Source organism: Hippopotamus amphibius, chromosome 2, assembly GCF_030028045.1.
Source record: "Hippopotamus amphibius kiboko isolate mHipAmp2 chromosome 2, mHipAmp2.hap2, whole genome shotgun sequence".
In the NCBI taxonomy this organism is placed as follows: domain Eukaryota; kingdom Metazoa; phylum Chordata; class Mammalia; order Artiodactyla; family Hippopotamidae; genus Hippopotamus; species Hippopotamus amphibius.
The window spans coordinates 171,846,268-172,108,557 of record NC_080187.1 but is presented as its reverse complement, the minus strand read 5'-3'; the positions used below and the strand labels follow the sequence as shown (position 1 = coordinate 172,108,557).

Here is a 262,290-nt window from a genome sequence, read left to right as displayed (position 1 = left end):
TAGTTAAATGCTGCATAGACAGTTTTGTATCCTACTTATTCGCTTTGCATTACACTGTAAGCTTTTTTTCATGTCATTAAAACATCCTTGAATTTTTAATGGCTGCATGATATTCCACTGTTTGGATGCAGCAAAATTTGTTTAACCATTCTAGCATAGCACTCATGCCATTTGCACAGTTTTTGCTATTAAAAACTAACATCTTTTTTTTTTTTGGCTGTGCCACAGCGCTAGCTCCCCGACCAGGGATTGAACCTACGCCCTTGGCAGTGAAAGCATGGAGTTCTAACCACTGGACTGCCAGGGAATTCCTAAAGCATTTTTATTTTTATTTTATTTTGGCACACGGGCTTAGTTGCTCCGCGGCATGTGGGATCTTCCTGGAGCTGGGATCGAACCCGTGACCTCTGCATTGGCAGGCGAATTCTTAACCACTGTGCCACCTAGGAAGCCCTATTTTTATTTTAAAAAAATTTTATTTATTTATTTATTTATTGGCTGTGTTGGGTCTTTGTTGCTGCGCAAGGGCTTTCTCTAGTTGTGGAGAGAGGGGGCTACTCTTTGTTGCGGTGCACAGGCTCCTCATTGCGGTGGCTTCTCTTGTTGCAGAGCATGGGCTCTAGGCTCTCCGGCTTCAGTAGTTGCAGCACGCAGGCTTAGTTGCTCTGAGGCATGTGGGATCTTCCCATACCAGGGATCGAACCTGTGTCTCCTGCATTGGCAGGCAGATTTTCAACCACTGCACCACCAGGAGAGTCCCCCAAAACATTTTTAAAAGAAAGTATGAGGGCTTCCTAGGTGACTCAGTGGTTAAGAATCTGCCTGCCAATGGAGGGGACATGGGTTCAATCCTTGGTCCAGGAAGATCCCACATGACGTGCAGCAATTAAGCCTGTGAGCCACAACCACTGAGCCTGTGCTTTAGAGCCCGTGAGCCACAACTATTGAGCCCATGTGCTGCAACTACTGAAGCCCACGTGCCTAGAGCCCTGCTCCACAACAAGAGAAGCCACTGCAATGAGGAGCCCACGCACCACAATGAAGAGTAGCCCCCGTTCTCCACAACTAGAGAAAGCCCGTGTGCAGCAATGAAGACCCAATGAAGCCAATAAATAAATAAATAAATAAATAATGGGACAACAATCCAAAAAATGTTTTTTGTTGTTTTTTTTAAATTTATTTATTTATTTATTTAATTGGCGAGCAGGGGCTACTCTTCATTGTGGTGCATGGGCTTCTCATTGCCTTGGCTTCTCTTGTTGTGGAGCACAGGCTCTAGGTGCACAGGCTTCAATAGCTGTGGCACGTGGGCTCAGTAGTTGTGGCTTGCAGGCTCCAGAGCACAGGCTCAGTAGTTGTGGAGCATGGATGGGCTTAGTTGCTCCACAGCATGTGGGATCTTCCTGGCCCAGGGATCAAGCCCATGTACCCTGCATTGGCAGGTGGATTCCTAACCATAGTGCCACCAGGGAAGTTCCCAAAATAATGTTTAAAAAAAAAAGCATCAGAGATGTAAAGATTTATATAAAAGATGTTAATTTAATTTTTGGGAATTCCCTGGGGATCCAGTGGTTAGGACTTGGTGCTTCCACTGTGGTGGCCCAGATTCAATCCCTGGTGGGGGAACCAAGATCCCACAAGCTGCATGGTCTGGCTAAAAACAAAAACAAAAACAAAAAACAAACAAAACAAAAGAAAAAGTAAAATAAAAATGTTTTATCATGGAAAGTTTTAAATATATACCAAAATAGGCAGAAAGTAGAATAAAGAACTTCCATGTGCCCATCCCCCAACTTCAGCAATTATCACTTTTGGATAATCTTGTTTTCTCTTCTGCCATTTATTTCAAAACTTAGGTATCGTGTTATTTCAAGTCTATTGATTTCTTGAAATTGAATTTTTAACAGCATTAATAGACCCAGAATTACTGGGTCAGAGGATAGAAACGCTTTGTAAAATTTGGGATTTATTTTGCTCGAATCACTTCCAGAAAGGTTGTACAAATTTGTACTCTCACCAGTTGTGTAGGAGAGTGCTGGTCTTATTGCACCCTGACCTGTATTTGTTACAAACACACGCGCACGCGCGTGCGCGCGCACACACACACACACACACACACACACACACACACACATACACACACACACCCATTCTTCCAACTTGACAGATGAAAAGTGCTTTTTCCACGGACATTGATTGCCAGGCTTCGACTGAGAAGGCACTGCAGTGGAGTGAACCCCCCGAAGGACCCTTCCAAACATGCTGCTGCCTCCTGGGGACTCCATCGGGGGCCTGTAGGCTTGGGGGTTCATCTTCCAATTGTGCTTCTACCCCTCCCCCCAGGGCAGGGAGGAGATTGGGAAACTCTCCCGTCTCATCCCACTGGCAGCCACCAGGGGTCAGGATGGGGCCAGAGATCCCCTTGGTGGGAGAGAGGGTTAAGAGTGGCCTGTGTGGCCACATACTATTTCCTCTGTTTGGCCACTGCTTGTGGGACACACAGCTCCCCTCTGCTTATCAAATCATGATTTCAGAATGTTCTGGATGGCTGTCCTTCCCTGTGTGAGCACCCCTGCCTCTCACTACTCCCGGTTTTGGCTTGCTGAGAAGGGAAAGGGTGTTTGAGAACTCATTTCTGCTTCTTTCTCCACGCTCTCTGTGGGACCAGATTCTCTACGGAGCAGCGGTTTTTAACCCAAGGTCTATGGACTGAGGGACCCAAGGACAGGCCTTATGGACTGTGAACCCTCTGAAAATGGGCAAATGGGGCACAGATATCTATTTTTCCCCTATGGGGAGAGGACAGTAGCTTTCATGAGGTTCTGAAAGGGGAATCCACGCCCAGCAAAGTCCAGCATCTTCTGGTACCCCCGTCCTCTGTCCTAAGCCCATTTGCTTCCTACGATGGCTGTGAAGGGAGCAGCTTGGTGTTGGAAAGAGAGGTAGTCCTGAGGGTTATGCTACAGGGTTCGGCCTTCTATTTCATCCACTTCTACTTCTAATTTCTCTCTCAGGAGCTGAGAGAAAGAGCCTGAATTTTCCCTGGGGTGGAATGGGGAGGAGAAGAGGTGACGGGCAGGCATTGGGGCTGAATTAGGTTTAGGTAATTGAGGTACACATTGAGGTACCCTGCCTCACACTGAGAGCACATGTCTGTTTGCTTTAAATGATCCTTGCAGGGAGCAGAGGATCTGGGGAAGGAAGGCCTGGGATCTCCCAGACCATTGGTCTTGGAGCCCGTACCTCTGAGCCATGGGTGGTGGCAGGGGTAAGATGCCCAACATGTAGAGGAACCATCCAAGGCACCGCCCTGTGTCTTATTTCATCACAACTTGCTCTAAGTCCTAGCCCGTGTGCATGTGTGGATGGGAAATGGGGTTAGGACCCCCAATATCCTCAGAGCAGTGCAGGCTGGCCCTACTGCAGAGAGAGGAGCTGGGGGCTTGGAGAGGCTGAGAGTCAAGGCCAGAGTCATCCAGCATGTCAGATATGAAGAATAACCTGAGCATTCCTAAATCCCACACTAGAATCCTGTTTTATCCCATAATAATGGTTTATGTTTGTACATAAAGATAACCTGAGGATGCAGCAAATCACGATAATTACCCACATCCCTTTTTGGCAGCAGAGGACGTGGCAGCCAGTAGAGACCTCATAGTTAAACCGCAATTATCATAGGTGTGTGATTATAATCACGGCATTCTGCTCCAGGCTCCTCAGTTTCTGATGTTCTCTTTGGACTCAGTTGCTCCCCCATCTTACTTTCCAGGGTGGAATTTCACCTCTTGCAGCTGCAAGTGCTACTTCCCACAGAATTTCCTTATTAAATTGGAAATTAGCATGTGTTAAAGACAGATTAACATCTAGCTGACTCTTTCTCTCTGACGAAAATAGAAAAATTGAAACTATATTTTAAATGTGACATCTTCGAAGAAAAATGGGAACGGCTGTTCAAAACACCGTGTGCCAGGACTAAAGGCAGGGAGATATCCCTCTCTGTGAAATTCGTTTTCAGGTTAAGAGGTTTCTCCTTCTGCGCCTTGGAGCTGGTGGAAAGGTGCTCCACCCTTTCCTCCCTTGCCCTTGTGTGATGCCTCCTTCCAGACATGGCAACCGCGCGCTCAGTTCCTGCTGTTTATGCTCTGGCACTCCTGGACCGGGCTGCTCATGGTAACCATAGAGACCAGAATGTGCACTTGCACTAGCCTTAGGTGGCAGAGCAAGGGCAGCATTCACACCAGGAGGTTAGCTAACCCCCCCCCCCCCCCCCCCCCGTGCCTAACAACATCTCTGCACAAGCACAACTTACCTATTCAATCTGTTATTTGAGTCATAGCTTTCCAACAACTCTGGAAGAGGTGGTGGTGGTGCAGGCTGATCACGATGTGAGACACGGAGGTCGATTTCACCCTTCAGTGAGGACCAAGCAACCAGTGTGTCCCTGGTTCCCTGGAGATACAAACCATATCTTCACACCCGACAGCTTCAAGAGCTGGTAGCTCCTGAGCTGAGGCCTGAACCAGGGCACCTCCCAGCCCCTCTCCCTCCCTCAGTACAAGGTGAACGGCCCCCTGAGAGGGAGGTGCACTAGGTATCTTCCTGTTAGCACTGGCTGCTTGAAAATGACACTGTCTAGGTGGCCCAGGAAGAGGGCAACACTAGGCCCTGGATTCTTTTTGTTTTGCAGACTAGATGGGAGATGAGAGTACTAATAATTGACATTCACTGAAGGCTTACTGAGCTGTGTGCTAAGTTCTGTATTTGCAGTATCTTATTTAATCCTCACAATCACCCTACGAGGTAGACACTATTATCCCTTCTTTACTGATGAAAACACTGTGCATTAGAGAGATTGGTAGCTCTATCCTAGGCTAGGGGTTCTCAAACTCTGGCATGCAGCAGAATCAGCCAGAGTGCTTGATCAAACATCGTGTGTGGGATCTCACCCCCAGAGTGGGATCCAGAAGGCTGGGGTGTGGTCCAAGAATTTGCATTTCTCCTAAGTTCCCAGGTAAGGCTAATATGGCTGGAGCAAGGAGCACACTTTGAGAAACACCGCCCTAGGCCATACAGCTACTAAGTATAGAGTCATGGCTTTAGAGCAGTTTCTTTGGTCTCTAAAGCCTGTGTTTTTTTGTTTGTTTCTGTGTTTGCTTCCTTGTTTTTTGTTTTGGCTGCACCGTGCAGCTTGTGGGATCCTAGTTCCCTGACCAGGGATCGAACTTGGGCCCTAGCAGTTAAAGTGCCAAGTCCTAACCACTGGACTGCCAGGGAATTCCCTAAAGCCTGTGTTGTTGTTGTTTTGTTTTGTTTTTTGGCCATACCATACGCCATGTGGGATCTTAGTTTCCCTTCAAATCCACACCCCCTGCATTGGAAGTGTGGGGTCTTAACCACTGCACCGCCAGGGAAGTCCCCTAAAGCCTGTGTTTTTTAGCCACTGCAAACACTGCCTCATTACAGACCTTTCCATGAAGATTCCCCCAAACTCTGCTCTTGGTGGGGGATGGATTGGTTGAGCAGGGCAGTCAGCCTCTTTGTAATCACCCTAAACACAACCATAGCTTTCTCCCCTACCTGGAAAGACCCGTCCCAGCCTCCCAGCTCTTTTTCCTTGCGGCTCTGTCACCCTGTCAGGGGTATCTGCCTAACAGCATGACTCCATCCTTTCCTCTGCCCTCAGTTTGGGAGCCATGCTGGGGCTACCCCGCAGATGGGAGGAGTGATGGTGCGCATTTGCTGACTTGGCTTCAAGGCCATGTGGTGGCTGGTGTTGCTGTGATCCTGTTGTTCCTTTGTGCCTCCAGGTCTGTCCTTGTGACTACGTGCTCCAGACCACCTAGTGACTGAGGACACTTCCCTGGGGTCTCCTGTGCTGACCTCCTGCTCAGTGGAATCTTGGCAGGTCCCCTCCTGCTTGAGTGAGCACTGTGTTTAAGGTAGGACAGGAGCTGCCCTGAATATGTTCAGAGTGACATTCATCACTGGGGAAATGTCTAAGGTCATAATCCCAGCCTTGGAGCTGGGCTTCCCTTCACCTTATCCACCATTGTGTCCTTGTGCTGATAAGTTACAGGAAAAGGAGACAACGTTGGCTTTTATTGCTAGTATTTGGTGGTGATCCTGGTGCCCCTCCCCTGCTAGAGCGAAGTCCTGGGGCGGGAGTGAGGGAGTAGCCTGACCTTGTTGTGTAGCAGGAAGCACCATGCAGGGACAACATGAATATTGGGACCAAGATGCCACATCCAGCAGCTCCAGTGCCTAGAAAGGCTCCCACTGCAAAAGGCCACTGTCTCATCTTTAATAAATCAAGCATTAGATTAAGCACATCAGAAGGCCAAGTGTCTCATTTCTATTTCTGTCCTTCAGACACTAGCGACAGTGCTGACCTCAGGCTGTCGGCGGGAAGGATGGCTTAAGGGTTGGTGGCCCCAAACCCTACCCAGGAGAGCCCTGAGCAACTCAGGAAAGAGCCTGGCAATTTTCGTTTTGGCTGATGACGCAACAGGCCCTCCATCTTTGCCTTAGTTCAGATTTCATTTCTGGGCCTTTGTCTCCGTGAGCTTTACCCTTGAACAGCCCTGTCCATCACACTCTCACCAGTTTCTGGACAGCTCTCCAAGCAGAACATGGGACTTGATTCCTAGGGTGGTTCTGGAGTTTCTGACATTGTATCGCTTGTGGTCGTGCTGCCCTGACCTCACCCCTCGGCCACAGAGCGCAGGGACCTCATTCCAGTAAGCAAAGCCTGACAAGGTGCAGTAAGAGGCCAAAGGCGGTCACATGGCCCCAGGGGCTGCTAGCCGCTTCCCAGGTCCCCCTGGGCTACCAGAGCTTGGTCATCTGGATTTGCTCTGAAATGCAGAGCTCAAGCCTCTCCAGACGAATTGCCACCCTAGAGAGGAGAAGGCAGGCAGTGAGAGGGGATGCGCTGCGGAACTGCGGTGGGATCTGGGGACTGGTCCTCATGCCAGGCTCCAGTGCGGGAATCCAGTGCAAAAAGGAGAGGAAATGTTGGTGGGAGGGGGACAAAGAAGGCCGGAGGCACTAGAGGATGGGACAAGCCTCTAGTAGTTGTGGGAGAGAAGCCTCTGGTAGCCCCAGCTGGGCTGGGCCTGCCTTCCCTTTGGAATGCTCTCATGTTAATCGAATACCAATATCAGATAGGCTTGAGATCTGAAGGCCTTAGGGTGGGAAGGGTTGAAGGCCTGGGGCCCTCAAAGAGGCGGATAAAGTCACTTGACATTCAACATTCCAGTAACCCATCTTCCCCTTACCTTAGACATGACTTGGGCTTCTTGGTGTTAGGCCACAGCTCGTCTGCAGGCTCTGCACGGGTGGCTGGGCCCTGACTAGGCTGTAGGGGCTCTTGCCCAGGAACATGGCTGTCAGAGCGGGCTCTGGAGTCTGTAGTTTGTGTGTCTTTGGGAAAGTCGTGTCACCTCTCTGAGACTCAGTTTTCTTATCTGTTGAATGGGGTGTCGTCATGCCTCACAGGTTAAGACAGTTACATTATACAACTTAGGAGTGAACCTGGCAGAGTGTGTGCCACCAAGACTGGCCCATAATTCTTGGACCTGGCCTCCCCTCATCCATTTCCTCCAGCTCCAGGTAGCTGGAGGTCATGGAGCTACGTGCGGCTCTCTGGGCCAGGAGCCTTGTCCGCAGCCACCACTGTTCTCAGAGCCTTTGACCAGTTGTGTCTGGTCCCCAGGACTCTGCCTGGGGCTCTGGAGCAGGAGGCTGGATGCAGAGCTGCAGACACCGTGGGAATCCTCAGTGCTGGCATCTCCAGGCTCCACCTCTCTGCAAGGCAGACCCAACTCAGCTACCCAGTGTCTCCTGCTTCAAGTTTTCATTCTTTCTGGACCCAAGGCTATACAGGGACTCTCTTCTCCATTATCTACCTGGGAAAGGGACAGGGACTGGCTGGGGACGCCTAAAGCTTTGGCCTTGCCCTGACCATGTAGGGCCTGAGCTTGCCAGGAAAAAAAGGTCCTGCTTGAAGGTGAACGAGAGGAGTTGAAGACCCCTTGACCCCCCACATACTTCTGCCTATCCCTGGCCTGACTGTCTTCACTCATGTACAGATGGAGACTAGGTTGGCAGTCCTGACCCAAACTGAATATTGGTTGTAGAGCACTTTGACCCATAGAACTTCATATAGGAAATCCACCAAGAGTGCAGCTGTGAGAGGTGGAGAAAAGTCCTTAGTTAAACCAGAAGGGACTATCAAGAGGGATTGGTGCCAACAGTAGACACGGCTCTCCAGGTGCAATTCACAAAAGATTCAAGCTTCAAGTGCTTATCAGAGATGCTCCCATGAAACTCTTCATTAAGTTTTATGCTTGGTAGTTGCTGAATGAATGACAGTGTGAAAGGCACAACCAGAAGAGAAGGGAAAACACTTGTGGAGAAAACAGGTCTGGGTGCAGCCTGGGTGGCAGAGCAGGGGGGTATCATTACAAACATAAGGCAACTGTGTGGCAGGTGGCCCTGCCCATGCCAAATACGGTGCAGAGTCAACGCCCGAGTCTAGGGGTGTCAGATGTCTATCAACATATTCTAGGATTGTCTGGCTTCTGGGTTGGCCGCGTGGAGTAACACTACTAATTCATGATTAGCGTGTGGTCGACTCTGACCTACAGCTTTTCTTCTGTTATTATTATATCCAGACAGTTAAGCACCAGCCTGTATCTGTAGGGTTTGACTTTCTATCCCAATCTACAGCAACATTGTTCTGAGAATGAAGGGATCATCTTGGCCCCCCTATAGTCTCTTCTCTACACACTCGTCATAATAAACCTTTTACAGTAAAAATCAGATGTGTCATTTCTCTTTCAAACCTCAGAGCAACAGCTAAAGTCTCCATCATGGCTTGGAAGGCTGACCATCCTGGCTTAACTCCTATCCTTTCCTTCAGTCTGTCCACTCTAGCTGCACTGGTCTCCTTGCTGTTTCCTGGACTACATCAAACACCCTCCTGCCTCCTGCCTCTGCCTTGGTGTTTCCCACCATCTGGAACATTCTTCACTCTCCCACTTCTTTCAGGCCTCTGTTCACCTTTCACCTTATCAGAGGCCTTCCCTGACCTGGCTCTGTATGAACAAGCACCCCCTCCCATACTCTCTGGCCCCCTCGTTTTGCTGTATTTTCTTCAGAGCACATGCCAGCACCTGCCCTTTTATGTTTCCTTGTTGATCACCTGTCTCCCCCACAAGGATGTAAGCTCCTTGAAGGCATAGACTTGTTTTACTCACTGCTGCATCCCCAGCACCTAGAGCAGCACCTGGTACCTAAGAGGGACAGAGTAAACATTTGCTGAACTCATTAACGTCGCAAAGACTTTGAAAACACCTGCAGCTCTTTGCACCCACAATGACGACTCTTGCAGGGTGTCTCTCGCCGTCATGCTTTGGTCAGCCCTCTGCAGGGGCTGAGAAGGTGGTAATCTGCCCGCACTTTCCTACCCACGAGGGCAGAGTCCAACACAAGGCTATCTGCAGGAGAGGGACCCTGGCAAGATATCATTGGGGGTAGGGCTGGGAGGGCACAGTGTGGGTGGGTTATTGGAAGAGGAAAAGTGGCTGCTCCATGGGAGGAAATCAACAGTCCTGAGACAGCGCAACTGTCTCCGTTCTCCTCTCCCAGTGGGTAAGGGGCCCAGGCACCACAGCAGACCCTGCCTTCAAGCTGCCTGCCCACCACTCACACTCTCAAACGAGGAGGTTGTGTCCGCCAGCAGCTGGCTCTTAGCCCTGCCATCCCCAAGGCTGCTTCTGGAAGGTCTCAGGTTTCTTCCTGGTCCTCTATCATCAGCCTCTTCTTAAGCTTCCTCCGCTCACCATGCCCTTCTTCCTAAAACTCTTTTCCCATCCTTTTCAAGATGCTCCTGGTTTGCCTCCTACCTTGCTGACTCCTTTTCGGCTGCCTTTTCCTCTTCCCACCCCTGCAATGGAAGGATATCTGTGTCAGTCTAGGTCCAGCCAGGGAAACGATTCTGTGCAAGCTGTTCCAAACAGAAGGCGTGTGTGCAGGTGCTGGAAAGGCAAACAGAGGGCTGACCAGATATGGTAATTACAGGAAGCGTTGATACTCCGGGGCTGAAGGAACAGTAAGCAGAGGTGTTGTTGCCAGAACCTCTGGACACTGTTGTAGGTGCTGTAGTCATGGCAGAGAACAGTACAGATAAGGGCCCCACTCTCATGAAGGCCATAAAGCAGGAGAGTTAAGAGGACACACTCCACAGCCAGACTGCCTGGGCTTGCCTCTCAGCTTTACCCCTTACTAGCTGTGTGACTGTGGGCGAGTTACTCTGCCTCTCTGTTCCTGAATTTCATCATTTGTAACATGGAGATGTTTACAGTGCAACTTTTTAGGGTTGTGGTGACAAGTAAATGAGTTTACCTGTGTAAAAGTGCTTTGAATTGTACCTGGCACAAAATAAGAGCTGCATAAGGGTTACTTGTTATTATTTGCTTAGGGAACTTAGATTCTAATAGGAGAGTTAATAAGCAAATAAATAAGAAAAAAGTTAGGCAGTGATAAGTGCTATGAAGCAAATAAAAGAGAACAGTAGGAGAGACTGCTGCTGAGGGTTCCCTTCTACCAGGTGGTCGGGGAAAGTCTCTATAGGATGTAATGCTTATTATCGGGCATGGAATGTTTGTGTGAAGAGCTTTCAAGGAGCAGCAAATGCACAGGCTGTGAGGGCAGGCCTGAGCTGGCAGGTTTGAGGCAGAAAGAAGCTCTCTGGTGACGGGGAGTGTGGATGAGGTGCTCTGAGAGATACGCGGGAGCTGGGAGCTGGCTTTTTGCATCAGGGAAAGAATTTAAGGTTTGATTCTAACTAGATTCCAAGTGCAGTGGGAAGCCATTGGAGGGTTTTAAACAGTGGAGATTTATGCTTAAGAAGATAACTCTAGTTGTAGGGTGGAGGGAGAATGGTTTAGGAGGGTTTAGAAGTGAATGAAGGAGGTCAGTTAGGAGCACTGCAATCGTCGTATAGACCAGAGACGACAGTAAAGGTGGAGAGGAGGAGAGGATTTGAGGTGTGTTTTGGAGGTAAAATCAACAGGACTGGCTGATGCATTGGATACGGGAGGTCAGGGGCAGAGAAAACTCAAAAGCAACTCTCACGCATCTCTTACTGATATGAGGAGGTATGGAAAGCCAGGTTTGGGGGTGCGTGGGAATCAAGAATTCTTCTTTGGCCATGTCCAGCTGGGCAAATCACTTAAGCTCTGTGATCTTCTTTTCCATTATCTAGAGTATGAAAATAATACTAATGTCTCCAAGAGTGTCGTGGTTGAGAGAATGGGTTTAAATCCCAACTCTGCCATTTACAGGCTTACCTCGTTTTCGCGTACTTGGTGCTGATCGCACTCCACAGGTACTGTGCTTTTTACAAACTGAGGATTTGTGGCAACCCTGCATCGAGCAAGTCTATGGGTACCGTGTTTCCAACAGCATTTGCTCACTTTGTGTCTGTGTCACATTTTGGTAATTCTTGCAATATTTCGAACTTTGTCATCGTTATTTTGTTATAGTGATCTCTGATTAGTGATCTTTGATGTTACTATTGTAATTATTTTGGGGCAACACAAACTGAGCCCAATTAAGACTGTGAACTTAATCAACTGTTGAAATGACAACAAAAGATTTAGAATATGATACAAACTTAGTTGAAACAGCAGCAGGGTTTGAGAGGATTGACTCCAATTTTGACTACTTTGGGTATCAAACAGCATTGCATGTTACAGAGAAGTTGTCTGTGAAAGAAAGAGTCAATCGATGTGGCAAACTTCATTGCCGTATTTTAAAAGACTTCCACAGCTACCCCAAACTTCAGCAACCACCACCCTAATCAGTCAGCAGTCATCAACACTGAGGCAAGCCCCTCAACCAGGAAAAAAGATTATGACTCACTGAAGGCTCAGATGTTGGTTAGCAATTTTTAGCAATAAAGTATATACATAGGGACTTCCCTGGTGGTGCAGTGGTTAAGAATCTGCCTGCCAATGCAGGGAACATGGGTTCAATCCCTGGCTGGGGAAGATCCCACATGCAGGGGAGCAACTAAGCCCACGAGCCACAACTACTGAGCCTGCATGCTGCAACTACTGAAGCCCAAGCGCCTAAAGCTTGTGCTCTGCAGCAAGAGAAACTACCTCAATGAGAAGCCGGTGCACAGCAACGAAGACCCAGTGCAACCAATAAATAAGTAAATAAATTTATTTAAAAATTATATACATATTATTTAATTTAAAAATTATATATATAAATTATATATAACTTTAAAATTAAATACATGTATAACTTATGTATATGTATAGGCTGCATTGCACAGCACGTGGGATCTTCAGTTCTTCAACCAGGAATTGAGCCCATGCTCTTGTATTGGAAGGATGGATTCTCAACCACTGGACCTCCAAGGAAGTCCCAGCAATAAAGTATTTTTAAATTAAGATATACGCTTTCTAAGAAGTTTTTATTCTTATTTTTTTCTTCCAGTTTTATTGAGCTGTACTTGACATACAGCACTGTATAAGTTTAAGGTGTACAGCATGATGATTTGACTGTATACATCATGAAATAATTATCACAAGCTTAGGGAACATCCATCATCTCATATAGACACAAAATTAAAGAAACAGAAAATAAATTTCCTTGTGATGAGAACTCTGATTTACTCTCTAACAACTTTCAAATATACAGCAATGTTAATTATATTTATCATGTTGTACATTACATCTCTAGCTCTGATTTATCTTATAACTGGAAATTTGTACCTTTTGACTGGCTTTATCCAATTCCTTTTCCCTCCACCCTGTACATTTTTTAAAGACATAATGTTATTGCATACTTAATAGACTACAGTATAGTGTAAATGTAACTTTTGTATGCACCAAAAAATTCACATAACTCACTTTATTGTGATATTCATGTAATTGTGGTGGTCTGGAACTAAACCTGCAGTATCTCTGAGGTATGCCTGTATTGGCTGTGTGACCTTGTGCAAGTTACTGTATTTATCTGTGCCTCAGTTTTTATTTGTGAAATAGGAATGATTATAGTATCTACCTTAAATGGTTGTATGAGGATTAAAATAATTAATATTTACGAAAGACTTAGAATAGTTTCTGGCGCATAGTAAAAGCTATACTAGCTATACTAGCACTATAGAGATATAAAAACAAAGAGGACATAGTCGAACCTCATATTAGATGAGTGGTTTGCCTCCCCCAAATAATCATTAACCATTGTGAAAGAAAAAAGAAAGAAAGAGAGAGAGAGAGAAAGAAAGAAAACGAACGAACGAATGAACCCTGTTCCTTTCGGAGTATACTAGATAGATTTGACCAATTCAACATAATCTCTTCCAGAAAATGGAAGAGGAAGTAAAGCTTCCCTGTTCATTTTATAAAGATAGTATTACCTTGATACTAAAACCAGACAGACTGTAGAAAGAAAAAAGAACAGAAAAAGTAAAACTATAGCCCAATAACCCTCATGAATATAGATACAAAAATAGATACACAGAAGCCTTAATGAAATATTAGCAAATATTTAGCAATGCATGAAAACCATATACATCATAATCAACCAAGGATGATTCATCCGATATTCAATATTCAAACATCAATACATTTATTTACCATATTAACAGGCTAAGGAAGATTGCTCTATGTTTTCTTCTAAAAGTGTTATAGCTTTTATGTTTCACCTTAAATCTGTGTGCCATTTTGAGTTAATTTTTATGTACCATGTGAGGTTTAGGGGCAGGCTGACTTAATGGACACACCTGGAGCTGGGAACCCTGGAGCTGGGAACCCAGCAGAGAGTGGGAGGGTGGGGGGAGCAAGAGGGGTGAGCAGAGTCCTGGGGACATCCTTTATATTACGTTGTGAAATGAACACCTTACCGATTCTTTGAAAAATGATTTATGACTTGGCAACAGCTTGTTGAGTCAATATTTAGGACTGACAGGGAGGATGTATTCTCAGGAAGGAGGAGGGTGGGGGTGAGAGGCTCCGGAATGTCCTTGATACGCAGCCTTGGAGGACAGGCTATCTAATCTTCTTAACGACCTGTAATTTCCAGGAGCCTGACCTGTATTCAACTGGGGAGGCCTTGGGGGTAGATAGGGATTGGTAGACTGTCAGTAAGGGTACAGTCTCCCAGAGGAGGAGGGTGGAGTTTTTTATCTGTGGGGGGATGGCAGGAAGTGGTGGCTGTGTAGGGAGCCTGCCCTCTGAGTAATTTTCCCTGGGGCAGGAACAGGATGGTGGGAATCTGGTGGGAGCTCTGTCAAGGGCCTGGCCCCCCCAGCCCCCACCACCTGCACTGTCTCACTGTCGAAAGGCTACTGCCCTGCCCAGCAGGTTGCAGAGCGGCCTTCTCAGATTGGAGAGGCTGGGGGCAGGAAGGCTGATGGGGAGTGGATTCAGGAAGTCTCAGGCAGATACAGGCTGGGAAATAGGTTAATATCTTAGTGAAAATGGAAGCTCCATGGCCCCACAGAGTTTGGGGGCGATGGCACCAGGTTCGCGTCTCTGATCTTTTGTAAGGCGGGAGACTGCATCTTCCTAATTCACTGCAGACCATGCGGAGAGTCTGGGATGGGACCTTTCCCTGGCTCCAGCATTGGGTGGCCAGAAGGATTGGGGTCAGCCATGTAACGTTAGGAAATGAGGTGGAGAGGGAGTTACCATCCGATCAATGCTGGGTATACTCCAAGCAGGCTGCCTGGTGCCTCACAGACATTACCTGACTCAGCCCTACGATATTGCTGGCTGTATCATCACCTCCATTTGACAGATGAGGAAACCGATGTGCCGAGAGTCTCAATGTTCTCATTCTGTCCACGGTGTGTTCTGTTTGCTTGAGCCAGCGTCACCGCATCGGAGTCTGTGGGCCCTGACACAGTGGGTCTGGCATAGCCTTTCTGACTGTGCTCTCTATTGACAATGACAAACGCAGGACTTTCCTGTTTTTTTGTGTGCTTTTTTTTTTGTTTTTGGCCTTGCTGAGCGGCTTATGGGATTTTAGTTCCCCGACCAGGGATTGAACCCAAATCCAAGCCCCTGGCACTGAGAGTATGGAGTTCTAACCACTAGACCGCCATGGCATTGCCAGGACGTCCTGATTTATCTGCAACCAGTGTCAGGCGCTATCACCTTGCCCATGAATCTAAGTCACCTGTGATAATCACTAATCACCCCTGATTTAGGATGTTGCCCTTGAGTAAAAAGATTGTCTTATGTTGTGCACAAAGAGACATGTACAAAGATGCTCATAGTACTGCTTACAGAAAAAAAAGCGAACAGTCAAAATGCCCATCAATAGGCAAACAGTGAGATAAACCAGGGCAGGCAGGGTTCTCAAACTTTTCTGTCTCAGGGGCCCTATATGTTCTTTTTTTTTTTTAACAGACAATAAACTGCATATATTTAGAGTGTACAACTTGGTGTTTTTTTTCTTATTAGTAATGTATATATGGCAATCCCAATCTCCCAGTTCATTCCCCACCAACCCTCCCTGCTTTCCCCACTTGGCCTGTATGTTCTTAAAAATTACCCAGTAATTGTTAGTTATAATGGTCAATATTTACTATAATAGAAATTAAAACCGAGAATTTAAAAAAACTTAGCTTATTCATTACAAACAATAAACCTATTGTATGTTCACTTAAATAATATTTTTCAGCTTTATTGAGCTGTAATTGACAAAGAATTGTAAGATATTTAAAGTGTGCAATGTGATGATTTGATATCTGTATATACTGTAAAAGGATTCCCCCCATTGAGCTAATTAACACATCCATCACCTCACATAATTACCTTTTTTTGTGTGTGAGAATTTTTAAGTTCTACTCTCATAGCAAATTTCGGTTACACAGTACAGTGTTATCAACTATAGTCACCATGTTATACATATATTAGGTCCTCAGAACTTTTCACCTTATAATTGAAAATGTGCCCTTTTACCAACTTCTCCCTATTTCCCCCACTCCCCCAGCATCTGGAAAAGACTTTTTTTACTCTCTGTTTCTATGAGTTTGACTTTTCTTTTTAGTCTTCACATGTAAGTGATACCGTGGAGTACTTGTCTTTCTGTGTCTGGCTATTTCACTAAGCACAATGCCCTCCAGGTTCATCTATGCTGTCACAAATGACAGTATTGCTTTCCATTTCTTTTTTTCAAAACAAACAACTTTTTATTGAAGTATAGTTGATTTTGTTTCTTTTTTTTTAAGGCTGAAATATTGTGTGTCTATATAGCATATATATATATCACATTTTCTCGATCCATCTATCTGTTGGCAGTTACTTAGATTGCTTCCATACCTTTGTTATATTTTTAATTGGAATATAATTGCATTACACTTGTACCATTTTTTGAGGTACACCAAGTTCAATCATCTGTATTTATACACATTTCCCCGTATTCCCTCCCTTCCTCGACTTCCTCCCACCCTCCCCGTCCCAGTCCTGTAAGGCATCATCCATCCTCGAGCTGAACTCCCTTTGTTATACAGCAACTTCCCACTGGCTATCTACTTTACAGTTGGTAGTATATATATGTCTATGCTACTCTCTCACTTAGTCTCAGCTTCCCCTTCATCCCCCTGCCCCCCCAAACCTCGAGTTCTCCAGTCCACTCTCTGCATCTGCATCCTTGTTCTTGTCTTGTCACTGAGTTCATCAGTACCATTTTTAGATTCTGTATATATGAGTTAGCATACAATATTTGTCTTTCTCTTTCTGACTTACTTCACTCTGTATGACAGACTCTAGGTCTATCCACCTCATTACATATAGCTCCATCTTATTCCTTTTTATAGCTGAGTAATATTCCATTGTATATATATGCCACATCTTCTTCATTCATTTGCTGATGGGCATTTAGGTTGCTTCCATGTCCTGGCTATTGTAAATAGTGCTGCAATAAACATTATGGTACATGTTTCTTTTGGGATTATGGTTTTCTCTGGGTATATGCCCAGTAGTGGGATAACTGGATCATATGGTAGTTCTATTTGCAGTTTTTTAAGGAAGCTCCAAACTGTTTTCCATAGTGGCTGTACCAACTTACATTCCCACCAACAGTGCAGGAGAGTTCCCTTTTCTCCACACCCTCTCCAGCATTTATTGTTTCTAAATTTTTTGATGAAGGCCATTCTGACTGGTATGAGGTGATACCTCATTGTGGCTTTGACTTGCATTTCTCTGATGATTAGTGATGTTGAACATCTTTTCATGTGTTTGTTGGCCATCTGTATGTCTTCTTTGGAGAAATGTCTATTTAGGTCTTCCGCCCGTTGGTGGATTGGGTTATTTGCTTTTTTGGTATTAAGCTGCAGGAGCTGCTTGTGTATTTTGGAGATTAATCCATTGACCATTGCTTCATTGGCAAGTATTTTTTCCCATTCTGAGAGTTGTCTTCTTGTCTTGTTTATGATTTCTTTCGCTGTGTAAAAGCTTTTAAGTTTCATTAGGTCCCATTTGTGTATTCTTGATTTTATTTCCATTATTCTAGCAGGTGGGTCCAAAAGGATCTTGCTTTGATGTATGTCACAGAGTGTTCTGCCTATGTTTTCCTCTAGGAGTTTTATAGTGTCTGGCCTTACATGTAGGTCTCTAATCCATTTTGAGTTTATTTTTGTGTATGGTGTTAGAAAGTGTTCTAATTTCATTCTTTTCCATGTAGCTGTCCAATTTTCCCAGCACCACTTATTGAAGAGGCTGTCCTTTTTCCATTATATATTCTTGCCTCCTTTGTCAAAGATAAGGTGCCCATATGTGTTTGGGCTTACCTCTGAGTTCTCTATTCTATTCCATTGATCTTCCTTTCTATTTTTGTGCCAGTACCATACTGTCTTGATCCCTATGGCCTTGTAGTATAGTTTGAAGTCAGGAAGCCCAGTTCCACCAACTCCATTTTTCCTTCTCAAGATTGCTTTGGCTATTTGGGATCTTTTTGCGTTTCGATACAAATCATAAGATTTCTTGCTCTAGTTCTGTGAAAAATGCCATTGGTAATTTAATCGGGATTGCATTGAATCTGTAAATTGCTTTGGGTAGTACAGTCATTTTCAGTATGTTGATTCTTCCAATCCAGGAACATGGTATGTCCCTCCATCTGTTTGTGTCGTCTTTGATTTCTTTCATCAGTGTCTTAAAGTTTTCTGCATACAGATCTTTTGCCTCATACCTTTGTTATTGTAAATAGTACTGCAATGAACATGAGAGTACAGATCTCTCTTCAAAATAACAATTTTATTTCCTTTGGATATTTACCCAGAAGTGGAATTACTGGATGACATGGTAGTTCTATTTTTAATTTCTTGAGGAACTTCTACACTGTTTTCCATAGTGGCTGCACCAGACATTTCTTCATAAATACTATGTTAAATGAAAAACAGCTATATTTTCTAAAATTAAAAAAAGAAAAAAAGTGAGAAGAGTGGCATTATTGTACATTTTTACAAATCTCTTTAATGTCTGGCTTAATAGAAGACAGCTAGAGTCTCATACCTGCTTCTGCATTGAATCTGTTACAGTACGCTATCTTGATGGAAGTTGATGAAGCATATCTGGACTGACAGATGTGCAGTTGGAAAGAGGGGAGTATCAGCTTTCTCAGATAATTGTGAATATTTTTCTTTCCTACTACACCAACACTTGACAACTGGTAGTTTCTTTTTTTAAAAATTAATTAATTAATTAATGATTATTTTTTGGCTGCATTGAGTCTTCATTACTGCCCTCAGGCTTTCTCTAGTTGTGGCCAGTGGGGGCTACTCTGTTGTGATGCATGGGCTTCTCATTGCCATGTCTTCTCTTATTGCGGAACATGGGCTCTAGGTGCACGGGCTTCAGTAGTTGTGGCACATGGGCTCAGTAGCTGCGGCACACAGGCTCTAGAGCACGGGCTCAGTAGTTGTGGCTCATGGGCTTAGTTGCTCCACTGTATGTGGGATCTTCCTGGACCAGGACTTGAACCCGTGTCCCTTGAATTGGCAGGCAAATTCTTAACAACTGCGCCACCAGAGAAGTCCCTGATAGATTTTTAAAGGTTAGTTGCAATGCAGAATCCGAAACCATATCAACAAAATTTTCTACTCTGTTACCTTAAAATTCTTTTGGTCTATCTTGCACTTTGAGTGGATTGTTCGTCCATGTGTGACTTTGCAATGTCATGCATTGGTCATCTGGAAAATTTTGGTTCACTGAGCTATGCATACCCTCCAAATGTTGATATATTTTATTGCACGATACTAAAAAATTACATTTATTAATATCAATTGATCTCATTGGAAAACTCTTACAGTGTCAGGCAGTTGTCAAATTCAGGATGGCAGATGCAGATTTTCTACAATTCTAATTTTTGCTGGAAAATTCAAGTTTTACGAATGGCAGAAATATTGTCACTTATTTTCCTTGAAGTGACAGTCTCCTTTGTTCATTTTTGAGAAAATACCTCCCAAATATCCATATATGATTAATCGTAGTTTGCCTATCAGTCATTTTTTCTAGTGAAAATAGTGCTACATGAAGAAAGCAGATACTTCAGCTCACATCTCAAATGATTGCACAAGTGCTTTTTCTTGAGATAACCATTGTTCTTCAGTATGTAGCAGCAGTGTTTTATGTATTCTTCTCATTTCTTCACAAAGGATGTTAAAAAGATGTGTTCTCAAGGACCAAGATTTTTTGTGTGTGTGTGCTAACTAGCTTTCTCTTTTTTTTAATTTAAGTGTAATTGATTTACAATGTTCCAGGTGTACAGCAAAGTGATTCAGTTACATATATATGTATCTCTATTCTTTTTCAGGTTTTTTCCATTATAGGTTATTACAAGATATTGAATATAGTTCCCAGTGCTATACAGTATGTCCTTGTTGTTTAACTATTTTATATATAGTGGTGTGTATCTATTAATTCCAAATTCCAAATTTATCCCTACCCCCCTTCCCGTCAGATAACCAAAAGTTTGTTTTCTTGGTCTATGAGTCTATTTCTGTTTTGTGAATAAGTTCACTTGTATCATATTTTAGATTTCACATATAAATGATATCATACAATATTTGTATTTCTTTTGACTTACTTCACTTAGTATGATAATCTCTAGGTCCATCCATGTTGCTGCAAATGGTATTACATCATACTTTTTTTTAAGGCTGAGTAATATTTCATTGTATATATATACCACATCTTCTTTAAAGGATCAAGATTTAATAAAATAATCATAAGTGAAACTGGCATTTTTCCCTAAACTGCAAGTGTGTGCAGTGAAGAATCTAATGACTACTTGCACAGTTTGGTGCCACTGCTTTATTTGTGCTACGTGCCAGTAGCTTTACCCACTATTGCTTTTGTGCCATCGGTGGAAATATCAAAACCGTTGTTAAACATGAGATTCAAAAACGTTAGTCAACACTGAGAATTTCACCACCACTTTTGTTTGTTGCCAAGTATTCACATAAAAGAAGATCTTTAATGATTAGTTGGTGCTGACATGAGATGAATACAAGAAAACAGCTTGTTTCTCCCGTGTATGTTGATTCATTCATGAGGCACGAGTACAATTCTTCAGACAAGAGATTAACGCAGTCTTCACATTTGCTGCTAAATCTTTAATCTGACGAGTGACTGTATTGTTGTTAAGTGGCTGTGCTCAGGTTTCTTTCATGACTTTTCATCTAGCAGGCGTTCAGCAATGCCAAGGTATGAGGCTTTATTACCTCTCAGCTATTGTGTGCGCTTCTTCAGCAGATGCAATGTGATAAGTTATCCTGTACGACGCTTCAGTAACTTTTTCATTTCTTCTTTGAAAAGCTGAAAGAAACAGTTTTTAGCTTTTAAAGAGCTCAGCATATCTACATTTAAAGTAGGCAGTTCCTTTTTTCCTAAACTCTGAAAGATTGTCCTCACAATGATGCTGCAACTTACTTAGTGCTATAACACTCTTCAAAACATTCTGTTGCATAAGACATAATAAGATAAATTATTAATATCTATATAGTTGAGGGAAATATAGATTTCATCATATCTTTGTTTCTTACTTTGCTTTGCACAGTTGCTTTGGAGTCTATCCCTCCTTTCTGCTAGTCAGAGAACCCTGACATGTCAGTTTCGACTTTTTTCAGTATTTTAAAACATAGATGGTGCAGTGGTGAGTTGAAGAAACAAGTCTTCTGGACTTCCCTGGTGGCACAGTGGTTAAGAATCTGCCTGGGGACTTTGCTGTGGCGCAATGGTTAAGAATCCACTTGCCAATGCAGGGGACATGGGATACCTAATCCGGGAAGATCCCACATGCCAGGGAGCAACTAAGCCTATGCGTCACAACTACTGAGCCTGAGTGCCATAACTACTGAAGCTCACGTGCCTAGAGCCTGTGCTCTGCAACGAAGAGTAGCCCCTGCTCGCCACTAGAGAAAGCCCACACACAGCAACGAAGACCCAAAACAGCCAATATATAAATAAATTAATAAATTTTTTAAAAAAAGAATCTGCCTGCCAATGCAGGGGACATGAGTTCGAGCCCTGGTCCAGGAAGATCCCACATGTCGCAGAGTAACTAAGCCCACAAGCCACGACTACTGAAGCCTGGGCACCCAGAACCTGTGTTCCACAACAAAAGAAGCCATTGTGCAGTGAGAAGCCCGGGCACCCCAACAAGAAGTAGCCCCAGCTCGTGGCAACTAGAGAAAGACTGCATGCAGCAACAAAGACCCAACGCAGCCAAAAATAAATAAATAAATAAATAATAAATCTTAAAAAAAAAAAAACAAGTCTTCTAATCTTTCTTAAGCCAATGATACATTATTGAACAGAAGAAAAAATATATTGTAAAGAAATGATGTGTATTAGAATAAAATACTATTACATTTCAAAGTAGCAATTTTAGATAAAATTACAAATTTTATCTTATTATTTAAAAAAATAAATTCTTTGGCCACACTGAGCAGCATGAGGGAATCTTAGTTCCTCACCATTGATTGAACCAATGCCCCCAGCAATGGAAGCTCGGAGTCTTAACCACTGGACTGCCATGGAAGACCCATAAAATTACAAATTTTAGAAAGGTTTCTGAAAAACATTAAAAATATTACTGCAAAACAAGGTAATGCATACTTATTTCTTGTGTTTCCCCACGGGTCCAAGGAAAACTTTAGAATTTCAAAATAACAGTATTGGACAAGAATACAGAAATTATAGCAGGTACAACTGAAGTTAGTGAGGGATAGCACAGGAAAAGTTCAAGAACAAACTGAGTTCACCTCTTGAAAATGCACACATTTATACCCTAAATCTACTTCTTTAGAACGTTTTGGAAAATATTAGAAATACACATACATATTTCACTAGCTGTCAGAGCAATGACATTATCACATCATGGAGCCTCTGGAAAACTCCACTGTACATTTGTGAGAGAGTGAGGGTGCAAAAGGAAAATGTCTTACTATTATGAAGATAATTTTGACCTTATAGGCCCCAAAAGGATCCCCCAAGGGGTTCCCAGACCACACTCTGAGATCTGATAAACTAGGGTAATGTTTGTTCTGTGGAATATTATGCAGCGTTTGAAAACTGTGAGGTAGATCTATATGTACTGTCATGTAATTAGAACTATGGGATAGCGTTTACATTATGATACAAACACACAAAACGACTCTGCATATGCTGTACTTATATGTATGCAAATGCATAGAAAAGTTCTAGATGAACATGCTGTTAACTGTGGTTACTTTTGGGAAGCATACAGGAATTTGGTGGCTTCCTAATGGAGAATTTTTGCTTTATTCGTCTTTTTTTAATGGTTACAAGGAGACTGTATCCAAGTATTACTGGTATCCTTTAAATATATTTTATAGGAAATTCTCTGGTGGTCCAGTGGTTAGGACTTGGTGCTTTCACTATGGGTTCAATCCCTGGTCAGGGAACTAAGATCCCACAAGCTATGCAGTATGGCCAAAAAATATATATATACACACATATATATATTATATAATAGTTAATTTTATATAATAGTTTGTCTTCATCTTTCTCCTGGGTGATGCGTAAAATTTATACAATTTTGGTATTTTTTTCATATCGATCAATAAGCTAACAGCTGTCATTGTTCTCTGGAGAATCACTGTCACTAGGGTAAAAGTGTAGGGTTGCTAGATAAAATACAGGACACCCAGATAAGTTTGAATTTCAAATAAACCAGGAATACGTTTTTAGTATAAGTATGTCCCATGCAATATTTGGGACATACTTATACTAAAAATTGTTTGTTGTTTATCTGAAATTCAAACTTAACCTGGTATCTATTTTTTTAGATTTGCTAAGTTTGTCAACCTCATAAAGGGGGTAATGGGGAGGACCCCTAGGTGCCAAGTTGTGGAGTATACCCAGATCCACTGGCAGGTTGCTCGTGCTCTTTGGACATCTCTGTGAGCCAGAGCTCACCAGAAGATAAGATAAGAAGCTCTCAGAGGAGGGTATTGGGGCAAAGAAATGTTGCAAACTCACTCTTCTCCTGCTAAATGCCTTGCAGCTTGTCAAGGTTGTGAGATGTTGTGGTGAAGGGGATGAGCAGGGAATGAATGAGAGGGTGATTATAAAATGTTGCAATGGGAATATTTCCTTTTAAACACATAGGAGTTTCCTCAAGATGTAGCCTCTGGCATTGGGTTGCATAACTCTTCTGTAGCCACCATGAGGCTCGTACCATGTCCTGTGCTTTTGGGCTCTAGCAGGTCCCTGTTTCTACATTACCCCATGGCTACCAAAGTCCTTGGCTATTGAGGGGGTTTCCTTGAGGTGGTAAAAGGCCACTCCAGAACTTTTCTTCTCCATTAGGAGACTGTATATATGCCATTTCCCCCATTTCTTCTTTTTTCTCACTTTCGTCTTAAGAAATTTCACCATGGTCAATAACCTCCTCAAATGTATAAACCTTTAGGTTTTTTCTTTCTTTTTGCGGGGTTTTCTCTTCTTTTCTTCTTTTTAAGGTTTTTCCCCCTTCTTTTCCTCTCTCTTTCAGATTTTACCCATAGAGAAATCTCTCTTGCTTTTATCATCTTTGCAATTTGTGAACCAACCAACCTTCCAAACAACTAATCAACTAACTACTAAACCAACTAACTAACCTGTCCTAGTCTGCCTGGGCTGCTATAGCAAAAATACCATAGAATGGTGGCTTAAACAACAAACATTTATTTCTCACAGTTCTAGAGGCTGGGAAGTCCAAGATCATGGTGATGGCAGCTCCAGTGTCTGGTGAGGGCTCGCTTCCCGGTTCATAGACATTTGTCTGCTCGCTGTGTCCTCATGGTGGAACAGGCGAGGGACCTTCCTAGAGGCTCTTTTATAAGAGTGCTAATCCCATTTATAAGGGTTCCACCCTCATAACCTAAGCATCTTCCAAAGGCCCCACCTCCAAATACCATCACATTGGGGATCAGGTTTCAACATAAGAATTTTTGTTTTTTTGCGGGGGTGGGGCACAGACATTCCAGTTGATAGGACCATCCCAGAAACAAAGACTGGAGCATGCTTCAACTTGGTATAGAGACCAGAGCAAAGTGATGTTGTTTTTCATCAAGACCTCAACTCTATGACACTCTCTATGAGAGCCTCCCATTCTGTAGGAAATCAGTTTTGAATCACCTATGCCCAGGAGAGGCTGTGGAAGTGTCACCACTGGAGAGGAAAGGGATTGGGTATAGGTCAGGATCCAGGACTAACAAGTCTCATGGAGAAATCTTGCTTTTTAAAAAATTCAGACCTACTGATGTTTGCCCTCAGTTCATTCTTTTCTTTTTTCTTCTTTTCTTTTTTCTTTTCTCTTCTCTTCTTTCTTTCTTTTTCTTTTTTTCTTCTTATTTTTGGTCTTGCCATGCGGCTTGCGGAATCTTATTTCCCCATCCAGGGACTGAACCCGTGCCCTTGGCAGTGAAAGCGAGGAGTCTTAGCCACTGGACTGCCAGGAAATTCGCTCTTTCTTTCTTTTAAGTCAACTCTGTTGAAGTATACTGTCAATAAAATGAAACGCACATGATTTAAGTGCACGGTCCTTAGGATCTTGTCCAAAGTATATATCTGTGTATCCACCATCCCAATTGAGACACAGAACATTTCCATCACCCTAGAAATTTCCCTTGTGCCCCCACACTGAGACAACCATTGGTCTGATCTCTATCACTATATATTAGTTTTATCTATTCTGGAACTTTATATAAATTGTACTTTTGTTTTGGCTTGGACAGTTTTCTTTTCTTTCCATGCAGAAGTGAAAAGAATTACTGTAATTTTTTATATATAAAAATTTCATTTCTTATATTTAAATCTTTGATCCCTCTGATATGTATTTTTGTGTGTGGTGCGAAAGGCACAGACCTAATTGAATTTCTTTTCCCCCAGAGAGCTCCCCGGTTGTCTCAACATCATTTATTGATACATGTATCTTTTTTCTCGCTGATTCAAAACACCACCTTTATAATATATTAAATTCTCAAATGTGTTTGTATCTCTTTCTGAACCTTCCCTTCTGTTCCTTTGATTTGTTTGTTCGTATATCAATACAACACTGTTTTAATTGTGACTACATTATTTTTTTAATAATGATTTTTCAGATTTATTTATTTATTTATTTATTTATTTTTGGCTGCGTTGGGTCTTCGTTGCTGAGCACGGGCTCCCTCTAGTTGCTGCAATTGGGGGCTACTCCTGGTTGTGGTGCGCAGGCTTCTCATTGCCATGGCTTCTCTAGTTGGGACCACAGGCTCTAGGCACGTGGGTTTCAGTAGTTGTGGCACATGGGCTCAGTAGTTGTGGCACATGGGCTTAGTTGCTCCACGGCATGTGGGATCTTTCCAGACCAGGGCTCGAACCCATGTCCCCTGCATTGGCAGGTGGATTCTTAACCACTGCACCACCAGGGAAGTCCATGACTACATTATTTTTTTAAATGTTATATTTAGGATTTTCTGCTCTATCTCCTCAATGAGCTAATTTTCTCCAGGGTTCCTGCACTAGTTACCTGTTGCTGTGTAAAAGATTACTCAAACACCTAGCAGCTTGAAAATGTATTATCTCACAGGTTCTGAGAGTAAGGAATGAGAGAAGTCTAGTTGGGGGTTCTGGCTCAGGGTGTCTGGTGAGGCTGTAGTTAAGCCGCCAGCTGGGGCTGCGGTCATCTCAAAACTTGGGCTGAGAGGTTTGCTTCCAAGCAATGTGGTTGTTGGCAGCCATCAGTTCCTTGCCACGTGGGCTGCTCACAACATAGGCAGCCAGGACTAATCCAAGAGGGAAAGAAGGAAAGAGCGAGGGCCCAAGACGGAATGCTCAGGTTTATATATCCTAATCTCATACCATGAGAAGTGACATACCATGACTTCTGCCAAGCCTGGCAGGATGTGGGAGGGGACTACACAAGCTTGTGAATGCCAGCCCCTGGGGATCTTGGAGACCATCTCGGGGCCTGGCAACCACATTACCAATTTTGGCCGTCCTCTCTTTCCACTTTATTCACTTTCTTGGGATATCTCATCCATTTTATGAGGCTGCTTCTACCTATGATCAATAGTTTGCAAATCATTTCTTCTGATGGGCTAACTTGCTCTCCTGAGTGCCAGGACGATTTATCCAATTGCCTGGGTACCTCCTCTGAAATATCCCACAGGCATCTCTACATGGCTTATCCCATGCTCTCCTTGGGTTTGAGGCGGAGTCTCAAACCTCCTTCCATTTGACATGCAATGCTCTGCACTGCATTAATTTGATTCCTCCAATAGACTTATTGAGAATGGGGCCTATGCCCTCAGTATTTTTTTTAATAAATTTATTTATTTATTTATTGGCTGGATTGCGTCTTCATTGCTGCACACGGGCTTTCTCTAGTTGTGGTGAGCGGGCTTCTCATTGAGGTGTGACTTCTCTTGTTGCAGAGCACAGGCTCTAGGCACGCGGGTTTCAGTAGTTGCGGCACTTGGGCTCAATAGTGGTGGCTCATTGGGTTTTGTTGCTCCGTGGCATGTGGGATCTTCCTGGAGCAGGGATGGAACCCGTGTCCCCTGCATTGGCAGGCGGATTCTTAACCACCGCGCCACCTAGGAAGTCCCAATGCCTTCAGTATTTTGATATTCTCATACTTAACACAGTGCTTAGCATGAAGCAGGTGCTCATCAAATATCTGGGCCCTTGTGACAGCTTGGGTGGTGGGCACTGCAGCTCTGCAACCCTTAATGCTGTACAGTGCCAGGGGCCTGATATAGCAGGGAAGGGTGGGATCACTGGCTTTAGGACTGAGGTCTATGGTCTCTTTTTTGGTGCTCACTTTGTACTCAGCTCTGTGTCCCCAGCCAGCTGAGCCTATAGGCTGCCGTCCTGCCATTTACTCTTCCCCCCACCCCCCACCCAGTGCAGGGTCTGGAGCCTGCTTGGACTCATGGGTCTGTCCATTTCTGTTGCATGTGAGAGTCTGGGGACAGCTGGACTGGCAGGACTGGGTCATTGGTGAGTGATTCGTGCAGTATTCTGTAGAATGTCACTCAGACAAGTACTTCCCGCGCTTTCCCCCAGCTTTCTCCTCCCCAAGCTTCCTCCTCAGCTCTGGGAGAGGAGTTTTCTCATTTCCACCTTTCTTAATTCCAGGACTGTAAAGTCCACGAATCCTTGAGTTTTTCAGATAGAATCAGCAGTGCTTGAAACCCAGCCTGCTGCCTACCCACATCCTCGCACTCAGCTGCAGCAGGACAGACAGGAGCACAGCTAGGTAAGGCTGAGCCGGCACCACCTCAATTCAGGGCAGGGACGCTGTGCCTGGGTTGGGGTCCTTGATGCCAGAACTGCCCACCTTCAGTCCTTTTTACTTTTTGCGCTGTTGCTTCTTTCTCCCTGGCTCTGTCTGCAGCTCAGTCTTGATTTCTTCTCTGTCATATAAAACCTCGTGGGACTATCAGAGCCCTTAGGATCACCCAACTCAACTCTTCTTACCAAGGTGCCAACAGAGCCAGAGAGGGGAACTGACACCCAAGATCACACAGCTTCTGTTGACATCTTCTGTGCGGCTTGCAGGATCTTAGTTCCCCGACCAGGGACTGATCCCTGGCCCTCAGCAGTGAAAGTGCAGAGTCCTAACGACTGGACTGGCGGGGAATTCCCTCTCTTTCCTGATTTTTGATGTTTCTAATGATTGCACATCTCTCCCTAAACTTTGTTTTCTTTCCTTTACCATTCTCTCTCTTTGGACCCAACAGTGAAGGCCATCCACCGCCACATTGGAACTAGGTTGAGGGTGTGTCCACTTGGCTTCCCATCCTCCACATTTGGGCATCTGAACTGATCAGCACGGAAAGGGGAATCCCAGTGGGCAGTGCCAGGTTCAGAGGCCACTCTGAGCTCCCAGGACCTGCTTTCAACTCTGGCCCAGCTGACTGCTTCAGAGTAAAGATGAGTGAGGGTGAGGGGAGAGGGTGCCAGAGCCTGGGCCCTTGCAACTCGCTCAATCTCTGGCCCTGCTCTAGGGGGCCTTGATAAGGAAGGGGAACCAAAAGAGATAGATAAGCCCTGACCAGTCTCTCTGTACTTCACCTGCAATAGCCCAGAGCTGCTTTTCCTTACAAGCAGGGCAGCTTTCTGGCAAACCACCTTGCAGCAAGTTTAGACCAGCAGAGCTTGGTGAGAAGTGCTGTAGGCCCCAGACTTGCTGAGAGATGGGAACAGCTTCACAGAGATGCTATAACTCCAGCCTGCCAGCAGGGGGAGTCCTGTCCCGACAAAACGTGAGTCCTCTTTTTCCTGCTGCCCTCCCAGCCAAGGAGACTGATTCCTCCGGCACTTGATGGGGTTAATCTGTGCTCACAGCTTGGGGGAGAGGAGTCCCCTGGGGGTCAGAACAGTGTTTAGAACCTGGTTTCCCGTTTAGGTAAGGTAGAACCATCAGGAACGGAAACCCCCTCATCTCCCTGAATAAAAGGCTACAAATATGACCTTGCAGAGAAGAGAGAGCATAAGAGAGAGAGAGAGAGCAGCTGGGATAAAAAAGCAAGGAGGTCTAGTACATGCAAAGCCTGTTTTTGGAAATATGGTACCAGAAAAGACATAAATTGAAAACCAAGGCTGTCCCTCCCAAAGCAGAGCATTTGGTCACCTTCATTATGACACTGACACAGACTGATATTTAATCTGAATTTCTCCACAATTCCTGAGCAGCACCCATTCACTTATTGTGTATAGATACCAACCCCTAACTACAGGCAACTGGGTTATGCACGGGTTGCTAAGGAACGAGGGGAGATGCAGTAGGTATGGCAGGGGTTGCTTAGTAACCAGGAGTCCCTTGTGATGGAGTGGCCAGAGCAGGTCTGGAACTGAGGAAGATCTGTGGACTGTGTCAGCCCACACCAGAACCTCCTGAAAGGGCATGCCTGTTGGCCCCTTGGCCCAGAGCTGCCAGACCCTTCCTCTCTTCAGCTCCCTGCCCAAAAATTACATTCCAAGTCCCTGAGTGTCCTTGAAAATCCCTTGCTCCAACCATGCCTTCCCCACCTCCCTCGGCAGAAAGCTAATCAGATTCCTAGATTCAAGAAGGGGCAGGGCTCCCCAGCAAGCAAATGGGACTCTCATGCTGGGGGAGGCTGGAGCCTCTGGGCCCACACTGGTGTGGAGCTGGGAAATTTGGGGTTGGGGGGAATGAGGATCCCTAGGCAAGCATCCCTGATGTATTTCCAGTTCACAGGGAAATGTTTTCATCTTTGAGTCTCCCACACCAGTCCCCACCCTGCCTTCACACCTGGGCATAGCTAGGGTGGCACACCTGTTCCCTTCCCGAGGGTGTCCTGGGCGCGTGGGTCTCCACACAGCAGCCTGGCTTGGGGCTGCTTTGGCCGCTCAGGCTCCTCACAGCCGCCCCTCAGTTAGCTTCACTTCAGCACAGCCTGGCGGAGTCATCATGCAGTCAGTCAAAGCCATGGCCATCTTCCTCAGGTAGGAGCCCTCCATTCGCTGCTCTTTCCCAACACCGTCGACATTCACACCCCTCTGTTTCTCCTCTCAGTCTGTGCCCCTGGACTAGAGCACCGATCTCACAGCTTCTCCTGTCGGGGACCCCCTTTCACTTTCCAGGTCCGGTTTATCCACAACCTCCCTAGTGATGAGTCTTCCAGCCTGAGCAGAGTGAGCTGTGCACCCCTGTAGTGTATTGGCCGGACCGAGCACCCCTAATCTCAGGCTGGGCAGGGCTCTGGGACCCCAGAGAGGGAGTGAATGGAGCTGCCCTCAAGGAGCCAGCTGATCCTCTGCTTCCTCCACTACCTAGCAGGGTGCTCCAGGGACACCCTTTGTGGATTGAGTCTTTATACACGAAAGCTTGTTTCAAACAAAGCCCTTTGCACAGAACACCTCTGAGAAAGTGTTTGAGACACTGGGAAGTTTGTCTCCAAGAAGAGAACTGGGAGATATAGCTTTTGAAATAGTTTTGAACTGCTTGAATTTAAAAGTTTACCATGAGTGGATAATCTTTACTTTTTAAACATTTTAATTGTAAAATATAACAAATACACTAAAAGTATATATGTATGTATATATAATATATATGCAAGACACATATCTTTCTTTTTCTTGTGGGGGTGCATTCTTTTAAAATTTTTTATATATTTTTTTATTTAAAATTTTTTTGTTAAAACATAGTTGATTTACAATTTTTCAGGTGTACAGCAAAGTGATTCAGTTATACGTATTATATTCTTTTTCAGATTCTTTTCCATTATAAGTTATTAAAAGATATTGAATATAGTTCCCTGTGCTATACAGTAGGTCCTTGTTGTTTATTTTGTATATAGTAGTGCATATCTGTTACTCCCAAATTCCTAATTTATCTCTCCCTGAAGACACACATATCTTTTTTTTTTTTTTTTAGGAAACTTTTATTGGGGTACAGTTAACATACAATAAACTGCATATATTTAGAGAAGACACACATATCTTAATGGACACCGTGTAGTCATGCAATAGAACACCTGCCAGCACCCCAGAAGCCCCTCCGTTTGCCCCTCCCCAGTCGAAACCCTCCTTTTACCCTAGGAATATCCATTTTCCTGACTTTTGTGATAATCACTGCCTTGCTTTTCTCTGCAGTTTTATCACCTGTTTGCATTCTTAAACAACATAGAGGGGTTTTGCCTGCTTTTGAAACTCATGTATATGGAATCACATAGTAAAGGATCATTTTGTATCTGGCTGTTTCCCTCAATGATATCTTTTTTAGATTCATTTATGTGCAAACCAACTTGCTTATCATTCTACCCTTGTTTGTTTGTTCGCATTGGGTCTTTGTTGCTGCTTGCAGGCTTCTCTTTTCTCTTGTTATGGTGAGAAAAGAGAACTTTTCTCTAGTTGTGGCGAGCGGAGGTACTCTTCATTGAGGTACGAGGGCTTCTCATTGTGGTGGCTTCTCTTTTTTGCGGAGCACGGGCTCCAGGAGTGTGGGCTTTAGTAGTTGCAGCATGTGAGTTTCAGTAATTGTGGCTCTAGAGCACAGGCTCAGTAGTTGTGGTACACAGGCTTAGTTGCTCTGTGGCATATGGGATCTTCCCGGCCCAGGATTGGAATCTGTGTCCCCTGCATTGGCAGGCGGATTCTTAACCACTGCGCCAGAAGAGAAGTGCTATCATCCTACCATTAATGGACATTTGGGCTTGGCTCCAGTTGGAGGCTACTACAAAGCGTGCTGCTGTGAACGCTCATGTGTAGGCTCATGGTGCACATGTGACCGCCCTCCTGGGCTGTGAAAGTGCAGAGTCAGAGGGTTGTCTGTTCAACTTCCCCGGGGCAGCACCAAACCATTTTCCAAAGTGGTTGTGCTTATATTCCCTGCAGCTTTGACTGAGAGTTTCGTTGATTTCTACTTTTTCAGCTAGAAGCAGTTCATTAAAATTGATAATTGGTGTAAATATTGGTTTGGTATCTGACATCCTCACTCTACTGGGAAGCTCCATGGGTGGTGGTCGGGGGCCGTGGTTCACCAGGGTCCTGGCGTTCACTCTCCAGTGCCTGACACACTGCAAGTGCTCAGTGCTTGCTTATGGAATGAATGGGAAAATAATCCTGTCTACTGAATGCTGGGGCTCACATTCTAATTTACCCTCCCTTTAAAAAAAGTTATTGATTGATTGATTGATTGGCTGCTTTCGGTCTTTGTTGCTAACTGCAGGCTTTCTCTAGTTGCGGCGAACGGGGGCTATTCTTCCATTGCGGTGCATGGGCTTCTCATTGCAGTGGCTTCTCTTGTTGCAGAGCACAGGCTGTAGGCACACGGGCTTCAGTAGTTGTGGCACGTGGGCTCAGTAGTTGTGGCACATGGGCTAAGTAGTTGTGGCTCGCGGGCTCTAGAGCGCAGGCTCAGTGGTTGTGGCGCGGAGGCTTAGTTGCTGCTCGGCATGTGGGAATCTTCCCGGGCCAGGGACCGAACCTGTGTCCCCTGCACTGGAGGGCAGATTCTTAACCACTGCACCACCAGGGAAGTCCCCTGCCTCTTTTATAAATAAAGAATTTTCACAAAAGTTTCCCTGACCTGAGGCCCACCTGTTTGAAATTCATCCTAACTGGCCTGACTCTTTCCTGTTCTCTGCTGCTGGCCTTGTCTGTCTGGAGGAGTTGGGGGTATATAACCATCATGCTTGCTGATGGCGTCAGTGATAAATGAAGTTGATTCTTTCCTCCAGGGCCAAGTTCAGTGGGGAGCAGACCAGGTGCTGGCCACCAGGCTCCAATCAGTGGCCTGGGGCCCCTGGAGCCTGTTCCATGCCTCTGCTGGGCTCTCTGTGTGGCTGAGCAGCAGTGGGATAGAACAAAAGGGCATCCTGACCAATCAGGTAGCCATGGGCACAGGGCCCACTGATGGGTGAGTGCCCCATTGCCCTGTGGGTCTTGACCCCTCACAGGGACACTTACTTGCACGGAAGGACCTCAGGGCTGTAGAGCAGGACACAGCTTTGTTGATTTCCAGGGCTGGGAGGGAAGGAGAGCAGTGGGGAGGAGCTGAGGCTCTTGTTCTTTCTACCTCTGCCTCAGGATTGGCTCGGCCATCACCCAGCGTCTGGCCCAGGATGGGGCCCACGTGGTGGTCAGCAGCGGGAAGCAGCAGAACGTGGACCCGGCAGTGGCAACGCTGCAGGGGGAGGGGCTGAGCATGACGGGCACCGTGTGCCACGTGGGGAAGAGGGAGGACTGGGAGTGGCTGGTGGCCACGGTGAGGGGCCATGGGGTTGGAAGGACACAGGGAGGAGAACGTAGAGAACCTTCCCCTCCCTGCTCGGCCCTGGGAGGGGCAGGGACTGGGATGGGGGCTTGGAGGCCCTGGAACACGGTTTGAGACTGCGACTGCTCACAGTCTAACCAGCAGACATCACTGTTCACGCTGGCTCCCTGGAAAGGGGCTTGTTCATGGGAGGACCTCACTCCCATCTACCCTGAGAGATCTGTGGTTGAGGAGGGATCTAAAGGGATTTTCCCATCCTCATCCCCCAGAGGGGTTCCTAGAGAAGACTTTCCTCCCCTGAGGCCCTCAGCCCCAGAGAGCGTGGCCCTGGGCCTGTCCAGGGCACTGACCTTCATTCAGAGTTTGGTTTTCCCAGGAGACTTGTGGCCATTCCTGGTGGAGATGATATCTAATTAGCAAGCTTTGCTTCAATGCCCCATGCACAGGGCTGCTCGGGGAGGGTGAGGCCTCCTCAGGCCATCTCCACCCTCATCCAGCCCTTCGTGTCACCCCACCCCTTAGGGCCTGGGGCACTGGGGGGCGTAGATTTCCTGGTAGCAACACAGCGGTCAGCCCCTGGTGGGGAGCACCCTGGGGGACAGTGAGCAGGTGGGGGACAAGGTGAGAGGCTGCCCCTGGGAGTTGGCTGAGGGGTCTGGAGTGCTCCCCCACCAAGACTCTCCTCTCCCCTCTTAACATTGCTGTACAAGCACGCACTGACCACGAGTGCCCTGGAACGTGCCGTGATGCTCCTTTCTGGCTTGTATGCTTTTAAAGCTGGTTCCTACAGTCTCTCTGCTCTCTTTCCTCTTCTCAAACCTTTTGCATTTATTCATTCAGCAAATATTTATTGAGGGCTTGCTGCGAGGCAGGCTCTGTTCCAGGCTCTGGAGGCAGATAGAGCTGTGTAATTAAGTCTCTGCTCTTGGTAAGAGTCAAGAATAGTAAGGTGCCTGCTCTCTGCCAACAGTTTATGTTTTTTACGTCCTTTAATGGGGACCTAGATTGGTGGTTGAGCTCCTCTTTGGTGCCTGTCCCTGGCACTAGGATTCTCCACCTTTCCCAGATGAGGGGATTCTCCCTGTCCCTCGGATGAATCTGCTGCACCTGTCTGACCTGGACCCACCCACCAGCTCTCCGTGGGCTCGGATGTTCCAACCCGCTGCAGTCCACTTAGCCCTCCTGCCATCTGGTCCCCCAGGGTCTGGGAGAGACCTCGTGAAATGCCTTGAGATTCATCCCTTTGTTACTCTGCTACAAGCCCATTCGGTTCCCGCCTGTGTTTGGTCCCCTAACCCCTCTGGCAGACCAGATGGACTGTGATGTGGTCACGCTCCTCCTGTCATCGTTAGCATCCTCCTCTGCGCCAAGCACTGGCCAGAGCTTTCCTTCTGCCTCCCCAGCTCTCTGCGCTCTGCCGACATCCTTCTCAGGCTGGTCCCTCCTGTGTATCTGCCCTTGGCCAGATGCCCTTCCCTCCATCCTCACAGATGGCCTGAAATCCGAGCCCCCTGCGGCCTCCCCAGGCTCTTCAGCTTCCTTGATGTCTCCGAAGGCTCATGTGCCAGTCCATAGCTGGGAATTTCATTGTTGACAGTCTCCTAACCCTCCTGAGTCATTTTCCCTTTGAGCGCCTCTGTTCATGGAATCATAACTCTTCTTGGAACTGTTTGAAATCTTCCCTTCGGAAGCTGGACGCCCTTGACCACAGCCCACCTTACCTTCTCTGCTAATCCCCTATTCTCCAAGGGTTTGCTATTTATTCCACAATCGATTCTGCACCACTGGACAGAAATCTCCCCCCATCACATCTGCCACCAGCTTGGAGGGGAAGTGCTCACAAAATGAGTTCGGAATTTACCTGCTGCTCTGCTTTCACTCGAATGCAGTTTTCAGCAGGTGTCCGGGGAGGGGAATCACTTCTCGCTCATCTTATCTGTGGGCCACTTTGAGCACCTCCTTCAGGCAGACCCCATTCTCTCCAGCTGGCTGGGAAATTTTGAGTGTATCACCCCACCCACCTCTCCTCCATCCCTTCCGCAAGGACTCTCCAGCAGGAACCCTCCTCAGGCTCACAGAGCTCCACAGAGGTGCACAGGGCAAGGTATGGGGAAAGGCAGGGAGCTTCCCTGCCCTCTCCAGGCACTGCTCTCCCCAAATCCCAGTGTGTTCACCAACCCAGAAGCTCTCGGAACCCTGCCCTTTGGGTTTTTATGAAGCCTTCACTGCATAGGCATGATTGATTAAATCATTGACCACTGGCAATTTATTCAACCTCCAATCCCTCTCCCTTCTGCAGAGGTCAGGGGGATGGAGCTGAACCACCCTGTTGGCTCCCCTGGCAACCAAAAGTTACCTATTAACATAAACTCAAGTGTAGTTGAAAGGGATTTTTTTTGAAGATCAAGACACCGTTACCGCTTCTATTACTTAGGAAATTCAGTGAGGCCTCCCTGGGGTTGGGACCGGTCAAGTCCACAGTTTCAGGGCAGGGTGCCACCTGAAGCAGCCTGACTGAGGGCTCTGAGGTGGGGAATCAGAAGAATTTACCGGTGAACCAAGAGCATTAAGGTCTCCAGGCTGAAGGCTTCGGTCAGTGCAGGGCAGGTTGTAGAGGCCTGGGAGAGCTGGGGCTGTGGGAGGTGTGCTGGGAAGGTGCAGACAGGCAGGGCAGGGCAGAAGGCTTCAGTGAGGAAGCCAGGCCCAGAGAGGTGACTCGCTGGGGTGTCTCACAGCCCTTTAATAGCCAAGGCTGTGGGCAGAACCTTGCCGCTGGATCTCCAGCTCCGGCCCCAGGACCTTCTCCCATACTCCGCAGGGGCTGAGTGCAGGGAAAGGTGGGCGAGGCCAGCGCCTTGGAGGCCTGCACGGGAGACACTGAGGGTGGTGCCGAGAGGCCACAGGGGCCCCCGAGGAGAGTGAGGCCACAGAGAGGGGGCTGGGAGCAGCGGCCCTACAGCAGGGTCTTGCCCTCCTGCAGTGAGTGACAGAAGGCATTGACCTGCTGGTGGGAGTGGGGACGGGGTGTCACCAAGAAAAAAGGCCCTATGTCTGTTCTCTGCGCAGGAGGCAGGGAGTCAAGGCCTGGAGAGAAGAGAATTTTGCTTCCAATAAGGCAATGCTCAGAGAGGGGCACCCGTGTGTGTCTATGGTGGGGAGCCCTCAGGGACAGGAAGGCCTGGGGGAGAGCGCAGGAGAAAGGGTAGGGGCGCAGAGGCAGGGTTTGCACTTGATTTATGGCCCTTGCCCCTTCTTCTGTTGAGAAGTGTCTGGAAAAGCCCACCCGGGGCTCAAGTTGCCCAGAACCCTGTGGGATGAAGGCATGTCCGAAATTCAGAGGTGGGGGGGAGTGAAGAAGGGGAGCCGAGAGAAGGGCAGGCCATTGTGTCCACCGCTCACGCTGCCCTCACCTCGCAGCATCACAAGAGGACAGGGGCTCCGGGGAAAGTGGCTGCCAGGGCTGGGTGAGGACAAGGATGGGACGTTTTGGGTCTCCCCATCCCTTTCCCCCGGAGTCCTCCTCGGGCCAAGTTTTCAACCAGAGGCTGTCGACTGTGGGTAACTGGACATAAGTGCTTCCTTGGAATAAATAACCTCAGTATTTATTTGGTTCCCAATAGCCCTTGGGTGGTACCGAGGTGCTTTCACCTGGGCTAACAAGTGAAAAACAAAAAAAACACCGAGTTTGGTGCATCAGAGAGTTCCTGCTGTTTTGTGAGTATTTGTGTGCTAGAAGGCCCGGGGAGGAGGCAATGGAGCCTGTTTGGAAGGGAAGGCAGGGGTGGGGGTAGAGTGGGGACTAATTAGCGTGTAGCTCCCACAAGTGTGGGAGGAGGGGCTTCAGGATGGGTCAGACTCTGGCGCTGGGGACTTGGCATATCTGACCCTACCAGGGAGCATTTTGTCTGTATTTATACAATTCAAGTTAACCTCTTCATTTCTGATCCCTTAAGAAAGATCTGGAAAGAACTGTTAGGTCAAGGGGGAATTCTAGGGCATCCTGGGATGGCCACAGGTGAGGATTATGATAAACGGGGGTGATGGCCTCCCAACCTGAGGGTTCTCTGTCTTGTGACCCTGGAGGGTACCCAGCCTTGTTTGGATGTTGGGTTCCCTGAATAAAACGTGGCACATGCTGCAGCCTCTGGCCCAGTTTTTTCTTGTTTTTATCCCAGACTGATTTTGGGTAGCCTTGGTCTGCAGCAGCTTGAGGCAGGGTTTTGGCTCCAGGTCAGTGATTGAGGTCGGGTCATGCTAGTGAGAGCACCGAATCCTAGCAACTAGACCAGGGGTCCGTGACAAGGCCCTGGCCCTATGGCTTTGCAGAAGAGTATTCCCACAAAGATGGAAAGTAGTGAAACAAGTAAAGTATTTATTAGAGAAAAAGAGTAAAATAGGTGTGGACAGACACCTGGGTGGGCTCAGAGAGAGAGAGCCGCGCCCTTGTGGCAGTTTGAATCACTTTTATGGGGCATTTCTCCTGTGTTGCCTTCGACCAATCATTTTGATGTGCCTGGTTCAGAGTCCATATTTGGTGTATCTTAGGATTTTCCTTTGTGTGCGCGCCTCTCTTAGCCGAGATGGATTCCACTGAAGAGGCCTATGGGTAGGTTTGGCCACTTGGCATCACTCCCCCTTTTGACCTCCAAGGAGCCCTTCTGCACATGTATAGTTGGGGGAGGTCTCCTGACTTCAAGAATGAGGAATATGTGGTCTTATCTTCTATCTGGGCAGGGCCCTGCCTCCTTTCTCAATTGTCCTGTTATCCCTGTTTCAGAGTATCGGTCCACAGGGAACGAACTCAGATTGTTTGCCCTGGGGGCCCATCTGTCTCCGGCCTCAAGACCACTGTGGTGGTGGGTCCCTTGTCCTGCCACAATGCAGGACTCACCCCTGTGCTGACACCCCTGGCTGCCTCTGCCTGGGTCCCACCTGTTGGGCTGGGCGCATGAGCAGGAGGGCAGCTTGAAGGGCAGTGCCCAGGTCGGGGGTCCTGGTGCTGCACCGGAGCAAGGGGTGGTCCCTGGCTGGTCTGAGGCGGTGTTCCTGGGCCGAAGAGTCAAACACACGCATTTTCATGGAGGCTGGGTTCTGTGGGGTGGGGTGAGGGCAAAATGTAGGTGACTGCCTGAGGCTATGCTTGGTCACTGCTGAGTTTACCAGTGAAGTTCCTGGATTAGATTCTACCAAGACGTTGAATGATCCTTTCGTCTAAATCGAATGGTCCTTTTGGCCAAATAAGCAATGGGGCAAACATTAGTTGATTCACGGAATAAATGAAAGACTGGGAATAGGATGGGAATGGAGGACAGGAGTGATCAGGAGAAAGGTTCAGAACTGAGGCTGGGGGCCACAGTGTGCCCTTGGGCTTCCTTACACGTGGGGATGGGACACCGTGCAGAGGTGGTGGAAGGACTGAAGGAGCCATGCTGGGCTGGGCTGTTGTGTGTGCCCTGGGTGCCTGGACTCAAGTTTAGAGCTTCTGTCACCTTAACCACTGAAGGCCAAAAGATGCTGTCCCTTCTGCAGGATGGGTCCCTGTGAATCCCAGTGGGTAAAATGACTCCCTTTGCTGATCATTTCATCATAAATCTTTGATGTTTTCCAACTGCTACCTGCTTCAGAGAGGTTAATTTGTCTACATACAAGCAGCTTGTAAAAGGCAAGGCTGAGATTTGAATCCACGTCTGCCTCTCAACCACCCTCCATGACAAAGTGATAGGCAGGCTCTGTCAGCCCAATTCTGTCCGCAGGTCTGCCTTGGTTTGGTTTCTCTTGAAAGTAGAGACAAGGGCTTTTGGACAGGAGATGGGAGGAAGCAGGAGCGAGCGAGGAAGTGGTGAGTGATCAGGGAAGCAAGGAAAGTCCATACAGGGCTAAGTAGGGAGGGTGCCACTTCTTGCCACAGACTCCCTGCCCCCCACCCCCCAATATCCCAAGGAGAATATGGGATGCCTCTCAGATGGCACGTGTCCACCCTAAGGCTGGTAGGCAGAGCGTTTAACCCAGTGCTTCATTTCCCAACCATCAAGAGCTGCCCCTGGGGTTTATCAACACCCCCATACTTCCAGTTAAAGAGGAAGATGCTTTCTGCAGTGTAACAAGGCCCATAGGCACAGTCCACCCGCCCACGGCAGAAATCAGGATGAAGGCAAGAGGGGTGAGTCAGGGCACCTAAAGTGTCTACCACAGGTCTCCAAGAAGTAACTGTCCTTAGTCTCAAATATGTTTGGCGGACAAAACACTCAACCATTGCTCCAGTGAGGCCCCAGGGAGAAACACAATCTCTCCTCTTCCCCAAATAACAATTAGACCACTTCCCCCAAGTGATAGCATTCAGAAATTTTCGCTGGAGGTTTTCAAGCCACCAGATCTCAAATCTATGGTTAATGGTTTGAGCGGTCCACATGGCTGTCCCTCAGGGTTCCCAGAAGAAACCAGAGGATTAAAAGGATGAGAAGGCAGGAAAGGAAGATCAGAGAGGAAGCTCAGAATAAACTCATTACACACAAAGAGAGCTGGGCTGGGGTCTTTCAACAACTGAATGTTCTACTTGTCAAAAAATAGAATCATTTAAATGCAACACTTAATAAGGTGAAATTTACATATTAACAACTCCCTCTACTTTTCCCTGAGTGAAAATCAGGACAGTTTAGAATGTGAGGACCTGGGAGGGGAGGAAGGCAGGGCATCCTTTTGTCCCATTTCTGGTGACCCAGCTTCTGGAGACAATTGACAAAATATGCTGGTGGTGAGGCTGGGGCCTTGATGACCTGATGCACTTGGGACTGAGATGTGGGGCCTTGTTACACTGGATGCCTCAGGCTTCCCTGGTGGTGCAGTGGTTAAGAATCTGCCTGCCAATGCAGGGGACATGGGTTCCATCCCTGGGCTAGGAAGATCCCACATGCCTCGGAGCAACTAAGCCTGTGCACCACTACTACTGAGATTGTGCTCTAGAGCCCGTGAGCCACAACTACTGAGCCCACATGCCACAACTACTGAAGCCTGCGTGCCTAGAGACGTGGTCTGCAACAAGAGAAGCCACCACAATGAGAAGGCCGTGCACCACAATGAAGAGTAGCCCCCGCTCACCACAACTAGAGAAAGTCCGTGTGCAGCAATGAAGATCCAATGCAGCAAATCAATCAATCAATCAATCAATCAATATTTAAACAAACAAACAAACAAACAAAAAAACCTGGCTACCTCAACAGTAATCCTGACCAGAGCACTGAGCGTTTGGGTAATTAGTGTCCTGGGTCAGATTTTATCATCTAAAGCAAATGGTCCCCTTAGCCAGTTAAACAGCTTATTAAGAGCATAGTTTGCTCACATTGGGAGAGTTCCTTTTAACAGGCACAAGGAAGGAGTATGAGATGCCAAGCAAAAGAAACCATCATCCCTACCATCCAACTTCAGAACAGACCCCAACAGCCCACATCAGATGGAGCCATCTCCAGAATCCTCCTTCCTTCTCTACCCCGTACTCCTGAAGTTCATCAGCTAACTCCACACCAAATATTTCAGGGAGACTCAGTGCCCCTCTCACTTTGCTTCACTTGTTGAAGGTTAAGAACTGAGGCAGGTGTGGGGAGGTGTGGCCCCCTGAGGATTTATAAAATCCAAGCCACTTGCTTGTCATGGAGGCTGTGTTTTTCTTGCCAAATTTGCTGGTTTCTTTCCAGTGCACCTGGTCTCTTAACCTTTCCCAAAAGAGGTCGAAACTTGCTCATCACCTGCCTTGGCATCAGCTGTACCCCAGAATCAAGGAAAAGAGAACTAGAAAACAACATAGAAAAGGTCTGGTTTACCCCTGAAACAGGAGGGAAGGGGGCAGGGTACAACCTTTAAAAGAATGACAGAGCCCAAGGACACGACATAAACTGGTTAGAACCAACTGGGTCCAAGATGGTGGAAGATTCCACTTCCAGTGGACCTTGAGCCTCATTATATGCTCATTGTGATACCTTAGCATATGCTAAATGACACACCCACCAGCACCATGACAGCTCTGAAGCTAACCATGAAAAGCCAACAAGTGGGTGGTGGCCCAATTCCTGGAAATCTCCGCCCCTTCCCCCAAAATAATTGGAACAATCCTCCCACTCATTAGCCTATGAAGTTGTCCAGCCCATAAAACTAACCACTCCATATTTCGGGGCTCTCTCGCCTTCTGAGATGGCCCACACTCTGTCTGTGGTGTGTGTTTCTCTCTAAATAAATCCACTTCTTGCCTATCACTTTGTCTCTCACTGACTTCTTTCTGTGATGAGACATCAGGAACCTCAAATTCACTGGGAACACCTCCACCTTTCCTGTCTTCTGTCATTTTACAGATGAGGAAACTGAGGCCCATGGAAGGGAAGGGACTTGACAATGTAATGGGCTGTTAGGAGAAGTGGTCCCCAAATCAGGTCCCGATCCTCAGTCTGGACTTGTCATAAGAAAGCCCTGTGCCAGGTTCTCTTGCCCCATTACTTCCTGCACTGATGATCCCCAAGAAGTTCTCTTTCCCAGGACAGGGGCTTCTGGGTTTTAACAGGGACAGAAAGTTTGCATCCCCCGACAGTCATGTGTTAGAACTCTAATCCCCAATGTGATGGGATGGTGTTTGGAGATGGGACTTTGGGGAGGTAATTTGGGTTAGATGAGGTCACAAGGGTGGGGCCTTCATGATGGAATTAGTGCTCTTTTTTAAAAAATATTTATTTATTCATTTATTTACTTTTGGCTGCATCGGGTCTTCCTTGAGGCCCCACGGATCTTTCGTTGCAGTGAGTGAGCGGGCTTCTCTCTAGTTGCGGCAGGTTTAGTTGCCATGCGGCACGTGGGATCTTAGTTTCCCAATCAGGGATCCAACCTGTGTTCTCTGCATTGGAAGGCAGATTCTTTATTACTGGACCATCAGGGAAGTCCCTGGAACTAGTGCTCTTATAAAAGAGACATGAGATCTCTCTTCTCTCTGCCATATGAGGACACAGCGAGAAGATGGCCATCTGCAAACCAGGAGGAGTGCCCTTGCCACAGGGGCCCACAACCCCGGGGCCACAGACTGGCAGCGGGTGAGCGAGTGAAGCTTCATCTGTCACTCCCCATGACTTCCCATCGCTGGCATTACTGCCTGAACCGTACCCCCTTCCCTGCCCCTTGCCCCAGTCCCCCATGAAACCAGTCCCTGCTGCCAAAAAGGTTGGAGACAGCTGCCTTACCAGACCCTGACCATGCTCACTGTGGACTGCTCTACTAGATGCAGTGGGTACAGGGTGGTGCTCTGGGCTGCTGGGAAGGACACAGTAACAGTGAGAAGGAGAGGTAAAGTCCCAGAGGTGACGTCACACCTAGCTTTAGTGTGGCAGGATTTTATAGAAAATCACATTCCTTGGCTTTAGAAATAGCAGCCAAAACAAAACAAACTCCCTTTATCATCCAAGGGAGTCAGCAAGTGTAAAGAAATGCTTTGGAAACAAGAAGATTCACATCGCTTCTTTCTTTTCCTTTCTAAGAGTGAAGTCCAAACTCTATACTCTTTGAAAACTCTTCCTTGAAAATTCTGAAATTCCACATAGGAACTCATTCCTGACAAGTTAACTTCTAATCTCCCTGAGAGAATACACTTCAATCTGTTATTAGTCACCTTCAAGTGGGAGTGGGTCTCTGATCCTTCTGTGAAAGCAGGTGTTGATGGGGAGAGATGAGGGGTTATGGACCTGAGGTAGGTGGGGAAATGCTTCCTACCTGGGAGGCAGAGGTAGAAAAGGCCATCTCAACCTAGCTCAGCCTGATTCCAAGTGGGCAAGTGTTGGTTTTGAAAGGGACTAGGAATTTCAAAGAACCCTAGTGACCTCCCTGCTATACTGTGAGCCTGAACTGTGCAAAAGCCAAGATTCATGGTATAAAAGGCAAAAGAGAAAGATGCAGACACAGGGCAGAGAAATGTTTCCCAAAGGCTAGAATGGACCAATAGAGATCTGTTTGTTTTGTTATCAAAGGTTCTGTGATAATATACAGGTATTTGGGAGGAGGGGAGACATTGTTTTCAGCTATATCAGCTCACACCTTAGCAGGGAGGCCCAGGGTCCTGTCAGATGGGGAAAGAGGCCGGCAGGGAGGGATCCCAGGAGGAGTGGGGTGGGCAGGATGCTGGCTGTGGAGCATGAGAAGGGCAGGTGTTCTGTATCTCAACCAGACTCTCCTGACTTGCAGTTTTTACTGGTACAGCCAGGAATCTGGAGTTGGCATCTTCTGTGACTGGAGAGTAGACAGGGATGATGGCACTCCCCAGGCCAGGAGAATGGCTGAGGAACTGTATCTTCAGGAGCCGAATGTCTCCTGACCCCCTAAGAGGAGCTTATTTCCCAGGAGTGTTCTTGTGATTTAATTTCCAAGGCTAACATCCTTTCTCCGCAGATCCTTTTCATTGCCATGGAGACAGTCTACGGCTCTGTCCAATGAAGAGTCTGAGCAGCAGGCACCATGACAACCTGAGGGGGTTGGAAGGACAGCTCCAAAGCACCTCATGGACCAGAGCAAGGACAGAGGCCTGGGGACATTATGATTGTCACAAGTGTGGCTGATGAAAGGGGACAGCTTGACTCTTCACTGCCTTTGTCTCTGTGAGCAGTGAGCGAGGGATGGGTGTGATGGGTGGGCCTGGGGCGGCAACGTTGAGGTTTGGGGCTGCCCAGGGTAGTCAGCGTCATTCCTTCTCTGACTCCATGTTTTGCTTATCCCCGACCAGCCCAGCTGATATGTGCCTGCAGGTGTGACAAAGCCAGCACAGGGCAGATCTGTTCAGCCCTGGGTGAGGGGTGGGGCGGGGAGGAGGAAGTAGCACAATCCTAGGAAATGACCCACAACTAAATAAATGCTTTTCTGTAGAAATCACCCCACCCCTCCCAGGATGGTGGAGACAAAGAACTTGCTGCCAAGTTGAAGTGAAGCTTCCTGATTCCCATGTTGGGGTATCCTGGCTTTGTCGACTGGCAAGGTGTTTGCAGGATGAGGCCAGAGGCCTGCCACACCCTCTCTGCTTGTCCCCAGCATTTGCCTGACTCCTGCTGGAGCCTGCCAGACACAGATGGGTCCCGTGACCTCTGTGTTCAGCCCATAGCTGGTTACTCTGCCGAGCTGGGTCAGGAGCCTTGCCCATCTCCTACCTTCCTCGCAGGCTCTCTCTCCATTCTCTCTGTCCTCTGGCCCTGGGCTTCCTCACTCCCAGCCCAGTGCTCTTACTCCCGCTGTTCCGTGGTTGGGTCATTCAGAGAACCAGCCTGTGTCTCTACCACAGACTTCACCCCGAAGGGCTGGGAGGAGCAGAGTGGTACTGAGATAGCTCTGTTCCTGGAGCAGCTTAGGAAAGTCACAGACATGACCTGAGGCCTGCTTATTCTGCTGGGGGCTGTCCTTGTGAAGGCCCACATCTTAGGGGACAGAAGGTGATCTGTAAGGGCAACCTTCAGGACTAAACTCATAACCAAATGTTGATAATAGATGCAAGATATAACTCCAGTTCTGGAGGGTCAAGCTCTGTGTGACTCAGTTTTCTGGGGATCCCCAGCTGGTGGGGTTTGCACCTCAACTCATCTAGATAAGAGAGCATCTTCCTCAGATACTCCTTACGGATGATGGGGATTACAGTTCTCTCTTGTGGCACCTCCATCTTCCACCGTCAAGCACAGATCACAAGCCTCCAACTGCCCATCATAAGCCCTCTATGTTCTCACGTAACCAAAGGCTCAGTTCTGTGTTCAGCGCTCTGATGTGACCCCCAGTAGCCTTAGCTCACCTTCACCTCACCTGGGGCATGTACACGCCTCCATCCCCTCCAGCCCTCAGCTCTCCCAGTTAGCCTGCATCCCCTACCAGTGGTTCCTCTGAACCAGCCCACGAGGAATGTCTTACACAGATCACCCAGAGTTTGTCTTCAGAAGCTCCTCCAGCCTGGGTCATCCCTGTTTGGTGCATCTCATCACTGTATCCATGTGATGTCTTTCTCCCCTCCCCATGTCGAAACCTGCTCTTAGGAGGTGTGCAAACTCATTCAGTCCTGGTGGTAAGTGATGGTTAGGACTTAGTCACTCTGATGGTTAGACAGCTTCCAGGTAGCCATCCTTAATGCTTACAGTGTATTAACTGCATGCGCATACACTCGATAAACGTATCCTCATGGTGAGCTCCAGTGGTTGCTGCGGTCGCTACCACCACCACCGTTGTCACTGATAACCATTTACAGCGCTCGCTATGTCCCAGGTAAGATAACTGGCCACAGTAGAGTGTAGTGGCCAGCATCTGTACTGGATCCCTACCCCATTTGTTATGCCAAAAATTCCAGAAGGACCAAGGATTGACATGTCAAGTAATATAACTTGTGTTGAGGCTTAGGGACAAGAATACACTTTACAGTCCCATGTATAATAGCAAAAGTCAGGAAACCACGTAAATGCCTACCAGCAGGACATGATTAACAGGGGATGATTAAAGAAGTTATAATACATTGATTTATGGACTACTCGATATCTTTTTTTTTTAAGTTTTTACTGAATTTGTTACACTATTGCTTCGTTTTGGGTTTTGGTTTTTTGGTTGTGAGGCATGTGGGATCTTAGTGCCCTGACCAGGGATCAAACGTGCACCTCCTGCATTGGAAGGCGAAGTCTTAATCACTGGACCGCCAGGGAAGCGTATCTTTAAAAAAAAATGGGCACAAGTTTTTAACTACTGATAAGGGAACACTCTCCAAGATAAAAGTTAAAAGGGAAAAAAAGCAAGGCATAGCACAGTATAGAGTATGCTACTGCATGTGCTGTGAAAGCAAATCTACAGAGGGGTGTATGCAGAGGCTATTTTTAGAAGGAAAAAGGAAGCTGACAACAGCGGTTGCTTCTGGGAATGGGTTTGATGATCTAGGTAGGAGGATGGCTTACTTTTTACCCTTTAATGGAGTTTGGATTCTTTTTACTCCTCATCACATGCAGGTATTATTTCTGAATTTAAAAAGTTTAAGAGATGAGCAAATGCTATGGAATCAGACAGACTTGGATTGAAGTGGAATTTCTATCAATTTCTACCTGCATGGCCTTGAGTGTTTTACTTACCGTCATCTAGTCTCCTCCTCTGTAGGACGGGGAGTAAGAGCACCCTCCTCTTGGGTTGTGATGAGGAGTAAAGGGGAGAGTGCCTGTGAAGTTCTCAGCACAGAGCCTGGTACAAAGCAAACCATCAGTGGTTAGGCGCTTTATATAATCGTCTCTAAGTATCACTCTGAGTTCAGTACTGTTCAACTAAGCTGTATTCTGAGCATCACGCACCCAGCAAAGTCTGGTGATACAAAAGCAGTGGGAGAATCAGGCAGCAGACAACCAACCATAACAATCCTGGAACAAAGGATCCAGAGGAAAGCGTGCTTAACTCTGCCCGAGGGGTGTAGGGTAGGGGGTCCAGAAAGGGTTCACTAAAGAAGCAACATTTGCCATGGGGTTTCACAGGGTGAGAAGGAGCAGCTCCAGTAGGGACGGCATGAGGAAAGGCACAGGTGTGGAGGCTTGGGGCCCTCTGTCCCTGCCATAGGCGAGCAGAGTCTGAGGGAGAGGGTGGGGGCGGCCCCCTCAGATGGAAACAGTGTTGGGGACAGAGGAGAAGCACCAGTTCCTCTCAAAGGTCGTACCTTGTCCCCTCCTTTTCTCTGTGGCCACCGCCTTGAGACCCTAATCTGTTTCCAGTTGCTGCAGTGGAGTCTGGGGCAGAAGTACCAGGGGCCTTTATGCAAATGTGCTTTGGGGGCTTCTCTTCCAGCCACGGCCCTCGGAGGTGGCAGCGCCATGTGTTCTTTAGGGCAGGCGTGTTTCTGTTCCACGTGTTCCTAATACTGCAGTCTGTTACCTCTAGACATTTTCCTTCTCTGAAAGATTCACACTGAGGACTTGAACGGATGTCCTGTTTTCTCTATCAATTATATATCTGACTATAAAATATAGATACATTTCTCCCTTTCTGGATAAGCAGGGAAGGATCAATGCAGGGAACTGTGATTGAACCAGATGCTCTGGAAGGAGGAAGAGCCAGAGCAGCTGATGGGCTCTGGAGGTCACCCTACAACCAGGAGAGAGCCCACCCTGATTGTCAGCTGATGGGTTAGCCACGCCTGGGGAAGAGCTGAATGTGCAGCCTCCCTCTCTGTCTCCTGGGCAACGAAGCCTCCGGATGACCCCGCCAACAATAATGAGATGAAAATGAAGAGCCCTGCAGTATAATGAGCGTGATAAAAATAGAGACTTGCTGAGTAAAGGGCCGGCCACACTGGAGGAGCGGGAGGAGGAGGAGCCCAGCCTGGAGCAGGTGGAGCGGGCCTCCCAACCAGACTCCCTGCTCTGTTGCTATGATGCTAATAGGCCAAGGTTGGTTCAGCCTCTGTAGATGGGGCGGTAAATATGTCAGAGAGGGATTAAAGAGTGGGCCTGAGGGAACATTCCCAGCAGACTCTATCCTGGTCGCTGTGACTCTGACCTCCACAGGGGATGGACAAGGTGTGGCCAACATGCACACTGATGGGGGTTGTGAAATCCATGCCCTTAGCTTGAAATCCTTGCCTGCCAATAGGCATCAGAAAATGCTCTGAGTTAATGTGCCAATTTTTTTCGAAACATTGCACCTCTTTTCCGTAGTGTGTAGGGTAAGAAGCCTGCTAATTATGCCTGCCTGCCTTCCTTCCTTCCTTCCTTCCTTCCTTCCTTCCTTCCTTTCCTCCATCCCTCTTCCTTCCCTTTCTCCCTCTTTCCTTCCTTCCTTCCCTCCTTCTTTTCTCCCTCTCTCCATCTTTCCTCCCTTTTTCCTCCCTCCCTCCATCCTTCCCTCCCTCCCTTCCTCCCTCTTTCCTTCCTCCATCTTTCATTCCTCCCTTCCTTCCTTCTTCAGTTGGCAGCTTGGAGTATCTGCCAGGAGAGGCAGCTGCTCCTATGGAAGGAGGGCTCTGGGCACTGCAGGGACAGCTGCATGTGACACCTTCTGGCACCTTGTCCCTCTGCAGTCTTTATTTTTTTATTATTTTCTAAAAGAAAAATTAAAATTTATTTTTGATATTCAGCCACAAGAAAGGAAGATATTCTCCCATTTGTGACAACATGGATGGACCTTGAATACATTATTCTAAGTGAGATAAGTCAGGCAGAGACAAGTACTGCATGACATCACTTATGTGTGAAATGTAGAAAAGTTAAACCTGTAAAAAACAGAGTAAAGTGGTGGTGACCAGGGGATGGGGGAGGGGGGTGCTGACAAGAGTGATGGTGTTTAAAGGCACAAACTTGAAACGAGTAGCAAATAAGCTATAGACATCTAATGCACAGTATAATGAATGTAGACAATAATATCATACTATAATTATGTAATATGATAAATAGTGCTACATCAGCAATCATATTACCATATATAAATGTATGAAAGTAACACACTGTACATCTTATACTTACGGTGTTACATGTCAAATTTATTTAATTAAGAAATTCACAAAAATTATTTTTTAACTAATACACGTATATAGTGCAAAATTCAAAAGGAACAAAAAAGTGTACAAAGTGACTATCCCTTTCTCTTGCTCCCCAACCCCAGCCATCACTTCCTAGAAGTACCACTGTTAGCAGTTTCTGTGCATCTTTTCAGAGATGTTCTAAGCATATACAAGTGCATGTCCCCTCGCCCCCCTACATGCATTTTTTTTTACATAAGTGCTAAAAACTATCAGTCAGAGACCTGACGGAGAACAGGTGGCACACATAACATGAGTCATCTGAGCTGAGTTTAATGAATGGACACCTTACAGAAGTGTGGGCAGGACATAGGAGAAGCCCAGGAAGAGTGCAGTAACCAGGGCCAGCAACTGTTGAGCAACAGGGCACAGTGACTCAAGGGTGAATGACACAGCCAGCCAGGGCGTCCCAGGGATAAAGCAACGGCTAAGCACCCGTTCCATGCTCAGCTCCCTCCCTACGCCCCAAGGGCTGAACCCTACCTGAGCCAGAGAACAAGAGAGTCTGTTGATGTCGTTTACAGAGGTTAGTCTCAGGCAGAGAGTGCGGAGAGAGGGAGGAAGGGTAGGGAGGGTGAGTGGTGGTGTGACACCAGCGTGTGTACCCAGCCCTTCCACCTGCACTTAGCAGTCTGTCTGTACATCTAGCCTCATTCTTTCTGCTGGCCTAGAGCATTCTGTAGTGTTCCTGTTCCGGAACGCTATACCATATATATAATATATACCATATATAATATATAATGATATAGACCATTAAATATAAATATATATGGTATATAGAAATTTCATATTATATAAATATACATTGATATAAATATATACCTGGAAATAGAAATATATAGGTATATATAAATTATATATATATTTATTTATATACCTTTATATATATACAGCTAACCCCTCACTGATGGACTTCGTTTTTTTTTTTAATTCTCCTCTTTTCTTTTTTAATCTTTGGCTGCACTGTGCAGCATGTGGGATCTTAATTCCCTAACCAGGGATCGAACTCATGCCCCCTCCATTGGGAGGACGGAGTCTTAACCACTGGACTGCCGGGGAAGTCCCTCACTGATGGACTTTGAAGATGGTTTCCAATTTTCTGCAAACAATGCTACAGGGCATATCCTTTTATTTAGTCATTTCATAAGGCAAGGATATGTAGAGAATAAATTCTAGGGAAGAGATTGCTGAATCAAAGAGCATATGCTTTTAAAATTTTGATAGATACTGCCACATCACCCTGCATAGCATTTGTACCAATTTACACACATATCAGCAATGTATGCAACTCCTGTGCAGTGTCTGAACATCTGGGTTACAAGGATGCGAATAAACGTATTAGAGCAGCTTTCCAGCAGTGTCTGTACCTTCACAAAGTGCAAACTCGTCTCTTTCTTTGGAAATTATGAAAATACACATTTCTCCCTTGTTTTCTGTCATTTCTTTCAGATTTATTCAGTAGAGATAAAATTCCTCCACTCCTGGATGGAATTCTTCTCCTCTGGGAACAGTCTTGTGTCATTTGAAGTCACAAATAGCAGCTTCAATTTAGAAGTTAAAAGTTTCCAGTTTATCTTTCTGTGCATGAATAAACCAATTATATATATATATATGTATATATATATACATATATATATATGACACTTAGGAGACAGTTAAGGAAACTATATATGTGTCAGGCACCAGGGGACTCCAAAGAATCACAGTTAATCCCATTAGGTGTAATAACATTGTTTTGGCTGCAAGAAAGCACCGCTGTTCTCTGCAGAAGCAGTCTCGAGTATCCAGAAATACAGACTCCCAGATGTCCACAACCTACCCCAGAACACCTTAGAAAAAAAGAGGAAGCAAATATACAAACATTAACAATCATTAAATCTAGGTGATAGATCTTCTTACATGCTCAAACACCCTCATAATAGAAAAGTTTAAACGTCCAACCAAGATAATAATCAACACTTCATGCTGCATTCATAGGTCAGACTTTTCCTCCTTCTTCCCATTTTCCCCTCCTTCTCCTCCTCTTCCACTTCCTCTGGCTTCCCCCCTCCCCCGCATCTGGATCACCAATACATCAACAATCAGAGCTCCTTCACTCTCCGTGTGGTCTTCTTGGGAAGCTCTTAAAATGGCTCCAGCCTGGCTTCCCCTCTCAACCCTCCAACAAACCCGGGCAATGCAGGTCCCCTGTCCTGCAGCCACAGGCAGCTTCAGCTTTCTCAGGCCCGAGTTAGGCAGGAGTCCCGGATCTCCTCCAACTGCAGGGAGCACACATCAGGCTCTCCAGTGGGCCCTGGAAGCCCCATCTCAATAGGTTTACACGGGAAGGTAGCTTTCTATCCTCTCTCTGGAGATGGGGGAGTGAGAAAGTATCAACGTTCTCCAAAGAAATCTCATAAATCCTCCCAACGCATCTCTTAGATCAGGGGTACCGAACCCCTGGGCCACTGACTGGTTCCGATCTGCAGCCTGTTAGGAACGGGGCCGCAGAGCAGGAGGTGAGCAGCAGGCGACGGAGCGAAGTTTCATCTGCCCGCTGCCCACTGCTCGAATTACCTCCTGAACCATCCTCCCCACCCCCATGCCCCCGCGCCTGCCCGTGGAAAAATTGCCTTTCACAAACCGGTCCCTGGTGCCAAAAGAGGTTGGGGACCACTGTCCTAGATAATACACTCCCCCACCCGCCGTGATATTGAACATATGTTAGCATTATTAAACATTTACTTTCCATTACATACATTTAGAGTTTTGTCCATATTTACATAGTAGGATTTACTACAGTAAGTTCCATTCGTTTATAAGTGTGTTGGAAGAATGTTATTTGTTATCTATTGCTTAAAACACCCAATATTTATTATCTCATACAGTTTCTGAGGGTCAGGAATCTAGGGCTGGCTTAGTTGGTGGCTCAGGATCTCCCATCAGGTTGCAGTGAAGATGTTGGCCAGAACTGCAGTCATCTGAAGGCTCGGCTGGGGCGGGTGGGTCCACCTGCAGAGGGCTCACTTATGTGGCTGAGCCTCCGTTGCTCACCCAGCAGCCTTCTCCACAGGGCTATTCAAGACAGACAACTGGCTTTCCCTTGAGCGAGTGATCTGAGGGAGCAAGGGAGAAGCCATGATCTTGGTCTTTTATGGCCAAGCCTTGGAAGTGGCATGCATGCCTCCTGCCATATTGAAACTGCGGAAATATGTCTTGGGGGGCTCTGAGGAGCTCCAGTTCCTTACATCTCAGCACAGAAAGAATTCAGTGAGGGGCAAAGTGATAGATAAGAAGTGCTTTATTAGAATAGGATACCTGTGAGGTTTGCAAGTGGGCGGGCAAGAGAGTGCCGTGCCCAGAACTTAGTGGGTTTCAGTTTTATAATCAAAGGAAAGTGGGGAGGAGACGATCACCTTCTTCCTCATTCTTGAGTAGATGACACTCTTCCATTATCAGTTCCTCCTCCACATCAGGTGGGGGAGTTTTCTTGTCCCTGAAAGATCAAACTGGGACTGTCATGGCATAGTGGAAATGAGCAAAAAGGCGGTAAGATATACTGAAATAGGGTAAATCATCTCAGGTATCAATATAATGTCACCTTTTCCTAATAGTTTGGTTTTAGTGTGCACAGAGGATCACGCCCTAGGAATCATTACCTTACGACCTCCCTGGGCAGGATGTGGGTCTCAGTCCACCATCCTTTTACTGTTTTGGGGCATCTCTCCGTGCTTCTGTCACATGGTTTTGTTGCTAAGCAAGCCTGCTTGGTTTTGTGGTTAAGCAAACCTGCTTTCTTGAGGGATCATTAACTTACAGGGGTCTCCCATACTTTGTTTCTCTACTTACAATCCCCTAGTGGGATTAACTACTTAATCACTCACTTTTTGTCCCTTTACTCTGTCCCTATCAATATGCGATTGGTCACACGGTTCAACCATGGCACGTGTGGAAGGGGACAAGGGTGTGATACCAAGAGGCAGGGGCCTCTGGGGCTGTCTCGGAGGCTCCCCACCACGCCTGTTGATGTCATCCTGCGTGTGCCTTAGCTGCCAGTATAAGTTGTGTCTCACGGACTCATGACCCGCAGAGTTGTATTCTGTGGGGGAGAATCCCCCCAAGGTTTTGAGTGTGGCACCTGGTCACTGGGTACAGTACTGAGTGGAGTCTGTGTCTCCCGGAGGTCATGGTGATAACAGCACCGGCATTCTCTGCAGTGATTCTGGGCCAGAGGATAAATCTTCCAGACAGACCCTGCTCTGTGTTCCTAACTTCCCCCTGTAGTGCCCAGTGCTCTTTTGTGCCCTTACCATCAAATCTCTTATAAAGAGAAGGTCTTGGGTGGCCTGGCATGTCCAGACATGACTGACTTTGAGCAGGGATTAGGCTCAAGCAGACACTTCTAACCGTTCCCCACCGACCTCAAGCACACAAATAAGGAGCTCTGTCTGCAGGGATCAGGGTGATAAATGGGGACAAGGTTGGAGTGGACAAGGTAGGATGGAGGGGAAGAAGAGACACCAAAAGTAAAGGTACAGAGGATACACTCTTTCCCCCACAGAGGGCCTGTAAGCAATCTGTGAATTCAGTGGTCCTGCCACACCATGGACCTGATTCCCTAGAAGGAAAGGAAGAGAGAAAGGGAAATTTCTTCTTGAATCTGGGGAGACATTGTCTACTTGGTGCTTAACTTAGTTAAAACAAATAATGTTTGTGCTTGCATGTAGTTTCTTGTAATTTTGGTTTGTGCAAATTAGCTTTGCTGGAGGTGAAAAAAAAAAATGAGTTTCTGGACCATCAAGGCTGAGAACGAGGTCCTGGCTGAGGTGGCTCCTGAGGTATTTAACCCTGGGAGTGGCAATACTGTGTTATAGCCGGTCTTTGCCTTAGGAATTGGTAATAACGGCTGTTTACCAAAGGCTTACTATGTTCACACACTGTTATCTAATTTACCCCTTCCCCAAACTCACTGTCTTTATTCTATGGGTGAAGAAACAGGCTTGGAGCAGATAAACAACCTGCTAAGTTATTCCTAAAACTTGGGAAGAAGGTCATACCCTGAAGAGACAAAGCTCACATCCTAACTGTGGTGCCAAATTGTCTCCCACGCTGCTAGAGATGGATTTTTACTAGTGCTTGTCATTTTTTTTTACAAACCATTATCAATTGTCTATCCTCAGCAATGCCCTTCACGTTGCTACACTATAAAAGTCAAAAGTTAATTAAAACGATGATCCTTCTCCACTAAAGATATAGCATGCCTTAATTTCCCTCTGCAATCTTTCCTCCTAAATTCCACATTATAGCTGTCTAGTATTTAAATTCTTATATGCTTTTAACCTCTCAATACTTACAATTTACCATCAATCAAAGATTAGATTTACCAACGTGTTTTGTCGCTCTTTTGGCCCACTACTGCCTCTTTCTTTCTGTTCTTCCTTTCTGGTTTATTTTATTTTTTGCTGAGGTAATACTTTTGAAGTTCTTTCAAGTTGTTCTTTCTCTCTGATGCTCTATAATTGCACTCTGATGTCTCCAGCAGAGGCGAGGAGTCGTCTTTAATTACATTGCTTGATAGTTGGTGTATTCCTTTAATTCTGGAAACTCCCAGTCATATTTCTCAACAGGACAATGTCATAGAAGCGTCTGGAGATAGGGATAACATTGCATAGAACAGTCATAGAAAGGTCTCTGTAGAGGGGATGTGGGAGCCAAGATGTAAATGATGAGGAAGAGCCAGTCCTGGTGAGAAGAGTGTTCCAGGCTGAATGAGGGGTAATGCAAGGGCTTGGTGGGATTCGGGAGTTGAAGGAAGGCCCATCAGACAGGGATGGGGTGAGTGGGGGGCGGGTGGCTGGAGATTAGATTAGATCAGAGAGGGGGGCAGGAGCCAGCTGGGTAAGGGTTCCTGGGCTCTTCCAAGGAGTTTGAATGGACAGATGAAGGAGTTCCATGTGAGCTTTTGTGGCAGAGACACACAGCTGCTCACCACAATCTGCCGATTCTTTCTTTCTTTGACTCCCAGCATTGTTATCTCCCATGCCGTTGGACGTGGCCATGTGACCGAGTCCTAAGTGATGGAACGGGAGCAGATGTGATGAATCCTGCTTCCAGTCCTGGCCCGTAAAACAAAACGCGTTCTCCTCCATGCTCCTTCTCTCCCATTTGGTTGACTGAGATGGAAACAACCACAACAGTGGTGAAAGCCTCGTGTTGAAGATGGCGGAGTTGCCATTAGTCTGGGTACCCGAGTGACTTTATGGGGCAGAACTCCCACCCCCTTCCTCAACTCAGCCTTTCTGACCTGGAATTGCCCTGGAGTGTTACATGTGAAAGAAATCAACATCTGGTTCTCCAAACCACGGAAGGCCGGTTATTGCAACATAGCCCAACTAATGCCACCAGTAGGCCCTTGGCAATGAAACCTGAAGTCCCGTGGGTCACAGGGGAGAGGATGGGATGTTCAGGGTAATATGAAATTATACAGGTTAATAATGTCAGAGATGGAATGACTTGCTGAGGGACTATGACTCCAAGCCCACCTTTTCACAGATGAAGCAATCATGGCCTGGAGAAATTAGCTGTTCTTCCCAAGGACACTCTAGGGGAAAGGCCAGATTATAAACCAGAACTCCCAATTCCTAGCTCAGGGCTCTTGCCTTTGGGATTACAGGAAGGGAGGTGGGGAGACTTGGAGGAGAGGGGTGAGTGAATTTCTGCTTAGGTTCACTGGCCACCTGAGGGCTATGCTTTTCACCGGTGCCTTTAGGACACCTCAGCAAGGACTTTAATTAGCTGTCCCTTTAATTCTTTGGACAGGTGTGTTCTCCCTTCTTGTGGCTGAGGATACTTGAATTCTGGCAATGATGCTTTGGGCTCTGTATGGATTTAGAGTCTCAGCAGGAAATGGGTAATAACTCAAACTGGGTAATTGTAAACAGTCCTTTTATTAAACACCCCTGAAAGGTTTAAGAGGTTTAGGAAGCCAACTAGGATGGTGCAGTGCCCTGGAACCATTGTCACTGCTAAGGAGTATATTTGTTGGTGTTGTAAAAAGTTATCCCAAATCTAATGGCCTAAAACAACACAAATGTATTACCTCACATATCTAAGGGGTCGGAAGCATGAAATGGATCTCACTGGGCTAAAATCAAGGTGTTAACGGGGCAGGGGTCCTTTCTGGAAGCTCTAGGGAAGAATCGTTTCCTTGACTTTTGCAGGTTCTTTGGCTCACAAGCCCCTTCCATCTTCAAAGCCAGCAATGGCTGGTCAAGTCCTTCCAGTGATGCCATTTCCCCACGTCTGACTCTTCTGCTTCTCTCTTTCACATTTAAAGGATCCTTGCAGGGACTTCCCTGGTGGTCTAGTGCGTAAGACTCCGCGCTCCCAATGCAGGGGCCCGGGTTTGATCCCTGGTTGGGGAACTAGATCCCGCATGCATGCCACAACTAAGAAAAAAAAAGAAAAATCCCTCGTGCTGCAACGAAGACCCAGTGCAGCCTAAATAAATAAATGAATATTTTTAAAAATTTAAAAAAATAAAGGATCCTTGTGATTATACTGGCCCAACCTGGATAATCCAGGATAACCTCCTTATTTTAAAGCCAAATAATTGGCAACCTTAATTCCATCTGAAACCTTAATCCTCCCCTTGCCATATAAACTAATATACTCACAGGTTCTGGGAATTAGCACAGGGACACCCTTGGGGGCCATTATTCTGCCTATCATAAAGGGGCGAGGGCAGGAAGCAGCTACTGGAACCCCGAGGAGGAGGCTGTGTGGACAGAAAGGGTCACCTGAAAGGAATGTGGCCTTTGGTGAGAATGGGTCCCCCCAATCAGGAGTGGTAGATATCATCTGGCCACGATGGACCAGGAAGCAAAGGAAGGATTTATAGTGCTGGTTGGGTGATTAATCCTGATTGGCATGAGGAACTAGGGATGCTTCTGCACAAGGGAGCAGCAAAGAGAATTTCCAGATCTCACGGCGTTGATTTGGGTGTCTCTTAGCACACCTATGTCCTGTAATAACCAGGGGAATCACAGCAACTACAACCTACCAAGGGCAGGAAAGAAAAGGAGCCTGAAGGTCTGGGTTACACCATCTGGCCATCAACCTGGACCAGCCTAAATGTGGTCAGGAGATGAGGGACATTCGGAATAGATGGTGGAGGAGAGAGGTGAGGATTACCAGTTATAACCTGGGACCAGCTGCATCAGCAAATACTCTTATTTCTGACTCTTGTATCTGAATTGCAACTGGCCACCTTCTTAAGGGACTCTGTCGCTGATTGGACCCCATACCTCCCTCTTGGGGAAGGAGTGAAAACATCTTATACTCACAAGAAATGGAGTCCCTATAATGTAGCATGGGAGTCAGTACAATGGGAGTGAGTGCACCTGAGTGGTGCTAGCAGTGGGTTATAGTTGATTCAGATCTTATGTTCATCCTCAGATTTCCTCAGCAGCGACAGCCTCCTGGCCTCTGCTGACACTATCAGGGACTGACTATCGCTTTCTCTGGGAACAGTAAGTCCTTCACCTTGACCACCATCAGGCATCCACGAACCTAGAGTTTCTGGCTCCTCCCACCACACCCAGATTTGGATGGAATGTCGCACTGATTCTTAACTGCAGAAAGGGCCACCTGACAACACCTAGAGGTATTGGAGGGTTAACTTCTTGTGGACTGAATCTTCACTAATGGAAAACAGGAGATGAGAGGGAGATTGGCAGAGAAATTCCCCTTCCTCCTCCCTCCCATGGCTATCATGTCTCTTTGCAGCCTGTTGGGAGAACCATATGCCAGCCAGACGTGCTTGCTGAGTAACCTGCTGTGATCTCTGAGGCTTAGCATAAAGTGTCAGCCAGAAGAACAACGTGCCATTTCACACGTCCTCACATTTCCTTGCTTCACTTCTCCTTTTTCTCAGCCCTGCTGCCCTCTGTTTGCACTTTACTAGATGTAATGGTTAATTTCATGTTTCAACCTGCCTAGGCCATGGTGCCCAGACATGTGATCAAACATTATTCTGTGAGGAGGTAAATTTATATATTTGTGAGGATTTTCGGGGGATGAGATTAACATTTAAAGGAAAGCAGACTCTCCCCCGTAATGTGGGTGGGCCTCATCCAATCAGCTGAAGGTCTGTGTGGAACAAAGGGCTGGCCTCTTTAGAGCGGGAGAGGATTCTGCAGCAGACAGACTTGGAGCGAAATGCAGCATCAGCCCCACCCCGGGCCTCCAGCCTGCTGGCCCACACGGCAGATTTTGGACTTGTCAGCCCGTGATTGCAATTGCGAATTCCTTAAAATAAATCACTTTCTATAGAAATCTGCATTCTGTCGGTTCTGTTTCTCTGGAGAACCTTGACTAATATATCAAATAAGGCTTGAGCTCTTTCCTCCTTGCTTTAGCCTCTGTTTTAGAGAGAATCAGGCCAAAATAAGGTCCCTGCTTTTCGTGGACCTGAGGCCTCATTTCCATCCCCAGGTGGATATTAAAGCCTCAGGCCTTGGACCCTAAGGGTCTATTTCCAGGGCCCAACACGCTAAAGATGGCCCTAGTTTCACCTTCTTTACCTGTTGGCTTTGGTTTCCCTATTTCTTTCTGGGACATGAAAATTTCCTATTATTTACTATATTCCTATTATTTTATCATAAAATTTCTTTTTATTAATTTCCTTTATTTCCTTCCTCAACTACATATTTCTAATATTATTATATGTTATTCAGTATCTCTCTGTATTCGTTAGCAGGAGGGTCACCCTGGCTCTGATTGGAATTCCTCATGTAGTTTGCATGTTGTCTTTTACACATGTATAACAATATAAACAACACATGTTGTCTAACAATAACAAACTCTTCATCTATGTGTGTATGTGTATGTGTGTGAGGCTCATAATTTCTATCATATGTGGATTTCATTTTCCTGAGCATTATACTAATGTTAGATATTTAGATTGACTTTCATTTTCATTATTATAAATCATTTCATGGTGAATGTATTTATGGACAAAGCTCTTTTAAGTATTTAGTAATCTAGTATTATGCCTCTAGTATAGATTCCAAAAAGTAGAATCACTGCATCAAAGAATATAAACATTTAAAAATCCTAATCGCTCTCATCAATTATGCCTTTATGTGACTTCACACTAGGCATCTTGATTGAAGTTTGCAAGCACTTGTCTCTTCTGACTTTGATCTGTTCCCTAAAGTGAATTCTTTAGCTAGCTGCTCTCATCCATTAAAGATTTCTTTTTACTGGTTTAAGTCTCAGAGGGCAGGCATCTACAAGTTTTATCTTTCTGGGTTTAAGGACACAGGCATGTTTATGAAAAAATATCTCACATACACTTCCATAGCTATTCCTTTGGATTGTATCTTAATGCCATGATAAGTGTGTGGACATTTACTTCAGCTTACAGAAAACCGCGTTGTCGCAGAGCTGTTAGGAGTCTGGGGTTGGACACACCTGGATACAAATTATAGCTCCACTGCTTACTCGCTTTGTCACTTGACAAATTACTTACACTCACTGATCGTTAGATTTTCCATCTGTCAAGTGGAAATAAAAATAATACCTAACTCAAAAGCCTGCTGTGAGAATTAAATGAGATAATTAACCCAAAGCTTTGGATATACAGAAAATAAGGCATGTAAGAAGGCTTCACAAACATAGCTGTCATTAATCAGCAGACATCAGATGCTGATGGCCCCTCCCTGTGGCCCCCACAACCTGATGGCACATCCAAATCCCATCAGGGCGCATTTTGTCATGCCTTTTTTTTTGCTTCTAACAGCACTTTATGGATTAGCTAAGTGTACCATAATGACCTGTTTTATTCTACTTTCATTTTAGTCTTTTAAAAATTGTTAATTAAAAAAAATTAAAACATAGATACTGCTAAAGTCCTGTAAAGTTTTTAAAAACTATTGTTCAATGCACATAACATAAAATTTACCATCTTAATCATTTTGAGAGTACAGTTCATTGGTATTAAATACATCCATAATGTTGTGCAGCCATTACCATCACCCATCTTCATTGCTTTTTTATCTTGTAAAACTGAAACTCTATACCTACTAAACAAATCTCCATTTCTCCCTCCCCTCAGCCCCCGGCAACCACCCTTCTGCTTTCTGTCTCTACGAATTTGACTCCTCTAAGAACCTCATATGAGCAGAATCTACAGTAGTTGTCATTTTGTGATTATGCTAAGTATTTCACTTAGCATAATGTCCTCAAGGTTCATCCTTATTGTCACATATGTCAGAATTTCCTTCGTTTTTCAGGCTGAATAATAGTCCATTGTATGTATAGACCACATTTTGACTGTCTCTTCACACTAAATTCCCTTTGGCAACATTCCCACTCTCTACCCCTCTCCCTCACACCTGAGTTATCCAAACTCAAGAACTTAGTATTTTTCCTTCCAGACCTAAACCATTTTTTATTCAAATATTTGTATTCATAGAAAATACATAGTAACTGTATGATTTTTACATAATTAATATCAGACTGTATATAATATTTTGCATTTTGTACTTTTCACTTAATGTTTTTTAATTTATCCATGTTGATACATACAGATCTGGTTGCTCCATTTTAATACTGCATAATTTTTCCATTTTATGGATATATTCCAAGTTGTATTTACCTATTCTTCTATTGATCCCCAGGATTTGAGCCCAGTAGCTTTGATAGCTTTCTAATACCTTAAAAGACATTAAAAATATTTTGTCTAGTTTTTCTAGTCCTTAGAGGGAGAGCTGGTCTTGGCTTTGCTTGCAGCTTTTCATTCTGCAAACCAAATACACAAGAATATGCCCATAGAATGCTTTACAAATCAAGCCACAGAAAAATGCCAATAAAATTTGCCACCCGACAAAGAGAGAGAAAACCAACTACATTTTCTGATTTCAATTCAGCAAAGTTAGAAATAAAAATAGCTAACTTGGACTTCTCTGGTGGCGCAGTGGTTAAGAATCTGCCTGCCAATGCAGGAGACATGGGTTCAATCCCTGATCCAGGGAGATCCCACATGCCGCCGAGAAACTAAGCCCGCGAGCCACAACTACTGAAACCATGTGCTGCAACTACTGAAGCCCGCATGCCTAAAGCCCATGCTCTGCAACCAGAGAAACCACAGCAGTGAGAAGACACAAACACGATGAAGAGAAGCACCCCCTCAGCACAACTAGAGAGAGCCCACGTGTCCAAGACCAAATGCAGCCAAAAGAAAAAAAAAAAAGCTAACTTTATTAAGTACTTAATAAGCGCCAGGCACAAATCTTGATGCTTTAAACATAGTAAGCCATTAAATTTCATTTAATCAGCACAATAATCCCATGAAGTAGGAATATTATTATTATCATACACAAATGAGGAAACTGAGGTGAAATAACTTGCACAAATTCTCACAGGGTGTCATTGGTAGAACAAGGATTCAAAAACAGTAGCAATCTGATTTCATAGTGCTTAATCACTTCATTACACAGCTATATTGAAAGTAGAATTAGAAAAAAAGAACAAATAATACTTGCAAATTAAAAGACAGAGAGAGACAGTAGAGACGATTCTATGGTGCAGAGACACAAAAAAAGAAAACAGTCTGAAAGTCTCAAAATATATCTCCTGGAAAACCAGAATACTAATTACTAAATGAAGGCAAACTGAGAGGGAAGGTGTAGGAAGTCAGAAGCAATGGTAATTATTGAATTTTGTAGGATATTTTGGTAAATGTAATTTTTAATTGACAGTAGTTTCTTTTTTTTTAATTACCTAATTAATTTTCTTTCTTTTTTTATTTATTGGCTGCATTGGGTCTTCGTTGCTGCGCATGGGCTTTCTGCAGTTGTAGAGAGTTGGGGGGAGATACTCTTCATTGCGGTGCATGGGCCTCTCTTGCTGTGGAGCATGGGCTCCAGGTGCTTGGGCTTCAGTAGTTGCAGTGAGTAGGCTCAGTAGTTGTGGCTCAAGGGTCTAGAGCGCAGGCTCTGTAGTCGTGGCACACAGGCTTAGTTGCTCTGTGGCCTGTGGGATCTTCCTGGACCAGGGCTCGAACCCGTGTCCCCTGCATTAGCAGGTGGATTTGTAACCACTGAGCCACCAGGGAAGCCCAGTAATTTCTTGTCAATATACTTTATGTGTTATTTTTTAAAAAATTATTTATTTGTTTTATTTATTTATTGGCTGCGTTGGGTCTTCGTTGCTGCACACGGGCTTTCTCTAGTTGCCGAGAGCGGGTGCTACTCTTCATTGTGGTGCACAGGCTCCTCATTGTAGTGGCTTCTCTTGTTGTGGAGCACAGGCCCTAGGCATGTGGGCTTCAATAGTTGCACCACATGGGCTCAGTAGTTGTGGCTCACGGGCTTAGTTGCTCCATGTGGAATCTTCCCAGGGCAGGGCTCAAACCCATGTCCCCTGCATTGGCAGGTGGATTCTTTACCATTGCGCCACCTAGGAAGTCCTTTATGTGTTATTTTAAAAGTAAAATAAAGTCTCTAAACAAGTGATATCCAAAATGGGATGCCTGCCCCCCAGAGGGTTAGCAAAATGATTTCTTGGTGTTCAGAAAAATATTAGAATTTTTATTTTTATATTCTATTTGTTCATTGTTATATTTTTGTATACATTTCATAGTTTATGTAATATGTTGATAAGTGATGCATGTATATAAACTGTAAATAAATGAAAACATATATTACAGCTGTATACTCAAAGTTTATGAATTGGGTATTTGAAATTTTTGGAGACCACTGTTCTAGACAAAATAACAAAGAGGATTGGGTTAGGGGGTTATTCAATGGGAAATGAAAGTATGCTAATTTGGGGGTCTACTTTGTGAAAGAATGGCAATACTAAAAAAATTAGATTTTATTAGAAAATTTTGTGGCTAACTATATGTTAAAATTTAAAGACACTTACCAAAATTAATGTAAATGGCCTTAGCTTCTGAACAATCAGAGGTAAAAAGATAAAGCTTTATGAATCTGACATTAGTCAAGAAAGGAGCCAAAAATTTAAAAAAGCAAAGAATAAAGAATAAGGATGAACTGTAAAATAGATAGCCAGTGGGAAGTTGTTGTATAACAAAGGGAGTTCAACTCGAGGATGGAAGATGCCTTAGAGGACTCAGACGGGGAGGGTAGGGGGCACTCGAGGGGGGGGGGGAGTCGAGGGAGGGAGGGAATACGGGGATATGTGTATAAAAACTGATGATTGAACTTGGTGTACCCCCCCCAAAAAAAAAAAAAAAAAAAAGAATAAGGATGGACTTGAATGACAGCCCCACAAAGATATGTCCACATCCGAATCCCTGGAATTTGTGAATGTGACCTTATTTGGAAAAAAATTTCTTTGCACATGTAATTAAATTAAAGATCCCTAGATGAGACCACCCTCAATTATCTGGGTGTGACCTAAACCCAGGGATAACTGTCCAGAATCACACGGGACGAGGAGCTGATGGTCATATGGAGACGGAGGCAGGATGGGAATGGTGCCGCGACAAGCCTAGGGATGCCAGGAGCCACCAGAAGCTGGATGAGGCAAGGAATGGAACCTCCCGTAGAGCTTCTGGAGGGAACTGGGCCCTGCCAACACCTTGATTTCAGACTTCGGGCCTCCAGAACTGTGAGAAAATAAATTTCTGTGTTTTGAAGTTTGTAGTAATTTTTTAGAGCAGCCCTAAAGAAATATACAGTTGATAAACAGAAAACACAATAAAATATGGTAAAAATAAGTCCCCATTTATTGATAATCACAATAAATGAGAAGTAGATAAACTCATTTATTAAACAAGACTAGCAGATTGGATTTTAAAAGGAACACAAAATCCAGTTATATGCTGGTTAATGAGAGGCTGAGTGGGAAAAGTAACTGTAGAGGTTGTAAATATAAGGATGGAAAAGATTTACTGGCAATTACTAACCAAGAGAAAGCTGGAGTAGCAATGTTAAATCAGACCATATAAAATTTAAGACAATAAAGAATTAATGAGAATAAAAAGGGGAAGTACATAATTATGCAGGGGAGAGTCCACCAAGAGGGCTTTGTTTATTTGCAAAAAAAGTTAAAATACAAATAACAAACTAGAGGAAAGTATTTGCAACTCATATTATAGACTAAGGCCTAATTTTCCTAATGCATAAAGAACCACTACAAATCAATAAGAAAGAGACAAGAACTCTTAGAAAAAATGGTCAAGGAAAATGAGTGGATGTTCACAGAAAATGCTCAATTTCACTAGCATAGAAAGAAATGCAGTTTGGTTTTTTTTTAAATTTTATTATTGTTATTATTTTGGCTGTGCCACGTGGCTTGCAGGATCTTAGTTCTCTGACCAGGGACTGAACCTATGTCCTCGGCAGTGAAAGTGCAGAGTCCCAACCACTGGAACACCAGGGAATTTGCAGAAATGCAGTTTTAAACTGAAATACCATTTAAAAGTGATCAGGTTGACTAAATGTCCATCAACAGATGAATGGATAAAGAAGATGTGGTACATATATACAAGGGAATATTAGCTGTAAAAAGGAACGAAATTGGGACATTTATAGACATGAATGGACCTAGAGACTGTCATACAGAGAGAAGTGAGTCAGAAAGAGAAAAACAAATATCGTATATTAACACGTATATGCAGAATCTAGAAAAATGGTACAAATCAACCAGTTTGCAAGGCAGAAATAGAGACACAGATGTAGAGAACAAATATATGGACACCAAGTGGGGAAAGCGGGGGGGTGGGGGGGGCAGAATGAATTGGGAGATTGGGATTGCCATATATATATTACTAATAAAAAATCAAATTGTACACTTTACATAAATGCAGTTTATTGTATGTCAACTGTATCTCAATAAAAGTTCTTAAAAAATAAATAAAAATGATCAGGTTGGTAATAATCCAATAAATTGATTAAACACTGGGTTAGCCCATGTTTGGGGTGTGATGAAACAGGCAGCAGTACAAATTGGTACAACATCTATGGAGGGCAATTTGGCAGTATCTAATAAAATAACAAAACCACATACCTTTTGATCTGTCAATTTTATTTCTCGTAATTTCTTTTATAGATACAGCAAAATGAAGTATGAAAAATGCTATTAATTGCACTATTTATGAAAGCAAAAGATTGATTACATTATAGCAGACATCCATAAAATACAAATACCATTTGTAACTATTAAAAAGAACGAGGAATCTCATTTTGTAGTCCTTCACTGCCATCTCCAAAATATATCAAGTGAAAAACATAGTGGGCAGGACAGTGTACACAATATGTTGCTCTTTTATAAAAAAGGAGTTGAAACTATATAGGTATGTTTGACAAATGTATATATGCTCATATAAGCACGAAATCTTTCTGGAAGGATATATTAAAAACTGGTGAGATTGGTTGCCACTGGTGAGGGTAACTGAGAATGGAGTGGGAGGAAGACTGAAAACCAACCAATCAACAAACCGAACAACTACAACACCTAACTGAACCACCACCAGCATCATTCCATCTCCAAAGAAAGAAAAAATTGTAGGGATGATCAGCAAAACTAAGAACTGATTTTTTAAAAATGACCAATAAAATAGACAAACATCTGAAAACACCCGAGGAAGGAAAGGAGAGAAGGTACAAATAATATTTGGTGAGATGTGTCCATCCTTGGTGCCCACCTGTCGCGTGTCAAAGTTGTGGATGAATTCCACATCATCTAGAATGCGTTAAGGAGTAGCCTTCTTTGGGAAAGGGATCACTTACAAAGCCAAGTTGTCCACAGAAGGCAGGAGTCCCCCACTCCTCTCATTCTGTAGAGTCTTGCCAGGGGTTGCTGTGCACACAGAGTGGTCTGTGTTCCAGTGAGGGTCCTCCTCCCCCTGTTACTCCCTCAAAGTGCAAATGTAGGAGCAACCTTATCAGTGGCAGAACAGATTGTTTGGCATCAAGAAAACTTGAAAAAAAATTAGAGAAAAAGAATAGTCAAATTGTGTCTCCCTGCTTCTTCTCAATAAAAGCACTAGGACGGGACTTCCCTGGTGGCGCAGTGGTTAAGAATCTACCTGCCAATGTAGGGAACACTGGTTTAAGCCCTGGTCTGGAAAGATCCCACATCCTGAGCTCTGTAACAAGAGAAGCCCGCGTGCCACAATGAAGAGTAACCCCTGCTCGCTGCAACTAGAGGAAGCCTGCGTGCAGCAACAAAGACCCAACAGGACCAAATAAATAAAGTAATTAATTAATTACTTTTAAAAAAGCACTAGGACAAGATGGTTTTATAGATGTATTTAGCCAACTAGAAGTGGAACATTCATTTTTTTATATACAAACTGTTTTGCAGGGAAGAGAGAATACACGTGAAAGAACTATGATACTCATTTGCATCCCCCAAAGTTTGATATATGGTGTTTTCATTTTCATTCTATTAAAATATTTTCTAATTTCTCTGATGACTTCTTTTTTGATGTATGAGTACTTAGCAGTACATTGTTTCATGTCCAGATATTTAAGGATTTCCCAGATAGCCTCGTTATTTACTTCTAGTTTAATCCCTTGAGGCCAGAGAACATGCTTGTATGATTTCAATCCTGTTAAATTTGTTGGGATTTGTTTTATGGTCCAGAATATGATCTATCAGGATGAGTGTTCCATGTGTGCCTGGGGGAAAAAAACCATATATCCTGCTCTTGTGTAGAGTGTTCTATACATGCTAGGTCAAGCTGATTGATAGTGTTGTTTAGGTCTTGCATATCCTCTCTGATTTTCCATTTACTTGCTCTATCTGTTACTGAGAGAGGAGTGTTGAAGTTTTGAACTATAAACGCAGATTTTCCTGTTTCTCTTAATTCTATCAGTTTTCACTTTATTTTGAAACTGTTTTCAGATATTGGAGAGAGTGTGCTGAAAGATGAGTAATGAAAGAGTAGGTTGCTTGTGATCAAGATGATGGAGGGAATGCTAATGGCAAGGTTTGGGGCACGACTGAGGAGCAGGTAGCTTGGGGGAGGGGATCAGGAACTAAGAAGATTATCCTGTGACTATTGAAATCCCTAATAATTAAGGCGGGGCTAGTACTGGAAAGAGAGACAATGAACCAGGTGCTAAAATCTTTAAGGAATGAGGAGTGATAACCTGGACGTCAGATGATTGCAAAAAGTTGGGGCAAAGAGAGTAGTCTATCAAAAAGGATTAGCATTCAGAATATGCAAATAACCCTTAAAAATCAATAAAAAAGACATACAATTCAATAAATAGTGCACAGAGAGTGAACAGGAAATTTGCAGAAGAGGAACTCTGGCCATTAAATATGTATAGAGGACCAACGGCACTGGTACTTAGGAAAACGAGATGCCATTTCACATCTAGCAGAATGACAAGCATGGAAATGTCTGCGAGCACAGGCATTAAGAACAATGTGGAGGAACAGGAGTCTCATACAGTGCAAATTGCTACAATGTCTTTGGAAATCAAATTCAGTAATATATACTAAAGATCAAGATGTATGTGCCCTTTGACCCAGCTTCCCTCTTCCAATATAAACTACAGAAAAGCTCACACATGTGTGGTGCAAGGAGATGGCAGCATTATATGAAACAGATAAAAATCAAAGCAACCCAAATTTCTATCAGCAGGACAACGAATCAGTAAACAGTGTCTGTTCAAACAATGAGAATTCTCATTCTATGCAGTGAAAGTGAATGGACTGGAGATGCATGTGCTGTGGTTCAATTCCCAAAACACAAAGCCGATGAAAATAGGTACATTGCAGCCTAATAGGCACAGTGGGGTAATACCACTTTCAGTAAAGCTTAAAAATAAGCAAAACATATATGTTATTTATGAACATACACATATATAGTAAAAATGTAAAAACATGGGCCAGAAAGACGCACACAACTTTAGGACAGTGGCCACCTCTGCAGTGGGTGGAGAGAGGGGAGTGGGATCTTGGAGAAGGGGCTTTCTCCAAGGGAAAAATGTTAATATGTGTGACACATGGGTGTTGGCTATATTATGCTGTTCTTCTCCGTTCATCCAAAGTATTTCACGATAGAAAAAGTTCATGGCATATCTAGGATGACAGCACTTTCCGAGATCAGATAAACACATTTTTAAAGCTCATGTAAGCCCACTGTTCAGTGTCAGTCTGTCAATTTGCAAGCATTTCTGGAGCACCTAAAAACTGCATAACAGTGCTCTCCGTGTCAGGACACCTGCAGAGAAAGAGCAGAATTTCCAAACAGGTGTCAGCAATCTGAATCTGCCACTCATAGACACATAGTATATGATTCATCATGACAAATGTGCATCAAGAGGAGAGGGTGCTGGTGGCTTGGTCTAGAATAGGTTGAATTTGCCAAAAACCTACTGACGTATTTCTCTGTGGCCATAGCTCTCCAGTTCTGCAGTATGTGACTTCTTTCCCCCGGACTCTCTCTGGGCCATTAAGGGACGTCTGGATACATACCTCTCCTTTTTCTGTGTAATGTAGATATCTAAGTAATATCTAAGTATTTGACAGATAGATACTGATGACCTCCTAAGTGTCAGGCCATGTGTGTACGGGCAAACACACACACACACGCGCGCACACACACAGAGCCCATGTATGGTCCACTCCTTTTCTTAGGTCCTCTCCCTCTTACTGCTATCATCACCCCACGTCCCTCTGCCTGCCCTCTCCTGGGAGCATAAACCCCTGTCTTCCTCCAGGATGTTTTGTTACCAGAATCCTAGCTGGGGCAACTTAGGAGGCAGGATGTTGCCTTATAACGGGGTTACTCGGGGATATTACAGGTGACTCTGAAGATATGACATCTTGCTTAGACGTTTTCGTGACTCAACAAAGGGTTTGGAGGTGTGGGGGACAGGGACCAGGTGAGCTTAAGGGCAGTGTCCCGACAGACGAGAGGAAATGGGGTGATGCTCTTACATAGCAGAATACTCAGGGTGATCAGCAGAGCTCCATTCCTGTTGCAGCCCAGGCTTCTGTTCAAGGAGCAGACAAATGTCCCTGAGTCCATCAGTTCCAGGTAGGCATGTTTATTTCCTTCAAGGGATCCCCTGGGGACAGAGGGGTGTAGACACGGGAGAGGCAGAGTCCTCTGGGTGACACATACTTCTTCTCAGCAAAGTTCCTGCTCTGCAAGGCTTAAGGTTGGCTTTAGGGGGCAGAGGGGCAGTGGTCAGCGACCTGCACTGCTCACCACTGGGAGGACCAGAGTATGGAGAGGGAAAGTCTTAAGGCCGGGAGTCAAGTTGTTATCAGAGAAGCACTTATCTCCTTATTTCTTTTGTACCCAGAAATATCAGGTCAAGTCCCCATTCCTTGCTGGGGTCAAAAGTATCAGCCACTGCTGGAGGCACCACCGGACTACCTGTCCCCACCCTTCCAGACCCAGGCCAGGAGGGCTCCAGCAGGGCTGGACAAGGATGGATGAGAGGCCTCCATCTGAGCCCTCCTGTGAATCCTGCTGCCTTCGAAGTGTGTCTAGAGGTTTCCAGAGTGAGAGTGGAACATTTTCTTTCAGAAAATTTAAGAACAGCTCAATTCTCATACGTTACCTAAATTTTCTAAATGCACAACTCATTTAAAGTTGTGAAATATTAGTAACAGACATCTATTCACAATTTTAATAATCATCGCCAAATTCTACATTTAAAGTTTAAGAAACCATCTCTCAAAATCCGCTGTTATGCATGAAAATTAGCTTTTTATTTTGGATTAATTTTAGGTTTACTAAAAAGTTGCAAAGACAGTACACGGAGCTCCTGTATACTCTTCACCCAGTCTCCCCTAATGTTAACATCTTATATAAAACAATGGCACATGCGTGAAAACTAAGAAATTAACAATGGTACAATATTACAACTGAATTATCTACTTTATTCATATCTCACCGAGTTTCTTTTTATCTTTTTTCTTTTTTTTTTTGGCCGCACAGCTTGTGGCATCTCAGTTCCCTGACCAGGTATTGAACCTGGGCCCTGGCAGTGAAAGCACGGAGTCCTGATCACTTGACCACGAGGGAATTCTCAGCATCTCACCAAATTTTCCACTAATGGTCTTTCACTGTTCCAGGTTCCAATCCATGTTACCACATTGTATTTAATCTTGATATCTCCTGAGTCACCTGATGCTTTCTCAGTTTTTCTTTTAATTAAAAAAAATTTTTTTAAAGATTTATCATTTGTTTATTTATCCATTTTTGGCTGCACTGGGTCTTCATTGCTGCGTGTGGGCTTTCTCTAGTTGCGGCAAGTGGGGAATACTCTTGGTTGTGGTGCTCGGGCTACTCAGTTCAGCAGCTTCTCTTGTCGCAGAGCATGGCTTTAGGGTTCCTGGGAGTGGTTGTGGCACGTGGGCTCAGTAGTTGTGGCATGTGGGCTCAGTAGTTGTGGCTCTTGGGCTCTAGAGTGCAGGCTCAGTAGTTGGGGCACACGGGCTTAGTTGTTCCGTGGCGTGTGGGATCTTCCTGGACCAGGGATTGAACCTGTGACCCCTGCATTGGCAGGCAGATTCTTAACCACTGTGCCACCATGGAAGTCCCTCTCAGTCCTGTTTTTCGTGACCTTAACAGTTTTTAAAGAGTGTTGGTCAAGATGTTGTAGAACGTACCTTAATTTGGGCTTGTCTGATGTTTTCTCCTGATTAGACTGGGATGATGGGTTTGAGGAAGATACCACAGAGGTGAACTGCCCTTCTTATCTCATCCTATCAGGGAGTACATGATAGCGGCATGGCCTTTATGGTGATGTTGGCCTTGGTCACTTGGATAGGGAAGTGTTTGCCGGGACTCTCCACTCTAAAGTTACTGTTGTTCCCTTTCTATACTCAACTCTTTGGGAGCAAGACTCCAAGTCCAGCCCACCCTCAAGGCTGGGGAATAGGAATTACAGCTCCACCTCTGGGAAGAAAAGTGTCTACATATATTACAGTTGACCCTTGAACACACGGGTTTGAACTGTGCAGGTCTACTTATACATAGATTTTTCTCAATAAAGACGTATATGTGCTGTAAATGTATTGATATTTTCTCTTCCTTGTGATTTTTCTTAATAACATTTTCTTTTCTCTACTTATTTTATTGTAAGAATACAATATATAACATATACCATAAAAATGTGTGTTAATTGACTCTTTATGTTATCAGTAAGTCTTCTGGTTGACAGTAGGCTATAAGCTAAGTTTAGGAACAGTCAGAAACTATACACGGATTTTTGACTGCACAGATCAGCACCCCTATCATTTAGTTATTTACTCAGTCATTTTTTGGTATCAGTATGGACACATGTATATTAATTTTCAACTCTAGATTAAAATTCACTGCTACGTTATATTTTGTTGCTCACTTGTTCCAGTTTTGCCTCTTTAAGTCTGGTTCCTCCGTCCTTTAGACATCCCTCCATCTCTTTTCCTTTCTTTTTTCTCTTCCTTTCTTCCCTCCTTTCTTGTTTTTGTTTTGTAGCAATTGTTTACTTTCTGGCCGTACAATATGCTCCAGGCTCACATTGTATTTTCCCTGCTCCAACCCTAGGATCAGCCATTTCTCCAAGAAGTAACTAGGCATTTGAAAATAGTAGATTTTCATATATAGAAGCAATGTATACTTTTTGTAGAAAATTTGGGAAGTCCATATTTAAACTGTCACTTTTATTCCATCCCAGCTTATTTACTTTTAAGCATTTTTATTTATAGACACTTAAGTTAGTATGATTTCAGGCATTCTGTATATAAACGTTTGTGTCTTGATTTTTCAGTTAGCATTTCAACTGAAGCATTTCCATATTATTACAAAATACTTCCAAATGCCATTTTTAATGGCTGCATATATCCCATCAAGTGACATACCATATTTAGCATTTGTTTTATCTATTTTTTTCATCTATTTTATCTATTATTTTACAAATAAGATGATAAAGGTCTTTGTTCATAAATCTCTTTTTTTTTGGCTGGGACATGCGGCTTGTGGGATCCTAGTTCCCTGATCAGGGATTGAATTTGGGCCCTCAGCAGTGAAAGCGTGGAGTCCTAACCACTGGACCGCCAGGGAATTCCCCCTAAATCTTTCTCTTTTGTTTTTGTTCTAATTTTAAATGCGCACGGGCTTAGTTGCTCTGTGGCATGTGGGATCTTCCTGGGGCAGGGATCGAACCCATTCCCCTGCACTGGCAGGCGGATTCTTAACCACTACTGCACCTAGGAAGTCCCATAAATCTCTTCTTATATTCAAAATGTTTTAGGTGGATGTTAAGATTTGTGTAGATTCCCATCAAACAGATTGGGTCATTCCATATCTACTAACACACAACACACAAACACACATATACAACACAAGTATGTGTATTTATGTATAAACAACGTACATAGCAAGCATTAAACAAAACACATAGTCTCAGAACATACAAGTCTCTCTTTGTTGTTATGGTTCTTTGAAAACTGATGGTAAAGCAGCTCCACAACAGGCATAGTCCAAGGCTGGGAATGTGAAATGTTATATCACATGGATGCCTGTGTGCTATACGGATGCCAGCTGCTCTTTGTTGCATCCTTCTTTGGGGGAGTCGGAGAGATATATACCAACGGTGACCACATTTTCTGAATCAAAAATGGGGACACATATTTTGTTCTACGATCAGTCTCAGAAGATCAGGGAGGGAGTATGAAACCGTAGATAGTTGTTTTTTTATCTCCTCTTATCGTGTAACTTTGACTTTCTGACACTATTCCGCATTGTAGAAGCACAATCTATTTCATCTGCATTGTCAGGGGCACCTTTGCTTTCTTCAGATTTGTAAATCTGAAGCTCCTGGTTTCCTTTCCAGTCTCTATTTCCCAGGATTCTTTTTGCTGGTCAGAAATCCTTAGGGCGTCTTCTCTATCGAAAGGAAAGCTTGAGGGAGATTAACAGGTAATAATGTAAGGTGTTAAAAGAATACAGTTGAAGTCTCTTCTTGTATTAGTTTTCTAGGCTGCCATAACAAAATACCACTGATTAGGTGGCTTAAACAACAGAAATTTACTTCTCACAGTTTTGGAGGCTGGTAAGTACAAGATCAAGACGTTGGCAGATTTGGTTTCTCCTGAGACCTCTCTCCTTGGCTTGCAGACGGCCATCTCATTGTGTCCTCATGTGGCCTTTTGTGTGCTCGCATTCCAGCTTTCTCTTTTGTATGCTTCAATTTCCTCTTCTTATAAGTCAGACTGGGTTAAGGTTTATCCCAATGGTTGGTTGGTTTGTTTGTTTAACTTAGTCCCCTCTTTAAAGGTCCCATCTCCAAACACAGTCACCCTCTGAGGAAATGGAGGTCAGGGCTTCAACGTGTGAAGTTTGGGACGGGAGGGGATGGTGGGCGCTACACACAAAACTCAGTCTGTAACACGCCTTGAGATCAACAAGGTTTGGGTAGAAAGTGCACGGTCGCTTGACGCGTTTATGTTGCGTGCAGATGTGAACGTGTCTATTTTCAGAGCCGCGTGATTTTGTTCCCTAGGAAGGGTTAGGTGAGCTCTCTCTATTAATTCCCTACTTGTGCAGTAGCTTAATGGTTGTAGAAAGACTGGGATAGACCACTCAGAAAGTGGAATAAGAACTCAGACAAAAAATGAGCATGAGAAAAACAGTGGTGAGCTATTTTGGTCATTAAAGCCTAGAATGAAGTTTATGCCTCCCTGAGTGTCGTCATCATTTATTTACATAAAAAGGATCAATTTCTCAAAACCTCCACAAGCGTTTGTTGTCTGTGAAAGTCGAAAATTTCACGGCCTTCCCACAGCATCCCATCCGACCAAGGCCCTCTGCTCTCTCTCTGCTGATAGCCACTCTGTTCCACCCCAGGCCCAGTCTTTTTTTTTTTTTTTTTTTAATAGATTCAACTACAGTACTACCAATTTATTTATTTATTTTTATTTTTTATTTTTTATTAATTTTATTGGCTGTGTTGGGTCTTTTTTTTTCCCTGTGCGCAGGCTTTCTCTAGCTGCGGTGAGTGAGGGCCACTCCTCGTTGTGGTGCACAGGCTCGTCATTGCCGTGGCTTCCCCCATTGCAGAGTACAGGCTCTAGGTGCATGGGCTTCAGTAGTTGCAGCACGTGGGCTCAACAGTTATGGCGCACAGGCCTAGTTGCTCCGCGGCATGTGGGATCTTCCTGGAGCAGGGATCGAACCCGTTCCCTGCATTGGCAGGCAGACTCCCAACCACTGCACCACCTAGGAAGCCCCCAGGCCCAGTCTTGCTAGACTTTGGAGCGTTCCTCAGCCCTAGCTACCAAAACAGAGACTCTTCTAGCTTCAAGCTCCATCCCAGTTCTCTCACAGACATTTTCTCACCTCTTATAGCCCTGGGCCATCACTCTCAATCCTTACAATGATCTTTTGACATCAGAGGTCTTACATCATTTCCTGGGGACCAGACACTAGTTTTGTTGTGATATATCTCAATAGCCAAGATTGTGGTTTATTTCCCAGCTCTGTCTAACTGCATGATTAAGGATGTGCCTCCCTTCTTAAGAAGCAGGAGTAAAAATTACAGAGTAGATGTCCGCTTTAATAAACAATTACTTAAAAAAAAATTTATTTATTTATTTATTGGCTGTGTTGGTCTTCATTGCTGTGCATGGGCTTTCTCTAGTTGCGGCGAGTGGGGGCTATTCTTTGTTGCGGTGCACAGCCTTCTCATTGCGGTGGCTCCTCTTGTTTCGGAACCCGGGCTTTAGGTGCGCAGGCTTCAGTTGTTATGGCACATGGGCTCAATAGCTGTGGCTCGCAGGCTCTAGAGCACAGGCTCAATCGTTGTGACGCACGGGCTTAGTTGTTCTGCGGCATGTGGGATCTACCCAGACCAGGACTCTAACCCATGTTACCTGCATTGGCAGGCGGATTCATAACCACTGTACCATCAGGGAAGTCCCAACAATTACTTTAAAGTGATTCTAGCAATATGAAAATAATCCTGATTAATGAATTTGTTTTATTCTTTTATAGATCTTAGCTCAGTTATATTCTAAGTTATATTCAAAGCTAAATGAATTTCTTCAAAAACTTTTAAAGTTTTACTTTGTTTTGTTTTTTTGGGCATGCTGCTTGACTTTTGGGATCTTAGTTCCCCAATCAGGGATCGAACCCATGCCCCCTGCAGTGGAAGTGCAGAGTCCTTAACCAACTGGACAGCCAGGGAATCCCCTCTTTAAAAACTTTTACTTTGTGATAATTTTAGGTTCAGATGAAGTTGCAAAAGTAGTACAGTGAGGTCTTGTGTATCTTTTATCTAATATTTCATATTTCCTGTAGGGAAGATAAGAACATCCTCCACAGTGCTCCAGAAGCCTGCCCTGTGCACAGGCTGGAATTACTGCCTCTCAGGAGCAGTCCTCAGTGACCGACAGGAGTTGGCAACATACCCCCTGAGGGTAATCAACTATCCTGGTTTGCCCAGGACTGAGCAGTTGCATGGAATGGGAGTCTTTTAGTGCTAAACCTGCAGTCCTGGGAAACTGGGGTGTTGGTCACCCTAAATCCCAAGTGCCCTTGTCTTGTGGGTGGGTAACTCTGAAGTTCAAAACTATTGCTCAGAGCAAAACTATTGTTCTTCAAAGGACTGACCTTCAGTTCCCTGTAGAGGAACTATCAACCCACTTGATAACACACCTTTGATGGGCTGGCTTTCCTTCTGTCTCACTCCCTCCATTCCCCTACCACTGCTTCCCAGGGCCATCTCCAAAAATCTGCCTGCCATACAGTGTGCTTCTGAAGTGGCCAACCTAAGACAATTACTGTTCCTTGATCTCCCCATAAGGACGTGAGAGGTTTTGAGATGAAGGATGTGGGTTGAGAGAAAGTTGTTGCGAGTAGGAAGTGTTGCTGATGCAGTTGTCATGGAGTCTTCAGGCAGGCGGGTCTGGATAGTATGGCCCGAGGTGGGATGAGGGGTGAGGGTAGAGACCTTATGAAAGTTTTTGGAACCAGCGGGCAGTAGCTGGATTTTTATCTACAGTTTGATGAGAGTCATTTGTGATGAAGAGAAGCAACTTGCCTGTCAAATGCTGACCCGTTTAGTATCTCTGATGTGGGGACAACTGATGTTGCTTCAGGTGGGGGAGCTGAGGGAAGAGGAGGTTGCAGGAGATGGGGGAGATGGCAAGATCTTGGTTGCAGTAGGCTGGGGAGAATTGGGAAGAAAGTTCAATGCTGTTTCTTTGTGGAAGAGGGATATGTGGAGGGGAGTACAAAAGGTGACTCCAAGAAGAATACAGCGATAGTCCTTGTTTGGGGGTGTGGAGGTGAGTCAGGCAAATATCAGTCAGGCGTCTACCAGGGCCCAGCACCATGGCTGGCCAGTCTGCAGTTGCGGTATGGTCCCCACGACAGGGAAACCCACCCAGGGAGAGGTTGTGGAAAGGACATGAGCAGCTCTGTTCTTTCCTTGTAAGTTTGAAGGATGGTAGGACATCTATCAGAGACTTCAGCAGAGCCTCTCGTGGAAGATGCACAGAGACACAGATCCTCATGTATTTCATGATATGATTGTCTTCCCAGTTTCTTCCCCAGCTTTGGATCCAGAAGGAGAGCAGCCAGACAGTGAGTGCCATGCTCAGGGCTGCATCATGGACCATTAGGGGTCTTCATTGCTCCTCGATCCCCCTCTCAGCAAGAATGAGCAGGAGAAAGCCCAATAGGGGCTGTACCCTAGCTGATAAAGTGGCTGTGATCACTGGCTCCACAAAAGGGTGAGTAAATGGGGATCCCTGGCTGGCATGTGACCAGGAGATGCCAGTGTTCCCATCTCAGGGCAGGCTCTGCAGTCAATGCCCTTCTCACTGGACACCCCAGTCCCTGCCTGACACCCCACCTCGTTACACAGCTCTGGCATTTACAAGTAACTCCAAATCTCAACATCAAAAAAATCTCAATATCTAAAATATCTGGTTTTGGAGTTCCAGGAATGATGTAGTTGGAAAACCAGCTGCTTCTGAGTCGATCTAAGCAGTGTTGGAATCTAGTCTCTGCCACTTCCTGGCTGGGTAACTTGTTATCATCAGGACAGCCCTCCTCTCCGTCTTTCAGAAGCATGTGGCTGCTGTCTTTTGGTTCTTGGGAGAAGCCCAAGACCTATTTGTCTCTCAGACTCGGGGTTCTCATTGCCTGCAGAATGCCCACTGGCAGGGACCTGGGCAACGGGCAAGGCAACACCTCAAGACCAGCTCAGAGAACTTTTATAAACTTCTTCTCATTGGCACATTTCTTCCGACGTCCCTCCAATTCCACCCATCCTCTAGCTGCCATACCGGGCCACCATCCGTACTGAGTCATTACCACAGGCAGAAGTCGGGAGTTTCTGGTGTCGCGTGCCTCCGGGCACTACCTTCCTTTGGACCTTTCATGGTCTATAATACCACCCACTCAGACCGCTGTATTTTAGAACTGCTTAATCATTTCAGACTTCCCAGATCCCCACGATGTTTTAAATCTTTGTGTGTGTTCCCGATGCCCAGCCTTCACGACAAATGTATATGTTCAAAATTCCAAGCTGCAGAGCTGGTTTACACCACACAGGGGAAATATACCTTGCCCTTTACGCATACGCAGAGGCTCAGTCAGCCCCAGCCAAGTGCTCTTCAGGTCTCGTTAGAGTAAGATGTACAGAGAGGCAGAACTTTTTCTTTAGCATAAAAGTTTTTAAACTGGAGAGAAGAGGAAAGGTGTTAGGCTTAGAGAAAGCACAATTTATCACAGAGGGCTCTGGCTAGAACAAAGGGAGAAAACATTTAAAAGCAGTTAAAAGATTCTCTACAATTTAGGCTGGGTGCCCAGCAAGTTTACAACTGTTCTGATGGGACATTACTTTTTAAAAACTCCTTTTAGCAAAATTAGTATGAAAATTTTCTCATCTATAAAATATGATTATTACACGTACAGTTGTGAAAATTAAATGGGGCAGCATTGGTGAAGGCCTGATATATGGTAGGATGCAATAGTTTCTCTTCCCTGCTAGGAAGAATTTAGAGGCAGTTCTCTGGACACACAGGGCAGCTCAATCAGCGTCTCATGCTCAGGCTCCTGGGAGAAGGGAGGGGAGGGGCCGAAGCCATCACAGCCATCTCTATCCACAGAATCGGCTTCGCCATCGCCCGCCGTCTGGCCCAGGATGGGGCCCACGTGGTGGTCAGCAGCCAGAAACAGCGGAACGTGGACCTGGCAGTGGCAACGCTGCAGGGGAGGGCCTGAGCGTGAGGGCACCGTGTGCCACATGGGGAAGGGCAAGGACCGGGAGCGGCTGGTGGCCACGGTGAGGGGCCTTGGCCATGGAAGGAAATATAGGCGTGCAGATCAGCCCTGGTTAGAGGGGGTTGGGCCTCTAGCATTGGTATCTAGGCCAACAACACATGGAACCCAGGATAGGGCCCTGCTCAGGGGATAAAACAGATGGACAGCCAGATGTGGCCAAGAAGAGATGTTTCTGGCAGGAGGGAACTCACGTGATCTAGACTAGAGCCTTGGTAACCAAAGGGTGGCCTGCCGACCCGCAGCGGGGTGTGACTTGGGCGCTTGCCGGAGACCCAGAATCAGATCTCACCAGCGCCGCGGAATGGGAGTCTGCATTTAACCAGGTCCCAAGTGATTTGTGTACCTGTTTGAGCAGCACAGCTCCAGCGCACCCCAGGTGTTGGGTGGCGGAGCCCACTAGAGTCGCGGTCTGGGTGAAGAGCTGTTCGTTTGTTGTGACATTCCTGGAAGGGGTGAGCTGTGAGACGGAATCTGCAGGAGTGTGGCCTGCACACATGCTTGTAGAGAATGGGCTCTGGGTGCGTGAGACCAGAGGAGGCAGGAGGAGAAGTGGGAAGGAGTTGACCCCCATGTAAGAGGTGGCAGAAGGGGCAGAGTGGAGGCAGTCAGGCCTGTGAGTGGAGATCTGGAGTGCTGGGCGCCCAGCTGCCCACCAGGCATCTTGTAGGGGCAGAAATCTGATGCTTCCAGGGAGGAGAGAAACAAATATTTCCCTCAGCCTCTGCTCTCCCAGGTGCGACTCTTCTCTAGGCCTCAGACAGTGAGGGCTTAGTTACTTTGCTCTGGTTTGTCAGCCCCCCACGTCCCCAGGCTGGCTGGGGAGGGAGAGAGGTTTCTGGGCGCCCTTTACTCCGTTCCTTCACCCCACACCCTCTGTCATTTCCTTCGCAGGCCCTGGAGCACTGTGGGGGCATCGACTTCCTGGTGTGTGTGGCAGGGGTCAGCCCTTTGGTGGGGAGCACCCTGGGGGCCCGTGCGCAGGTGTGGGATGAGGTGAGGCCCTGGGTAGACTCTTACACGCCCTGCGTGGCTCTCTGTTCACTGTGTGTGTGTGTGTGCGCGCCCACAGAGACCTGCACACTCGGGTTAGAGCTACAGCCCAGGCCCATCACTCAGAGGTTCTGCCCTGCTGCCTTTGGGACCAGCAGCCTCTGGATTTCTCGTAGAAGAATGGGTCTGTCCTCACTGGGGAGCAGACCAAGGTTCTGCCCCCTCCCTCTCCTGAACAGGTCCTCCTCCCACAGAGGTGTCAGTCTGCCAAGATGTTCCTTCCACCCACCCCTCTGCCCTGACCCCTGCCAACAGTCCTTCTGCCTGGCACTGACTCTCAAATCTTTCCTCAGGAGAAAACATGGCCACACTTGCTACCTGACGTTAATGATATCTATGGATTGCAGCGGTAGGTCGGAAATTGAAGGAAAGTTCAATTTCAAAGACAGAGCCCTGATCTTCTCCCAGTCCACTGGCTGTTCTCCTTGCTGAAGTCTGAGCACAGTTCTAGGGTGGGGGGCCTGGAGGAGGGGAGTGGTCCTGCTGAGCTCACCATGACCTTGAGCCTGACTCGACCAGAATCCTCTGAAGTGTTGGTCCATAGCGCCTGTGCTGGGCCCTCTCTGAGGTCAGAGCTCCAGGCTGCATGGCTGCCACCTCACCTCAGCTCACTCTCTTCAGGTTTGGGGAGCCCGAGGAATGTGCGGGGACTGTGTCCTTCCTGTGCTCTTCAGATGCCAGCTACATCACTGGCGAGAACATCGTGGTGGCCTGCTACTCCCCTAAGCTGTGAGCAGACTGGTGAAGAGACGGGGGCCATGGTCCTTGGTGGGAAGCTGAGGGCTTGCTGGGGAATATAGAAATGGGGAGCCTTGGGGTCCAGGGTCATACGGGGGTGCTCTGCTCAGGAAATGAGAAGGAAGGCAAGATGTTTGCAACTTTTCACTTGGAAATAAACATGTTTGGAAACTCCTAATCTGGGCTCACTACTGTTTGGCTGGTGATGAATCAGCAATTCTCTTGACCTGGAAGCCTCACCCCCAGATTAGTCCCTTCCTTGATCCCTCATCCCTGAGATTTTACCTCTCCCTCCCTTCCTTTAGTTCTTCCCCATGGAATTGGGATTGGCCTGGAAACTTTCCATCTGTCCCTCCAGATGCGCTGTCCGGGGGTCTCCATTCTACTCTGTTTTCGCGAGGCCGAGCTGCAGGGGCTGCTTTGAAGGGTTCCCTTGACCTCTGCCTTCCAGCTGGGTTTGGTCAGTGGGAAGCACTAGGGACATCGGAGGGTGAGAGGAGTGGGAGGTCAGAGAGTTTATTTCTCAGGTCCCTCCTTGTCTGGTTGCCACATTGGGCTGTTATCAGGCAGCACCTTCCATACAGCTCCGTTTCCACAAATGCTCTCTCCTCTCGTCCCCCCAGGCCTAGGGTGGCAATGGCTCCCCACTGTTGCTGGCCCAGGGGTACTACACTACAGGCTGTTGGATGCTCTAAACCCCGCCTACTCTTTCATAAATACTTTAAATTAAAATCTCCTTGATTATCCAAGTTGAGAATATCCACATTATCATCGTATCTTTTCCTTTAATAAAACTATTTAGCTTATATTTATTATTATTTAGCTTATATACAATACAACAGACCCATTTCAAGTGAACTTTGCATTGAGTGTTAATACATTTTTACACACATGTGACAGCTACCATAAATAACATGTGGCAACTTCCCATCATCCTCCAAAGTTTTCTTGTGTCCCAGCCCATCTGAAACGCACACCTCTAGCCCAAGGCAGCCACTGACGTGTGTTCTGTCACTATAGATTAGATTTATTTTTTTTCTAGAGTTTTATGTAAAGAGAATCATGTAGTCTATGTACTCTTTATGTCTGGCTTCTTTTGCTCAGCATAATGCTTTTGAGGTTTGTTTTTGTGGTTGCATATATCAGTAGTTCATTCCATCATGTTGCTAAGTAGTATTTTGTTATAGAATAATATTCCATTGATGGATGGACCACAGTTTTTTTATCCATTCGCCTACTGAAAGGCATCTTGGCTGCTTCTAAGTTTTGACAGTTGTGAATAAAGGTCCTGTAAACACCTGTGTATCCTCTCCTCTCCTTATGGGACTCCAATAACAGGTGTGCCAAACCACTTCATATTATCCCGCAGGTTACTGAAGCTATGTTAGCTGTTTCCAGACGTTTTTCTCTCTATGCTTCACTTTCAGTGCATTCTGTTGCTGTATCTCCAAATTCACTGATCTTGTCTTCTTCAGCGCCTAATTTTCTATACATATTTAAATTTAAAATATTGTATTTTTCATCTTTAGAAGTTTCAAGCTATATCTAACTTTTTTTTAAGGCTTCTAATACACATTATCAAATTTCGTCCAGAAAATACGCACAATTTATGCACCTACCAGAGTTTGTTCTATGCTGCCCACAGCAGTATTAATCATCTTTCAATGTTAGAAACAAGAACAAAAATAACTCCCTTCCTGGGCTTCCCTCGGGGTGCAGTGGTTAAGAATCCGCCTGCCAATGCAGGGGACATGGGTTTGAGACCTGCTCCAGGAAGATCCCACATGCTGCGGAGCAACTAAGCCCGTGTGCCACAACTACCGAGCCCACGTGCTGCAACTACTGAAGCCCACGTGCCTAGAGCCCGTGTTCCACAACAGAAGAAGCCACTGCAATGAGAAGCCCACGAACTGCAACCAGGAGTAGCCTCTGCTCTCTGCAACTAGAGAAAGCCCGTGCAGCAGCAATGAAGACCCAACACATTCAATAAGTAAATAAATAAATTAATTAATTAAAAAAACTGCCTTCCTTGTTGCCATTCCCACATGCATTGTTTTAGTTCCCCTTGCATTGACTACTACTGAGGCTGAATATTTTGTCATGTAATATGGATTATTGGCCATTTGCTTTCATACTTAGCTCATTTTTCTATTGGGATATTGATAAGTTTTTTATTTCCTATTTGTAAGCGTTCCTTACCTTATAAGAATATTAACCCCTTTGTCATATTTGTTGAAAATGCTTTTTTAATTTGTCTTGTCCTTTTATTTTTTAAATGTAGCCTTTTTGAAGAGGGCTGGGGAATATATATTAACTGTGTACCCAGAAAGAAAAGAAAAATAGATTTTGGTAAAGCCATGAATCTCTGTGATAATGGCCCAGCTGAATTCTTTCATCCCTCAAGTCCTCCACAGCCTGGTCTCTGCTTTCCTCTCTGATTTCATCTTCTACCACATTCCCCCTCACTCACCATTCTCTAGACACATAGGAACTTCTTATAGTTCCTCAAACAGCATCTTTTCACATGCTTTTCCCTTTGCCTGAAGTGCTCTCCTTACCATGTTTGTTTGGCTTTTTTTGGTTTGCTTGATTTTAATCTTTTAGGTCTCAGACCAGATAGACCCTCCTCCGAGATGCCATCCCTCGACCACTATATGTAAGGTAGCTCCCACCCCAATTACTTTCTATGACATCATCCTGTTTTGATTTCTTCACAGCACCTTTAACTCTTTGAACTTATTTTTTTTAAATGTTTGCTTGTTTAGTATGCATCTTATTCATATAAATGTAGGCTCCATAAGACCAGGCACCTTGTCAGTCTTGTTCACAGCCACGAACACCTTGCCTATAAGAGGTGCTCAATAAATATTAGTGGAATGAATTAACTGCCATCTTTCATTCTGGCCCAGCAATTCTGTTCCTGTTTCAGACTGAAGAGATCTTGTGCTAGGCTCATTAATCTAACAGATCATTTTAGAGAGTATCACAAATAGATGAAACACTTTCACTTCTAGATTGGAGGAGATTTTTCTTTCTCTGATATTTCACCTTCCCCTTGACTTTGTTCATTCAGCCAATCACCATTTAACAAATGTCCTGCACTCCTAATATGTGTCTGGCACTTTCTATGTAGAACTGAGACTAGAGGGGTGAATGAGAGATATACAATCTCTACGTGCAATCATGGAGCTTGCGTGCTTGTGGATTCAGGAGCCCCACACCCTCCTAGGTCCCCAATGCCACTTCCAATCCAGCCTCCTTTGCTATCATGTATACATGTCTACTCAGAGAGTCGTGCCTTTTGGCCTTGAACCCCTCCTTGTTAGCACCCTCCATTTCCTCACCAGAGTATGAGCACCTCTGCTGGAAGACCACCAGGATCACAGGGATCATTTATCTTAATTTTTCGCCATATCCCTGATATCTGGATCATGGTAAGTGCTCCATAAGTGTCTCCTGAATGACCAGCTTGCTGCTGCTCCCTTCGTTCAAGGTGGATGAGCTCACAAGATTCCTCTGTACTCCAAGTCCTACTCTCAATCTGGGTGACCTCACTGTTCACCTAATTCAATAGTTAGCCTTACAATTCTTTGACATCCTCAGTTCCAGGGACTTTCAGCCCAACTTCACGTCAGCTGCTCTCAAACATAGGGGTAACTCAGACTTGTCATCACCCAGGGCTCATCTATCTTGAAATATTAAAGGTACACACCCTACTCACTGGTCATCAGTTCCTGTTCTTCTACCTCTTCCAGGTCTGTTTTCTCTTACATTAGCTTGTCAATATTGTGGAGAATCCCTGTTCCCTGAACCCTCCATTTTGTTATATTATATCCATCCTTTCCCCACTTTATTTCTTTATAAAGTCTATACTGCACAATGTATCACTTTGATCACTGTATTATAAGTGCCCTCAGTTATTTTTCTCACTGCTTTCTCACTGAACCTTTTGGGAGAACCCTTGTTCTTCATCAGTCTAAATGTCTCAACTTCTACAGCTAAGCTGTTGTGGAAAACTGGAGAAATTCACTAAAAAATTATGGCTTCCAAGATAATTGACTTTTTATATCACCTGGCAATTTTTCCACATGGTCCTACTCAGGACCATCTCCCTTTCCCCTCAACATGTATTTAAACCTTCACCAGTTGTATTGGTTAGTTAGGCTGCTGTAACAAAATGTCACGGACTGATGACTGACACAACAGATATTTATTTTCTTACAGTTCTGGAGGCTAGAAGTGCAAGATCATGGTGTCAACAGGGTTGACTTCTTCTGAGGTGAGAGCTCTCTCCTTGTCTTGTAGATAGCTGCCTCCTCCCTCTGTCTTCATATGGTCTTTCCTCTGTGCATGTCTGTGTCCTAACCATTTCATCTTTTTTTAAATTGAAGTATAATTGATTTACAATGTTGTGTTAATTTCTGCTGTACAACAAAGTGATTCATATATATATATATATATATATATATATATATATATTCTTTTTTATATTCTTTTCCATTATGGTTTATCATAGGATAGTGACTATAGTCTTTGTGCTATATAGTAGGAACTTCTTGTGTATCCATTCTGTACATAATAGCTTACATCTGCTAACCCCAACATCCCACTCCATCCCTCCCCCAACTCCTTCCCCCATGGCAACCACAAGTCTGTTCTCTACGTCCATGAGTCTCTAGCCATCTCTTTTTATAAGGACATCGATCACATAGGATTAGGACCCACCCCAATGACCTCATTTAAACTTAATTACCTCTTTAAGACTATATCTCCAAATATAGTCACATTCAGAGGTACTAGGGGTTAGGACTTTACCATATGAATTTGGGGAAGGGGACCTAGTTCAGCCTATAACATCAGTTTTCTCAAGACAATTTCCTCACCACTTCAGCCTCCATCTTCATAGATGAGGTAGGAAAAATGGTCTGGGAACTCCAGCTTCTTGTCCTTCCCACTGCCTTACAAATCTGCCTGTAAGCGGTTCTCTCCTTTCCTTCCTTCCTCCTATCAGTGAAGGGTGCCATCTCCCCTCCCCCTACCCCCCCCCCCCCCCCCACTTTCCACCATAATGCAAAATGTCTCCTGCCTCTGCTCTGGCTAGGTTTCCCTTCCCACCTCCTTGGGGTCCTTGAACTGTTGGTTATTCTCTTATTGGTTACTTGAGTACCTCCAATGGCAAAATTAAGCCAGAGCAATTGATCTACCACACCTGGCCCTGTAGATATCAGAGGCTACTGTGACAGGTCCTCTTCATGCTCTTTTGTGTTTGGGACTCTGCTGTGGGCTGTGGGCTCTTTCCTGGAGCATGTGTTCCATGTAATCATTTCCCTCCAGCGTCTGGGAGAGGATGGAGTCTCACCTGATGGTTTCTCCCTCTCAGTACCTCTATTCCTCTGCCTGCTTTGGGGAGAGAGGCTGGTAGGGAGTCCAAGTTGGGCAGCTCAGTTAGGACTCACTCACTCCTGGTTTGGGAGGCTGTTGGCAGAGTCATTCTCCTTCCTGTGTCAAGAGGGAGAGTTTGTGGGTTCCTGGAACCCTTTTCTGACTTCTTGGTTCCCTTGTTTCCAGAACCACCTGTTCCCTCCCCACCCCACACCCCCTTCACAACACTGCTTTCATTCCATGTCAGAAAAATCTTTTGAAACTTGAAAATAGGCAGAAGAGTTGACAGAATATTTTCAGTGCCACATTGGGCTTGACTATCTTTTTTTTATAAATTCACTTATTTTTATTTATTTGTTTATTGGCTGTGTTGGGTGTTCATTGTTGCCCACAGGCTTTCTCTAATTGTGGTGAGTGGGGGCTACTCTTCGTTGTGGTGCACAGGCTTCATGTTGTAGTGGCTTCTCTTGTTGCGGAGCATGGGCTCTAGGTGTGCAGGCTTCAGTAGTTGTGGCACGTGGGTTCAATAGTTGTATCTTGTGGGCTCCACAGCACAGGCTCAGTAGTTGTGGCTCTACAGCACGGCTCAGTAGTTGTTGCTCCCCGGCATGTGGGATCTTCCCGGGCCAGGGATCAAACCCGTGTCCCCTGCATTAGCAGGCAGATTCTTAACCACTGTACCACCAGGGAAGCCCCTAGGCTTGACTTCCTATAGTCTCTGAGCAAAGCTTAATGTGTACATTTTCATCTGTTGGAGAGGCAAATAATTTCTGTCTATTAGAACCTATAATCTCAAAGATTATGGTTCATTGTCTTACTGGACATTAATTAATTTTTTGTCTAACCCCCAAATCTTATTCTAACATTTCCTATAAATACCTAGCTTCTCAAATGTCCTTTGAATTGGTTGTAACATCTTATTGGTTCTCCTGTTAATTAATGAGTTGAATAAGATTTTGACACCCTTTCATCTTATATCTGTATAAGAGTCATGATACTATTTTTTGAAAAATTATACTTTGAGACCAATTTATTGCATGTGGGAGGGTAAACAAAAGGGAGAGGCTATTAGAGTTTGCAGTAGAACTATTTTTATTAATTATGCTGCTGAATTTCTCCCTTCCTACTATTTGTTTACATTTCACTTGAAAAATGTTTAGGTTCTCTCTCATTTAGAAAAGGAAAGCTTTCCCAGTAATCCTTTATCATTCTGTAGCTGCCACATAATGATACTTACCTTTTCTTTAACAAAGCACGTTTAAAAGTTGTCTAAGTTGTATGAAAAGTTGTCTCAGATCAAATGTCTAAGGCAATACATGAAAAAAATCATTGAATATAGAAAGTTAATGTTAAACGGACGTGAAAATTTTCATGCCTAGGAGAGGTAATTGCAACGATAAGAAATGAGTTCTTTATGCTTTCCTACTGACTCTTAACTTTGCTGCAAAGTTTTGGCCTCTGCTGGGCCCTTTCAGGATCTCCACTGACCTGTTACCTCAATCAGCTTTAACCAGCTCTTAAAATAAGTGGAAGGTTTCAGTTGCAATGTCTCTGCACAGAGTTTCTCTTGCATCACCATAGACACAAGACCCGCTCTGTGGAAAAAAAAAATCATATTATAATGAGGAAGACTGCTGTAAAATATGGATTAATGAGCTGAACAACAAACAGGGTGGAACTTACAGTAGGAAGGAGCTGAGTGACGGCAGGGGCAGTGGAAGGAAGGAGGCAGGATGTTTTGCTGGCCTCAGAAGAGAGAGACAACATGCAGCATTCTTCCATGAGCCTGTGTTCTTACATACAGCAGTACCTTGTTGGAGACTCCCATGGTGGTGATGGAGCAGTGATGACAAGCACAATATTCATGACCCTGAGCTCTTCCTGCATATTATTTGGGGAGATTCAGCAAAAAGGACAACAAGATTTAATGTTTATAGACTAAAGGTTTGTGTTCCCCCAAAATTCACATACTGAAATCTAATCCCCAATGTGATGGTATTTAGAGGAGGGCATTTGGGAGGTAACTAGGTCCTAAGGGTGGAGCCCCCAGGATGGGATTAGTGCCCTATGAGAAGAGGCCAGCAAGTTAGCTTGCTCTCTTCCCATCCTGTGAGGATACAATGAGAAGTCAGCAGTCTATAACTTCAGAGTGTTCTCACCAGAACCTGACCATGCTGGCACCCTGATGTCAGACTTGCAGTCTCCATAACTGTGAGAGATAAAGGTCTGTTGTTGGAACTTCCCTGATGGCACAGTGGTTGAGGATCCGCCTGCCAATGCAGGGCACACGGGTTTGAACCCTGGTCCAGGAAGATCCCACATGCTGAGGAGCAACTAAGCCCATCTGCCACAACTACTGAGCCTGTGCTCTAGAGCCAGCAAGCCACAACTATTGTACCTACGTGCCACAGCTACTGAAGCCCGAGTGCCTAGAGCCCATGCTCCGCAACAGGAGAAGCCACAGCAATGAGAAGCCTGTGCACTGCAATGAAGAGTAATCCCTGTGCACAGCAATGAAGACCCAACTCAGCCAATAAATAAATAAACACATTTACATTACAAGAAAAGTCTATTGTTTATAAGCCATCCAGTCTGTGGTACTTGCTGTGGTAGCCTGAACTAAGACAGTAAGCTTAACAAAGAGACTGTGCAAATCGATAAGGAAAATGCTAATACCTAAGTAGATACATGAGCAATATTTGTGAAAAACAGTGCATAACCAGGAAATGTAACCTGCCAATAAACACATAAAAATTTCAATTTAGCTAGTTATCAAATAACTATAAATGACACAATAATGCATTACCATTTTTGCCCATCAAGTTGACAAAGATTTTAAAAGGACAGCATTTAATGGTAATGAGAGAGATGATGAGTACATTCATACTTTTTTGGTGAAAGGGGAAACTCTACACCATTTTAGGAAATCAATTTAGCATTATGAATCAAGAACCTGTCTTCATTTAATCCAGGATTTCCATTTATAGGAGTCTCTACTAAAGAAATATTTTATTAAATGTTGAGTGCAAAACAATTTATAAAATAAAAATATTGGAAACAGCCTGAATGCCCCCAAATAAGGAAATTGTTCATTACGTGCATCCTGCCAGTCTCCCGCTTGCTCACTTCAATTGTATTGTCCTGCTGTTTCTTGGGCAGCTGTGCTTGCTGTAACATGAGGACAATTGTACTTGCTCTTCTCTCTCCTTGGAATACCCTTCACCCAGATACCTGCATGGTTTGCAACTTTACCTCATCCAAGTCTTTATTCAAAATGTCACCTTCCTAGTGACACCATATAAAAGTGCACCCCTCTACCCATTCTCCTCTCCTTGCCTTCATTTTTCTTCCTAGCCTTTGTCACCATCTAACATTCTATATAGGACCTCGATTACAAGTCAATCTATCTACAAAGTTCATCATTGTCTAGTAGCCTTGAAAAAGGTTTTAAATTTTAAAGCCCAATTAAATTCTACATTTCATTGTACTGCAAGTTATTGCATGTTTCTAAAAATAAGACAGAAAGAAGAACCTTGAGTCAAATCAAGATTTAAGAGGGTAGAGAGCCTCCAAAATGTGAAATTGGCTGATTGAAAGGCTCTTTCTGTGTTAGGTGATACTGATGTAACTGGTTAAACTCTTTCTCACCGCAGTTTAATTGTCTCAGACAGAAAGGTTATTGAAGCGAGCTTTAGGAAACTTGGTAGAAAAATACCAGGATGGTAGAAAATATTGGCTGTTTCTTGCATCTCTGTTTAGTAAGGTCTTACAAAACAGAGACAGCTTTGGTTTGAGCTGAGCTGGCTGAAAGCAGAAAAGGGACAACACGGAGACCCATCCACCTGTGGGCAGGATTGCTGAGGCTGGGTTAAGTGTGCTTTTCACAGAGTTGCAAAACCCAGAATCTCTGCCCCTTCTAAAATTAGCATAAAAGGCAAGGAGATGGGAAATCAGCAGGGAGATAAAACGGGGACACATGAGCGAGCAGAAAAATGAAGGCAGCCAGATCCCCTAGTCCCTTCCTACATCCCTCCTTCCTTGAACTGTCTGATTTAAGTAATCCTTCTCCCTATACGGGGCCAGCAAGTGGGCTCCAGCCTGGTCGCAGGTGCAGGTTATTCTGCCTCACTTATTCTTTCACAGTTGCATTTAAGCCTGGGGCTGAGCGCAAAGTTCCAAGGCTTATGGCTAAGAGAGAGAACAGCAAGGATGGAGTCCAGATCTGTGAACACACAGTTCTAAAGCCTATAGAGTGTTGGGGAGTTGACTATCAGTGAAACCTCAAGCCTGGACAAAAGGAGAGCCTATGTTTCCTCGGCCTCAAAGGGGACCCTAGGCCCCCACCTCTCATAAACTGTGCCAGCAGGAAGTGGGCTACAAAGAAGTTCAGGCTCTCATAGGGATCTTTTTGATAACCCTCTTCTATCTCCCCTCTCAGTCATGACCACGGAGGGCAATGGACAAAAGAGTTCTTTGAGTGGGCGGGAAGGCGGGCAGTCATATTGGCTGATGATAAACTCCCTCCTCTGCCAAGACAAGACCTCCATCCTACCTCTGCCAGAAATATATACTTTGGATTGGTGACTACTGTTTGTTTCTCTTCCTTTTCCAGGTGATAGCTTTTTTGCTAATTAATTAAAGTTTTTTTCTATTTCCCTCCATCATTTTTCACCTGTCAGCACTGATGAAATGTATGTCAAAGGTTGCATAGACAGAAAGAGTAAAGTTTGAAAGTAAAAGGAATGAGCATATTTCAAGGATCTGGATTTGGAGCTGGACGCGAGAACTAGACATGACATTCAGTTGTTTCTCTTCAAGAAATGGTGCATTTTCGTTTGTAAGTGGGATAGTTGCATTGTATCAAGTGGGGACATTTTCGATTCTGTACACATAGGCAGATGGAATGCTAAGCAGCGAGGGTGTGGAGTATAGTAGGTATGTATTGCTTCTCTATCCAGAACATCTGCTTTGGGGGAAACATCCTTCCCTGTATAAAGGCTATGTGAGTAGAATACTCCATTCACCTGGCCACAGGGTTTGGCTCAGGGATGGGTACATGACTTAAGATGGACCAATCAGAATTCATGCTGGACTTGCACTGGAGCTAAGATTTTTCCAGTTCTTCTGATGTTACAATTTTGAGGGTATTTGAAATGCAGTAGCTACCTACATGCTTCTTGGAAGAAGTCTATCTGAAGGAAGAGACCAACACACAGATTTAAACAGAGCTGAGAGATGGTGAAAGAAGGAAGCAAAAGGAGATACACAAATAGAGATTCTGCCCATCTTCTGAAAGCAATTTCTGAGTGTCCCTGGATCTGTTAATAACTATGATAGAAGCCAATTCTATTCTGTACTTTCCATTTACATGATACGATAAATCCCTTTCTTGGTAAGTGAGTATGAGTTCAGTTTCTTTTTCATTCTTTTTTTTTGGCGCACGGGCTTAGTCGCTCCGCGGCATGTGGGATCTTCCTGGAGCAGGGATCAAACCTGTGTCCTCTGCATTGGCAGGCAGATTCTTAACCACTGCACCACCTAGGAAGCCCTGAGTTCAGTTTCTGACACTTGAAACAGAGAGGATCCTGACTCGTGTAGGAACTAACCATTCAATCTTTCTTTTGTCCCCCCACTGCTTCGTAACGGCTCTTGCCATTCAGTCTTGACTTTCTAGTTTCTAAATCTGATGAACCCTTCCCAATCTTTACTTTTCTGGATCTCAGATTTGATGCTGTTTATAACGTTTTTTCTTGAAATTCTCCTCCACTGCCTTTCAAGAGACATGTTTCTTTTTGTTTTTGTTCTTCCTACTTTTTTTATTTCTCCTCAGTTTATTTTCCGGACCAATGTTTATCTCCAAAATGACTTGCTCCTCAGTGCTGCATTCTTGACCCTCTTATGGTCTCATTATACAATTTGTCCCTGGGTAATGCATTAACTTCCAGAACTTCTATCGCTATTTACACCCTTCAAGATCTTTATCTTTAGTCTAGAGTCTCTTGATCTCTACACTCATGTAGTCCACAGCCTACCAGGATATCTTCTCTCAGATGTACTCCAGACACCTCAAAAGCAACATCTCCCAGATCTAATCTCATTGATCATCCACCCAAATATGCCCTTGTCCTAGGGTTCCAATCACAGTGACTGGGACCACATTTAAGTATTTGCCTCTGTTAGAGATCTGAGTATCATTGCCGACTCCTCCTCTTCTTTACTCTCTCAGCAAATTCTGTCAATTAAATTTCACCAATTTCACAATTATATTTCTCAAATCTGTCTCTGCACGTCGTACCACCTTTGCCTTGGTTTGGTCCAGGACTATGTAGGCTGTGCATTGCACAGCTCCAGGAGCAACCAGCCCTAGACCTCCTGAGGAATGGAGTCATGATGGTAATGGCCCTGATGGAGACCCTCACACTTTCTCACTTAGCTTACTGCTGCTGCAACTTTCTAATATTCTCCTCACGTCCAGGCTCATTTCTCTTCAATCTTTTCTCTAAACGTGGCAAAAGATTTCTTCTGAATGCAACGGGGAGTATGTGACTTTTCTGCTACAAATCTCATAGCTTGCCTGACCTTTCCACCTTAATTTTTCACCACTTTAACACTCTATGTTTTTGCCCCTCTAAATATTTGGACTTCCCCCAATGTCCCATGCTTTCTCCTATCCTCTGCATTTGTATATATGCCCCCTATGCTTTGAAAATATATCCCTCTTTATCTTGCTAACTTATTTATCCTTTCAGATGCAGTCTAGGGTTAACCTTTCAACCTCCCCAGTTTGGGTTGGTAATCTTTCCTGTGTCTTATAATCACACTTTACCTTTGCCTCTATCACAGCACACACTATACCATGTTGAAACATGCATTTCCATATCAGTCTTGTCCATCAGATGTGAATTCCTTAAGGGGAGAGACCTTGAGTTATTTATCTGTGTATTCTCAGGGCTTGGCATGTCACTGCCTATTAAATGCTCAATAATTTTAAGAAAATGGTAAAAAGAAAAACAGTTTTTTGGCATCTGTCACCTGCCTGCCAGCCATTCCAGTCACATCTGTCAGGAAGGCGGAAGGGAAGGGAAAATGTTACTTATCGATTGCCAGTCACTCCCTCAGCACCTTCCATGGTCAGTCACTATGCTAGGCACTTTCACACGATTGGATCACTTAGTCAATTCAGTCACACTGTCAGGAAAGCATTATTTTCATTTTAGACATAGGCAAATGTTATGCAGAAGCATGCCTTTTGAAGTTAAGCTACCAGTTTTCAGTTCAGTGATTTGGCCATTCAGCCAATGGTTATGGGCTTACAACTCATTTCAAAAACCATGTTGGGGGGCTTCCTAGGTGGCGCAGTGGTTGAGAATCTGCCTGCCAATGCAGGGGACATGGGTTCGATCCCTGCTCCAGGAAGATCCCACATGCCTCGGAGCAGCTAAGCCCGTGTGCCACAATTGTTGAGCCTACGCTCTAGAGCCCGTGCCACAACTATTGAGCCCATGTGCTGCAACTACTGAAGCCCACACACCTAGAGCCCGTGCTCTGCAACAAGAGAAGCCACGACAACGTGCACCACAACGAAGAGTAGACCCCACTCACCGCAACTAAAGAAAGCCTGCGCACAGCAAAAAAAAAAAAAAAAAAAAAGACCCACACAGCCAATAAAATAAATAAACAAAAACAAAAACAAAAAAAAATCATGCTGGTATCAGTGCTTCGTATTTTTCCACCTTTGCTTTAAAGACTTAAAAATAAAAATGACACTTCCTGTTCAAGATGATAGGCTGTGTACACGTTTGTCTCCACTGACTATTGAGACATCATTGAAATAACAGTACAGAAGCACAAAAACCATCCCCATAACAGTGAAGTGAGTAGAAGGAGATGGAAGTCATCAGTCAACTGTGTCAGTTATAAAGCCATTGCCTCTCTGCTCCAAACCCACAGTGTTGCCCTGCGTGTGGTGCTGAAACATCACCCCCTTGCCAGCTGCCGTGTTGTTAGGCCGCCTCACTGAGCCCTGGAGTGACACTGAGGAGGAAGGTGTATTTTCCCCTGTTCCAGCAGCTCTTGTGGCCCAGCACCTCCCCACACACAGCTTCTCCCGATGCTCCAAAATGCAGTTTTCCAGTGAGTTCCAATAGTGTCGCCCCTCTGCACGTACGACTTCTACCAGCACCTCCTTGATGGCTTTGCAGTGAGTTCTGAGGCTCAGAACCTTCCTGAGATGGCTTCCCCTGGCAACCTAGAAGGTGAATTTTCAGTAATTCTTCCCGGCATCGTACCTTAGCCAACTTCTCCACCATCCACTGAACCACAGCTATGCTCTCTCCAACCGTATCTAGATCAGAGTCCTGGAGGAGGGGACCTTTTTCCAGATTTCTTCCTTCCTTGCGGCTCTGCTTCAGCCCTGGGGTAGTGGCTGCTCCCTATGTCTCCTATTCCTGTATAGTGTCCAAAGACAAGGTAAGTGTATCTATTGTAAAGAGCAGCAGGGATATACCAGTTATCAGAAGGCCTTGGCTCACAGAGGTTTTTGGCAGGAGCTAACTGATTGCGGCGTTTATAGGAATAAAAGAGATGGACATCTCATTAGAGGATTTGTTTGATCTGTATAAGAGGAAAAACTCAAGTCTGGTAGTAAAAAAAGCTGACGAGTAGAGAGTCATGATCTCTTACTCAGTTTCCAGATCTAAGTCAATTTATAGATCCTCTCTGATTGAGAGGGGAGCTGGATCCCCTTGAAGACTAGCTCTGCATCAGTTCCAAAGGTACATACCATCATTTCCACATATACATACCATAAGTCTTCCCCCAAAGTACTTGTGATCATATTTTAGGTTACTGTTCTTTGGAGAAAGACAATACCCAGATGTTTCAGGGCTTATTAGATACTAGCTCTGAAATGATGCTAATTCTTAGGGACTCAAAACACCACTATGCCCACTAGTTAAAGTAGGGGATTATGATGGTCAAGTGACCGATGCAGTCTGAGCTCAAGTGTAACTCACAGTAGGTCTAGTTGGTCCACAGATTCACTCTGTTGTTATTTTCCCAGTCCTAAATGTGTAATGGCAATAGGCATAGTTAGTAACTTGCAGAATCTTCACAGTCATTCTCTGACCCATGTGTTGAGGGCTATTGGGATATATGTGTATGTATATGTGTATATCTATATTGATATAGATATAGATATCCCATAAAATTTAAAGATTTACATTCACCCCAATGTTCACCACAGCACTATTTACAATAGTCAAGACACGGAAGCAACCTAAATGTCCATCAACAGAGGAATGGATAAAGATGTGGTACATATATACAATGGAATATTAGCCATAAAAAGGAACAAAATTGTGTCATTTGCAGAGATGTCATGCAGAGTGAAGTAAGTTAGAAAGAGAAAAATGTATATTAATGCATATATGTGGAATCTAGAAAAATGGTATAGATAATATTATTTGCAAAGCAGAAATAGTGACACAGCTGTAGAGAGCAAATGTATGGATACCAAAGGGGAAGGGGGGGATGAATTGGGAGATTGGGATTGCCATATATACACTACTATGTATAAAACATATAACTGATGAGAACCTACCACATAGTACCGGGAACTCTACTCAGTGCTCTGTGGCGACCTAAAGGTGGGAAGGAAGTCCAGAAAAGAGGGGATATATGTATACATACAGCTGAGTCACTTTGCTGTACAGCAGAAACTAACACAACACTGTAAAGCAACTACACTCCAATAAAAATTAATTTTAAAAAAGATCTAAATGTAGACAAAATTAAAATTTAGAATAATATTTAGGCATAATCTTAAAATGGATGAGACATTCTTAAATATGGCATGAAACCCAGAGCTTATATATGAGAAAGACAGATGAAAAAGATAAATATATTGGGCTATATGACACTTTAACATTTCTGCATGGCAAAAGGCATCCTAAACAAAGTCAAAGACAGATGATAGACTGGAACAAATATGTGCAACACACGTGATTGATAAAATATGAAGAGCGCCTATAAATTGATTCCCCTCAAACCCCAAACAGTCCAATAGAATAATAGGAAAAATATGAATAGAAAATTTACAGAAGAATATAATCAGGTAAATGATCAATAAACATGAAAAGACATCTGACCTCTAGTAGTAAAGTCAAATTTAAACAAATATGCAATAACATGATTAGTGATAATAACATTATTAATGTAGCCCATAATCTTCACCCTCTCTCCTAAATAAAAAGGAATCTGAAACTAACAGCCTTGGACTTCCCTAGCGGTCCAGTGGTTAAGATGCCATGCTTCCACTATAGGGGCCACGGAACCAGACGATCCCTGATTGGGGAACTAAGTTCCTGCATGCCATGCAGTGCTACCAAAAAATAGGAAAGAAAAAATTAAAATTAACAGCCTGGTTTCTACCTTTTTGCTCCTTTCTCCAGACTAGGAAATATATACAAAATATGATTACAAATATATAGAGTTTTATTGTTGATGTTTGTTTTTATAAAAATGGTATATATTTCTCTACAACTTGCTTTTCTCACTTGATAATATATAAGGACCATCCTTTCAAGTAAATAGTACATATATGATTCATCCTTTTGAAAAGCTGCATAATAATCTATTGAATGGATGTGCTATAATTTATCTAAGTTTTCATCCATTTTTCATTGCATAGAAAGCAAAGTAATATAAGAAAGGAATAAGAATTAGACTGGCATCAGATTTCTTGTCAGGAATAATGGATGCTAGAAGGCAATGCATTTAAACAGGGATGTTTCAACTGATAAAATTTTATAATTCCTGAAGAAGATACAGAAGTCATAAACTTTTACTTTCCAAATACAATGGCAGCCTGATGACTTTTGCCAGGCCACATAACCTGGACATGGCCATAGTGGGTTTGCACACTTTCTTTGAATTTCTATACACATTATTACCCAAACAAGCAAAATTTAAATAGCCAGTGTTATCAATAGTGAAGGAAATGGGCCCAATACACTGTTGTCTGGAGGGTAAAATGGTACAGACTTTTGAAAAGCAGTTTGACAGCAGTATTAAGACTTTAAAATATTCATATCTGTTATCTAGCAATTCTACTTATCTGCTTTTAACCTAAAGATTTACCAGGTGCGGAAGCAAAGGTTTAGCAACAATGATAAACACAGCATTATACATAATAAGGAAAAACTGAAAACAACATAAGTAATTCAACAACAGGAAACTGTTAATTAATTGTAGACCATCTATTAGGTGGCATATACAATCTTCTAAAAATCACATCTTTAAAGCCTGTGAAGACTGCTCAGGATATAACGTTAAGGATGAAAACAAACCAGAAAAGCCTGGGTTTCAAAATACTTCCAGTGCTGCGTGGTAAAATACTTTGTGGCCTGGAAGTTTGCTACTGTAATATCTACTTAGACTTGCGGTTACAAAATGAAACAAAGCATCATAGAACACTGCAAAGTTGTAGAACTAGATATTCAAGGAGAAGGTGTTGGCAAATTTCAGTGCATAAGTAAGGACATTGGTGCTTCTGCAGAGAATGTACAGTTTGTTCTGTTAGTCTGTCAATCAGCTAGAATTGCAGAGCAGTGTTCTGGACGTGGCAGACACCGCTCAGAATAAGCAGTCACCACAGTAGAGGAGTTGAAGGGTTCAATGTCAGAAATACAGATAAGTATGTTACCAACTGAAGCACAATTACCAAGTGCATTTTGTAAAATGGAGAATCATGGTTGTGTCGGTAGCTTAAACATTAAATGACACTCTTGATGTAGGAGGCACATACCTCCTAAAATCTCTCCATGAGTGACCCATTCTCCTCCCCTAACTTTGCACTCATTCCTTCTTGGGGCTTTCTCACTCTCTTATGCTCATATTATGTTGTGACCCCTACTTCAGCCTCCCTTGCTACTACCTCCATAGATAAGGGCTCTGAGCATGATAGAACCAGTTGCAGACAGATGTGGAGGGTTGGCCTTTTTCTGGGGTCTGGGCTATGTCTGTTTGTGTGATTCGTGCAAACAGAAAGTCTGTTCTGATGCTCTAATGACTCAAAAAGAAGACCAGGATAGTGTAGGGAGGGGAGGCTGAGCTTGGGGGAATATTCTGAAAGAGGAGGAGGGGGGAGGAGAGAAGATGGGATGGGGGTTGAAGCCTGCATTTAAATGTGTGTGCCCATGGGAGACAGTATCTGGGAATCTACAGAGAGGAGTTGCTGCATTGTGAAGCTCACAGTCCATAAATCAGAGACGGGCCGTTAGGAAGGTTCTCAGGGAAGGTTCTGTGCTCTCCAGAAAGGCACCTGATCTCCTAGGAAAGGTGCGTGGGAATATTCCCCCAGGGCTAGGACTTCAGACAGGAATCTTCCTCTGCTTAGCTCACTCCCTGCCCTGCTAGATGCCAGGATTGTGCTATGGGAGCCTAGGGGTGAGGGACTTGCTCTGGTCACCACTGTGAGTGACCAGGGTGTGGCCAGGGAAGGGGCTTCTCATAGGCCAGCCCAGACTGCAGTAGGTGTGTGTGTATTTGCACATGTGTGTGTGTGTGTGTGTGCTCTTCCAAGGACTCAGTTCTGGCCCTGCCTGGTTACACTTTGGGTATAGGTCCTTATCCTAGGGAATGTTAACTTTCCTCCTCCTTCCCTCCCTCCCTCTTTTCTTCCTTCCTTCCTTCCTTCCTTCCTTCCTTCCTCTTTCTTCCTTTTGTTCTTTCTAAATTGAAGTATAGTTGATTTACAAACCTCCTTATTTTTAATCCCTGAGGATAAAAGCGCAAATCTGCAGTCCAGGCTGGAGAAGCCAATAGCCACTGGTCAAGGAGGCACTACTGGGCTTGCTACTCTTCACTTTTAGAGGCTCCGGGCTTTCCTCTCCTCAGAACACAAGGTCAGGCTGGGCCAGGGCTCCGTAGGATTCTGCTGTGGGGGAGAGGAAGCCTGATCTTACCCCTTAGGGAACTCCTTCTAGAGTTTTCCTACTCATCCCTGTGTCTAGGAAGTGTGGTTGAGGTTTGCACGGCTGATTAGGACCATGGTAATCATTCAGCAAATCTAAGGAGAGCCCAGTTTTCGTATAATTTGAGTGTGCAACTTAGCCAAAGTCATCAAATTAAAAAAGCAGATTTTACTACTGGAACTTTAATGTGTTGCCATTTGAAGATAAGTAGTCTTTCAAAATCCTCTGCAGTAAGTGTTACTGAACATTTTTTAAAGAGGGTTTTTGTGTTATAAAAGCAATACTATTCTCAGAAAACCTAGTAAGAGAAGCAAAGTAGAAAGTCAAGGGAAAGAAAACACCTGAAGCTCCATCACCCATCAAAGCTCCATCAGAAGAAAATTACTTTTGATGTTTTGGTAAATTTTATTTCAGATTTATTGTTGAGTTGCTAATGTCAATAATTTCTGCCTTAATCTTTTTTAATGTCCTTTCTGCTTTTAGTTTATTTGCTATTCTTTTAGTAGCTTCTTGAGTTGAAAACATACTTTTATAATTTTCAATCTTTCTTAAATAATTTCTAATTACTGTATCTAAAATTATATATCTGTGTTTTTTCTGAGGAGTGCTTTGACCATATCCAACACACTTAAAAATTTTTAGCATGTTCTCATCACTCATTTCTAAATATTTATAATTCATGTTTCAATTTCCTCTTTAAGTGAAGAATTTTTGATAAGGGCATTTTGACAAAATATGTGTTATTTGCTTATCCAATATGACAGCTGCTAGCCACACATGGCTAGTGAGCTCTTGAAATATGGTCAGTCCAAACTGAAATAGGTTTAAGTATAAAATATACACTAGTTTCAAAGATTTAGTATGAAATTTTAATTATTTTTATATTGATTACATATTTAAATGGTAATAATTTTGATATACTTGGTTAAATAGAATACATTAGTAAAAGTAATTTCATCTGTTTCTTTTACTTATTTAATATAGACACCAGAAAAATTTAAATTATGTATGTGGCTTGCAATTGTGACTCATATAATATTTATATTCAATTGTATTAATCTAGTGACGATTTTGAAGTTATACTGTCAAATCTCAAAAGATTCATGACATACTATCTTGCTGCAGTGTACCTTTTATCAATATAAAAAACTGTATCCTCATTTTCCTTTTTAACGCTTTTTGTCTTGAATTCTCTGTTGCTCTGATTTTAACGTTTCTACATTGGCTTTCTTTTGGTTAACATTTTACATAGTATCTTTCTCTATTTTTTTTTATTTTCAAATGTCCAGCATCATCTTGTTTTCGGTGTCTTTTTTGTAAACTGTATACAACAATTTTTAAGAATACAAATTGAAAGACTTTTTACTATATTAATTCAATGCATTCACTTTGTTGTAGTTATTAATATAATTGGTTCATGAAACTTCTTTTGTGTTTCTAATTCCAGAGGCATTGCTATCTCTTTCCTGACTTCTGATGTATTGGATTGTTGGCCTTCCGTTCTTCTCATCCTTACTCATGGTGGGGGTGAGGGTTCTCAGCTGCCTGGCAGAGGGGTAGAGACTGGAGAAGAGACACCCTTCCAGGGCAGAATCTGCAAAGAGTCACCCCACCATTGTGCCCTCCTGCTGCATCTCTGCATCCGCCGCCTCCTGGCTCAGGGCACCATAGCCATTCCCACCTTTTGACACAGTGCCCCCCTTCCAGGGTTTGGGGATATGGTTTCATCTAAGGTGACTCCACTCCTTACAAATTCTAGTCCATCAAGGACACCACTTCATATTTTCATGGGCTGCTGTTGATTTTTTTCTTTTAACCTTTTTCACAGTATCTAGTGATATTGTGTGGAGAGATAGGCAGAAGCATGACTTCATTTGTCATCTATATCTCATTATGGTAGGTTCGCTTTCTGCTTTTTTTCTCTATGTTTTTCTTATTTTAAGGTACTTTTGGTCCAATATTTGCATAGACAATTTTGTGTCCTGATTTTCCATCTGCATTTTTTTAATTTCTTTATTATTAATATTATTATTTTAAATAAGTAGATTAATTTGTTTATTGGCTGCGTTGGGTCTTTGTTGCTGTGTGCAGGCTTTCTCTAGTTGTGGCGAGCTGAGGCTACTTTTCATTGTGATGCGTGGGCTTCTTATTTTGGTGGCTTCTCTTGTTGCAGAGCATAGGCTCTAGGCACGCGGACTTCAGTAGTTGTGATTAGATACTCCGTGGCATGTGGCATTTTTCTGGGCCAGGGATTGAACCACTGGTCCCTGCATTGGCAGGCAGATTCTTAACCATTGCGCCACCAGGGAAGTCCTCCATCTGCATTTTAACTTAAGAATTTGCCCTGCACTATTACAAACTACTTAAAAACTTCATTTTTAATGTCTGTATAATATCCCGTCAAGGAAAAATGTCCAGCATTTCCTTATTATTAGGAATTTAGGTTATTTCCATTTTTCTGCTGTTATAAGAAGTTGGTAAAGTTACTTGTACATATAACTATATTTTATATTTTGAATTGCAGCCTTGGGTGGGGTTGCTGTGGTTCTTATGGATTGTTAGCTTAGGTTATTCCAGATTTACTCTAATTTTAGTAAAACAATCTACGTGCTTAGAGCATGCAAGTTTTTCTGTGCTATTACAATTCTTTGAGATCATATGTCCCTGAAAACCAGGAGACTAGAACAACTGGACAATAGATATAGATCTGGACTTAGGAGATGATCATATCCTAGCTATGTGGATGTCCTTGGATACTGGTAGAATGTTCTTTGCTGTCATCACTCTCAGAAGGGTGAGTTGTAGCAAAGTTGATCACATTTTCTTTTTTCTTTTTTTAAATTAATTAATTAATTAATTCGCTGTGTTGGGTCTTCATTGCTGCACGCGGGCTTTCTCTAGTTGTGGCGAGCGGGGGCTACTCTTTGTTGGGGTGCGTGGACTTCTCATTGCAGTGGCTTCTCTTGTTGCGGAGCACGGGCACTAGGCATGCGGGCTTCAGTAGTTGTAGTTCAGTGGGCTCAATAGTTGTGGCTCGGGGGCAGTAGAGTGCAGGCTCTATAGTTGTGGCGCACGGGCTTAGTTGCTCTGCTGCATGTGGGATCTTCCTGGACCAGGGCTCGAACCCGTGTCCCCTGCATTGGCAGGTGGATTCTTAACCACTGCGCCACCAGGGAAGGCTGACCACATCTTCTGAACCACGACAGGAACACACCTCATCTATTGCCCTGGTCTGACAAATGTTCTACATCTGTACTGTCCAATATGATAGTCATTAACCACGTGTGGTTACTGAGCACTTGAAATGTGGCCGGTCTGAGTTGAGAACTGCTGTTAAGTGTAAAGTACACATCAGATTTCAAAGACTTGTTATGAAAGAAAAAGTTAAAATACATCATTAATAACCGTATACATTGATTCCATGTGGAAATGATATGTGCCTCATATCATATTTCTATTGGACAGCACCGCTCTATTTCACGCCATCTTAGAAGAGCAGGGATGTCCAGGACCACGAGTATAGCTGTTTCTTAACTCCTCTCACTGTAGCACTTTATTATTGATGTCCTGAGCCTCCCAGTCTGCACTGCAGAAGCACCATCTCTTTATCCGCATCAGCAGCAGCTCCTTTGCTATCCTTTAATTGGAGCATTTGAGAATTTGACAAGCTAAGGATCATGCTTTCCCTCCTGCTCTCTACTTCCTAGCACTCCTACCTGCTGAAGGTGAGTGCAGGAGATTCTCAAGGCCTAATGTTAGGTACTAAAGAGCATTCTAAGTCTTTCTCCCTGAGGCAAACAAGTTTGGAAAAACTTTGAAATCAAGAGCTTTAGATTAAAAGTGCACAATTGCATAAAGCTCTTATGTAGGAACACGTAGATTTGTCCATTCATTCATTCATTCAACAAATACTTACTGAGTGCTTTCTATGAGTCAGTCACTGTTTGGGGCTCTTGAGATACCTCAGTTAACAAAGCAGATAGAGATCAGTGCTCTCCTGGAGCTTATAGGGGGTATGGACAATAGACAAAAGACATTATAAATAAGTAAATGACATAGTATGTTGGAAGGTAATATGGTGGAAAAGAAAAAGTCAAGACGGATCCAGAGTGCTGGAAGGAGAGGAGAGTAGAGACTGGCCAGGTTGGGCTTCGTTGAGAAGTGACATTTAAGCGAAGCCTTGAAGAAGGGGAAGGTGATAGATGTGTGGCTATATGAGGTAAAAGCATTTCAGAAGAGGGAACAGCCTTAAGGCAGAAACCTTAAGGCAGGAGTGTGCTCGGCATGTTTGAGGAACCCAAGGAGGCCAGTGTGGCTGGGAGGAGAGTAGTAGCAAGGTCGGAGGTGCAAGGGGGCAGCACAGATCTAGGTCATGGCAAGGATTCGGGTTTTGCTATGGCCTGAATGTTCATGCCCCCTGCAAAATTCATATATTGAAATCCTCAGCCTCAAGTTGATGGTATTTGGAGGTGGGGTCTTTGGGAGGTGCTTAGATCATGAGGGTGGAGCCTTCACGAATAATGGGACTAGTGCCCTTATAAAAGAAGCCTGAGAAAACTCTCTCACCCTTTCCAGTGAGTGAGGTTATAGCGAGAAGAAGCTGTCTATGAACCAGAAAGTGGGCCTTTACCAAACAACAGCAGTAGGGCAGACAGGAGCTGTGCACTGGCTGACAAAGCACAGACAGCTGAGTAATGGGAGTACCCAACTGGGATGTGTCCAAGGAATGTAGCATCCCCATTATGGAGTGGGATCTGCTGTCAATTCCCTTCTCCCACATCCCTGCCTGATTCACCATCCTGTTACCCAGGTCTGGAAACCATCATCCTTTCAAGAATGAGCTCTGTCATTAAACACTCCCATTTCCCAGGAGGCAGAGAAGCTGGAAAGAGCAGGTGCTTTGGACTTAGACCTGGATTTGAATCCGGGCTCCAAATTTGTTTCCTTGGGCAATTTGTGACTTAACCACTTCTGTAAAATATTATAATACTCGGACAATAATGCCTTTATGATAAAATGGATGATAGGACACTGTGAAGGCTCAGTACATAGTAGGTACTCAATAAAAGTTAGTTTCTCTTTTCTTCTCAGACAGATTTGGAGGCTGGGGCACTGGGGAATGCATTGTATGTCTCATGAATGCATTTTATATCTCCTCCTCCTCCCAGGAAGAGGAAGGGGAGGGGCTGAAGCCAGCACAGCCATTTCTGCTCCCAGGATTGGCTTCACCATACCTTGGTATCTGGCCCAGGATGGGGCCCATGTGGTTGTCAGCAGCCGGAAGCAGCAGAACCTAGGCCAGGTGGTGGCAGCGCTGCAGGGGGAGAGGCTGAGCATGACAGGCACCGTGTACCACATGGGGAAGGTTGAGAACCCCGGGGGTGGCTGGTGGCCATGGTGAGGGGCCAGGGATGGGGGTGATAGGGGAGCAGCACTCAGAACACACAGGCCCAGCCTAGGGAAGTCAAAACACTCCTTGACATGATTTTGGATATTTCCCAGTGCCAGACATATACCAACACCCCATCACATTAGTATGTGAGGCGCTCAATATTGTCATAACCGCTTTATGGTGGGAAACAGACCGTAAGTGTCAGGGATAATTCTGAACCAAGCTCTGCCTCACTCCAAAACCTGCATGCTTAACCTGGACTGTGGCTTTGCACCTGGCAGGGCCCCGCAGGGTACAGATGCCCAAAGCCTGGTGAAGCTGGGACGAAGCCCATGACAGGGGCTGCTCTGCGGACTGGAGCAGGGGAGATGCGAGGCTGGGGAGCCCATTGTGGTCACTGCGGGAGTGGGCACTGCTCATGGGGGCTCACAGGAAAAAGTTTGTTTTTGAAGCGTCTTAAAGGACAGTGGCAATCATCCAGATACTTTTACCAGAGGAGAGACTCCAGGTATATGGGACTTACAGAGTGAAGACTTGCAGATGAGAGGGCGAGCTAAGGAGAGGTGTCTGCCTGGGGGCATAAAGAGTGAAAGGAGAGGGTCCAGCAGGGCTGGGAGCTCTGAATTCAGGTCCAGTGCAGGACTCTAACTTAGGCACCGTCCAGTTTTCTCCCAGAGTGTCTTAGGATGCGAGGAATCAAGTATGTGGCCCCAGTGAAGCTGGCAGCAAACGGCCGGTGTTCCAGGACCCACCTGGATCGGCCAAGCCCTCCCAGATGACTGTGGAGGGAGAAGGGAGGTTTCTGGTCCAGTTTCATCTCTTCCTCACCCTCTGTGCTGCCTCTGTCTCCCCCCATCCTAGCGTGCTGGGGCCATCAAATTCCTGGTGTGAGTGCAGCGGTCAACTCCCTGCTGGGGAGCACCCGGGGGCCAGTAAACAGGTGGGAGACAAGGTAAGGCCCAAGGAGCACAGAGCTGTGAGGTTCTCTCCATCTCCCAAATCTGCTTACACACCTGCACATGTTCCCATGTTAACCTTGGAGCCACAGCCCCCAGTCCCACTGGGTAGAGCACACCTGGGTCCATCTGCCCAGGCGGTCAGTGATGTTGCAGACCTTCTCTACTTCGGCCCTCCTCCAAGCCCCAGATGTGACGGGACACACCGCTCAGGACCAGATCCTCTCTCCTGGCTCAGAAGCCTGAGGCTGCTGCAGTCTGGACTCACGAGCACCGACTCTGATCCCTCCAGTCTGGCCGTCCCAGGGACGCCTCACCTGTCCCCAGACACAGCTGAGTAAAAGCACCCATGCCCGGCATCCCAGATGGAATCCACCAAGCACTGCAGGGGCTCCTGCTGCCTCTGCAGACCCCCTGCCCCTGCTGTTCTGAGGGCACAGTCCTGACCCCTCCCCCCACGTGGGCAGAGGTGGGTCCTGTGGTCAGTGTGACCCGTTCTGTCTTCCCTCCTTGTCAAGTCTTCTTCCACTGACCACCCCCTCCCTTCTCTCCTTGCAGACCCTGCCCCACATTCTCTCTTTGGTTCTAATGTTCCCAGGCCTTCCCGGCCAAGTTCCTCTCCCTCCCTCACCCAGGCTCAGGCTTTTCTAGGAAAGTCAGATTTCAGCATCTGCCCCTGAAACAGCACCATTGTTTACCCTGTGCAGATTCTCACCTCTCCTCATTAAAGCAGGCACTAACTCCCCAGCTTTCCTAATGTCCTTTCCTCATAATAGTTTCACTGACCTGGTTTCTGGAGGGTGATGTGCTCTGAGGAGAGTCTGTGCAGGAATGACAGTGAGGGGTTTGCAAGCCAAGTGCTCCTGCTGGGCGAGCAGGTCCCTCAGACCCCTCCTCTGCACTCTGGGAGAAGAGCATCCACACCCTGACTCCTCTCCATGGGGCTCCAGGGAGAGGAGGTGGCTGCTTCCCCACCCTGTTCTGATTGCAGATCCTGGACGTGAATGTGAGGTCCCAGCTGTGCTGCTGAGCCAGCTGCTGCGCCTCGTGGGGAAGGGGGAAGCACGGGGAGGGCCCGTGGAGTTGGCGGACGCTGCCTTGCTCTCCTCTATGCCAAGGGGACATTTGGGGAAGGAGCCCGAAGTGGAATATCCCAGGGAGAGCAGGTAGAAGGAGTGTGCTCCAGATGGCAGGATCTGTCCCCCGCGTGTCCTCCTGAACCACATCTGCAGGCTACTTTGTCCGGGGGATGTGGCCAACACAGCGAAAGGGACCATTTGGAAGGAATGTGGTCAGCAGATTCCAAACCCACAGAGGAGCCCAATCACCCCGATGGGCTCTGCCCTCTGAGCATGGCAAGGTAGATGCCAGGCACAGGGCCTGGTGTTGTCACCCAGAGAGTTGAACCCCTCCAAAGAGGCTAGAGGAAGCTCCCTCAGTCCCTCCCCTGAATGCCTCTGGGGTCTCTTATAGCCAAGCTTCTCCCCTTTTGCTTTTCATCTCTTCTCTTCTGAATCAGAAACAGTTCCAGATTTGGAACTCAGGTGGCTCTAAATGCATTTCCCTTCTATGGGAGTGGCTGCCCCTCGGGCTGCACCAACCTCACCCTGACAGCTGCCTCCAGGCTCCCAGCTCTGTCCTCCAGAGACCCAGCTACGGATTGGCCCTGCCCCTGTGACTGTTTCCAGGGAGTCCTGGGCTTTCCCAGCAGAGAAGACTGTGTCAGCACCCTCTCAGGTCCAACATCCCCAAAGATTTTACTTCTCCCCAGAGACCCTGGTACCACCCCCAATTTCCTTTCTTCTCCATATAGCTCAGTTCTGTCTCCTCATCAGAAGCCCATTTTCTGGCAGCATCTGGCTTCTCAGTTGTACTCACCTTCCACCTCATCACACCTGTCTATCTACTCACAGGGGAGGCTCTGCAGTGCTGATTGCCACTGCTGCTGTCTGTGTACCCCACACAGTGAGCGGGGAGCTTTGGAATAGGGTGGTGGAGTGGATGCCGGGGTGTCAGGGAAGTGAATATTGATACTATGTGATAAAAAAAAAATTCCAAGTGCGCAACACTAAACTTCTGCCTGGTCCACATTTAAAATCACACTCACTGCCTTTATCTCATTCAATTCCCACACCCCCAGGGCTGCTGTGGATGGTTGTACAGGTTGTTCACTGTGCAAAGGCATCAGGTCCAGGGACGAGTGGGAGCTGAAATCCTGTCTGTGCTCTGCTTGCCAAGCCACATACCCTGGAGAGGCACTCTATTCTCCTGAAGGAAGGGGGTGTCTTAAACATGCCTTCACCAAATCAGGCACCAGAGGGGCTGTGTGGGCTCAAAGGAGAGTTCTCTTAAAAACTCACACTAGAGGGCAGTCTAGCCTATCGGTGTCCCTACAAAGCATTCCTGTGACTAACAATAGGAAGTGCTTACAAACCACAAGGCAGATGAGTAAATTGAGACCTAGAGATTTTAAGTGACTTGCCCAAGGTCGGCCACATCATGGTACAGCAGGGGTCTGGCCTTGGGTATCTTCAGATCCGTTCCCTGACCTTGCACCTAAGCTCGTCTCTCCAGGCTGAGCATAGGCCAATAGAGCCTCTGCCTTCCTGACTTTTCTTTAAGCCCAGTCTTCCTCCTGCTCCTACTCTGATTTTGTTCCTTGGTAATTCCCAGGGATGGAGTGGGGGGAGTGTCTAAGTTGGCTTTAAGAATGAGCAGGCTCATCCTCCGCAGCCCTGGAGGTCCAGCAAGAGCCCCTCCCCTCACCAGCAGTGCACTTTTTCTGTTTCTTTTACTTCTTAGATGCTGGACTTATACCACCAGCAAACTGCCCTGCTGGGACTTCCCAAGTCCTTGGCTGTGGAGCTGACCCCACAGGGCATGCACGGCATGTCTCCAGGACTCGTCAAGACTGACTTCAGCCAAGTGGTGAAGTCAGCAGCAGCCAGCTGCTCCCATGCCAACCACCCTGTGCTTTCTCCAGCTGGGCAAGCCTCTCGGGGCTCTGAGACCAGCAGCCTCTCAATTCTCTGTAGCAGAATCAGGGCTCTGTCCTCTGTGAGAAGATCCAGCAGAATCCCCAGCCCCAGCCCCAAGCAGGGTCATTGTCCCCAAAAGGCACACATCTGCCAATAGCAGCCTCTCTTTTGCCCTTTGCAATCTTATCTGGCACTGACCCTCTGAATTTTTCCATTTGAATATAATCTGGCAGTGCAAAACTCTTTGAAAAATCTCTGTGGATGGAAGAGGTAGGTGGTCTCCCCAGAGGAGACAGGACTCTGACTGCATCCTGGCTTATCGGCAATTCCTCTCACCGAGTCCGGGATTGCACAGCCTGGGATCTGGGATCTGGAGGACAGGAGGGGCCTGGGAGGTGGGAACCGGGGATGGAGGTATGCTGGGCCCTCCAGCAAGGTCAGCAGGGAGACAGAGGTCAGAGTTCTTTAGCACATGCACCGAGACCGCAGTTTTGTCTCCCTTCTATGCAGGGCAGGGCAGCCAGAGGACTGTGGGGACTCTGTCATTCCCATGCTCTCCAGACGCCAGCTACATCACTGGGAAGAACGTTGTGGTGTCTACCTTTTCCTTGAGGCTCTGATGTCCACCACTAGGAATGGAGGCTATCGCTCTGGGTTTAGATATTGCGTTTCACCCTGGGAACCAGATGGTGATTGGATAGGAGAATGAAGGCCAGGCCTCTAGGAGTTGTCATGGGTGAATTCTAAGACAAATCAAGTGTAGGGTACGGAAGTGGTAAGACAAGTTGCAGCTGAGTCGTTGCTGAGCTGAAGTCTTGATAGATTTTTTTTTTTTTTAAACTGGCAATGAACTTGTTTTGAAACTCCTTACTTGTGAAGCTGGCAAATATGAGCCGCCGCTTTGCCTGCAAATGCCATCCCTGCATCAGTGGTCCATTTCCTCACTACTGCCCCCGTCCTCAGGAGGTCCTTCCTCCATGTTTGTCACCAGCCCTCGAGCGTGCTGAGATGCCAGAAAAAAGTTTTTGCCTGGGGAGTTAGGGAGGTGGTAATTAAATGTCTTGTCCAGTCACCCAGGAGCGCACCCATCAGCCCATTCCTCTGAAAGCCAGCGGCTCCAAGAGGAGACTCATTTCCTCTTAGATGTCTCCCTCCCCACCTCCCTGCCTGGGAGCCACGGAAACAGCCTGGATTAGGAATGGACCATCTGCTAAGAGTCCCTCCTCTGCCACTGTCTTTACCTTTCCTGGTCCTCACTTTTCTCAGCTACTAAATAAAGGGTTGGATTAACAGCCCCCAGCCCTGCCCCCTCTGGGTGTCTGTGAAACTCCGTTTCCTGACCACCTAGGCTCTGGTCCCAATGGTCTTGGTGGTTCCAGCTCCCCTCAGCACGGGCTGCTCTGAGCCTTGTCACCGCCGCAAGGTGACAGCCTCTCTCTTAAACAGGTTCCTATCAGGGAGCAGAGGAAGCTGGGGAAATCTGAGTCCCTCAAGGGGTGGTGGCCCAGACAGCCCCCCCCCCAGCTTCACCTCACACAGGGGGCGCCCTTCCAGTCCAACGGCTGTTACCCTCCAGCCTTGTCCACAGCCTCCTCAGAGCTCACACCAGCGGCTCCACCACTTTCATCAACACCGAGCCGTGACCCTTCCCCCACACCCTTCCGTGGCTGGCCCAGGCCCCCAGTTTTCCCCAATGGCTTTTGAAAACTGCCACCACTCTTTCCCTACAGCGTCACTTTTATTCACTCGGAGCAAGGACCTTGCTGCACACTTCACAGAGAGAACAGTGGCAATAATGAAACAGGAGGGAGGGGGCAGGGCACAACCTTTAAAAGAATGGCAGAACCATAGGACACGACAAAAGCTGGTTAGAACCAACTAGGTCCAAGATGGCAGAAGATTTGACTTCCAGTGGACCTTGAGCCTCATTATACGCTCATTGTAATATATTAGCATATGCTAAACGACACACCACCAGTATCATGACAGTTCCAAGGCCAACCATCAAAGATCCAAAAGTGGGCATGCCCCAATTCCTGGAAATCTCCGCCCCTCCCCCAAAATAGTTGGAATAATCCTCCCACTCATTAGCCTGTGAAATTACCCAGCCCATAAAAACTAACCACTCCATATTTCAGGGCCTCTCGCCTACTGAGATGGCCCACACTCTTGTCTGTGGAGTGTGTTTCTCTCTAAATAAATCTACTTCTTACCTATCACTTCCTCTCACGGAATTCTTTTTGCCACGAGACATCAAGAACTGGAGCTTCATTAAGTCCTGAGACCAGGTGTGTGATCTCAATTAAAAGACTGTGGGTTCAAGTCCCTATCCGAGTTGCATGGTTTCGATAAGAGGGTACTCGTAAATTTTCCCCATTCTGGTCTAAAACTTACTTGCATTGCTTCCATTCCTCCCTGAAAGCCCGCACATCAGTGAAGAAGGTGGGCGTGTCTCCCCTCTCCAGAGAACTCCTTCCCTGTCTGCTTGGGATCTCTTGCACTCCTACCCCTCTGGGCACCTCGTTCCTTGAAGTTTCTTCTCTCTTATCTGAAGATCTCTTATAGTCAGCCTCTCCGAGGTTTAAAGACAAAACAAAACCATGCGACAAACAAAGCTCACACTCATAGCTCTTTATCCCAGAGCCATGGTATTATTTCCCTCCTCCCTGTAATAGTTCCTCGCTCCTGTGCCCTCTGCGGGGTTTTTTTCCATCATCAATGCGCATGCTGAGGTTTTCTTTTCCTGCCTCTTGGGGTGTTTAGGAATTTAACATGCAGATTCCTGCTGTTCTCCACATACTCAAATACTCAGCAGAGTCTTCAAGGATTCCTCCCCAGTCACAGAAGTAGGCCTCTAAATCTCTTCCTATTTTAGTGTTTTTTTTTTTCTGTCTCAGAAATGTGTGTTCTACTTCACAGTTCAAAAATTAAAAATATTACGGTAGCTTCACAGCAAAGGAAATGCAGGTGTTTGAAGTGAACCTGTTTGCAAAAATCTGGTAGTTTGTTTGTTTTTTTCCCTTGTGATTGGTGGAGAAATTGGTGGCACTTTATTTTCTGGTATTGTAGTTGGAGCCACTTTTCCCTCCTTCATCTTTCTGTTGGAGATTTTTAGCACCCATTTATCAGCTTATGCTGGGAAATCTGTTTCTGAAAGAAAATTCAAGGACCTGATTGTTCATCTAAGGAAAATCATCAAGTCTGATCAAGTTCAGAGTATACATTAAGGATTCAAGTTTTCTAGATGTGGCATTATAGTCCATACAAGCTGCTCCAAAATGTCTGTAAAGAAACCAGAACCATCCTCCATGAACTACAGGGTGTAGATTTGGAATTTTGTTGCCATAGGGCATGGCTGCAAATGTTGATTCAATTCATACAGATTGGATCTCAGGTCTACTGCTCTGAGGCAATCAATTTGAGAATCAGAACAGCTAAGGATAAAGATGGTAAACCGTTTTTAAAGGTTGCATGGTCTGAGATTCTTGGAAATGTGGGCTATCTTTCTTGTTTGTCCTGCATGATAAATTGGAGAAACTAGATATGGAAAGAGAGTGAATTGATTGGGTATAACACTTACCATATATCATTAGGAATCATTGACCAAAAAGAAATTCCTTTGTGTTTTTATTCCGGTCATATCATGTTTATATAGTGTTTAGAGGAAACTCTGTAAGAGAGGACTGTGATCAATTGTTAATCATTTTAACTAATGGTCTGGAACACTTATATTTCAGTTTGGGAGAAAGTGATAAATAATAACTGTGAGTCCATGGGGGCAGATCAGCTCAAGCCAGTGTATAAACCATAGTATGTGAGCTATTTTACAAAACCCTGAGAGGTACTTATGGATTATTTTAAAACAAAATATCTCATTTGTGCCTAAGTGGTGTATACAGTTTTGTGTAGTTCAATTTCTGACAGTTCTGTTCTGCTGGGGATTTTACTGTAATTGTTGAGGTGGGAGCAGGTTAGGAACAGGGTTTGTGGCATGGGTTGGCTGTCACCAGTGCTGATACTCCTGCTCTCATAGATGTCTGCCCATCTTGTTGTTTTGCTCTTGATCTCCCTCAGACCATCCTTTCCTTCTACAAAGAGGCACATAGGGAATTCCCCGGTGCTCCAATGGTTAGGACTCCGTGATCTCACTGCCTGGGTTCAATCCCTGGTCGGGGAACTAAGATCCCACAAGCAGTGTGGTGCGGCCCTGAAAAAAAAAAAAGAAAAAAAAAAAAAGAAAGAGGCAATATGTGCCTCAAATAAGTGATGTATTGTTAAAATAAATATGGTAATTATCTGTACATTCCTAACTTGCCACCTCTACCACTATCTGCTTTTATATCTACCTAAGTGTACATGTTGCTACCCACCAATCATACCTAAATGTCTATCTGTTTATCTGTCTAGATAACTGGCAATTTCCTATGGTTCAGCTAAATATCTGTCCCTTCATCCATCCTGCAATCTGTTCAGGTAAGGACCTATTCTCCTTAGGACCCATCTGCTCCAAACAACCAGCTCACCCCCTCCTAAAAGGGATTATGGAGGTGGGTGGCGAAGGGCCGCCTGAGTTGAGCTCCAGGGCTGCTCCACCTGCCTGTCTTGCACCTACCCTGCCAAGCATGTGTCCGGCATTGAGGGTGACAAGTGCTGGACCAGGAGTGCCCAGAACAAGCAGGGAGGGGTTCACAGGCTGAATGGCTCTGGGAAGAGGAAGAGGGAGTGTGTTTGAAAGGAACAAGTGTGGGTAGGGCCATCTCCAAACCTCAGTTCTGTCGCTGAGTGGTTTCCCCTCCAGATCCAGGTCTCTATCAAAGGCTATCTTTGCTTCCTTCTCTTCTGCTTTTGGCTATTCCTGGGGGCAAACAGCAGTCAGTCAAGCAAACACACCATCTCTAACCCCCAGAAGAGCCCAGGTCTTCCTTTCCTCTGGCGACGAGTCAGGCTGCCCTGGGGCTCCCACCAGGTAAGCACTGGAAACATTGTGGTTGCATTTAGGGTGGGGATTCCTCAGTCTTAAGGCCTCCTCCTATCCTTCTTGCTAGAAGTGAGGTCAAATTTTCCATTATGATTTTGAGTCAGAGGCAAGAGACTAGCCCAGTGGGTGCCAAATCAGCCAAAAGGCAAAGCTGGTTCAAAGGCCCAAATTTAAGGAATGCATTTTACCCAGCTTTACTAGCACAGTGTTAACAATTGTAGCCAAGTTTTGTATCTAGTCAAATGGAGATATAGACTTTTGAAAAATTTAGGTGCTGGGACATTTCTAAATTTTTTCAATAGGAGTAAATTCAAAAAACGTTTTTAGGTGAGATGCTTGGTTAAATATAAGGCTGTTTATCATGAACCTAACACATCATTCAAGGGTGGAATTGAATATTTAACAGCAGTCGCATTTTCTTATACAGAATAGAGACATATGGCTTGAAAAATGCATGCTTATTTGTGGGAAAAATGGAACAAACACTTGAAAGTGGGACTTTTCTGGAAAATCTGGGTCATAGAGTTGTATATTTTTTAGAAGATCCACATGCCATCAGCAGAACCCAAATTGTTTAAGAATTTAGCCTTTCCACTTTGTTCTGTGCTGGGCAATCTTGAGCACCTCAGTTGCTCTGAGCTGAGGTGCAACCGAGGATGGTTTGGCTGCAGAGGCAAAAGGAATGGACATTCTTTACCAGCTATTGGAAATGTGAATCTAAGATAAGTTATTATGTTATACATGATATATCATTTTTAGTTGGTACTGTTTTTTTTTTTTTTAAGTTGGTAGTGTTTTTGAATCGAATATGTAAATGTCCAGAGTAAAACAACTCTTCAACATATGCAGTCATTGCTGTATTCATTAAGGCTTGGATTCACATTCGTTCACTCATGTGTTCACTAGTTTCTACTGAGAACCAAGTAAGTGCCAAGTATGCCATAGGGTTTGGGACTATGGAAAACAGAGTGGTCCCTGACCTCAGGATGCACCCAACCAGGTAGGTACACAGGTATATTAACACACTGGAACATGAGGAGTGCTGTAACTAGGAGTGACCTGGCTTTGTAGCCACATGGAGCATAAGCACATAGAAGAGTACCACCTCCTAGTCTAGGTGGGACAAGAGGAGATGGAAGGAGTTAAGCCAGGGAAACAAGAAGGGAAGTAACATTCCTGACGGAGGAAAGAGCATGTGTAAAATCACCAGACATTTAGGGAACTTGGTTGGGTATACCTGGGGCTCAGACATAAAGAAGAAGGATTGGGGGAAATGAGGATGGAGACAAGCACCGAAGCCAGAGTCCCAAATCCCTCAACGCCAAGGCAGGGAAATTGGACCCAGTCTTAAGGACAACGGAGAGCCAATAGAGTGAGTTTTCTTATCCAACCCTTTGTGGCTCCCAGCTTTATGCAAGGGACTCAGGCTAAGCTCTTGGCCACTTTCAGGACTGAGGCATGATGTTCTGTCCCTGACAGCTGTTAAAACTCCAGACTCTGTGCTTTGAGTCTCTCCATTCATTCCTGATTGAGTACCTACCCTGTGCCTCACATAACACTGGGTAATGCTGATACAAGACTGAATAAGAAAAGTGAATTGATTAATGTAGTATTCTGCTTAACAGATAAAATCCAAAATTGTGGTGGCTTAATACAGGGGTCAGAAAACTACCACTCACAGTTACCAGCCAGCTACCTGTTTTTGTAAGAAAAAAAAAGTTTTATTGGAATATAGCTGCGTCATTCATTTGTGTGTCATCTATGGCTGCTTTCACACTAAGACGGTAGATTTGAGTGGTGGCAACAGAGGCCATACAACCTTCAAAGCCTAAATATTTACTATCTGGCCCTTTATAGAAAAAATTGCTAACCCTTGACTTAACATAATGAAGGTTATTTCTTTTTTTATGTAAAGTCCAATTGGAAGCAGAGAGTTCTGCTCCACAGAATTGAGGCTGATGGAGGCCCTGCCATCTTCAACAGGTGACTTCCAAGCTAACCCCAACACCAACATCTGAGAAGCTAAGAGGGGAGAGAGGGCGTGTGAAGGTTTTATGGGCCAGGCCTGGAAGTGTCAAACAACATGTCTATCTATATTCCATTGGCCAGGACTCAGTTACATGGTCCCATCTAAACACAAGGGGGTCTACAAAATGTTGGAGCTGGCTGGGAAGCAACCCTCTAGTGACAGCTCTACGGAAGGGGAATCAGGGTCTTTGGTGGAAAACCATCTATCTGCCACAATATGCCCCCTGCTTAGAAAGCTTGTGCTTGTGGTAGGATGACCACATGTGCACAAATAAACAGAGTGTAGTCTTTTAACAGGCTTAAGCCTTGATGACTTTATCAGCAGCCCAGTAATGACGGAGCTTAACAGGATACATCGCAATAAAATAGATGACAGTAGTGCAAAAACTAGGCATAGTCCCTGTTGTTATTACTGTCTAATAGAGGGGAAACATCAAATGTGCACCTAATAAATATAAATGTTTATTAAGCATCTGGCGTATGCTGTACTAGACCTTTTGAATACATGATCTCTTTAAACATGTGCTGTGGCCAAAGGAAGCCAAGACCAGGCTCATCCGTGAGGGCCACGTGAGTGTTCTCCTGCCTCTGCCTCTCCTCCCTCCTGCTCATTTTAATTCTGGAGGAGTAGAGGCAGCCTTGTAAGAGGGAAAGGAGAAGACTTGGATGGGGAAAGAGAGAGAAGAGGGCCACGCTCCCCTCTCTGATAAATGCTTCCAGGATGAAGCCAACACCCAATCTGGAGAGGGAAGAAGCTTTCACTTAGAAGAGATACCAGGGAACTTCCCTGGTGGTGCAGTGGATAAGATTCCATGTTCCCAACGCAGGGGGCCCAGGTTCGATCCCTGGTCAGGGAACTAGATCCCACATGCATGCCGCAACTAAGAGTTCACATGCTACAACTGAGGAGCCCCAGAGCCGCAACTAAAAAGCCCGCATGCTGCAACTAAGAGTCGGGACTATGAAAGAAAGAAGGGAAGAAAGAAAGAAAAGACACCATGCGAAAAAAAGAAGAGACTCCAGAATCATTATTACTATATTGGATTTGACCAATTAATCACTAAAGTGAGACTCTCCTTGTGACTGAAGGGGAACAGAGGGCTTTTACCATCTAAGAGGAATTTCATCCAGGGGCAGGGCATTGGAACTGGGATTGGGGTGAGGGAACAACAAAGGTGTTTTTCTGATTTCATCCTGCTTGTTCACCTTGCCTGTAACATTTACAAACACTGGGATTCACAGAATTAGCTTAAGCAGAAAATTACTTTATTAAATGGTTATTAGGGAGCTCCTAGAACTTTAGAAGGCTGGAGAACCCAGCTAGAGGCTAGAGCTCCAGGTACACCGTTCACACCAAAACTCAACACTGGCTTGGTAGGGAAGCTACTGTCACCGCGGAACCCAAACATTCCAGTTTGCTCTGATCTGAACTCCAGGGACTCGACATCACTGCAATTGCCCCCGCTGCTGCATCAGTGCTGTGCCTCTGTCAGGATCCCAGCCTTGAGACCACCACGGCCTCTGAAAGACAATTGGCTCTGCAGCCACAGTTGCAGAAAAATGAGGAACTTATTTTATTTCCTTCTGAATCGAAGTCTTGTGTGAGGTCCTCTGACTGGTAACACCAGTGCCTGTGTCTTACTGCAGAGGAAGCAGGGAGAGTCTTTTTTGGCTAGAGAGACTAAGGATGGGGACTCAGTCAAAATTCTCCAAATATTAAAAAAGGTGCCAGGCAGCCAGAAGATATTCTATGGTCCAAGTTTCAACACAAGTGTATAATCCAGGAAATGTTGGAGACAGTTTATAGAGTACAAAGATGGTGGTTCTAAACCCAACAAGATGTGACCTTGGGCGAGTCATTGAACCCCTGATTGGTAGATGAGATCCTGCTGTCTATGGATGGGTATCTTAAGTCACAGTATCTGCCCCAGGGAATCCTTGGTCCTCAAACAACAAGGAGAATCCCCCTCTCCCTTTCCCCAGATGCTTTTGTGAGCATCGTGCAACTCACACCTTTGTTCACCGTGTTCTTCGCACACTTGACTTTACAAGCTGAGCTTCCAGAGCCCTCTTTGCGGGGGGGTCTCTTCATGTCAAGAACTTAGCACTGTTATCTTTTGATTGTCTCTGACATATTCTGCAGGTTACATGAAGAATTCCTCAGACTGTAAAGAAGCAAGATCTGTGACACATTCCACCTATTCTATGTTTAACTACAGTTGCTACCACCTTCACCAAAGGAGGAACCGGTAAATCCTCTGCTCTGTTTGAAAATGGACAAAATGGTTCAGCTGCCATGTCATCCCTGATTCAGCCAAACAAGTGTCATCTGATCATCAAACCAAGGCCTCCTGTTTGACAACTGTCATTGTGCGTGGTTTCTTTACAGTAAAAAAAAAAAAAATCTGAAAAAAAAGAAAAAGAAAAAAACAGAAAAAAAATCTGTTCACCCCCTCCTTATCCATAATTACAATATTCAGAATTGAAAAGGAGTGAAAAAAGTAAGAAACTAATTCAAGAGAAGTTGTTAAATTTGGAGATCTGATTTCCAAAGAAAACGCGTTTCCGAAGGTGAAGAAAACAAACAAAAGGATCAAAATCAATACTCACAGAAAACATATTATATTTGAAAAAAAAAATACAGCAAGTACATCCAAAGTCTCAGGCAAAATCAATAACAAAAGCAACATCATGACATAGTTTCATAAAAATTTAAAACTGTAAGGGAAAAAAAGAGAATTCTGCAAGTTTCCAAATAGAAAAAGGAGGTCATTTTCAAAGAGCAAAATATCAGACTAGCTTTGGCTTTTTCCACTGCAAGGAGCAATGCCCAGTGACACTGTGATGACATCTTCTATGGAAGGGAAAAGCTGCAACTCAAGAACCATGGGCCACATCAAGCCATTTGTGTAAGGAGGCAACAGACAGACACTCTCAGACTGGCCCAATTTCAAAACAAATGTGGCAGCCAGGGGCCTCTTCTGAAAAGTGCTCAAAGCTACAATATCCAGTATGCAAGGCTAAAATTAGAGATAGAAATTTGAATGGCTAATGGCTAAAAAATGAACCCGTGATCGTTATTGATACCATCTATTGTTCAAGAAGCAAGGATAACTTCGGAAGGGTTATTTATGACACCAGCTTAATTATTTGAAGAAAAGTAAGACACAGAAAGCATAAAAGAAACATGAAAGAGAAAAAAGTGAGAAATATCACATTTAATTATGAATGGGAAACTAACATAAGGAACAAGCAGCACAGACAAAAAGAATAGTAGCCTTTGTCTTCCATGAAGGGGAGTGGAACATGCTTTTGATTAGGGAAAGAGATCATTAGAATGCTTATAGACTGGTTTACGATATTCATGTATGTCTTTAAAATAGGGCTTGTCTTCCAAAACTTTTTCAAAGATAAAGGGGGTAATATAGTTCATATAATCAAAGAGACAAATCCTAAACACTGAAAGAATTAAAACCAAATGTACCAAATACCAGATTTAATATGTCATCTAAACCTACTGCTAAAAGGCTGTTTCTGCCTAAATCAGTAAGCAAAATTAATATTCCCAAAGGTTCAGGTTAGAAAGTTGGTCCAAGATAGGTCATTTAAAAACAGTAAAAACAAATTAAAACAGGAAAAAGAAGTCAAAATTGATCAAAATTAATATCAGATAATAGAGTTGGAAACAAAATTGATTAAGCATAATATAAAGTTTCAAAATAAAAACAACCAATATTCAATTAAATGGAACTGTGAAACCATAAACACTAGGAGTATAAGAAATTTTCCCATTGCTATTTTTTCTTTCATCTTACAGAGAACTGAACCAAGCCCAATAAAACACTATTTTTCACTGTCATTGGTCTACCATAGACCTTTTTTTGTGATTCTATGGACAAAAGCTGATTATATAAGAAGATATATATTCTTGGCTATTAATATTTCTGCAAACTTGTATGCTAACTTAATGCTATTGTGAGGATCAGGAGGCAGACATACATAAAGCTTGCAATTGGGTAACATTGATCAGAGAGGGTTAATCTTGACATAAACTATTAAAACATCATTGGATAATGTTCACTAGGCCTCTGGCGAACTTTTGAGTATTTTCACACACTCTGGTTTGTTTAGTGTAATGGTAAGTGTGAATATTAAGGCTGGAAATAGGTCTTTCTTATGCATCATTATATAGGTAGTAACTTTCTCATTTGGATTAATAGTAAGGTAACTGGAAAAACAAGATCACTCATTCATAGCTTGTTTTTTTTTTTTTTTTTTGTACAAGAGAATATGTCCTCAGACGAACCACCCTCTTCCATTTATAGAGATTACCAGAGAATACGGATTCTGTGAAAGAATTTGACCCTGCACCTCAAAAAAAGAAAAGCTTTAATTTGGAAGTATACGTGCCCTGAAACCCTTCATTTGTCAAGCCCTGGAGCAAGTGCTGAAAGAAGGTGTGTGAGCAAAGGGGACTGTCCAGCTGTATATCAAAAGCCCAGGTCTCACCTGGGGAGGCGGAGGAGCTGATGCAGCTGGGAGGAACATGTTTCTGCTCATGAATATTAATTTAGGCTCCAAAGTCTCTGAGAATTGATGCATGTCCCTGGGAGAAGAGAGAGAGAGAGAGAGTGTGTGTGTGTGTGTGTGTGTGGTCAGCTGTTACCTATCAGATGATTAGGATTAATGAGAAGACATATAAGCCTCACAATGGCAGGGCCCCCAGGAGGACAGGACTTGGAGGCAAATTGCTACTAGTCTTCCTGCTGACGTCCTTATGATTATTTTAGGCAAAATAACCCAACTTTTGGAAATTGGCTATGGGGTTATTACTATGTTTCACTGATATGGGCAGAAAGGGAATTAGACTCTAGAGCCAGCTTTCTAAGTCAGATTCAAAATCCAGAAGTAGTAAAAGAAACCAATAAAACAAACAAACAAACCAGGGCTCCTAGGAGAATGATGGATTCCAGAGCTGGGGCAGGGAAAATAGAAAATGAGCCAGGAATATCTTTGGGGACAGTAAATAAGAAAGTGCTAAAAAAACAATGGGGGGAGGAGCATGTTGAAAGGACACAGAAATCCACCTAAAGGAGCTCCTAGTGGCCAAAACTGAAATTATTTGAGCAAGAATGTAAATGGTGATAGTATTGGATTAAAACCCATAAAATAGGGCTTCCCTGGTGGCGCAGTGGTTAAGAATCCACCTGCCAATACAGGGGACACGGGTTCGAGCCCTGGTCCAGGAAGATCCCATATGCCTCAGAGCAGCTAAGCCTGTGCACCACAACTACTAAGCCTGCGCTCTAAAGCCTGCAAGCCACAACTACTGAGGGCCACATGCCTGAGCCCATTCTCCACAACAAGAGAAGCCCACGCACCACAACAAAGAGTAGCCCCCCGCTCTCTGCAACTAGAGAAAGCCCGTGCGCAACAACAAAGACCCAACGCAGCCAAAAATAAATATAAATAAAATAATAATAAAAGAGAACAAAAAATTTACCCCTCCCCCAAAAAAGTCTCAATGCTAATGGTCTACTTAAAAAAAAAAAAAGAAACCCATAAAAGTCAAAAGTCCATACTGATATTAATAAATGAGTAAATAAATAGAGGAGGAGAAACATAAATTTTCGATTAATAAAAATAGGAGGAGGGAGGGAAACAGAAAATGATCATTAGGCAAAAGCTACCATAATAACTGTTGATGGCAAATTCATTTATTGCTGCTAAAATTAGTGAGCAAAAGTTTGAAGAGAAACAGGACATTGGATGGTCTCAAAGTGTCTCTGCACAAGATATTTATGAATTACAAAGGGAGAAATAGTCTCCCGTACTGTGGAGAAGTCAGGCAGGCACCACATTAGCCAAGTGATCCAGGGTAACATCACCAGTAACAGGACATGTTGACATCATGTACCCCCTGCTAGGAGGCACTGGGGAGGGCACAGCAGCACCTCTGGGGGTTATTTGCTAACATGCACAACTTCAATCTGATCAAGAGAAAACATCAGGCAAACATGTTAGGCATTCTACAAAATCACTGAACAGCACTCTTCAAAAGTATCAAGGTCATGAAAGACCGAGAAAGACTGAGGAAGTATTGCAGATTGGAGGACACTGCAGAGACAGATCAATTAAATGCAACATGGGATCTTGGGTCTGGAGAAGCTAGTGAAATTTGAATAAACTGTGTAGTTTAGTTAATAGTATTGCTTCAACGTCAATTTTCTGGTCTTGATCATTGTCCTGTGATTATGCAAGAAGTCATCAGGGAAAGCTAGGTGGAAGGCATCTGTAAACTTTGAGAGGACTAGTTCTGCAATTTTTCTGAAAATTTAAAATAATTTCAATACAAAAAGCTAAAATAAATCTAAAGAAATGAACTTCTCTTCTAATTGGCTTTTAAAAACAATATTAATAAATGGGAAGAACAACAAATTCAAAGAGGTATAAAAATATTTTTCTATTTCTTATACTTTAAATATGCAGTCACTTTCAGTTATTAGTGAATAGTCCATATTCCAGGTATTAACAAATTTAGATCAGTTTCACGTCAAAGCTTTCATCTCATGTAATTTAGAGCTTCTCCGCAACCCCTGGATCAGTCCTGAGTCAGCCTTAGAAATCTGAAGCCCAGAAAGGAGGTCCTGGTTGGCTTTTCACTCTTTCACCTTGTTCTTTTCCCTCCATTTCTCCCTGACCCTGTGACCTCCAGCTCCCTTAAGGGCTGACATTGGGGGAGGAGGACACGCAGAGGGTGGAAAACGTCTTTGGTGACTGGGACAGCGGTCATCTGGCTTCAGTGCCCTCTGTGTGTGACCGGTGTCCCAACGTTTGTCTTTTATGGGATGCCTTTGAGGTTCATTGGAAACCTTCACCTGACTGTTCCTGACCTCACCAGCATCCTCTTCTGCTGATGGTTGTGGCTCCCCCTCTCAGACCTTGGTGCCCTGCCTCCCTCCCCACCCCAGGCCTCCAGCCTGTTTTGGTGGGATCCTAGGCCCACAGCAGGTCACAGGAAACACACGCCTTTGCCCCACTGTCAGGGAGGATGCCGCTGCTCCCACGACAGCCTTTCCTCACTCTGCCACAGAAGGTGGCTTCACAGCCAGTGACTCAGGTACTAGACCCTACATCCCCCAAGTTCCACGGGATGTGTGACAAGCTCTCTGAATGGCTCTTGTGAACCTGCCTCAGCAACTTGCCTTAACGAAGAGGGAAACAAACTCGGGAAAGGAGAAACTGCGTGCTGCTTTGACAACTCTCCAGTTTCTCACTCTCTAAAGAAGCCCTCTCTTCTGACGTCTGTTTTGCCTCTCGGTGCATTCCTAGCCTTCTCTAATATGACCCCAAGGCAGAGGTGAGGCTAAAGGTAGAAGGAAAACAGGTATTACCATCTCTCAGTCCTGAATAGGTGGTTTGTGACTTAGTTTGATCTTTGGGGGCTTTGCTGAAAATCTAAGACAACAGGAAAAGTCACATGTAATATCCTATTACTCCATCAAAATTAAAAATGTGTGTCTCCTATGCTGTTGGTGGGAATGTAAATTGAGGCAGCCACTATAGAGAACAGTATGGAGACTCCTTAAAAAACTAAAAATAGAGCTACCATATGATCTAGCAATCCCACTCCTGGGCATATATCTGGAAAAGCCAAAAACTCTAATTTGGAAAGATACATGCACCCCAATGTTCATAGCAGCACTATTTACAATAGTCAAGACATGGAAGTAACCTAAGTGTCCATCAACAGACAATTGGTTTAAGAAGATGTCACACACACATGCACACTGGAATATTATTCAGCTATAAAAAAGAATGAAATATTGCCATTTACAGCAACATGGATAGACCTAGAGAATATTACACTAAGTGAAGTAAGCCAGACAGAGAAAGACAAATATTATATGCTATCACTTATATGTGGAATCTAAAAAATAATACAAATGAATATACAAAACAGAGACAGACTCACAGACATAGAAAACAAACTTACAGTTACCAAAGGGGAAAGGGAGGGGCAGGGAGGGATAAATTAAGAGTATGGGATTAACAGATACAAACTACTACACATAAAATAAATAAGCAAGGATTTACAGTAAGTCCCCTACACACAAATGAGTTCTGTTCTGAGAGCATGTTCATAAGTCCAATTTGTTCCGAAGTCCAACAAATTTAGCCTAGGTACCCAACTAACACAATCGGCCATATAGTACTGTACTGTAATAAGTTTATAATACTTTTCATACAAAGAATACATAAACACAAAAAATGAAGAAAGCATTTTTAATCTTACAGGACAGTACCTTGAAAAGTACAGTAGCACAGTACAACAGCTGGCATACGGGGGCTGGCATCGAGTGACCAGGCAAGAAGCGTTACTGCCCGGAGGAGGGAGAGGAGGTGGGAGATGGTAGAGCTGACGGATGGTCAGCGATAGGAGATGGAGGGCAGGCTGCAATTTCACTCACGTCTGAAGTTAGTATAAAGGTTCTGGTTCCTTGCTGGGTTGAATTCTATCCACCCTCTTGAAAACATGACCCAGTGTTCACTTTTGTTTCCATCGTTACCTCTTGGTACCTCTCAGCAGTACCAGCTACATCACCGCTACTTTTATGCTTGCTTCTGGACATCCTGGGTTTGAAATAAAGATACTGTACTCCTGTATTCTATATAGTATTGTGCAGTAAAAAATACACAAAAGCGCAGTCACTTGTAGGGGATGCACACACTTGACGATGTACACCAGACACATGAGCTAACTTCGTGATTGGACATGTGAACGTATGTTCACATCTTTGAAAGTTTGCAATTTGAAGGTTTGTATGTAGGGGACTTGCTGTAGTGTATAGCACAGGGAACTATACTCAATATCTTGTAATAACCTGTAATGGAAAATAATCATATATGTGATTATATATATATATATATCACCAAATCATTTTCCTGTACACCTGAAACTAACACAATATTGTAAATCAACTATACTCCAAATAAATAAATGAATAAATAAATTTTAAAAACTACACATTTCCTCCCACATAGCAATTCTACTTATATGCATTTATCCCATATGTACATGTATTAAGAGACATATATACAAAGGTATTCGTTGTAGCTCTATTTGTAAAAGCAAGAGTTTGGAAACGATATGAACGCTTATTGATAGAGAATGTATTACAGCACATCCATTCAATAGGACACTATGTAGGCTTTGAAAAGGAAAAGGCAGCTTCAAGTTACTTCAAGTTACAGTATCATCTCCCAAGATATCTTTTTAAGTGGGAAAATCTAGACACTAACTTGCAAAATTTGGTGCCATAAACAGCCTGTGTATATGAGTGTATGTTAGTAAATCCACAGAATACTGTTGGAAAGATAAAGAGTTTGATAGCAGAATCTGTCACTGAGAGGAGAAACTAGGGAGTGGGTAGGAAGGTGATTTATTTTTCATTGTTTATGTGTTTTGAATTTTTTACCATGTGCATCTACTGCCCTTCCAATATGTAAATCAATAACTTCCCTTCTGTTCCTTGCTTAGCTATCCCTTGTAAGATCCTGAACTCAATTTAGGAGCAGAGCTTTTTGCTTCTGATCCCTGTCTGTTTTCCTGCCCTCTTTTTTCCCTTAATGGCCTAGTACTTGTGTATAACCTACATACATCCTCCAGTATATTTTTATTTATTTTTTATTTTTTAGGCAGCACCGTGCGGCATGTGGGATCTTATTTCCCTGACCAGGGATCAAATCCATGCGCCTGCATTGGGAGTGCAGAGTCTTAACCACTTGATCACCAGGGAAGTCCTTCCTGACCTTTCGACCTGCGTCAGTATATGTAGAAAGCAGCCCCAAACTCCACTTCTCCCTTCTGCCTGAAAGTCAAGGTTCTAGGACGATTATAATCATCCCAGCTGGTGGGTTCTGCTGTGCATTCTACCGTCTCTTAGAGCATCCCTAAATTGTCCCTCCACCCCCACCCCATACCTATTACTCCAGAAGTTAAAGAGAGGTATAGAAAGTAGAGAAGCTCCTTGTAATCCCTCACTCCACGGATTTCCCTCCCTCCTCCCTCCAGGCCTGGGTCACTGTCCACTGGCGACTTTACCATAGGTGCTTGCTGCCAGAATAATCCTCCTTTCCTCCTCAGGAAGGAAGCTGGAGGATGCAGGGGCAGAATACGAAGCCAACCCTTGGCTCTTGTCCTGGTTCTGCCTTGAGTTAGCTGTGAGACCTCATTAGTAGTAGAAATAATAGCACATTGTCACAGAAACCCACCACAGGCCAGACAATACGCCAGGCGTCTTAGACACTGTACTCATCGAATCCTCACAGTGACCCCATGAAATAGGTACCATTATTGATTCCATCTTATAGATAAGTTGACGACCTTGCCCAAGGTCACATGGCAGAGCTCTAATGCCTGCTGAGCATTGGGAACTGTTTACTGTCATTCCTTATTTGTATGATGCAGGAAGATGAAGTAAGGCTTCCACGGTCCCTCCCAGCTCCGATGATGTCAAGACTGTAATGTTGTGACTAAAACCTGGGCCTTGTCTCCTTTCTCTGTCCCCAAGGAGCTCCCCAATATTAGACCAGGCACTTTCTAGCTCAGCCCAGAAACCCTAATGGCTCACTCAGACCTCGAGCCTCTGACACTTCCTTCTGTGCTTCTCCAACAGCTCAGAACCCCAACTTGGCCTCTTTGTTAAATGTGTCTTGGTAAATTTTTCTCCCCTTTTCCACAAGGCTTGAAGCATCACACCATGCCCTCCTCAAGTCCGCATGCCCCACTGCAAGACCCCCACCCTTCCTGTGTGTGTTCCAGCTTCGTGGGGACATTTGAGGCGATCTCCTGTGAAGGGCTTCAAATTCCTCCCCCTCTGACCTTCTTTTTGAATTTCCCTGATTCCCAAGGCAGAATTAAGGGCTTCCTCCTCCCTGACACTTGGCACCTCTACATTCAGTAAGGAGGACCCTAGAGATCATTCTTTACATCACAGTGAATTCGAACTGTTTGTCTTTGTCTTTATCAGATTATGAGATAATTGAGGGCAGAGACAAGGTCATGTTTATCATTCTATCATCAGCAAATTAGCACAGAGCCCAACACACGGCCTCAATAGATGCAGTGAGGTTTTAAGCAGTTATATATGTGTTTTTATTTTATTTTATTTTATTTTATTTTATTTTTATATATGTGTTTTTAAAGGATCGTTCTGGCAGCAGCATGGAGGGTGAAATGAGAGGACTGAGGTGAGAGAAAAGGAGAAGCACTAAACAGCAGTGAAGGTGAGGAAGAGGAGCAGAGGTGTAAAGTGACAATTCTTGGAACAACTGTGACATTGAGGGTGAGGGAGGTGGAGATTTCTATATTGACATTGTGGTCCCTGGTTTGGGCATTGGTGGATGTCATTGTCACTGATTGAAATAAGAAAAAGTAAATTTACCAAAAAATATCACATTTGGTTTAGTCAGGTTGATTTTGAAGAAAACTTTTCAGTAGAAAATTAGCTATTTGGATTTAAAACATAGAAGAGAGGTTTGGGTGAATGAGATATTTGAGAGGCACCAATACCGACAAAATAATCATATCAGTAAGAAATTCAAGCCAGAAGAAAACAAAATCATGAAGAAGTAAGAAATGTCAGTATTTGATGAATAAAAAGTGTGGATCCTCAGGAAGAAGAGTTTTCTGTGTTTATTGGATGTCCCTCCATTTCTACAAGGCGGTGGCATAAACCATCTAAAAATTACACCTCCCATGTGAAAGAGTTTTTCAGGGACCCACGGTGCCATTCCCTTAGCTGGACAGTAACCCAGGGCTCCAGTGAACAAGGCACTTGCTACCAGAGACTCAAAGATTCTCCCTCACAAAAGGAAGGAAGCCAGATTCTGATAGGAAGCTAGAAGTCTATAAATGCGAAGAAAAAGAAAGGATATTTTAAATAAATCCAGGCAGACAACGTGCTTGCTTTGCAATAATAACACAATACAGCAGCGAGTGGATTGTCCCAGATGTTTTGTGTACTCTGGATGGCCTCAAGCTTTATTTCCTCAACTAACTTAAATTCCAGCCTTAGCGAGTTTGTCTAAAATCAGGTCTATCATTCAGAAGTTGCTGGGATGGCTGTTTTCATCAGTGAGTGTTATCTTGATTCTGGTGCGGGAAAGGCTCCGTGAGGATTGGCCTTTGGCCAAAAGGACCAATGTAGGAAATACCCATGACATTTTCTTGTGTGTGCAGGCCAGGCCCCCGGATTTCCAGAATCTGAAAATCAGGGAGTAGAAAGGCTGTGGAAAAACTGCAATGCACACAATTGTTTCCATTTCTATACAGATACCTATTTATCTTTCCATTCTCAACAAAGGGAAGTCATCAGTCAAGAGGAAATGATACAAATGAACTGACTTACAAAACAGAAGTAGACTCACAGAGGTAGAAATCAAACTTATGGTTACCAAAAGGGATAGTGTGGGGTTGCGGAGAGATACATTTGGAGTTTGGGATTGACATATACATACCACTATATATAAAATAGGTAAACAACAAGGACCTATTGTATAGCACAGGGAACTATATTCAGTGTCTTGCAATAACCTATAATGGAAAAGAACCTGACAAAGAATATACATACAGGGACTTCCCTGGTGGTGCAGTGGTTAAGAATCCACCTCCCAATGCAGGAGACACAGGTTTGATCCCTGGGAGGGGAAGATCCCACATGCCTCGAAGCAACTAAGCCCATGCTCTACAACCACTGATCCTGTGCTCTAGAGCCTGAGAGCCACAACTACTGAGCCCACATGCTGCAACTACTGAAACCTGTGCACCTACAGCCTGTGCTCCACAACAAGAGAAGCCACTGCAATAAGAAGCCTGCACACCACAACAAAGAGTAGCCCCCGCTCTCCGCAACTAGAGAAACTCTGCGCACAGCAACGAAGACCCAACACAGCCAAATAAATAAGTAAATAAATAAATAAATTTATAATAAAAATATATATACACATATATGTATGTATAACTGAATCACTTGCTGTATACTTGAAACTAACACAACGTGTAAATTAACTACACTTCAGTTAAAAAAAAAAAGGAAAGGAAAGGATCCTGACTAACTAAGAAAACTGATAAAACTGCAGAATTTTGAAGAGCAAAAAATGATGAGATTATGGACTCTCTTTGTCATGAATCATGGATGAAGTTCTAAAAATCAAATCATCTCTTGGCACTGTTTGTAAAAAGCTGGGGACAGAGACTCATTAAGGAGAATGTATTTAGAAACTTTCAACAGTTAAGCAACATGCATGACCTTAATTTTATTACTATCATGTCAGCAGAATTAGCAGCAAAACCTGGAAACAGGAGAATCTGATGCAACAACAGATGATAATTTTGGTGGAAAAAGCAAAACATGACAACAAATGGATATTGTTAAATTATTGTAAGAAGAAATTTCAGAAGCAGATCATTTCACTAGTGTTTCAGAACAGAATAAACAACAATGCCTGGAAAGAAATGGAGAATATTGTGCTATAGACAAATGCTGAAATTGCTACAAGGAATAAAGGCTCTAGGAGAACTTTTATTTCTCTTAAATTACAAATTTCCCTTAAGGTCTCACACAAAGCAGTTCAAGACCTCTTAGTGCCAGCCAACAGCGGTACCACACAGAGACAACCCAGCTTGAACTGCCAATATTTTACTACAAAAAAAAAAAGGCTCTCCCTCTAAACTGGCTTCCATCTTGTTACATTCTGGATATGCAGAGTGTTTTATGGTGTGTTGGCTTAATTATACAAAAAAAGGGGGGGGGGTGGATAAAACCAAATGTATTGTTTTGCAACTCATTTACATAATATTTAATAATATGGATACTATAATTTACTAAACCTTTCTCACATTGTTGAATTTCCAGGTTGCTTCTGTATTTTGCTATTGCAGCAACACTATTGATACACTGAACATCTTTGTATCTTTCGGATTACTGCAGGATGAATTCTGAGAGACCACTGAATCATATGTTAGTTAGTCCTATAAATTCTGACACAAAATAATTGAGTAATATTTGCTTTAAATCCTTTATCTAAGGATTTTTGCATTTGTTATTCTTTGTTTACACAAGAACTATGTTATTCAAGTGGTTTTATTTCGCTCCCACACTCTGGTTTTGATTAATAAAGAATTATACTAACTTTCTAATGGTATGCTCAGAAATATACAAAATGTAAATTTTGATTTCATTTTTCTTTAAGAAGTGTTTAAAACACAAAGCTATTAAGACAATGACAGAGATATGATCTATCATTTGGGATTATTTTTAGTCTGTTGTGTTTTGTGTTTAAATAGGGAAGGGAGAAATAACAGCTTTGGTTACAGATGCATTAATTAAATCATTCTCCAATAAGGAGTTATAATAAACTCTAATACCTCTGGATTGGGGATCGCAAACATTTTTCTCTAATTTGCCAAAGCTGCACACAGGTGATTTAAAAATAAACAAATTCAGAGGCGATATGGGCATTTAGTGTATAAACAAAAGTTAACACTATACAAACATGGTTGACGGTCCTCATCAATAATAATGAAATTACTTTCAGAAAAGTATATTATCCTGTGATAAAGTTGAAAAATACCTTTATTGGTATTTATGAACAGATGACTTTTCTAATAGTACCCTTGAAAGGAGATTCTGAAGAAATCACCTAAGCTGGGAGGCATGTGAATGGTACAGAGTAAAAATATTCAGTTGCCTAAATTCATCTGTCCTTGTACCGTAAACACACATGTGAAATGAAGTTATTTCACACATAAACTTCAATAGGTAAGATAGAGGGGCTACATTTTTAAATGGAAGAAATCACATGGTAAAACTTTGTTTTAAAATATTCAAAACTCTGTATGTCAAAAATCATAAATAATAAAATAGTCTGATATTGGTGTAGGAATTGAAATGTAGAACCATGAGAACAGAGTCAAGAAACAGATTCAAGTGTATACGGGGATCTAATAAATGATTCAGGTGGCATTTTAAATCAGGGAGGAAAGAATGGACTCTTTGTTCGGGGAAACTGACTACGGAATGGGAAATCAATAAAGTTAGATCCTTACCTGACATCACATGTGCAAATATGTCCAAGTGGATTAAATATTTAAATGTGAAAAACAGGACTTCCCTGGTGGCACAGTGCTTAAGAATCCACCTGCCAATGCAGGAGACACAGGTTCCAGCCTTAGTCGGGAAGATGCCACATGCCCCAAAGCAGCTAAGCCCGTTCACTGCAACTATTGAGCCCACGTGCCACAACTACTCTAGAGCTACAACTACTGAGCCCACGTGCCACAACTACTGAAGCTCGCACACCTAGAGGCCATGCTCCACAACAAGAGAAGACCCGAAGCCATTGCAATGAGAAGCCCATGCACCACAACAGAGTAGCCCCCGCTCGCTGCAACTAGAGAAAGCCCACGTGCAAGCAACGAAGACCCAACACAGCCATAAATAAATAAATAAACAAACAAATAAATAAATCTATTAAAAAAAGTGAAAAAGGAAATTATTGTGACCAACATGTAATTCATATATGTGTCAGCTGCTATTACTGTCTAGGGAAGTCAGCCTCTTTAATGTTCACAGCAAGTTAAAAGGAGACATGCAAGCTCATTCCAGTTGCCATGCACACATGTTTACAGAGCGTGTGCTAGATGCCGATCGTGGTCCAAAGCACTGGTGATACACATCTGAACGTTATGATGAGGGCAGAAAGTCACCATTGAAGTGTTTTAAAGGGTTCAGGGAGGTTCATGCTCAGATTTGAATTTTAGAACAATTGTGCTGGCTGTGGTGCAGAGAACCAACTGCGAGGGTATTTAGGTAGGTAGATTTCATGGTAAGAAAACCAATCGGGAGGCTGGTGTGGCAGCCGCACAGGTGGAGATGCTGCTGATTTGTATGGGGCTAAGTATGGGATGTGGGGTGGTGAGAGAAAAATGGTGAGTGAGCTACTTAGATGGTAAACTAGACAAGATGTAGTGGAATGCATAGGGGGTTGAAGTAGATACAAGAATAAAATATGATGCAAAATTTTCTGCCTTGAGTAACTGGGAGAAAATGGTGCCAATTTACTAAGATAAGGAAGCCAGTGGAGGTGAAGAAGGTAGATGGAAGACGAGTCCAGTTATTGGCACATTGAGTTTTTGATAGTGTGGGACATCCAAACTCACAGCTTAGTAGAGAAATTTGGGCTGAAGTGTTATGTATCCCAAGTGTCTCAGGTTTCAGCATCCTGGGGCAATAGATTTAGTCCCATTATTATTATGTCCCAAGGTTCATGTGTGCAGATCTACCACTGTGACTATAGGAATTCTAGTCTCCTGTGCCAGCTCTCTCTCCAAGAACTTCCAGAAGTTCTCATGGGATGCATATTAAGTGTCTAGGAATTTAACCCATCCTTGTTTTCCAGGATCAGAACTTCCCATCACCCCGTCCCACTTATGTTTGGCTGAGCTGGGAATGCACGACACACAAGGCTGGAGAAACTGGTAACACTAAAGTCCAGGCCACACCACCAGTCACACTCAGGCTCTGATGAAGTATTAGAATGAGTCTATTTCACAGTATCTGCAGCCCCTCTCTCCTGCGGGATATGCACTCCGAGGAGGTGTCTCACACTCTGCTGACGTGTCTTGGGTCATGGACAGCATCGTCCTCCTACATCCATTCCTCTGAGTCCCATCTGCCTCCCAGGGACCATCTGAAATGCTACAGCAGGCAGCCATCATCTCATTCCATAGGCTGATAGCAGTTTGCTTGAACTTTGGTATAAACCTCATCATTTATTCTTGCCACAAATATTTCTTGAACAAAATTATTAAATGGTACTATATATAGCATAATAGTGAATAAAACTGGAATAACATTGCCTGGGACCACAGCCTGGATTTGCCACTCACTATTTGTATAAACTCTGGCATGTGACTTCATCTCTTGGTGCCTCAGTTTCTTGATATGTAAAAATGGGGATGATGGAAGTGCCTCTTTCTTAGGGTTCTTACGAGAATTAAATCAATGCATTCATGCAAAAGCACTTAAATTGGTGCCCACACAAGTAGGCGCTCAATATGTTTTAGTTATTGTTACATATTTTATGTTTAAAACGTAGCATATCATTTGCTACATTAAGTTGCCTCTCGGTCGCTTTCTTTGGGTCAGCATCTAGGACAAATACAAAAGCTTAACATCTGCCTCTGATCATACCACACCTGACATGCTTTATTGAAAATGCTTTGACACCTTCATCTTTAACAATTTTTATCCAGCAGAGAATTGTCCCAGAATACATGAGCTGAACACTTTTTTTTTTTTTTCTGAGTGCATCAACTTTTCTTGGCTCCAATTCTCATTGAATGATAATTATTTTAACCCTACTACATGCCAGGGGTCTGCTAGGACGAGATATGCCTTTATGAGCAAAATGTATGTAATCCTGTTCTCAATAAAACTTAAGGGAAACAAGCACTCAATGTGTAAAACAAACAAACAAACAAACACGCAAATAAATATATAATAACAAAACTGCAGTAAGTGCTTGAAGAAACAGTGTAGGAAGGAGGCAAAACCAGAAGCATTGAATTTATCTGGAAAGGTTAATGAATACCCATTTAAAGAAGGGAGATTTAATCAGAGACCTGAAGTCTCTGGATTGGAGTGAGTTGAGATGCAAGTGGGCAGTGAGATCAGGTCACATGGGGGCTCATAGGCCACACCAAGCATTTGCGACTCTGTTCCAAACGCATTGGAAAAGCCACTGACGGGTTTTATGCAGTGGGGTGACAAATACATGGATTTATATCTTTAAATGAACGCTCTGGCTGCATGTGAAGTGTAGACTGGAAAGCAGTGACAACATGAATTACAGCTTCCTGTAACAATGGATGTGACTCCCAAAACAGATTGCTAACCCTCCCCAAAAAAAGCAAATCACGGAAGAATGCATTCAGGTTGATTTCACTTATGTAAAGGTCAAAAAACAGCAAAACTAAGAAAAAGCATTAAGGATCTATACGTATGTGTTAAAATATGAAGAAATGCAAAGAAATAATTATTTCAAAATTCAGGATAGTGATTACTTCTGGGAGGCATGACATAGCTTCTAGTTTGGAAGGGGCATATGAGAGGCTTAAAGGGCATTGGAAATATTTTATTTCTTAAGCTGAATGTTGCATATATGGTAATTTAGATTATATATATTCTTCCCTATGTGCAATATGCAGTTGACCCTTGAACAGCACAGGTTTGAACTGCATGGGTCCACTTATATGCGGATTTTTTTCAATAAATACGTATATGTCTTGGAAGTGTATTTTGTTTTCCTTATGATTTTTTAAAATTAAGTAATTAATTAATTAGTTTGGCTGTGTTAGGTCTTAGTTGCTGCACGTGGGATCTTCGATGCGGTGTGCGGGCTTCTCTCTAGTTGCGGCGCATGGGCTTATCTGCCCTGTGGCATATGGGATCTTAGTTCCCCGACCAGGAAGCAACCCACATCCCCTGCATTGGAAAGTGAGTTCTTAACCACTGGACCACCACAGAAGTTTCTATTATGATTTTCTTAATGATATTTTCTTTTCTCTAGTTTACTTTATTGTAAGAATACAGTATATATACATATAATACAAAATACGTGTTAATTGACTATGTTATCAGCAAGGTTTCTTGTCAACAGTAGACTATTAGCAGTTAACTTTTGAGGAGTCCAATGGATTTTGGACTGTGCCCCTAAACCTTGCATTGTTTGAGAGTCAACTGTATTGCATAATAAAAGTTGGGTCATGGATGCATGAGTGCATGTTATATTACTCTTTATATTTTTCTATTGCTTCATACATTCCAAAAATAATAAATCACAAAGGGAAAATAGATCCGAGGAAGGAGAAGGAAGGAGGGCGAGCAGTGAGTGGACGGCATAGCAGGACTTTAAGAGCATCCTCTTATTGTAACCCGTTGTGGGAGTAGAGGTGTGCTGGGAGCAGGGCTGCCTGCATAGGCTGCAATGTTAATGCTCTCGCTGGAGTTCTCCTACTGGTGAGGAAGCTTCTGTAGATGTCTAGGCTGTAGATAAACAATGACGTGCTCCAGGGTAGGGGCAGTGGGGATGGAGGAAAATAAACATTTTCAAGTTATATTTAGGAGGTGAAGGAGCAGACTTGATAATGGATTGGATGTTTCATTGTATCAATGGGATGGGAAACACACCTGCTCCATGTCATTTGGCTTTTCACAAAATTCTGTTCCAAGAGTGGGGAGTCTGCTGGGTCACAAATGCATCACAGATGCTAATAACACCTCACTTTGAAACTCTGATACAAGTGTCTCAGATGGTGGTTTTTCCAAAGTCACCCCAAAGACTTTCCAGTTCTGTTTTCGTGCCAGATTTCCCAACCGCAGCTGCACAGCAGTTGGGAACGTGACACAGAGAAGGGACTCCTGAGGGACTCCAGAGAACTGGATTGACTTCAAAATACCTCTAGAATGCCGCTTGTGTGTCCATTCCTGTTAAACACCATGGTTTATACTCATGTACTTCCGTTCCTAAGACATACGTTCACGCAGGAAAATAGCTGCTGGTATGTGTCACAACTCAACTTGCACCACACAGTCAGTTATCACCTGGTCCTGCTTCTCAGACAGACTCAGCCAGCCTTCCTGGTGAACCTGAATCAGAGCCACGCCAGCACGTGTCACGGCAGCCACAATGGTCTGCCCAGGTTAGAGGAGACAGAGCCCAGATCTCGCCACACCCCCTACAGCCCCTGTACCTACAGGTGCAGACATTTGTGCAATGATTGAAAAGAGGTTGACTAGACATCACACTCTAAGTTCAGCCCGTCACGGTGAAACTGTGGGGATCTCCAGTGCACTGTAGTTTGGCTTGTGGGCACTCTTGATACCCATGTGATAGCTGACAGATCAATAGAAGAATCATCTTTCCTTGGTTCCTTCAAAAAATGCTTTTTGAGAGTTTCTCCAGTGGGAGGCACTGGGTCAGACTTGGTATGAAAAATGAATGACAGTCAAAATATCACTTGTACTTTGTGAATGTGTATTGAGTGTTCTGAGAGCTAGTTTGAATAGTCACTGTCTTTCTTACCCATCCACTAAATTTTTCTACCTTACTTAAAAGTTTTGCTTATGTAATAGTCTTTCATCCATTTTACTAGAAGTGTTTATATTCGGTTTGCCTTTATTTTTAACAATGGCATATTACTAAGCTGATTTTCAAAAATCAGTTGGATATTTTCTGTCCAGCAAGCATTTCCACGGGGAGCGTTTTAAAGCATATGGTCTTAAGCCGATGCTCATGATCTGATGGTATTTCTCCTGGCTTGTCTTACTCATAGCAAAGGAATATTAATGATGTTTGTTCTTGGGCTTCTGTGTGTAAGTAATGAACAGGGAACTAGGTGTGAAACACCACAGCAGCCAAATTCAATTCAATTCACCAGTGTGTATTAAGCAACCCACAGTGAGGGATATCACGGTTTATATTAAGACTTTGATACTAAACCCTGACAAAGAAAGCAAAGGAAATGAATATTATAGGCCAATTTTACTTGTGAATATAGATGGAAAAAATAAAATGTTAGTAAGAGTAGATTCAACATTATATTAAAAGAATAATGACCAAGGAGTTTTATTTCTGAAATGAAAATATAGTTTATTCTAAAGAAATTTATTATATTCATAAATTATAAGAGAAAAAACAATGAAATCATTTCCAAAGATGCCAAAAAGGGACGTAATATAATTTAACAGGCATTTTTAATTCAATAAAAGTTATTAGTGTATTACAATAAAAAGAATATGAGACAGATGAATGGATAAAGAAGATGTGGCACATATATACAATGGAATAGTACTCAACCATAAAAAGGAATGAAATGGAGCTATATGTAATGAGGTGGCTAGACATAGAGTCTGTCATATAGAGTGAAGTAAGCCAGAAAGAGAAAAACAAATACTGTATGCTAACATATATACGGAATCTTAAAAAAAAAATGGTACTGATGAACCCAGTGACAGGGCAAGAATAAGGATGCAGATGCGGAGAAGGGACTGGAGGACACAGGGTTGGGGGGGGCGGGGGGTGAAGGGGAAGCTGGGACAAAGTGAGAGAGTAGCATAGACATATTTACACTACCAAATGTAAAATAGATAGCTAGTGGGAAGTTGCTGTATAACAAAGGGAGATCAACTCGAGGATGAGTGATACCTTAGAGGACCAGGACAGGGAGGGTGGGAGGGAGTCATGGGAGGGAGGGGATATGGGGATATATGTATAAATACAGCTGATTGACTTTGGTGTACCTCAAAAGCTGATACAAGAGTGTAAAGCAATTACATTCCAATAAAGCACTAAAAAATAAATAAATTAATTAAAAATATAAAAATTTAAAAAAAAGAATATGAGAAACTAAAAGCAACATTAGATTAACAGTGAAAAGCTAGTAGCCATTCCATTAAAGTCAGGAAGAAGACAATGATACTCACTATCACTGCTATTTAAATCATGCACGAAATCAATTTCATAGGCCAACTTTAAAAATCCTAAAAATATTAGAAGAGACAAACTTTTCACTATTTTCAGATTTTCTCATTGTCTTCCTAAAAATTTCAAGAAAATGAACCAGAAAATTATTAGGAAAATAAGAGTGTAGTATGGTAACATATTTCAAAATAAATATTCTGAAATAAATTGTTTTCTATATACTGGCAACAGACAGAAATATGACTGAGAAGAATTCATTCACAGTTGTGACAATATAGCAGTCAAATATCTAGGAGTAAGTGTAAATTATAAATAAATGTATACGGCTTCCTAGATGGCACAGTGGTTGAGAATCCGCCTGCCAATGCAGGGGACACAGGCTCAATCCTTGCTCCAGGAAGATCCCACATGCCGCAGAGCAACTAAGCCCGTGCGCCACAACTATTGAGCCCATGTGCTGCAACTACGGAAGCCCACACGCCTAGAGCCCGTGCTCCGTAACAAGGGAAGCCACGGCAATGAGGAACTCGCGCACCACAACAAAGAGTAGCCCCCACTCACCACAACTAAAAGAAAGCCCGTGCACAGCAAAAAAGACCCAGCACAGCCAATAAAATAAATAAATAAATTTACTTAAAAAAAGTATAAAATCTATAAGAAGAAAACTGTTCAACATTGCCAAAGAACAGAGATGAAAACTTGAACATGGCGTGACAAACCATGTTCATAGATTAGAAAATTCGGTATTGTCAAGATGTCAATTATCCCCCAAGTAGATTTTTAAATTCAAAGCAATTCCATTCAACATATCCCACATTTGAAATTGTGCAAATGTATAATCTACGTAAAAGATGAAAACAGTATAACAAACATTTGTACACCCCTCACCTCAATTTACCAATCGTCAGCATCTTGCCACATTTACTTCATCTCAAATAGTTGTATTTTCTGAACTTTTTGAATGTAAGTTGCAGACAGCAATATTACTTTGCCCCTAAATACTTCAACATGCATCTCCTATGAATTAAGGCATTTTGACACAGCCATACATACCAGTTTCACACTTGAGACAGTTAACGATGCTATAGTTGTACCAAAAAACAGTGTTTACCAAATTTTACTATGCATGTGAACCACCTGGGGAATCTTGTCAAAATGCAGTCTGATTCAGCGGGTCTGTAGTGATGGCTGAGTTTCTACATTTCTAAATGTTACCAAATGATGTTGATGATTCTGGTCCAGCAGAACACACTCGGAGTTTCAAGGATCAAATGTTGTTCCTTCTATATCCGCTTCCCAGGTATTACTCCCCTCTCCTCCTCTAAAGAAGGAACCATTATCCTAAACTTGGTGTAGCTTATTCCTCTACATGTTTTCATACACTTATTAGCTATATGTGTTCCTTAACTATGCACAGTATGTTTTCCATATTTTTAAACTTTACATATGATATCACATTGAACATATTCTTAGATAACTTGCTTTCTTCATTCAACATTATGTGAGGTTTATCCATGTTGATAAGTGTAGTTCTGGACCATTCATTTTAACTTCAATAAGTCTAAAAGAGAAAAAAGGATATATAATTGAAAAAAAGATTATTTATTATCTTTGTCCCTTCAGACTCTATAACAAAATACCAGAGACTGGGAGGTTATAAAGAGAAGTTTATCTCTTACATTTCTGGAGGATGGACGTCCAAGATTAAGGTGCCAGCGTGGTCGCATGCTGGTGAGAGCCCTCTTCCTGGTTCACAGCCAGCACCTTCTTGCTGTGTCCGCACGTGGTGGAAGGGGTGAGGGACCTCGCTGGTGTCTCTTTTATAAAGACACTAATCCCATTTATGAGGGTTCTGCCCTCGTGACTTAGACACCTACTAAGGGCTCCATCTCCTAACATCATCACAGTGGCATTAGGACTTCCACATATGGATTTGGGGGAACACAAACATTCAGACTGTAATTAATGTCGATGAAGCCTGTACGAACTTAGTATTTCCATGTGTTATGATTAGGCTTAATGTTCACTCTTTTATTCACTGAGTATTTATCGAGGACCTACTATCAGCCAGAAACTATGTGAGACACTGGAAATATAATGGTGGGTAAAACAGACCAAGACCCTGTTCTCAAGGAGAATGTGGTTGTGAAGTAAGGGTCAGATGTTAATCAAATAATCACACTCATTCATTAATTACAAACTGTGATGACTGTGGTCTCTGAATTGAGGAGGTAGAACTAAGAGCTTGGGAAGATCAAAGCAGCTAGAGTTGGCAGGACAAAAGATGGAGAGGAGAGAGCTGCAGAGGAGAATGTCACAGATCTACAGAGGTGCCCTCTTGAGTATTCAGAAGAGCACTGATCAGCACATGCATGTGAGAAAACTAACCAAGGCCAGAGAAAGAACCACCGGAAGGGTGCCTGGGTGCTCTCACAAGGCCAGGGGTAGTGCCTGTTCCCATCAGCAGATTGAAAACCTTATAATTCCTGGGCCATCAGGCAGAGTGCTCAGAGGGGTCTCGCCTCAGTAATGGAGAATAATCATTCCTAGACTGAGCACTGCTCTGACCCCATTTAACAAAGCTTCAAAGCAAGATCCAAAAAGATCAAACCGCTCATAAGTAATTTAACTGCATCCCAGAACAAAATTCAAGAATATTATAGGAATACAAAAATATCCTGCATCTAAGAAGATAAAATGCATAAGGTATAGCTTCCAATCAGAAATTACAAGGCTCGTAAAGAAGCAGGAAAATTCAATAATAACAGAGAAAAAAATAATCAACTGATCCCAATTGACACAGTTGACAGAGATGTTAGAACTAGCAGAACAAAGACATTAAATAGATGTATTCCATATGTTTACAAAGTTATGTAGAGACATGGAAGATTTTTTTAAAAAGATACAATTTGAGCTTCTTGAAATGAACACTCTAATGCATGACATGTAGAATACACTGGATGGGATTAACAGTAGATTAAACATTGCAGAGGAAAAAATATTAGTGAATTTAAAGTCATAGAAATAGAGACTATCCAAATGAAACACAGAAAAAAGAATTTTAAAATACGAGCAAACTGTCAGTGAGCTGTAAGACAATTTCAGATGACATAGTCACATGTTATTGGAGTCCCCAAATTGGGGGGTGGGGGGAAAGAAACAGGAAAAAATATTAAAAGAAATAATGGCCAAAAGATTTCTAAATTTTATGGAAATTATAACCCCACTATCCAAGAAGCTCGATGAAGCCCAAACACAAAAAACACGAATAAAACTATACCAGGGCTCATTCTAGCCAAAATTTTCAAAACAAGTGAGAAAGAAAACATCTTAAAAAGAGCTAAAGAAAAAAGGTCGTGTTATATACAGAAGAACAAAAAGAAGAATCATAGCACATTTCTCATCAGGAGCAATGTAAGCAGGACAGTGGAGCAACAACTTCAAATAGCTGGGTCTGGGGGAGGGGGATTGTCAACTTTGAACTCTATACTCATTGAGAATATCTTTCAAGAACAAAGGTGATGTACTATTTCAGACAGGGCAAGGGTGTCCCTTCTCACCACTTCTGTTCAACATTATACCAGGGTGCTAGGCAGTGCAATACAGTAAGAAGAAGACACAAAATGTATCCAGATTAAGAAGAAAGAAATCATCTAGATTGGAAAAGAAGGCGTAAAGCTGCCTTTACCCATAGGTAATATGATTACCTATGTAGAAAATCCAATGAAATCTACTGTAAAACTACAAGAAATGTTAAATGAGTTTACTAAGGTTGAAGGATATAAGACCAGTACCCAAAGATCAATTCATTTCTTTTTTTTTTTCTAAGCTGTTTATTGGAATATAATTGCTTTACACTGCTGTGCCAGGTTTTGCTGTACACCAAAGTGAGTCAGCTGTATTTATACATTTATCTCCATATCCCCTCCCTCCCTCGACTCCCTCCCACCCTCCCTATCCCAGCCCTCTAAGTCACCACCCATTATTGAGTTGATCTCCCTGTGTTATGCAGCAGCTTCCCACTAGCTATCTGTTTTACAGCTGGTAGTGCACATATGTCGATACTACTCTCTCACTTCGTCCCAGCTTCCCCTTTGCCACCCCCCACCCCATGTCCTCCAGTCCATTCTCTACATCTGCATCTTTATTCTTGCCTTATCACTGGGTTCATCAGTACCATTTTTTAAGATTCCATATATATGAGTTAGCATACAGTATTTGTTTTTCTTTTTCTGGCTTACTTTGCTCTGTATGACAGACTCTAGGTCCATCCACCTCACTACAAATAACTCAATTTCATCCCTTTTCATAGCTGAGTAATATTCCATTGTATATATGTGCCACATCTTTTTTTTTTTTATAGTTCATTCTTTTTTTAAAAAATTTATTTATTTTATTTATTTATTGACTGTGTTGGGTCGTCGTTGTTGCACACGGGCTTTCTCTAGTTGCTGCGAGCGGGGGCTACTCTTCATTGGGGTGCGTAGGCTCTTCATTGTAGTGGCTTCTCTTGTTGTGGAGCATGGACCCAAGGCGCGTGGGCTTCAATAGTTGCAGCACATGGGCTCAGTAGTTGTGGCTCACGGGCTCTAGAGTGCAGGATCAATAGTTGTGGTGCACGGGCTTAGTTGCTCCATGGTATGTGGAATCTTCCCAGGGCAGGGCTCGAACCCGTGTCCCCTGCATTGGCAGGCGGATTCTTTACCACTGCACCACCTAGGAAGTCCTGTGCCACATCTTCTTTATCCATTCATCTGTTGATGGGCATTTAGGTTGCTTCCAGATTAATTCATTTCTATACACTAGCAATTAACAATCAGAAATTTTTTTAAAAAACACTTAAAATATTGTCAAAACATGATATATTTAGGAATAAATCTGAAGAATATGTATGACACCAGTACACTGAAAACTCTAACACACTGCTGAGATAGATTTTAAAAGGCCTAAATAAATGAAAAGTCACCATGTTCATGGGCTGCAAGAGTAAAATGTCTGGGTGTGGCTAATGGTGGACTCTGGGAGGGTTCAGGCCAATGAGCACTTCCCAGAACCCCTGCTGCCAGTGCCCCTGTCTGCTTGGTGAGCCACAGCTGCCCCCCACATCTGCAGGCAACCCTCCAACACCAGCAGAGCTGCTCCGGGTCCTGCAGGACAAGCAACCCCAAAAGTTTGGACAACCATGAGGAAACAAAGAAACACCATGCAGGCAAAGGAGCAGGAAAAAAACCCACAAGACCAAATAAATGAAGAGGAAATAGGAAAAATGCCTGAAAAAGAATTCAGAGTAATGATAGTAAAAATGATACAAAATCTCGATAACAAAATAGAGAAAGTACAAGAAACAGTTCATAAGAACTCAGAAAAACAAACAGCAATGGATAACAAAATAACTGAAATTAAAAATACTTTAGAGACGGGTAAGATTCCTCAAGGGAGGAACAACCTAAGACAGGCACAGTCGCAGAGGGGCCAACACGGGTGGGGCACAGACCCCTAATATCTGAGAGAGGTCTCCTGCCCCCAGGGCTGTTTTGCTCTCCACCCCCAGCTCAAATCCACACCTGCTCAACTCAGACCCAGGAAGTAAACAAAGATAATTGCCTCAATCATGTGAGGCCTTTGACTGTTTATGAGTGTAACCTGAGAATGTTAGCCCACGGAACTCAATAAAAGCAACCTGGGATGAGTCAGTAGGGCTCTTGATCCTAGAGGTCTTGAGTCCCCCGGTCCCATCTTTCTCTTCAAAAAAAAAAAAGAAAAAAAAAAATACTTTAGATGCTATAACCAGCAGAATGACTGAGGCAGAAGAATGAATAAGTGAGTTGGAAGATAGAATGGGGGAAATAAACACCACAGAGCAGGAAAAAGAAAAAAGAATAAAAAGAATAGAAGACAGTCTCAGAGACCTCAGTGATAACATTAAGCGTACCAACATTCGAATTATAGGCATCCCAGAAGAAGAAGAAAACAAGAAAGGGTCTGAGAAAATATTTGAAGAGGTTATAGTGGAAAACTTCCCCAACATGGGAAAGGAAATAATTAACCAAGTCCAAGAAGCACAGAGAGTGCCATACAGAATAAACCCAAGGAGAAATACACCAAGACACATATTAATCAAACTAATGACAATTAAACACAAAGAAAAAATATTAAAAGCACCCTGATACCAAAACCAGGCAAAGATGTCACAAAAAAAGAAAATTACAGGCCAATATCACTGATGAATATAGATGCAAAAATCCTCAACAAAATACTAGCTAACAGACTCCAACAGCACATTAAAAAAATCATACACCATGATCAAGTGGGGTTTATCCCTGGGATGCAAGGATTCTTCAATATACGCAAATCAATCAACGTGATACATCATATCAACAAATTGAAGGATAAAAACCATATGATCATTTCAATAGATGCAGAAAAAGCTTTTGACAAAGTTCAACATCCATTTATGATAAAAGCTCTCCAGAAAATGGGCATAGAAGGAAATTACCTCAACATAATAAAAGCCATATATGAAAAACCAAAAGCCAACATCATTCTCAATGGGGAAAAACTGGAAGAATTCCCTCTAAGAACAGGAACAAGACAAGGGTGTCCACTCTCACCACTATTATTCAACATAGTTTTGGAAGTTTTAGCTACAGCAATCAGAGAAGAAAAAGAAATAAAAGGAATCCAAATTGGAAAAGAAGAAGTAAAATTGTCACTCTTTGCAGATGACATGATATTATATATAGAAAACCCTAAAGACTCTACCAGAAAACTGCTAGCACTAATTGATGAGTTCAGTAAAGTAGCAGGATACCAAATTAATGCACAGAAATCTCTTGCATTCCTATACACTAACAACGGAAGAGCAGAAAGAGAAATGAAGGAAACTCTCCCATTCACCATTGCAACAAAAAGAATAAAATACCTAGGAATAAACCTGCCTAAGGAGGCAAAAGATCTGTATGCAGAAAACTTTAAGACATTGATGAAAGAAATCAAAGACGACACAAACAGATGGAGGGACATACCATGTTCCTGGATTGGAAGAATCAACATCGTGAAAATGACTGTACTACCCAAAGCAATTTACAGATTCAATGCAATCCCGATCAAATTACCAATGGCATTTTTCACAGAACTAGAGCAAGAAATCTTACGATTTGTATGGAAATGCAAAAGACCCCGAATAGCCAAAGCAATCTTGAGAAGGAAAAATGGAGTTGGTGGAATCAGGCTTCCTGACTTCAAACTATACTACAAGGCCATAGTGATCAAGACAGTATGGTACTGGCACAAAAATAGAAAGGACAATCAATGGAATAGAATAGAGAACTCAGAAGTAAGCCCAAACACATATGGGCACCTTATCTTTGACAAAGGAGGCACGAGTATACAATGGAAAAAAGACAGCCTCTTCAATAAGTGGTGCTGGGAAAATTGGACAGCAACATGTAAAAGAATGAAATTAGAACACTTCCTAACACCATACACAAAAAGAAACTCCAAATGGATTAAAGACCTACATGTAAGGCCAGACACTATAAAACTCCTAGAGGAAAACATAGGCAGAACACTCTATGACATCCATCAAAGCAACATCCTTTTTGACCCACCTGCTAGAATAATGGAAATAAAATCAAGAATAAACAAATGAGACCTCATGAAACTTAAAAGCTTTTGCACAGCGAAAGAAACCATTAACAAGACTAAAAGGCAACCCTCAGAATGGGAAAAAATAATTGCCTATGAAACAACGGACAAAGGATTAACCTCCAAACTATACAAGCAGCTCATGCAGCTTCATACCAAAAAAGCAAATAACCCAATCCACAAATGGGCAGAAGACCTAAATAGACATTTCTCCAAAGAAGACATACAGATGGCCAACAAACACATGAAAAGATGCTCAACATCACTCATCATCAGAGAAATGCAAGTCAAAGCCACAATGAGGTATCACCTCACACCAATCAGAATGGCCATCATCACAAAATCTGGAAACAACAAATGTTGGAGAGGGTGTGGAGAAAAGGGAACTCTCCTGCACTGTTGGTGGGACTGTAAGTTGGTACAGCCACTATGGAAAACAATTTGGAGGTTCCTTAAAAAACTACAAATAGAACTACCATATGATCCAGTCATCCCACTCCTGGGCATATACCCAAAGAAAACCATAATCCCAAAAGAAACTTGTACCATAATGTTTATTGCAGCACTATTTACAATAGCCAGGACATGGAAGCAACCTAAATGCCCATCAACAAATGAATGGATACAGAAGATGTGGCATATATACACAATGGAATATTACTCAGCTATAAAAAGGGATGAGATGGAGCTATATGTAATAAGGTGGATAGAACTACAATCTGTCATACAGAGTGAAGTAAGTCAGAAAGAGAAGGACAAATATTACATGCTAACTTACATATACGGAATCTAAAAATGGTACTGATGAACTCAGTGACAAGAACAAGGACGCAGATACAGAGAATGGACTGGAGAACTCGAGGTATGGGAGGGGGCGGGGGGTGAAGGGGAAGCTGAGATGTAGCGAGAGAGTAGCACAGACATATATATACTACCAACTGTAAAATAGATAGTCAGTGGGAAGTTGTTGTATAACAAAGGGAGTCCAACTCAAGGATGGAAGATGCCTTAGAGGACTGGGGCGGGGAGGGTGGGGGGGACTCGAGGGTGGGGGGAGTCAAGGAAGGGAGGGAATACAGGGATATGTGTATAAAAACAGATGATTGAACTTGGTGTACCCCCCCCCCCAAAAAAAAAGAGTAAAATGTCATTTCTCCCCAAATGGACCTATAGAGACAATGCAATCCAATAAAATTTCAACAGCTTTTTTCATAGAAATTGACAGGCTGATTCTACAATCTATATGGAAATACAAACGACCTAGAAAGCCAAAACAACTCTGTAACAGTCAGAGGACTAACACTGATTTCAAGACTTATATAAAACTATAGTAATTAATACAGTGGTATTAATACAGTTGATATAAAAGTAAACAAATAGAGAGTCCAGAAAGAGACCCACATACATACAGACAACTGATTTTTGACAAAGATGTAAAAGAAATGCAGAGGGCAAAGAATAGCTTTTTCAGCAAACAGTGTTGGAACAATTGGATAGCCACATACGAAATAATGATGATGATGGTTGTGGTGGTAATAACTCTGACCCATACTTCACATCACATACAAACACTGACCCAAAGTGGATCCTAGACCTAAGTGTGAGACCTAAAATGATACCATTCTAGAAGAAATATGAGAAAAACCTCTGTGATCTTGGGCTAGGCAAAGATTTCTTAGCTACATGCGCCAAATGCCTACAATAATCATCTCTTCTGGGAGGTCCTGACCCTCATCCTGGACAGCTGCCTTTTCTTTTTCCCCAATATTCTACTTGAGCACTTTATATATGATATTCATCAAATCGTACTGTATCTGTTTATATCTCTGTCCTCCATTGAGCACACCTAAAGATCATGTCTTAATTATTTTAATGTCTCCAAAGTTCAATAAATGTTAATTACATGATGTCTCCAAACTCCAAGCTTAATCAGGGAGAAAATTTTTTTCCTAAGAGCCTCTCAGTATATTTCCTGATGTCTCATTGGCCAGAACTGGGTCATAGGGTTACCTCTAAGCAAATCACTAGTTAATGGAATTACCATGATTTACCTGGACCAAATATGCTTCACTCTTAGAGGGTGGGCTTACCTTCCCCAAGGAGCTATGGCTGTCGGGTAGGCTGGCTGCAGAGAACTCGCAGAAGTGTGGTGATGGTGCAGTTAGTGACATTAACCAGGCTGCTTCATTTTCCATTGTGAGGTTGTAATTCACAAACAGCCTAGCCTTATACCTAGATTTCGGAAGGAAAAACTGCCAGATACTACTATATTAAAATAAAAAGAACAACATAGCTCTGCTACAGTAGGAAGAGTGAAATTATTTGTCTGAAACAGCATGACTTTGCACTGGGCTTTTTCTAGCTTTTTAGATAATGCATCTATAGAAAAAGCCTGGTAAGCTTTACTGCTGAATCATTTACATCAACTCATACAATTTTGAGTATTTATTATTTTTCACAGTAGCCATTGTTGTAGAACATATGTTATATAAACATTCTTCACAAACCTTAAAGCTAACTGAAGCATAGATATCTTTATAGTAAAGGTTAGAAGCAAAAAAAAAATCTAGCCAGTGTTGTGGGTCCTAGGAGTTTGTATTTTCTCTGTGAATATAGCAGCTTAGAGAAAACAGGGTGCAAGGAAAAAAAACATGTAAACATTGTTTCTACCCTAACAAATCTGGCCAGCAAGCATTTCACTGGGAAAAACTGGCCTCCTTTCTTAAAGGAGAAATTCATATTTCTGATTTTATGTGTTTTTGTGAGTTGTTTGGTTTTGTTTTGTTAAATAAAATCTTATTTTTCTTCCACACTGTGAGCCGCAGGCATTACCTGGACCACTTCAGGATATGGAAGCCCTGAAGCAATGTCTCAGTCAAGAGTACATGAAAAGACAGTTTTCAAGTCTGGGAACAAGCAAACAGAGAGAAGAGGAGAATTTGGAGCTGCATTTTCATCCCTTCCCTCAGTCTCTACAATGACTTACGCCTTTAGAGCTCTGAGAAAAAATGTATGTAATCTGTGCTCAATGCCCTTCCTCCAATCCATATGCCAAAGGGAAATCTTTCAGCTCCAAAACTGGATTCCCTGACTACCTAGTTTTCCTCAGACTAGTCTCCCAGTTGAGTTAAAACTGTCATCCAGCGCTTCCCTGGTGGCACAGTGGTTAAGAATCTGCCTGCCAATGCAGGGGACACGGGTTTGAACCCTGGGCGGGGAAGATCCTACATGCCGTGGAGCAACTAAGCCCTTGTGCCACAACTACTGAAGCCCGTGCGCCTACAGTCCGTGCTCCACAACGAGACGCCACTATAATGAGAAGCTCGCACACCACAACGAAGAGTAGCCCCCGCTCTCTGCAACTAGAGAAAGCCCGCGCACAGCAACAAAGAACCAACACAGCCAATAAATAAATAAATAAATAAATTTATTTTTAAAAAACCCCAAAACAACAAAAAAACTGCCATCCAATCCACCCTCACTGATCCAGGAGGTTTGACAGACCCTTCTTATTTTGACCTGAGCAGCGTCAGGAACCAGGAGTGCTGACCTCCTAGCAGGCTCTATATGTAGCCTCGTTCCTAGAGTCCTGTCCTCTTGGGACCAAAGAATCAGGAGTAAGTAGGGTTTGTAGCTTCAGCTGCCTCTGTGGAGTTGGGAGAAGGCATAACCTTAAGAAGAGACATAACGGGAACCTTTCCAGCTTAGTGGACATTCCTTTTTTCTCAAGGTCGGGACAGCATTATCTGGGGCTGGAGACTAGAGGACAGAAGTGGTACTGCTGGGTAACATGTCCCTCCATGGACCCCAGCCAATGCCTTGAGGTATCTGGAGCTGCAGGACCCCAAGGGTGGGATGTATCCTAGACCCTGCATCCAGAGCAGAGAGCCAGTGCCCAGAGCTCATCAGTTATCAGTTCTGCTCACTGATCATCCAGGATTGAGCAATGGTAGACTGACTATATCGTGTTCTCCAGGTGCTTAGAGGGCGTCACTGTGGCTGCATTCTCCTCCAAAGCTTTAAGGCTTGAGGATGTAGTGCTGCAGGTTCTGGAGGAAAGATAGACTGGACTATGTGCCTGGAAGGTCCTGGACAATGATACCAGGGCAAGTGTAGTTGGTTGTAATTGCTCTGCAGTATGGATGTAACAACTATCTTAAATTCCCTGTGGTACTCAAAGGCTCGTTGAAAATAATTCGCAGCACTTGCATATCCAGATGCAAATAAGTCTGCCTTTTCAGAGGAAAATAAAATTATATTGAGGGTCATAGCATAAAAACTTTCCTCATTCTTAAAACTATGGTTTCATAAAAGTGACTCTATCAACAAATAAATAATAAAAACTTCCCTCTATCAACAAATAAATAATAAAAACTTTCCTCAAATCTTTGGCTGTGACTGAACAGGGCAAGAATCTAAGAAACTCGGGCTTCCTAGGTAGCGCAATGGTTAAGAATCCACCTGCCAATGCAGGGGACACGGGTTCGATCCCTGCTCCAGGAAGATCTTACATGCCGCGGAGCAACTAAGACCGTGCGCCACAACTATTGAGCCTGCGCTTTAGAGCCCGTGAGCCACAACTATGGAGCCCATGTGCTGCAACTACTGAAGCCCATGGGCCTAGAGCCCATACTCCGCAACAAGAGAAGCCACGGCAATGAGGAGCCTGCACACCACAACGAAAAGTAGCCCACACTCACCGCAACTAAAAAGAAAGCCTGCACACAGCCAATAAAATAAATAAATAAATAAATTTAAAGAAAAAAAGAAACTCAATGGAAAGCGAGAGCTGGGGTTGGTGGTAGAGATTTCTGGTGCTCTGGAGAGGGGCTTTCTATTGACCCCCAGAAGGGTCATGTCTTAAGAATAAGGATCATGTTCAAGGACTAAGGACTTTCCTCTAGGGCAAAGGATAAAACTGAAATAGTTCCATTCTAATAGAGCTTAAAACCAAACCTCCATAAGATCAGGGTACTCTTCCAATGATTTAACTGCTGCTAGGTCAAATCCAGTGCTCTTCAAAAGAAGATAAGAGAATCCACAGTCTCTTACAATGTTTCATCCAAAATGTAGAATAATATACAGTTAAAAGTTAGCAGATATGTGAAGAAGCAGAAATATGTGAACTATAGTTAAAAAAAAAAGTGGTCATTAGAAATAGACCCCCAGACCACCTAGATGTTTCGATTATTAGCAAACAAGGATTTTTAAATACCTATAAAAATTTATCAAAGGATTTAAGGGAAAGGTGGATATAATGGGTGAAAACTGAGAATCCTGAAAAAGAACCAAATAGAACTCTTAGATCTGAAAAATACAATACATAAATTTTAAAAATCTGTTGGATAAGATTAATAGCAGATTGAACAATGCAAAGGAACAGATCGATAACCTTGAAGACAGAATAATAGAAATCATCCAAATTGAAGTACAGAGGGAAAAAAGAATATTGGGAAAAAAACCCTAGCAAAGTCTCAAAGACCTGGGGGACACTCTTAAGTAGTCACAACTGGGGTCCCAGAAGGAGAAGAGAGAATGGGTCAGAAAATATATTTGAAGAAATAATAGATAAAATTTTTTCCAAATTTGATTACAAACATCAAGACACAGATCCAAGAGCCTGGTGAACCTCAAGTAGGATAATTAAAGAAAACCACATCTAAGCACATCATAATCGAACTTCTGAAAAGCAAAGATCAAGAGAAAATTTTAAAAGCTGCCAGAGGAAAAAAGGGACACATTACATACAAGAAATAACAAAAATTAGAGCTGATTTCTCATCAAAAATAAAATAAAGAAATGAAATTTTTTAAAAAAGATACTAATGAACCCAGTGACAGGACGAGAATAAGGATGCAGATGCAGAGAATGGACTGGTGGTCATGGGGCTGGGGGGCGGGGGGTGAAGGGGAAGCTGGGACAAAGTGAGAGTAGCATAGACATATATATACTACCAACTGTAAAATAGATAGCTAGGGGGAAGTTGCTGTATAACAAAGGGAGATCAACTCAATGATGGGTGATGCCTTAGAGGGCCAGGACAGGGAGGGTGGGAGGGAGTCGCGGGAGGGAGGGGATATGGGGATATGTGTATAAATACAGCTGATTCACTTTGGTGTACCTCAAAAGCTGGTACAAGAGTGTAAAGCAATTATATTCCAATAAAGAGCTTAAAAAAAAATAATGGAGGCCAGAAAACAAACTTTTCAGAGTGCTGAGAGAAAAATAAAACTATCAACCTATAATTTCATTAAGTAAAAACATCCTTCAAAATTGAAGGAGAGGGCTTCCTAGGTGGCTCAGTGGTTGAGAATCCGCCTGCCAATGCAGGGGACACAGGTTCCATCCCTGCTCCAGGAAGATCCCACATGCCGCGGAGCAAATAAGCCTGTGCGCCACAACTATTGAGCCTGTGCTTTAGAGCCTGTGAGCCACAACTATTGAGCCCATGTGCTGCAACTACTGAAGCCCACACGCCTAGGGCCCGTGCTCTGCAACAAGAGAAGCCATGGCAATGAGGAGCCCGTGCACCATAACGAAGTGTAGCCCCCACTCACCGCAACTTAAAGAAAGCCCGTGCATAGGAAAAAAAAGACCCAACACAGCCAATAAAAAAACCAATAAATAAATAGTTAATTAATTTAAAAAAATTTAAGGAGAAATGAAGACATTCAGATAGTGAAAAGCTGAGAGAATTCATCACTAGAAAGCTTGTACTATAATAAATGCTAAGGAAAATTCTGGCAGAAGGCAAATGATACCAGATGGAAACCTAGAACTATGGGAAAAAATTATGATCACTAGAAACTGTAGATATATGAGTAAATATAAAGACATTTTTCCTTACTTTTCTTCAATTCTTCATAAAATAGTTGACTGCTTATAGCAAGAAAACAAACAAAAACCCTACAATGTCACATGGGATTTATAATTTATGTAGAAGTAAAATACATGAGGACAATTACACAAAGGATGGGAGGATGAGTTAAAGAAAATTATACAGTTGAAAGATTCTTACGCTACGTGAAAGTGGTGTAATATTAAATCAAGTTAGACTATAATAAATTAATGCAGATTGTAATTGCGATAGCAACCACTAAAAACATAATACAATTTGTTTTGCTTAACAGCTAATAGAAGAGATAAAATTAAACAGTTTTAAAAATGTCTGACTAACTTGAAAGAAGGCAGGAACAGAGGGAAACACAGAGAGGACAAATAGAAATCAAATAGTAAGATGGTAGACCTGAATCCAGTCATTTCTGTAATTATGTTAAATGTTCAGGAACTAACCAGTCCATTTAAGAAGCACAGATAGTCAGAGGGATGAAAAAAAAAAAAAAACAAGACCCAATTATATGCTATCTATAAAAGACACAACTTAGATACATTGAAAGAGAAAGGAGAGCAAAAGATGAATCTTGAAAATGGTAAGCATAAGAGAGCTGGTGCCGCAATGTTAATATCAAAGTGGACTTCAAAATAAAGAGTATTTTAGGAGATAAAAGGATCACTTCACAATGATAAAGGGATCCATTTACTCAGTAGGTATAACGACCCTACATTACATGAGCCTAAAAGCAGCTTTACAATACATGGAAATAAAAGCCATAAAACTACTTAAATTAAAAACTAAGGGATGGACCTAGAGTCTGTCATACAGAGTGAAGTAAGTCAGAAAGGAAAAAACAAATACCATACATAATATAAATATATATGGAATCTAGAAAAATCATACTGATTGACCTAGTGGCAGGGCAGGAATAGAGATGCAGATGTAGAGAATGGACTTGTGGACACAGTGTGAGAAGGAGAGGGTGGGACGAATTGAGAGAGTAGCATAGACATATATACACTACCATGTGTAAAATAGATAGCTAGTGGGAAGCTGCTGCATAGCACAGGGAGATTAGCTGGGTGCTTTGTGACGACCTAGAGGGGTGGGATGGGGAGCGTGAGAGGGAGGTCCAAGAGGGAGGGGATGTGGGGTTATATATATACACATAGCAGATTCACTTTGTTGTAGAGCAGAAACTAACACAACAATGCAAAGCAATTATAATCTAATAAAAATGTAAATAAATAAATAAAAACTAAGAAGTAAGTAAATGTTTATCAAATCACAGGATGGTAAAACTTCCTAAAGAATATGCAAAGACAGACTACATAAAAGAGATTTGAATTCATAATTATTTAAACTTTGGTGCATTAAAAAATAACCAGAGGCAAAAAAGAAAATTAGAAATTAGAAAAAAAAATTATACCTGTGAATAGCAAAAGATCTGTGAGCAAAGTCCAGGGACATCACCAAATTAAGGCTTCTGTCACTCTAGGAAGAATAGTTTCAGACTGAAGGCCCACACATGACTCCATCGCTAAGCAGACAATATGATTACAGGCATACCTCAGAGATATTGTGAGTTCAGTTCCAGACCACTGCATTGAAGCGAATATCACAAGAGTCACATGAAGTTTTTGGTTTCCCAGTACATGTAAAAGTTATGTTTACACTATACTGTAGCCCATTACGTGTGCAATAGCATTATGTCAAAAAATACAATACATATACCTTAGTTAAAAAATACTTATTGCTAAAAAATGCTAACCATCATCTAAGCCTTCAGCAAGCCATAATCTTTTTATATACTAACATCAAAACCACTGATCATAGATAATCATAATAAATATAATAATAATGAAAAAGTTTGGAATATTGTGAGAATTATCAAAATGTGACATAGACACAAAGTGAGCAAATACTGTTGGAAAAATGGTACCAATAGACTTGTTCAATGCAGGGTTGCCACAAGCCTTCAATTTGTAAAATACACAGTATCTGCGATGCACAAAAAAAGCAAGGTATGCCTGTACTTCTCCAGTGGTAATGGTACTTGACCACCCAGGAACCATCACAAGAATTGTATCAGTTAGCTATTACAGTGTAACAAGCCAATCCCCAAACTCAGTCACTTAAAATAATCATTTATTTATTTCTCAGGAATCTACAGTGTGGATGGGTGATTCTGCTAATTGGGCCATGCTTGGTTGATCTTAACTAGCTCACTCATGTGTCTAGAGTCAGCTGGAAAGTCAGTCGTGAGTCATCTTAGATTATCCAGCCCCAGCCAAGGCAGCCTAGACCAGAACTGCCAACCCAGCCAACATGCAGAATTGTGAGATAAATAATGAATGTTTGCTTTTTTTTTTTTTTTGGCCTCACTGCACGACATGTGGGATTTTAGTTCCCCAACCAGGGATCAAACCCATGCCCCTTGCAGTGGAAGCATGGAGTCTTAACCACTGGACTGCCAGGGAAGTCCCAAGTGTTTGCTGTTTTAAGCTGCTAAGCTTTGAGATGGTTGTTATGCAGCAAAAGTTAACTAATACATTCTGCCAGAAAAAGCTTTCTGACTATCCACAAATTATATGATGAACAGGATGATGATACATGAAAGAAAATAGGCACATCCCTTCCTTAGCCCCTTATAACCTTCTAGCAGAAATGAGAATAAACATGTAATTAGCTGAAATGTTTTATTAGTCATTACAAGTGTGCTTTTTAGGGGTAGAGGTGAGCCAGAGATTCTCTTGATTACTTGGAGTATGGGTCAGACTTTCTACAACCATCCATAGCCCTACAGTATATCTCATGCTAGTTTCTCCCCCACCTCACCCGAAGTTCTGCAAACTTTCTTTTAGAATAGGAAGAGCTAAATAAACTCAGGGGGAGACTTAAAATCATCCATCAGAATGCAGAGTAAATGGTAACTTCTTTTTTATATTTATTTTTATTGCATCTTTAAAAAATTTATGTTTGTTTAAAATTTTTTATACACAAAATATATTAGTACAGTACTATAAACATAAAATTTTAAAATTTATAAATGCTCAAAATAACTTTTATAGATAGCATTATAGATATCTGGAGACCCCTAATATAGACATACCTCTAAATTTCTATATGTCAGACATCACAGCACACAGAAAATGTAGCTCATTCTAATCCATCTTGAAGGAAAGTCTCAGTTACTATGGCCATCAGATCCCACACGTCTATGTTCCTTCCCAGGAAATTTCTTCTTCTCATGGATCTTAGAGCTCACTCTTTAACAATAATTAATTGAGCACTTGTTCTGTGCCAGAGCTAGTTCCTGGGTATAAGTGACGAACAAGAGTCACAGCTTTTACCCTAATGGATCTTGCAAGCTGTTTTAGTCTTTTGGGGCTGCTATAACAGAATACCATAAAATGGCTGGCTTATAGACCACAGAAATTTATTTCTCACAATTCTGGAGTGGAATTCCAACATCAAGGCTCCAGAATATTCAATATCTGGTAAGGGCCTGCTTCCTGGTTCATAGATAGCTGTCTTCTTGCTGTGTCTTCATGTGGCAGAAGGGCAGAGAAGAAGTAAGGTCCCTCATGAGTCTTTTAAGGTACTAATTCATTTATGAGGGCTCCACCTTCATGACCTCACCTAATCTTAATTACCTGCCAAAGGTCCCACCTTCTCATACCATCACCATGGAAGGTAGGGTTTCAACATATGAATGTGGGGGTCAGGGGAACACTAGCATTGAGTCTATAGCACATGCCCTCTCTTGTCACATAACCCCATGTCTCTTCCTGGGAAAAGATAGCATACCCACCTCCAGACAGAGTCCTAGCTCCTAATCCCTGATCCTGAGAGGGCAGAGCACCATATGGTTTCTATAGAAAACTCAGATCTATTTTGTTGCTTTCATGAATCAGCAAACAGGATAAGGAGAGAAAAGAGAAATGCGAAAGGGGTGTTTCCTGAAAGGGGAAGGCAAATAAAAACATTCTCCCTGTCTGACTTTGCCTCACTGCACGGCTAGCGCCGGCCCTTCCCTGGTCGTGGCTGGCTGAAGAAGGCAGGTAGGGAAGTGCTTTAAGAGTTAGAGGACAAGAAAAGATGCTGTCTCCCACTCCCATCCCTCTCTTCCCTCACGGGGAAGATGCCAGAGGAGCTCACTGGGCACCTGATTGTATCCACAAGCTGAATACTCTTGATGGTGAAAAGAGCACTCATGCCTGCATATATTTGGGCTGAAGAAAGGAAAGAAGTGAGTTGGTGCCGTGAAGGAGGGGTGAAGAATGAAAGAGGGAGAAAAGTGCCTGTTCTTTTTTTTTTTTTTTTTTTGCTGTGCGCAGGCTTTCTCTAGTTGTGGCGAGCAGGGTCTGTCTACCCTTCATTTTGGTGCGCTGACTTCTCATTGCGGTGGCTTCTCTTGTTGCAGAGCACAGGCTCTAGGCATGCGGGCTTCAGTAGTTGTGGTTCACAGGCTCCAGAGCTCAGGCTCAGTAGTCGTGGCGCACGGGCTTTGTTGCTCCACGGCGTGTGGGATCTTCCTGGAGCAGGGATCGAACCCGTGTCCCTTGCATTGGCAGGTGGATTCTCAACCACTTAGCCACCAGGGAAGTCCCAGTGCCTGTTCTTTTGATGGCATCAATTTTACTGTCTCTTTTTGAAGGGTCAGATGGTTCTGAGCCACTCTACCACGTTTTTCCCTCTCTTCTACACTTTTTTTTAAATTAATTAATTTATTTATTTTATTGGCTGTGTTGGGTCTTTTTTGCAGTGCGCGGGCTTTCTTTTTAGTTGCGGTGAGTGGGGGCTACTCTTTGTTCTGGTGCGCAGGCTCCTCATTGCCATGGCTTCTCTTGTTGCGGAGCATGGGCTCTAGGCATGTGGGCTTCAGTAGTTGCAGCACATGGGCTCAATAGCTGTGGCTCATGGGCTTAGTTGCTCCGTGGCATGTGGGATCTTCCTGGAGCAGGGATCGAACCCATGTCCCCTGCCTTGGCAGGCGGATTCTCAACCACTGCGCCACCTAGGAAGCCCTATACTTTTTTCTCTATTACTTTCTTCTTTGTTTTCCCCAAAACCCAAAGCTGTGCCAGGAATGGAAGAAAGAAAACATGCTTTTATAGGATGCACTTGATGAGTGTTGGTAGGAAAAGAGACAAATCATTTTATTTCATTTCCTTCCTATGGGCCAAGGAGAGTAAACAGAAGAGCAGAGGTGACTTTACATCATGGTATTTAAGTATCGTTAACTTTACATGATGGTATTTAAGGTAGAGGGTATCAAGGAGAAGAGTAAATGTGGGAAGACATTCGGGAACCTTTTTGATGTGGGCCGAGCGATGGGATTCTTGAGCAGTGGAGGAGCTGAGGGTGCGGGGCGTGGAGACTCATATCACCCTGTTTGGTCCTGAGGGATGGCTGGTTAGCCAAAGACGGGTAAGATTCCTCAGAGGAGGAACAACCTAAGACAGGCACAGCCGCAGAGGGGCCAACAGGGGTGGTGCATAGAGCCTTCCTTATATCACCGTGTTTGGCCCTGGAGGATGACTGGTTAGCCAGAGACGGGTAAGATTCCTCAAGGGAGGAACAACCTAAGACAGGCACAGTCGCAGAGGGGCCAACACGGGTGGGGCACAGACCCCTAATATCTGAGAGAGGTCTCCTGCCCCCAGGGCTGTTTTGCTCTCCACCCCCAGCTCAAATCCACACCTGCTCAACTCGGACCCAGGAAGTAAACAAAGATAATTGCCTCAGTCATGTGAGGCCTTTGACTGTTTATGAGTGTAACCTGAGAATGTTAGCCCACGAACTCAATAAAAGCAGCCTGGGATGAGTCAGCGGGGCTCTTGATCCGAGAGGTCTTGAGCCCCCCGGTCCCACTTTTCTCTTCAGTCTGTGTCTGTGTCTTCTTCAAGCTTGCGGCACCCGTCACTCGCCTCGAGTCGCCGAGCTGGTCTCGGCAAGTGGCGCCCAACGTGGGGCTCGAAAGGCTTGAGTGACGAAGGTTCACGGAAAGTGAAATTGATAAAAGTAAAGAATTGGGAAGTGCCGTGAAGCCCCCAAGAGGAGAGTAAGAGGCCTCTGAAAAAATCCTGCCAGTAAGTAAATCTCTTGGGTAGTTTGTGTTCGGGGTAAAATATGGGAAATAAAAGTTCAGATTAAAATCGACCAGATGTATGCCTGTTACGGCAGCTCCTAAGGGCAGGTGGAGTAAAAAGCAAGTGAAGGTCTTGTAAAAAGCAAGAGAAGGTCGATTGTTAAAAATTCTGTAAATAATTGAGAATATTGTACATAGTTTCCTTCTTTAGGCTAACACTGGGTTTATGTACTAGGGGATAAGGTTGAAAACGAACTTAAAAAACTGCATTCTAAAGGGACTCCCGTACCAGGTTCTGTTTGGTCAAATGTGGTCTCTAATAAAGTCAGTATTAGAGCCTCTATTAGCGCCTCTATGGGCTCCTGAGGGCTCAAACGATAGCTTTGATGAAGAAGCCCGCCCATCAGAGGACCGATGGGCATGTGCGGTGCCAAACAAAACTGAAAAACAGAAGGGAATACAAATGGCTGAGGGATTAAGACCCTCGGCTCCCTTACTTGTGGAGGAGGGCGAACTTCCTATACTGCCCCCTCCTCCACCCTCTTTAATGCCGCCTGGGGGAGCTTATGCCTTTCCTGTGTCTATAGGACACTCAGTTTTATCACCCTTACAGAAGGGCATTTTGCAGGCTAGACAAGAGGGAGATCTGGAAGCTATGCAAATGGCATTTCCAGTGACTATTCATGAAAGGGTGGCACCTGGAGTGGATCCTAATAATCCCAATGGAATTTATGAGGCAGTACATGAGCCGATACCCTTCAAAATATTGAAAGAATTGAAACAAGCTATGGCTGGACTGAAAATAAATAACCAATTTCCAGGGAAATGCTTTAACTGTGGTAAACAAGGACATACAAAGAAACAATGTAGGAAGAGAGTGGATAGAAGGGCTGTTAATTTTCAAGATAATGTAATCAAAGGGCAAAAACAGCCTGGACTTTGTCCAAGATGTGGAAAAGGATTTCACTGGTCAAGCCAGTGTAAATCTAACTTCCATAAGGATGGAACCCCCTTGTCGGGAAACTATCAACGGGGCTCACTCCTAGCCCCGCAACCAAAGGGAGCCTATCAGATCTAGAAACAGACAGAAGTGGCCCAATACTCCGCAGTGTCATGGAATTATCACCAGCCACAGCAGGCAGCGCAGCCTTAGACCTTCCTTGTGCAGAATCTATTATTATACTGCCTGCAGAAACTCCAACATTGGTCAGGACAGGAATTACTGGACCTTTGCCAAAAGAAACCGTTGGCTTAATACTAGGAAGGTCTGGTTTAACATCAAAAGGAATTAGAATTCATACTGGAGTAATTGATAATGATTATGCTGGAGAAATTAAAGTGATGATATCAACTTCGGTTCCATGGAAAGCCCATCCAGGTGATAGAATAGCACAGTTGCTTATTCTGCCATATTATAAGACTGGCAATAGTACAAAAGTAAGGAGAACGAAAGGCTTTGGAAGCACAGGAGAGGCTGGAGTTTTCCTCTCTGAAAAAATTTTAGAAACACGCCCGACGTGCTCAATAACTATAAATGGAAAAGCTTTTAGAGGATTAATAGACACAGGTGCTGATGTTTCAATTATAAGCAGTAATCATTGGCCTTCTCGCTGGCCTACTTGTCCCGCAGACATTACAGTGGTAGGTTTAGGTAGAGCTCATGGCTTGCAGCAAAGTGCTAAAATATTGCCTTGTATTGGCCCAGATGGGCAGCCAGCCCACTTACAACCCTATATAGCAGACCTTCCCATTAATTTATGGGGAAGGGATTTATTGCAACAATGGAAGGCTGAAATCCACATTCCAACGATAGATACTTATAGTATGCAAAGTCAAGAGATGCTAATAAATCAAGGATATCAGCCAGGGTTAGGTCTTGGTAAATATCATCAAGGGAAACTATTTCCCATTCCAGCTGAAGGTAATGCAAATAGAGAAGGTCTTGGATATCAGTCTTTTCACTAGTGGCCACTGTTCGTAAAAGCTTACTGCTTCCCCCAGCACCAATCCCATTGACCTGGAAAACTGATACACCTGTATGGGTTGAGCAGTGGCCTTTAACCATAGAAAAGTTAGAAGCTCTAACAGAATTAGTGACTGAACAGTTAGAAAAAGGACATATTGAAGAATCTTTTAGCCCATGGAACTCTCCAGTATTTCCAATAAAGAAAAAAACTGGTAAATGGCGTTTATTAACAGATCTCAGAGCAGTCAATGCAGTTATACAACCAATGGGGGCCTTACAACCAGGCCTCCCATCACCTAATATGATCCCTGCTAATTGGCCTTTAATAGTTATTGATCTGAAAGACTGCTTTTTCACCATTCCATTACATCCCAAGGATAAAGAAAAATTTGCTTTTTCTGTGCCTGCACTAAATAATAAAGAACCTCGAAAAAGGTTTCAGTGGAAGGTGTTACCTCAAGGCATGTTGAATAGCCCTACTATTTGCCAGAATTTTGTTGCTAAAGCCCTTGAACCAGTACGACTAGAATTTCCTAATTGTTATCTTATCCATTACATGGATGATATCTTGTGTGCTGCTCCTAATCAAGATTTACTTACTTCTGCGTATATTAGCATGCAGCTTTGCCTTGATAGAGCAGGACTTAAAATAGCTCCAGAAAAGGTACAGATGCATAGCCCGTATCAATATTTGGGCACAATAGTTGATAGAACAACTATTAGACCACAAAAGGTGGAACTGAGGTCAGATCAAATCCAAACTCTTAATGATTTGCAAAAACTCCTAGGAGATATTAATTGGCTTCGCCCATGCATAGGGATCCCCACCTATGCATTGTCTAACCTATTTGCTTTGTTAAAAGGAGATTCAAAATTAAATAGTCCAAGAACTTTAACATCAGCTGCTTTAGAGGAACTAAAACTTGTAGAAAATAAAATTCATTCTTCTCAATTACAGAGAGTAACTGTTAATCAGCCATTGCAATTAATTATATTGCCTTCTCCTCATTCACCTACAGGGATATTAATGCAAAATGAAGGAATTGTGGAATGGTTGTTTTTAGCAAATACTGTGGTAAAATCCTTGTCGCCTTATTTAGAATTATTAACTCAGTTGGTTCTGAAGGGAAGAACTCGAAGTAAGCATTTAATTGGAACTGACCCTTCACATATAATTATTAATTTAACTACTAAAGAAATTCAGGCTTGTTTCCAAAATTGTGTAAGTTGGCAAATTGCCTTTGCTGATTATATTGGAAAAATTGATAATCACTATCCGAAAAATCCCATTTTGCAGTTTCTTAAGAGAACTCAATGGATTCTACCTCGAATAACAAAATCTGATCCTATACCAGATGCTTCTATAATTTTTACTGATGGCTCTAGTAAGGGCCGAGCGGGATATACGGGATTTAAAACACGACAAATCCCTGTCCCTCACTTATCACTATTAATTTTTTGAATGTATCTGCACAGGCTACAGATACAGCAGCTGAGAGGCATTTTCAAGCCTCGTCTAAGAATGTGACTCACTTTAATGATGCACAGCCGCTGATATGGTGGCAGGACCCATTGACTAATATCTGGTCATCAGGAAGGTTAATCACATGGGGAAGAGGGTTTGCTTGTGTGTCACCAGGACAAGGCCTGGAACCTGTGTGGATTCCATCTCGGAGAATTAAGCCATATCATGAGTGTTCCAAAGAAACGCCATCTTGAATGGGATATAGAATCTCCGGAGATGAACTTTGTACATTTGTTTTCAGGTTTGAGCTTTGGAGACTAAGTTTACTAATTATGCCATCCCTGATAGACCTTTGTGTAAAATAAAACGGATATGGGCTGACAGACAAGATCAGATTCTTTGGGATGTTTGCCGTGGGACGGAGGGTGTGATACTACTTAATGGTTCCTATGGAACAGTATGAAACTGGTCCCCTAAGGGGTATGCAGTCTCTGATGGTTTACACCAAAACAACTCCTCCTGCAATCCCTATAAAAGGTTGTGATGGCATATACCAATATTGCCATGCACTCGCCCTATCCCATTTTATGGCTTAGGATTGGATTAATACCTCCTTGGCCTCAATTAGAGAATGGCAGAACTCAAACAAAAATATGGAAACTTCCCTTAAGTTTAAGAACATTACAAATCTGGGATGGCCATGATGCCAGTGACACATCTGCTGGGATATGGAGCGGATGGTGTCACACTGGACATACAACAATTACAAACTAAAATAACTGGCATGCAATATGCGTCTTTGCAGTCTCTACACCAAATTTGCTACTTTACAAAGTATAGCTGATGGATTGAAAGCATTGCATCCATTGGATTGGATAAAAGGCATGAATAGCAGTCTCCTAAGCATTTTGATACTTTTTGTTGTCTTTTAATTATCCTATGTTTAAGTTCTCAGGTGCACAGGAGGAATGCTCCAAGGATTGACGGAAAAAGAAATAACTCGAATAGGCTTATCTTCTCCTACAGGCTTATCTTCTCCTACGAAAACAAAAAGGGGGAGATGTGGGAAGACATTCGGGAACCTTTTTGATGTGGGCCGAGCGATGGGATTCTTGAGCAGTGGAGGAGCTGAGGGTGCGGGGCGTGGAGACTAATATCACCCTGTTTGGTCCTGAGGGATGGCTGGTTAGCCAAAGACGGGTAAGATTCCTCAGAGGAGGAACAACCTAAGACAGGCACAGCCGCAGAGGGGCCAACAGGGGTGGTGCATAGAGCCTTCCTTATATCACCGTGTTTGGCCCTGGAGGATGACTGGTTAGCCAGAGACGGGTAAGATTCCTCAAGGGAGGAACAACCTAAGACAGGCACAGTCGCAGAGGGGCCAACACGGGTGGGGCACAGACCCCTAATATCTGAGAGAGGTCTCCTGCCCCCAGGGCTGTTTTGCTCTCCACCCCCAGCTCAAATCCACACCTGCTCAACTCGGACCCAGGAAGTAAACAAAGATAATTGCCTCAGTCATGTGAGGCCTTTGACTGTTTATGAGTGTAACCTGAGAATGTTAGCCCACGAACTCAATAAAAGCAGCCTGGGATGAGTCAGCGGGGCTCTTGATCCGAGAGGTCTTGAGCCCCCCGGTCCCACTTTTCTCTTCAGTCTGTGTCTGTGTCTTCTTCAAGCTTGCGGCACCCGTCACTCGCCTCGAGTCACCGAGCTGGTCTCGGCAAGTAAACATCAGCCAAGGACTTGCATCCTCTTCTGAGGAAAGGATTCATGCATTTTCAGTTGATGCAGAAGAGTTATATCATGTTAGGTACGATTATGACCTTGTCATTGTCTTTATTGAAAGATTAAATATGGTTTAAGGAGATGCATATGGATGCCAGGTTGACAAAGGGAGAGCTTGTGATGGTTAATTTTATGTGTCAACTTCTCTGGGCCACAGTGTCCAGATATTTGGTCAAACATTATTCAGAATGTCTCTACAGAGGTGTTTTTTTGGATAAGATTAACAGTCAAATTGGTGGACTTTGAGTAAACCAGATTACCCTCCATAATATGGGTGGGCCTTGTCCAATCAGTTGAAGACCTTGATAGAACAAAGACCTCCCCTAAGCAGGAAGGAATTCTGCCAACAAACTGCAGCTTTTCCCTGGATCTCTAGCCTGCTTGCCTGCCCCATCCGATTTTGGATGTGCAAAGCATCATGATCGTGTGAGTCAATTCCTTAAAATATCAATAAATATCTTTCTGATATATTTGGCAAGATACATGAACAATTCCTGAAAACTCCACACTTGTGTGAGCTGCCCTCCCAGTCTGCACTGGGCTGTAGGTGCCCATCTGTCTTTAGCAAAGGAGAGAGAACGGTAAGTCCAGGGGTCTCACGGAAAGAGGACAGTTCAGTTCCCAACCCCATCTGATTGCTGGGTTGGCAGCCAAATACTACAAATAACCTTTAAAATAAAGTCTCTTGCTTATCCATTACAGTTCTTTTTTAAAAAATAAATAAATTTATTTATTTATTTATTTGCTGCTTTGGGTCTTCATTGCTGTGCACAGGCTTCCTCTAGTTGCAGTGAGTGGGGGGCTTCTCTTCGTTATGGTGCCCGGGCTTCTCATCATGGTGGCTCCTCTTGTTGCAGAGCACTGGCTCTAGGTGCACGGGCTTCAGTAGTTGTGGCACGTGGGCTCAACAGTTGTGGTTCACAGGCTCCAGAGTGTAGGCTCATTACTTGTGGCACACGGGCTTAGTTGCTCCGCGGCATGTGGGATCTTTCCGGCCCAGGGCTCGAACATGTGTCCCTTGCATTGGCAGGTGGATTCTTAACCACTACGCCACCAGGGAAGCCCTATCCATTACAATTCTATCATATCTCACCATTTGTTAAACCACTTCAGAATTTTTTAAAAGAAATTAATAAAAACATGAAAATATTTCGGAAGATGTTGCCAACATAGAAATCCAACAAAAAGATCAACCAACTCTCAATTAGCAGAAGTTTACAAGAAGAATAACACAAGAACGAAAGGAGTATAATTCATTTTTTTTTTAAGAGAAGGAAAAAAACTCCAGAATTGTGAAAAAGATCACAGACTGAAAATCACATCAACAGAGTCTTTGGAAAAGTAAGCATGACAAGAAATTCTGAGACACAGCTTCTTCAACATTGTCAACTACACGGGAAGATAAACTGGCACGTTTCCAAGCTAGAAGATATGGGTGATGTTCACAGGAACAAGCTCTCAGGCTGAGCTTTGGGTTCCCCGCCTCTCACTAGCAGTGTCAGAGGATGGTGGGGTGGCATCTTCCCTTGAAGACTGAGTGGAAAAGTGTGACTTAATAGTGACCCACCATATCTAGTTTTCATTTTTGTGGAAAGGCAGCAGAAAGACGTTTCATACTGTCTAAACTCAGCCAGCAGCCTTATACAAGGGGACTCAAAGAAGCATGATGAAATACTAAAGTCTGTAATAACATATTTTGGTATATAGTTATTTTTATTGAAGAGAATGTGTAATAACTTCCAAATACCATCATAAAAGTAACTGATTTTGCTTTAAATGTTGGAATGAGTAAGGCCTAAAGGCAAATAAAGCAGCCTAAAAGAGAAAAAATAATGGGGGATGGGGAGGAACTCAGGTTCTTAAGAACAAGAAAAGTTAAGAGAAGTGACAAGCTATGTAGACCCAAGGGGCAATGTTGCTTGTCTTCTTAAAAAGAAGTGCCCCAAATTGCAATTAATGTAGTAGCTTTTTAAAAAATGAATTAATTAATTAATTTATTGGCTGCGTTGGTCTTCATTGCTGGAGTGATGAGCGGGTGCTACTCTTTGTTACAGGGCGAGGGCTTCTTATTGCGGTGGCTTTTCTTGTTGTGGAGCATGGGCTCTAGGCACGCAGGCTTCCGTAGTTGTGGCTCTCGGGCTTAGTTGCTCTGTGGCATATGGGATCTTCCCAGACCAGGGATCGAACCCATGTTCCCTGCATTGGCAGGCGGTTTCTTAACCACTGTGCCACCTGGGAAGTCTCAGTGCAGTAGCTTTGAATTAAGAATGATTTATAAAATATTTTAGGATACTAAACAGAATTTTTTTGTTTTTGTTTTTTTCAAATGCTTTGAAAGCCTCGAGGGGAAGGAAAGCTCCTGCTGCCTCACAGTTTAGTGTCTGAGCGGGCGGGTGGCCCTGAAGCCACTGCACATGACTGTGCCTTAAGTAGACAAGAGACAGGACCAGATTTGCATTTTAAAATGTCAAAAGTAGAATGGATCCTTCCTATCGCTTTATTTATGCTCCTGGTCTCTCACTTGAGCTAATACTGAGATTAGCATGTTTCCTGAATCAGAATACATGTGTGTGCTGGCAGCATCCCTCTGGGAGAAGGTGCCCTTAGCCAGTGTGCAGGGCAAACGGTGTCCTTATTGTCACAGAAGGTGTATCTGGTTATGACCTCTAACAACATTAGCCATTGAGGTCTGATGCCAGGACCACCAAACAACCTTGATTATAACTAACTTCTCTTAGAGCTTTATCTCTAGCAAGACACTAAGCTGATCAATGAACGTTCTTTTTTGTTGTAAGTCAAGAACTTAGCATTATGGTTTTATTTTTCTTAAGTGTGTATTTCTATGAATCCCCAATCTGCTATCTTTCTTTATTATTTTGATAGAAGCCTATAATCCCTGATCCATTACTCTGCAATCCGAAAAGAAAAGTTGTTTTTTTCATTTGGCAGCAAAACTTGCCATGAACAGATGGAAGTCTATTTATAGTCTATCCTCCTCAAGGAGAATACTCATTATTTCGCTGCAGAAATATAATGTGTTTGATTACAAGGTATATATTGGGATACAGTTTTTGTCCTTTTTCTGTGTCTATTGAGATAATACAGTGTTTGTCCTTTATTATGCTTTATCGTGAATTATACTGATTGATTTCTTAATGTTAAATCCAATTTACTTCTAATGTATTTTTTTTTAATATGTTGCTGGATTTGTTTTCCTGATATTTCGTTTAGGATTTTTACATCTATGTTCATGAGAGATGTCTGAAGTTTACTTTTGTAATATTCTTGTCAGATTTTGAAATGAAAGTTTATGCTGGCCTTAGGAAGTGAGTTGGAAAGTGTTCTCTCTTTGTTTTTTGGAGGAATCTGGTAAGATTGGCATTTTTTTCATAAATGTTTGGTAAAATTCACAGGCCTGGAGTTTTCTTTGTGGGATTAATTTTTTTTAATTGTTATGGAGCTAGCCATATTTCTCTGTTTCTTCTGATATAAATTTTGGAGAGTTGTGTTTTTCTAGGGACTTTTTTCATATCATCTAAATTTTTAATACCATTGGCACAAAATTATTGGGTTGGCCAAAAAGTTTGTTCGGGTTTTTCCAGCTCTTGTGGAAAAACCCAAACGAACTTTTTGGCGGACCCAGTACTTATAATACTCTTCTATTATCTTTTTATTATCTGCAGGATCCTTAGAGATGCTTCTTTACGTTCCTAACACTGGTTGTTTGCATCCTCTCTCTTCTGTCACTCAGCATTCCTAAGCTTCTCAGAGAAGTAAATTTTGGCTTTTTTGTTCCTCGCATTATGCTTGTTTCTTATCTCACGGATCCTTTTGATTTATTCTTTGCTTTCATCTACTTTCTTTGAGTTTATTTTGTTCTTTTTATAATTTCTAAAAATGGATGCTTAGTTCATTTATTTTTCAGCTGTTCTTTTTGAATAATTCATTCAAAACTAATAAATTTCCCTTTAAGAGGCTTTATTATACAGGTTTTTTTTTAATATAAACGTATTGATTGATTGATTGATTGATTGGCTGTGTTGGGTCTTCATTGCTGCACATGGGCTTTCTCTAGTTGCAGCAAACAGGGGCTACTCTTTGTTGTGGTGCGAGGGCTCCTCATTGCAGTGTATTCTCTTGTTGTGGAGCACGGGCTCTAGGCACGTGGGCTTCAGTAGTTCCGGCACACAGACTCAATAGTTGTGGCTCTCGGGCTCTAGAGCGCAGGCTCAGTAGCTGTGGAACATGGGCTTAGTTGCTCCGCAGCACGTGGGATCTTCCTGGAGCAGGGATCGAACCCGTGTCCCCTGCATTGGCGGGTGGATCTTAACCACTGGGCCACCTAGAAGTCCCTATTATACAGGTTTTGATATGGACTATTTTGTGATTCTTCAATTCCAAATATTTTTAAATGACCATTATGATTTATTTTTTAACATGAGTTATGTGGAAATGTATGCCTTAATTTCCAATCATATGTAGATTTTCTAGTTTTTGTTGTTGGACATTGCTAGTTGAGTTCTAGCACAACTGAACTGGGGACAGAGAACATGTTCAATATGATTTCAGTCTTTTTGCAACTTGTTTTATGGTCCTTCATTCCTGCCATATATTTTTGCCAGGTTGGTAGTTATTTTCTTTCAGCTTTTTGAAGATATCTGTTCATTATCTTCTGGCTTCTGGTGTTTCCGTTGAAAAAAAAAACCCACTATTTGGCTGGTTGGGAAACTGATTACACTGGACCACTTCATTCAGAAATTAATCCTAAAAAAATTTTTTTTTGAGTGTATATATATGTAAAACTGAATCACTTTGCTGTACAGCAGAAATGAACACAACATTGTAAATCAACTATATTTCAATTTTTTTAGAAAAGAAAAAAAAATGCATCCTGATGGTGACGGACGTGTTTTGGGTAAGAGGTGTGATTTTCCTGCTCACTGTGCCTGCACCAACACCATTAATCAAGGACTTACGGGATGTCTGATTTACCACTGTGGTATTTCATATAATGTTACCCCAGGTCAAAAAACCCACTTTACGTCAAAGAGGGTATGACAAGGGGCACGTGACCACAGGATCTGTGGGTTCTACCATATGCCACATCACCCAGAAGTTGCCCATCTAAAAGAGCATGGTGGGCTTCCCTGGTGGTTCAGTGGTTAAGAATCCACGTGCCAATGCAGGGGACACAGTTTCGATCCCTGAGCCAGAAAGATCCCACATGGCACAAAGCAACTAGGCCTCTGAGCCACAACTACTGAGCCTGCGAGCAACAACTATTGAGCCTATGTGCCATGATTACTAAAGCCTTCATGCCTAGAGCTCATGCTCCACAACAAGAGAAGCCATCGCATTGAAAAGCCCCTTCACCACAATGAAGAGTAGTCCCCACTCACTACAACTAGAGAAAGCCCATACACAGCAATGAAGACGCAATGCAGCCAATTAATTAATTAATTTAAAAAAGGTAATGAGGAATGACAAAGTGCTTTTAATTAAAAAAAAATAAAAATGAAAAATAAAAGAGCATGAGGGCTTCCTAGGTGGCACAGTGGTTAAGAATCCACCTGCCAATGCAGGGGACACGGGTTCGATCCCTGCTCCAGGAAGATCCCACATGCCGTGGAGCAACTAAACCCGTGTGCCACCACTATTGAGCCTGCGCTTTGGGGCCTGTGAGCCACAACTACTGATGCCCACATGCCTAGAGCCCATGCTCCACAACAAGAGAAGCCACGGCAATGAGGAGCCCTCGCACCACAACAAAGGGTAGCCCCTGCTTGCCGCAACTAGAGAAAGCCCGTGTGCAGCAACGAAGACCCAACACAGCCAATAAATTAATTAATTAATTAATTAAAAAAATAAAAAATAAAAGAGCATGGTAACTATTTTTTGAAGGCATGCTAAGGCGCCAGCATGGAGATAATACGCTGTCTTTCAGGATGTGGTGTACATCTTAAACCAATGGTCATTAAACCAATGGTGCTGTGTCCCCACGGACAGAACACATGCATCCAGGAACAAAGTAGGAGGAGTCTATTTTACCATCATCCCCAGGGACTCACTTGGATAGTTTGTGCTTCCTATCCCCATGACTTTAATTTCTGCAAGTCTAGAGGTCCTGGTTCCGGCAAAAAACTAAAACTGGCTGCTCCCTAGTTGCTGTGTTCCCCCCATGTGCGTAGGCCAGCAGGCAGAGAAAGGAGTTAGGCCAGTTATAGGGACAATTGATCCTGATCATCTTGAGGATATAGGTTGCTGCTGCATTATAGGGGCAAGGAGAAATATGTCTGGAACTCAGGGAACCACTGAGGCATCTCTTGGTGCTCCTGTGCTCAGACTTAACTGCGAATGGACAGTCAGTATCAGCCATGCCTGACAAAGATGTGACAAGCCACCTCGGCCTGCAGAAATGCTAGCCAAGAATGAAGGGAATCTAGAGTGTTGTACGTGAATCTCAGTTATAGCATCAGGACCAACTGCAGTTGTGGGTACATAGATTGCCCGACTAACTCTCCTCTTTCAAGTTTTGACATGAATGGTGACAAACTGCCATCTTGAAATATGTATTGGGATAGAGTGAAGGGAAGCCTGAGTGGATACGAGTGACACAAGGGGGGGTGTGCTCTAAAGGACAATATTGGTGCTTTGCTCAACAAAGCATCTTTCCCCTTGGCTTTCTCTTTATGCTTTCTGTGTGTGCCCTTGGCCTCAGTGTGCTTTCATTTGCAGGGGTCAGCACCTATGACCTTCTTTTAAGGACTGCCCTCCAACCTCATTGAGAACCAGAGGATCTGAGTTTATATCCTGCCTCATTCCCCTCCCAAAGGAACTCCCTAATCAAAGACTGTCAGAAGCAGGGTTATGAAAGCCCAAAATCATTTTTTGGGTGTGAATGACTCCAATCTGCACACAGTTCTTCAGACATTGCAATTCTATCATCTTCGTATCTCTTAGAATGATCTCTCTCTCTCTCCTATTTATTACAGTTAAGTGTATTTGAGGTGTTACATTTGTACTGCTAATTTGAGATGGTATTCTTGGGTCTCTTTGACCTAAAAAGAGATCTAGACATTTATAAAAGTGAATCAGCTCTTGTTTATTCATCATTTAGCTGAAATGGCTTTGAGAGCATAGGCTGTCCAACTTCTTAGAGTTACATAAGTCTGCAAAAATCATATAACCTTTCACTGGCTGTAAGAGAAAATAGCCTGAGGGACCCCAAGGAAGAGGGAATTCTGCCTCCAGACTGTCTTTAAACTTGACCTGAAACATCAGTTCTTCCCTGGATCTGCATCATTTATCATCTATGTATCATCTCTATCTATCTATCTATCATCTCTATCTATCTGTCTATCTATCGTCTATCTATCTATCTATCATCTATATCTATCATCTATCTATCATCTATTTATCATCTATCTATCTAAAGAGAGGGAGAGGGAGAGAGATTTTAAGGGATTGGCTCAAGCGCCACAATCACTTGAGCCAGTCCCTTAAAATCTCTCTCCCTCTCCCTCTCTTTAGATAGATAGATGATAAATAGATGATAGATAGATGATAGATATAGATGATAGATAGATAGATGATAGACAGATAGAGATGATAGATAGGTAGATATAGATGATACATAGATATAGATGATAGATAGATAGATGATAGATAGATAGATGATAGATAGATAGATAGATAGATAGATAGATAGATAGATAGATGATATAGAGATAGAGACAGAGGTTCTTTCTCTGGAAAACCTTAATATTTGCATTTCTTGGTTTCTCACCCATTGGTCTTAGCACCCTGAGTAAACCTGACCTCTGGATGCACAGAATCATGCCCTGAAAGAGGCTGCAGTTTCTGGATAACTGGAGACAAGCTCATTGGAACAAGACCCAAGAGCTGGACCAGATGTTAGTGTTAACACTCTCATAACTATTACTGGGCAGGTTTAACACCATGTGCAAAGAATAACTGAAGAAATGTGCATAAATTTTAAAAAGGTACTTTATCAATAAGCCAATGTCCTAGTTTTGTCTTCTTTTTGTGGGTCTCTCTTGTCCCTGGGGACTCTGAGAAGCAAAGTCCCCCTGACATTTGGGCTCATAACTTTTGATGACAAATTTCTGATACAATTAGCTTCTTTCTAACTAGCTTTCTTCAGAGTTCACGGGAGCAAAAATTCATTCCAGCAAAAAACATAGTACTGAAACAAGAAAGACTCCCTTTCTAGCTTTTTCCTTAAGGGTCCATGAATCTTCTTGTAAGCTTCTTCAGTTATGTGACACAAAAACGTTTCTGAAAATGTGGCAACCTATAAATCAAGGTGAGAAACTACTCACCCTCAAGCCAGACATTTATCTTGAGTTCTTTTCTAAAATGTACACATCACTTCTTTTTTTTTTTTTTTAATATTTATTTATTTATTTATTGGCTACGTTGGGTCTTCGTTGCTGCGCACTGGTTTCCTCTAGTTGTGGTGAGCGGGGGATACTCTTCATTGTGCTGCACGGGCTTCTCATTGTGGTGACTTCTCTTGTTGCAGAGCACAGGCTCTAGGTGCGCAGGCTTCAGTAGCTGTGGCTTGCAGGCTCTAGAGCACAGGATCAGTAGTTGTGGTGTACGGGGCTTAGCTGCTCCAAGGCATGTGGTATCTTCCTGGGACACGGATCGAACCCGTGTTCCCTGAATTGCCAGGCAGATTCTTAACCACTGGGCCACCAGGGAAGCCCCCACATTGTTTCCATGAGCTTGTGCTTTCACTCATTCTTTCTACACCCCTTTCCACCCAACGGTGCCTCAGTTTCCCTAGCCCATCCACACTCAATGAAACACTAGGAAATAGGGACCAATCTGATCATCTCTAATGGATTCTTGGATGGGTCATCATTTTCTAAACAAATAAACAAGAGTCAAATGACTTCACTTTAACGAAGTGAAGTGTTCTATAGAAATCTTGTGACTCATTAGCAGTTTGTCTGTTTTTTTTTTTTCCTCCTTTTCCGTTCCTACATCTTCTTTCACTCATCCAGAGCCTTGGTGAAGATTATTTCCTATTGTTCCATTAGCTTTGATACTTTGGCTACAGGCACTAATGCATTTCCAGAATAAGTGTCCAGGCTTCCTCCTCTAACAGGCAGAAACCTGAAACCTGTCTCAGGCTTCTCAGCCTCACGTGGAGCCCCAGGGGAAAGGCCGTTTTGGGGAAAAAAAGAACTCAAGCTCTCTGTCTGTAGTCTCTTGTTTCTCACAGATCTCCCTAGAGCTCTCCTTGCAGGCAATAGCCCTTCTCCCCTCCCCCAGTGATAAAGTCATCACAAATTCCAAATCTAACTGCATGAGAGATCTTGTTTGTCAAAGGTGTAAGGAAGATAAACACTCTACATTTTTTATTTCTGCCTGAGGGTCATAAACATTCTAATATCTAGCCTTCCTGGTTGAGTGCAGTGAGTTAGTGCTGCGATGATCTGAGCAGAAGCCCGTTTTGACCTGAGTCATGTCAGTGACACACTTTCCAGCTCCTTTGCCCATCACACTTTTACAAGAAGAACCTGACGTTCTACACACTCAACTATTTTGATGCAGTAGTGTGGAGATTGTGACTCACGCTAAAAAGGACCTTTACGTAAGTTTAGAGTGTTACTGTTCCTGATCCCACATAAGACTTTGGGAGTTGAGCTGAAGTCCTGTGATGTCTACTGCATAACCTACCTGCAAATTTAAAACAAAGCCCTTTGAGGAGGGGATTGGATGGGAGGTTTGGAAATTTAGGGTTATAGGGGAAGATAGTAATTGTTTAAATGAAAGAAAATTGAGGTAAACCATCTCCTTCCTCTTCCCAAGTTTTGGAGTGGGGTGGGTATTTATAGCAAAGGATCATTTCTTTCCAGAGAAATCTCTTCACAAATCTCTTCAGAAATAGACTACGTCCCTCTCCATACTCTCATTCTTTTTGTGTGTGTCCTTAAAACTGGGTGAGAGGTTTAAAAGTCATAGAACAAGTTTTTAAACATTTTCTTTGAATATTTGCATATGATCACCTGGCTTTGGAATTTCTCATCTAGAGTATCTTGGTTCCTTGATCAAAATTTCAATTTTAACATCCTGTTACATATACAAAATAAAAATAGAATTACAAGGAGATAAAGGCAAATCTAAAAACATAGAAGGAGATCCTAACACATTTTTTGGAAACCGACATCAAGTTAACACCATCAATCAATACATAGAAAATATTTGGAAATAAACCTAACAAAACATGCACAAAAATCTTTCTAGGAAAAAAATTTAAACTTGATTGAAAGATATGGAACAAAAGGTGACTATAAACAGATGTTTATGTTTCTGGATGAGAAAACTTAACATTATAAAGATGTCAATTATCCCTCAAATTAATTTATAAATGCAATGCAATTTCAACTGAAATCCCAGCAGGAATTTTAGGGAACTGAACTAGACTGTTCTAAAATGCCAGTGGGAAAGTAAAGGCACACTAATAGTTTAGACAATTTTAAAAGAGAAGAACACAAGGTATGTGTGTGTGAGGGAGGTCTCTTGCCCCGTTAGATAAGACATATTGAAGACTCTAGAGTTTAAAACGGTGTATGTTGGGGGAAGGAGGAGGGATAAATTAAAAGCTTGGGATTAACAGATACACAGTACTATATATATATATAGCACAGGGAACCATATTCAGTATCTTGTAATAACCTATAATGGAAAAGACTCGGGAAAAGAATGTATATATATATAAATGGAATCACTTTGCTGTACACCCAAAACATTGTAAATCAACTATACTTCTATAAAATAAAATAAAATAGTGTAGTATCAACACAGGAGAAGAACAGTACGTCGGTGGGCTAGAATAGAGAACCCAGACACGGATCCAAGCACACATGGGTAAACACTAGAGAAGGCATCAAAACTCACCAAGGAAAGGACAAACTATTCAGAAAAAGGGCTTGGAAAGCTGGCTCATCTTTTGAAATAAAATAAAATTAGATCACAATCGTGTAAGTGGTAATAACACATTTTAGGTCAGTAAAAACAAAACTTTTAAGCTAGTAGAAAAATATATAGAAGTATATCTCTGTGATTTGGAAATGGGCAATTTCCTAAACTAGGCACGAAAAGCACAGACCATAAAGAAAAAGATTAATACATTTGATTATATTAAAATTGAAAACTTCTGTTTGGCAAAAAACATTACAAACACATTTAAAAGACAAGTGACAGATTATGAGAACACATTTACAACATATGTAGCAAACGAAGGAGTAGTGTCCAAATGTACAAATAACTCCTACAAATGTAAGGAAAAGACAATATGGAAACGTTGCCAAATGAAGAGCAGACAATTCACAGAAGAGGACACTCAAACAGTAAATAAAAATATAAAAGATCCTCTAACTTCTAGCAATTATGGAAAATAAAATTAATACTAATTTATATATCGTTTTTCACTAATCAGAATGACCAAAATTTGAAAGATTGCTGTTACAAATGCTGGCAGATACAGCAGTTATGGGTTACACATTAATACAATATTTTTGGAAAACAATTAAAAATTTAAACTTTCTACCCTTCAATCAGCAGGAGGCATCATGAATTCTATTTACTTCCTTGTCCATATCAGGACATCCTTGAAGGCCTGTGGCTCTCCTCTCAGTCAGTTTCTATGACACATCCCAGGCCTTCCTCACCTGTCCCCACCTTGGCCTAGCGCCTTGGAAAGCATAGGACTGTCTCTGGCCTTCTCTTGCCTCACATGCAGAACACCATTTGCTGCATGATTCCACAGCCTGATAGCACAGGTGATTTCTTCCTGATGCCTGCTATTCAGAAATACGGCCTGGGTTCTCTTACCTCTCAGACCCTGAACATTAAGGGGGATTTTATCAGGTTGCTAGTTACCCCCACTCTAGACTAGGCAGGGACAGGGGATTTACACCATTCCCACTCTGCGTCTCTGCTCCAAATTCTTCTCTCAAATCAGCTCATAGGAATTTTCTAGTCTGTTCTATTGACTTACCTTTTTTTTTTTTTCAAGTATTTTTTGGTCTGAGACTTGGACTATACTTCTCCAGCTTAGAGGCTAAAAATGTGGTGCTTTATTTACTAAAATTTCCTCATCTTCTACTTCCTCACTAGGTGTGGTGGTATTAAAATATGTTCACAATTTCATTGGTACACCTCCCTTCAGGGGTGGAAGCCAAATTCCTATTCCTTTGAGAGTGGGCTGAACCTAGTAACTTGTTCCTAATGCATAGAATACAGTGGAAGTGACAGCGTGTAACTTGGGAGAGTAGGTCATAAAAGGTACTGCAACTTCCTGCTCACTCTCTTTTGGACCATTCACTCTGGGGTAGGCCAGCCTGTGCAGGACCAGTCGCAGCTGTTCATTGGACAGGGTGGAGAAGGTATAATGCAGCTGCGCAAACATGCTACCCACTAGCTGCTTGAGAAGCCACCACGCTGCAGCCCTTTTGCACTGGCAGATACCCTCCATGCAGATGGGCACCCACCCAATCTGGTGTGGGATAAGATGGGAAGAAGTGTTCCTCATGGGCAAAGGCCCAGGCCTGGAGATAGTGGGACTGAATGAGTCCAGGAAGGTGGTTCATAACGGGGTGTAGCATGTCCTGTGACCCATCAGTTTCATCTAGAGCTACACACTCTAAAGAAATATTTATATATGCGTATGAAGAAACATGTTCATTCCAATATTGTTTGTAATAAAGAAAAACTGGAAACATTTGTCCATCAATAGATAAATGCACAAATAAATTGTGGTATATTCATATAATGAATACTATACAACAGGTCAAATAAGTGAATTAACCAAATGGAAATTCTAGAACTAAAAAACCAATAACTGGAATAAAAACCTCACTGGATGGACTCAATAGCTGCACAGTGATGACTGTCAACCCAGAACTCTATTTTCACTGAAAATATCCTTCGGGAATGAAGGTGAAATGAAGATATTTTCAGATGAAGGATAACTAAGAGAATCCATAGCCAGCAGATCTGTTCTAAGAGAATTGCTAAAGGAAGTTCTTCAAACAGAAGAGAAATAATACAATAAGGAAACGTGACATCACGAATGAAGCAAGGGAACAGAAATGATAAATACTGAGTAAATATAATAGAATGTTCTTCTCTTTTTAAAAAAATTTATTTTATTGAAGTATAGTTGATTTACAATATTGTGTTAATTTCTACTGTATAGCATAGTGACTCAGTTATACACATATATATTCTTTTTCATATTCTTTTCCATTATGGTTTATCACAGGATATTGAATATAGTTCCCTGTGCTATGCAGTAGGACCTTGTTGTTTATAGAATGTTCTTCTCTTCAGTTCCTCAAAATATGTTTGATGGTTGAAAGAATAAATTATAACATTGTCTGATGGAATTTTTAAACTATGTACAGATAATATCATATATGAAACCTATAGCACAAAGTAGAAAGGGAAAGGGATCCTATAAGGTGATAAGTTTTCTACATTCCAATTAATGTGGTAAAAGAATGATTCTAAGTAGAAAGTAAAAAGTGATGCACTTTGTAATCCCTTGAGCAACCACTTAAAAAACTGTACAAAGAGATATAATGAAAATCACAATAGATAATTGAAATGGAATATTTAAAAGATATTCATATAACTCAAAAGAGGACACAGTGTTCTACACACAGAAAACTCTGACACAAAAGGTGTAGGTTTTCAACACTGAGTAATTTTCCAATTCTCTATGTCTACCAACTGAATATCCTACAATTTAATTCAATTCTGACACTAACTACCCCAAGTAAGTGTAGACCCCACAGGCTAAAGGCTCAGTCCTAGAAACTGCCTCCCACTTCAGATGCCCGTGGCAAGCCTGGGCCTCCCATACTTCTCACTAACCAGCTATAAATCCGAGTTTCCTACTACCCCCTCTTCAGTTTCAATAATTTTCTATCACAGCTTATAGGACTCAGGGAAACACTTTACTTACTATTACTTTATTCTCATAAATGATACAACTTGGGAATAGCCAAATGGAAGAGATGCACAGGGCAAGGTGTGTGGGAAGGAGTGTGGAGCTTCTGTGCCCTCTTGGGGCACACGACCCTTCCAGTACCTCCATGTGTTCACTGACCCGGAAGCTCTCTGAACCCCTTACAGTTTTTATGGAAATCACATGATGTAGGCATGATTGATTAAATCATTGGACTTTGGTGATTAAGTCAGTCTCCAACCCCTCCCCCTTCCTTGGAGGTTGAGGGGTGGGGCTCAAAGTTCCAAACCTCTAATCACGTGGTTGTTCCTCTGGCAACCACCGGCAGCCTCCCAGCATACAAACAGACTTATCAGAATGTAGGTTCCAAGCCTTTCAGGAGCTCTGTGTCAGGAACTGAGGAAGATGACCAACCACATATTTTTTTTTATACCACAGCATCACAGCAAGGAAGGAGAAACAGTAGCGAAACACAAAGGGAACAAGCAAAAACAAATTTATAAAATTGTATACCTAAACCTAAACATGACAATAATTACATTTAAAAGAATGAGCTATATCTGTACGCACTAATGTAGAAAAATCTCTAGGACATATTGTTATGTAAAAAACAAGTTACAGAACGAACCACTCATCATAAACCAGTTAAATTTTTTATATATTCCTGTATGTCCGTGTACATTTGCCTTTTCAGCCCAACATAAACGCATTAGAAAGATCTGGAAGCATGTTTAAATTGAAAATAGCTCTTGAAAAGTTGCTGCGATTAGACAGGAGAAACAGTGTCAAGGGCAACTTTTTTCTGTATAATTTTAATTTTTATGATGAGAATGTATTTATGTATTACTTTGTCATTAAAAATAAATGAATGGAATTAATTTTAAAAGAACATATTGTTTCACAGTGTGCTGATGATACCATCTGGGGATTAGACATTTTTAGGTCCCCTGACTCAGGAGTATAGCCAACTGTTTTCAGCAGAGTTTGTCAAGTGAACTTATTAGTATTTCAACCTATTTCCTATCTGTGCCACTTATCTTCTACTCCCATTTTTCTTCCCTTTCCCAAATTTAAACCCTGAAGTCCGGAGCCCTGTAACCCTAGAATTTAACACTTTCAGAATTTTAGATATTCTCAGGAATGGCTTTTACATAAAATATATTCAGTGGTTTTTCCACTATTATTTTTTAAAGTAGCTTTAAGAGCAATGCTTTCCAAATTGTAGGTCTCGATTAGTAATGGCTCATAAAACTTATATAGTGGGTCTCAATTCGTATCTGTTTTTTAAGAAATGGAAATAAATATCAGAGAACTGAAACTATAGCGTGGGTGAGATTTGTTTTGTGAATGTGTGAGTGTGTGTGCGTAGTGGGTTGTGATGGGAAAATGTACTTTTCTTTCTGTGTGTTGAGGTAAGGAAAGGAAGAGAAGGAAGAGAAAGATTTAAAAACACTGCTGTTGTGAAAGAGTTTAAAAGAAACGATGCAATGTTCCTTCTTTCCTCCTTATACATACACATGGAACTAATGTGTAAGTACTTATCCGTTAAACAAATGCTTGTTTAATGACTAGTCAACAGATTCTTAGCTATGTAGGCCTAGAAATGGGAAGTAACTGGCATTTTTACAAATAATGCCATTCAGTTATTCATCCAATCAATATTTATCTAGCATCTACTATGTGCTAGGCCTCAGTGAAAGAATCTTTGGAAATTTCAGGGGAAAAAAAACTAACCTCTTGAATGGAATAATGAACAAAAGTAAATAAGACATTTGCACAGGGATTTAAGCTGGTTTTGTAATCTGAATGTAATACCATAAAGATAGCCCCCTGAGAGGATAGGGAACAATCAAGTGTGCACACCAAGACTCGCTGTCTCTGGTGGGGCAGGTGGGAGGCTGGCAAGGACTTTGAGAGCAGAGTAGGCCACCCTGGTGGTACCACAGTTCCATCTCAGCGTGGGTAGGGATGTGAACTTTCTGGGGCAAAAAAAATGTTCTCCTCACCAGGCCAGGCTGGGCTCTTACTTATACAACCGAGTCAAAGAATGTTAATTAAGGGGCTGGAAACAGTGATAATTGTGACTGTAATTTTTTCTTAAGTACTAAGAATTTTTTTATTGCTAAAATTTTAATGATCACTTTACAGCACAGGATTGGTTGCAATGACTCTAATTTCAATGTATCTGAAACTGTTTCCCCCACATTTTGATCTCTCCACCTATCGAACATCCTAACATAAAATTTTATCTTCTGATAATTCACAATAGAGACAGTAAATATTTCCTTGAAAGTTTTGGTTCACCTGTCCTTAGACTTGAGTGTGTGGTTTGCAGTTGTGGGTTCAATGGTATGTGCTCAATTATACATGTAGAGTTACCGATGCTGGTGATGGAATTACATTTAACCCTGCTCCTTGAATCTGTGGTGACAACAATTGTTTCCTGAAAACTGAGAAAGTCATCTGCCTTTTCAGTAAGAGCAAACAGGATTATGACCTATTCTCCATTTGTTTTAAGGCTTTAGCACTTAAACTGATGTTTCTTGATAGGTATATGCATTTTCTTTATTAGATAACAGGAGGACACGTTTCTTCTGTCTACTATTGATGTAATTTCTGTGACTGTAATTTTTGAAAAGGAAGGAAGAGTGAAGGAAGTGAGGGGGGAGGGAAAGAGAGAGGGAAACTCACGTGGGAGGTGACACTGGTAGGGATGTGGATGGCCCATGCCATGCCACTATTGTGCTTCTAAGATGGCCCGAGATGAGCCATTGGGAAGTTGGCAAAATATGCCAATTTACTGCTGAGTTGAAAGGCATAGAAAATGGATAGTCTTGGAGTGAGTGTAAGCAGTAGATACTGGGTATCTGACCAAGAAGAGCTTCAACATTCCCCTCAGCTTGACTGCACTTTAGGCAGGCTTCTTCCTGACTCCAGGACCTCGCCTCCCTTTTCTTTTCTTTTCTTTTCTTTTCTTTTTTTTTAATAAATTTATTTTATTTATTTACTGTCTGCGTTGGGTCTTTATTACTGCATACAAGCTTTCTCTAGTTGCTGCGAGCAGGGGCTACTCTTCATTATGGTGCACAGTCCTCTCATTGTGGTGGCCTCTCCTGCTGTGGAGCACAGGCTCTAGGCGTGTGGCTTCAATAGTTGTGGCACACAGGTTCAACAGTTGTGGCACACAGGTTCAACAGTTGTGGCACACGGGCTCAGTTGCTTCACAGCATGTGGGATCTTCCAGGAGCAGGAATCGAACCCGTGTCCCCTCGCATTGGCAGGGGGACTCTTAACCACTGCGCCACCTAGGAAGTCCTCACCTCTCTTTTCTTAGAGTGTTTCCTTTCCAAAACCTGTCATTGTAAATTCTTTCTCTGCCTCTTTGAAATGTAAACCTTTTTTAAAAGCATCTTGCCAGTTTTACAACCCAGGAATGTCTTTCTCAAGGACGAGGAAGCCATCCCTTTGAAATATAAGTATCAAGGGAGACAGCACCCCTATCTCCCAGTTTCTGTGGGAGGGGAGGAGCCTAATTTCGGTGGGCACCTTGCTCCAAGTTGTAAAACTACCTCCTGTCCTGAAGGTGCAATAAAGTTTATTTTTCCTTCTGGTAAGGCCAGTTAACAAACACAGATGGCCTAGAACAACCTCACTCCAGCTCTTAAAAACTCTCCTGCCCTTTGTTTCCATAGAGGTGAGCTCAGGACTCCAGCTCATGTTGCAATAACCTTGAACAAAGTCTTCTTTGCCTGTTTAACTTTGTCCAGGAAATTTTTCCTTTGACACAGCCACGGGCTAGCCTGGGGGAAAAAAAAACTTGAACTGAGAGTTGAGAAGCTGAATCAAGGTCCCCTCTCTGCTCCTAAATTATAGGAATTGTGGGCCAAGCACTTCACCCACCCCTGAGCTCGGGATCTTTAAAATTTAGAGGTTAAAAAGATGAACTCCAAGATTTCTCCTGGCATCAAGGTTTTTGATGGCGGATGCTTGATTGACACTAGGGAGAAGTATAAATGCCCAAAGAAACATATAGCGATTTAAATGCAGGTGGATTGTCATGTCACATAAAAAAACATTAAGGACCATACACTGTTGCACTGCTCTTACCTGGTCCTTAGAAAATGAAGGAGCTCTCTTCAGGAAGCATGAATGGGACCCCCATATGGAAAACCCTTGTGTCTAAAGGAATGATAGAACCCCAAGATGCTACCCACCTTGACTCCCCAGAGACACTCGTTTCCAGGAGGGCACCTTGGAGGCCACTTTTAAATAGATATTCTTCCTCTACAGATTCTTTTTAGTTATCATAAACACTGCTCTGTCCTATCATGGGTCAGACACCAAGATGGCTGGTGGGAATTTGGAACCAGAAAGGTCAGAGTAGGGATAGGAACCCAGATAACCAGTTAAGAGGTTGTGATGATTACTCCATACTACTTAACTCACTAGGTACGTCTATTGTACAAATCTATCACCTTCCACTCATTCTCCCCAAACAGAAATGTCATTCATTCATTTATCGGCCAACCAGCCCATCTTAAGTGAAGTGGCTCAATCTCACAGAGTTTTAGCAAACGAAAGGCCATGAGATAAGAGGCAATAAGAACTGACCCTATTTGTCCTGCTCCATCAGGAGTGACTGCTGTAGTACAACACATACAGCAAGGACCTCTGGTCACAACGTGAAAGGAATTATCCAGAATCTGCCTGGTCTATAACACTAACAAATCTAATACTACTATACTGGGACTTCCCTGGTGGCGCAGTGGTTAAGAATCGGCCTGCCGATGCAAGGGACACAGGTTCCATCCCTGGGCCAGGAAGATTCCACATGCCACGGAGCAACTAAGCCAGGGAGCCACAACTTCTGAACCCTCATGCTGCGACTACTGAAGCCTACATGCCTAAAGCCTGTGCTGCACCACAAGAAAAGCCACCGCACTGAGAAGCCCGTGCACTGCAACGAAGAGCAGCCCCTGCTCACCACAACTAGAGAAAGCCCCCGCGCAGCAACGAAGACCCAACACAGTCAATAAAAATTAATTAATTAATTAATTAATTAATTAAAAATACTAATATACTTATATAATATACTTATTTTAGTACTAATATACTTATACATTAATAAATAATAGGAGTGAGAGTTGCCCCCAACCGCCTCCGTAACCACCATAACCAGTCAGGTAGGTGCTACCGCGATGTTCTATCAGTCAGGGCTCTCTTGCTAAAAGAGAAGCACTTCTGTATTCCAAGGAGAAAGGAGTTAGAAGCTGACGCGATGATTTGAAGGATTGGAGAAACAGTATGGAAACTGTGGCTGGTTCATGAAATCAGGAAGGGGTGGTTCCTAGCGAAACTGCTGACAACAGCCCCAGCTGTCTGCAACACCAAAGCAGGTGATTCTCAGGAGGGGGCCGGAAGCTGCAGCAGGTCGTCTGTCTGTCATGTGTCCAAGCATCTGTTCACAACGGCCAAAGGAGACAATGACTTTTCTGCCTTCCAAACGTCCTGTGGGCCCCTTTAACTGGCAGAGTCTAACCCAAGAGGTGATGCTGGGAAACGGAGCTCCAGACTCCCCTGCAATGCAGAGAGTGAAGAAAGCGCTGTGGATGATGGCAAATTGACAAAGACAATCTGGTAGAAGCAAATGAAGCCGAACACCCATATCAAGGGCAGAAGGCACACAGATGCCATCAAAGGCCATGGCTCCTCATGTTTTAGCACAGAACTTCCTGGACACTCTGCGTAGAATCCCTAGGGCAAATTAAGCCTGGGCAAATACGGTGGTTTAGTAATTCAGCCAGCTTCTCTCTCCTCCTCAAATGTCAAACTGCCTGGAAGTCTCAGATATGATCTGACACACACGTAACTCCCAAGAGACACAGGCTCTCTTTCCTCAGCCTAGCAGTGCCCTCAAGCACAACGAGACTCTTCAAAGCCCAGGCCCAAGAGAGAAAGGTCCAGGAAGAGAAAAGAGTTTCCTCCTCCCCTAAGTCCTCGCTGGCACATCCCTTTGTAGGGATAATTATAATTGTTTTTAAATAATTGTATTTATTTGTTATTTATTTATTTCGTTGCACTGGGTCTTAGTTGCAGCAAGTGTGCTCCTTAGTTGCAGGTCAGGGCTCCTCAGTTGCAGCATGCGAACTCTTAGTTGCGGCATGCATGTGGGATCTAGTTCCCTAACCAGGGGTTGAACCCTGGCCCCCTGCTTTGGGAGCGTAGAGTCTTAGCCACTGCACCACCGGGGAAGTCCTGCCTCCTTGATTACTGGCATGAATATCCAAGGCCATGTGCTGTCAGTGACACCAGAAGGGTATGTAAGGTCTGAACCGATGGCTCCTCAGGACGAGGCAAAAAAAATGTGCATTGTGCAAAAAAATGACCATTCACCATATAAGACATAAGCACACACAGTAGCGGGGGGTCATTTTGTTACACTCTTAGATGTCTAACAGGGAAGATGAATGGTATCATAAGTATAGGAGGGAAAGGAGATTTAGAGGAGGAAGATGAGAAAAGGGAAGCTCCTATACTGTTGGTGGAAGTGTAAATTGGTGCAGCCACTATGGAAAACAGCAAGGCGTTTCCTCAAAAAACTAAAAATAGAACTACCATATAATCCAGCAATCCCACTCCTGGGTATATACCGAGACAAAACTATAATTTGAAAAGATATGTGCAGGGGACTTCCTGGTGGCGCAGTGGTTAAGAATCTGCCTGCCAATGCAGGGGACACAAGTTTGATCCCCGGTCCAGGAAGATCCCACATGCCACGGAGCAACTAAGCCCTCGCACCACAACTACTGAGCCTGCACTCTAGAGCCTGTGAACCGCAACTACTGAGCCCGAATACCACAACTACTGAAGCCTGCACACCTAGAGCCTGTGCTCCACAGCAAGAGAAGCCGCCACACTGAAAAGCCTGTGCACCGTAATGAAGAGTAGCCCCCGCTCACTGCAACTAGAGAAAGCCTGCACGCAGCAACGAAGACCTAATGGAGCCAATACATAAATAAATTTATAAAAAAAAAAAAGAAGAAAAGTTACATGTTTCCCTATGTTCATAGCAGCATTGTTCACAATAGCCAAGACATGGAAACAAATGTTCATCAACAGATGAATGGATAAAGAACATGTGAGATATATAGATGATTAGATAGATAGATAGATAGATGATATAGATATAATGGAGTATTACTCAGCCATCAAAAAGAATGAAATAATGCCATTTGCAGCAACATGGATTACCTAGAGATTATCGTACTAAGTGAAGTAAGTCAGAAACAGACAAATACCATATGATATCACTTACATGTGGAATCTAAAATACGATACAAATAAACACATCTACAAAACAAAAACAGACTCACAGATATAGAGAAAAGACTTGTGGTTGCCAAGGGGGAGAGAGGGTAGGGGAGGGAAGGGATGGAGTGGGAGTTTGGGATTAGCAGAGGCAAACTATTATATATAAGATGGATAAACCACAAGGTCTTACTGTATAGCACAGGGAACTATATTCAATACCCTTGACAAACCATAATGGAAAAGAATATGAAAAAGAATACAGGGACTTCCCTGGTGGTGAAGTGGATAAGACTCCACATTCCCAATGTAGGGGGCCCGGGTCTGATCCCTGGTCAGTCAGGGAACTAGATTCCACACGCATGACGCAACTAAGAGTTTGCATACCACAAATGAGGACCCCTGGAGCCACAACTAAGGAGCCCTGGAGCCTCAACTAAGGAGCTTGCCTGCTGTAACTAAGACCTGGCACAACCAAATAAATAAATAAACACTTTTTAAAAAAAAAGAATATATATATATATGTATAACTGAGTCACTTTGCTATACGGAAGAAATTAACACAACATTGTAAATCAACTGTACTTCGATAAAATTTAAAAAAAAAATAGAGGAGGAAGGTGAATTCATTCAGATACACTGAGTTTAAGCTGTCTGCAGGAGAGCCAAGTAGAGGAAGCCGAAAGGCCCTGAAGCCTGGATTCTGTGTATTCCTCCTGTTGAGAAGACACAACAAAATCACCACATGGCAAGCTCCCCAGCCCTTCACTGTTTTTCCTCCAGGCCTTTCATGCCCTAAGGGAGTCCCTACAGATCTGTCTCCTCTCCATCACGCTCTTCCCTCAGTTCTTCTGCCATATCAACTGTAACTGTTTACAAAAACACAGTGCATGTTCTAGGCCTAGGATACTGAGTGTGATAGCTTGGTCACCAAAGAGCAGTCACTTGATAAATATTTGTTGAATTGAATTGAATCAAACTGATGGGAAGGGCTAAAGTTGTTTACATTATTTTACCTGAAACTGTTTCCAAATCAGATCTGAGGAGAAGCCAGTCAGGGCCAGACTGAACCAAAAGCCAGAAGAGACCATTTATACCTTGGGTCCTGGCCCCATACCCTTAAAATTCCCTTTGGTACTGCCAAGTTCAAATCCACCAGCTAACAAATGCTAATCCCCCGGCTAACTGCGGTGATGCAGAGAGAAGAATCCAGGTGACATGAGGGTGCTTTGGTCAACTAGAGCTGGCATCCTGGTTTAGAAGGAAGCAACTCACTCCTTCCCCTCCTCTGCTTTGCACACTGGCCAGGTTGTGCTTTCCCCACGTCAGAGACAAAACGTGGTTATTTATCTTGGCCCCTTACTTCCCTTTGAATTTGGCTAGAAGGCTGAACCTGTGATGCTGGGTCTTCTCCCATGAATATACACAACAGAGAAGATGCTTGCTGGCCCTTGTCTCCACTGAAAACAGGCAAAGCTTTGAGGCCTGAGCTAGCCTGACCCTGGCTGGGCTGGGCTCCTGCTGGAGCTGGCCTGGCATTTGGGGGTGCAGAAGCACTGACCACCTGGTACCTGCCTCTTCTGGGGAGCTGAAACTCACGGGACAGAACTAAGCAGGACAGAACTTGAAAGGGGCAACTGTACTTCGTCATTGTGTTAAGGGTCCAACACCAGTTAGGGTGCTGCGTCTCAGTGGATTCCTTAGAAATCAGAACTCAAGGCAGATCTTACAGGCTAACACTTCATTGAGGGTCCAGGCTGCAAAAGTGAAGGACAAATGGCAGTGAGTGAGGGAAGGAAGGCAAGCGAATTCAAAGGGGTGTGTTACAGAGCTGTCCGCAGCCTCATCAGAAACACACGAGCTGCTCAGTGGTGCACAATGTGTGGGAGAGGCTGAGGAGAGTCACAATATCTCACAACAGTCTGGCTGGGACAGAAAGGACAGGAACTTTCTCTCTCTATCTGTCAGCTCCTTCCCATGGCCTGGCACTCTGGCTGTTGGGAAGCCAGAGCCTCCAGGTCTAATAAAGTCAGCCTGCTTTTCTAGAATCCTTGTTGTTATAGAATATGGGAGAAAGAGCAACACAGTCTTACTTCCCTTTGCCTTCACCGTATTTTTTTTAACTGAGGCATCACCCAAAGGAGAGAGTTTGTGTGGTTTGGGAGTTTAGTTGTGATGACTTAAGAGTCTTGACCAATGTCTAAAGTCGGTGAAGTAATTCTCAAGTACTTGAAATCAGTTTTTAGAAACAGGAGAAAAATATTAAAGAATCAATTACTTTTATCTTATTTTATTTTATTTTTTTTTATTTTGGCTGCGTTGGGTCTTTGTTGCTGTGTGCAGGCTTTCTCTAGTTGCAGCAAGAGGGGGCCACTCTTCGCTGCCGAGCAAAGGCTTCTCCTTGCGGTGGCTTCCCTCGTTGCAGAGCATGGGCTCTAGGCGCCGGGGCTTCAGCAGTTGTAGCACGCAGGCTCAGTAGTTGTGACTTGAGGGCTCTAGAGCACAGGTTTGGTAGTTGTGGCACACAGGCTTAGTTGCTCCGCGGCATGTGGGATCCTCCCGGACCAGGGCTTGAACACGTGTCCCCTGCATTGGCAAGCGGATTCTTAACCACTGCACCACCAGGGAAGCCCTCGATTATTTTTAACACAGTTAGATATTTTAAAATAATATGCATTCGATTTCTTTAGTACACAAAAGAAGTCTAAAGAAGATAACCACAAAGGCCAGTGAATTGGATACATTCTCGGGGCTCCACTTTTACTGTTTCTGTTGCTGCAGCAATAAGCTTCATACAAGTGTAAACTGACACCATCTTCCTCAGCACAGCGCTGTGTTTCTCTTGCTCTCTTCCCAGTGTGTCTCTAAGGCCTGGGTGTGGGACTCATGGGCAGTCTGAAACTGCAAGGGAGTTAACAAGCCCTGGGACAGCACTTGACTAATGGGGGAGGGAGCTAGTGGACAACCGATCCCCCTCCCAGCCTTTGAGTGGAGAATCCAAGGCACACTCTATACAACTACTCAGAGGATCTCAGTGGCTTGAGCCCCAGCTTCCCACAGTGGTGACCAACTGGAAAACACAACTTTGCATTGGCTTTTCATTCCTCTTTGTTTTACTTTCCCCACTTCCTCCTTCTTCTGAGAGTATTCTCCAAAAAATTGCCTACATGCAAGCCCTGCGTTGGGCTTTGCTTTTCCTTTTTTTTGGTGGGGCGGGGGGTGGTTTGGGGAGATGGGGGAAGGCTAGAAGAGTTGGTAACAGAAACGGTAGAAAGCAGATCCTAGAGTAGGATCCCGGATCTGATTCGCTCTCTGGTCAAATGGAAGTGAGGGCCCCGTTGCCGGACAACATGGAGTGGGCGTGACCCCTGGCGTGCCATAGCATCACAAGATTCCTAAGATGGGGATGCAGTGCAGAGTAAAGGTCAAGTGTTGTGTTGTGAGTTTGCTAAGGTACTTGACTAACATGAGGGCAGTAATGATTATAAGGACTGAGAGTTTGCTGGCTTTTATTAATTGCTTTAGGAGCCTTGAAGAAAGAAAACTACAAGCCCAATTTAGCCAAATATCAACACAAGTCACTCTGTGAGATCCAGAAGGACTCTGTAGCTTTGTTTAAAGAGCCCTCATCTCCATCAGCCAGAAGGAAGAATGTGCTGAAAATAAGCCATGGTGTTTAATTATATGAGTGATGGAACTGCAATGACAATTGAATGCATGGCCTCAAAAGGTCTACTCAAAGCCCTTTGAGGAGAGAAGAATTCTCCTGAAAACGAGAACTCTGAGAATAGGAATAGGGGCATTTGTGTGTATGAGCTTGATAATATCATGGAGGCTTCCTCTAGAGGAGACACGAGAAGACGCATTATATTAGATAAGAATTCTTGGGCAGTCCCTGGCAGTCCAGTAGTTAGGACTCCCTGATTTCACTGCTGAGGTCTGGGGTTCAATTCCTGGTTGGGGAACTAAGACCTTGCAAGCCAAGCAGCATGGCCAGAAAAAAAAAAAAAAGAATTCTCTCCAGTTGCCAAATGTCTGAGAGGTGATCTCAGGGTGACTTTGATGTTAACATCCTTGCCCTGAGACTACCTTTAGGACATTTTACAACTAGAGAGAATCCTTATCTAATATACATCTAAATGTTTGAAAGTACAGGGTGTTAAGAACACGGTTCATGCCATCAACTCCAAACATCATTGCCAGAGAAGACAAATATTCACAATCTCTGTGCAGGAGACTGAGCAGTAGAAGATTGAGGAAGACCTCTCAATCCCATTCATTTATAAGCTGTGACAGAAGAACAGAGATCCTTTTATTTCCTCTAAAACTAGCTCTCTGTGTCCTCCTCCAACACACTCTCTTAATACACCAGCACTTCTTTTCTCCCCCTCCCTTTTCCTTCCTTGCACACAGAACTCCAAACTGGCAGTATGTCAGTCAGATGTGTTCTGTAGACCCAAAGTATTGTTTTAAAATTGAATTAAAATTTGACAAATTTAAAATGTTGTCAACATTTTAGAAATCACGTAAATCCACATAAAAATCTAAATTTCCACCCATTTTATTATTTAGATTACCTGCCTGAACTCTATAAAAAGTTAGAGTTTGAAATCTCTGCCCTGGAGTCCCCCTAGGGGCCATGCTTGTCCCACCCAAGAGGCAAAGGCTGCCTTGGGTTTTTTTTTTTTCCACTTACAGTCAACATCACAGACTGTGGGGTGGGGCTGTTGAGGAAATTGAATCTGTCTCTCGAGAAACCAAGAACCACACTTGGAGAGTTGGAGAACTCAGATTTATTAAGCCTGCCGTCCCAGATGAGCTAATGCTCTAAAGTTCAGGGGCCCCAAGCTCAGGGTGAGCTTTACTTTTATGGGGGTCAGTGCACATGGTTACAGTTAGCATTGGTTGATTGGTTACCTGGTTACTACAGGTTACAGGCAGTTATAGAAAGCAGGAGTTGCTATGGGTTATGCGCAGGGGGTTTCCAAACAGAAACTTGCAGGAGCAGGAGCAGAACATTCCATACTTATCAGAACATCTTAAGGTTACAATTGATTGCTAGGTCATCTTGTTCTTATCTCAGCACAGCAAGCAGATTTTACAGAAGCAGAGCAAGCATGAAGTTACTTCTAGCTGAGGGCAAACGTCTAAGTTTCCTTTTCAGGGCAAGACAAGGATATTAGTCATTACCTTTCACTTCATTTTGCGGATGAGGAAATTGATGAGTAAAAGATCATACAACATAGTCAAGGTTATACGTTGGTTGGTAGCAAAACCAGGAGAGAGTTTAAACTTTTGTTTTCTGTGTCCATAGCTTTTTCCTTAGTGTACCCATCACATTTTGGAGGCCAGGGTAGTTGGGGGAGGTAAGGAAATCTTTCTCATTTCTCCTTTTAGCAGTTATATTGACTTACAATCTGCTGTGCCCCAACCCAAAACTACCTCTCCTGCCAAATTAGGGTGTCTATAACCTACCAGTGTATGGCCCACTGCTGGGTAATCAAGTGATTCTTTTTTAATGTAACCCAGGGATCACACTTCCCTTTGGGTGAGTCTCCCTGAATTCCCACCCTGCTTACTCATAGAAAACCCCATCTTCTACCAAAATTTCCTGATGTTTCTGACTATCCCCAGGGAATGCTTGAAGATCCCACAAATCCATCCAAATTGTCCCTGCCTCCCCCACCCCCTTGCCTGAGTCCGGACTGCTGCTTGTTTCCACCACAGGACACTCTTTTCATCTCATCACTAGCTTCTCCACACAGATAACTTCCCCCTTAGACCACTTTCTTTCAAGTCTGGAAGCAGATACATTCCTATATTTCCCAGGCATAGCATTTTACAAAACTTTGCCTTATTCTTATATAATAACAGGACCAAGTTATGCTGCAGAAAAGAAAATGTATAACATGCAACTAGTTGCATCTGCTCCTAGATTGTCTAGGTTATGACCATCCACAGGAGATTATCCATTAACCAGTGCTCTCTTTTGCCCCCCAACCTGCAGCAAAGTTGAAGGGGTCAGAGATGGGCCATTGGCCATTTCTGTACCTGGAAACATATTTCTAGTGAAATAAAGAAAATCTAAGTTTAAGGCCAGCTTTCCACCAAGTTTAATGATTTATAGATGCCAAATCTACCCACAATGAAAACAAATATTTGCATTATTATCATAGCAGTTTGTTTCTTTCCTGTCTCTTCACTCCAGAGTAGTATTTTGGTTTGACTTGGCATAACCATAGGGCACTTGAAACATTTTCAATATCAAGAAAGCAAGGCCACTGCTCCACAAAGATAAATTTGACAAAACAAAACTTGCTGGCATTTTAAAATATTCTTCATACTTCTAGCCACTGAGTTAAAAAAAAAAAAAAAGTAGAGGTTTAACCTCAACTAGAAAAACCAAGAAAAAATATTTTATGGGGTTTCTGGGCAGGTGAATGTTGTATTTTTAATATTTCAAAGTTGACATGGTTTGTGGGTAGTGAATGAATAAAGGGGTTAAATATGGTGAAAGACCACATTTAAAAAAAACAAAGGGATATCTCTCCAAGACTGAAAGGGAAGAGGCCCACAGAGGGAGGAGCAGGCCACTGATTTTAAAGCTCATCAAACACTTTGCCCTACTCTTTACTAATAATTTAGGAAACTACAGCCCTGAGAAGTAGGTGATTTAGCCAAAATGAGACATCTAATTAGTGGTGGGGACAACTAAATAAATCAGGCCTCTTGACTCACTAGCCATTTTTCTTTCTACCACATCAAGCTGCCTTCAGCAGATGACAGCTAGGCAAGGCAATAAGAGGGGGGGCCCTTAAGCAGAGATTTCAATCGTTACCCTAGAAAGACAGTGGAATCAATCTCCCCTTTTAACTGTGAACCCTTTGTGGGAGTGATAGGGACAGAGTAAAGGGACAAAGCAGGTGAACAGTTAATTCCACTAGGGGATTGTAAGTAGAGAGAAAATATGGGAGACCCCTGTAAGTTAATGATCACTCAAGAAAGCGGCTTTGGGGCTTCCTGGGTGGCACAGTGGTTAAGAATCTGCCTGCCAGTGCAGGGGACATGGGTTCCATCCCTGCTCCAGGAAGATCCCACATGAAGTGGAGCAACTAGGCCCGTGCACCACAACTATTGAGCCTGAGCTCTACAGCCCGTGAGCCACAACTGTTGAGCCCATGTGCTGCAACTAGTGAAGCCCACGCGCCTAGAGCCTGTGCTCCACAACAAGAGAAGCCACAGCAATGAGGAGCCTGCGCACTGCAGCTAAAGAAAGCCCGTGCGCAGCAACGAAGACCCAACACAGTCAATAAATAAATAAATAAATAAATAAATAAATTGATTAAACAACAACAACAACAAAAACATTAAAAAAGAAAGAAAGAAAGAAAGCAGCCTGGTAGGGGCTTCCCTGGTGGTCCAGCAGTTAATGCTCCTTGCTCCCAATCCAGCCGGCCCATGTTCGATCCCTGGTCAGGGAACTAGATCCCGCATGCCACGATTAAGGGCCATGTCGCAACTAAAAACAGATCCCGCATGCTGCAACTAAGACCTGGCGCAGACAAATAAATAAATAAATATTTAAAAAGGAAAGCAGGCTTGCTTAACCACAAAACCATGCAACGAAGCATGAGATATGCCCCAAACAATAAAACAGTGGTGGAATGAGACCCACATTCTGCCCTGTGATGCCAGTAAGTTAATGATTCCTAGCACATGCTCCTCTGCACACACTAAAAACAAAAACATAGGGGAAAAGATGATCTTATTCTGAAACCTGAGATGATTTACCGTATTTTAGCGTATATTACCACCCTCTGCTAATTTGAATAGCACCATGACATCCCCTGGATGACCAGGTAGGGACAAGAAAACTCCCCCGTCCGACGTGGAGGAGGAGCTGACGACGGAAATTTGACGTCTATTCAAGAATGAGGAATCAGGTGGCCTTCTTCCCATTTCCCCACTTTTCCTTTGATTATGAAAATGTACCCCGCTACGTTCTCAGCGCGGCACTTCCTTGCCTGCCTGTTTGTATCTCACAAGCGTCCTGTTCTAGTAAACTCTTCCTTTCCTGTCACTCTGCCTCTCGCTGAATTCTCTCTGTGCTGCTGAAACCTGAGAACCTATGCTTTGCTAAGTCCCAAAGCGCACTGTGAGGCTCCAGCAGCACCTCAGAAAGGGTGTTGACGAGGGGGGAGGGCGAGATGGAGTTGGGAGAAAGGACATCTGGCACTTCTGTGGGCTGACTGAATGCCAGCAAAGTTGCTGCCCATTCGATTCTGGGAAATCACTTCTGTTTAACCTGTGGTAAACATGTCATCACAGGACAAGAGTCTGACACTTTACAAAGTGCTTTTTTAAGAGAAAGAAGATGCAGAGGCAAGAGGGCAGAGTAGGGGTTTGTTATCTAATGGGCACAGAGTTTCAGTCAGGGAAGTTGAGAAATTTGGATGGTGGTGATGGTTACACAACAGTGTGAATGTACTTAATGCCAAAGAAGGGTACACTCAAATATCGTATAATAACGTACTTAGGTGGAATCTGGAAAAAGAGTATAGATGATCTTATTTGTAAAGCAGAAATAGAGACACATACCTAGAGGACAAACGGTATGGATACCAAGGGGGAAAGGGGTGGGGTGGGAGGAATTGGGAGACTGGGATTGACACATATACATTATTGATACTATGTATAAAATAGACAACTGATGGGAACACACTGCAAAGCACAGGGAACTCTACATAATGCACTGTGGTGACCTAAATGGGAGGAAAGTCCAAGAGGGAGGGGATGTTTGTATGTGTGTGTGTGTGTGTGTGTGTGTGTGTGTGTGTGTGTGTGTGGCTGATTCATTTTGTCTTGCAGTGGGAGGCTAACTCCAATAAAAATCTAAAAACAAGCAAACAAACCAAGGAAGTATACACTTAAAAATGGTTACAGTGGTAAATGTTATATTATGTATATTTTACTACAATAAAAATTTTATTTTTAAAAATTTTTATTGGAATATAGTTGATTTGCAATGTTGTGTTAGTTTCAGGTATACAGCAAACTGATTCAGATATATATATGTTATATATATATATTATATATATATATAAGGTATATGTTACATATACCTTTTCTGCATTCTCTTCCATTATAGGTTATTACAAGATATTGAGTATAGTTCCGTGTGCTATACAGTAGGTCCCTGTTGGTTATCTATTTTATATAGAGTAAGGTGTATATTTTAACCCCAAACTCCTAATTTATCCCTCTTCCCTCACCTCAAAATCATTTAAAGAAAGAAGATGGCAGCATCAGGAAGGGCTTGATTGCCAGAAGCCCCGGAGAAGTGTCTCGCCAGGGAGTTGCTACTTGGGCCACTTGTAGCAGCTGAGGGATGAGGAGCTGCCGCCACAACTGTCGGCTCCAGGAGGAGGCTCCCGGGCCACAGTCCTCGCCTAGCTACTCCCATGAAGCCGAGGACTGGATAGTCATGTATTCTCTAAAACCAGTAATGATGGGTATCACATTATTAAGGTATTTAGGTCCCACTGGTTATGTTTAAGAGCGTGATATCACAGTTTTATTTCAAAATAAGAATATTTGAAATATGTCAGAAATTACTTCCTTTACAGTGATTTAAATGTAGATGTTAACTCAAGAGTGTATGAGGGCTGAACTAGTTTTCCAGAATCCTTCCCCGGGGTTCACGGGCAAGAGCGTGGGGACCACTGCTTGCTCTAGCACTGTGATTATCTTTGCACTGGTGACAGGGGCGTAGACAAGAGAACGCTGGACGTCACACCAATCAGGTTCAAGACCCAGCGCTCACAAGGCTTGCTCTCCTACCCGCAGTACTCGGGTCTCCTCTCAGAAGTCACCTCCTCAAAAGCCTTCTCTGACCCCCCTGTAGAGCAGTATACAGGTGCCTTCTTCCCCTAGATTTGCCTGGCTTCACTTACCAGCACTTATCTGTCTGCAACATGGTGTGTATTTCTTTGTTCACCATCTGCCTCCCCACTAGAAGGGGACCTTGAGGGAAGCACCTGGGTCTTTCTTGTTCTCTGTGGCATCTCCTTAACTTAGGACTGTGCCTGTCAGGATGAGGTAGACTGATTCACCCAATGTTCCAGCCCTTGGATTTGCCTGACCCTTATAACATGGATTCTTTCTCTCTCTCTCTCTCTCTCTCTCTCTCTTCTTTTTGGCTGCACCAGGTGTTAGTTGCAGCACTCAGGATCTTCGTGGCGGCATGAGGAATCTTTAGTTGAGGCATGCGGACTTCTTAGTTGCGGCATGCATGCGGGATCTAGTTCCCTGACCAGGGATCAAACCCAGGCCTCTGCATTGGGAGTGTGGAGTCTTACCCACGGGACCACCAGGGAAGTCCCTACCTTGGGTTTTATGAGAGATGATGCTGCAGCCAAGCAGATCACCGGGCAAGACACGGTGGAAAGAAGCGAGCTGCAATCTCCACCGCAAGTAACAAGCAACTCCGCAGCCCTGCTCATTAAGCTCAGGGACAGAAGCAACACAGCCACAGCCCCCACCTCACTTCTGCTTTCCTAGCTCTTAAAAAGTCTTCATAGAGGACTTCCTAGGTGGCGCAGTGGTTAAGAATCCGCCTACCCATGCAGGAGACACAGGTTCAAGCCCTGCTCTGGGAAGATACCACATGCCACGGCGCAAGTAAGCCCGTGTGCCACAACTATTGAGCCTGTGCTCTAGAGTCCGTGAGCCACAACTATTGAGCCCATGTGCTGCAACCATCGAAGCCCATGCACCTAGAGCCCGTGCTCCGCAACAAGAGAAGCCACTACAATGAAGGAGGAGGCCGCACATCACAATGAAGAGTAGCTCCCACTCGCAACTAGAGAAAACCCATGTGCAGCAACAATGACCCAACGCAGCCAATAAATAAATAAATAAATTTATTTTAAAAAAAAAAGTCTTCATAGACCAAACACAATTTGGAAACTGAGATAGAGAATGTTTTAAAAACTTTAAGCACAAACAATATGAATAGGCAAGTAAGAATGCAAACAATTTCTAGTTACTTAGAAAATACAGTTAATGCCAATTGTGTTCCCATCTCAGAACCAGGGGCTGGGGGCCTGGGCAGAGTCTTGGAGAACAGGATGTTCTTCAAAAGTGTTCTGGCAGAGGCTGGATGTGAGGAAACATGGGCAGGTGCAGACAGAGGTCGTTGAAACCAGCTGGCAGAAAGGAATGTGGGAAGCTACCTATTGAATCTGTCATGACCTGCATCAGAGACCTCCCCAGGCCAAGTTCATCAGGAGGGTGACCCAGACAGAGGCCAGCATGTTTAACACAGCAGCCTAGGCCTCCTACCTCTCGCAGTCTCACTCTCCTGGAGGAGCACTAGCAGTGGAGCCAACAGCGGGAGGACATCGGTCAATCAGGTTACTGCGATGACGGGGTCCAGAGTGGCTGAGAGCCCATCCCAGGGGGTCCCTTGGGTGATGAGTGACCCTGGGCTATTTGCTTCGTGCTCTGACTCACTCCATCACTCCTAGTCCTCTGACCATCCATAGGTGGAGAGAGGGATTATCATCTCTGGGCTGTGGAGAGAATCCAAATGGCAGGGGGCAGGGGATAAGGTCTCAGAGAAAGAAGCACAGCCTGAATGGTGTTTCTGAGCCCAAAGCTGACTTGTCTCATCCTCTCCACTTCTGCTCCCAAGGTCGGCTTCACCATCACCTGGCCTCTGGCCCAGGACAGGGCCCATGTTGTGGTCAGCAGCCAGAAGCAGCAAAACGTGGACCAGGTTGTGGCAGTGCTGCAGGGGGAGGTGCTGGGCATAATGTGCACTGTGTGCCAGTGGGGAAGGGTGAGGACCGGCAGAGACTGGTGGCCACAGTGAGGGAGAGTGGGTATTTTAAAACCACAACCTGGGGAACGTGGAACTTCGGAGATCGAGATTCCAAAAGATCCATTGGGAGGTGCTTTTAATATTACTTCTAAGCATGCCTGGTGTAGAACACCCTCAAGACAGAAAAGAGATTAATAGTCTAGAATAAAGGCAAATTTTGGTTGTATTTCACAAAAGTGTCCATGCTAGTACTCCTTAGTGAATGTTGAGAATTCAACTGTGGCATGAAAAACTAAAAGTTGGTCCTGGCCCTCAGGATGCTCTTGGACAGAGGAGATAGGCTGGAGGAAGGCAGGAGAGGGCACTACTCCTGACCCAAACTCCTCTTGCTCACTCTCAGGGTCCTCACTCCACTTCTGCTCATGCCCCAGCTGTCTGTATTTGCCGCATTCGTATGTGGCTCCACTGGGATTTCTATTCCCCTTCTTCCCCTTCCCTGGGGAAGCTCTGTGGTTCTGCTCTCCTCAGTTGGGGTGTACACCCAGAAGCTGTAAGCATGAAGTTTTATGGCTTTAGATTTGGAGAAAGGACACCACCCTATTTGCCAAAAAAAGTAGAGAGGTCCAGGAAGGTCCCACGGCAGGCCGTTGCTGGGTGGGGCACACCTGCATAAAATGTGATCAGTGGGTGTCTCAGATCTTCCCTCTCCAGAAAGGACACACATGGCAGCCTTTTTCCCTTTGTAATGACATTATCAAGATCTCTGCAATTGCTGCTGAAGGGATATATTTCTAGGCACAGGCCTATAAATTCAATTGAAACCCTCCTTCCCAGTTACCATATATATCGTCTACTTTCTTTTCTGTTCACAGAAACTAGAGGGCTACAATGTCAGTAAGTCAACCCTGCTGGGACTCACCAGGAACTGGCACCGAACATCTCAGTGAACTGCCTGGTGCCAGGAGTCTTCAGCCAAGTGGTGAGGACCAGGGACAGCTCCTGTTTCCGCCCCGCTGAGCACTAGGGTACCTTCCCCACCACAGGGACCTGGACTCTTAGACCTGGACCTGTGGACTCTCATTCTGATGCTCTGATCCACAGCCTCTGGGAGCAACAGCAGAATCAGGACTGCAGTCCTCTGCGAGGGACCAGAGAGTGTCCCACAGCAGCCCTTCCACAAAGACACAGGCCTGCAGGATGTGGAGCCCATGTGACTCCATCTGTACAAACAGCACTAACCTTTTGACTTTTCCTTAGCTATTTGAGGACTCAGCCTCCTGGCAGCATATGAAGGGACTCCATGAAATACTGAGGCAGGTTGTGAGTGAGGCAGTGTCCTTTGTAGATTTGGATTAACACGACCCCAGAACCTTCATGATGGATAAAAGATCATACAACATCCCTCTGCAGGCTATTACCCATTCCACTTTCTGAGATCTCATGACCCACCTAGCTCTGGGATGAGTAAAAGTCCCTGCAGAGCCCATATATCTCCATCTGTAGCCCTTCACTCATCCCCATGGGGGTCGTGACTTCACAGTATCCCACAGGAGCCCAGGGCTCATGGGGAGGTGTCACCACTCTCAGCCTCACGCCCCGTTTGCATGCAGAGTTGGGTGGCCTGAGGGCTCTGCAAGACTGCTGTCCTTCCTGTGCTCTCCAGATGCCAGCTACATCACTGGTGAGAATATCATGGAATCTGGCTTCTCCCCCCACCTATGAGGGGCATTAAGCTCAGAGCTCAGGCTTGCCTCTTGATGTGAAGGCCCCATGTGGTTCTGGGCCACCGTGTTAGAACACCTCTATTAATGATGAGCCTGTGCTCCAAATACACACTCTAGTTCAAAACCTTCACTGCCAGAAATAATAAAGGACATCAGAAAAGAGGGCTTATGGTATGAAACTATCACTAAAACCAGCTAAAATAATATCAGCTTTGCCAGAAAATAAAACATGTGCTTTCGAGACTTGGAAAGGGGAAGGAACTAAAGATAGGAAGGGAGAGGGCTGTAAGGAAGGGGGGAAATGCATTTTGAGCACACTAGTAAATGCTTTCATGTAGATTATCTCCTAAACATCTCTGTGAGCCTGCTGTTTACATCTCTAATTAATTCTATGGTTAAGGAAGCCAAGACTTAGAGAGGTTGAAGGAAAATGCTCTGAGAACACACAGCTAGCCCATAAGCAGGAATTGAACCCCAGGCTTTGGCACAACAGAAAAGGACCATGACAGAGCCCGAGGTGTCTGAGGGGAAAGACCAGCTCTTAGGGTCCTCATTCTTCCCCAGATCCCCATCCTAAAAGACTAGATTTAGTCTACCTGTATTCATACAACTCAGCATTCCACAGATATGTACCAGGGCAGTAACTATTATCTCTGATACAGTGAATTTAGATGCTTGGTGCCTGAAAGTCAGGGACAATAGCAGACCCTATGGGTATCCCACCCATATCCCCTTGGCCCACATTGAAGTCACAAGCATCTTCAGTGGACAATTCCCGCACACACTGAATGCTTCAAACCCAAACACCTGTGACTCCCTCCCTAAGGGCTTTCTCTGGTCACAGTAGTATGCTCTGGAAGCAGCTAGTGCCTCACAGCAGCCCTCCCCAATAAGGGATGGGAGTTGGGGGACGAGTACCCTAGCTGCTTGTCACTTGGTGGGACAATGCTGGCATGTGTTCTACACAACATCTCAGAGACTGCCCAGCAGTGGGCAGTAGCTCACAGTTTAAGAGTAACTTGCTCTTATATGGACACCAAGTGGGGAAAGCAGGGGGAGATGTTGGGAGGGGTTGGGGGGGGGTGAATTGGGAGACTGGGATTGCCATACATACATTACTAATGAGAAAAAAAATCAAACTGTAAGCTTTAAATATATGCAGTTTATTGTATGTCAATTGTATGTCAATAAAAGTTCTTAAAGAAAAAAAAAAGAGTAACTTGCTCTTAAATACACAGTTTATGGGCTCTTCTCCCTTCCCTGTCTCATTCCCCATTCCCTTACTATTCTCACCTGGTTCATCTCCCAGGGAAACTACTTACACCCAAATTTTGGTCTGAGGGTCTCCTTTTGGTGCCATCCAAACTAAATTGGGGACAAAATCTTTCATCTCACATTTATAAACAAAAGGCTAAAAATTCAAAAATCTCATTGAAGCAACACTACAGCTGAAAATCATTCACCCTAAAGAATAATAAGTCAGTTATTATTTGCAACAAGCATATACAGTTGGAATCAGATTACTTTCATTTTGATAGGCCCAAAGAGATAAAAATCAGGATAGTTGTTGCTTAAAGTTGAGGAGAGATCATCAAGTTTGAAAAGAAGCAAAGAAAAACAAGAATTTATGTAAGTGACACATTAGACCCTTTCTAAGGTCATTAGAGAAGGAGATAGTGAGCAAGATGGCACCGAGTACTCAAAAGCTAAGGAGGAGGTAACCCTAGAGAGATGATAAAGACCAGGGACAGAGAATGGGATGCCAGAAACCCTGAAGGTTGACAATGCTGCCTTCACATCTTTTCTGAATCTCTATTTTCTGAATTTGTTCTTGGATTCACAGAAGATTCCTGGAGGTATCTGCAGCCTATAAAACTGTTTACACAGAGAGGAATCTGGGAAGATGGCAGAGTAGCAAGGACCAAGAACAATTGCACAAGCAGAATCTGTCTGATGTAACTATTTTGGAACTCTGGAGTCTGTTGAAGGCTTGCAACTTCCAGGGGAAGATTTGGATAGTAAATTACAGTTAATTTCAGTCAATTTCAGTTCTTAGCACAGTAGCAATTACCCATCCCTCACCCTTAACCACATGGTAGGTAGGCAGCTGTATGTTTGTTCCTGAAGAAGCTTGTATACAGCTTCCTGGAGCCTGTGTGAGCAAAAAGGACCCTATTCTCCAAATATCAGGCATCAGTGCTCTGCTGCTGACTGCTGCTTCTAATCTCAGAAGTGCAGACAAAGAGGCAAATAGTCATTGTTATTGTGCCTCCCCCTATTATCGCAAGCCTCTCCTCTTCTAGTCAAAGAGACTTCTGGGGGGATTTAAAAGGCCGACACTAGGTAGTTCCCTGGTTGCCTAGTGGTTAGGATTCTGGGCTTTGGCAATCCCTGGTTGGGGAACCGAAATCCTGCAAGCCACACATCGCAGCCAAAGAAAAAAAGAATATATCATTAAAAATAATAATGAAAATTAAAAAATAAAAGGCGGACACTCTCCCCCATGCACTTCATTTTTTGCTTCCACAACCCCCCCACCCCCTGCCTTTGGGAGCCAGGCATTAAAGACTAGGACATTCAAAAACAGCTGTATATACAGGGAAACTTAGAAAGTAACTCTGCAAGCCCAAGGCTCAGAAAAGACCTAAGAAGACCTAAAGTTTACACCTCAGGCTGACTCCCAGCACAGATGTAGCCTACATTTTTTTTTTTTTTTTTTTGCGAAAACGGCAAACCCTGGGGAAAGCGGAGAATCTGATTTTCAGAATTTCCACATTATTACATTCAAATGTCCAGTGTTCAGCTGCTACAACAACAACAACAACAACCAAAAGGCATACAAAGAAATGGGAAAGAATAGGCCAAAGGGGGAAAAAATCAGCAGAAACTGTCCTTGAAAAAGACCAGATGGCAGGTATACTAGAAAAAGACCTTAAAATAACTGTCTTAAAAATGCTTAAAGAACTAAAGAAAAATGTGGAGAAATTCAGGAAAACAATTGGTGAATGAAATGAATATATCAATAAAGAGATAGGAAACTTAAAAAAAATAGTAAGCCTTGAGCCGAAAATTACAATAACTGAAATGAAAAATTCACTAGAGGGATTCAAAGGCAGATTTGAGCAGGCAGAAGAAAGAATCAGTGAACTTGAAGATAGGACAATGGAAATTATCAAGTCTGAAGAACAGAAAGAAAAAAGATTGAAGAAAAGTGAACAGAGCCTGTGGGTCATCATCAAATGGACAAATTTACAGATAGGGGAGTCTTAGAAGGAGATGAGAGAGAAAGGGACAGAAACAATATTTAAAGAAATAATGGTTAAAAATTTTCCAGGTTGGCTGAAAGGTAGACGTATAAATGTCCAAGAAGCTCAGTGAACTCTGAGTTAGATGAACTCAGAGACGTACTAAGTTACCCATGCATATGTCTATGTCACAGCTCCACAGATCTGTGCACAATGTTCTTCATGCCTCCTCTCTACCACATGCCACCTCACTGCCAATTTGACTCCACCCTCCTCCCACCATTTTCTCCACTTCTTTGTCCTAGCCTAAAGATAAGGCTAAGACAATACACTCAACTCAGAGAAGTGCCATTTGGCTGGTTGAAGTTGACATAAACTTATACACCAGAGATGGAATTAGCTCTCCAGAGGAAACCTTCTTAGGGCTACTCATGCCTGCAGTCTAATTTGAAGATGCCTCACTGGGAGTTACAGGGGGCGCCACTCTCTCTAGCATCAAAAAGTAGACAAATAAGTGCAATCCATAAAACTCATCTACAAACTTGAGAAACTTTAATGTACAAGGAAGTTCTTTTGATATGGACATGGTTGATGCTGCAATAAAAAATGAAAACAGAAGTGCATCCCATTAAATCTAGAAATAGGAATGGCAAAGCAAAAAGATATGTCTCTTTATCATGAGCAATCTGCAGGAGGAAGACAACAGGAAAACTTGGTCCACATTAAATATTCTTTAGCTGAAGTGGGTGACAAATTGTCTATGAATTTGAAGAAAATGTTAAATCTACACAATATTATTGCCCAAATCCACAGTTCACATTCAAATTACATTTGAATATTTGAAATATTCATTTCAATATTATTGTACCTACTGTCCAAATTCAGATATAAATGGTCTAAACATTCCAATTAATAGTTGAAGACCATTAGGTTGGATTTTTTTTAAAAAGTGATACCCAACTATGTGCCTACAGGAAATACATTTTAAATATAGAAATACAAATAAGTTAAAAGAAAAAGGGATGTATAAAGATACACCATGCTATCTAATTAAAAGAAATTTTAGCTATATTAATATCAAACAAAATAGATTTCAAAGTAAAGAATATTACCAGGAATAAAAAATGTCATTTCATGCTGACAAAAGGCTCAATTCCTATAAGCACATAACAATCCTAATTGTTTAACAATCCTAATTGTTTATGCATCTAATAACAGTGCTTCCAAATACATGAAGCAAAAACTGATAGAACTGTGAGAAGTAGAAAAACCCACAATTAATCAGCAGTTTAGTACCCACACAAAAGATGTGAAAGACCTCTCCATTGATAACTACAAAACTGTGTTGAAAGAAATTTTAACAGACCTAAATAAAATGAGAGATATACCTTGTTCATGGATTGGAAGACTCAATATTGTTAGCATGTTAATTCTCTCCAAATTAATTTATAAATTTAATGCAATTCCAATCAAAATCCCAGCTGCCCTTTTTCTGGGAATTGACAAACTGATTCTAAAATTCATATGGAGATGCAAATGACTGAGAATTGGCAAAAACAATTTTGAAAAGGAACGAAGTTGGAGAACAAATGTCACTTAATTTCAAAACTTATTTTAAAACTACAATAATCAAGAGTGTGATATTGTTCCCCAATCTTAGAAAGTTAAATATATACCTACCTTATGACTCTGCCATTTCTCCTGGAGATATTTATCCCAGAGATTCTTTTTTTTTTTTTTTTTATTTTTTTTTTTTTTTACTTTTTTGGGGGTACACCAGGTTCAATCATCTGTTTTTATACACATATCCCCGTATTCCCTCCCTTCCTTGACTCCCCCACCTCGAGTTCCCCCCACCCTCCCTGCCCCAGTCCTCTAAGGAATCTTCCATCCTTGAGTTGGACTCCCTTTGTTATACAACAACTTCCCACTGACTATTTTACAGTTGGTAGTATATATATGTCTGTGCTACTCTCTAGCTTTGTCTCAGTTTCCCCTTCACCCCCCGCATCCCAGAGATTCTTGAGGACACACGTGCAGAGGGAACTCAGAGCTAGAGCTTGACTCTCTAAATAGGCACTGTGTGTGGCCCTGTAGGTTACAGTAGTATGTCTTTTTCTGACTTCTCGAGTTTTCTAAATCTCTATATTCATTTATACTCAGAGACATGGAAAATACCTAGAGATATCTCTGGTCTACACAACTGCACACAGATGTGGGGGTTTGAGGACACTGTACTGTATCCTGTTAAGCTTTAAAGAGAACGTGTCAGTATTGTAAGTAATTTCCTTTCTACTTTGGCCAATATGATTCTAAGAACAATTTGTTCCCAGAAGACTCATTAAGTAAATTGTCACTGCATTTAAATTCAACTGAAGCACAAACTATTTGATTTCAGCAAAACTGTCATAAATAAGGCTCATTACAAGTATAGGAGCTCATTTTCTTCTAATATGACTTGGTTTAGAAGCAACGATTAGTTTCATCCCATCACTAAGCATTTATTCACCTGGCTTTTGCTCTGACCCTGACTGTTGAGAGTACTTTTGGTTTTCCAGCAAGTTCACCTTTATTTTTATCAAGGACAGGAATCATCATATTTCAGAGTTGGGAATATCATCTAACTTTAACCCCTATTTGATGTTTAAATTCCCTCCACAATACCCCTGCAAAATGATCTTCCATCCTCTGTCTGAATAATTCTAGTGTTAAGGAATACACTATTTCTTGTGGCAGTGTGTATTATCTATGGACAGCTCTGGGCATTTGAAAATACCTTCTTAAATTGAGCTGAAGAATGTCTCCCCATAGATCTTCCCCACTGGTCTTATAGTTGACCAAGGAGCACCACTGATCGAGTCAATTCTCTTTTCCCCATGACAGCTGTTCAAACGATAACACAGGTCTGTCATCCCTACCTATCCCACTTTGGTCTGCTCTTTTCTCTGCTAAACATCCCCAGTTCCTTCCTTAAGTACCTTTGATCATCAGATAAATAACGTTTACTAGCATCACTCATCCCACCAGAAAGATATTGATTCTATTATAACTAGGAACACATAAGCATTATCAAAATCTTAATCCAGTCCACACATTTTTTTATGAGCTCCTAGTTCACACTTTATTTGTAGGATAAAACTGTTCTTGAAGCTACCTAAATCTTCAAGTGTTCTGAAAAGCACTCAAGCATCACCAGCAAGCATCACTTAATTCGGGCTGGAAATCACAGGCAAACGAGTCAGAAGATTTTGAGAAGAGTCAAATTCTCTTGGCATCCTGCAAAGAGACATCCTTAGACCCGGTTGCAGTTGGATGTTCAGTGGGACTGTGCTCCATTTGAGTCCTGCAGAGAAGGAGACAGGAGAGTCTTGATTTCCTAGTGGGCAGGTATCATGATAACCTCCACCCTTCATCTGAAGGTGTCCTCCAAATGTTAATGTCAAGCCCCCTACAGGGTTGAGCCACCAAAGTTGCCCTCTCTGTGGGATGTGGCTTGACATGACACTCTTGTTTGGCCGCCATCCTGTGCTGATCCCACTTTCTATCTCCCCTAGTGTCCCCTCCCCACCCACCCCCCACCCCCCACCATGGGAACACTTTTTAACAAGTCGTTTTTACACAAATCCTTACCTCAAGGTCAACTATGGGGATCCACTTCACTCACCATGTCACTTACCACCATCAGGTAGGTCCTGGATATCAGTGAGTGTTCTAGAATCCCATCCTGAAGCTCCACTTGCTAGGGTCTCTCCTGATACAAGTTATCTTAATTTGGTTCCCGTGAAAGCAGACCCTGAGATAAAGACCTTGGTACAGATAATTTATTTGATATGTGGTCCTAGGAAGCAGGCGTAAAGGAATGGGAAGGGTGACATTGGTTTAGTGGAATCCTTTCAGGGTCCTTGGTAGAAGCATCCAACTGTCACTTCATATAGGAATATGAAGTATAACACTGCATTTGTATAACAAGTGTCTTCTAAGCTCTCCAGGGGGCCATAATAAGTCAATAGATTCTCAGTCACATCTGCATGGCCTCAGCTCAGACAACCAGGCCATCTCAGCTCTGGTCCCTGTATAGGATGCTCCATCTGGCTAGCCCAGGCCTGTTCACATGGCAGAGGCAGAGATTCCAATATATAGATCACAAGGGTTCTGGAGGCCAAAACTCAGAACTGGCACATGGTCACTTTTGTAATAGGGAAGAACAAATCTCACTTCATATTGGATCTGTTTTTTTTACTTTAATCTTTATATTCTATTGCTTTTTCTACAGGTTAACGACTAAGGGGATGCTACCTATAGCTTAAAGTATACGTAATGGCCCAACTCCAGGAACCCTGCCTCCCATGCCTGAGCTGAAGCTAAAATACCTTTGTTTAAGCTCACAGGAAACATTCCGAGCAGACCCACCTGTGAATGGCTGCAGGAAAGAAGAAATGAACATATCCCCTCCACAGTCTGGCTGGAACCAGGAAATGTTTGCGATAACATATCATCTTTTTTACTTTACCTCTTCACCTCCCCTCTTTGTTCTATAAAAGAAACTAGCATCCAAACCTCAGCAAGATGGCTCTTTGGGACACTAGCCTACCATCTTCTCAGTCTGTTGGCTTTCTGAATAAAGTCACTATTCCTTGCCTCAAAACCTCATCTCTCAATTGATTGGCCTGTGGTGCAGTAAGCAGTACGAGCTTGGACTTCGTAACACTTTCACCTCATTCTATTGGCCAAAACAAGTCACAATGCCAGCCCAAATTCAAGGGCAAGGAAAATAGACTCCATCTTTCCATGAAAGGAGCTTTAAAATCATATTGCACCAGGCATGCGTACAGGGAGGAGTGAAAAATTGTAGACATTTCTTTAATCTACCACAGAAAACTATATAGAAACTGAAAACAATGAACTACTGCTATGCACACAACATGGATGAATCTCAAATAGTGCTTAGTGAAATGTCAGACATGAAAGAATGCATAATGTACTATCCTATTAATATAAATTCGGAAACAGGCAAAATTTGAGTGTAGCGTTTATAGATACATGCTGAATAAAGTATTTTTTTAAATAGGGGATTAATTATAAATGTCAGAATGGTAGTTACCTTGGGATTGGTAGTTACTTTAAGACTAGAGGAAAGGCTTTACGATCGACAAACAACACACAGGGCCTTTTGGATTATTGGCCGTGGTCCATTTCTTAACCTGAATGTTAATTACCCAGGTGATCATTTAAAATCATTAAGTGGTAGATTTATGCTTTATTTTTCTTTGTGTTATATCTCACAATAAAAAAATCAAATACTGTATAATATTGGCGTAAGAACAAAAAAAATGGACAATGGAACAGAGTAAAGAACTGAGAAACAATTCACACCCATAGATGAGAATTTGATATACAGTAAATGTTGCATCTCAATTTAATGACAAAGGACACCTTGTTTAGAAGAGGGTGCTGGAAAAACTGGTCTGCTAGAGGGAGAAAAATAAAACTGAATCCCTACCTTCTAAAGTATACAAAGAGAGCTCCAGAAAGATTAAATACCTCAAGGCAAAAGACTATAAGTTAATGGTAAATATTGTGGCTTAATATCTTCCTAACATATGAGGCAGGGAAGGACTTCTAAAGAATAGCACAAGAAGAAATTATAAGGCCTAAGCTAATTAAGTTAATTGCATCAAATTAAGAAAATGTGTTCAATGAAGCACAACATGATCAAATTTAACAGATGACAAATCGAGTGTTATTTGTTATACCTAATGTAAAATTTATTTAAAAAAAAAAACTATTATCTAACATATACAAGGAACTCTCAAAAGATTAAAAAACAGGAACCCCAGAAGTTAAATGGGTAAAAGAAATGAAAAAGTTTGCAGAAGGGAAAATCAAAAAGGCTGGCAAGCATGTGAAGAGAAGCTCAAACTCATTAAATATCAGAGTAATGGAAAGTTTTAAAATAATAAAATATTATTTTATTAAGCTGGCGAAAAATGATAAAGCTGAGAATACCAAGTGTTGGCAGGGGTATAGGGATAGCAGAACCTCTTATGCTGTTGGTGGGCATGTGAACTGGTGCAGCCACCCTGGAGAGCAATCAGACAGTTCTTAGTTGTACATCATTGTATATCGTGATCAGCAAGCCTCACTTCTGGATGTATTTCTGCAAAATTTCGGACTCAAATTCACATGAGGACATCTCTAAGACGGTTTATCCCACTGTTTGTGATGGTAAGGACCTAGAGGTGATCCAGAGTCTATCCAAGAAATAAATTGGAAAATAAGGGGTGCTGTGCAGCAGTCAGAAGCAACAACTACACATGCCAAAGCAACATGCATCGTGCTGAGGAAAAACCAGAAAATAATGAGATCTAGAGTGTATATCACATATAAATTAATACACCATACCCAACAGACAGTACACATCTTGCAAGAACACATACAACCGAAAGCACACACATTGAACTGGATGGTTTTCTATAAGGGGAAAGAGGCAAATGAAAGTGGGGATTGGGGTTATGGGTCCTGATCCCACCAATGAGTGTCAGGAGCAAAAGACTATATTGAATTCAATCTTCTATGTCCAAAGTGCCCTCAAAAAAAAAGGGAAAACCTCAAAGAGAACAGGAAGGTTTGAAATGAAAAATACAATCTTTCTTCCTCCATAGTTTTTCTCTGCATGGCATCTGCTGCTAATGTGTATGTGTGTATGTTGCACATGTTTTAGAAAAGTGATGAATGCATTCACTAGCGTGTGTTTGTATGGAAGTGTAATTTTTATTTCTATCATACGGTTCTCTACCTTGTTCTCTTTGCTTCAGAATATGCTTTGGACACCTTTCCCTTTAAGCACTTACAAATCTATCTCCTTTATTAACAGCTGTATTATATTGACATACTCCAACTTAAATGTCCTACCAATAGATATTTGTTTGCTTTTTGAGTTGTTTGCTGTTAAACAAGTTTGCTTTTCAAATTGTTTGTTATTAATGTCTTGCAAACATTGTTGCACATAAATTTAGGGGAAATTTTAGTAAGCATATTCACAGTGCAAGCCCCAGGTATTGAAATTTCTCAACCAATACAGTCAAAATATACACATATTTAAATATTTGCTAGATATTGCCAAATTGCTTTCCCAAAGGTTGCAACAAAATAAAATCCCATCAGGGACTACCTTGGTGGTCCAGTGGTTAAGAAGTGGCCTTCCAATGCAGGGGGTACAGGTCCAGTCCCTGGTTGGGGAGCTAAGATCCCACATGCCTTGCGGCCCAAAACCGAAACATAACGCAGAAGCAATATTGTAACAAATTCAATAAAGACTTTAAAAATGGTCTACATCAAAAAAATCTTTAAAAAAAAAATCCTATCGAAAATATCTGAGAGTACCTATTTCCCCATACTAGCTCTGGATATCACAAAGCTTTTTTTTTTGTTGTTAATGTGGACCTTTTTTTTTTTTTTTTTTGTCTTTATTGAATTTGTTACAAGATTGCTTCTGTTTTATGTTTTGGTTTTTTTGGCCATGAGGCATGTGGGACCTTAGCTCTTCAACCAGGGGACTGAACCTGCACCCCCTGCATTGGAAGGCGAAGTCTTAACCACTGGACCACAAGGGAAGTCCCTGAAGTTTTTCTTTTTTTTACCAATCTAAAAGTTGAAAGACTGTATCTTCTTGATGTTTTGATCTGCATGTTTTTAAATATGAGTGAGGTGAGTATGTTTCCATAATTTTATAGACCACTTATACTTTTCCTGTGAACTGTCCCTTCTTATAACTTGCCTATTTTCCTTTGAGTTGTTTTACTTTCTCTCATTCATTTGCATGAGGGTTATTTTGCAAATTAAGGCAATTAGCCATTTTATCATATGTTCTGCAATTACATTTTCACAGTCTGTCTTGTCTTTTGCCAAACAGAAGTTTAAAATTTTTACACAAATTTATCAATCTGTTCCTTTATGGCTTCTGGGGAAGAGATATTTTAAATTTTATTTTGTCACTTGGAAGTTTAAGTGCTTTTCTGAGAGGATTGATTCAAGTGTCTGAGGTGAAGAGGGAGGAGGGGAGTAGTTGAGACAGTTGCAACTTCAAGGCAGAACAAAGAATTTAAACAAAGAGGTGGCAGGGGTGTGGTGGCAGCAGAAATAGCTGCCCACCTGGGGCCCACTCCATGGAAGCAACATCCCAGCAGAGCCTGCTGGGTCCTTCCACTTAATGGGAGCTCTTAGCTGCACTAGGGAGCAGCCTAGACTGATCATGAGCTTTGAGAAAACACACCTAGTTCTTCCTGGACACATCCGGGAAGGGACCTCCCCAGGTCACTGAAATTCATGATTATCTGGGTCTTTGGAAACATTTCAAAATAGGGTGTCGTTTTTAAGCTGGCAAAACTGGGCATACTTATAAACCTCTTAGTCTGAGTTTCTCAACCAAGTTTCCAAGAGAGATAAGATCAAAAAATAATAATAAACAAGTTTTGAACTTTGCAAATTGGGTGATGCTGGAATTTACCAGTGATGGCCAATGACAGAGCAGCTCCATTAGCAATTGAATCGGAGTACCTTCAAAGCCCCCTATGGCAGTGAGGGTAGAACTGCGGTCATTTGGTTGAACCCATCCTCAGTTCTGATTCGACCTAGGGAAGGACACTGATAACTGGTAAGCACTGTATATTGCACAGGAGGGAGGAGGCAGCTGATGGTGTCAGTGTCCCCCTCCGGATTTACCTCTCCAACCTTCCCTGACACACCGCTGACCACCTGGCAGGAGTGAAGGAGCTCTACGGGGTTAGCAAAAAGTCAGAAGGGCATTTTCAGCAGCTGTCTCCCAAGAGCTTTGCTGTTGTAAATGCTACAAAACTTGGATTACGACCGCTAGAAGTGAATTACACTGTGGATTTTTCTGTTTCTTGCAATTCTCTCATTAAGTTACTAGGCCCTTCTGTTTTATATTTTACTAGCATTTGTATTTCACAAACAAGTCCAACGCAGCAATTTTTGAAGATAAGGTGCGAGATTGAAGAGGAGATTTCTAGGCCGAGTCCTATGGGCAATTCTGATATGATCAGAGATGAAGAATTATAATCTTCTGAGTCATTCCATTGCACCATTGCAAAAAGTGGCCTGCAAAAAAATCCTCTTTACAATGAAAACTACCCCTCAGTGGATTTTTAGACGTGCTGGTAATCCAAGTTGTCCTAGTGCACTGTCCTTCATATGCAGCAAACAGCTTACAAATGCAGCAATGGGTCCAGCAAAAGGGAAAAACCCCTCAACGATAAATCATAGCCATCTGACCCACAGAAGCGCAGAATATTTCTCATGGCTACTGGAATCTCAAAGCAAACAGAGAAAAACTTTTGTTTAGAAAAAAAAGTCAGTGAAAAAGCTCAGGAAACACATGATGGAGTAGCAAACTTACTGCCTAAAAAGGAAAAGTTACAGGGGTGATGAAAACCTCCTAATGTAAAATTTTCCAGCATGTAAAATTATAACGAGTAAAATACTTGAACAGTCGCAATGTAACACAGTGAAAAATTTCTGTAGCAGGATACACTGACATATTTATGACTTGTGGCATGATGCTAAAAAGGTTTTTATGTAATAAACTGAAAACAACCTCTTCTATACCAGGTTGGTAAGTCAACAGATTTCACCAATGAATGCCGTGCTGCAACATTTATTAATGTGTAAATGATGGTAAAATCCAAGAAAAATTTTCTACTGCAAAGTGGTACCTGAAACAAGCAAAGGCCAAGATATATTTCATGTTTTGTTTAATATCTAGAAACAAAAGGTCTGTCTTGGAGGATATTGTCATTTGCACTGAGGGTGCCCCATAAATGGTTGACTTGTGTTGCCTCTTGTGTAAAATAAGACAACCCTGACATCATCACAACACACTGCTGTCCTCACTAGGAGGTGATGGTGTCAAAAAGTCTATGAGATTAAATGAAAAAAAAGTTCTGGATGGTGGTACAAAAGTGGTTAACTTTATTAACAGAGACCAGGTCACTCAAGTGTGCTTTTAAAGCTGTGGGGAAACCTGGACAAAGAAAGTGTGAAAATCTCTGCTACACAGTGAAATCTCCGGGCTCTGCAGAGGTAAACTTCCAACAGGGTGTCTGGCTTGTGGGCCAGATTTTGCTGAGTGGGGTTTTTTATTGTTTTTTTTTTTTTTAATTTTTATTTATTATTTATTTCACTGCGCACAGGCTTTCTCTAGTTGTGGCGAGTGGGGGCTACTTTTCGATGCTGTGCACGGGCTTCTTATTGTGGTGGCTTCTCTTGTTGCGGACCACGGGCTCCAGACACGTCGGCTTCAGTAATTGCAGCATGTGGGCTCAGTAGTTGTGGCTTGCAGGCTCTAGAGTGCAGGCCCAGCAGTTGTGGCACATGGGGCTTAGTTGCTCCAAAACATGTGGCATCTTCCCGGACTAGGGACCAAACCCATGTCACCTGCACTAGCAGGCAGATTCTTAACCACTGCACCATCAGGGAAGTCCCATTGCTGAGTGCTTTAAATATTAGAATTGCTGCAGAAACACCCACTTAGCAGACCCTTTGTATCACATGAGCCAGTTGAACAAGCCAATGAAAGGGCTTGGGAAAAATATTTTGGCTTCAATTGACAAGATTTAAAAGGAAATGGAATCTTTGGAAAAATCATGTTGTAAAAGGAGATAAAGTGTTTCTGTTGCTGCTTGGCCGTGAGAGTGAGGAAGAGAGTAGGCAGATATAAAAGTTAGTTTACTGGGATCACTGTATGGGGTACGAAAAAAGAAAGCTGATGTGTAGAAAAGAGAAAAAAGTTGAGGTGATATGGGGAGAAATCGTATGATCACATCAGCATCCTCCCCCCATGGGGAGCATTGTACAGTCATACCATCAAGCTTCCTCAGATCCTCCAGAACAGTGGAGGAATCTAGCTAGTGGGGACCCCCCCGGCCCACCCCATGTTTAGTCTGAGCACACACTCATGATGGCGTACAAGCCAGGTTTTCATGCCTTTATCTCCATCTCCTTTTAGGCAACCAATGTTCAATTGCCAGTTCCGATTCTCTAACAAACCATCACTCTGAGGACAAGTATGTTCCTTGATCTGAAGAAATGTGACTCAGTGGTCCAAATTGGTGCAGTATCTTGTCAATTGAGAGAAATATTATGGTCATCGTAAACTAATCCACCATGGTTTGCATACAAAGTATATCAGCCCCTTCATAGAGGGAGTTCCACTAGGCATTTATAGGAAGAGAATAATCCCCATTCTTCAGAGTGAACAAGTGTGATAGCAGCTTTTATCCAGTCCACCAGGCTTCGGAATAACCTCCCGTGTGTCTGGATCATGCATAGATATCTTTATTTGTTTAATAGTGAGCTGTGGGTTCTACATCAACCCAAATGTGTTCTTCCATTGTGCAATATTCAAAACCAAAAATACTGCCCCTAAATTAGTCACCCTCCTCGTCTTCTCCTTGAGGAAGCCGATGACAATGATCCACAAAATGAAATAACTCCTTTACACCATCCCCTCTGGTTTCAGTAGTTTTAAAGCAGGAGGGAAGGGGGCAGGGCACAACCTTTGAAAGAATGACAGAGCCCGAGGACATAACACAAACTGGTTAGAACCAAATGGCTCCAAGATGGCGGACAAGTTGACTTCTAGGCGTCCGTGACAGTTCCAGGCTGACCGCTGGCCCAATTCCTGGAAATCCCTGCCCCTTCCTGAAACAGCTGGAATACTCCACCCACTTATTAGCCTGTGAAATTACCCACCCCTATAAAAACTGACAACCCCATACCCTGGTGCCTTTTTCACCTTCTGAGATGGCCCACACTCTGTGGAGCATGTTTCTCTCTAAATAAATCCACTTCTTACCTATCACTTTGTCTCTCACTGAATTCTTTCTGTGATGAGACGTTAAGAACCTGAGCTTCATTAAGTCCTGAAACCAGGTGTGTGATCTCAGTTGGAAGATCTTAGGTTTTGGCCAGGTTTCAGTCCCGGCCACAGGAGTTCGAGTCCCAATCTGAGGTGCACAGTTTCAGTTTCTTGGTTTCGCCCTCTTCCAACCTGGATAAACTTCTTGGTGACCAGAGGTTGTAGACATGCTGTCTGCTGTCCCAGCATAATTTTCCCTTCAGCAGTGGCCCTGAGACCAGTGACCACAACTCAGACTGGCTGAAATCGGAGCTTCACTCATCACCAGATTCTCCTTCAACACTCTTCTCCTTCCATTTTAACTATTACAGATAACAGTAACCACAGAATTGCATATGTAGTATGTTTCTTATTATTTTCCGTTTCCTTATGTATTCAACGAACCAATTCCTTGGGATCTAAGTCTACCAGTTCTAAATTCCATTGGTAATTTTTACCTTTACGGACTGATTACAGTGCCAACATAGTTCCACACCATGGATGACCAGGTAGCCATCCAGTAATTAAAGGTGTGTCAATCCCTGCCCTCTCAACCTTTCTCTTCCCAACCATGTGTTTCAGTAAGTTAGGGTTGGTCTAGCAAATCCCAATCCAGACTTCAACTGCAAAAATTAGCCAACTGTGAAGTTGGGGGAATAGCTCATATAACCACCTTCCCTTCTGACACTAGTTACAAGTTTGGAGATCCTCAAGAACACTCTTAAATTTCAAAAACTCACTAGAAGAATTCAAAGGGCTCACTAAAAGCTGTTATACTCACAGTTTATTACAGGCAAGAGACACAGATTAAAAGCAGCTAAGAGGAGAGACACATAGGGTAGAGTCCAGGAAAAGTGCCAGACATGGAGCTTCCTGGTGTCCTCTCCCCATGGAGTGAGGACAGCATTACTTCCCTGGCATAGATGGATGACAATACGTGCAGAGTATTGCCATCCAGGGAAGCTCAACTAAGGCTTGATATGGAGAGTCTTCACTGGGACCCCATCATGTAGGCATGGTTGACTGCCCACATGCCTGATCTCAATTTCCAGCCCTTTAGAAGGTCACAACGTTACCACTCCACTGGCCCAAGGCTCTGAGGCAAACAAAGACACTCCTATCAGGTATGACATTCCAAGGGCGTAGAAATTACCTCCCAGAAGTTGAGAGCAAAGACCAGACCTCTTTTTAGACATGGTTAAATTCTTTACTATACCACGAGTCTCAAATCTTATTGAAAACCACCAGGAAGTACAACTTTGGGAAATACAAATTTTACAGTATTTCTTTCCTTTCCACATAAGTATATGACTAGGTGAAGGATCCTGTCTCTGAATCCAGATTTTCTGCTCATCCTGAGAACTTGACTTTGAGAAAAGAGGAAGAACTTTTGTGAACTAAAGTAAATAAATGAGATTCACTGATCTGCCCTAGAAAGTTTTGAATTTCTGTGAAAGAAGAGTATCCTACCACTCATTGGAAAGCAATGAACATTCTGCTGAATTTTCAACTTCTTAATGTGTGAGCAAGCTTTCCCTTGTTTAACGAGCATCAGGAACAAGGTCAGGGGCTTTCCTGGGGGCGCAGTGGTTAAGGATCTGCCTCCAATGCAGGGAACAGGGGTTCGATCCCTGGGCCGGAAAGATTCCCACATGCCACAGAGCAACTAAGCCCCCATGCACCACAACTACTGAACCTGCACTCTAGAGCCCACGAGCCACAACCACTGAGCCCACGAGCCACAGCGACTGAAGCCCACGCACCTAGAGCCCGTGCTCTGCAACTAGAGAAAGCCCGCACTCAGCAACAAAGACCCAACACAGCCACAAATAAATAAATAAGTTTATTAAAAAAAAAAAACAAGGACAGATATCACCTCATGTCAGGTGAAATGAAATCCCTGTGCATTTATCACAAGTTTGACCCAAAATTGAGTATCTGTGTAGTCAGAAAGCAAGCACGGGTTTTAAATGAAAAACACAGACTTTATTCTTTCTTTTTAGCTCCAAAAATAATGTTTTATATGCATATATAGGCCTACAAAAGAGATCAAGAAACATATGTGTGTAATAACTTTGTAATCGCTAGATCTTTTTTTGAGACAAATCATGTCACTTAGTGAGAAGTTTTTTTTTCAGTCTTAATGAAATAGTGTCTTAGGATAGTTTTATTCATATTGCTTTGGTTTGTGATTACTTGCTTTACTATTCAAAACTGTCAAATGTTTTTATATTACAAATAACATTAATTAAAATAAATTTACAACCCTTGTTTAAGTCAAATCTATCAAGCTGACCTTTCAAAAACTGAATCTCCACTTTGCCTTAAGCCAGTTATTTAACAGAAATGTATTATGTTTGCCTTAAGAGTTTTTAAAATTTATGAAAAGGAAAGAAAGAGATTAATTTCAAGTAAGGTTACTTAATCTTTAGCTACCTGATTCTATTCAAGACGAATTGGCCAAAAAAAATCTTTTTAGCTTTAAATAGGAGAAATACTCTTGCATATATTAAATACCATGTACCATACCTCATTAGTATTTCTTACAGTATGACTGTGTGATAAAACTTTTAGACCTACTTGGCTAAGATTTTTTTAAGATCAAATAGGATTTTTTTTTTTAAGGGAAAACTGAAGTCTCCTCACATGCACTACTGACTTGCAATAGAGTGAATATCCTTCGTAGGGAGAGGAAACCACACAAAAAGAGTAGACTAATAAATTGGCCACAGTAAACAGATCCACAAAAAGTATTCTCTACTTAAAAAACAACACTATTAATATTGGATTATTATATCTGTAACTTACTATCATAGTAATGAACCATCGCTTCATATATAACAGTGTTTATGCTGGAATTCCTTGAGACCGTCCCCTGAAAATTATTTTAAGCATTCCTTGCAGGTAGAAAGACAGAATTGCCTAAGACCCTGCTGCCACTGTGTGCGTGTGATCAGTTTCTGTACCCTCTTTTTTGCTCACTTTCTAATCGCTAAGGGCTCTGAAGAACAAAGCTGCACTGACAGCAAAGCCCAGGCCTCAGTTCAATGTGGTTTTTGTCCAACTTGAGCACCAACACCCACTTCGACGTCAGCTTTCCTACAGGATTGAAACATGGCTACTAGTCTCCGTATATTCTCATGACCTCCTTCAGCCAAAAGGTGCAGAATTACTATTAAATGAGGTAAATATACTAAATGTTGATACAAAAAGATTTCCAGGACACCTTATAACAGGAAGAAAGTCAAGTTACAAAGTGGTATATAGCATGTCAACACATTTATATAAACATACCAACTTATATAGTTACATGAGTTCCTGGCTAATTGTATGTTCAGAGACACAGAGGTGAAGCTGAAGGTAAATCTGGGGGCAAAGAGAGAATAGAAGGAAAAAACCTGCCTCATCAAGAACCATGGAAAAGGGCTTCCCTTGTGGCGCAGTGGTTAAGAATCCGCCTGCCAGTGCAGGGGACACGGGTTCAAACCCTGGTCTGGGAAGATCCCACATGCCTTGGAGCAAGCCCGCACCACAACAACTGAGCCTGAACTCTAGAGCGGTCGAGCCACAACTACTGAGCCCGCGAGCTGCAATTACTGAAGCCCGTGCACCTAGAGTCCGTGCTCCACAACAAGAGAAGCCACCGCACTGAGAAGCCCCTGCACCACAACAAAGAGTAGCCCCTGCTGGCCGCAATTAGAGAAAGCCCACCCACAGCAACAAAGACCCAATGCGGCCAATAAATAAATAAATAAATAAGTTTATTTAAAAAAAAAAAAAGAACCATGGAAAAGAAAGCAATTATAAGAAAAATTAAAATGTTAAATCTAACAAATGGGATGAGAACTGCTAAATAAACCATTACAGTGTATGTATGTGTATATATGTATATATTACGTATATATGTACATGTATATGTATAAATATAATTATATACTTATAGATAATTTTATATGATATTCCTAGGAGTCCTCTGCCTGAAGATGGGACAAACTGGTTCTTTCTTGGGGCAGGAACACTGAGTTATACCTTCATGACCTGAGACATACTATTATTTGTTCTGAACAAAATGATCAAAAAGATAAACAAATACTTGCAAGAGCAGGTTCTAATGCCAGTTACCCATCAAGGATGCAAATCACTTTTCCTCTCGAAATCATATGTGGGGAATTGCCTGGCAGTCTGGTTATTAGGGCTCTGTGCTTCATCTACAGGGGGTACAGTTTCAATCCATGGTCGGAGAACAAAGATTCCTCATTCTGTGCAGCCAAAGCAAACAAACAAACAAATAACAAAAAAGCATATGTGGACTCATAGCCAGAAAAGCCAAACTATACTAGGCGTACTTTGGCAAGAAACTGCCCGATATAGAAGGATTGTCTAGGTATACTTAAGCCTGACTCTAAAACTGGCTGTGGAATCCTGTATCTTGCTAACAAGACTTAGACATGCAATATTTGAAAAAGAACATAATTAATCCTGGTATAATTCCTATATGAAGGAATTAGGAATGGACACCAGGAAAAGGGTAGGCCAGCGAACCCTTAAGGGGCAGCCCAGGCTGAGCTTAGGGAGGCCCACGTGAAGGCAGGACTGGGAAAGAGGCTCCACAGTTGCCTTGGTTCCCATCTTCAGCCCACATTTAGACACCCTCGTATGTCTATAGATGTGTTGGGTCAGGATGCAAAATTGTTTGAGTTTAAGCTCACAACATTTGATCTATTTCATTACTGAACCCATAAAACGCACACACACACACATAAATGTATAGATATAGATAGATATCTTAGAAGTTAAGAGCACCGGGCTTGAAGACAAATCCTACGACTGATAAAGAATGATTATATGTGGTTGAGCAAGTTTTTTAACTTCTCTATGACCCAGTTTCCCTATGTGTAAATGGAGATAGTATCACCTATCAATGCCTCAATGGAATTTTATAAAGATGAAAACACCTAATGAACCTGAGTTTGATAACAGTAAATACTCAAAAAAAAAGGCTGTTGGACCCTCTTAGGAAGAAAGAGGCTGATTGTAACAGAAAACAACATCAGCTTGGCCACACGCCCGCTTTCTCCAGCTGAATCTCAGGCTTTGGCTCTCTGGGTCTCAACACACAAGCCTCATGATGCCATAAGAGGCCCAATGCATCGACAGAGAAGAGAGACATCATCTTTTTTTAAAGAACTCCAAACAATAAATGCAAATCTGACTCTGGAGAAGTATAAAATATTGACTCTGCCCTTAAGGTACTATCAGCCTGGTTGCGGGTAGGAGGAGGCACAGGGCTGAGATATAGAGTTTGGCTGGAGAGACCAAATAGGTGTATCCAAGAAGTCTCCCCTGCAGACGTAATTGCCTCCAGAGCCTGTGCTGAGTCTTGAGGAAGGAGGGGGAACAATCCAGATGATGAGGATATAAGTATAGAAATACGGGGAGAGCCTCCCTTGTGGCGCAGTGGTTAAGAATCCACCTGCCAATGCAGAGGACACAGGTTCAATCCCTGCTCCAAGAAGATCCCACGTGCCATGGAGCAACTAAGCTCGTGCGCCACAACTACTGAAGCCTGAGTGCCTAGAGCCTGTGCTTTGCAATTTGAGAAGCCACCGCAATGAGGAGCCTGCACACCACAATGAAGAGTAGCCCCTGTTCACTGCAATTAGAGAAAGCCTGTGTGTAGCAACGAAGACCCAACGCAGCCAATTAATTAATTAATTATTAAAAAAAAGAAATACAGGGAAAGTGTTATGTTTTTAGTAAAAGGAGCTTGTGAAGGAAAAGGGAAATGAAGCTAGGGAGAGAAGTCAGAGACAAATCAACAAAAGCCTAGTACAAGAAGCCAAGTCAATGGACAGCCATTGTTGAATTTTAGCAATGAAATGGACTTGATCAGATTTTCACCTTGGAAAGATCATCCCAGCTTCGTTTGGAAGTAACAGCAGAAAAGAAGCTAGAGCTACACTCCAGGCAAAATACACGACCACCTCAATAAAATATAGCAACAGCGGGTTGGGGAGAACATCAACTTAAATAGAGCAGATATAATATTGGCAGGACTTGGTGACAGGTGGATGTGGAAGATGTGAGAGGAAGAATCATGTCTGACTCTGAGGTTTCTGACTTGGACAACTGAATGAATAATGGTTAACATAAAATACAAGAAAAACAACCGGCATCCTGGAAGCAGACAAGTATAGTGCTATAGAAAGTCACAGAGGTCACTGTTCGCTGCAATAAGGAAAGGTGTTCAAGAGGCCCTATGTGATGGACAGAACGTGATTTGGTGTCTTTTTAATAGGAACATCTGGGGCTTTGATGACTCAACAAAGTGTAGGCTGGAAAGAGGCCATGGAGATCTCGTGGGTATGTCCTGGGAGGAGGAGAAAGGAATGGCCTGACCTAAAGCACAGAGAGGAGTGGCAGCAGCCCAAACACCCAAGGACCTGCACAACGTTGAGAGCTATTACTATAGCTGGGATTATCTCCAGGCATTGAGCAAAGCTCCTGGGACCCACCACCGACGTAAGAAACGTATGTATAGGGACTTCCCTGATGGTCCAGTGGTTAAGACTTCACGCTCCCAATGCAGGGGGCCTGGGTTGCATCCCTGGTCAGGGAACTAGATCCCACATGCATGCCGCAACTAAGAATTCATGTGCCACAACTAAAGATCCTGTGTGCCACAACTAAGACCTGGTGCAGCCAAATAAATATAGAATATTTTTTTAAGATTATTTATTTATTTACTTATGGCTGCGTTGGGTTTTCGTTGCTATGCACAGGCTTTCTCTAGTTGTGGCGAGCGCGGGCTACTCATTGTGGTACTCGAGTTTCTCATTGTGGTGGCTTCTTTTGTGGCAGAGCACGGGCTCTAGGCTCACAGGCTTTAGTAGTTGTGGCATACAGCTCAGTACTTGTGGCACAAGGGCTTAGTTGCTCCTCGGCATGTGGGATCTTCCTGAATCAGGGATTGAACCCATGTCCCTTGCATTGGCAGACAGATTCTTAACCACTGAGCCACCAGGGAAGTCCCTATATAGAATATTTTATATAGATGTATATTCTTCCCAAAACCCCATGTGCCTGAGACAAGTGTCCCACCCCTTTGGCAAGAGAATGCTGTAGAACAATATATATGCAAAGATTTTCCAAGTAGGCATACATATTTTTTAAGAAATCAAATTTCTCATTTATGTGAAAGCTTCAGAAAAGGCAAATTTATAAAATTTATAGAGGCAGAAAGTAGGTCAGTGGTGGCCTGGTGCTGGGCGTAAGGATGAAATTAACTGTAAAGGGCTTGCATGGTCTTATTGGAATGATGAAAATATTCTAAGAATGTCTTAGTGAGATTGTTGCACCACTTGGCAAAGTTACTGAGAATCATTCAATGGCATACTTAATTTTTATATGTAAAATATACTTCAATAAATTTGTGTTTTTAAGAAAGAAATCAATTTCCATTCAACTTCTAGATGTAGTCCTTTCTAAAAATGATCTGCCTGAGAAAGTAACTGTGTTCAAGGTTATGTAAAATATCCTTTCCTACCTCACCTTACCCTTCGCCAAGCTCAAAAAGAGAAGAAAGTTATATTATTCTACTATGATGTATTGGCTCAGAATGAAAAAACCTCTCAGTTGCCAACAAAGACTATTCTACATACTTGTTTCCGGGATGCTTCATTTAATATTTTAATGCCTTAGGGCTTCTTATCTTTCTCTATTTTATACTTAATTTTGTTAAGAGTGTAGCCTGGTATTAGATATTAAGTGCTTTAGCCTGTATTGGGATGTTCTGAATTCAGATATATTGTCAGGGGCGGTGCATGTGGGGACAATTTTCATTTAAGGACCTTTCTTCACCTCGGCTCTTAACAAGGAACACATACGGGGGAGAGTTCTATAGGAGCAAAGCAAAAATAGCATTGATACAAAATAATCAATGCTGAAACTAAGCATTTCGAAGTGTTTAAGCATAAACACTTTTCAGTTCTTCTCAATACTCAATGCCTAGGTTGTGTCATTAGCTAGGAAAAAATCACCTTTGGACGAATGAAGCTGAACTGTTTAGTGACACTGGTCTCCTTAGACTGTTTTCCAATACTACCAAAATTTCAAGATATATTAAATAAAAGCCATGAATAAAAATTTCAAATGACTTCTCCAGAGTCAATATGAATTTATCAGAAAGTTAAATAAGTTAAAACGAGTTAAAGTTTATTTTCTCAAGTTGCATCATGAAATACATAATCCAGGGCCATGATCACTAACCAATCTTCAATGAGCCCTTAATGCTGCACGTCATCATACTCTAGTTCCATGTGCTCTCCCGCTCTCCTGACAACTGTTTCATTCTCTCTTCTCCTCAAAGCTCCAGCACTTCACTCTCAGCTGATGACCTCCCTTCACTTCTCCGGGAGAAAATTAGGCAGTGGGAGAGACCTTCCACAAGCCCCCAGCACACTTCTTGCTGTTTACTCTATCTTCTCTCCTCTCACTCCGGGTGAATTATAGGTGCTCTTAGCTAAAAGTCAACCCTCTCCTTGTGTTCTAGGTCCCATCTTCTCCTGCCTATTCAAGGATATTCCTCCTGTGATCTACTCTCTCTCCTACATTGATAATCTTACCCTCTATCCTGGACCACTGAGATCATCCACAGCAGTTTATGGATGTGTTGATTTTTCTCCCCTCTTAGTCATCTTCCCCATCTGGCAATTGCCCTACTTCTCTGCTTGCTTTTTTATTTTTTTTAACAACAAAACTCCTTGAAAGTGTTGTCTGTACCTACTGTCTCTTATTTTTATCTTTGTCTTCTCTATTGAATCCACTCTAATCATGTTCTAAAACCTCTCTTGTCAAGGTCACCAGTAAATTCCATATTGCAAAATCCAGTGGTCAGGGCTCAGTCCTCCTTTTACTTCAACTATCAGCAGCACTTGATACAGCTGATAACTCTTCTCCAGAGATGCTATCTTCACTTGACTTTGAGGATGCCAAATGCCTGGTTTTCCTCCTACCTGTCACCTCTGCAAAAAAGATGGAAATGTCATGTCCTATAAACATTGGTATGGCACAAAGTCCAGTCCCTCTACCCACTAGGTAGACTCATCCAGCCTATGTGATGACTGCTAAATATATACCTCTAATCTGGACCCCTCCCCACCTCCAGACTTGTGCACGTAACTGCCTACTTTACATCTCCATCTGGATGTCTAATAAGCATCACAGTTTAACATAAAAAGGGTTGTTTGCCTGAGGAGGTGACTCAGAACTTTATTCTCAGTGAGCCTGAGCCCACACTTCCCTTTGCCAGGCCATCATCACTGCAATTGCCTGTTCATGGCTAACATAAAGTATGGGAACACCAAAAGATGCCCCAGTGGATCCCCTGAATTCCAGACAATTCCTCTCTGCCCATTAGGTATCAGGTACCCTACCTTTTCATGAGGTCACCTCCAGGAATGGTACCATATTGACAGTCCAGCATGGGTCACAACCCAGCACTGGACATTTAGCAGCAGCAGTAGATATAGAAGCCTCAGTGAAAGGGAGTCTATCCTGTTGAGTCCATGCATCACCTCCATACTTAACACTGTGGCTACTCTATTCATGGACCCATTGTGCAAATACTGATGAGGCCTAGGACAGAGGCTAGCTGACATCTACTGGCCAAGTCATCCTGTCCACTTCGTTGAGTAGTGTCATCCCTGCAGCAGATGCTCACTGGAGGGTATTAATGTGTGATGTAATGACCCATATACGTTGTGCTCTCTCCCATAAGTCCATCCACATGTCTATTCTCCAAGCATTCTTGTCCCTGATTTCCTAATATTGCACTCTTTCTAGGCCAACCAGCCAAGCCATCTGTGACTGCCCAGAAGTCCATGGGTATCTGTGGTAAAATAAAAAATAGCTATTTGTTTCTGTCCCCAGTTCCCAGTGGAACTAGTGAGATAACTGGTGGCTGGGGGCCCCTACAGAGCTTCAGGATAGGGACTGCTCACCAGAAAGACCAAGCCATTATTAGAGGGTTGGAACTTTAAGCCCCAGCCTCCCAGCTTCTGGGGAAAGGGGAGCAGGTGTAGATCGAATTCAATCACCGATAGCTAATGATGTAATCAATCATGCCTACATAATGAAACCTCCATAAAAACCCTAAACAAAGAGGTTTGGAGGGCTTCCAGATTTTGGTGACCACACCGAAGTGCTGGGAGGGTGACATGCCCAGAGGGCGCCTGGGTGCTCTGCACCAACCACCTCCACACCTTGCTCTCTGCATTTTTCCATTTGGCCGTTCCCGAGTTATATCCCCTATAATAAACTACCAAACATAGGTGAAACGTTTTCCTGAGTTCTGTGAGTCATGCTAGCAAATTATTGAACCTAAGAAAGGGGTCACAGGAACCCACAATTTGGTCAGAAGTATCCGTGGCCCCCAGGACCTTGACTGGTGTCTGAAGTAGGGACATGTTTATGGAACTGAGCCCTTAATTTGTGTGGTCTGCACGAACTCTGAGTAGTTGTACTAGAATTGAATTGAATTATAGAATGTCCAGTTGATGTCAGAAAATTGGAAGATGGGTTGTTGGTGTGGAAAAAATTCACACAATATCTTTAACACAGGCCATTTTTCTGTCTACAAAGTGGTTAACCAGGTATACTTTCAAATGCCTCAAACCACTAGAATCCTAAAACCCACCATGTGACAGTTCTCTGGATCTTTGTAGGGTTTATCTCCTACCACCTGAGACACATATGTTTTACCAGGACATCCAGAGTGTTTACTGCTTCCTGTTCATCAGGTACAATTAACATTACGTCATCGATATGATGGGTCAACACCAAGTTCACATTTCAAGTACAACTGCCCACTCAGGTGCCCAAGCCAGAAAACCGGACCTCATTTCTAGTTCCTCCTGCTCCCAGTGTAACTTATTAATATAATTTTAATTAATAAATATTTTCCAATCTCACTTCTCCTCTACATCTGTACACTTTCTAACTAGTTCAGGCCCTGGGCTGGATATTGAAGGGATTCAGAATGAGCTTCCTCAAAACATGCCACTTTGGCATGTGGATTATTTGACCTGAAGATAATCAAAGCCCAAAAGACTGAGGAAGAGCTTTTTATCTCCCCCTTCAACTGCCTAAAACAACTTAGATAGAGGGTATGGTCCAGAAAGAGAACTATTACCAAAGACACCCACAGAGAATATGGGCCAGGTTTGGGGAGCTGGTGGAGGGCTTGGCAGAGCTTGGAGATCAAAGTCCTCTCTACATCCGATGTCCCTGCATGGCATGGCAACCACTTATTTACCAAACATTTGCTCGTCCCATCTTCCAATGAATTTTCTTCCTTCACTTGGAAGCCCAGACCCCTACCCTCTTTCTCCTTAGCTCGATTGCCTGACTTTCTTTGACCCTCTCATGTCTACGTGAGGCTCCCATAAGTATGAAGTTACATTTGTTTTCCTCCTGTTAATCTGTCTTATGTCAGTTTAATGAATACATCAGCCAAAAAGAACCTACGAGGGTAGAGGATATTTTTTTCCTCCTCAACACGATCATGCCCTCCATGCCTCCACTCTGCTCCATGCTTTTGGAGACGGTCTGTACCTGCCCTGTACAGATTGCATCTGGCTTCCCAAAAGGTTCTGTCAATGGAGAGCACCATAGCAGGTAATGGTAATAGTAGGTCAGGGAAGGGAAAGGAATGAGGTTGTAGGATTCGCTCCCTTGGCTCCCTCCTGCAAGGGTGACTCGGGCTTGCCAAGACACTTGACCAGAGGTCACGGCTCCCGATGGACAGCCCTCTAGCTCTCTATTTCTTGAGGTTACCCACTTCCTCTCCTTGTCCCTTCAGGCCTGGATGGGAGCTGTTGCTGACTCCATTGTTGCTAACTCCAGGGTACTGCACAATCCCTGCGCCTTTACTACACCTTGCCTCTGAAAATAGTCCCTTCTTGAAACTCTCTTTAATTTATCCGATTTGGCTATGACATCTATTTCCTGATAGTATTTGATTGAGATAGGAGCTTAGTATATCCTGTATACTATACCTCCTGCTATAATAATCTCCTAGCTGCCAGATCAAATTGTGCAGGAGCGCGTGTGTGCGCGCGCGCGCGCACACACACACACACACACACACACACACACACACACAGAAGTTTTCTCTTAAGGCAAAAATCTAACCATGTCAATATCTAACCCTTTCAACTTTCTTATTAAATTTCAATGTTTCCGTCTGCCCTCTAGATAAAGCCCAGGCTCTGTGTCTCAGCATTCAATAATTGCCACCATCTGGCTCTTGACTAATTCTCTAGCCTCATCTCCAGCCCATCCCCACTTCACACAGGATGTTCCAGGAATACCAAACTCTTTGTAGTTTCTCCCACTGTGCTTTTCTCTTCTTGCCTTGACTCATGCTACCTTCTTTGCTCGGTGTGCCCTCCCATGTTCCCAAACTCCTTAATTCATTCATCTTTTAAGAATTAGCTAAGAAGGACTTCCCTGCTGTTACAGTAGTTAAGACTCTATGCTTCCAATGGAGGGATTGCAGGTTCGATCCCTGGTTGGGGAACTAAGATCCCACATGCCGCATGGTGCAGCCAAAAAGGAAAAAAGAAAAAACAACAAAAAAAAGAATCAGCTAAGGAAATTATAAGAAAGAAAGAGAGGAGAAGGAAGGAAGGAAGGAAGGCAGAAAGAAAGAAAGAGAAAGAAAGAAAGAGAGAAAAAGGAAAAGAAAGGAAGGAAGAAAAGCCATGAGTACTGTAATCCCTTTCTGCAAAACTGAATACATGAGTATTATATGAGAATGGATACCTAGAGAGGTAACAAGGGGAATTGTTTAAACAAACAATGTTTAACTTGACATCAAATTTTTACTTTCTTCTGTTGAAGGATTTTTTTTTAAAGATAAAGTCATGACTGTCATACAAATATAAAGTGAACAAGTACCAAAATTTTTATTTAACTCAATAATTCATGAAAGGAACCACTAAGATATTATAAGTGATTTAAAAGTAAATTCAAAGAACCACAGATAGAGAGAGACCATAAGGAAGACTAAAATAAATTTGCTTAATAGATGCAAAGTTGATTTCTTCCACAGTGGGGGAGGGAAACCAATTGACTCTCCTCCAGATAACATTTATTTGCATCTACAGATAGGCATCATTTACACTGCTACCAGTTTTCTATAACTCATGAGTTGTAAATAGCTCAAAGGCAATGAAAGGTGCAGTGACCCCACAGGATCACATCACCTGGATGAGTGTACTAGACAAAGCCTGGTTTTCCACTGAAGACACCCAATCCATTTCAAAGTCAGATCCACTTTGAAGCCTTTTGCAACTTTTCCCTGATTTTTCCTCATGAATCTTCTCAAATATTTAAAAAAAAAATTTTACAGTGAACATATACCCTTTTCCAAAAAGCACGCATCCTTTAAAATAATAATAACAATAATAGAAGCTCCCTTTCCTGAGTCCACTCTGATATTGTCTTCCCCAGGATATTTTCTCTAACCACTCCAACCCCAAGGTTAGGTGAAATACCCCTCTTTCCCTTTTGCCCCCATAAATCTGTGTTAATCATATTTATCTCCTAACACAGTGGGTAATAACCATTTTTTGTCTGCAGGCACCGTTCGGAGTATAAGAGCTTTGCGTACCAAGACTAAAACTATGATAGAATCATCTTTGTATTCTGTATGCCCAGGACCACTAGTAGGTTCCTATTAAGTGTTTGTTGAAAGAATGAAGAAACTAGTACACTCATAGATTCTGCATCTTTTTTCCAAAATAAAGAAAGATGTGATGGGAGCAGAGGAGCAGAGAGAGAGGAAAAAAAGAAATGCTTAGCCTTTTGCTTCCCCCAGGCAGACTCTTCCTTGTCAAAACGACTGAGAAATGATTCTGTCCGTGGACAAGATAAAGCCCCAGAGATTTAAGAATAAACTACCTGGAGTGACACTGACCAAAAGCTAAGTAGGAGGACAAGGAAACCCTTCTATTTTGAATCCTTGGCTACTGGGGAGGTAAGGAACCATAATGAATGAATAGGAACCATAGGAGCTAAGTTTCTGAGACAAAAAGGTTATGAATTTGTGTATATAGTTTGCTTCGAAAGCCTTATCTGCTTTGATATTTGCCTAAGATTTACTAAGTTTAAGTGCGTAAATAAGGGAATTGGTTTTATGTAAATCTGTTCTTAGCTACAGATTTGTGGAGATTTGAGCAGCGGGTCAGAATCCTAAATATCAGGAAAACACAAGTTCCCTGTGCACACAAGTCCTGAAGCCATTTAAAGCCTGAGCACTTAAAAACCAAGAATGGCTACTTGAAAGTAAATGTTTCCAGACCAGAGCTCAACTGACACCACTGGACAGCATCGGGGAAGAGTGTGACTGAGGAAATTAACCCATGGGTCTAGTGGGGCCCCGCTACAACATCACTATTTCCCTGCAGCCAAATCTCCGTTCATTCTTTTCATTCCTTTAACAAGTATCTATTAAGCAATTACTAGGTGGTGGGCACCTTGTTAAAAGTGATAAATGCAGCACAGTCACTTAGAGTTAGTGAGATAAATGCTAGAAGAGGAATAAACATAGGGGCGCTAGGTCACATGAAGAGACAATAAACCAGCTTTAGGGGTCAGAAAGGATTCCCTTAATGCACTAAAAACAAAGATAAGTCTGGGGGATGGAAAGCAGCCTGGCAAGGCATTGTAAGCAGGGGTGAGGTGCATCCAGAGGCGGGAGGCCAGAGGTCTCTCCAGGGATAGAATGATGAAACACACAGCAATCCTCATAAGACTTCCCTGGTCCAGTGGGTAAGACTCCACGCTCCCAATGCAGGGGGCCCGGGGCCAATTCCTGGTCAGGGAAATAGATCCCACATGCATGCCGCAACTGAGAGTCCACATGCCACAATGAAGATCCTGCCTGTCGTGCCGCAACTAAGATCCGGCACAGCCAAAACGAATAAATAATTTTTTTTTAAAAGAAGAAACTACAGAGCTGCTTATATTTTAGACACTTTACAAAGACTTTTCACACCTTAACTTGCTTGGTCCTCACCCTCACAGCAAGCCTGCGAAGTAAATGTTCGTTATCCTAGGGGTCTCAGTGAATAAGTAATTTTTGAAGCTATGGGTGTATATGTCGGGATTTGATTCTATACAGCAGAAACCACTCCAGTTAGTTTAAACAGAAAAGATTTCATCTGGGAAAGTCTGTGTTCAGGAAACCATTAGAAGGACTAGAAGAGCAGCTCTAGGCTGAGCTTCCTGGGGTGATTCCCGGACCACCCCAGTTCTAGCCCAACCAGGGAGATGTTACTTCAGCTCCTTACTCAGAGACACTGCTGGTCAGAACTGTGATTACCTTTCCAGAAACCTCCCTAGACCAAGTTCACCGAGAGGAAGACCAAACAGAGACCACTATGTTTAGCCCCTGACCCGAGCTTGGAGGGGCCTCCTGTCCCCTGCGGCCTCACTGTCCAGGAGGAGCACCAGCAGGGGAGCCAGTGGTAATGCCAAACTGACCAATGAAGTCGCCGTGGTCACAGACTCCACAAATGGGTGCGAGAACATTTGGGGGGCCTGGGAATTGTGGGAGTCTCTGGATTTTGTTGACCTCATCGTCTTCGCTTCATCCCCACAAAGCAGAGCCTAGCAGGTTGAAGTTTATTCGGGAATGTGACCCTAAGGAGAAACAAGGAGGGACAGGAGACGGAAGCAGGAAAGGAGAGAAAGCCAGCACACGCCGGTCGTGGAGCTGGCCACCGCTCCTGGCCGCTGCGTGCTAGATTCCACAGGTCCTCCAGGAAACTTAGGAAATGCATCTCAGAGCATCCATCAGGGAAAGACAGGGGACAATTCAGCCATTCGCTGCTTCCTCCATGGGTCAAGAGTTGCCCTGTGTGGAGTTATGCCCCATGCTTCTAAGTTGCCTGCTGGTGGTGCTCAGTGGTTTCACAGACCTGAGACAACAAACTCTCAGGTTGCGGCTGCAAAGCAAACCAAAGCCTTGAGGTATTGAGAAGCTGTTGCTACTGTAGTAGTTTGAGTAGGAGGTGAAGCCCAGATCTGACATACACAGGCAGGCGGTCCAACACACCCGTGAAAGGAAATGTTCCCTCTTGACTCTCTTCTGGTCCTCTGATCATCCACAAGCAGGGCACAAGGTTAGCTGCTCTGGGATAGTAGGAAAGTCGCCCGGGGCCTTAGGGCTAGAGATGCAGCAAGAAAGGAAGGGCTCAGCCGTAGGCTGCTCGTCACATGTTCTCCATCTCTCCTGCAGGGTCGGCTTCACCGTCGCCCGGCGTCTGGCCCAGGAAAGGGCCCACGTGGTGGTCAGCAGCCAGAAGCAGCAGAACATGGACCAGGTGGTGGCAGCGCTGCAGGGGGAGGGGCTGAGCATCTGGGGAAGAGTGAGGACCAGGAGCAGCTGGTGGCCATGGTGAGAGTCATTCAAAGAGGTATAGACAGGACCACAGGGATACTGCTGCTTATAACCAGTACTAGGGAAGAGGCATCATGACATGAATCAAGTCAACTATGTGTCATTCGGCCGCTGCCCAGGAGGCCCACAGTCTCCCCCCAACAGATCTGGGCAGGAGAAGGAGATGCTGGGGGGGAGGAGTGCATGTGGACAGGAGTTGGGGAGATGTGGGGTGGGCAGCATGCTGGTGGCGGAGGAGGAGTCTGGTTACAACCACCAGCTGCTGTGTGAACGGTTGGCCAGGCCTTCCTGGAAGATCCCTGTGAAGGGGTTCACAACACTGTAGAGAAGGGAATCCTGATTGTACTGTCAGAGGCCAGTGTTCTTGGGGAAAAGGAGAGCTGACAGTGAAACTCCAGGGAACAGTGCCCATGAGAGGTGTGTCTGGGACCAGGAGGAGGACATGAAAGGATGCCTGGGGTGAAAATCCACCCCTTCTTGTCCTGAAGCTCAGTGCCTTGTTCCTAAAAGAGATGGCTCTCCATCCTCACTTGGTGTGGGCCTCTCCTGGATCTGACCAGGCACAGCCCCCAGGAACAGCAAACAGGAATCACCTCCCACTACAGCAGAAACCTCCTTTCACTCCCTGACCCTGGTTGTCTAATATCCCCTTCTCCCCACAGGTCCTGGAACACTGCGGGGATGTTGACTTCCTGGTGTGTGTGCAATCTTCTGATGCAAAGTACCTTGTGGAGCAGTGAGCAGGTCTAGGACAAGGTGAGGTCTGGGGAAGCTGGGTGGGGCGGGTGAGATGTCATCCTCACCTTCTGTGTGACTCTGCACCTCGGTTCCCATGCCCAGAGCTGGTCTGCAGCTCCCGCGAGTCCACCCTCCGCTCACAGACCCACCAGCACAGAGCAAGACCAGATGCCTAGACTCTGAGCCTCAGCTCCCCATCTGTGAGTTGGAGGTAAGAGTATCTGCATTGCAGTTGTGGTCCCCACTGTCCAGGAGCTCCCAGTGTGGGGAATGTCCAACCTGGAGTCAAATAGTCACAATAAATGTGGGGCACAGAGAAGGGAATGAATCCCTTCCTTGCCAGGGATGCTTAACGCCCAAGGCTCTAACCCTGAAATCCAGCTGTGTAAGTTTCCTAAGACTGCAGTAGCAAGTCCACAAACCAGGTAGCTTAATAACAGAAATTTATTTCTGGAGGTCAGAAGTCCAAGATCAAGGTGTCAGCAGGATCAATTCCTTCTGAGGACTATGAGAGGGGACTCTGTTCCATGCCTCCCCCCTAGCTTCTAGTGGCTTGCTGGCAATCTTTGGCATTCCCGTCTTACAGAAGCATCACCCCAGTCTCTGCCTCCGTCTTCACATGCAACTCTCCATGTGTGTGTGGTGTGTGTGTGTGTGTCTTCAAATTTCCCCTTTTTATAAGGATATCACTTATATTGGATTAGGGCCCATCCTACTCCAGGGTGTCTTCATCCTAACTACATCTGCAATGGCCCTATTTCCAAATAAGGTCACATTCTGAGGTACTGGGGGTTAGGACTTCAACATATAAATTTGGGGAGTATATAATTTGGGGAGTATATAATTCAGCCATAACACCTGTCTTCCCCAGACTGATTGATACCTCCTCAGCACCAGATGGAACATTCCTTTCTGACTGGCGCCCTTGGAGACATGGGGAGACATCTTGCAGACTCTGGGGTCTTCTGTCTGCAGAGTCCTCAACCTGATTCCCATATTCCTGCATCTTCAGGATGCCCCCAACCACGCATGTCAAAGAAAGCCAGGACTCTCTCCACTTCCCAAGTCAGAGGCCATCACACCCATGTTCTAACCTGGTATATCTGCTCATACGGTGAAAACACGCACTGGACTGACTGTCTCCCCTCCCCCACCCTTCATTTGCGCTGATTTCAGATCCTGAACCTCAATGTGAAGTCCCCTGCCCTGCCGCTGAGCCAGCTGCTGCCCCACATGGAGGGTAGGCGGTTAGGGCAGGGAAGGGGGTATGGAGGGAGTCATTTGGTGTCAATACGGAGCAGAGGCGCTCGAGTGAAAGGCACCCGTTGTTGAGTTAGACCTTCCTACGGGGAAGCAGGCGTGCCTGAGTCCGTAAAACAAGAAACGTGAGAGTGTGACTTTCAGACCCTGGGGCAGCTAAGCCAACAAAAGAGAGTTCTGTCCCTTAGTGTCAGTCTCTCAAATCTAGAGGCCCAGGGAATCTGGAAGCAGGACAAGGGATCCACAGACAGAAGGGCCCAGAGTCCGGAACTGGGCGACCAGGAGTGGTCTCCCTTGGGCCGCAGATGCTCAGGGCATGAAAGCCCAAGTTGGTGACCCTGAGTCACCCCAGAGCCTATAACAAGAGCAGTCAGGTTTCTCAGTCCCTCTCAACGCTGGCCCCTCCCTCTTTTCAGCTCTGACAGTCACCCCACCCTCCCCAGCCCCTGCAGGGCAATTCCCGGGTTAGAAGGCTCGCTTCCTGGTGTCTCCCACAGCCTGTGGTAGATGCTGCAGCCTGCCCCGCGCCTCCTCACCTGTGGGATGGGCCTGGGCTGTCTCTCTTGCTCTGAGGTCCACTGGTCTCAAGGAGTGGGATGTTCCCAGATGTTCTCTAGGAACCTAGCATTTTTTGTGGGGCAGAAACAATCTGGCTGTGTTCCAGGAAGCTCTTTTTCTCATTGGACTGCCAGCCCAATCGTTAGAAGCTTTCCATTGTCTGGCCAGCCTAGGAACACAACTTTTTCTCAAAGTTCACTCCATTCCAGTCCTCCAACTTGGGCCAGTCTCATTTCTGTTCCAAAATAGACCCCTCTGGGCATATCCCAGCTCCTCAGACAAATAGAGCCCTCTGGGCATATCCAAGCTCCTCAGGCCACTCTCCCTGCTAAGCTGTGTCTCCTCTGAAGGTCAGAGCTGCCCAGTTATCTCCATCAGCTTTCCCCCTCACTCCCTCTTTAAAATGGTCAATTAAGGTTTTTTTCAGTCTGAAGTACAGTGGTTTGTAAATGTAGCCTTAAGACTCCTCTTCCATCTGAATTGCTTCTCTTCAGTTCCTCCCATATGGAAATTTCAGAGCAATCACTGAACTCAGCAAGCACGTTCTGAGTGTCTGGTATAGGCTGGGTGTCTTCTCTGGACCTGTGTGACCACCTGTGATATACAACCAGGACTTCTAACTAGTCATGACTTCCAAAGCCTCTCCCAAGCCTAACACAGGCATGATGGCTGTGATATTAGATTGAATCATACTTTTTAAATGCTATTTTTATGTACAGAAATGGCCCAATATCTGTAATGTATGTATTTTTTTTTTTTTTTTTTTTTTTTACTTTTTGGCTCACGGGCTTAGTTGCTCCGTGGCATGTGGGATCTTCCTGGAACAGGGATCGAACCCGTGTCCTCTGCATTGGCAGGCAGATTCTCAACCACTGCGCCACCTAGGAAGCCCCTGTAATGTATGTGTTTTAACCAATACAATGGTTTTCATACTGTTTTGAACTGCAGAACCCTTTTATCAAAGAATACCCTCCACAAGAACCCAATCTATAAAATAGACAAAAGCAGAGATGCCCAGGTTGTAATGGATTGGGGGCCTGGTGCCCACCCATTTGGCTTCTGTCTAATCCCCTGTTGGTTGCTGGTAGTCCTGAGCACCTGCAGAACTGGCTTCACAAAACTGGTTAAAAACTACTAGTGTGATGAAGACAGCATGGTCTTTGGCATCAGAGAGACCTAATCCGGTCTCTGCTCCATCACTAACTATACATTCTTGGTGACTAAACTCTCTGGGCCTTCATTTCCTTATCTATTAAGTGGGAATGATGATACTTAATTGTGAAAATTAATTGACATGATAAAATGTCAATTGCCAAGCACAGTACACACTGGAAAGACTACGCATAGTTATGTATATTTACTATAGTAAATAATAAGCATGATTTTCAAATGAATATTAAGTACAGTATAGATAAGTACTATAAATATAATTTAATAATAATTAAATTGGTGTTAATATTTATAATAAACATTATTAATATTATTATCACTACTATTTTTACTAGTTAGAGGATCTGAGCAAATAAAAATTACTTTCCCCAACCTTGTGGACAAAGCAGTTCATGAAAGAAGCTCCATTTAAATTGGGTTGTGAAACGTAGGTAGGATTTTGACAAGTAGATAAGAATAAATTGAAACAATTGAAAAAATAAAGAGAAGCTTAGAGACGTTTCAGAGAACAACCTGAAGAAACACTGGGAATTAAAACGAAGTGGTCAGACAGCCTGGAACAAGGACAGTATTAGTACTGGATGTTTAGGCTCTGACGTTTTTAAGCAAGATAGTCATGTGATCATATGTTTTAATAATCTTGAGTATATTTCATCCATCCTTCTAAATTTTAATTATGAAGCGAAAAAGGACATTGGTTATCCGAGCCAGTACTAACAGCTAGAAAGACGAAACCACAAGGACACAATGTAGCAGAGGTAAATAATTTAAAAATCAAAGATAAAAAAGTTTTAATATATCATCTTAAACACATCACTGAGTCAGCAAGAAAGTTAAACAGTCTTAAACCAAAAAACTAGTGAAAATAGGAGCCTTGGGAAGTAAGCTGAGCCCTGCAGTCAGCTTTTGCCTTGTGAGTATTTTCCAAATCCTCTTTGGCAAGTGCCAAACCCTTTAGCTTCTGTTTCCATGGCCTCCCAGGACATAGGAGACAAAACAAAAGGCCTGCCCAAGGAAGAAAGTCCAGTAGAGGACCTTCCAGTCATGAAGCTGAGACCCCAAATGACTACCCCTTCAATAGAAATAGACCCCTGGAAGACTACAAGAAAAATTAGCTTTTGCAAAATTAGAAACCAATGGAGGAGAAAAGAAAAGCATGGCTGGGGATTTGGACCCCAAGATATGCCCTCATGCAGATTTTTAACTTAAATTCCTGCTACCAAGGATTCAAAACGCACACACACACACACACACACACCTCATACACACAAACAAACAAGCAATTTTAAAAAAAAGTCAAAATTTTAATTTAAAGTTATGCCAGACAAATATTGGCCCCAGGTGCTAAACAGAGACAAAAGAAAAACTTCTTTAAATGAACTTTCCTTAATCCCGGACCTTACATAGTTCTTAGAAATAAAATTTTAAGGTAAGATCAGCCCACAGTCAATATAATAATTAAAACACAGAGCAAGAAGCAAAAATTAGCATAAACAACAGACAACAGAAACAGACCCACAAGTTCTTTAAATACAGGAATGATCTGACACAGATTATAAAATAATTAAATGCACTTTTTTTGAAGAAATAAAAGATAAGCTAGGAAATGTGTTAAAAGAACAAAGGAACTGGGCTTCCTAGGTGGCGCAGTGGTTAAGAATCCACCTGCCAATGCAGGGGACACAGGTTCCATCCCTGCTCCAGGAAGATCCCACATGCTGCGGAGCAATTAAACCCGTGCGCCACAACTATTGAACCTGTGCTCTGGAGCCCGCAAGCCACAACTACTGAGCCCGAGTGCCACAACTACTGAAGCCTGCACACCTAGAGCCTGTGCTCCACAGCAAGAGAAGCCACAGCAATGAGGAGCCCGCACACCACAGTGAAGAGTAGCCCCCGCTCATCCCAACTAAAAGAAAAAGCCCACGCACAGCAAAAAAGACCCAAAACAGCCAATAAAATAAATAATAAACAAACAAATAAATAAATGAATAAATTTTAAAAAAAAGGACAAAGGAACTATGAAGAATAATCAGGCAAACTTGAAATGTAGACAAAAAGAATGCTAGGAATTTTAAATATAATTATTCAAATTTAAATGCAGTGGATGGACTTAAGAACAAATATGACACATCCAAAGAGAGAATTAGGGAACTGAAAGGTGAAACTGAGGAAATTATTCTAGAAGGTAAAACAAAAGTACAAAAAGATGGAAAGTATGATAAAGATGTTAAGAAACATGGAGAAGAAAGCAAGAAAGTTACACCAACATCTAATTAATACCCACAATGATAAGAGAAAGAAAATAAAAGTAGAAGAGGCAACGATTGAAGAGACGATATCTGAGAAATTCTAGATATGGTGAAAATTATCAACTCACATATGCAAGAAGTAAGTGTCAAGAAGAATAATTTTTTTTTAATTCTACACTTAGATCATGATGAGTCTGAGAATTATCATGAGCCATTTCAGAACACAAACGGAAAAGAAAAGATCTTAAAAGGCAGCCAAATAGAAAAGAAAGATTACCTGCAAAAGGAACAGAGGTACTGTAGTTAGATTGCTTTCTCATTGGTAACAATAGAAATCAGAAGGAATGAAATGAGATCTACATGCTGAAGAAAATAGCTATCAACCTAGAATTCTATACTTACAAATATATTTCAAAAATTAGGGCAAAGTAATAACATTTTCAGGCATACAAAAACAGAGTTTACTTTCAGAAGACCTTTACAAAAGGAAAGTCTACAATGTACTGCAGGCAGGAGGGAAAATGAGAGCCATGTGGAAAATCTAAGATGAGAATAAGAATGAAAAGCACAGAATATAGTAATATATGAACAAATATAACCACTTACTATAAAAAGCAATAATGATGTTTTGTGGGGTTAAAACATTAAAACATACAAAGAAAATAATATTCAAATCAGGAGAATAGAAATGGAGTTAAGGTGTTGTAAGATTTTCATGTTGTTTGAGAGAGCAAGGATATTAATTTTAAACTCTAATAAGTTAAACAGGCTTGTTTTACTTTCTAGGATAGCAGCTAAAAGAATGGCAAGAGAGTATGCAATATATTTCCAAACTAGTAGAGGAAGGAAATGGAAAGAGGAAAAATAATCCAAAAGAAAACAAGAAGGGAAAGGAAAGAAAACAACTGGGGGAAAAAAAAACACAAAATTTGATGTTAGATATTAATTCCAGTGTATTGAAGAGGAAAGTTAGAAACTTACACTCAGCTAAAAATAACTCCATGCTTGTTTTGCTTTTGTGAAATATGCTTGCTGCACCGAGAAAAACAGAAAAACAGGATAACCTAACAACCCAATGTAACTTTAAGATGTTTTGTTAAAAATGGAATGTTCTGCACCTGCTCTTGTAAGTTTCTGTTTGGAAACTTCCTTGCTCTGTAAACATGTGCACTATAAAAGTAAAGCTCATCCTGAGCTCGGAGCCCAGAACTTTGGAGCATTAGCTCACCTGGGGCTGCCGGCTTAATAAACCTGAATTCGCCAACCCTCCAAGTGTGGTGCTTGGTTTCTCAACAGACCAATTTCTGCAACAGTATTAGTAATTACAGTTAAAATACAAAAATAAAACACAAGCTAGAATTCTTAATCAAATTATATGCTCTGTTCAAGAGAAATATATTTTTTAAAAAATTACTGAAGGTTGAAAGAAAAGGATGACAAAAATATGGAAGGTAGGACTTCCCACATGCCGGGGAGCAACTAAGCCCATGCACCACCACTACTGAGCCTGCGCTCTAGAGCCTGTGAGCCACAACTGCTGAGCCCACATGTTGCAACTACTGAAGGCTGCACACCTAGAGCCTGTGCTCTTCAACAAGAGAAGGCACCGCAATGAGAAGCCACTGCAATGAGAAGCCAGCGCACCACAACGAAGAGTAGCCTCTGCTCAGAGCCACTAGAGAAAGCCCGTGCACAGCAACAAAGACAGAAACAGCTGCTTCATAATGTTAAAAGGATCAATTCACTAAGTAGATATAAAAATTTTAATTGCTATATATACTGAAAGCTTCCAAACATATAAAGCAAAATTTTACAGAAGTACAAAGAAAAGAAGAAAAATCCACAATTATAGTGGGATATTGTCATCTCTCTCTCAGTAGTTAATTAGAACAAGTGGTCCCCTACCCGCCCAAAATATCAGTAGAATAAACAGGATTAAAATAACTTGATGAGCAGACTTGACCTAATGAATGCACATAGAAAATGTACCAACAACTGTAGAATATACTTTCTTTTCAGACACAGAGAGAATATTTATAAAATTTGATGATAATACTGGCCATAAAACAAGTCTCAGCAAACTTCAAGTGATTGAATAAAAAATACTAGTTTCTCCAACTGCAATGCAATTAAACTAGAAACCAACAACGAAGTTACTTTTAAAAACTTCATATGTTTGGTAATTATACTTGAAATTAGAAAATATCTAGAACTGAGTTGTAATGAAAATATGTATAAGCTATTTTTATGATTATAGTGTTATTATAATGAAAAATACAAATTAGGACCAGCCAAAGGAAGAGACATATATGGCAGAATCTAGAACTGGGAGGGTTCCAAATGGGAAGTTCTGTGTCCTCACCAAGACCCTGGCAGTGGAGCTGGCACCAAAGAACATCCGGGTGAACTGCCTGGTGTCAAGAATCATCAACACAGACTGCAGCCAAAGGGTGAGGACCAAAGGCAGCCCCTGGACCCTCCCACACTGTCCCATTGCTGCCTTCCCTGGGCAAGACCCTAGCCAAAGAGACCCACACTTTCAAACGTGGAGTTCTGTCTTGAAGCCCATCACTCCTAGACTGGTCCACAGCTTGGCTCTTGGTAGCCTCTGCCCACCGTACAGGAGAATGGGTTTCAATTTCAGGGGTTTGATTCTTTAAGGAGGGGAATGTTCCCCTACCTGCCTCACCTCTGAGCAGGGTCATGCTGTCACAAGGGCACAGGCCTGCATGGTGTGGCTCCCAATGTAACTGCATCTGTCTGAGTGACAATGACCTATTACTGTTCTTTCCTTTAGCTCTTTGAGGACCCAACTCTGTAGAACCATTTGGAAAGATTCCATGGAGCACAGAAATATGTTGTGATGAGGCAGTATCCATCTGGATCTGGATTAATGTGACCATCTTAGAAGTTTTGTGATGGGTAAAATATCACATGCCATCCCTCTGCAAGCTATTACCCATTCCTCTTTCTGAGATTTGATGACCTGTCTAGCCCTGGGATGAGTAACAGTCCCTGCAGAGCCCATATAGCTCCACTTGCACTCCTCCACTCAGCCCCATGGGGGTTTTGACTTCACAGCATCCTACAGGAGCTCAGGGCTCATGGGAAGGTGTCCCAACTCCTCTTCCCATGCAGAGTGGCGTGGCCTGAGGGCTCTGCAAGACTGGTGTCCTTCCTGTGCTCTCCAGATGCCAGCTACATCACCAGCAAGAACATCATGGTAGCCAGCTTCTCCCCCCACCTCTGAGGGGCATTAAGCTCAGAGCTCAGGCTTGCCTCTTGATGTGAAGGCCCTACATGGTTCTGGGCCACCGTGTTGGAACACCTCTATTAGTGGTGAGCCTGTGCTCCATATACATGCTTTGAGTTCATAATCACCAGAGTGTAAAATAATAAAGAACATCAGAAAAGAAAGTTTAGGGACTTCCCTGGTGGCACAGTGGTTAAGAATCCACCTGCCACTGCAGGGGACACGGGTTCAATCCCTGGTCCGGGAAGATCCCACATGCCTCGGAGCAATTAAACCCGTGCGCCACAACTACTGAGCCTGTGTGCCACAACTACTGAAGCTCGTGCACCTAGAGCCAGTGCTCCACAACAAGAGAAGCCACTGCAATGAGAAGCCCAGGCACTGAAACGAAGAGTAGCCCCCCACTCACCACAACTAGAGAAAGCCTGTGCGCAGCAACAAAGACCCAATGCAGCCAAAAAAGAAAAAAGAAAGAAAAAGAAAAGAAAGTTTACAATATAAAACTGTCAAGCATTTTCTTCTTTCTTCACCGCTTTACCACCTTGATTATTAGGAACCATGGCCTAACAAGAGCATAGTTTTCAGGAGATCAGCGTTCTCAGGGATGAAAGTCTGGGCCACCCCATTATGTGAGCAGCCTAGAACAGAGGACATGCTGACCAAGGGTTAAGGGAGTCTAGAAAGGGTATGGCCTGAGCTCATTTGCAGCTGTGGGCATTTCCTGGCACATGACAGCTTCTCAAGTACCTGTACCTCCCCAGCACAATAGGAGATTGCTTGGATGTGCACAGATAACAAGCCAGAAGTACAGAGGAGTTAACACCAGCAGAGGAAGGGAGTTGATGGCCCAATGCCAGCCTCCCCTCTTGGTATTCAGAGAATGTCAGGCAAGAGTGAGGCCCTGTTACAGTGATAATTTGCACATGAACGCTGACTTTTTTCCCTCCACTGTCTCACTTTCCCCACTTCTGTTTCTTGACCTGGTACATAGCTATATAGGCATTGGTTTTTATAACACTTCATTAAACTCTACGTTTATATTTTACATACTTTTGTACATATATCATGTGTCTCAAACGTTAAAAATATAATAGGTGTGAGTAGGACTTTGGCTGTGATTCATTGTAATATAAATAAAAGATTTCATAATTTGAAAAATAACAAATAAAATGACGTAAGTTGGGAGGGAGTCAACAGAGAGTATTTTAGGTTTTTTATATTTATGTATCAGTCAAGATCCTAGCAAGAAACAAACTCTTAAACTGAGTGATTTGAGAAAGTTTAAAAAAAGTACCACTTAAAAAACTATAGTCAGGGTTTAAGGAAATCAATGGGGAAGGGGGGGTGGCGGGCAGTACCACCTCTAGGTCCAGAGGAAAAGAGGACGGAGCAGGTGCAGGGACCAAAAAGGGTAGCTGTAAGGAGTAGGCCAACTGACAGGAGCCCTGGACTTAGGTAAAGAGTCCCAGCCCACACATGTGACCTAGCAGAGACGGGGTCAGGGGAAAAAATACCCAACCAGAGGCCAGAGGGAAAGGGAGGCTGTAGGTCAGCCTATACAGGTCAGTCTCCTAGGGCACAGAGCAGAGAAGGAAAGTGGGGAAGTGGCCATGGAAGGATAAACAAGATATCCTACTGGGGGACTTCCCTGGTGGTCCAGAGGCTAAGACTCCACACTCCCAATGCAGGGGGCTGGTTCCATCCCTGGTCAGGGATCCCACATGCTCGCCTCAACTAAGAACTCACATGCCACAACTAAGAACTCACATGCCGCAACTAAGACCCGGAGCAGCCTAAACAAATAAATACATAAATAAATAAATATTTTTTAAAAAGATACCCAACTGGACTAGGAGGATGGTAAAGTTATTAATTTTAAACTTTGACAATGGGACTTCCCTGGTGGTGCAGCAGTTAAGAATCCTCCTGCCAATGTAGGGGAATAGGTTCGATGCCCGGTCCGGGAAGATCCCACATGCCACAGAGCAATTAAGCCCGTGTGCCACAACTACAGAGCCTGCACTCTACAGCCCTCGAGCCACAACTGCTGAAGCCTAGAGCCCATGCTCCACAACAAGAGAAGCTTCCTCAATGAGAAGACCGCACACCACAACAAAGAGTAACCCCCAATTGCTTCAACTAGAGAAAGCCCATGCACAGCAACAAAGAACGAACGCAGCCAATAAATAAATAAATTTATTTAAAAAAAAAAACTTTGACAGTTAAGTTAATGTTTTGTAATTTCCGGAGTAACCACTAAGTGAAACAAAAGATATATAGCTACAAATGAACAAAGAAAAAATGATTTTTAAAATCAGTCCAAATGAAATTAAGAAGGAAGAGAAAAAGAAAAGCAGACACATAGAATAAATGGAAAATACAAAATAAGAAGATGGATATAAACCCAAATATATATGTGAGTGTAAATGGACTGAATGCTCTACTTAAAAGAAAAAGATTATTAAACTGGATAAGGAAGGAAGGAAGGAATCTAACAATATGCTGGCAACAATGAACACACATGAGACTTTAAAAATAAAACCTTAGGTATACAAGAAGGTCAAAAGTAAAGGCATGAAAAGGGTATATCGTATGTGTCAAGGGTCCCCAAGACCACCCTCAAGCTCAATGATTTACTGGGATTCACAGGACTCAAAAAAGCTGTTACACTCATGGTTATAGTTTATTACACTGGAAGAGTACAAATTAAAATCAGCAAAGGGAAAAGGCACATGAGATGAAGTCCAAGAGCAACCAGGGACAAGCTTCCAGTCCTCTCCCAGGACAGTCATATGGAGACAGGCTTAATTCTAGCATCAATATTGACAATATGTGCAAAGCGTTGTCAACTAAGGAAGCTCACCCAAGCCTTGATGTCGAGAGTTGTTACTGGGAGTCAATCATGAAACACTCACATGATGGATCTTAGCTACTCGGCCTCCAACCCACTAGAGGTCAAACAGATACAGTGTGTCCAAGACCTCAGGCATGCAAAAACACTCTTATCAGGAAGATTATTCCAAGTACTCAGAGGCTATTCTCCAAGATGCAGTCATGTGAAGTGATGATGTGTTAATTAACTCTACTGTGGTAATCACTGTCACAATGTTTATCAAGTCGTCATGTTTGTATTTTAAATACGTACAATTTTATTTGTCAATTATACCTCGATAAAGCATGCAACAATACACAGAACCAAAGCCCACACCACAGAGAGGTAAGCAGGACCCCATTAAGTCCTGACCCTTTACATTTATTGGTAAAGTTCTTTATTGCTAGTAATAGTAATATCCTAGTACAGAAGAGGAGCAGGCAGATCAAATGTGTTGATAATTCAGGCAGCCACTAATAGTTTACAACTAAGCACTTGTTGGGACTAGGTTCATATTGGCCAGGCCCAGCCTGGCTCAGGCTTCAGGGACATGCTCTCACTCTGCAGTGACAAGGACCAGCAAGGATTTTCTGTATCAGTCAATCCAGAGGAGCAAGTCCAGGCCAACGCACACAAGGACAAACTAAATCAAAAAGGATGCTGAGGGACTTCTCTGGTGGTGCAGTGGTTAAGAATCCATCTGCCAATGCAGGGGACATGGGGTTGAGCCTTGGTCCAGGAAGATCCCACACGCTATGGAGCAACTAAGTCCATGCGCCACAACTACTGAGCCTACGCTCTAGAGCCTGCCAGCCACGACTACTGAGCCCGAGTGCCATAATTACTGAAGCCTGCACGCCTACAGCCCATGCTCCACAACAAGAGAAGCCACTGCAATGAGAAGCCCGCTCACCGTAACAAAGAGTAGCCCCCACTCGCCACAACTAGAGAAAGCCCGCGCGCAGCAAAGAAGACTCAATGCAGCCAATAAATAAATAAACAATTTAAAAAAAAAAAAAAAAAGGATGCTGAGGACTGCGAGAATTAACCTGAGGTTTGGTCAAGCACAGGGAATCATCACCAGGCCTGTGCACAAGGCCAGGGAGGAAAGAGTCACTACCTTTAAGCCAGAATTCTATGTGTCTGCCACTGACCACAGTTCCTCATGTACTCTGGCCTCTCTGTGCCCAGCAGGACTCCAGAGGGTTAGGATCCTGGAGGCATTTCCGTGTGCAGGCAGAACAGGTGATCTCTTCCTGCCTTTGGCTCAGTCTGATCTCTGAGCCTGGCTTTTCCTCAGTCTGATCTCTGAGCCTGGCTTTTCCTCAAATCTGACTCTGGAGACTGCTACTCCAGACATCCTTAGCCTTCTCCATTCATTCAATTAAATAAACATTATGATACAACTACTACTTGATGGCCATGGTATCATAGTGCCTTAGGTCTTGAATGTTTCTGAGCCATCAGTACACAGGTGGCCACTGAGGTTTAAAAAATCAGGAAAGCTGATACACTGTAACGGAGAGAGAGACAGGTCTGCAAGGTCATCTGAAAACTGTCAGAAGTTGCAATAACCATGGGGGCTGAAGCCCCTGCACGAATATAACAGAGACCGGCGTGGTGCTGACTCTCTTGTTTCCTCTCCTGCAGACTTGGAAAGGCTACAGTGTCAGCCTCCCTGACAACTAAATTGAAGCTACGTCATAATTTCTGCCTGTGCCTGGCCCCTAAAATTTCCCACAAGAACCCTGGCTCACCCTCACTCTCCCGTTTGCATGGTTGGAAGTGGAGGATTCTGAAATGCTGCAGTTGCCAGATAGAAGCAGCCAGACTCCCTGAGTCTCTACTTGAAGAAAAGCTGCCCAGGAGTGCCACAGAGCCTGCACTAGACTGTGACACAAGCAACAAATTCTTATTGGGTTCAGCCACCAAGATTTGGGGATTGCTTGTCACCTGGCATAGCATAGCCTGCCTATTACCATAAGTGAGTGTGGCGGGGGAGGGTCAGGCAGCCACTTCTCCCCACCACTAGTAGCGATCTCAAGCACAGACTCCTTGAAGCCCAGGAAAAGGAAGGAATTGGATTCCCGAGGCAGGTCTTAGTCAGGGGCAGGAGCCTCCTCATGGCCTCTCGCCTCCCCGGTGAATGTCACTAGGATGGCCATGACTTCTCCTTCTGGCAAAATCCCTCCACTCACAAGGGCTATGACCTCCCCAGTTGACTTCCCAGGTGGTACCAACTTCAGAAGGAGGAACAGCTTTAGGGGAGAAGCACAGGCAGAGACTCAGATGCCATAATACTGCAATGCACAGCTGTCCACCGGGGCACTGGAGCTGGGAGAGACTGTTTCCAGGAGTCATCCAGGATATGAGTTAAGTAGATTTCTTTATTCCTCTTAATATTTAGAACTTGCCCGGATCCTTCCCAGCTCCATTCTAGCTATCCTGTGGGTTCATGCCCTGAAGCCATTGAAGCTGTGAGCAGATTCTTAGATGCCCTTCTCCACCCCTGGACACCTGCCTCATTTTTTCACTGCAGTGATGTTGTTTACCAATGGCATATAAACTTTCTGAGCCTAAGGCAGTGTGGGGTCATTTGGCCATCACATAGGGCTACTTGATAAATTTCTGTTGAATCATTAGGGATAATTGAGAGGGCTTGGTTTAGAGGCACACTCTTTGCATCTCCAAATCAGATGTGAAGAGAAAACAGTAGCCCACGAATCCCAAGGCAGAAGGAGGACAGCTGATCCCACAGCAAGACCAGGGATTCCACAGTCAACTGCAGAGTCATGAACTTCTGGTTTAGAACTTAGAAAGAAGAACTCTTCCCTTCTCCAGCCCCACACACTGTCCAGTTGCTTCCTGTGTCTGAGCCAAAATACTGGAGATGCAGAATCATTAACCTTCCCCCAAGGTCCCTGAGGAATTGACACTCCCCAGGAAGGCATGACATTCCCAGTCAGACAAAGACAGAACCTGAGGGCACTGACCAAACCTAATAATTTTGTGGCAAACCTAACCTGTTACCAGAAATGTAACAGGATTTAACAATGGAGCGATTCCTCCCTCTGTGAATTATTGTTACACCAGTAAAAGGATATTAAACTGAATGAGGGCCTGGATTCAGACTCTGTAGGCAAATGGTGTCCCATCAGCCTCCACTGGAATATGATACATGGCTCTTGGATGCTCCCAGGCAGCCAAACATATATCTCTTTGCTCCTACACATTTACACGGAAGCAGAACTCCTGAGAGGAAGGAAGCTGAGTCCTTCTGACAGCCAAGGTTCCTACAGCATCTCTGAGGAGCTGGAGTTTCCCTGACCAAGACCAGCTGGCAGCACCACTGGTGTGGCCCCTGAGAGAGAATCGTGGAGGGAGAGAAGGAGGCAGTCATGGTGGAAAGAGGACTCAGCTGATGCCAAAATCTGCCCTGACTCCGTCAGCCCCAAATCAGGTTTATGCCCCACCAGAAGGGCTCAGGGCAGCTGTCAGCAATAACACGGGGAGCCTGTGTCAATCATTATGTGGTACCCTTTGACCGGGTGTAACCCAGGGGAGAGGGTATCATCCCTCCACACCACTCAACACACACACACACACGCACACACGCACATGCACGCGCGCACACACGCACACCTTTTAGACCCACACATAACCCACCAGGAGGTGCCTCCTCTTACTGGGAAGGCTGAGGTGCTGGGTGGGGGCTGGAGAAGTTGCCAGGTGATGACACACAAATGGATTCTTCACCAGGCTGCTTTGTCTGAAGTTTTAGAATTTAATTGACAAATGATTTGAAGCCCCAAAGACAGGAACAAAATATTAACCCATTCCCTGATTTCTTCATTTCTTGATTTCTAGATATTCTTAAATAGCATTCAATCATTTTTAAAACAAACATAAAGAATAACATTTAAATGGCTTATAATACCACATCTCAGACATTTGCAATTAACCATTTATAAATGAAAGCAATATAATACATGGATATAATTAGATGTCAAATATTACGGAAAGATACAAATTTTTATTAAAAACAAGCAAACAAAAAACCCTGCCAATTTCATTCCCAAAAGGCAACCACTCCTAACAGTGATGCCAGCTGGGTGGCCGGTAATCCAGCTCTAAAACCCTGTCTCATCATCTGCTTTCTTAGAACACCCCTGGTACCCACTATCCCTGCTTGGGTTTCCCAGCAAGCAGACTCTGAGATGGAGATGAACACATAGGAGGTTTGTTAGGAGGAGAGGAAAGCGGGGTTGGGCAGAGGATGAAGTCTAGCTGAAAGCAGTCTCAACGGAACACCTCAGTCAGTCCTACAGGGAGCTCTGAAGATGGGATGACCCTTCAGAACTCTCTTGAGCTGGGGCGAGAGGGCTGGGCTCCATACCACTCATCCTTCGCTCATTGGATGTGTGCTCCTGGAAGAGGCTCCCTCTCCAGCTAAAACAAATTCCCTAAGTGGCGCGATTGTTGAGGGCTTTCTCCCAGCAGCACTCCCAGCAGCTGAGATAATAAATTTTCTTACCCTGAAGGGTAATTCAGTCAGCAAATATAAGTAACCACCACTTAACCCAAGCTCTGGAACTAGAAATACCTGTCATATAAACCTTCGGGTACTCTTGGTCAACAGAAAAACGTCCCTGGGGATTATGGGCTCTGTCCTCTGTTCATTCCCAGGAACAGGGAACTCTGACATCAGAGAACCCGTGCCCTCACCAGGGGAAGAATCTAATACCACAGTGATTTCTTTATGGCTCTATCACATGGCTGTTGGCAAGAGGCCTCAGTTCCCCACCACGTGGACCTCTCCTTAGGGCCACTTGAGTGTCCTCACAACATGGTAGCTGGCTTCCCCCACATCAGGGGGTCCCAGAGAGAGAGAAAGAGGAGAAACACTCAACACCGTTCCAGTCCTAATCTCAGATGCCGCAAACCACCACTTCTGCCTCATTGTATGCTTTGCAAGCAAGTCACTAAGTACCTCCTACCCTTAAGCTGAGGGGGATTACTCTTCACCTTTCGAAGAACAGTATCAAATAATTGTGGACATATTTTCAAACTACGACATATATACAGAAGGATAGATACTTCTAGGGGAAGGGAATAGACTAGAGGAGCCAAGTAAAAAGAACTTTTTGTTTTCCCTCTGTTTTTTAATAATAAGAGTGGATTCCTTGGGAATTTCCTAGCAGTCCAGTGGTTAGGACTCTGCGCTTTCACTGCCTTGGGCTCAGGTTCGATCCCTGGTTGGGGAGCTAAGATCCCACAAGCTTGGCCAAAAAAACAAAAAAGTGTATTCTTGTCATACTCTTGTAATTAAAAAATAAATATTATTGACTATTGCACATATGGCAAGCAGTGAAACTGGCAGGAAGCCAGAAGCTCACCTAAGGGGCAGACTGTGACTTCCTGCCCATCTTTGTCATGGTTTCTCCTGCCTGAACCCACCCAATAGACATAAGGGAACAAGGAAGAAAACGATTATTGCTAAGAGCTTCTCAGAGGAGTCATCATTTTCCTAGCACACAAACAAGGAGTCAGATGACTGCACTTTACTGAGAAGTGAAAGGTTGGGAAAAAACATTAGAACCATTAGTCTGTTTCCTCCATCCCCATTCCTCATTTATAATTTTGTTTAATGCGGAAATCATCCTATTAGTTTTGATGGCTTGATTACAGGCTTTGGATGGGGCACAGACATCCGAGGGAAAGTGTCCAAGAGGGCTGAGCTGGGGGAGTCTACCCCCTGGTGGCCCCCCTCAATCTGAGCCCTCGGGCCCACTCCTATTCCTGTATCCCATGTAGATTCCCATTCTTCAACAGCCAGGGCCAGCCCCAGCATCTCCATGCAGTTAGGGGAGCCCTGTGGAACACTGGTCCATGCCTAAGCAAAGAAATCACACAGCGGCTAGGTAGGGGTGATCCCCTGGGACCTGATGGCCTATGAGGAGTTTTCTCTCCTGGGAGGCAAGATGTCTCCACCCTTTCTGAGCCTTTGCTGACCCTGTCAGATGAGGGAAGGAATTTCAGTTGTGTCCACCCAAGCATAACACTCCCACCTCTCCAGGCCCCTCCACCCCACCCCCACCCCGACCCTTTGCATCAGAGAGGCAGCCAGAGCCCCCAGGCTCCATCCCATGTGGAGGAAACCCTGCCCATCAGGGCAGCAGGCGGGAACAAATAGGACCTACTCCCCTTCTCCTCCTATAGAGGAAAGTACCTTGTAAATGCCTATCCCACTCATTTTACAGACTAAGAACCACCCAACGGGCCCCAAAGGCATTGCTAGAAACACCCAAGGCTCAGCCACTAGCTACCTCTAGTCCACATTCAAGTCCTATATTTGTCTTTTTTGTGTGTGACTCTCCCTTTTGCAGGAGATCATACATTGGAGAACTCCCCGTTTGGAAGAATTTTTGGACTTGAATTTGGAATTTTTGAATCTTGCAGTATCCAACAATGGATACTGCAATGGATACCACCTCTGGCTTGGAGAGTCTCAGAAAGGGAGATTTGGGGCACCCAGAGAATAGCTGCAAGGAAAGGGCCACCCGTGGGAAGTGGGATGCAGGCACCCCTCTTGAACCGGAAGGGAGCAAACCGGTGTAGTAAATGCCTCCACCTTCCTCTGCGCCCTCCGTCTCCAGGTCCTGCTGATGCTTTCCACCAGCCGATCCCAACCAGGAGCTGGAGGCATCAGAGTATGTGGATGGTGTCCATATGGGCCAGCCTCCTTGGCTGGGAGTGGACGGGTGGAAAGTGGGTCTGAAGGGGCACAAAGAAGACATCCAGTGCAGGGGCCAACAGAGGAAAAGGACAACGAGCTGAGTTGCTTTTCCACCCGCCTCTACTAATGACACGAACAGACTGAAGAAACAATACATAACGATTCACAAGCACACCTGGGGAAGGCAGTGGTTTGTGATGCGCAGGGCTGTGCGCCAGAATTTTGATTACAATTAGTCCGCTCCGTTTTGAGATTTATTTCAAAGGAGTTATTAACTTGGGCTTTAAAAACAAACAAGCAGAATGATTAATTCTAAAACTGCTGCTGCTGCAGATCTTATCCTGAGTGCATCATCATTAAAAAGGGAAAAACTCCTCCAAGTCATGAAACACGATACTGGTGGATTTGTGTGAATGTGGAATAAGGAAGCAGGTGTCTGTGGCAGGAAGGCTTGAGCGAGGACACCGGAGAAGCTTGATGGGAAAGACAAATGTCTTTAAACCACAGTGGAGATGCAGAAGATTTAGTAGGACAGGTCCTCTTGGCAGATGGTTATTCTTCCTCTTGGTCAGATGACCTGCCTATTTTTGGATTAATCATCTCCATTTTATTCATTTCAACATGAGGACGGCTGGCGATAGAACAAGATGATCGAGACCTCAGTCATCTGCCTAATCTACTAGGAAACCTGGAAACTTTCTCTGCATCCTTTTAGTTTTAATCTCATAAAACCCTAAACTTCATCTCCCATCTTCCCTAAATTATATCTGTATTTCATCTTTTATGGAATCTTTTGGTCATTCATAACAAGTTCGTTTTAGAACCCTTTCTTATGGGCGGGTACATCGAGGTCTTTTTCTCTTTGATTTTAATAAAAACTGAAGGTATGAACCTACCAGTGTCTGATATGGATGAATTCACTGGCCACTTTTCACAAAGTGGACACTGAGGGGAAACTTTGGGTGATTGGCAGCAATTTTAACATCTGCGTATGCAGTCAAGTTCCCTTTAATTGGAGCTTTTGGGTGAGCTGAGCTTTTGTCTCTTTGCTCAGAACCTCTGAAGGGGAAAGTTAAGAAAAGTTGAGTTTACTGCTATTAATTGCCTCATCCCATTCCTACAGTCCAAGGATCTAATGAAGTGAAACTAATAGGAAAACGTTTGCTGTGGTTCCACACATTTGATAGGTGGAAAGATAGTCCGCACAGTTTTCTATTCATTTGCTCACAAACGTGAGCCAGTTCAGGGGCAGAATAGAAAGGACTGTTAAATATGAGGTCAGGAGTTTGGTATTCTCATCCCACTGTTTCACAAAGTAGCTGTGTGTGCTCAGGTAAATTTTGCTTAATTCTCTGTGTCTGTTTCCTATAACTTTCCAGCAGAATGATTAGACTTAACAATCAATCTGCATCCAAGACACTAAAATGCCAGGTCCTAAGAGCAAGGGAGAGGGGTGTGGTAGCTGAGGACAGGGGCCAGACCACACAGGACCTCAGAGACCTGGTTAAGGATTTTACTCTTTATTCTAAGAACATTAAGAGGCCCCTGAAGGATTTCAAGCAGGGGCTGACATGACTAGATATTGGCTTGAAAAGATCATTCTGGTTCCACTTTGGAAAATGTATCAGGACCCCCTATATGACGTGTAAAGTTCATTATGTCAGAAACATGCTCACGTTACCTGTATTCCCATGCTATGGTATAAGAAAGAATCTGTCCTGTCTCAGTCCTGGGTTCCTGACACAGAGCTTCTAAAACCCTTGGAATCCCCCAAGTGATAGAAGTATATTTGTTATTCCTGAGCCACTGGACCATACCTGAGTTTATATTAACAAGATGACTCAGGGGGCCTCCTGGATGGGGGCTGGGCACTGGAAAGACCAACCACCCAATCAGAAGGTCGGGACTTTAAATCATGTACAACCAGCCCAGCCCTACTCCTGGGGTGCGGAGCAGGACTGGCGACTGCATTCAGTCACCTGGCCAACAATTTAATCAGTCATATCTATGTAATGAAGCCCCAATAAAAGCTGAACACGGAAGCTCAGGGGAGCATCCTGGTTGGTGAATATATCAGTGTGCCAGGAGGGTAACAAGTCCTGATTCCCTGGAGACGGCAGGGAAGCTCTGAGTTCAGGAGCCTCCCAGACCTCGCCCCATGTGTCTCTTCCTTTGGCAGGTCCTGACCTGTATCCTTTATAATAAAAATTGTAATCATACAGTGCTTTCCTGCATTCCATGAGTAATTCTAGAGAATTATCAAAACTGAGGGGGGCGTGGGAACCTCCTGGGTTTGTAGCCAGTTGCTCAAAAGTGTGGGTGACCTGGGAACCGCCGAAGTGTGCCTGGCATCTGAAGTGGGGGCAGTCTTCTGGAGGCCTGAGTTCCCACCTGGTGTGGTCTGTGCTAACTCCAGGGGCTTAGTACCAGAACAGGATTGCAGGTCTCCAGGCGGTGTCAGACCAGTGCGGGTTGAAACAGAATCCAGGCTATTTTGTTTTAGTCATTCTCAACCAATTTCAAGTCAAAGAACCTTTTGTCAAAAGGAGTAAAAGAAAAAAAATCCCCAAACTAAGAAATGGGCATATTTGTCTGCCTTTGAGAAAAACCATTGGATTTGGGCAACTCAAACTTCAGACCTGGTTACCTGGTGGCCTCCCTGGAGGATGAATGCCATTCATGCATGCTAATGTAACTGGGTGTGAAATCTTGCTTTTCCATTATTGGCCATCCTGCAGCCCCCTGCCATGTGCTTCTGAGATGTGTAACGTTCACTGGGCCTGGGAGTCTGCATGCCTGTCATCTCAGGCCATCCTGCGTGGACTTCCTTCCCGACAAACAATGTGGACTAGATATTTCGGTCACCTTTGAAATGAAACTGCAAACTGTCATGATTCTCTACACTAGCTGCTTACATAAGCATTGTTTGCTAACTATAAAACCCCTCCATTGGGCTTTCCTGGTGGCGCAGTGGTTAAGAATCTGCCTGCCAATGCAGGGGACACAAGTTCGATCCTTGGTCCAGGAAGATCCCACATGCTGAGGAGCAACAAAGCCCACACACCACAACTACTGAACCTGTGCTCCAGAGCCTGCGAGCCACAACTACTGGGCCCACGTTATGCAACTACTGAAGCCCACATGCTTGGAGCCCATGCTCTGCAACAAGAGAAGCCACTGCAATGAGAAACCCTCGCACCACAATGAAGAATAGCCCCCGCTTACCACAAGTAGAGAAAGCCCGTGTGCAGCAATGAAGACCCAATGCAGCCAAAAATAAATAAATAAAACCTCTCCGTTTTCATAGTCTTTCTGGACCAGCATACTCCTTAGTTTCCCTGCTAACAAATTCATAAATGTTATGCTTGCAATCAATCTAAGAAATTTTGTTGAATATCTTCTAGAAACAACTACAGTAAAACTTCAGGTTAGTAGTGGGCAGGAGAAAAAAGTTCTCATCCAGAATGCTGTCTTAACACGGCCTATTTCAGTCCAGATAGATCACAGGTCACACATTCAGTATGTCCAAGCAAGGCACATGACTTAGAAAGATACTGGTATTTATGATTAAAACATCGTTTAACGAATTCTGCCATTAAAGCTTTTTGGGCCTTTTTAATCATTTGTATTATAAATTTGGTTATCAAGTTGTTCATAACTAGAAGTAAAATCCCATTACAAATGATTCTCAATAATAACTCTCTTCCAAGGCATCCACAGAGGCAATGCTTCTGATCCCAGTAGTAGCAGAATAATTGTCCAGGAGGGAAATCCCCAATTGTCCATCATCTTTATCATAGATAGAGCTGGAAGAACTCCACCAGCCACAGAGCAGTTCCTTTTTTGTTTTGTTTTTTTTTCCCTCTGCCTCCCTTTATAGTAAATGCCTTTTCACCACTTTCCCCTCTCCTTTTCTACCCTGGACATTCTAATCATTCCTCCCAGAAAAACACATTAAAAAATAAATTTTTTTAATGTTTAGAAGTTGGAAAAAGAAAAGGAAAAGGTTGACTGGCATTTTCCTCCTTGTTCTATTGGGTGCAGAGCTTTTGATAATCCAGTCTCTAGGTCTCGTTCTGATTCACCTCCAGGTTCAACATCCCTGTTACTACTGTCATCAGCCTAAGGCTGGCTTTTCAAGGACCACAAAGAACCTCAGGATAGAGAAGGAGCTGGTGGATCCTGCCCTCAGCTTCCTGTGCCACCTTCTTTATTTCCACCACCAAGACAAAGTTTAATTACAGGTTCCTACCCTTAGTCAACCTTATCGAGATTTCTAGGGGATCATTAGACATATGTCATTACTGTGTTCCAGAGTATACAAGAATAATATTCTCTATTGCAGAGTAGAAGGAGGAAAGTATATGGCATGTAATATACATATATGTAGTTATATATGTGTGTGTGTATCTATACATAGACACATGCATACTGGTTATAGACTTTGGCTCTTTTTTGTTTGTATATGATTTCTATACCTTCTCACATAATTTTTTCACTTTTTTCAAAATATTTTCCCTTGCAGACAGTATTTAGAGATATTTTCAGGTAGTAGTTACCAGAAAAAAGAAAGTCAGAGTGCTTTCATAAGTATTTATGATTTTCATCAAAAATAAATATTTTTAAATACAACTGGTCTTTGTAATTATACAGATGCAGTTGTATTAAACCCAGTAATATCATTGATGAGATTTTTTTGATTTCCAATAATTGGACCAACTACAAAGCCAACTAAGATTTTTAAGTGTTATTTTCATTCCCAAAGGAAAGAAAGGGGAATAAAAAAAAAAGATAAAATCTTCTTGGTCACAGCAAGAACCAAGAGGACGATTTCACCTGTCTCTTGGCATGAATTTTACCTCAAACACACACATAAAAAATCTACTTCAAACAAACCCTACCATTAGCTCAAAGCTGATCAATAAAGTCAGCAGAAGAGGGGCCCTCTCCCTGCCATTAGAGAGAAAACGCAGCCGCATTATTCGGGAGACCTGAGGAGAAAGAGATCTAAAATATTTTTCCCATTGAAAATAGTAAGAAAAGTAAATAGCCATCTTTTAGATTCTGTGAATGAGGCAATATGGCTGGAAATTATTACACAGGTCTTCAGAAAATCCTTGTGCTACTTTATTTTTTAACCATTTTTTAATTTAAGTATAGTTAATTTACAATGTTGTGTTAGTTTCAGGTGTACAGCAAATGGTTCAGTTTTATATATATGTATATATTATACACACATATATTCTTTTTCAGATTATTTTCCACTATATATTATTACAACATATTGAATATAGTTCCCTATGCTATACAGTAGGTTCTTGTTTTTTATCTGGTTTATATATAGTGGTGTGTATATGTTAATCCCAAACTCCTAATTTATCTCCCCCCCGCCATCCCCTTTGGTAACCAAGTTTGTTTTTTATGTCTGTGAGTCTATTTCTGTTTTGTAAATAAGTTCACTTACATCCTTTTTTTCATCTTTTTAAAAGCACTGTTCTCGGGACTTCCCTGGTGGTGCAGTGGTTACGAATCCACCTGCCAATGCAGGGGACAGGGATTCAAGCTCTGGCCCGGGAAGATCCCACATGTCACAGAGCAACTAAGCCCCTGCACCACAACCACATGTGCCACAACTACTATAGCCCGAGAGCCTAGAGCCCATTCTCCACAACAAGAGTAGCCAGGGCACTGAGAAGCCCAGGCACCGCAACGAAGAGTAGCCCCCGCTCATCACAATTAGAGAAAGCCCCACAGCAACAAAGACCCAATGCAGCCAAAAATAAATAAATAAATAAATAAATAAATAAAATTAAAGCACTCTTCTCTTTTTGCTTGTTATCACAGATGTATTTTCCTCATTGTTTAAAATGTGTGTAAGGCCCTCCCACTTTGGAGAGCAAGACCCAGACTTGACCTAGGGCTCTTCACTTACCTCTCTCCCTCGAGAAAATCATTTAGCCTCTCAGAGGTTATTTTCTATCAGTAAAATGAGAGATTAATAGTATCTGTCCACCTCACATAGTTGTTGTGAAGATCAAAAGAAAAAATGCATGCGTGTGATTAACAAAATGAAGGATAAAAACAATTTGGTCATCACAACAGGAGAACTGTTTTGTAAATACGAGTCACTCTTCAAATGTTCATACATGTTCTGTTAGACCATATGACTCCTCTCTATTTCAAATCTAATCTCTTATTGGTTCTGCGAAAATGTATTATTGCAACTTTAATTTTTGATTTTGTGCCTTTGATTTTGATTGCTTATTCAGGAAGCCTAACTATTCAGAAATTGCAAAACTGAACTCTATTCCCCAGATCTGTCCTCCTGAATTGCTTCATTTCTCAGTTTCTTAAAATTCTGGATATATTGCTCAAGTTTTCTTTTTATTTATTTAAGTGCCATTTCTGCTGTGTGCAGCTAAAACAATATTTTCAGTCTGTCTTTTGCAATGATCATTGCCTTCATTCTTTTTCATTCTGACCTTTACTCACTTGAGAGGATGTAGAGTCCATTTCATTTCTTTGAAAAAAGGCTCCAACCAGTTTCTGAATTCTCTGTGTGGTTCCCTGTGGTTGCTCTTTTGCAGGATTAATTTTAAAAAAGTTTTCTGTACACTCTTTGGTCTTTTTGGAGAATGAAACTTTTTCAGGGAGTCCACATTGATTTTTCCAGTTTAATACATTCTTCCTTAAGTTACCTTAGTGACTGATCTCTGCCCTACTATTGAAAATTCTTTAGTAAAATTCTGATTGATTTTGATAGAATTTGTGATTAGGAGTTTGATTCAGTTTCTATTCACTCCATCATCTTCCTGGATAATTTTCCTACCATGTTAGATCTTTCTACCCTCTGGTTCAGTAGAGTGGAAAGACTCCAAAGACCAAAGATGGGATTAAAACCAGAGAGCCAAGCATTTTTAATAGAAAACTGGAAAATGCCTTTTTGTTCTTTGGTGCTGCTGTCAAGGCTCAGGCTGGGCCTAAGAAAGTGGGCACAAGGATGGAGTATTGAAAAAAAAAACTTACCACAAACCCCTTAATAACTGTAACTATTAACTGCATTCCTAAAGTTTCTGAATATTCCAGGCATCTTGCAAGCAGCAAAGGCTGATTGGTTTCCTTAGCTATAAATGAGGGGGTACTAAATTATTTCCAAGGTCTTTTTCCAACTCTGAATTTCTACAGTGAATAACACAAGCTGCAGGTTCAAGCATGAATTGGTAACCAGAATTATCCCCACTTCCTGATACCCCACCTTAAAAATGTACACATGGGTCTGTGCACATGTGCCCACACACACAAACATACACACACAGCCCTACTTTGATTTCCCCACTTGTAAATTTTTCAGATCAACTCTTATTAAACATAAAACTAAACGGTGAAAGGGAAAATAAGGGAACTGAAAAGGAAATTCCTCCATCTGAAATCAGGGCAGCCTCTGCATCCCCAGATGTACTCCAACACTTGAGGTACCTAAGAGTAGGCCCCACAGGCAGCCAAGGCTTGGATGGGGCACCAAGTCTCAGCTCAGTCTGGACTCTGCAAGGGGAGGCCCTACAGCCCTCTGGTGGACACACTATGGAACTGCAGCCTTCTCTGCCTCCAAAAAGGCACCAGTGACCTGAAACCCTAACCAAGGGCCTACGTGAGGGAAAGTCTAGGTCTTTGCCTTGAAAATGGTGCCTGGTGTCATTTTGACGCACACTATTCCTGCAGCTATTAGGTCTGAGGCTCTAGAAAACTTGGCTGGATTTCAAACTGGGTAATGTTAAATGGCCTACATCTTTACTAGTGTTTTGTCTACTCCCAGCAGAAGAAAAACGTTTAAATTCAAGTGTTTCAGAATGAAGTTGCCAGCCTCAGGGCTCTTGTCTCTCCTTTGAACTTTACATTGTCCAAACTCACGTCTCAAGAACGTGTCAACTAATAGCAGAAAAGTGAGGGATGGAATTGTTTTGACAGGCTGGGAATGGGAGAGTTGTGACAACTTTAAGTCATTGTTCCGCCAATGTTTAATGCACGTCTATATGCCTATTCATTGATTCGAACCACAAATGTTTATCAGTTCATACTGTACCAGTCATTGCCTGTTTGCTCTCAGATCTCTTCCCTGTCCTTCTCCTAAAAACTGTATCCTGTTCATCCTTGCCAACTGTCTTCCAGCAAGAATGGCCAATGGGAGGCACTACCAAGAGACTGGAGGTTGAGAAGTAAGGAGAAGCCAGATTCTTTTTGCTGGCCCTCCCTCTGTTTTGAGCATGATTTTTCTATAGTGGTTCCAGCTCCCCATCAGACAGCCCTTCCCTCCAGGGTCCTTGCCAGTCCCAGCCGTGGGACAGCCTCAGCCTCTGATTCTGGTCACACAATCCCTCTCCTGTGTCCTTCAAGCTCTTGTGGAAGTAGCATTCAGCTTCTCACTTCTGTGCATTTCCTGTGTAATCAATTCCCTGTTTTAAATTCCCTCTTTGAGACCTTTCTTGCACTGTTGGTGGGAATGTAAATTGATACAGCCACTATGGAGAACAGTATGGAGGTTCCTTGAAAAACTAAAAATAGAGTTACCATATGACCCAGCAATCCCACTACTGGGCATATACCCAGAGAACACCATAATTCAAAAAGACACATGCACTCCAATGTTCATTGCAGCACTGTTTAAAATAGCCAGAACATGGAAGCAACCTAACTGTCCAACAACAGATAAATGGATACAGAAGATGTGGTACATATATACAATGGACTATTACTCAGTTGTAAAAAAAGAATGAAATTGGGACATTTGTAGAGACATGGATGGACCTAGAGACTGTCATACAGAGTGAAGTGAGTCAGAAAGAGAAAAACAAATATTGTATATTAACACATATATGCGGAATATAGAAAAATGGTACAAATCTACTGGTTTGCAAGGCAGAAACAGAGACACAGATGTAGAGATCAAACATAGGACACCAAGTGGGGAAAGTGGGGTGGGGGGGAGGATTGGGGTGTGATGAATTGGGAGATTAGGATTGCCATATATACATTACTAATAAGAAAAAATATCAGATTGTACACTTTAAATATATGCAGTTTATTGTATGTCAATTGTATCTCAATAAAAGTTCTTAAAGAAAATACATACATACATACATACATACATACATACATACATACATACATACATACATACATAAATGAATTCCCTCTTTGAAATGCCCAGGATGGTTTTGTTGTACTTGGTAATAGGGGTATCAGAGTGTGCGAGACAGGCTCCATTCCAGATCTCATGGAGCTCATAGTCTATCAGGGAAAACTGTCTTTAAACCAACAACCAGTAGCAGGATAAGTATTTCAAAAGAGAAGTATATAAGAACATATAGCAGAGAGACCTAACCTAGAATAAGAATAAATTTTATAGTTCCATAGGTGACACTAGAAACCCTAGTCACCTAGGTGACTATAGTCACCTAAGTCAATGGGTCTTTACACAAAGACAGAGCCCTGTGAGCTATGGTTGCAGCATAGCAATTTTCATGCTACCTCTCACCTTCCTGGATACAGCAGGGAAGAAAGAAAGGGTCCCTCACCAAAGAGGGAAGTCAGGGGTTTCAAGCAGGATTCAGTGCTCAGTAGTGGCAGAGAAGCAGAGATGGAGTTATTCTGGCAGCCTGCAGGGGTCCAAGAAAATTAGGCTCTGCCTGGTCCAGACAGGGAAGAAACCAGAATCTTGGAGGAATGCACTGTCCCCCTGGCAACCTCCAAAGCACAGGAGTCAGGTGATGTCCAGGCCAAGCCTAACTCAGAGAAAATGCTGTCCCAAAGATTTAAGCTCCAACATTCCAGTATTTCCCAGGCCTCCTCCCACCCCAGCACTGCCCCCAGCAGGCAGGCCAGTCAGCTGCTGTGCTCTTTTGTCCCAACAGGTTTCTACTAGTGCCTTGATGAGCTCAGGGCACTCTTATCCTCTCCATCTACCCCTCCATCCAGATTCACTCAACACCTTGACTCCTCTTGCCAAATCATAAAAGCTCTGGATGTATGTGTCAGATGGGGGAGGAATAAACTCTCTTCACTTTCACCACTTAAATCACTGTTTACCAGATCTAAAATGTTTTTTAAACGGAAGTTTTCCAATTCCATACTATAGAAGAAAACCATGACTCAAATGCATGGCCATTTGGAGCCACCCTGCCTTCCAGGTGCTCCGAGGTGTAGAAGGAGGGAGAGAGCAAAGTTTGAGGATCTGCTTCCTGCTCCTAGCTCACTGCATACTCGGTCAATACTGGAACTTAGCGTTTCTAGAAACATTATAATTCAGCATACTACCACTCACAGGACTGTGGTCTCTCCCTCAGACTCCAATTATACTTAGTCTACACCATCAAAACTCATGACTCAAGGAGCCATTACAAGTCAATTGTGGCAACCGAGGCAGGCCAAGAAAAGGAGGGAGCTCAGGTGCTGCTTGAGACCCTGGGACATGGGCCTGGAGCAGCCCTTCTCCATCTGGTTTCCATGAGACAACTAAGCCCTAAGGCATCTAATTATATGTAGTGAATCAACTTGTATCTCTTATGCTTCTGGAATGGTACCAGCTATGTACCATCCTTGGGAGAATTGAGAAAATCGTTGCTCTAGTAATATTCTACAGACTTTCATTCTCTCCTGGAACCCCTGTTGAGAAAGCCTCGCCCAATAGCAAAAGCTGGTCCCAGTAATGCTTTTGTCACTCTCTTGAACCCGTCTGGTTCAAAGGATCAAACAGAAATGATTCCACTCAGGGGAATTCCCTGGCGGCCCAGTGTTTAGGACTCAGGGTTCTCACCGCTGGGGCCCCGTGTTGGATCCCTGGTCAGGAACTAAGATCTCACAAGCCACAGGGCATGGCCAAAAAAACCCAAACAAAAAAATGATTCCACCCACAAATGTTAGCACGAGTTGGGGAGGGGGGATGTTTATTTTAAGAATATGGGTGTTAAAGAATAGTAAGAGACATGGCAAAACAACCAGAGGAGCCCCCAGGAAGTCCACACCTGGGTCTCCTGATGGCCTGTCATCTTCCCTCTGACCAGTCAACTAACCAAACACATCCAATTTTAACAGAAGATGCTTGAGGAATTAAACCCATTTTCATCTGGGCAGGAACTCCTTTGCAGGATCCATTTTCTGGAATTATTTCCACACGAACCCCTACTCTCAGCCACAGGCACTGAGCCCAGAGGGAAAGTAGGCAACTAAGTCCCAAGGCATGAGGAGGGGGTGGGGCATGGAAGCAAGATGCCTGTTATCTGCTGGGTGTCTCCAGGGTTCTACCACCTGGGGCAAGGGAGAGCCTCCCTATGGGGGAGGTGCAGTGGAAGGCATGGGAAGGAGGTGCGGATAAATAACACTTAGCTGAGCACTTTTTTAAAGTGTTGTTTTCTAGGTGTTTCATTGACATATCCGATCTCTGCAGCTACATTGTAAATTCCTCAAGTGCAAGGACTTAATGTACGCTGTAAATCTTTCATCTCCTACAGTGTTCAGTCCAGTGCTTCTCCTACAGATGCTTCATCAGCATACTGTTGATTAATTAGAATCTGCTTTGGGGGGAAAACGGTGTATCCTTGCAACAATTACAGTGCAAGGTTTATTTGAAAGTACTGGATGAATATGATAAGGTTGAGAGCATTGAATACTTGTGCACTATGAGACCAGGATCTCCTCACATCACCCCACATCGGGCCTCATAGGAGCCACCCAGCCCACCCTAGACATCAGACAGAGAGGCCTGAATGAGGGAGAAGCTCACCACCACTGAAATTGAGCAGAGCTTCCCCTGGAGACAGAGCCCAAAGACTTCTTTCTCACCTAAATTTCTAGGAACAGCAGAAACTGAGGACAAAACTGACCCCCCACCCCATCTTCCTTCCACTCCTGCTCTGCTACCGAGAGTCAAAGGTCTCTCTCCCCCACCGCCATGTGAACACCCCTTTACTGCTGGACTTCAGAGTCTCACCAACAGTCCAGGCTTGCTACACCCAGTTAGGAATCAGTGTGTATCGCCTACCCCCCAGGGTCTCAGCTCTGCCTCAGGATGAGGCAGGGGCCAGCGCTTCTGCATGATCTTGGAGCCCGTGAGATCTGACTGCCCACTTCAGGCTGAGTGCCACAGGGTCCTGAGCCCCGCGTGGCTCTCAGACTGGTCAGCCAGGAACTTGGATAGCCAGCATCTCAGGGGAGAATGTGGTACTGACTCGCATATCCCAGACTCACATGAAGTTGATTTAGTCTCAAAAGGCAACAGTTTGGGTGGTGAGCAGGCCCTTCCCGTGATGAGAAAATGCTGTCTGTGATGCGTACCTCCTATCCAGAGGAACAGTCAGAAGGCAGCAGAGTGAATGTGGAGTCAAGAGAGACCTGAGGATCCTCCGGCCAGACCTTGACCGTGATGATGAACACCCACTCCCCACACTGCAGGCACCTTCGGGGTGACCAAGATATCACGCCTTCCAGAAAGCATGGCTCTTCCCTGGGACAGCACTAGAGACCCTATGAATTCTTAACTCACAGCTGTCTGCATCCTAAACTTGATGAGCTGAGGGCACCTCCCTTTTTCCCTAATCACTCCATTGAGATTTTCAACATATTTTTGTTGTTTTCTAAACACGGAACCAATCTTACATCACTTGTACCGACAAATAAGGATCTTCAGCTGACACTGTGATGGCAGGGCTCGCAAGGTTTCCTGGGAAGATGGGTGTCTTGCCCTCTTCCCTGCACTGCCTTCCAGAACTCATCTCCACCATACCTTGGGACTGGCACTCTCTGCCTTCCACTCGTGGCCTCCAGTGGATTCTGGCAGCCAGGACTGCCCCAGGATTCCTGCAGATCAGACTGACAGAGATTTGCCTGACCTCTTAGCTAGGTCTCATTGTTTGTTAGCGTGTAATGTGCTCTCTTCCCTTCCTCTAACTGTCTTTGGGGGAAATGCAGAGCAGTTCTGAACACCCCACTCTCTCCATCTAAGCCAAGCCTAGGGTCAGAGTTCTGGGATGGGTACCCTGCCTCGTGGCCAACCACATCATCTGGCTGTGCTACAAGATAAACTTGGTCTTCCCGCTTCTACGAGTCCTCGAAAAATTAATAATCAACTGTCATGACCTTTATACCATATTTACCAACCTTAGCAAAGGGAAATCTGGATATTGAAAGCTGTTTGCTAGTCTTGACCACCCAAAGAAGTTCAAAGAACAGCCTAGCCAATTGTGTCATAGTTGATGGCATTCTCTAGACCCATGACTAAGATATTTTTTATCCAGTATATTTTAACTCACTGTGCTCAAACAGGCAATAAAATCTGGAATCTGATCTGCAGTTTTGATCCTGGGGTGTCCAGGAAACTTTCCAGCTCAGTGAACCATACACAAATAGAAAGACAGTTTAATGTGGTAAAGGACAGTGGCTTTCAAACTTTTTAGCTTCATAGTAAGAAATGCATGTTGTATGGCAATCCAATGTGCAGACACACAGAGAGACAGACAGACAGATACACACACACCCCTCCACATAACTGAAACAAAAGTTTCTTGAAACAATACTGCCTTAGAGGAAGATGCATCTGAAAGTAATTTATTAGGAAATATTTCCAGGGGAAAGAGTCAGAGGAATGAGGAACTTGGACCAGGAAGGGACCGAGTAAGGGTGCTACAACAAGCCAAATCACACAGAGGGTAATTTTGACTCATTCCCACAGAGAACTTGGGGGGCACTGTTGGTCACAATGACCCACAGTCAAAATCATCCCAATGAGAGGGCAGTAGAGCTGGAGTGTGTACATCCCAGTCCCCAGCCAAGGGCCACTCACACTAGAATTCAGCTGAAAGGCACTAAGAGGATAAAGGGACTGAAACTAACATGACATTGTAAGTCAACGGTACTTTGGTAAAAAAATTTTTTAAAAGATTCTCTCCAGGACTTCCCTGGCAGTCCAGTGGTTAGGACTCCGAGTTTCCACTGCATGGGGCATGGATTTGATCCCTGGTCGGGGAACTAAGATCCCGCAAGCCATGCAATGCAGCCAAGAAAAAAAAAGGTAAAGGGATCCCAGGTGACATGGGCAGAGAATGAATGGACAGCACCTCTCCAAACACCCTAACCATGAGTGATTATCTGTGATGTTTTCTCTTCTGGTTTTGCTTTGTTTTGTTTTTTAACTTGTTGGCTATGGATTCAAATCTCAGTGCAGCCACTTATGAGCTGTTATTTAACCTGTTTGAGATTTTTCCTCATTCCTCAAGACTGATTTGGCTATTCAGGGTCTTTTGTGTCTCCATACAAATTTTAGGATTTTTTTGTTCTAGTTCTGTAAAAAATGCCATTGGTAATTTGATAGGGATTGCATTGAATCTGTAGATTGCTTTGGGTACTATAGTAATTTTCACAATGTTGTTTCTTCCAATCCAAGAACATGGTACATCTCTCCAACTGTTTGTGACATCTTTGATTTCTTTCATTAGTGTCTTATAGTTTTCTGAGTACAGGTCTTTTACCTCCTTAGTTAGGTTTATTCCTAGATATTTTATTCTTTTTGTTGCAATGGTAAATGGGGTTGTTTCCTTAATTTCTCTTTCTGATCTTTCATTGTTGGTGTATAGAAATGCAAGAGATTTCTGTGTGCTAATTTTGTATCCTGCAACTTTACCAAATTCATTGATTAGCTCAAGTAGTTTTCTGGTGGCATCTTTAGGATTTTCTATGTATAGTATCATGTCATCTGCAAAAGGTGACAATTTTACTTCTTTTCCAATTTGGATTCCTTTAGTTTCTTTTTCTTCTCTGATTGCTGTGGCAAGGACTTCCAAAACTATGTTGAATAGTAGTGCAGAGAGCAGACATCCTTGTCTTGTTCCTGATCTTAGAGGGAATGCTTTCAGTTTTTCACCATTGAGGATGATGTTTGCTGTGGGTTTGTCATATATGGCCTTTATTATGTTGAGGTTGGTTCCCTCTATGCCCACCTTCTGGAGAGTTTTTATCATAAATGGATGTTGAATTTTTTCAAAAGCTTTTTTTGCATCTATTGAGATGATCATGTGGTTTTTATCCTTCAGTTTGTTAATATGGTGT

The 262,290-nt window shown here is 43.3% G+C and overlaps 1 protein-coding gene and 2 pseudogenes across 1 annotated transcript; all 3 read left to right on the top strand.

Annotated features, from left to right (window-relative positions):
- The first annotated feature begins 32,686 nt into the window (after window positions 1–32,686).
- LOC130844581 (dehydrogenase/reductase SDR family member 2, mitochondrial-like) lies at window positions 32,687–38,213 on the top strand (annotated as a pseudogene).
- Window positions 38,214–76,088: 37,875 nt separating this feature from the next.
- On the top strand, window positions 76,089–79,830 carry LOC130844580 (dehydrogenase/reductase SDR family member 2, mitochondrial-like). Its single transcript, XM_057720753.1, is given in 7 exon segments — window positions 76,089–76,112; window positions 76,311–76,489; window positions 77,873–77,977; window positions 77,979–78,048; window positions 78,939–79,052; window positions 79,391–79,446; window positions 79,719–79,830. Coding segments are annotated over 7 exon segments (660 nt in total).
- Window positions 79,831–102,475: 22,645 nt separating this feature from the next.
- On the top strand, window positions 102,476–237,586 carry LOC130844579 (dehydrogenase/reductase SDR family member 2, mitochondrial-like; annotated as a pseudogene).
- Window positions 237,587–262,290: the final 24,704 nt, after the last annotated feature.